Source organism: Eublepharis macularius, chromosome 8 (assembly GCF_028583425.1).
Source record: "Eublepharis macularius isolate TG4126 chromosome 8, MPM_Emac_v1.0, whole genome shotgun sequence".
NCBI classification, from domain to species: Eukaryota; Metazoa; Chordata; class Lepidosauria; order Squamata; family Eublepharidae; genus Eublepharis; species Eublepharis macularius.
The window spans coordinates 123,712,394-124,000,751 of NC_072797.1; the positions used below are offsets into that span (position 1 = coordinate 123,712,394).

At 44.3% G+C, this 288,358-nt stretch overlaps 1 protein-coding gene across 1 annotated transcript; it reads right to left on the minus strand.

Moving 5' to 3' along the window:
- Positions 1–56,671: 56,671 nt before the first annotated feature.
- LOC129334357 (paralemmin-2-like) lies at positions 56,672–211,186 on the minus strand. The gene is made up of 7 exons (XM_054986424.1): positions 211,068–211,186; positions 165,001–165,081; positions 143,348–143,478; positions 78,618–78,732; positions 72,823–72,844; positions 68,894–68,998; positions 56,672–57,408 (listed from the first exon to the last, which is right to left on the minus strand). The coding sequence occupies exons 1-7, from the start codon at positions 211,110–211,112 to the stop codon at positions 56,672–56,674; spliced, it is 1,236 nt and encodes a 411-aa protein (XP_054842399.1). The 5' UTR covers positions 211,113–211,186.
- Between the last annotated feature and the right edge of the window lie 77,172 nt (positions 211,187–288,358).

Genomic DNA, 288,358 nt, shown 5'->3' on the forward strand with positions numbered 1-288,358 from the left:
GTGACTTGAACAGACAGATGCGAACATTTCTTTTATATGCCTAGACCCATATAAAGTTGAAGGGCAGCAAGCTTCCCAGATTTGTAGGATGAACCCTATGGCATTACACCAAGCTAAGGTCCCTCCCATCCCCAAATCCTGCCTTCCTGAGGCTTCTCACCCAAAATCTCCAGGAATTTCCCAACCCAGCCCCAGCCCTCACATCATAGGGTTCCCAGGTGTCTGCCGCTGGTGGCCAAACTCCTGGTGGTTTGCCTCAGTGCCTGCCAATTGCTGGTGATCAGCAGGAGGTGGCAAACCATCCAACGATTGCTCGCCACCAGCAGGCAAACTGGGCTAGTATGTGGTGGGCTCGCTCATCGTGCTGGCCATGGGAGTGCTCCAGCACTTTGTGCGGGCCAATACTGGCCCCAAACAGGCCACTTCTGAAAGCATGGGAGGACTCCCATGGCCAGCACAGTGATGTCACTTCAGGAAGTGATGTCATTGCACTGAGGCTGGGAACATGTGCATGTAGAGACCAAAGCCCTGGTAAGTGCTGCCCCCCCACTGCTAGGAGCTTTTGGAGACCTGGCAACCCTGCCTCACCTCCCTTCAGCTGATCCGTGCTGCCAGAAGAAAGAGCCCGAGAATCACAAAGATTGCACATGCTTGTCAACTTCCTGTGATGGCCACTGGGCTTGTTCCAGGTTTTTTGGGGGGGGGGGCTTGAGTAAAGAGTGCTCAGGGGCCATCCTATGCCCATGACTGGGCTACCCCTCTTGGCCACCTCCCCACATGCCCCCACCTGCCCTCTGTCCACTCACAAGCTCTCCCACCGTCTACAGTCCCAACGGCCCACACCTCTTGCATGCCCTGTTCCCAATGGTGCTGGGTGCAGCTAGGAGTGCTACTGCCATGGCCATAGGAACACTGATGTTTTGTGCATCACCCGCATGCCCTTCCCCAGCAGCACTAGGCAGCACATGCAGCTGGGAGCAGAGGTGACAACACACTCACAAGCAGGCAGTGGGAGGGTGCGAGTGCAAGCATGAGAGGACATGTGTGAAGAGGGAGTCAGGAACAGCAGAGCCTACTAAAGCCATGAGCTTTAGCAGCTGCCCCACCTTGTATGCTGATGCCAGCCCTGCTGTGGAAATTAATGGTGGAGCCGCGGGACCTTGATATGAACCAACAAAGCAACTCTCTTTTGTTCTTCACACAATATCAACTTCATCTTCAGCACTGAGTGGAAAAATATTTTGCTTGATGAAGAATTGTTTTTTTTAAAAAAACTTATGTTAAATGGTGAGATGAGAATCTGAAGCCGTCTTGCCTTTTCACAATTCTCATGGAAATTTTTCTTTGGCCAGTATGGCATGCTGACAACTTGAATAAAGGAATAACTTATTTTAAGACATACTCATGGCTAAAGGAACAAAAACTCTTACGTATTCTTTCTGTTTCATGAAAGTCTAATGAATCTTAAGCAGTTCATCAGTCACACGGCTGAGCTGTGGGGAAAATGGAGGTCACCTTCATAAGAGCTTTCAATTTAGTACTACTGGAATATTTAATATTGTAGGCAGGCAGGGTGGCCTGGAAGCAGAGGAATGATTTGCAAATTAGGAGAGCCAAGAATTAACACCTGACTAATTAATACCTTCATTCAGGGCGTTTTTTCTGGGAGAAGGGGTGGTGGAACTCAGTGGGTTGCCCTTGGAGAAAATGGTCACATGGCTGGTGGCCCCGCCCCCTGATCTCCAGATAGAGGGGAGTTGAGATTGCCCTCCGCGCCACTCGGCAGCATGGAGGGCAATCTAAACTCCCCTCTGTCTGGAGATCAGGGGGTGGGGCCACCGGCCATGTGACCATTTTCAAGGGGTTCCAGAACTCTGTTCCACCGTGTTCCAGCTGAAAAAAAGCCCTGCCTTCACTACACATATACACACAGTGTGTGTGTATATGTGTAGTGCCTTAGCCTGGAGTAACTCTGTTTAGGATTGCACTGAAAATGCACTGTTGCTGGGCTGAATCACTTTATACCACAGGGAGGTATGTGTGTGGGGAGGTTTGATTATTTTCTCATATTAAGAAGAGAATAAAACCTTTCAGAAATGCACAAAGAGAAACTTAGACAAAACACTTTCCCCTAGCATGTTAGTTTTGCAGATTGCCCAAAGTTTGCCGATTCTTAACATATGGGAAATCATATAAACATTTACTCTCCCACCCACCACCAAAAGTGGTACCATCCATCAGCAATTGATTCTTTACATGGGGCTGCTGTTCATGCAGCTTTGTTCTTCTCACTTTACATTGTCCATCTATTTAGATGTTCTGGACTGCTGTGAATTGGGGACAGAGAAGCAACCACTTCACTGGGTCAGAAATGTATAACTCATACAGCCTGACAGTATAATAGAAAACAGGAATCTTCTAACATGCCTGCTGTTATATGCAGTCTCCCTTGAACAGCTGATAAAGCCAGCAAGGTGACAGCTATTTCTCACAGTCTGGCTGGCCTCTTTTTCTTATTTAGATAGATCTCCTTAGAAAAGAAAGTTCAACAACTAATCTGCTTTGCATATTTGGTGCAAGATGGCCCTGCACCAAACTGACCAAGAGAGCCAGTTTGGTGCAGTGGTTAAGAGTGGTGGGACTCTAATCTGGAGAGCTGGGTTTGATTCCCCACTCCTCCGCTTGAAGCCAGCTGGGTGACCTTGGGCCAGTCACAGCTTCTAGGAGCTCTCTCAGCCCTGCCCACCTCACAGAGTGTTTGTTGTGGGGATAATAATAACATACTTTGTAAACCACTCTGAGCGGGTGTTAAGTTGCCCTGAAGGGTGGTATATAAATTGAATGTTATTATTATTTATTATTATTATATAAGATTGATGGTTTTCAATGAGCCTTGCACAAAATAGGAGTGCTTGTGTAAGAGGAAGAATTCTTCACACTAGAGATTATGTCGAGTGTATGCAACTTGTTCATAGGATCCAAGCTATAGACTATAAAGATGGCATTATGCACTGATATGGGCAGAGAGATCTCTGATGTAAGGACAAAGATATGAGCTATCATATTGTTCCTATGCATCCCAGAAAAGAAACTGGCTGTCGTTCATTTGCAGATGACAGTTTATTTAACTATAATAAAGTTCTAAATGCTTACTCTATAGCACTGAAGGAGAGCCAACAGCAATAAAAGGAAAGGTGGCAAAAAGAACTGGCCAGGTTGTTTAAATATATATATATGATGGGAACTCAATTTCACAGTGCATTTTGTTCCCAATGCATCCTCACGAACTTCAGTAACTTCTCTGAAATTATTTGATAGAATAATATTGAGCTTATAGAGTTGATCACAGTTCATCACCATCTCCATGTAGGCTACCACTAGTAAATCATCTGCATTGGCAATAGATATAGGAAAAGCAGAAGGAGTTACACTGGTTGAATCTAAACAAGACAGTTTTGATAATGGTAGAACAAGAAAACAATGGGGCCCCACTGCCGGGAAAAGTCCTCATATAGACCGGAGTGTGGAGAAGCATCAGAGATGGTAAGCATGCTGCAAGTACTGTATGGATCCTTTCACATCCACACTTGTATGTTGTAGTACACATATAACTAGAAAATGAAATGTATGGGCATGATAAACAACGATTTCCAACCATATACATCATAAGCCGCATCCACACAATGACAATTCTCTGTTGTGAATCCATTCATTTGCAGCTGCAACAGAGCATCCACATGGGCGTTTCCTATGCATTTTCCTCAGTCATCCTTTCGCAGCCACCCCCCCCCAACACCAATGGGAGGCTTACAAAATCAGTAGTTGCTACAGAGCTATAGCACCAGGGCTCATTTCGAGGGGAAACGCACAGGAACGCAGTTCCAGCAGTTCCCCAAAGAGGTCACATGTCAGGTGGCCCCGCCCACCTGACCCTTGGCCATTTTGGGCCCATTTCAGCCTGCATTGGGGCCAAAATGGCCCAGATCGGGCCTCTGACAGGTGGTGGATCACTCTCCCACTCAGCAGCAGTCCGATCCTGACTGTTTTGGGCCCCTTTTCAGCCATTTCCAGCCCCTTTTTGCCATTTTGGGCCCCATTTCGGCCCTGAATGGCCAGGATTGGGTCCAAAACAGCCAGGATAGGTGATGTGGGGGGGTGAGGCATATGCAAATCAGTCATGCTAATGACACACTTCCGGTGATGGCAGGGGGGTGGCATATGCTAATGAGTTACGCTAATGAGTTCCTCCAGCTCTTTTTCTACAAAATGACCCCTGTATAGCACTATATGAGCTCCCAACTATTTATTAAAAAGTCATCCAAAATCCCTCCAGTGGGAAAATAGTATCTGCAAGGGGATGACAGCAGTGAGTGAAATGGCACCGATGTGAGCAGGAAGTTTTTAAAAGTTTTCCCTTCCCATCTAGACTGTGCGCTAACATATTTGTCCTGTGTGATCTTTCCAAGGAGATCATAATAAAACAGGTTTGGGAAAGATTAGAGCAAAGACTGAAAAGTGAATGACTGGAAGATGATGTTCTGGACTCTAAAACATCACTTCAAACTGTAAGCAAAGATGGAACAAAACAGCCAGGGGGATGCAGCTATAAAGGTATACATGCCGGGGACCTGTTGACAGTATTCTGAAGGAAAAGCTAGCCCAGAACCTACCAATACTCAATCATATCTTAAAATATGTTCCCGTACAAGAAAACTCTTGACCTGGACAAGATAGCGTTATTTCACTTACTGGTCTCTGCTGAAAATATAGGTGTTTGGACAAATCATACAGAGGCCAAATAGCTATAAGTGTTTGGTGAGATGTTAAGTACTTGTGGCCTATTTACATGGCATGAAGAGTGTCCTAGAAGTCAGTCAAAAACACACACTTGAAGATGTTTGCTGAATCACACTAGAGTTCTCAGGTCAACAGCCTTCTCCAAAGACTCTAAAGCAAAGAGAAGGTGGCGTGGTTTTACTAGTCTTAAATATGCATGTTGCTCCCCACAATAATAGTCTATATAAACAAGAGGACTTTTAAAAAATCCATATTGTTTGCAGATGAACCCGCCATTTTTCTGCACTTTTCTTTTTTTAGCAATGTTTGGCTGTAAACAAATACCTGTAGGCTTTAATGTCATATTTCTAGGTAGTGTTATCAGCCTACCCTAAACACTGTAGGTAGGTTGCCCTGATTACCCTTGAAATCTCCAGGTGACACAACAGAAAAGAAGGTGTAGGACAAATAAAATTTTTAAAGATACCTCAAGTTTCATAACAATTAGAATAACCTTCTACTGCAGACCAACATGACTACTGTACTGGAACCAGAGCACTCTACAGTCTACATCCACAGGTGAACCTAGGAAATGTTTGTGTGCTCTCTCTCTCTGTGTCTACACACAGACAGCTGTGCCTTAGACTTTCTCACAGTTTCCCAAGGATAGTCTGCATGTCTTCTTTCCAATACATTTGTTCACTTAGATCAGCTTACAACCATCCACTGCAGATCTCTAATACAAAAAGAAAAGGATAACATTGTCTCCCTCCCAATGAGATAAATAGTTTATGCTGTAGCTAAGGTTTGCAATTCAGAATGATAAAATGAATAACTTAACACCCCAGCCATATTTCACATTCACTGTAGATATTTTGTCAAGTTGGGAAAAGATTAGTATTTCTCTTCCTTTCCTAGTTCTGACAGGAAACCTCAGCTAAATTATATATTTTTATTTTATTAAACTTATAACCCGCTCTCCCCTTTCTGTACAATTATGTTGATAATGACTTCTTCAGGTAATGATGAAAATCTAAACAATAAACATTGAGAAGGAAATCTGCCATCATGTTTCATGATTATGGAGGAAAAAAATCAAGATGTGCATATGTGCTGATGTTCAGGTGGACTCTGAACTAACAGTAATTTTTCTACGATCTAAAATTTCCACTGCCTGACAGCCAAAAGCCAATTACCAAAGACAGAGGGTGCCATTGACTTCAAAGAATACCCACTACAGTCAAAATGCTGGAGACCAGGGGGAAAAAGTGATAGACAGGAACATACGGCTTAAATATACACAGACTTTTGGAATGCAGTAAATTTATTGGTGAACATATGATCTCTGTGCGAAAGCTTTTGCTCAGTTCTCTCCCCCACCAATCCCTAACAGATACAGATTAGATTTCTGTTTTGCATCTGAAGTGACAGTACACTCACAATAAGAACAGCTACCATCTCGTCAACCAAATATTCCCGAGGAACAATAACAGCAGCATATGCTAACTCACCCTATCCCAATTAAATAGGAAAAGTGGATGAATAACTAAACAGCTGCAACTTTATGTCACCCACACATTTCCTCCTCCCTCTCTGACCTGTAACTCATTCAGTCTTTTATGAAAAGACAAGAGAGATGACTAGAGCAACGGTGGAAAAAACTCATGATGAACCTACCAAGAAACAAGCTCAAGCTCATTGTAAAGCCTATTTCATGGCACTGATGGGTGCGAAGAGATGATATATATCTGCCACCATGACGTCTGCAAAGAGTGGGCCTGAGGAACTTTTCTGGGTGGGCAGGGGCCTGTTGGGGTCTGGCCTGTGGGAAGAGGTGGATATTGGATTGCGTGGTGGACTACAGCGATCAGTTTGCCTAACATTTTGCAGTTCAGCGATTTCTCGTCTGTAACTATTTGAACTCAGCGTTAGCAGTGATAGGGTAAAATGATTCTGGGGCTTGTACAGTGGTATGGAATACATTTCAGTTTATTTTTATTTTACTTCATTTATGCCCTGCCTTTCTCACCAATGGGGACCCAAAGTGGCTCACACCATTCTCTTCCCTTCCATTTTTTCCTGACAACAAAATCTGTGAGGTAGGTTAGGCTGAGATTGTATAACTGGCCCAAGTTCCCCCAGTGAGATTCCACTGAACCCGGGTCTCTAAGGTCCTAGTCAAAAAGTCAAAACAGTTTATTGTCTATAGCCATAGGTCGTCACAATTAACCAAACATTGACTAAGATCCTAGTCTGATACTCTAACCACTACACAATACTGTCTCTCAGTCTTTATTTGGTCTTGGAAGTCTGAGAGCTACCACCTGCTTGTATGTCCCTTGCCCGTTAGAGTTGCTAGGGAGATGGGGCGGGGGGAGAACACAGGGTGGTTGTCAGCTCATTAGGAACAGTAAAATCATAGTTTTTATTGATTCCTAGAGATGACTGACATCACTTCCGAGTTTTCCCTAAAAACAATGTCACACCATTGGTCCAACAATGTTTTGTTTGTTTATTTTTCTCCTGCTACTGCAACAGGAAATGGAAGCCGGGGGTGGGGGCTTAGTAGCCCTATCATCCCTCCCGGTTACTTAGATCTGGTGGCAGGATGAGGGGTGGAGTGGCTGGTTAACTGGTCCAAGAGACAGAAAATGGTTACCCAAGCCTTGAAACAACTAGTAGAACACCCACTCCTAAAAAAATCTACTTCAGACCCAAGAGATTTGAATCCTAATGTCAGACTCAAATGTACCATTCTTGAACAAGGTACCTGAATGAATGCTGGCTGGACAGCATCAAAGATTCCTGGATGAAATAGATTGTTTGAATTGTTTCTAATCTGGTTTCAGGCCCATTTATAAGACTGAAACAGCCTTGGTCAAGAGAGCTGCTGTAGCACAGTGGTTAAGTGGTTCGGCTGTGAATCTGCACTCTACTGGTTTGAATCCTACTACTGCCGTGAGCTCAGTAGGTGGCCTCGGGTAAGCCACTCATCTCAGCCCCAGCTGTATTGTGGGGATAATAATAACACTAACTTGTTCACTGTTCTGGGTGAGGGACTAATCTGTCTAGAAGAGTGGTATATAAGTTGCAGTTGTTGTTATCATCGTCATCGTCATCGTCATCGTCATCGTCATCGTCATCGTCATCGTCATCGTCATCGTCATCGTCATCGTTATCATTATCATTATCATTATCATTATCATTATTGGCCACCTGGTTGACCATGACAGGAGATAGTCAGAAGGAAGGGTACCCTGTTGATTCTTCTGGAATCTGGACCTCTCAGCAGCTTTTGATAACATCACTTATGGGGCCCTTCTGGACTGCCTTTTGGAACTGGAACCGGGAGGAACTGTTTTGCAATCCTCATCCTCATCCTCATCCTCATCTCATTTATAGTCCACCTTTCTCACTGAGACTCAAGGCAGTTTACACAGTGTGAGATTAGTACAGTCAATATTAAGGACATTTCCATACCATAGGGTAAATAAAGACAACTTTGCAAAGACATACAATTAGCAAGAATCCAATACAGAGTTGAAGAGATGCTGAAACAGAACATAAGCCATTCTAGGGCTGACATTAGACCACATGAAGCACAGGTAGCTCATAGGAGCACATATTTAAAGCAACAGATAATATATAAGGCAACATAGCGGTGAGATCTATGGTCCCTAAGTCATTAGCGAAGCATCTGAGACTCCCTCCCGACAATACTTCCCTCCTATCTGAGTAAAAAGCCTTTTTGAATAATTTGTTTTTGTATCGTTTTCAGAAAGCCAGGAGAGTAGGGGCTCTCCTGACCTCCTCAGGCAGGCCGTTCCACAGGGTAGGGGCCACCAAAGAGAAAGTCCATGTATGGGCTGCTGTTCATTTTGCTCACGTGCAGGGTAGTATTTTGGTTCTGCCTGGAAGCTTTTCAACATCTACACAAATCCTCTGGATGAGACCATCTGGAGATTTGGGCTGAGTTGTCACCAGTACGCAAAAGACACTCAGCTGTCTACTGCATGTCTAGCAGATCCCTGGATGGCTATGGAAACACTGAGTTGGTGCCTGGAGGCAGTTTGGGGATGGATGAGGGCCGAAACTGAAGCTAAATCATGACAAGATGGAGGCGCTACTGATTGATTAGATTTTTAGCCCACCCTCCCCGCAAGCAGGCTCAGGGCGGGTTACAATCATAAATAAATTACAATAGGTAAAACCAATAAAATACATCTCAGTACCAGCATGGATTTCAGCATTCCAGATGGTGCACCCTTCCCCCTTTCCCTGCCCACCATACACAAGGGAAGAAAAGGGTGGAGGTGTGGGTTGGTGAAACTCTAACTCCTCCAGCATGGGGAGGCAGGTCTGACCCCGTGGGGGGGGGGAGGTCTGACACAGGAACCGGGTCATGTCCTGTCTTGGATGGGGTTGCACTCCTCTTAAAGGAGCAAGTTTGCAGTCGCTGGAGAAGCAGGTGGCAGTGGTGGTTAAGAAAACCTTTCGCCAGCTTCAGCCGGAGAGCCAGTTGCAGCCTTTCCTGGGCTAAAAAAAATCATGCCGCTGTGGAACATCTAGATTCGATTAGGAAACCAGAGCAGTTTAGTGGTTAGAATGTCAGACGAAGATATAGGAGACCAAGGTTCGAGTCCCCTCTCTGTTGTGGAAGTTTGCTGGGTCAGTCTCAGCCTAACTTGCCTCATAAGAGGTTTTGTAAGGATAAAATGGAGGAGAGGAGAACAACGTAAACCGATTTGGGTCTCCGCTGGGGAGAATGGCAAGGTATAAACAAAGTAAATAAGTAAAAGTAAAATAAAAATATTATTATTGTAATGCACTTTACATGAAACTGCCTTTGAAAAGTGTCCGGAAAGAAACCACTATGGATTCAGAATGTTGCGGAAAGAATGCTAAATGTAGCACTCCAGTCTTGTTCCACCTACACTGGTGGAACAGTGTACAATTTCCTTCCGGGCCCTATTCAGTCTACAATTTGCTTCCGGGCCCTATTCAAGGTGCTGGTATTATCCTTTAAAGCCCTATATGGCTAGAGACCAGCATGCCTTAAAGACTGTCTACTCCCCTCTGAACTTACCGAACCCTTATGGTTCTCTTCCAGGGCCTTGCTTTGGTTGCCTCACCAACTGAAGAAAGATGGAGGGCAACACGAAAAATGGCTTTCTTGGTTGTAGCACCAAAGTTGTGGAACTCCCTCTCTAGAAAAGCATCTTTCAGGGAATGGTATTAAGGTTCCTGTCTGCATGGATGGAGGGTGCTTTGCTGACTTCATGGGTACAGGTTGTGGCTAGTGGGTATCAGAATACACCCCTGGCATGCCAGGCACAAGAAGCAAAATTAGCAGCTGCCTAGTTGACAATATTCTCTCAGATGCCACTCTTAGCTGCTAGGCACTGAGTAGCCTCTTTATTTTATGGTTTGTAGCATATATAGTAAGAGAAATAGTACTCAAACTAGCAACAAAGCCCATTGTAGGGAAAAATACAACGGGCTCTAGAAAGGGGAAGGCAGGCATTGCCTCTGTCTCCACCTCTGTGACTGATCCCAGCCAGATGAAGAAGAGAAATATTACTCAAATTAGAATTGTTGGCATACTCAGTCAGGGTTTGGGTCATTTTTTAAAATGAGAAGGTGCTTTATTAGCACGCCCCTGAAGTTGCTACGCTGTTCTGTTTGTTTTCTCTACAACAGCGTTTTGCTGATTCTGCTCACAACACAACAGGAATGACACTGAGTCAGCTTCCCTATTGCAAAGCACTGCCAATGTTATTAAACCTCCTCATTTAGTAAAGAATCTTCATTAAAAGGTGAAACCTAAAAATAAAACAATGAAAATCATTTTTTGGGGGGGGAACACCCAACAACCTAAATTTGCTTAAGTTTCATTTCATGTTTACTTTCCATAACATAGGTGGGATAATTGAAATAGTTGTGACTAAATTGAGATTACTGGACAGTTTTTTTTTTTAAAAAACCACTCCACTCCTCCAAGACTTAATTAATGAAAACAGTAACATATTTTAGAGATCACATCCTGCCCTTCAAGGACTTTTTACTTTCATAGATATTCATGGTGAAGTGAATACACATAACACGCCAAACTCCCAAGATATTTTATTTGAAAGTTAATAGGGGCGCTTGCAATGTAAATCTAATCAGTTATGCCCTTCTAAATCAATGAGTTTAGAAGGGTATAACTCTGCTTGGGATGGCACAGTTAATAACTCAGATAGCAATCAGAAGTCTGAGCATGTGTGCATGTGAGGCAGTGCGCGCTTTATTTCAGAAGCAGTACGAGAGTAGCCACACTTCTTCCTGTGCTTCTTGGCGTATCTGAATACAGGAGGAATATGTTTCTCCTTTTAAAAAAAATTATAATGAATTTTATTGAAGAGAACTTTTCCATATTGATAAAAGGACAACAATTACAGGACTGCCTATCACCATATGTGCCCCACAGAGTGCTGAGATCAGCTGATAAACATCTATTAGTGGTCCCGGGCCCCAGGGAGGCTAGACTGGTCTCGACCAGGGCCAGGGCCTTTTCAGCCCCGGCTCCAACCTGGTGGAACTCTCCATTAGAGATGGGCATGAACCGAAATATGAACCAAGGTTCGTGACGAACCTGGCTAGTTCGTGGTTCGCAAACCAGCAGTTCATCAGAGCCCATTTCTGACGAACCACCACCAACTAGAGGCTGGTTCGGTTGGTTTGTTTTTTGTTTTGTCACTGCAGACAGCCTGGCACCAATCACTCAGTTTCCTAGGCAACAGGGAAGGGACTTCCTGCTGACCTGGAAGTGGCCTTCTGCTGGCCCAGAAGTGATGATTTGCTCATCCTCTTAATTACCAAAAGGAATATGCTTTTCCTATGCAGAGCCAGAAATCTCTCCCCCACATCAGGCATAGAACAACCAACTTGAAAATTTAAGGAACTTAGAGTGCAGTCCTAATAGAGTCATATCCTTCTGTGCCCGTAAAAGTCAAGTATGGCACGAGGCTTAGGATGGCACTAGGGTTGCCAGCTAGGAGATCTCCCAGAATTACAAGTGATGTCAGACAAAATGGCAGTTTTGGAGGGTCCGACTATGGCACCACATCCCCACTGAACTCCCTCCCCTCTCCAGGCTCCACCATTATTATTTCCAGAAATTTCGCAGCTGAGACCGTGATTTCCGGAATAGTATATGCTAATAAATAAGAAATCGTCCCTCACTCTGGTGGAAGACAGTATTTTGATAAAATGGGAAATATCCAGCGGGACTTAAAAGCAGTCCATTGGGGGCAAAAATAAATAATAAATAAACAATAATAAAAGGGCTAAAGTCTCTATCATACCAGACGCACATGGACAGAATCTATCTGAATAAGAAACTTGGGTAAATTGCCCCCTTAGTTCCACTGATGGAAAAATGTCTTGCAAGAGTGAACTTATTTTTAAAACTTATTTTTAAAAAATCTAGTAGTGAGTCCAGAACCATAATATTGAATGGAGCGGTAAAATAATAACGATAACAACAACAGCAGCAGCAGCAACAACTGCACTTATATACTGCTCTTCTAGATAGATTAGCGCCCCACCCAGAGTAGTGAACAAATAAGTGTTATTATTATCCCCAACAATGCAGCTGGGGAGCCGGGGCTGAGAGGAGTGGCTTACCAAGGCCACCTGCTGAGATCATGGCAGTCGTGGGATTCGAACCCGTAGAGTGCTGATTTGCAGCCTAATCATTTAACCACTGCACTACAGCAGCTCTGTAATGTCCAATCGCTGGTAATAGACTTTTAAAAATCCATATTTATATACTAATATTGCCTCCATAAAAACGAGCGACCTCATCCAGTATGGGCTGCCATAATGCATTCAGGGAAACAGGTTTGCTGGCAAGCAGGTTTATATCAACTCACCACTTCCACAGTTTCCTCCTCTGGGCTTTCACCGAATTCCTCGGGGCATAGGTGAAATCTCTTTGCTTCTGTGAAGAAAGATAGATTGAATTTTTAAAGTTAGTTCTGCCTACAGGTCATTATGGAATCCTCAAGGAATTAATAATAGTACAAGCTTTAAAGAGAGGCAAATATTACCAAAAGTTTCTGCCTGACAGAAAGGAGAATGGTACGATTTTTTTCAAAAAAACCACACAACTAGCTCTCCATGCTGAAGGGAGTTTGGGACCTGCCTTTCTCCACAAAAGCAGCCATTCATGTCTCACAATTGAGGGGACTTTCAACAGCAGTTGGTTAACTGGGAGGCTGATACTCAAAAGAATAAAAGACCCCCCCCCCCAAAAAAAATCTGCTGGACTTGCACAACCCTTTAGGAACACCTAAAGTAGGCTAAATACAAGCCAGACCCTGAAATAGCAAGAACAGAAAAGCTGGATCTAAAATAAATAACATGCAAAAAGGAGAGACGGGTATTTCTGAGGTTTCACAGGTAATGTGAAGAGGTGAACAACAAAGGTGGTTTTGATGGGAAAGACTCTCACTTGCTAGCTCTCACTTTCTACCAGAAACTCTCTCTTTCTACCAGAACATTACAACCCTATTGACGTCACACATACAAGCAATTGCACCTGTAATCCAGTTTTTTGCACATAGTCCCTTTTGGAAACTTGCTAAGGAGTTCTATAATAAGGAAACGCCCCTGAAAAGAAAGATGGCCGGCTTCTGCATTCTTGCAGGCCTTTCATTTTCCAAATAAAGTGGGGAATGCATTGGGCAATAAAAATGTTACATTAATAATTACCATAGATTTTCAACCTCCCTTAAAGCTGCTTACCAGTTTGTTCAGAGCATAGGTCCATTGGGCTACAACATCAGCGACTAGACACATGATCCCCCCTAATTTTTCAAATACTGAAGTTCAGCAAGAGTAGAAGAGTGGGAAAGACGGCAAGATCAGGTAGGTCCTTTTGAGGGTTCACAGTGGACGGAGAGTCTTCTTTCCCGAGCTGGTATGTGCTGGCTCTCGAAACAGGAAGAAGATCTATCCAATTCAGAAGAGTCCAGTAGCATCTTTAAGACTAACCAACTTTACTGTAGCATAAGCTTTCGAGAATCACAGATGCATCTGATGAAGGGAACTGTGATTCTTGAAAGCTTATGCTACAGTAAAGTTGGTTAGTCTTAAAGGTGCTACTGGACTCTTTTCTATTCTGCGACTACAGACTAACATGGCTAACTCCTCTGGATCTATCAAATTCAGAAAACTCAAAAGTGGGCAGAACCCCTGATCTGGCCCTCTCCCCCTCTCCTCTGCTCTTACTGGCCTTCAGCATTCAAATTCTTTGACGATCATTCATCTGGTAGCTGATGCTGCAGGCCCTGGTCTGGTTCTCAGCTTGAAAAATGTGCCCAATAAAAAAAGATATAATTGGCAACAAATATATTGGGGGGGGGGGAGGAATCAGGAAAGCATATTGAAATTCAAAGTTTGCACGAACAACCGTATTCTGCACCGTAGAACGAAAAAAAAAGTTATGTTCAAAAGAGAAGTGCCAGACTGAAGGGTGAATGTGCCGTTATTGTAACTGAGGTTAACTTTTATCGGGCTGCATTGCAGAGAGATTAAAGGAGGCGTAGCGGCTGCTGGGCAGCTCCATCAGCACTATCTATCCAGCCAGCTTTTGATCCCCCTGTGGGCTCACTAGCTTCACTTTACGTCGAGTACATTGCTGACTTGTTTGTTTCCTTGTCTTTCAGCTCTGAATAGTGTTTTGGATGGCTGAGGGGGCAGCAACAATCAGAAAGGGGGGGACAATAGGATAGAAACCGAGTTGAGCAAGCAGCTCATTTTCTCAAAGGCAAAGCAAAGGGGCAGGGAGGGGACGGGGGTCACTGAAGATGAATGGAAAGAACACCTGCTGGTGACTGGTCAGAGTAACTTCATACATTTGCAAAATGAAAATTTAATATTCAGATTTTGTGGGAGGGGTAAATATATTCCAGTTTAGCCTTCGCTGTTCTTAAAAGTGGCTTGACTCCAATTTAGTACAAACACATGAAATGGTGTAGTTTAAGGACGCAACACAGAATAGCATCAGGATTTGCTTTGGTGGCTAATCCCTGTGGAATCCCTGAGGCCACCTCCCGTACCCCACGCACGCATTGTTTCATTCTGCTCAAAATCTGCTGGAGGTATGAATTAGTACCAGATGGTGAACTCTCTCTTATCTCAGCTGCTGTAACATACACTGCCTATTGCATTCCTAAATGAGAGTCTAACATGTTTGGATCATTCAGGACCCTCATTATTTTGGACATGTGTTTCATTTTCTCCTTTCCCTGTAAAACAGAGGTGACCTCAAGGCCGTTTTCATAAAATGTCAAATTAAAAACAAAACAAAGGTAGGTTTAATGCACCACAGACCACTTTTTCCTGTAGGATAATCTGCAGCCCGGATTCAGAGAGCCACTTGTAGCCTTGAGGGTGTGTGTGTGTGTCAGTTATGACCCTATGAGAGGTAAACGTAAAGACAGGGTTACTCATTTTCAATGCTAAGGCTCAACCCTGGAATGGTAGATTGACATGTCTCTAGAGCAGATGTAGATTGCGTTTCCTTCAGCACTGTTTCCACCAGGGCATTTTTCAGCGGGAACGCGGTGGAACGGAGTTTCGGAACCTCGTGGAAATGGTGACATGGCTGGTGGCCCCACCCCCTGATCTCCAGACAGAGGGGCGTTTAGATTGCCCTCCGCGCCGCTGCAGAAGGCAATCTAAACTCCCCTCTGTCTGGAGATCAGGGGGCAGGGCCACTGGCCATGTGACCATTTTCTCCAAGGGCAACCCACTGAGTTCCACCATCTCTTTTCCCAGAAAAAAAAGCCCTGGTTTCCACACACTAGGGAAGTTGGATGCAGCTGTTCTGGAAGGGCTGGGCTAACCAGGGAAGCATCTGACTGGCCCCTGGGTTTTCTCTCTCCTCCAACAGGTGAGTGCTTTCTTGGCTTCAAAAGGCCAGTGCTTCCTGTAAAGGTGCAGGCCTCTGGGTGCAAATTAGCACAAGGGCTCTTAGCCTGGGGCACATATCTAGGACCCAGTTTCTGACTACAAGACACCCCCCCTCATTCAAAGGAATGGAGACCTACACCTGAAACCATACCTGGAGACCAGAAACAGCAGACATAGAGCTACACCTGTGAGACAATGTTCACTTCAGTACATCATGATTGTAGCCCTGGACTGTTGCATGGTTACCTGTGGACACTAGCTTCTTCCTCGCCTCTCCCCATATGTACCCTAGAGGATGCTTCGTTCAACAAATAAACAACTATTGATGGTCCCTGGCCCAAGGGAGGCCCGCCTGGCCTCAACCAGAGCCAGGGCCTTTTCGGTCCTGGCACTGACCTGTTGGAACTCTCTGTCTGAGGAAACCAGGGCCTGGCAGGATTTGTTATCTTTCCGCCGGCCCTGTAAGACAGAGATGTTCCGCCAGGCATATGGTGGAGGCTAGGTTGGGCCCCCACTGGCCACACTAAAGATCTGTCCGCCACCCTACATATGAGCCAGGGCTTGAAAACCAGTATTTTATCGTCACCATCTGAAGAGAAGCTGTATTGTATCTATTGCATAAAGCTGTTTTAATGTTATTTGTATAATGTTTTAGCTATTTTTAATTCTTATTTATGTAAATTGAAATGTTGTACTCCCCGGAGAAATGTAAAACTTTATGGGTACGGAATTTAGGGAATAATATTAACCCTGCACAGTGCAATAAGATATAGAAAGTGAATATTAAAATAACTAAATCTGCAACGTTTAAAGAGAACTTATATAAGATGTTTCATAGATGGTATCTAACACCAGACAGATTGGCTAAAATGTTTAAAAATATGTCAAATAAGTGTTGGAAATGTAAAAAATGTACAGGAACGTTTTTTTCATATGTGGTGATCTTGTAAAGAGGTGCATAGATACTGGATAATGGTACACAAACTAATATAAACTATTTTGCAGATATCAATTCCTCTCATACCAGAAACTTTCTTACTAAATTATATGCCGGATATGAGCAAGGAACAAAAACATTTGATAATTCATATAGTAACGGCGGCTAGAATTTTACTAGGGACTTACTGGAAACAACAAAGAATTCCACAGCAAGAAGAGTTAATAGTGAAAGGAATGGAAACTGCGGAAATGGACAAATTAACTTCGCTAATGAAAGGGCAAATGGAAGAAGACTTTTCCGTACCATGGGATCCCTTCTACAAATGGATGACAAATAAATATAATGATCAAATGTCATGTAATATTAAGGATAATTGTATATGATACAAAAGAATTCACAGTTAAAGATGTAGTAGGATGAAATGCAGGAGGTGAAGAACTAGATAATGGATATAGGCATAATGATAACTGTCTCATGTTCTTTCTATGTATATGTGAAAAACAATATATATATATATATATATATATATATATATATATATATATATAAAGAAATGTTGTACTCCGCCCTGAGCCCACCTGGTGGGGAGGGCAGACTAAAAATCTAATATAACAAACAAACAAAAACAAACAAACAAACAAACAAACTCACTCTTGATAGCGAAATACCCGAGGTTTATATATTTTTTCCCAGTTGTGACAGCTGTTTCTACCTGGAACAGAATATGTGACGTGCACACTATCCCAGTACATATAGGAGCTGGTAGAGACAGGAGTGGGTTTTATCAGAGACGGCCAATATCAGGCAAGGTAGCCCCACCTCTGTAGGTGCTGCCAGCCCCACCTCTGTAGCATCCCTAGAGTTGATGATTCAAGGCCCTTTCCCTCTCCCTCCTTCTGTCTAATGCAACACAATGCTGGATCGTTGAGGCACAAATCTGCCCAACTGAATGCGTTGTTACAGGAGGAGAGAATTGATCTTGCTTGCATAACTGGGACGTGGTTGGAAGAAAACGATGTGGTGTCCTGTCCCAGCTAACTCCACCTCTCCCCGCACATCCAGCAGGATAGGTGGTATTGCTATTGTACTCTGTGATGCTATCAACTTCTGCACACTCCCGGTACAAACTATAGCAGGCATTGACTGAATGGTCCTTATATTGGGAACTAAGGATAAATTGGGTGTTCTGCTAGTCTAGCTGGCCGCCTAGCTCCCCAGCAAACACTGAGCCGGCTCTCACATAGACTGATAGTTCTGGGTGACTTCAACATCCATGCTGAATGCTCCATGTCAGCGCTGACCCAGGACACCTTCCCTGGCAGCCCTAGGCCTCTCTCAAGTACTGATGGGCCCCACACACGAAAAGGGCCACACCTTAGACAATCTTTTGCTCTGAGCCTTTGAGGGAAGGTCTTCTTTGGGAATTGGAGATTTGGCCTTCATCATGGACTGACCATTACCTGGTGAAGTCAAATATGAAATATGGTCCTGATCAGGGCCGGTGCCAGGCTTTCTGGTGCCTGAGGCTGGGGGCAGCTTCAGGGCTGTTGCCCCCCCCACATGTGCATGCAAAGAGCACGTGCACACCTGGACAATGTGGTGATGTCACTATGTGTGATGTCATCAAGCAGCATGCCGCTGCAAGCCAGCCCCATTGGCGCGGCAGGCAGCTGGGATGGCGTGTGGGTGGTCTCCCAGCCCTTCTGCTCAATTGCCCCGCTCTGCCCTGGCCGTCTGTCGTGCCTGGCCTGCAGCTGTGTGTTGGCAGTGGTGGCAGCAGGGGGCAACTAAGTGGGAGGGCTGGGAGGCTGCCCACTCAGACTGCCCTGCGTTGCTGCCGCCAGTACACACTCCCGGCTGGTCACAGCAGTTGCAGGCCAGGTGTGGCAGGTGGCCAGGGTGGCATGCGGGCAGTTTCCCAGCCCTCCCACTGAGCCGCCAGTGGTGCTGCCACCAGCTCCTCAGTGCGCACCCCCACCTCCGGCGCCTCTGCCCCCGATGTCTCTGCCGCCGGTGCCCCCTCCGGCACCTCAGCGCTTGAGGCGGCTGACAGAACCGCCTCAATGGACACGCTAGCCCTGGCCCTGGCCCTGGCATCTCACAAAATGGGATGCCCAGCTAAAATGGTCCACCCACAAAGGCTCATGGATCTTTCAGGATTCCAAAATGCTCTGGAGGATTTTAGAATCACAAACTCAGGCTACATTGAGGCTGCAGTGGAAGCATGGAAACTGAAGCTCCTTGAAGCTATGGAAAAATTGCTCCTTGCTGACCCTTCTCTCCCTTGCAGTGGAAACCAGCCCTGTGGTTCACCATATAGCTGGATGATCTAAAGAGGACGAGAAGATGTCTGGAAAGACGCTGGTGGAAAACTCATGCTGAATCTGATAGAGTGTGCTTTCGAGCCTACTGAAAGACTTATGATGCAGCGGTGATAGCAGCAAAGGAACATTACTTTTCTGCTATCATTGCTTTGGCTCGTTCATGTCCATCCCAGGTGTTAGGTATCTTGACGTCTTTTGACCCCTAAATCGCTGGTTCAAGAATAGTTAGCTAGCTGTGGCTCCTTTGCAAATTTTTTTGCTGATAAAATAGCTCGAATATGCTCTGATCTAGAAGCCACCTGCAATATAGGTGAGACAGAAGTAATATTTAACACACTGTCCAGTTCATTTCTGAATCATTTTGACTCAGCTACAGTGATGGATACCCTGTCCTGGACAGCCCAGGTGAAGCTGATCTCATCAGATCTCAGCAGCTAAGCAGAGTTGACCTTGGTTAATAATTGGATGGGAGACCTCCAAGGAAGACCAGGGCTGCAGAGCAGGCAATGGCAAACTCTCTTTGGTAGTCTCTTGCCATGGACACCCCACCAGGGGTCACCATAAGTCAACTCTAACTTGTGGGCGCTCTCTACCACCACAATGATGGATGTTGACAGATTTCTAGCTTCTATGAAGGCCGCTGCTTGTACTCTGGATCCTTGCTCATTCTGGCTACTAAAATCTTGTAAAGACCACATAAAGGAGTCCTTGATGCCTATCATAAAGCAGTTACTAACTCAAGGCATCTTCCCTCAGCCTCTCCAAGAGGCGGTCATTCACCCACTACTTTAAAAATGTCCTTAGAAAAAATGACGTAGCCAATTATCTCCCAGTCTCTAATTTGTCCAGTCTGGGCGAAATGGTTGAGATAGCAGTAGCTGCAACTCCAGGCCTTCTGGGACAACTCTCATGCCTTGGCCCCTTTTCAGTCTGGTTTTAGGCCAGGCTATGGGACAGAGATAGCCCTGGTGGCTCTAATTGATAGCCTCTGCCTGAAAGTAGACAAAGGTCATGCCTCATTGTTGCTCCTCCTGGATCTATCTGCAGCCTTTGATACAGTAGACCACACCATCCTGTTGAGGTGGTTGGAGGCAAAGTAGGTGTTAGAGGGTATGCCTGAGACTGGTTTAAATAATTTCTTATGGGATGCACTCAAAGGGTTGCTATTGAAGATCAGCTATCTTCAGTGCAGGAATTATCTAGTGGGGTTCCACAAAGCACAATCTTATCTCCCATGTTATTCAACCACTCTGCAAAGCCGATAGGAGAATTCATTTGTGGCTATGGAATTGGATGTCATCAATATGCAGATGAATAAAGACAGACAGACATCCGCATGAAGTGAACAGCACTCTGAATGGGCTTCCAGATTGCTTTTTACTGAGCATTTGATTGTAGCATATCTACAAATTGAATTCTGGTATATGCTACAGTCACTAGCTGTCTGCTGTACCACGGCCACATCCTGTTGGGGAGCCCTGGAGTCAGTCATCAGAGATGAGAAGAGGCTGTTTGGTAGCAGTTGCAAAGTGGCAGGTAGATAAGCAAGATAAGAGTATTCCCCACTCCTTCCAAATCGGCATGGAGTTGGCAACCCTTTATGACACTTGTAATGCATAATGAAATTAATTTACAACAAACGTATTAGAAAAAAAGATGTTGCATGATTTGCTCCAAAAGAAATGTTATGTCTCAAATATAGGCGATCAGGTTGAAAAAGTAATAGAACAAATTCAGTTTTAATTCCATAATCAGTAAAAAACAGGAAAATGGTGTTCCCCAGTCTGCGCATGCATGCACGCGTGAATGCACATGCGTGCACACACAGATGGACAAAAAAGAATGGATTTGGGCTCACAAATAATTGGGTGTGATTATATCAGAACAGTTTGACAAGGAATACCCTGGCCTGGAACTAAATTCGAAATTGAGGGCAGTGTACCACTGACAGCCATATCAAAAGCTACATTTTTTGGTGTGTGCTACCTCTACATTTTCCCCTGATAACTATTGCAGTTTCCCAGAAGAAAACAAATCCCAGCATGAAGAAATGGAGACGTAAAAGGGTCCTCCTATGATCCTTCCCCGACTAAGAACAGCCCTGCTGGATGGGCAGCCAATCCACTCGGCAGCCCGAGACCGTCACCTCGGCACCAGTGGTAGAAGGGCTCCAACTAGCATGGCTGCTGGTTGTAGCGTCAGAGGCTGTCCCAAGAGGCACACCCAAGCCCAGGTGGGCAGCCAGCAGGAAGCCTGTTCCTTCCTTTACCCCCCAGTTGGAGGATAGGAGCAAGTCCAGCCTGCGACCTAGTTTGGTCCTTTTCCTCCTTCTCTCTTCTGCTTCTCACCTTACTCGATGGAAACAAGGAAGGTGGGTAGCAGCTTCTTGCCATTGCCTGCCCCCCCCTGCCAGATGGCAGGTTGGTGCCATCTTCCTGCAAGGGGGGAGGCAAGGAGGGCGGGAGCCATCTTCACATCTACTTGTGATGTGGTGGTGTGTGTGTGTGGTTTGTTCACCTTCACCTGGGTGTCCAAAATCCTTGGGCTGCCTCTAATGCAGGATGAGATCATTGTTCCACCTAGCCCAGCATTCTGTTTCACACAGAGGCCATCCTGGGGGAGAGGGGCAACAGGAGGGACCTGGCTTGCATATACAGATGGATACACAACTGGAATTTTTAGAAGTAGCTTTCAAGAATGCAAAAGTAGACAGTAGACAATGCAGCCGTATTTGTGCACGACTGTAAAATTGGATGACAGCATTATAAGTAAACTAGCAACAGAGCCTGTTGTAAAAATGAATACAACGGGCCCCACAGCTACCGCAGAGGTGGTGGGAAGGCTGAGCGACAGGGGCGTGGCTCCCCTGTGCTCCACCTCCCTGCCAGCTCCCCAGAACTGCAGTTGCTGTGGGTGAGGTGGGAAGACCGCCTGGGGGGCTTCCCTTGCACTGTGCCTCCCCATCGGCTCCACAGGTAGGCATCTGAGGGGCTGCGGAGCCGGCAAAGAGGCTGTGCGGGAGGAGCTCGCCTGTGCTTCGCCTCCCTGCTGGTTCTTTGGGCAGGCCTCTGAGGGGCTGTGGAGGCCTCAGGGAAGCCATGTGGTAGGGCTCCCCTGCACTTTGCCTCCCTGTCAGCTCCACAGCCAGGCCTCTGAGGGGCCATGGAGCTGGTGGTGAGGCATAGTGCGGCTCTACAGCCACCTCCAAAGCGGCAGGAAGGCCACACGGGAGAGCCCCCTGTGCTTCGTCTCCCCACTGGCTCCGCAGGCAGGCCTCTGAGGGGCTGCGGAGCTGGTAGGGAGGCACAGCGCAGCTCCACAGCCACCATTGAGGTGGTGGGAAGGCCATGCAGGGGGGAGCTCCCCTATGCTTTGCCTCCCCACTGGCTCCAAGGCCCCTCAGAGGCCTGGCTCCGCAGGCACACCACAGTGCACCTGCACCAGGATAAAAAGTGAGTCATTGGCAACATGGTTTGCCTTTTATATTTTAGGAGTAGACTAGCCAGATTTGAGGAACAATTCTTTCCAGTATTGTGTAGGGGCTAAAAGACGGGACTGCGATGAAGGGAAGCCCCACAAATTCATACACCTCTTCTCTGCCATGAAGTTACTTGGTCACCTTGGATGTGGAGAGATATTGACTTATCCTATGAGTGGTACGGAGATGTAATCCTGACCTGCCATACAGATTTGGCGTGGGGATCACAGAGCTAATAATACATGTGAAACATTTTGAATACTCTGAAAAGCTATATAAACACTTGCCTTAATGCGTGATATTTTAAAAACCTAACCAGATTCTCAATAATATCACCGCCTCAAAACATTTGCACTTACAAAATGAAATATTGATAAAAAGAGATACTGCTCTATATATCTATGTGATGATATTCTTGCCTATGCCAGCCAAGAATAATGATTGCAGCCGATGCTTCTGACAACAGCAATTGAGATAATTTGCACTCTCGCATTGCTTATTCTTTCTGCAGGAGTTGCTACCACAGGGAAAGAAAAAAGAAAGGGAAGTTGCCAGGGAAACCCTTTGGAAATATTTCGGAGGCTTCAAAAATACCCCATGAGGGGAGAAAAAAAAACCTCTGTTAATGGTACTGAGTGTCCTTTGAAAACCAACCTCTCCAGGTCATCAAGTGGAGGGCAGTACAATGTATTGTATTTCAGAGCTGCCATGTCACTCTCTGTCACAAATTGAGTTTCTAGCTCAGAACTATTTTCTTGTTTGAGTAGCTGTATAAGAGACCAGGTTGATACAAGGCCTAGTGAAATTCCTTTCATTAGGACGGGGGATATGTTTGTGCTTTTTATAAATTTATATCCTGCTTTGTGGGGACCCAAAGAATCTTGTGAGGATAGGTTAGGCTGAGAGTTTGTAATGGGCCCAAAGTCACCTGGTGAGCTTCCATGGCAGGGAGAGCTGTGGTTATCGAAGGCTCATACTGCATTGGAATTGGATGGTCTAGCTGTTTGGCTGCTACAAACTAACAGGGCAAACTCCTTTGAAGCCAACTGAGGGCCAAGCTACACATGACGAATGACACTTGAACAGCAAGTGTATTTCTCCCTGTTCACTTGCCCTCCACTCAATCCACTTGCCGTTCAAGTGTCATTCGTCATGTGTAGCTTGGCCCTAATACACACACTAAAAGGAGATGTTTACATATACTAGCAAAGGAATGTTTTGATTGCACCCTCCCCCTTCCGCCCCCTAATTGCCTCTTCTCTCTCCTCCTCTTCTGTATTTGACCAGTCTCTGTATCAGGCATCTGATGAAGAGAGCTGTGGTTCTTGAGAGCTTATGCTACAATAAAATTGGTTAGTCTTAAAGGTGCTACTGGACTCTTTTTGATTTTGCATGGCAGACTGGGGGATTTGAACGCAGTTCTTTGAGGTCCTAGTCTGATACTGTGCCATGCTGGCTCTCTGCAGGGCCCAAATATCTTTCCCCTTGTCCTGGTACAGACGTCTAACCCATTTCTTTCATATAATCTTATGAAAGAAAAATGTCTGTCTCTGAAATGACGGTTAAAGCCTTGTTCACTGGTGGAACCCGGACTTGCAGGTATGGATCACCACTGGGGAGAAAGTTGGGGTGTAAAGGAAGTAAATAAATAATAAATAAAGCAGAAGATGGGAGGCAGAAAAAAAAAAGGATGGTTGGTGCGTGGAAAGGGAGAGAAGGGCTGCTAGGAGGAAAGAAGGAAGAAATAGAGTGGGGCAGGTACTACAGAGGAAGTAAATCCTCGCAGGTCCTTGTGGGTTCCCCACCTGTTCTAAATAAAATGTGCCACAGATTGAGAGTCTTGTAAAGGGTTCCTAGATTGGCAACTGCTTGGGCACATGGATGTAGCCTTGAGTGCGAGGGAAGAAATATAATGTGATAAGCAAAATAAATTAGTTTTGCTCACTCCTGACTGTTCATATCTCCGATTTTCTCCCAGATCAGACTGCCTAGTGATGCTATATTCTCTTAATTTTGTCTGGTAGCTTCCTGCTAAATATAAAGTGAACACTGTTTACAGCCATGTTGTCTGGAATATGTGGCATGTTGGACTGCATGCATGTTGGTACCACTCAGCACTTCCAGTTTTCTGGCTTCTATTTACCATAACCTAGGCCATTTCCATACGTCTTTAAAGAGATGGCCCACTCACCAAATTCTGCTGGCTTCCCCCCTTCACTCCACATGTCTCCAATTTCAAAATGGTAGCAGGCTGTTTGGCTTCTGTTTTGTTGGCGCCTTTTAGGGGACTGCAGGAAAGTGCGTTCTTAGAAAAGGTGCCAAAAAAACAGAAGCCAAACAGCCTGCTACCGTTTTGAAATTGGAGATGTGTGGAATGAAGGGGAAAAGCCGGCAGCATTTGGTGAGTGGGTCGTTCCTTTAAGGATGTGTGAAAGTGGTCCTAGTCCCTTTGGCTTTCGGATGACTAAATGAGCTTGATACAAGTATTTCAATTTAAGCTTCACTAGGAATTGGATTGTTTACCTGTTATGTGAATCAGGACTCCTTTGGTTCTGGGGGCCCAAGCTGTGATCTCCTAATCAGGAGGTAGAGAAGGAGCTGCCTGTGTCACAGTATGAGCTACAGCAGCCCAAGTGTCCATCTAGTCCAAAGCTTGGACCCTGAATCTGCTTGGAAGTAGTTCAATATTTCTTCCTTTCAACCTTATGGTATACATTATATGTATCTTTGTGTATGTATATACATACATATGCACCCTGAGAGCCAGTTTGAATATAAGGAGGGGTCTTACATATTTTAAATTCTAATTACATTGCCTGAAATGCCACAGAGGCATTTTCAAATGCTGTGGCTCTTCTCCAAGGCAATTTTGACACTGGATTAACTCAGACTGAAAGAGCAAGAGCCATAAAAATTAAGTTATAGTCAGGGCTTTTTTCCAGCTGGATTATGGTGGAATGGAGTTCCGGCGCCTCTTGAAAATGGTCACATGGCCGGTGGCCCTGCCCCCTGATCTCCAGACAGAGGGGAGTTGAGATTGTCCTCCGCAGTGCGGAGGGCAATCTAAACTCTCCTCTGTCTGGAGATCAGGGGGCAGGGCCACCGGCCATGTGACCATTTTCACCTAGAGTTATTTAAACTTTAAAAAACTCCGCCCCCCTTGTTCCAGCTGACACAAAGTGACATCGTTGTGAGGTCCTGAGTTCCACCGCTGAGTTCCACCACCTCTTTTCCCAGAAAAAAAGCCCCCGTTATGGTTTATCTTAATTTTTAAGCTTCAAAATGGCTGATAGTGTACAACACACTTCTAAGTACTCTCAGTCAAATTATTGGCAGCCTAGAGTCTATAAATATCAAAAATCATTTTTTTCTACAGCAAGCATACTTCATTGTTACTGATTGCATTTTTCAAAGGAATGACAGGTGCAATCATATTGCCAAGGACTTTATAATGAGCTTCAGTAAACATCTACGTTTGTTTTTCACAATATTGTACATTCATTTATGCCAGTAAAGGTATTTACTGACTGACTGACATTCATTTTGACACATCTCTATTCAGCCATGACATCTTTAAATCCAGCATCCTCACCTTCATTGTAAAAACAATGAATTTCTTCACAAAGTCTTTTTCATGGATAGCTACATTTTTAACCGAAGTTTTATTCAAATATCTGTCAGCTTGATAGCTCCAAAAATGGATTTGACAGATTCATGGAGGATGGGTCCATCACTGGTGACTAAGAGGAACCAACACATCCAGAGGCAGTCAGCCTCTCAAAACCAGTATAAGGCGTGATGTTTCATCAGGGAAGGCCTCAGCCTCTATACCCTGTTTATTGGCTTTCCAGGGCAACTGACTGGCCTCTGTGTGGAACAGGATGCTAGACGGCCTCATCCAGCAGGGCACCTCTGCCATCCCCACTCCCATTTCCAGCTTCACTTCCTTTCATTCACCTGCCTACTACTTCCTCTTCCATCGCATACAATTGGCTTAGCTTGTCTCACTTGAGTGAGAGCCTGTTTGGTGTAGTGGTTAAGAGTGGCAAGACTCTAATCTGGAGAACTGGATTTGACTCCCCCTCATCCGCTTGGAGCCAGTTGGGTGACCTTGGGTCAGTCACAGCTCTTCCAGAGCTCTCTCAGCTCCACCCACCTCACAGGGTGATTGTTGCGACAATAATAATAACACACTATGTAAACTGCCCTGAGTGGGCGTTAAGTTGTCCTGAAGGGCGGTATATAAATTGAATGTTATTATTATTATATTTCTATGAAAATTTAACCTACCCTCCCCAAAGGCTTGTCTTATTCCAAAATATACTATCATATTAATCTCATTCACTTACTGAAAATACTCTCTACTCAGTTTTTGTACTATGACAGTCTCCAGCATTGCCAAGGAGATACCAGGTACCTAGAGCAGAATCGCTTATAGACACATTAGCCTTGAGACTTCCCCTCACCAAGAAGATTCCCAGACTGAAGGAACGTGGCTGATCCTGCAACTTTATAGGTCACAGTAATACAGCATCGGCTTCCATGGATCAACGGATTCCCCAGAAAATTTTGATCTATTGATTAATGATCCATAGTTCTAGTGGTAGTTTTAATCCTGCAACACCTTCCAGCAATAAGTGATTACTGAAATGCTACCATGGTTATTTTCTTGAGAGAGCATGTATATGTATGAGCATGTATGAAGTGGTTGAGTTTTATTCATTTAGATATATTTATACCCTGCTCTTCTTTCAAATGAAGGCCCAAAGCAGCTTGCAACATATTTATTTCCTTCTCTTCTCCTTCAGTTTATCCTTACAACAACCATGTGAGGAATGTTAGGTCATGAGATAGTGAGTGGACCAAGGTCACCCCCAAGCTTCCATGGGAGAATGGGCTTGAACAAGGCTCTCCAAGAACCTAGGTCTGGCACTCTAAATCCTACATTGCACTGGCTCTCAGTTCATGGGAATGCAATTCCAATTGGGACTTCCGGTTTGGGATTCATGGAGGTCTAACGCAGCTCCATTTGCGGAGCTGACCGGACTGCCGTTTTAACCGGCCGGAGGGGTGAAAATAACCCGCGGCCGACTGCTCTCAGGCGGGGAGCAGGCAAAGAACGCTCAAGACCCTAGGGTGAGCTAGATCTCGGACGAGGGGGGGCTCTACTCAAGGAGTCTCCCCCCCGATCCTTGAGGTCCCACCTTGCGACGGGTCGGCTATAATCTCTGCGGCAGTTTTGGGGCCAATTCGGCTGGCATAAGACCTACATACCCAAGCTTCGATCGGGGAGGGAAGTCGAGAGGAGAATTTAAGATCGAAACAGCGATTACAACCCGAGAAAGTTGAAGAGAAGGTAAAGATCGCTATCTCTTGAAACGGGACAGATTGATAAAAACAGAGAGGAAAGAAAGTAGATTTTTAAACTGCAACAGACTAGTGAAAAGGAGGTGAAGACTCGGCAGGAGTTGTATTTTAAAAGAGACTAAATTTAAAGAAGTTATTGCAAGAATCGGACTATTGTTTTGAATACCTGTGGTTTTGGAGCTGTGGGAAAAAGACACCATCGCGAGACCTGCTGTGGGAAGACGGGAGACAGGAAGTGCGTAACAACAATAGAGTGGCTGGAGGGAAGCGGCCCTTGCCGACGGACAGGAAGTAGGGAATCGCCATTTTTGAAAGGGGAAGGGTCGCGGCTTCAGCGGAAGAGGAAGTAGGCCATCTTGGATTACAATAACATAGAGAAACCATAGAGAAAAGACGCCCGACATTTTGGATACAAAAAAATTAATTTTGGCAAAGATTGGGACATTTGAAAAAAAGGAAAACGTTTAAATATACGCCACGGAGCTAAGGAAGAGAGCAGATTCGTGGGAGCGAGCTAAAGCAAGCCCCACGATGTCGAAAAAAGAGTGGCAATCGGCAATAGAAAATTTGGACAAAAAACTTATAGACATGATGAAAGAACTTAAGGACACGAAATTGGAGCTTATTAAAGAGGTCAAAGAAGTTACACAGACAGTAAAGTCGGAGCTGTCAGAAGTGAAAAAAGGCGTGGAAACGATTAGTAGTGAATTACAAGGAACGCAGCAGAGAGTTAAAACAGTAGAAGACGCGATGGAGAATTTAATAGACACGCAACAAACAGAGATGAGACTGGTGAAGGGGAGGATGTCAGTTGCAGAAACTAAACACATGGAGAAGCAGCTTCGTTTTCGTGGTCTGCCAGAGGTGGAAGGGAAGTCAGCGCAAGAACAGATGACTGAGGTGTTGGCTGATTACCTGGGGAAGGAGGAGGAGGAAATTGTGGCTATCCTAGATGTGGCGTACCGTGTGAACTCGAGAATTGCAACCCAGAGGAAACTGCCAAGGGATGTGATTGTGCAGTTTACAACTAGAAACATGAAAGAGAGGATTGTGACAAAACAATTTCAAGATCCATTGGAGATTGATGGCAAGACGATTATCATAATGAAGGAACTGCCCAGATCAGTGTTACTGGACAGGAAAAAATATAGAGTGCTAATTCAGACTTTGAAGGACATGAATATTAGATACAGATGGGAGTTACCGGAAGGAGTGTCCTTTGAGTTTGGAGGGGCAAAAAAACGCATCAGATCTGAGCGGGAGATGGAGAGATTTATCAAGGACAATGAAAAAGACTTACCAACAAAACCATGAATATGGAGTGTAAAGTATTATCTTGGAATGTAAATGGACTAAACTCACCGAATAAGAGGAAAAATATTTTTCATTGGCTACTAAAACAAAAATGTGATATTGTTTGTTTGCAGGAGACCCATATTAGAAAACAGGATGTAAAATATTTAAAATCTGGAAAATTGGGCAAAGAATTTGTAGCGGCCTCAAACACGAAAAAAAGAGGAGTGGTGTTGTACATAAAAGAGGAGCTGCAGCCAAAATTTGTTATGAGAGATGTTGAAGCTAGATTTGTAGCAGTGGAATGTAATTGGAACTTAAAGAGAGTGTTGGTAGTCGGACTTTATGCACCTAACGGTGCAAAGGAAAGCTTCTTTGAGGATTTAAGGAAGCACTTAGACGATCTTGGATATGACCAGATAATTCTTGCTGGAGACTTCAATGGAGTGACAGATTTGGAACTAGACAAAAAGACTACAACAGCACAAAAGAAAAGAGGACTATTGCCAAAGCTTTTTTTTGAGTTGATTCAACAAGAGACTCTCGAAGACGTATGGAGGAGAGAATATCCTAAAACCAAACAGTTTACTTTTTATTCTGCAAGGCATCTTACATTATCAAGAATTGATATGATCTGGGCCTCAAAGGACTTAGCGTTATGGACTAAGGAGGTAGAAATAATGCCGATGGTAGGCTCAGATCACAATCCAATTATGTGGAAATTTGGAAAAAGGAGAAAAAGGAAAGCCTGGAGAATAAATGAGGACTTGTTACAGGAAAGTGAGAATATGGAAATACTGAGAAGAGAGACAAAGTTTTTTATACAATACAACGTGAATAAAGAAGTACCAACCAGTAAAGTTTGGGACGCGTACAAGGCGGTTGTAAGGGGCATACTAATGGACTTAAATGGCAGAGCAAGGAAAAAGAAAGAGGAGAAAAGACAAGAGATTGAGGAGAAAATAAAGGCCAAAGAAGCACAGTTAAAAAAGAGACCAGGGAAAAAGAAAATACATCAGGAAATCAAAATTCTTCAAGAACAGTTAACAGCAATGAGCAATAAAGAATTGGAGTGGAACCTTAAAAGACTGAATCAAAAAGCTTTTGAGGGTGCTAATAAACCTGGGAAATATTTGGCATGGCAATTGAAGAAGAAAAGGGAAAAGAAAATAATAAATAAAATCTGTGAAGAAAATAAAACGTACCTGGAGCAGACTACCATTAGTAGAGCCTTTTATAAATTCTATGCTAAGTTGTATAATAAAAAAGAAGTAACCAAAGAATCAATAGCATCATATTTGGAGAAAACCAAACTCCCAGAGATTTCGGAAGCTTGGAGAAATAAGTTGAACAGTGAAGTAACTGATGAGGAAATAAGTAAGGCAATACAATCCGCAAATCTAGGAAAGGCGCCAGGGCCAGATGGACTTACGGCCAAATTTTATAAGACAATGGCCAACGAACTGGCACCATTCCTAAAAGAGGTGATGAACGGAGTTTTCAGGGATCAAAGAATTCCAGACACTTGGAGCGAAGCGAATATATCATTGATCCCAAAAGAGGGCCAAGATCTGACTAACGTGAAAAATTACAGGCCTATATCATTACTTAACAATGATTATAAAATTTTTGCGAAGATATTGGCGGAGAGACTGAAGGGGTGGCTCTCGGAAGTCATAGAGGAAGAACAAGCAGGCTTTTTGCCGGACAGACAAATAAGAGACAATTTAAGGACAGTGATCAATGCTATTGAATACTATGATAAGCGTTGTGATAAAGAGGTTGGTTTCTTCTTTGTAGACGCTGAAAAAGCGTTTGACAATTTAAACTGGGATTTTTTGTTTGCCACTATGGAAAAGCTACAACTGGGAGAAAGATTCATCAGAGCAATTAAAGAAATTTATAGAGACCAGACTGCAGCAATTGTAGTGAATGATGAACTGACCAAGAAATTGACGATTAGTAAAGGAACAAGACAAGGTTGCCCGTTATCTCCATTGTTGTTCATTTTAGTATTGGAGATTCTGATGATACAAATACGACAAGATGAGGAAATACGAGGAATAAAAATAAAGGACTATTCATACAAGGTTAGAGCATTTGCAGATGACATAATGTTAATTGTAGAAGATCCATTGGAGAACATGCCAAAAGTGATAGATAAGATCAAGGAGTTTGGTGACTTGGCAGGTTTCTTCATTAACAAAAAGAAGTCAAAGATATTATGCAAAAACATGACTAAGCAGAAACAACAATTGTTAATGGAAATAACGGACTGTGAAGTAACTAGTAAGGTGAAATATTTGGGAGTTGAGCTGACTGCAAAAAATATAGATTTGTTCAAGAACAATTATGAAAAATTATGGACTCAGATAGAGAGAGACTTGATCAAATGGAATAGACTGAATTTGTCATGGCTGGGCAGGATTGCAGCAGTTAAGATGAATGTGTTACCAAGAGTAATGTTTTTGCTACAGACAATACCAATCATCAGAGACTCTAAACAATTTGAAAAATGGCAGAGGAAAATATCAGATTTTGTTTGGGCAGGCAAGAAGCCTCGAGTGAAAGTAAAAGTTTTACAAGATGCAAAGGAAAGAGGCGGAATGCAACTGCCCAACCTGAGACTTTATCATGATGCAATCTGCCTAGTTTGGTTAAAAGAGTGGATGACATTAAAGAATAAGAAACTATTAGCCCTAGAGGGATATAAAAAAATTTTTGGATGGCACGCATACTTATGGCATGACAAAGTAAAGGTCAACTCGATGTTCCTGCATCATTTTGTAAGGAGAAGTTTATATACAATCTGGAAGAAGTACAGAATTTACCTACAAGAAGGAACCCCCTGGTGGGTGGTTCCATACGAGGTGATAGATCCGAGAGCTGTTGATAATGAACAACAATGTTTAACGTACAAAGAAATAACCAAAACTGAAGCATCTAAACTTAGAATAAAGACGCAAGAGGAACTATCACCTAACTATGATTGGTTCCAGTACAGACAGATTAGAGACTTATACAATTCGGACTCTGCAAAAGGGGGCATACGAACAGAGAACTTGGAACTAGAGCAGACCCTTCTTAAAGAAGACAAGAAAAGAATATCCAAGGTATACCAAGTACTGTTGAAATGGTATACCGAGGATGAGATAGTTAAAACACAAATGGTGAAATGGGCTATAAACTTTAATAAAGAAATAACAATGGAGGCATGGGAATACTTGTGGAAAACTACAATGAAGACAACGACATGTATTAATATTAAAGAGAACATTTTCAAAATGATTTATCGTTGGTACATGACACCAAAGAAGATTGCGCTAGGGAACTTGAACACTTCTAATAAATGCTGGAAATGTAGGAAGCATGAGGGCTCCCTCTATCATATGTGGTGGTCGTGTGAGGTAGCTAGGCAGTTCTGGGGGGAAATAATAAGAGAAATGAGTGAAATTTTACAGTTTCAAATAAATAAGAACCCAGAACTCCTGCTGCTAAACTTGGGAATGGAGGGAATTCCAGCCCATCATAGGACGTTGATATTTTATATGACTGCAGCAGCTAGACTTTTGTATGCGCAGAAATGGAAAGTACAAGAAGTGCCAACTATTGAAGATTGGATCTACAAATTGCTGTATATGGCTGAAATGGATAAGATGACAAGAAAACTGAGAGATCTGGACTCAGGGCAGTTTAACACAGACTGGGAGAAGCTGAAACAATATCTGGAGAAAAAGTGGGAGGTGGGAGGAAAACTGTGGCAGTTTGAGAACTACTGAAGTATAATAAAAGTATAAAAGAGAGGGGTGACTTTACCGGGGGAGGAAGAGAAATGTGAATTTATAAGCAGTTAGATTAATTAATTGATTGAGATATATATAGATATGTAAAGGTTAATTGATAGAATATTGATAGAGAATAATTAACGGTTTAAACATGAGGATTGAGTAATTAACAATATTTTTTTTTTTTTTTACTTGATAAGACTTATATGCACCAAACTGAATGTATAGAAGAGTTAAAACGACTGATTATGGGATGAGTTATATAGAAATACTATAAAAAGAAGAAATGATTAATATATAGAGAACAAATCAAATTGTTTGATTTAAATGTGGGAAACTTTTATGGTTTATGATATATAGAAATACTCAAAACTGGAAAATGGGATAAATTGTTTATCTAAAGAAGTATAGTTTGGATGTATAATAAGTAAAAGAGTTAAAGATGTACTGCTTAATATAATGGAGAATATATATTTGTTTTAGAAAGAGGAAGTTAACAGAAGTAAGGGAAAAGGGACAGAGGGTGGGAAAGCTGTTGGAAGTCAACAAAAGGGGGGGAAAGGGAGGGGGTTAGAAACGAAAAATTTAGGGGAAAATTGAATGTAATGGAATGTAAAAATATTAATGTTCTAACCCAATAAAAAATTTTTTAAAAAAAAGGAATGCAATTCCAATTCATAGTAAGAACATGAGAACTGAATACAGGAAAGGCTGCTAAAATTTGGGTTTGTGAAGTATGGTTTATTATGTTATGAAAATTGCATTCAAACAGCTGTGGAAGGGAAGTGAGATACACAAGAAAATGTGCTTAAAAGTTTGACAACCCTTTCTTACATATTGGAATATGAGGAGAGAGTTAGAGAAGAAATTTTGTGGTGTATATAAAAGGGTTATGGGCCCTGTCACTTGGAACTATGTAATATCTACAGATTTTCTGTTCTTGCTGTATTCTTGAGTAGTAGATGATTCTCTTATGAGATTTGTAACATAGTTATTGTGACTTTAAGAGGGAAAAAATGAATACTGTGACCTAGGCAAAAAGCTATGACCAGCTCAGGCTATAGGTTTCCTGACTCAGGCTTACCCTTCTGAAACAAGCACCTTTGGAATAAACAAGATCCTTGTTGGAATAAATAAGGTCTATAATTGCAGCCATTTATATTTTTATTTATTTCATAATTATTGAGCGCATAAGTATATGTGAGCTATCCAGTCTATGTTAACTAAGAATAAAGACAAACAGACATCACCATGAAGCAAACAACACTCTGAATGGGCTTCCAGATCGCTTTTTACAGAGCATTTGGTTGTAGCATATCTACAAATTGAATGCTGGTATATGCTACAGCCACTAGCTGACTGCTTTACCACTGCCGCATCCTTTTGGGAAGCCCTGGAGTCAGTCATCAGAGATGAGAAGAGGCTGTATGGTAGCAGATGCAAAATTGCAAGTAGGTAAGCATCATAAGATTATCCCCCACTCCCAGCCCAGTGCTTTCTTTTCATTTGCTTTCCTTGTAGGTTACCTTCTTTTCCAGCTCAATCTCTTCCTACAGGTGCCACCTTGCCACCTCTTCCCCCATTTTCCACTGTTGATAAGACAGGAGATGGCATGTATGAGAGGGGAGTGGTTCAACTTTCTCCTCCCTTTAGCATGTACAATCAGGCACTTCATTTCCCAGGAGGAGAGAGGAAGGCAATGACAGCCTCAATAAAGCAAGCAGCTGTTGGCAGTTTCCTACATCAGTGTTTGGTTTACTGAAATGCTACCATCAAACACACTTGTCCTCTCTCTAGATCTCTAAGTGTGTCACAGCACTGTGGGCTTCATTTTGATGTACAAACCATTTTAAAGTAAGAATCTTAATGATAAAAACATGGAATGGGATGTGTATGTATATAATTCGATAGTATAGACAAGGTTGTAGGTTGTTAGTGCTAGCTGTAGAATGGGCCAACCTACTTTTCAAACTAACCTGCTACTTTTCAAGTTACCAGTTATATGTGCTATCTAACCTTTCACAAGACAGCAACAGCATGGTGTACAGTATCAGACCTGGATCAGGGAGACCCAGGTTTAAATCCCTGCTCTGCCATGAAAGCTTGTGGGTGACCTTGGGCTAGTTGCCCTCTCTCAGCCTAACCTACCTCACAGGATAAGACGGAGATACAGAGATCCGTATACTCTGTGCTTTAAGCTCCTTGGAGGAAGGGTGAGATAAAAAATACACTAAATAAATAAATACCTGTCCCATGAACAAGGAAAGTATAATATTTGTGAGTCACTTGTATGCTCGTCTCTTCACATGCTTTGCACAGATGGAGTGGAGCTGCATGCTTAAATTGTCCAGATAAAAAAACCCCAACTTCACATACAAAAGTAGCATCAAGTAGAAGGCAAAGGCTGAATCCCATTCCCCGTCCTGTGAGTTTTTACATTCAGGGAACTTTCCTTTTATTGTGGAGTAATCAAACATGCAGCCTTCTCCCCTAGCTAGTAGAAATGCCAGAGTCTAGGCAAAGTGTTGCATAATTTTAGCGACTTTAGCTGAGTTAATCCACTTTTTCACCATGGCGATTGCCTCTGGTCTAAGTTTGTCATCCAGGCTCCATCTTACCTTTAGATGTCTTCTGCAGAAAGGCCACACAATATCTTCTAGGAAACGACGGCAAATGGATGGCATCTCATTTCATCTAACAACCACTGTAAGCTGCAAAACCTATTGGCAAGCAATAGCCACAGGACCCTGGTTTGAACATCAGTCTAAACTGTCTACCTGTATCTTAGAAATGATCAGCTTCTTCTTATTCTGGCATGAGCTTTGAAATGTGTAGCCTACACAGATGGCATTGAATCAGGTAGATTCTAAACCCAGAGTAAAGAAAAACACAAACACTGACTGTAGGAACTGAAAATATGGATGTTGTATTACTTTGAGCTGTAAACTGAAAAACAAAAACAGCTCTAAAACTCACTGACATCATTTTGGAGACTATAGGTTTCATGTTTCATCCATTATTATTTTAAGTTTGCCCCAACCTGGATATCCCAGGTGAGCCTGATCTTGTCAGATCTCAGAAGCTAAGCAGGGTCAGCCTTGGTTAGTAATTGAATGGGAGACCTCCAACGAAGACCAAAGTTGCAGAGGCAGGCAATGGCAAACAACCTCTGTTAGTCTCTTGCCATGAAAACCCCACCAGGGGTCGCAATAAGTCGGCTACAACTTGAGGGCACTTTCCGCCACCATTTTCAATTTGGGGACGATACAGAGTTGTTAACATTCTTTGACTTGAAACTGTTGCTTTTACACGGAACTCCAAAAGATAACTGGGAGGGAGGGTGAAACACCTGTTAGGTTGCATTCTATGATTGGTTTGGTGGACTGTAAGCTGACCAGGCCTGTTGTAACCCATCTGCCAATCACTTTTAAAGAACCAGCACACTGAATTGTGAAATCACTTACTGGAAATCTTATTTTACAAATCTGTTATCAATCAGTGCTGTTTTGGGCAGTTTTGAAGGATGAGTGGCAGCTGATATACTTTTCCATTGAACAAATGCTGCTTGGACTGAATGTTATGAACATGAAAAGCTGCCTTATAACGAGTCAGGCCGTTTGTTTGTCTCTCCAGTATAGTCTACTCTGATTGGCTGTGGCTTTTCATGGGCTCGAGCAGGACTGTAACCACTTAAAATAATTTCAAAAGGAGATGCCAGGAATTGGATCTATGGTCTTACATATCACTGTACCAAGTATGTGTTCTCATGAGTCATGGTCCCTTCAGCCCAGTGCATCCACATAATTTCACGACAGTTGATTCCTATTTCTCACACTTCATTTATGTTACCATTAATCTCCTTTGTATTTAGCAATTGTGCCACTCTTCTCCATTAGTGTGGAAACACATATCTGGCTTTACAACATCACCCAGGTCAGTCAGCAGAAGGGAGGATTTGCTTTGCCTCAGAGAGCAATAGTTTATGACTACATTCGGCTGTTCTGCCGTTCTTATCAGCAATATGGTAACTTAAAGGAGATTACGGGCCCTGAAAGCTTATTCGTTCCAATTTTTCTCTGTGCTTCACTGTTCTACTGTTTATACTTATACACAATTCTTAACAAGGGCCACGTTTTGAACTGAGCAAAGAATCAGTGACCACCAGTGTTCACTTAGTCCCACATCAATTCTCTCTTCCCTAATGTCAACAGCAAGAGACTTTCCTTTTGGCACATTCGGGCAGGGCTGCTTTGCTTGTTCACGGATGAGTTGCGTACTAAAGGGAAGTCTATGTCAAATGCTCTGTTGCTGTTTGTACTGCAGGAAAGTGAACATTTACAGTGCAATCCTAAGCAAAGTTACTCCAGAGTAACTCTGCTTAAGATTGCACTGTTAGCTATGTATCTTTAACTGGGAGACACCAGTTGAGGTGAATAATAAGGTGAGTGTTCAGTGGGAGATTGCGGTCAGGGGCTATTTTGGAGACTAGATGGAAAGCATTTGGGGACCAGGCCAGGCCTCCAGTTACCTGTCCTTAGGCACAACCAGGCAAGAAGTTGAATATCTATAATAGCATATCCAGTCTCAATACATTTTTTATTAATAGCAGATGTTGGTTGGTAATGAATTTGACTGGGGCCAAGGTGTTGGGGCTGGGGAGGGGGACCCCCATACTAACCTTATACTAACCCCTTACTAGTTTTCTTATGTAACTCATCCCCTGCACATTGCCGTATCCAGACAAACCAGCAACCACAAATATCAAGAGAACTGTGGATTGTGCGATTTCTTCTTATGTTTGGTTTGAATGCCAATATTGTAATGAATGAAAAGAGCTGCTGTTACAACCACATTTAATTTGACTTTTAGCAACAGATAAATGTTGCTTTAAATCTGGTCTGCCTCTCATTCATTAAAACTACTAGCCAGCTCAAGAAATTCTCCCCTCCTCCCTGGGCCTGTCCTGAGTAGGCATGAGCACGAACAGCATTATGAACAGAAAAAACCAACGGACAGCCTAATCTGCTGTTCTCGAACAAGCTGTTCATGAGGCCCCATCCTAAACGAACAGGTGGTCGTTAAAAGCCTCCTTCATTGCCTTCAGCACCCAATCAGCAAGCCAGACAGTCTGGCACCTGCTGCAATCAATCCCCTTGGCAACCGGAGGCAAGGAGGGACTGAACTCTGTCTGAACTCCTTCTGGTTTTCCTTCTGGCTTTAACCCTTCAAAGTACTTCCAGCAGAGAGTCCCATTTTTGCCTCTGTGAAGAGAAAATGACAACAAATGGGGAGACCTGTGGATCATGCCTTTCCTGGCGTGCAATCTTGCTGAAACTTGTGTGTGTGTGTGTGTGTGTCTGTGTGTGTGTGTGTGTGTGTGTGTGAGTGTGGGGCGGGGGTCTTCAAAGGACAGTGAGGACTATGTCCCGTGCGGATTTGGTGAGTATTGGACATTGAGAAGGTCAGTTTGTGGGGTGTTTAAAGGGCCCTGCCCCTTGCACGTGGCAGGAAAGGGCCCTTTAAACTAGCCAGCTGATAGTTTAAAGGGATCTTTAAAGGGCCAGGTAAGTGGGTTCGAGAGGAGGGGGGATAAGTGGGGTGGGGTTGGGGTGGGGTGGGGGGGTTCTGGCCCCCACAATCAATGAACAACGAACTTGTCCGGGAACAGTTCATGTTCGTCCATGTTCGTTGTTCGTGGATGGCACCAAACGACGAACAGGGTGTTTGGTTTCTTTTCCCCCCGTTCGTGCCCATGTCTAGTCCTGAGTCTCTTCCTTATCTATTACCGCTCAGGTTCAATGGATTCGGAAAGAGAAATAAAATGTTTCTAAATTTTATAAAAAGTTATAAGTCAAGACAACAGTAAATTGGGCAGATATATTTTACCCAATTGCTCCCCTGTACATGGTGAAGAAGGAGAACACACTTTCTTCCCCATGTAACTGCCTCCCCACGTTCCCTGAATTCAAAGCTGATGAATATTCTTGTTGTGGGTCTAATGTTTGAAGAAGAGGCGTGAGCATGAAATCCAGATCTCAAAGATTACAAGGTATAGTCCAAAGAGAAGTGATGCAGCTGAAAATAAGCACGTCAGGACTTGGTCAGTGCCTGGATGGGACATCTCCTAGAAACCTTGCATACGTTGCCTTGAGTTCCATAATGAAAGATGGAAATAACAGCACAATCCTGAGCCTTACTAAGAAGTAAGTCTCCTTGTGCTCACTGGGGATTTCTTCCAAGAATGCATGCATAGAATTGCAACCTAAGCTTGATAAATGAATAATAAAATAAAATCCAACTTGCCTAAATTTAAGATTTTGTAGCCAATCCCAGCCTATATTTGGTGGATTTGACTAATGAATGAAGCGCGTAACTGGAATTGATGCCACTGTGTTGCCCGCATGTTTTAGGTATAAACGTTTATGGCTCAGTTTTTGGGCGCATCTTACAGTGTCCCCTAACGCAGTGACATCACTTCTGGCCAAAAGTGACACCGTAGCATCAGAAGATTTCTACCTCTGAGTGCCAGTCCTGCCCCTTCCAGTCTCTGAGAGGGTTGCCAATCGAGGCCTAGCAGCCCTTACAGGCATTGCTGAACCATATGGAACTTTGGTTCAACCCTGCAGGGCAATCTTTAAATCTAATCACAGAGTGAGGTTTGCTGCAATAAATTATTGCCACTGGACTGAGTGCATTTCAGATTTTACTGTAGTGAGGTCTAGATCTTCCACATGCAGGGCTTTTTTTCAGCTGGAACGCGGTAGAATGGAGTTCCGGAACCTCTTGAAAATGGTCACATGGCTGGTGGCCCGCCCCCTGATCTCCAGACAGAGGGGGTTTGGATTGCCCTCCGTGCCCAGCTGGGCACGGAGGGCACTCTAAACTCCCCTCTTTCTGGAGATCATGGGTGGGACCACCAGCCATGTGACCATTTTCTCCGAGGGCAACCCACTGAGTTCCACCACCTCTTTTCCCAGAAAAAAAGCCCTGTCCACATGCATCCTTGTGTGACACAATATTTCAAGGTACATATTTTTAGATGTCTTATCTAAAAAGCATAAGAAGCCCTGAGGCTTCCTTCTCTCTACAATCTCACCTGCTGGAGTTCCCAACCCTTTTCTTTGCTGCTTAATGCTGTGGCAAGAGGAACCGCATGGCATGGCATGTCATGCAAAGTGCCCCTGGGAGGAGATGGGGAGGTGGAGAATGGCTCTAGTCCAAATTACAGGTTAATTAGGTGTGTCAGTACCTAGTGTGATTCCAGAGGAGCAGTTAAGAGCAGCAGAAATGCAAGGCAGGGTCAAGGAGGAAGATGAAATCTGGGTTAGTAATTTAATGTTTTAGTGAGTGGAGTGAGAATGTTTGGAATCAAAACTTCCTTGAGATTGTAGAACATCTGGAAGAATGAGGGTAGAAAGAGTAAAAAGAGAACAAAGACACAGGAATAGGTGCAGTGAAAAGGCAGTTTTATTTACTTTTAATACTATACAGAGAGAAGACCCCCCCTCCCCCCGAAAGTAGCCACAGTTGCAGCATGGCCGTTGCTGGCAGTGTTCTGAATTTTTGTTTGTTTGTGTCTTTGATTTCTTTTATCTGAAGAAAACAAACGGGGGGGAAAGCATATACAGTCTCAAAAAGTACACTTCAGGTTACAAAGGACAGCAGCTTTTCCCAGCAATTCTAATCCAGTCATTAGCACAGCAGTGTCTTTCTTTCTCACCTGCAAAAATGGGATCTTATTTACACTGAATTCCAAAGAAAGAGGGGTTTTACTAAAGCTACAGCATTTTTTTAAGGGGAAAAAAACCCTCACCCTCAACCTACATTCGGCAGAAAGCTGCATTTTACACAACATTTTCTTGGGCCTCAGTGCAGAATTTTCAATTATTTATGGCACACTGAAAATCTTTTAGAGATTGAGAGGTTGTCCTTTTTTAAAACTTGGTACTGCCCTTGCCACTAAAAGGCAACACATTTTTTAAAAATGTATTTATCTATTGCCTTGGGCCGTTTTTGCTCTGCTTCCCGGCCACGGAACATTGTGCCAAACTGAAGTTTTCGTACGAAATCGCACCAGGAAGACGCTGTCGTTCCGGGAGCTTCGGGCAATGTTCCGTGGCTGGTAAGCAGTGTGAAAACGGTCCTGGTCTACGACTTTCAACCTCAAAAGAAAGATATAGGAGAGAATAAGTGTTTCGATCTCACCAAAGTATATGCTTTGCTTAGAAGTTATGTGGGTTGCTCATCATATCCCATCCAGTTCAATGGGACATCCATGTAAAATGGTGTACAACTGATGGCAATTCTATGCATACTTGGGCTGATTCTGCACACGTTGGATAATGCACTTTCAATGTACTTTATCAATCGTTTGAGGTGGATTTTTTGTTCCGCACATGAAAAAATCCATTCCAAATGATCTATAAAGAGGATTGGAAGTGCATTATCCAACGTGTGTGGAATCACTCTTTGTTGAGAATGATACTGTGTCTTACCCCTGACCATACACAGAATGAAGCTTCACATCCTATTGATTTGGATTCCATTAAATCAACTGCTTGAGAGTAAACAGGGTCAGGAAGGAGCTGTAAACCTGCAATTCCAAGCACACGTCACAAGAACAGAATGAAGTTTACTTCTGTTATATTTGTAAGATATGCTGTAGCCTGCCAGTTTTTGCACTGATACTGCCTGGTTTAAAATAATAAAGATATGGGTGCCCACATTGCTTAACTTACTGCATACACAGTGCAATCCTGTGCAGAATTCCTCCACTGTAAGCTCATTGAAATAAATTCAGAGGATTTCACTAGGGTTGCCAGCCTATGACTGTCAACTGGGAGAATACAGCAGGGGCCTCACTGACAACAAGCTGACATTACTTCCAGCATGACCTAGTATTGATTTAATGACATCATCCTGATGAGATGATGTCATTTCCAGATCACACAGGAAATGATGTCAGTGCATTATTGCTGCCACCAATTCCTGGCCCAGTGAGCAGTAGCAGAGGAAGAGGATTGCGAATAGGAGGTCTCCCGCCAAACAAGGAGACTGAGGCCCTTTTCACACTGCTTACCTGCTGCCGCAACCACGCAAAATATCACGCAAAAACCGCGGAACATCGCATTTTCTCGCACGAGATTTGCACGATGTCGTGCAAATCTCATGCGAGAAAACACGATGTTCCACGGGTTTTGCGCAATATTTCACGTTGTTGCGGCAGCAGGTAGGCAGTGTGGAAAGGGCCGTCGATTTCACTGATAACAATTTAGCTAGCAGCTGCTCTGCACATTACACCTTTTAGATGTCTACCTACAATTTCCAATCTTGATGGAAATAGGAACCCTAGCTAGGCTCACTCAAAGTTGTTAAGAGTGTCACATATGCTCGTGTTTTTGAATGCATGGCAGAACTCCCACTGATTTTAATAGTTCAGGATTGCACCGTTAATACTTGGATTAACTGGATGGTTTAAAATTTCTCTTACTAATTTAGCTTTTAAGTGTCCAGTTTCATAAATCTTGAGTTATGTGCTTAAAACTGCAATCCTATTCACACTTGCTTGGGAATAAACTCTATTGAAGTCATTGAATTCTGAACAAACGTGTTTTGGATCATGCTATCCATTTATTAATATAAAGACTTATTGGAATTGGTTGTGTGCTTAAAGTTATTCTTATGAATAGATTTCTGCCATAGCAAGGCTAGACCAAAAGGCAAAAAGAATTACAATCTGCCAGAGTTAAAGTGCATGAAATGTATTTGAAAGAGAGACTTCTTTTTTCAATAAATCGTGGGTTCGATCCAACCACAGTTAACACACTTTTAAGTCCCAATGGTTTCAATTAGGGAAATTAAAGCACATTTTTTATATTAGCATCAGTGAGTCTTGGAAGTCCTTGGCTTTGGCTGCACTAAGCTTTTAAAAACACCCTGTAATTTAAACTAGAATATTTCTTGTATAGACAAGGCTTCTGGAAGTGCTATTTGAAAAGACATGTTTATTAAGGTGGGTACAGTGCATGAACAACAAATGTAATAATAAATAATAATATCTGGTTATTTACTGCAGTGGGCTCTTCTGTGACAATCTTGACAATGATTACAGGACCAGTCCAGCACTGGCACCCAGAGGGAGCTGGGGGGCAGGAGGGGGGGATGGGGTTAACAGGTGCCACTCCAACATGGCAGCATGACTTCTGAGGTGAGCCAAGAAGTGATGTCATTGGGTTGGGAGGCTGCTCTCATATTCCATAGAAACTCTATGGGTTTACCAACACCATTTCCCTCCACATTTTTCTCCTGCTACCCTATTGAACAGTGGCAGGAGACTGGGGGTGCAGAGCTGAGGGTCTCCTGCCAAAGTGAGAGATCAGGTAAATCTAAATCTTTTCTGCCACACACTTTTTTCCTCAGCAAGTTCCAGTACTGAAGCTGAAACTATGGTCTACTGCAGGACTGCCAAGAGCCACCATGGCATAGGGTTGCCTGTAGATTTGGGGTTGGAGCCTGGTGAAGGCAGGGTTTGAGGAGGGAAGGTATCTCAGGAGAGTATAATGGCACAGAATCCACCCTCCAAAGCAGTCATTTTCTCCAGGGGAATTGATCTTTCTAGTCTGGAGATGAGCTGTAATTCCAAGAGATCTCCAAGCAACTCTACCATGACCCCTCAGACAAAGATTGCATCACACCACCCCGTCTCAAGCTAAACAACATATGACAACAAATGGCATGACCTAGTCAGCTCCATGGACTCCCACAGTGACCACTATTCCCACAATTTTGTTCTTGAAGTGACATCATTGCGCTTCCCACAGGAACGCTCCCACACAGAATGTGATGATGTAACTTCTGGAAGTGACATCATTGTCACATTGATGTAACTTCAGAAGTGACATCATTGTATGTGGGCTGGGACCACACACAAAGATCATGTGACAGCTGAGTATTCCCCTCCCCCCCGGGAAAATATGGGTGTCTGCTAGGGGAAAATGACTTGAAGAGTGAGGCGAAAAGGAGAAACACAGCAAGTGAAGAGGGTGAATTCTTCTGCGTACCTCCTCCTCATGTTAAAGTAGGCTTCACCCCTTGATTCTATGTAGGCCTCACCCTTTGATTCTGTGTGGTTGGTAGGGTTGCCAGGTCCAGGCTGGGAAATTCCTGGAGTTTTGGAGGGTGGGGCCTAGAGAGGGTGGGGTTTGGGGAGGGGAGGGGCCTCAGTGGGGTATAATGCCATAGAGTTCACCCTTCAGAGAAGCCATTTTCTCCAGGGGAACTGGTCTCTGTTGCCTGGAAATCAGTTGTAATTCCAGGAGATCTCCAGCTACCTCCTGGAGGCTAGCAACCCTAGTGGCTGAGTCCAGGTTTTTGGCCAAAGTGCCCTCAGTGGACCTGCTCCTCATTTTCCCTATCACCACTTTGTATCCCTTTTCTATATCTCTGCCCATTTCCCATTACTGCCCAGTAGAGTGCAAGAGGGCAGCAGTAAGGCGACAAGGCCCTGGTTCGTGGTGGTAACTCCCTTGTGCAGTGTGAGCCTTGGCCGCTGCCTGTAGGCACCAATGTCTGATGTGAATGAGGCAAATTTATAGGCTCTGTTTCTTTAATAAAACAGTACAGACATTTGTGCTTTTTTTGGTCTTGTTCCAGGGCACTTTAATTGTGTCAATACATGCAAACTGTTGATAGAAGCCTCTATATTTATGATTGTGAAAATAAAAAATATAAGATGACAGTTTTTAACAATGTGTAAAGTAGGAGCTGGAACATCCAGCCTTTACTGGTAACTAACCTATTCTCCTCGTTACATATTTTCCCCATCAAATTAAAACATTTGGGGAATCATAGACCTTTCCCGCACACTGAGCTTACCCTTGATTTTCTACCATGCCCTACAACAACATTTAAAATTGGTGTGGCTGCGGTTGTTCCGTATCATTGCCGGTTTTTTTTACAGATGCTTTGTTCTTTCTAGACTTCCTCAGATATCTCAGGGGGATATCTCATCGGTCATTCCCGATGACATCATTGGTAGCGTCACAGGACTACCCCCACTAATTCCCTCCCTCCACCATGCACGACTTCATTGAGGCTACACTGGAATTCCAGCTATTGGTTACCTGCTGTGACGTGTGTATTTTCAAACTATATCAGGCAGATTTTTAAAAAAGTTGTCTTCTAATAGAGGCCCAGAGAGGTGAAATGTAGCTGATTTTTTTTTTAAAGGGAAAATGAACAGCACAGTGTGAAGTGGAAGCATGGCTATGATGCCATAATGTTCTCAAAAGCGTTTCCAAATTATCATTTATTTTTTCTAAAACGATCTGAAACAATCAGATTATGAAGATTATCAATCTGATTTCGAATCCACCTGGCTCCCCGTTTTGTAATATATGGCTGAACAAAATATTATTCCTCTTAATATCATCTATAGGAAATTGTTATATTTATGAATGAACTTCTGATTGTAAACACAATTTGAATTGAGATAGATGGACCCTGTGTTTGTATTTAGTAATTGGACAAGGTCATAGTTCCTTATTATGGGATAATATATACACAATTCACTTTGAATGTTATTATGATTGTATGATAGATTTCATAATTTTGTTAACATGTATTTCTTTTGGTGAAATAAAATTATTTTAAAAAAGCGTTTCCAAAACCATTTTTCAAAACAGACAAATAAAAAGGCAGGGGGAGTGGTCCACCAGAATTTCCTTCAACATTGGCTTGTATCCATAGAATAAAATTGTTAAAACATGATGGAAACATGGGTAACTAGGTGGCACTTCATCTCCCTGGGTTTGCCCCTCCATGCCATGGAAGTGGAAAGGAAGCTTAGAATCAGGAAAAGAAAAATCAAAAAGAAGTTGCAATTCCCCCCCACCCCTCTTTAAACCTCCAATTCATGGCAGTGGTATTACAAGGGAAGGTTCAGACCACTCCAGTAATATATTTATGGCATGTTTAATCTTTTTTTTTTTAAAATAGGGAGGATGGCAAATGGAAGGAGGAAGAATGGAGGGTGTGGCCAGGAAATCAGAAGTAGCCAAACACAGAGAAATGGAATGGCAAGGGGGGACAGGAGAGGGCAGCACAGAAAAACCTGAACTGATTAATCCCCACAAAAAATGCTTGGCAGACAGAAGATTTAAAAAAAAATGGGGAACATGCACTCCCTCAAAAGTTGGGGGAAAATTTGCAGAAAAGCTGGAGACACTGCTAATAGCTAGAAAACCTGTGAGGAAGAATGCAAATAAGTTGCTACACTATTGGCTATAGCCCACAATAATAACCCCTTATGAAAAAGACCTAAAAAAGACTGTGATATTTTCTCAGCATCTAATCAAGAACTGCTGTTGTTAGAGGAAATAAAGATTTTTAAATAGTATTTTTACAGTTTAGATCGGATCACATTTGTTCACAATGTGATCCTTGATTTAATGAGATTAATGATCATTGTCTTATAATCAAAATCTGATGACAAATTTAAAAAACTGTCAGGCTCCTACCCAAGACTTAAGTCAGTGCTCCTAATATATATGAGAACCCAAATACTTAGGTGAGATCTCAAACACACTCTGTCCCTTTAACCTCATTCTCCCCCACTCAAGCTGAGTCTGGGACATTTGAGCAGTGGAAAATGTCCTGGGCAGGAGGACACGCCATTTATAGGGTCACATTGGTGGAAGGGTTAAATAATCCCCTCTATTGCTCCTAAACATAAACCTAAATTTTAAAAGGGGGACATATATTTTAAAATAAATAAATACCCTTGTTCTAGTCATATTTGCGTTACCTTGACAAATGTAAATTTAAGGACATGGACTTGCAGAAGTAACTGCAGATTTGCGAGCTATTTTGGAGCATGTGTTTTAAATGTTACAAAGAGAAAAAGGAAATACAAATACCTCCTAGATAGTTGGCAGTGATACACAGGCTTCCCAGAAAGTCAGCGTCCAGTGGTGGCAAAGAAAACTCTGTTCGGCATTTGTTAAATTCAGCCTCACCTCAACTTAATTTTATTCCAAGTCATTGTTATTGATCGAGCAAAGACAGAAGGGAAATACAGACAACCGTAATGAAGTTGTAACTCATCTTGGCTTGCATATAACTCTTTGGCAACTGTATTGCCATGCCAACTGGCAAGGGGAACTTTACCCTACTTGCACATCCAATCAGAAATCTCAGGAAACTGGGGAATAGTAAAACCTTGCTCGCTATTGAACAAGAGTCTGCAGATGACCTGTTTATCAGGTAGTTACATGAATATCTTGGTAAGTTACCGCTTGATAAATGGTCACTTTTTTTTAGCAAGCTTGCAGAGAAATGCCACCAGGGTTGGATAGCCCTAAGCTATGCCAGGTTTAAGAGACCTCACAGCATTACTTGGAAATGTGCATTGTTCTAACATTGAAATGTAGCATTTTTAAAATGGAGAACCCTCCAAATCAGCTGAGGCGCTTAAATCTTGTGAAGAAATCCAGCTCTGAATGCCACCAATGGCTAAACTGTGTGGAACACCCAACTTTCTTCCAGTTTTTTTATATTACAGAAAATACGAATGGCAGTTCATAGCGGAAGTCCAAGATTGTGCCATTCTGTATATGTTTCTGAGAGAGAGAATTGTGCCTTTTTGAATCAAGAGGGAAATTGAAAGAGAATGTTGTGCGTATGCAGCTTTGGAACACAGCCTGCATTTTGGGGGAAGAAAAGGGTGGGATAGGGGGAGAATTAAAATTAAAGAGTGCTAAGGCAACCTGTTCAATGGCACATCATATCTAGTTTTTCATTCATTTTGATAACATCACAAAGGCAAACCGGAGGAGTTATGTAAACGTATACTATACAGTACATCAGCCACAGGAAACCAAAGAGAGTAAACTACCCTGTAATTCTTTTCTTTCTGCATTGGTATTCCATCAATATAAAGAAATTGCTTGGTCAGTATGGTTGCTGTCTTTTATGTTTCTTTTTCTTTAAATCAGAAAAGGATGCCGTGAGTTTGCCAAAAAAAAAATCCCGATATGAAAACTAAAGTCTGATAAATTTGTAGAAACTTTGAAAATACAAAATATTTTTTAAAAATTGTACAGGTTACTTTTTAGCCTAGGAAAACATGCTGAAAAGATTTCCCCCCTTTTTTATTTACAAAAGTTAAGGCGAAATATTCATTGTGCCAAACAATCATGAATCGAATCCTTTCTGACTAGGTTTCTCACTTTGAATATTTTTCTGTGCTGGAATGGCAAACATATGATCATAGTACTAGTTAAACAGGTAGAGACATCTTGTTGATAAAACATCTGTGCTAAGAGTGTATAAGTATTACCATCTTGTGACTGGTTTAACATTCTTCCCAGGGAATTCTGGGAACTCTAGTTCTCAGAGGTGGTAGAAATTGCTAACAAAGAAGTCTCAGCCCCTTTCCCCAACTTTAATCCCCAAATTTCTTTAGGGAAAGCATGACAGCTGAAATGATCTAAAACTGATTTTGGTGTGTAAGGTAGATGTGATTAACTGGTGTGAAACTGGCGTGACGTCTCATTGATTTTTGACTGACTTGACTTGTTCCTTCCTGTTGTAAATATACTCTCCATCAATATTCTGTTTACAGAGGTGAGGCACAGTAGGGGAAGAAACCAAATTAGCCCGAAATACAGCAATGACAAAATATATATTCTCGAATCAGCTCCCCTGGTTCATATGTGAGATGTTCTGTTCATGTTTGTATTGGGGAATTAAATACCCATCTGGACCATGTGTCTATCAGAGTTCTGGGGCAGTTTTTTAATATTTTAGAATGCAGATTTAATTGAACATTTTAGAAAAAATCATCAAGGTGATATTCTGAAGAAATCAGGGCCAGCTGGAGTAAAATCAACACACTCTAGGGCCCTCCTGGACTGGTTGATTTCAATAGGTTGTGCTATCCAAAGGAGGTCTGTTCAGAATCCCACTTAAGTTTACTCAATGGAGCTTACTCCCAGATAGCACTGTAAATGTGCTTAATGTTGGATAGATCATTACTACTATTTTTGGTTTTTTGTTTTGCTTGATAATAGTCTTTGGAAAATTAGTGAAAATTCCATTTGAGATCACCTGCTAAAACTGGAGTTTATCTGATTTAAAATTGGCTGGAGTGCATGGATACCTCCAAGATGCAGCTTATTTGAGGCATTATTAAAATATAAATGTCAATAATGGAAACCTCAGGTCTCTCTTGCATCATACAGTGGTCTCTGTTTGTGCTCTGCCTTCAAGCATTAAACTTTGCTGTATGCCCTCAACTAGGACTGTCAACTTTGGGTTAGGAAATTCTTGAAGATATTGGAGTAGAGCTTGAGAAGGGCAGGATTTGGGGAGGGGAGGGACCTCAGCAGGGTATAATGCCATAGCGTTCATTCTCCAAAGGAGCCATTTTCTCGATGGGAACTGATCACTTTCGTCTGGAGATCAATTGTAATTCTGGGAGATTTCCAGACTCTGTTTGGAGATTGGCAGCTCTACCCCTAATGCTTCCAATAGTTTTGAAGCATATTTGGATGCTGAACAAATGAAAAATTATCAGCTCTGTAATTTTACTAAATTGCAAAGGGCTATGAAGCCACAATAGAAATTCTCATTAATGATTCGATATTTCCTTAGCCTAGGAGATCTGTGTTCAAGAGCAGCTCATCCACAAGGTCACAGCATGTCCACTGACATGCTATTTGGTGTCTTGGGCATAACTGTCTACAGTTTCACAGCTTCATATCTGATGCAGAGACTTTTTCCAAAACCTCATACCCTGCTACTTTTTGTTGGTCACTCACGAAGGTGCTAGTGGACTCAATTTTTTCCCTACTACTACAAACCGACATGGCTACCTAACCTGATATCAGAATCACAGAGTGGTTGTGAAGTTGTTAGAGATGCAGAAATAATGCTACCCATTTTTTAAGAGGACTGGGCAAAATAGTAATACGTCAAAATTTCAGAATCATCCTCCCGTTTTGAATTCTAAAGCCAGGGTCTAAGTTTGCAAATAATTCCACATGGCCGATGAAGCTTTTGGATTTATATTTCTCTGATTTTTGGATTTCGATCTCCAGTTTTCATGGCAACATAAGAAGAGCTATGCTGGATCAGACCAGCAGTCCATTTAGTCCGGCATCCTATTTTACACATCCTGTTTTATAATCGGTAGCCCTGGAGGGTCAATGACTTGTAGCAGTTTTGAAAACAGTCTGTGGTACAAATGACCACGGAGCATGCACAAGTCCTCACTGGGTTATCTGGCTCTAATTCTAAAGTTGCACTGCTCACAGTTTAATAAAAATATGCACATCATTCTCAGGGCTTTTTTTCAGCAGGAATGTGGTAGAACGGAGTTCCGGAACCTCTTCAAAATGGTCACATGGCTGGTGGCCCCGCCCCCTGATCTCCAGACAGAGGGGAGTTGAGATTGCCCTCTGCGCCACTCAGCGGCGCTGAAGGCAATCTCAACTCCCCTCTGTCTGGAGATCAGGGGGTGGGGCCACCAGCCATGTGACCATTTTCGTCAAGGGCAACCCACTGAGTTCCACCACCTCTTTTCCCAGAAAAAAAGCCCCGATCATTCTAATTGTTGTAGAATGTTCTTTTTCTACAATTGTATGTTTCTTATTTGGTTGCAATACTTTAAAGCATTACAGAAGAAAAAACATACATTGGGGGAGTTATGTTGGGGCCAGCCCCTCTACTATATAAACCTAGACAATCACATAGGGTGCCAGATCTGGGGCGGCACCAAAAGAGTTAGAGGGTCAAAGGCAGCCGTGGAGATCCAAGGAGCAGGGCAGAGGGGGGGGGCAAACCAGCATTCCTTCCGTGCATGTCTACCATGCCTACTCAGATGTAAGTCCCACCATGTTCACTGGGATTTACTTTTAGGTAAGCATGTTTAGGATTGCTGTCCTTGAATGAGCTGGTTATTGTTTCATTATGTTTGTGTAAATATATTAAAGGGGGGGGGGGATGTCGCCAACGTCATAGTTTGCCTAGCGTGCCCAAAAAGTCCTTGATCCAGGTCTGGACCAGGTAGAAGAGCAAACTTACCCTCCTGGCCATGACTTCTGAGCATAAATGGATTAAATGCAACCTGTTCCCATTTAAAACAAAAATCTCAAAGAATTGCACAATTGGGCACACACCCTATTCGATGTCACCAGCTGTAGGCTAAGAATGGTGAATGGTAATTTCCACTGAAAAGGTGTGCAAAGCAAGAACCAGAGGATGCAAAAGTTACCTAAGGTTTTAGGAAGAACAGCTGTGGGGAAATTGTCCAGTGGGTAAATTGGCATCTGTCCACATCCTTACTCTATCATAAAGCTCACTAGCAGGGCAGGCCCAAGCAAGGGGCACACCTTCCTAAATCTACTGAGCTCAATGGGCTCAGAAGGATTGCACTGTGGATGATCTTAGGGTTGCCAGCTTCCGGTTGGGAAATTCCTGGAGATTGGGGGGGTGGAGCCTGGAGAGGGCGTGGTTTGGGAAGGGGAGGGACTTCAGCCAGATATAATGCAACAGAGTCCACCTTCCAAGACAGCCATTTTCTCCAGGGGAACTGATCTCTGTCACCTGGAGATCAGTTGTAATTCCAGGAGATTTCCAGCCACCACCTGGAGGCTGGCAACCCTAGCTAGGCTACATCCACACAGAAAAATCCAGTTGTGACTAATTGCTATAGTGCAACAAACACCACAATATACAACAAAGTACAGATGTGAACCTAACTTATTTCCATCATACAACTGATACAGGGACTTAACGAAAAAGGAGAAAACCTCTTCTGACACGCTCTGGAGAAAGTCAGGGATAAAAATTGGTAGCTAGATAATAGCTTTCTGTTTAGATTTCTCATTTATTTTTAAAATAATGGCTTCTTCAGCAGAGGTTCCTCTAATGAAGAGTGTGGTGTAAAAAATGCACTGGATTGGCAATAAATCATTTTTGTATTAGGTGGTTCTTGGCATCTTTGTCTTTTCATTGTTTGGGTGTGGTCCTCCCACCACTTGGCCTGTTTCAATAGACAACTGGGACAGATATGGGTTAAAATGGAGGAAAGTGCTCTGTCAGTGCCAGTGTTACGTAACGTTACCTAGGCAGGTTTGATGTTAGCTAGAGCCAGGGCTCATTTCAAGGGGGGACATGCAGGAAGGCAGTTCCGGCAGTTCCCCAAAGAGGTCACATGTCAGTTGGCCCCACCCACCTCCTGGCCATTTTGGGTCCATTTCAGCCTGGATTGGGGCTGAAACAGCCTGGATCGGGCCTCTGACGGGTGGTGGATCACTCTCCCACTCAGTAGCAGCTTGATCCTGACCATTTTTGGCCCCTTTTCGGCCATTTTCAGCCCCTATTTGCCATTTTGGGCCCAATTTCGGCCCTGAATGGCCAGGATTGAGTCCAAAACAGCCAGGATAGGTGATGTCAGGAGGTGTGGCATATGCAAATCAGTTGTGCTAATGACACATTTCCAGTGATGGCAAAGGGTGTGGCATATGCTAATGAGGCATGCTAATGAGCTATGCTAATGAGTTCCTCCAGCTCTTTTTCCACGAAATGACCCCAGGCTAGAGCGTTCACTGAATGTTAACAGGATCATTTGCAAAGCTACTTGGGTTATAATGTACCACTGGCTCTTTTGGTTCCCTTATTGAGCTATGTGAAGGATCTTATCACTGATTAGATTATGAGTAGGTTATGCATATGCCCTGACCAGGATAGCCCAGGTGAAACTGATCTCATCAGATCTCCGAAGCTAAGCAGGGCCGGCTTTAGTTAGTGATTGGATGGAAGACCTCCAATGAAGACCAGAGTTGCAGAGGTAGACAATGGCAAACCACCTCTGTTGGTCTCTTCCCATGAAAACCCCACCCGGGGTTGCCATAAGTCAACTCTGACTTGAGGGCACTCTCTACCACCACCAGGTTATGCATGTATTAATAATAGCAAAAATAAGATTGCACAAAGGTAGATTTGCCCATTTTATGGAAACCATGTATGGCGTTGCCCTGACCTGGATGGCCTACTGTAGCCCAATCTCATGAGATCTCAGAAGGGTTGGCCTTGGTTAGTACTTGGATGGGAGACCAGAGGCAGGCAATGGCAAACCACCTCTTTTGTCTCTTGCCTTGAAAATCCTACGGCAAGTGAATAAATCAGCTGTGACTTGACGGCGTGTTACACACATGCACGGTGATGCACTACAGCTTAAAAAACTTGATTTGAATTTGAAATGGAAGGAGAATTAAGTATATTTGAAAGGAAATGGGAGCCATTTATCCATTTATGGAACAAATGACAAGAAATCTCATTCAGTCTATTTGTGTCGCTATATGTTCTCTGTGATTGATTTAGCTGATTCCTCTACGATAATGCTGCGTTTATCGTTCGGATATGGAATATTGATTTTGTTGGCAGAGAGAATCTCTCCTGTGATGATCCACTCTACCTTTTGAAGGCTATGATCCTATGTGTGCTTATGTGAAAATAAGTTCAAACTGAAACCAGGTGCAACATACTGCCAGGAAAAAGTGTTCAAAGACCAAAATGTCTTTTAAACCTCACATCCCTTACATGAAAGCCACCATGCCCAGGCCTCGTTCTTAATGGCACAGAAAGAAAAGAGTTCAGAGCAAAAATGTTGTTCCACACGAAGTTTAAAGCTAACAGTTAATACAGTAAAAGCACCATTCAAGAGAGAACAGGTACATTGTGAAAAACAACTTCAACCTCTGAAGAGATTGGTGTTGAGTTTATGGTCTTTTCTTAGACGTATTCCAAGCTATGAACTTCCTTCTTGGTTGAAGTTATTATAAAGTCATCAGAAAGTACAGTTTCTAATTGAAATATCACATACATTAGTATTGGGAATATCTCCACTGGATAAAGGGACAAAAGACCAGTGGAATACAATTTCTAAACAGGCTCACTGTAATCATGATAAGGATCTATGATTTTCCAACAGCCTCAAATAACAGGAGATCCACCCATCCTTCCTTCCACTTGAGATTTCAACAGAAGGCTGAGGAAGATGCGTTTGCATTGCATCAATCCGAAACTGCCATGTGAATCATGGCCTTAAAAATGAGCAAAGGTTTTCTGTTGAAATTCTTCCAAAAGATTAACCCCAGTGGACTTCAAGTGGGAGTACTGCAAGATTACAGATCGAAAAAGCTACATTTGTTTATGTGTAAGTCTGCCATTGGTACATGCTTCTTTGAAATAGTTCAGATGTTAATTGTCCCTGGGGAGAGACTGGGAGAGGGCCTCAGGCTCACGTGCGTGCACACATGGCCCACGTACACAACATTCCTCACTGCTCTTCTGCTCATCTCACCATGGGAGAATTAAATGTGATCCTCCTGTTATCAGAATATGGCCATTTTCACACGCCCTAACCCGCAGGAAAATCACGCAAAACTCACGGCATGAAGCGTCTGCCTAGTGTGATTTCCTGGCACGATCCCGTTTAATGGCACGTTTTCTGACGTCATTACGCCATTAAAGGGGATCGTGCCAGGAATTCACACTAGGCAGACGCTTCATGCTGTAAGTTTTGCACCATTTTCCGGAGGGTTACGCATGTGTGTGGAAATGGCCTATGGGAAATCCCCTGACTCGGAGATGAAACCCTGGCCGTTTCCACACTACTCACCTTCATCCGGAACGCTGAGAAACATCACGAGAAAACCGCAGAAGATAGCGTCTTCTCGTGCAAGTTTTGCATGATGTCACGCAAAACTCACGCAAGAAGACGCTATCGTCCGCATTTTTTTTGCAATGTTCCGCAGCGTTCCGGATGAAGGTGAGTAGTGTGGAAACGGCCCCTCTTTAAGGTCAAAGCATCTTGATCTCACAGGATCAGGAGAGATCCCATGGTCAAATAATCACGGGATGTTCCATTTGTTCTTTAGTTCTCTGCAGTGAAAGCAGCAAGGGATGGACTTCACTTGTTCCTGAGGCCCATTTTCATTATCATTCCAGGAACAATTCTGGGGAGGGAAACAGCCTCTGAATGTGTCCAACAAGATAAACAAAGGAGGCAGACTTTTCTTTCACTGTGAAACTTTTCGACGTTTCACAGAACGTTTTGTTTTCATACTGAAATGAAAAAGCTAAGGGCTGAGCTTTTAGGAAAACAAGGAAGACCCATTCAGAAGGAATGTGGGTCCATTAAGTTAGACTGATCTTGAATTGCTTGATTACCAATAATTAAACCAGCAGGACCTTGCAAGCTGTTCCAAGGGTGTAGAGTCTCAATAGGGTAAGCAGCTTTCTTATTTCTATCTGAAGAGCTCTCTGAACCTCGAAAGCTTGGGCCCTCACACTAACAGAGCTTGCTCCAGTTAAAGACACGTCTGTTTTTCTCCTCCCACTCTCCAGGTTAAAGGTGAAAACAACACTCTATAATATAGGCCAAGCTTGTACGTATTGAGAAAAGGGTCCTTTCCACATTGGAAAAACCACAGGATTTTCTGTTCTTTTCATAGGAACTACTCAAAATAGATTATGGTACATTTAAGTAAACCACAAATCTCTCCTATATCAGGGTACAGCAGCCAGGCCACAAACCAACGTAGGTACTGTTACTGTCAAGGCAAGGAAGTGAAAATCAGTATCTATATTTTAGTTGTGGCGTACCGCTGGACCCTTTTCTCCGCACGCTTAGTTAAGTTTCAATGTAAGAAGAAGCAGCCCATTCATAATACTGTAAGCGGGAAGGTTTAGAAAAGGCCAAACATTTTTCACTCTCAGTCTGCTAGACAGAAAAAAGAATTCAACTTGGATTACACATTGATCAGTGGTTATGACCAACTGAGTTTTTGACGTGACAACTTCAACGCCAAAGCTGTAATCCAGCACACAGTTGCAGGCATAAGTCCCACTGAAGTCACCAGAGTTACCACATGGGATTCTATTCCGAATGGATCAGTAAGCCAAGCACTGGTGCTGTGAAAAGGTTATTCGACTCAATGGAGCTGGGTGGACTGACTGGCGTTTGCATAGCAGCAGTGCTTGGGGGATTGAACCCATTGTACATAATCTGTCCAGCACTATCCATTTTATTGGAGCCTACGTGTGAGCAAGTCTTGTTGAACAGCTTCCAGACTTCCAAGTTCTGAAGTCATTTTGGAAAAGAAGGGCCTGAATTTTTTGATATCAAAACAACAGCATGACCAAAGGCCCGCTCCCCTTGCTCCAGTAAAAAAAGAAAGAAAGAACCTATTTAAAAATACATTAAAATGCAGTTTAAGGCTCACAATAGAGTCCTGCAAACTCCCGGGAGGCTGATCATATCTGCTAGATATATAAAGTAAAATTCTTCATATACATTTATATGTTTTATAAATATATGCAATACATAAATATGCACATTTACACACAGCCGCCTATGCATATTCATATATTATATATTTATAGAGATATATATAGATATAGATTGATCTGTTTCAAATATGAAAGTGTCTTTATTCACTTTCCACTTATATCTCACCTTCTAAAAATAATTCTAAAACAGTGCATTTGGTGAGAAGTCATTATTTTCACAACTCAATCTCCCTTGACGAGTTAGAAAACAAACCAGAGAAACCCAACTGCAAGGCAATGGAGGCAGTTCCTTCCAGTGGACAGTACCGCAGTTAGAAAAATACAGTGAGGTCTAAGGGAGTGATGGAGCACGTGCTGCTCGGAAGAAGAGGAAGAAAGGAAGGAGTGGTCACATGACAATACAGCATTGACAGCGCTTTTTCTTTTCTGTACCTGGGACTTTTTCCATTGGTAGACTCTCTTCTTTCCCCTCTGGAGAGGAGGGTTCTGTCGTGTCTGATGTGGGCCTCCCAGAAACCAACTCAGCGGCGTTTCCATCCATGGTTGACACATCCGTCACAGTCTTCTCACGTAAGGACTTCTCATCATCTTCGTCAATGAGGACCAGTTCGGCCTTGATTGTCTCATCGTAGCCCAACACCTTTTTGGTCTCCTCTTCATCGTCAATGTTTTGGTAACCCATAAATATCATGGTGACAGGGTGATCTGTACTGGCTTCAGGGACTTCATCCCCAGAGAGCTTCGCCTGGTGTCGAGGGTTCCCGGAATGCCTTTTGCTTGGTTTGTGCACCATCTCTAGTTTCGCCTCCTTGAACAGCATCTGTTCCTTCACGTGACTGATGTTTCCATCGACTATCGTGTTCCTTTCTAATACAGTCCCTCCTCTTAGGCTTGATTGTCCAGCTTTCTGAATAAGTTCTTCTACATCCTTTGAGCTCAACTTATGCACTCCGTTTTCTATCACCGCACCTCCAGGGTGCATCTCATAGACTACTTTGGTACCATCGTCGTAGACTTTGATTCCTCTTTGATGGGCTCCCTCTGGGCCAATGGGGGATGTGGAGAGAACCTTGGTCTCCCCTGTCTGTTTGTCTTTCTCCACATTAATTTCCATGCTGTACAATGCTTGAATGGAAACAAGAGAGGAAGTGCATGTTACAACAAAAAGCATGTGAATGGTTAATAGCCACACAGACAAGTAGACAACTGTGTCCTGCCCCCAACGCAGCTCTTCCTAAAGTGGCAAGCATTTTATGTTAGCAGTGTGAGCCATACTGTGAAAAAGAAGCAGTTGTTATCCTGCAGCAGCTGATGCACCCAGCGCTAACCATTCCTTCCATGAACTAGAATGGATTGTTTCCCTTATTATTGAACACTTGTTCAAGACAGTCTGTTAAATTTCAGAAACGACAGCAGGTCTACCCCTGTATTTCTACAGTTGCTTCAAGGCCAAATCTTTCAAAGTCTGAGGGTCAATGCACACATTTTCCACATCCACCTGCTCAAGTCACTGGGAATATAAGACCAAGTGTACATGGGTGCTTCCAGAGGCATACTTTCGTTCAGGGCTCATTTCGAGGAGGAACACACAGGAATCCAGTTCTGGCAGTTCCCCAAAGAGGTCACATGTCAGGTGCCCCCCCCCCGCTCTCAGCTATTTTGGGCCTGTTTTGGCCTGGATTGGGCCCAAAACAGCCCAGATTGGGCCTCTTACAGGTGGGGGATCACTCTCCCACTCATCAGCGGCCCAGTCCTGTCCATTTTGGGCCCCTTTTCAGCTATTTTCAGCCCCTTTTTGCCATTTTGGACCCTATTTCAGCCCTGAATGGCCAGGATTGGGTCCAAAACAGCCAGAATAGGTGATGTCAGGGGGTGTGGCATATGTAAATCAGTTATACTAATGACACACTTCCAGTGATGGCAAGAGGCATGGCACATGCTAATGAGTTATGCTAATGAGTTATGCTAATGAGTTCCTCCAACTCTTTTTCTACAATATGACCCCTGCTTTCTTTGCCAGTGTCAAATGTTCCTGAAAGCATTTCCATTGTAATGGAAACTCCATTTCTTCAGGACTATTTGCATGACCTGATCGTCTTAGAGGGTACATCCATAGCGTGCACTGCCATTTGGTGATTTTGAATAGGGCTGAGTTTATGCTGTAATTCTGCAAGAGTAATTATATATTGCCCTTCATGACTACTTAATGCCCACTCAGAGCAGTTTACAAAGTATGTTATTATTATCCTCACGACAATCACCCTGTGAGAGGGGTGGGTGGGGCTGAGAGAGCTCTGAGAGGTCACTCAGCTGGCTTCAAGTGGAGGAGTGGGGAATCAAACCTTGGCTGAATCCACGCGTACTGGCATAGCGCTAAACTGTCTTCCTAGTGTAATTTCTGACATCATCATGCCACGATGCTGCTCTTGTGGTGTGATGACGTCAGAGATCGTGCCAGGAAGATGCTGGCATTCCAACAATTTAGCGCTATGCTGGTACATGTGGATTCAGCCCTGGTTCTCCAGATGAAAATCCTGCTGCTCTTAACCACTACACAAAACTGGCTCTCCAGTTGAACAGCCAACAGCTAATGGACAGCTGCAGAATGTCATAAAGGTTATGGAATTCATCTTCCTGATAAAAAAACCCTCAGCTTTTGCTAAAAAACGCCATTTTCGGCCTGGCAAGTTCTCAGAAGTGAGAGGAATTGTTCAGTAACAGCATCATTCTAAGCAGAATTACACCCTGCTAAGCCCATTGACTTAGAAGGGCACAACTCTGTAAGTAATCCATTGGCCAAGGCAATGACTTATACTGGTTTCTTGTCCCCCCCCTTAACAGAAACAGAAAAAAGTGAAACAGTTAAAATTGCAGAATTATGAAAAATAAAGAAAATTATACAAATGTACTTGAATGGTATAATTTATATATGCTGCAAAATCCAGCTTTTGGTGGTGCAGAATTTTGATTTTTTATTAGTGGAATATGCACAACCCAGCCTTAGTCTACTGAGGTATAAAAGATGTGCTTTGCTGCCTCCTCTTGCAAACATTTTCTTCCCCCGACCAGGGAAGCAGAAACTTTTCCTGCTGAACCTTCAGGGGAAGAAACTCTCCCTTCACCCCTCCTTAAAACCAAGAGGACACTTAAGTTGCAGTGCTCTGAGAAAAGGGAGAGATTAAAAGAAATGGAGGAAGCAGATTGATGCTATCCTGAAATATGCTTTAATGTCCATAAGGGAGGGACAAAGAGAATTTTTTTTAAAAAAATCAGGCATAGCAGGGAGATGCAAATGTTTCCAACGTTATCAGCAGAAACAACTGCAAGCCAGAGAGATACACAGCCCATGTGTCTGCCAGATCCAACCACAGTCTGGTTCACACATGCGTACACGTTGCTCTGTTGGTCTAAATCACATTATTACATGCAGGCTCATACAACTGCACATGAGATAATTGCAAGTGTGATGAGTGGGAGGTAAATATATGAACAGACACCACTGAAAAGTATTGCATTCAAAATGGTAAGAGTTCTTTCTGACATAGGCTGTCTGTGTACACAAAGTCACATTTAATGCTGCTGTCATCAAGTGATGGATGTGCATATCCTCAAGACACACATATACATTAGGTTGTAAGGAACAGAGAAAGCTTGTATATTTCCCAGAAGGTGCTTAGGAATCCTAAGGGAGGTCTTGTTATTGGGTTAAGACGTGTGGCTATAGAGCTGGTGTTTTAAAATAATCTTTAACATGCAGTGCTTGTCAACTTTTTAATTTTTTTAAAAAGGATTTATAAACTCAACAACGCATTTTCCATTATTCATTCAAGCAAAGCTGGGATTTCTTCCCCTGAACCTGGGAAGATGTCCTCAACATCTATTTACCCTTGCTTAGAGTTGGTTATGCCAGTCATGAGAACCCATTGCAACTTTCTCTCTACAGCCCTGGATCCTCAAAGGACAACTGGTAACCCATCCAAGCATAGCCTGTTGCAATCAGCTGACATTCTCAACCCAGCTTCCCATTTAAGAAACACCACCATTAAAGCAGAGTCTTTGTATGATATTAGAACATAAGAACCTTGATAAAGACAAAAGAACTCGCACAGAGGAAAGAGTTGAAAGTGCTAGTAATGTATCCCAAGCTGGTGCATTTCCCTCATCTGATCTACTTCTAATGAGCTATCTATTTTTTCTTTTAAAATTTAATTTCTTGCCTGCTCCAAGGTAGAGCAGGTAAAAGAAAGGAACACTACACATAATTTCAAATACTATTTTAAGCAAAGTATAGTATGATGTACGATCTTGCGCATCAAAGATCTTCCACTCTTGGATTAACGTCCACATGGTCATCTTTTCTTCAAATTGCGATCAATCTTTTGCTTCCATCCAAAACAGATTAAATATTGTTCGAAGAACAATAAAGTATTTAAGACAACGGATATCATCATGTAGAAAGTCTACATAGCTATGTTCATTTATCTGAAAGAGGATTGATTTGCAATGCTAGCCTGGGCACAGCTGGGGAAAGACCAGTGGCTGTCCTGAAAGGGACAATCAAATAAAGGATTTGCACTATGAAAATGAAAACTTCTCTTTTCAGACCTGACCACCAGCTCTCTCTCTTACTATGCAACCCAAAGCAACCATGGCCGTTTTCACACTGCTCACTGGCCACAGAATATCACACCAAGCTCCTGGAATGACAGCATCTTCCAAGATGCTGTCGTTCCAGGAGCTTGGCGTGATGTTCTGTGGCCAGTAAGCAGTGTGAAAACGGACCATGATGGCCACTCTGGGGCTTACAATGTGTTTGAATATACTGTGTCCTTTCATGAGAATTCCAATGGACTGAGCCACAATAAATGAACAAAGCAATGTGATATATTGTTGAAGGCTTTCATGGCTGGAGAACGTTAGTTGTAGATTTTCTGGGCTGTATGGCCGTGGTCTTGGCATTGTAGTTCCTGACGTTTTGCCAGCAGCAGTGACTGGCATCTTCAGAAGTGTAGCACCAAAAGACAGATCTCTCAGTGTCAATGTGTGGAGAAGATGTTAGCAGGTAATTTATATCTACTCAGTAAGGTGGGTTTGGGCTGAGTCATCCTGTAAGAGTTTCCCAGGGTGTGGAATGCTAATGGGGGGAAGCTTCACTGTATCCTGAGGAGGTTCTTTTGCATATGGATTGGTTGTTGATATGCTAATCTTATCTGCACGGCTATTGTAAGATGTAGAGTATTTTGTTAGTCTGGTGTTTTTCAACACTGGAAACCATGCCCTATTCATTCTTAAACTCTCTTCTTTCCTGTTGAAATTGTGCTTATGCTTATGAATTTCGATGGCTTCCCTGTGCAATCTGACAAAGTAGTTGGATGTGTTGTCCAGTATTCTAGTGTCCTGGAATAAGATACTGTGCCCTGTTTGAGTTAGGCTATGTTCAGCCACTGCTGATTTTTCAGGTTGGCCAAGTCTGCAGTGTCTTTCATGTTCTGTGGTCTCAATGTAAACTTGTCCACAGCTGCAGGGCATGCAGTATACTCCTGCAGAGGTGAGGGGCGTCTCTACTGTCTTTTGCTGATTGTAGCATTTGTTGTATTTTTCTGGTGGGTCTGAATACTGTTTGTAGGTTGTGCTTTTTCAGATTGCAATCTGACTACTTTGTCAGATTGCACAGGGAAGCTACACCTTACAATAGCCCTGCAGATAATATTAGCATATCAAGCACCAATCCATATGCAAAAGAACCTCCTCAGGATACAGTGAAGCTTCCCCCCATTAGCATTCCACACCCTGGGAAACTTACAGGATGACTCAGCCCAAACCCACCTTCCTGAGTAAATATAAATTACCTGCTAACATCTTCTCCACACATTGACACTGAGAGATCTCTGTCTTTCGGTGATACCCCTTTGAAGATGCCAGTCACAGCTGCTGGCAAAACGTCAGGAACTACAATGTCAAGACCATGGCCATACACCCTGGAAAATTTACAACAACTAACAGCAATATGACATGTACTTTTACTGTACCATACTTTTGGAAGGATCCTGAACGTACATTACACAGCTTTGTTTAAATTTTGCTTCTCTAATATCCTCCCCCACAACCAGTGCTTACATGTGTGAAAGAAGGGATCGCCATCTTCTGTTTTGCTAAGGTGTCACAGAAGCCTCCATACCGTTCTATAATCAAGATGGTATCGCTTCATGTAGCGGTAAGGACTTTACAGTTACAGAGTACTTGTGCTTGGACTGCAGGAATTCATTGACTGCAGGGCTAAGGAAACAATGTGGCTCCTGAAAAAACTTCTTGGAGGTTAATCCCTCTTTGCCTTTCTAGAAGATGCATGAGATAGAAAGACAATGTACAACATATATAAAGAGACTCATTTTTTCCATACAAGTGGAATTGTGAACAAATTTTTGGAATTAAAGTTTGAATGGCCCAGGCTGGCCTGATCTTGTCAGATCTCAAAAAGATAAGCAAGGTTGGCATGGGCTAGTACTTGGATGGAAGATGTAGGGTTGCTACACTACATAGAGGCAGGTAATGGCAAATCACCATTGTTCGTCTCTTGCCTTGAATACATTACTGGGTTGTCATAAGTTGGCTTCAACCTGATGGCACTTTCCACCATTGCATAGCCACTAGAGGCCACATAAAGCTGTTTCAGGAATTAGACCAATCCTTTGGACCACCAGAACACCCACCCATATTCTAAAGTTTGTACATGTACTCTGCAAATATATTCGCAAGCTGCCTTGCTGGTTCAGATTGAATGTCTATGGAATTCATTACTCTCTTCCAAACAGTGGCCAGCCAGTTGCTCCTTGGCAGCGGTTGCCCGGTCTTCATTTTTCTATCTAAGACAGGCCTGGCAGCTTGTCCCCTACCTATCAACCCATAACTTAACTGCAGTGATCCAAGCAACGGTCACCTCTAGATTAGATTACTGCAACTCGCTCTATGCAGGGCTTCCCCTGGGCCTGATCCGGAGGCTACAGCTGGTCCAAAATGCAGCTGCGCAAGGGTCCCAATTAGGGAACATATAACACCTATACTACGCCAGCTGCACTGGTTACCAGTTGAGTACTGGGTCTGGTTCAAGGTTTTGGTGTTGACCTATAAAGCCCTATGCGGACTGGGCCCAGCATATCTGCAGGACCGCCTCTCCCCATATGTACCACCAGAGGATGCTTCGTTCAACAAATAAACAACTGTTGGTGGTCCCTGGCTCAAGGGAGGCCCGCCTGGCCTCGACCAGAGCCAGGGCCTTTTCGGTCCTGGCACCGACCTGGTGGAACTCTCTGTCTGAGGAAACCAGGGCCCGGCAGGATTTATTATCTTTCTGCCGGGCCTGTAAGACAGAGATGTTCTGCCAGGCATACGGTGGAGGCTAGGTTGGGCCCTCACTGGCCACACCAAAGATCTGTCCTCCACCCTACATTTGAGCCAGGGCTTGAAAAGCAGTATTTTATCATCACCATCTGAAGAGAAGCTGTATTGTATAAAGTTGTTTTAATGTTTTTTGTATACTGTTTTATCTGTTTTTAACTGTATTTATGTAAACTGAAATGTACTCCGCCCTGAGCCCGCCTGGCAGGGAGGGTGGACTAAAAATCTAATCTAATAAATAAATAAATAATAACAAGTAAGGAACAATGAAGACAGTGATCTTCTGCTCTTTGTCTCCAGCACCGAAAGAGGAAGGCACATAGTAGTGTCTGCTTTTGACTTATCCAGGTTGGGGGCCCAGGACACTCCTGCTACACTCTGCTGATTCTGTCAATACAAAACCACAGCATGCATCTAAACTTGCACCAGATAGGTCAACATACACCCTGGTACTAAAAGTAGTCAACTCATCATTAAAATTACAACAGCTCTTATTTCCTTGTACGACTAAAGCCTAAATAGTCCAGAGGTACGTCATGTGATGGGATTCTTCTTCCTTTTATATACCTTTAGCCAGAAAGAAGCTGCAATTAGGATCTGAATTCTGCAAGATATCCAGCTGCACTACACTCAAATCCAAGCAAAACCGTCCTAGATAAAGAGGGGGTTTGTCAGCCTTTATAGCTCAAAGAACTTGCTGGAATTTGTTCTTGCTAAAGCAAAATGAATAAGTAGGGATCTCATTTCCTTGGTGGGGGTGGGGGATGCCCCACTTTCACCCTCCACTCTCTTCCACCACTCACCTGGCTGTCAGGGGGAAGGTGCAGGAACAAGCCTTCTGGCCATGCTCCCGAGGCAGTGCGATGACATCACTCCCGAGAGTGATGTCATTGTGCTGCCCTATGAGCACCTGTGAGCTTTGCTGCAGGCCGATTTTGGCCCCCAATGAGCTCATTTTGACCTGTTTGAAGCCAAAACTGGCCTGCTGCATAGCGCTTGTGCACCCCTGCACCTGTGTGATGACATCACTTCCTGGAAGTGGAGGAGCATCATGGGACTGCTGAAGAGGTAAGTGCCAGGTCCCCCTCATCCCGCCGGTAAGGTAAGGGGTCCTAGTAACCCTATGCAGAAGTGACTGTTTTGGAACGTCGCATCTCTTTTCAGGATAGCTCATTAGCTATGCTTTCTTCTCCTGTTCTTTTTGCCTTTAGCAGAATACATTCCACATGAGTATCAAGCAGCAAGAGTTACTAAAGTCATGGGGCTTACAAAGGGCTTATGGAAGAGTGGCCAAAAGTGAGCACAACATAGAACACTGTTCCATCCTAGACCAAGTTACATCCTTTCAAGTCCACTGAAGTCAACTTGGATTGAAAAAAAATGAAATCCTGCCCTCAAGTCATAGTTGACTTATGGCGACCCCTGGGGGGTTTTCATGGCAAGAGACTAACAGAGATTTGTCATTGCTTGCCTCTGCAACCCTGCTGTTCATTGGAGGTCTCCTGTCCAATTACTAACCATGACTGAGCCTGCTTAGCTTCTGTGATCTGACAAGATCAGGCTCTCCTGAGCTAGGACCAACTAGACTTGGGATGGCACTATGAGTAGCTATATGAAATGCAGGATTTCTGTCGGAAACCGTAACCCTGTGTCAGTCTCTCCTTGGTGTAACATGCAGCACAGCTTCTCTGTTGTCCTCATATTAGTATGCTTGGGGTCTTCCCACTGCCACTCCAGGTCATTAGCTGACATTAGCAAGGACAGGGAAATGCTCAGTGTACTGTCATCACGACACAAGGTTAGATGCCTTGAACCTTCCTTTGGTAACTGGGGAAGAAGAAATCTCCAAAGAGGCTTGCACACAGAGTACCTACCCACTTGCTAAATTCTGCTGCTCATGCCAATTAGGAGCAGAGCCCGTCATATAATTAGAATAATACCAACTCTCTCATATAATGAATATGATTGTCAGAAGGACAACTTAATGCAAAGATCACCATACCACTTCATTAAAACGTTTTTGTCCTGGGCACAGTCTTACATTACAGTCTTCCAGCATTATTAAATCATTCACACTGGTGTAGCAATAATCCATGAGATTTTCATTGTATGTGTGTGATGGAATGGGCTTTTAAATGAAAGGTTTACTAAATGCAGCACCACCTGGAGAGTGGGAGGTAAAAGGTTAGAAAACTGCCTGAAAGGAGAATTATTGACAGGCTGCTCCCCCTTTCAGTGATTGATACAGGTAACTATTGGTGCTGACAGAATTGTTGACGGAGTTGATGTTTGGAGTCTGACAGTAAACCTCTGTGTGAGGAAAAAGGAAAAGTTTGCCCCGACTGGGACAGCTTTAGGTTTAAAGAAGACTTTTAGTTAAAGTACTTAAGTGTGAAAGCTAGTGCTAATTTACACAGAAAAGATAGAACTGAGGGAGTGATGTTGGAAGAGGAAGTGGAAAGGGAGAGGAGACTTCCCTTCAGCCAAGTGAACAGGGTTATCTCTTTTTGGAGACGAATAATTCCTACCCAATGTCTAAAAAGGAGGGGGGGTTGCCTCTGAGGAGGATCCTGGGTTTGGTGTAAAGGGAAAAGAGTGCTGTATTGAAGTCTGAACATCTAAGCTGTAAAGTGAAATCTATGAAGGAACCTTGTTAATGTTAAGTCTAAAACTACCAACCTCTCACTTTTTAAGATCTGTGACTACTGAAACTGAGACATTATTGTGTCTAATGCCTGTGAAGTATTCTGTTCTGCAATCAAAACTGACCTCAGCTTTTCTTTCCCTGCCAACCCTGCCTGTTTAATAATAAACCTAATAATAAACCTGCTGTTTCCTTTTGAACTTTACTCAGCCTCAAGTGCCATTTCATTTAAAGAAGATGTGGGCTCTTGCTTCATCCCCACCTAATATTTGGGCTGGGGTATAAGCCATAAATATATATGTGTTCAAATGTGGGACGTAAGGAACTTTAAATTATACCGAGGGACAGGCTACCAAAGGCTACCAAGCCACAGCAAGCACCATTTTGGAGCAAAAATCTGCCTCACAGTGAGGGAGTGCGTGCACCTTATGTCATAACATGTCAAAAACATCAACTACTTAAGGCCAAACTAGACATGCTGTCTTTAACGAGTTGAGTCTGGGTTCCACATAGAGTATTCTCTGCATATAGTGCAGCAAAACAGAGAAACAACCCAACCTAGTGCCATTATGGCACAGGAAAACAGTTGCAGGGGAGGCAGGCACCCTTCCTTCCCCTGTGGCAGCATTCTACGCCCAAAGGGGCTCTCCCTAGGGAACCTAGACTCAGCTCTTCAAAAACCAACATGTTTAATGTATTGTCGAAGGCTTTCACGGCCGGAGAACGATGGTTGTTGGGGGTTTTCCGGGCTGTATTGCCGTGGTCTTGGCATTGTAGTTCCTGACGTTTCGCCAGCAGCTGTGGCTGGCATCTTCAGAGGTGTAGCACCAAAAGACAGAGATCTCTCAGTGACACTGAGAGATCTCTGTCTTTTGGTGCTACACCTCTGAAGATGCCAGCCACAGCTGCTGGCGAAACGTCAGGAACTACAATGCCAAGACCACGGCAATACAGCCCGGAAAACCCCCAACAACCACCAACATGTTTAGTTTGGCTCCTTGTGACAATTGGGTCCTACCTGGATTCCATCTTGGCAAATAACTTAAAAATGTGCATGTCTCAAATTTCTCACAAAGACTACCCACAAGCTTTTATGTAACCCTTGTGTATAAATGGATATATTTTGAATCAGTGACTTTTGTCAGGATTTTTTTTTTTTTTACAATTCTGTAGAATCCTGATAGGAAAAGAAAAATGTCAACCAAGCCGACAAACTGTATTTGGGACAATGTATGAAGGATGGTAAAAACGACAGCTTTAATTCACTGATACAGGATACCAAAACATACACTTCTCTCCCAGCCATATGTGCCATTATTTAATGCTAGTGTTCCTTCTTAAATGAATATTATTTCATTTCCCCATATTTGCCCTATGAGTCGAGACAGTCTTTTGCCTTTTTTAAGATACTGGCTTTCATTCTTACTATTTGTACTATGATATTTGTAATGAGACAGGATGTATAATTTGGGGATCCTATACAAAAGTTTTAAGACATTGATTTTGCATTTTATAAACATACTGCAGATGGAGAAGTACACGTGAATATTTATTGTACTTGTCAATTATGGATATGTGCTTACATTGTCCACCTTTTGTACCAAACAACTTAAGATCATACTGTGAAACGGAAGACAAGAGCAGTCTACTGCTTCCCCCTGATTTCCTGCTCTAGAAGAGTTTATGTAGAACTGATACAACTATTTATCATGGCAGGATATAATCAATTCCTACAAAGACCAGTTTGGTCCTGTCAGAGGTCCCCAGCCAAATTCTGCAGCCTATCTTAACGTTGGAATGAACTTAAAGAAAGAGGGGAATTGGTGAACTGATTCTAGTCCATACATTTCATTCTTCCCCCCACATGAACACTATTCATTCACCCATTAGCAATTCCAGCGATCATTTACACGATCATAGAGGTTCCTCCTGATTCTATCCATTATTGCCCGGATCCCACACTATATCGGGGTACATTAAATTATTGACAGCAATGAAACAAATTGGCTTAGAGTGGTTTAAGCAAGCTCAGGTCCTTCAGTGGATCTTTAGCTGCAGAGCTCTGTACACTTCCTTGGATAAAAGCCCCATTAAAAATGGGATTTGGCGTGCACACACAAGCCCTACTGATTTGAATGGGACATAAGTTTGGTTAACGTACTTGCAGATTCCTACTGATTTCTTTCAGCATCAGGTTAATGTTAAACTTTGCACAATAATCTCAGTCACAGACTCACTCCTATCCTTGCCACAATTTAAAAAAAAAACCCTGGCCAACAAAACTGTCTATGTCTTCTTCTGGACTGCTTGTTTACATCTGGGAAATATCATCAAGCCATGACAGCTCGTTCAACTTTCAGCCATTGTCACTTGAATTTCTGTGTCTCAAGAGATACAACACAGGGAAGCATTTAACCGGCTCACTGGTTACGTGCAAAAAGCCAAGTCATGAGCTGTTTCCTCCTGTATAAAAGACAGCTGGGCACTAGTCCCAGAAAATCTAATATATTTCGAAAAGACCACGTCAGCTGCCTTGGTTGAAAGAATAAACCATGCTCAGTTGAGACTTACCAGTTACCCTGCTTGTCCCGTCCTTCTCAGGAGCCAGCTCCTCTGTATTTCTTGAAAAGAGGGTTGGGAGTTCAGGGATCTGGGAGTAAATGTAATTTACCGCATCTGATGGTCAAAAGAAGAGGAAATACAGTTAGACATAGCCTAATGGACCCCAAAAGCTCTAATGCTTAGGCAGCAGAGTGCAACTATCACCTCAAACAATAGACATCAGAAGCTTTGTGCTGGATAATTGGATCAAAGCGAGCAAAAAGCCGAGTCATTGTGCTCTGACTACTATTCAACAGACTAGCTGAGGTTGGAAGGAGCAAACCCAGATGACTAAAATGTTGCTCTAAACCCTGTGGTCAGGAGGTTCTAGATTTTTATCAGGTCAGCGATCTTGGAAAATAAAATAAATAGGGGTAAAAAAGGAATTAACTTTGTATAACTCAAAGAAGAAATAACATGCCCTGTATCTCTAAGCTCAAATGACATGTGCTTCTCTCTAATATCTTTGTTTCAAGTGTAACGGAAGATGCTGTTTATTTATGAGGTTGGTTTTCTGTTTCATTTGTTTCCGCAGAAGAAATGTAAGCTACTAAATATTATTTGTATTCTGCTTGATATCAGAATGAATTATATGGTGCTTTAATACAGTAAAATTTCATCATATTTTCTGCCATTAGAAGGTCTTCAAATTTTCTAAAAACATTGAGGAAAGCATCCATCCAAGAGGCAACCATTCACAGGGTGGGCAACAGAACGTGTTGGTGGGATGTCTGGCAAACATAACTATTGACCTGACATCTTTAAAGGCCTGAATTCAGGGCGGTAAAGGCAGCAGTTGATCCTCAAACAAGTCCCTTCTTAAGATACCTCAAATTGCTGACATTAGGAAAGCTGCTACAAAAAGCAGAGACTTTTCAGTGTTTGCATTGTCCGTGTGGACTTCCCTTTTCCAGTGACACTCACTAAGTTCCCTCTGATAACCTTCCAGAGACTGAGGGCCAAGCTACACATGACGAATGACACTTGAACGGCAAGTGGATTGAGTGGAGGGCAAGTGAACAGGGAGAAATACACTTGCTGTTCAAGTGTCATTCGTCATGTGTAGCTTGGCCCCGAGAAAAAGAACTTTCTTTTGGTGAATGACCTGCATGCTATTTCCCTAGAGCTAGAGCTCCTGCACAAGTGGAAACCCAAGAAAAAGGCTGCATCAAGTCAAACTTACTGTCATTCCCACTTGTGTTTCCACTTGTTTGAGATCTCGGACAACCAATTTGGGGCCACTATAATATGTACGGAGGAAAGTGCTGAGTGTTGCTGAAAATATTGCGCAAGTGGAACTGCAGTAAGTCCATTCATGCTTTTGCTTGCACTTTGCTGGATCCAAACAAAAAAGGAGGAACGTATATTAAATAAATAAAAATGTAAATTGGTTATTAGAGGCTATTTGGATGGTTATTCTTTCATATTTTTATGATGTACTGGTTTTATGTTGTTACTAGAGATGGGCACGAACAGCAATACGAACGGAAAAAAGCCACGAACGGCCCAATCTGCTGTTCGTGAACAGGCTGTTCGTGAGGCCCCATTCTAAATGAACAGGTGGTCGTTGCAAGCCTCGTTCATTGCTGTTTGTTGCTGTTCGTCAAGCCAGACAGTCTGGCACCTGCAATCAATTCCCTTGGCAACTTAGGCAGGGACTGTCTGAACTCTGTCTGAACTCCTGCTGTTGCCCTGGAAACTCCAATCCAAGCCCAATTTAGCTTGATAGGCAGGTCTTCCTTTTAAGTGTGGAGCTCCAAATTTGTTACAACAAGGGAGCAAAGACCAGAGGGGAGGGGGGCTCCCAGTTCTGACTTTGTGGAGAGTCAGTTGCTGTTGGCATTTTGATAGAGAGAGTGCATTGGAGCTTGAATTTTCTTTGTGTGTGGTGGGATAGGGATCTACCTTTTCAAGTTCCAGGGCTGCTGCCAGGCTCTGGGATAAAGCTGTTATTTATTATTGGTACCTTTCCTGGTGCCTGCTCAGGTCAGGTTTCTGGGAGTGGTGCAGTAGAGATCTTGACTTGGATGATGGCTGGAGGAGAGCCTGCTGGCCCCCATGAACAGCCAACCACGAACATGTTCTTGAACCACCATGTTCATTGTTGTCCGTGAGTCCCTGTTCGTGGATGGCAACAAACAACGAACATCATGTTCATTTTTTCCCCTGTTCGTGCCCATCTCTAGTTGTTACCTGCTTTAGGCCCCAGTTTTCTGGGAGAAAGTAAGGCAGGTCTATCAATGTTTTTCAAAAATACATTATGGACTCATCTTGTTCCCTGTAAAATCTCCCCAGATATTATGTTCTTGCTATCTGAACCCTTCCTGGAGTGTGTGTCACAGCTGCAGTGTTCTGGGACATATCATACTGCTCTCTATGAATCTATGAGCAGCTATGGACCACTACTACAGCTTCACAGACTGCAATTTTTGGAGCTCAGGAAATAGACCAGATCAAATATATTTATTTTACAGATGAGTGCCTTAACACAATGAGCTAGAAAAATTTCCTCAACATATTCTTGAAGCCAGAGGCAAAGTTTGACATGGAATTTACTTAGTTTAAAATGGCAAATGCATGCACAGTGCTGGCAATTGTGAATGGCATGTGACGGGGGAAATGAGAACCATACATGGACTTGGAGCAACTTGAAAAAAGGATGGGGTAAAATGTACTAGACAGATTTAATATAGAGAGATTACAATGGCTGGATTTTCCTGCAACAAGCTCAGAGGTGGTAATTGAGAAAGGTTTCATTGATGACTCTATTGACTAAACCAATTAAAGATTGCAGTGCAAATAAAACCCAACAAGCTACAATAATGTTGTAATGACATTTCACAGACAGAGTGGACAAACCATCTGGTGCAAATATTTGTGACTGGGGTGACAGCATGAGAATATTAAACTGATTTTCGAGAGATCTTTGACATATGATGGCTTTAAGAAGGCCAGTCAGGAATTTTCCTGCAACAAGCTCAGAGGTGGTAATCAAGAAAGGTTCCACCGATTAATCTATTCACTGAACCAATTAAAGATTGCAGCGCAAATAAAAACCAGGAAGCTACAATAATATTGTAGTGACATTAAATGGGCAACTGACCCAATGTCACCCAGTGAGCTTCCACGGCAGGTTGATGATTCCAACCTGAGTCTCCTGTATCCTGAGTCTTCTAGATATCCTATATATTGATATACAGCCATCCAGTTACATAGAGTTTCCCCACATTAGCCCAGAAAGATCATTTCTGTCCTTGTGGTATCTGTGTAAAGGAATCTCCATGAAGGAGATTTACTTGTGGTCCCCGGCCCTAAGGAAGTCCGCTTCGCTTCAACCAGGGCCAGGGCCTTTTCAGTCCTGGCCCCAGCCTGGTGGAATGCTCTGTCAATGGAAACCCGGGCCCAGCGGGACATATTATCGTTCCGCCGGGCCTGTAAGACAGAGCTGTTCCGCCAGGCGTTCGGTGATTGAAGGGGGCGGTGCCATGTCGGCCTCCCACCTTTGGGGTGGGGGAGGGTTCTCCCCACCACTGCACTTTGTTAATTTGTTTTATTATTTGTATATTGATTTTAGTTCTTGTTTTTGTCGATTTTAACTGTTCACTGCCCAGAGCCCCTGGGGATGGGCGGTATATAAATTGAAAAAATAAATAAATAAATAAATAAAGGTTGGGGAGCTGGAGTTAAGAGGAACAAGGAGATGACATCAACTCCTTTCCTCAGTCTGCAGAACAGAAAGGAGGAGCAATTTCACCCCCCCCCTTTGCCTGCCCTCACTCCAGTCCACCAATCCGCACATCTTTTATTCTGTGTGCGTCCTGCAACCCTGGGAATCAAATTCTTTGTTCTGTGCACAGAGTATAGATACACATTGGTAGTAGGAAAAAGGAAAGACTTACCACCATCCTGATGTGAGAAACTCTGAAAAGACAAAAATCTGGAATCAGTTTTCTTCACATCATATGAATTGTATTTATTGTATTGTTTTTATATTTAATTTTATTTAACTGTATTTTCTTTATTTATAACCCATATTTCTTAACGAGACTCAAGGCGGATTACAAATGATTTCTTAAAAAATGCAACCAGACAGCATAAGACATCCAATAAACACTGCAATAAGACTAGGATTAAATTAGATTTTTATGAATTATCTTGAATTTTAATTTTATGGTTCCGGTAGTTGCTTTTCAAGTACAAAAGCTCTCACTACAACCTACAAAGTAGAAGAATGCAACTAATATTAATTAACATTATTATAACAAACATTGGTGGAATGACCTTCTTCTATTGGCTCCTCTGGATGTTGGTTAGAATCCAGGGAGCCTCAACTGACGAATGATGCATCTATTGTGTGTCTGATGTGATCTTCATGGATTAGATGTTTAGTACTTTGTGAAAGATGTGTATTAGGAATGCCATTAGACCTGGAGGAAGACCCTTGTGGTTGTCTGTTCCGCAGGCCCACACACTGAGATCATCCTGTAGGGCAATGATATTCTAGTAGTCCATTTATGTAGCCATTTATGAAGTTTGTGTTTGTGTGGCTGAATACAACAGGGTTGTTGAACTTTCTCTTGTGGCCTGGATTTCTGTTGCACAGTTCTATGTCCCTTAGAATCCTTAAATAAAACAGAGAATGTTCTCCTGTTCTAGCCAGCATTCTGCTTTCAATGGTGTCAACCAAATGTGCCTAGGAAGCTGAGGAATTGGATGCCAAGGTAATAGTTTTTTTCTGTTCCCAGCATTGAGAAATTGGCCCTGAGGATGGGCGGTTTATAAATCGAAGTAGTAGTAGTAGTAGTAGTAGTAGTAGTAGTAGTAGTAGTAGTAGTAGTAGTAGTAATAATAATAATAATAATAATAATAATTTGCAACATAGAATTTTCATTTTGCTGTCTCAGCCAGTCACAGTGGACAGAGCCATCCTTTTCAAGAGTCATCCATGATAATAATTCTTAGTATTTATATTTAGTCTTTTGACTGTTCAAAGTGCCCTCATCTATTATTTATTTAAATATTTATACCTGCTTTTTCTCTCCAGCAGGGACTCAAAGAGGCTGAGAACATCGTTCTCCCATCCTTCATTTTATCCTCACAACAAGAACCTTGTAAGATAGGGCAGGCTGAGACAGAGAGACTGGTCCAAGGTTACCAGTGAGCTTCCGTGGCAGAGTGGGGATTCATTATATCCATAAGACAGATGGGAAATGAAGCGACACGTGAAGACTTACAAATGATGACTTGCCTAAGGCCACTGATCAGTTCATGGCTGAGGAACGAATTGAACTGGTGACCTCCGGATGTAGAACCCCTACACTAGCACCAGCTCTTTGACTAAGGGCCATCATCATGTTAGTTGTAATGAATTATGTAAGTTAAAATTTTATGGTATGGAGACTAGAGATGGGCACGAACCAAAATACAAACCAAAGTTCATCATGAACTTTGTGGTTCGTGTGCCGGTTTGTGGTTCGTGAACCGGCAGTTCAGGAGAGCTCATTTTTAATTAACTGTGACAGATTGCTATGATTTTTAGCGTGGTTCATTTGGTTCATATTTTGGTTCATCACTGCAGACAGCTTGGCACTGATCAATCAGTTTCCTAGCCAACTGGGGTGGGGGTGGGTGGCTGGGCTTTCTGCAGAGGTTCTGCTGACCTAGAAGTGACAGTTTCATGAACCAAACAAACCACTTCACAAACTGGGCAATTTCATGCTGGTTCATGGTTCGTGAAATGCTACGAACCATGAACCGCAACGAACTGCCATTTTTTTGGGTTCGTGCCCATCTCTAATGGAGACATATTATGGACAGATCAAAATTCTACTTGTTTCCTGTGCTACTTCAGTTGTTCTGGATCTCTCCAAAAAGCCTGCAAACTATAGCCAGTTGAGGGTGTGGAGTACTATTTGTCAGAAATTCCCAGCTACCGTCTCAGTACTACGATCACCAAGGTTCCCTAGCAAGAGAGAATCCATTTGCGTGCATAGTCTAGGTAAGTCCTTGGTTCTCCTCACTTTTGGACTGGGTTTCCTGCTACAACAGCAGGTATGAACTTTAAAGAAACACTCCATTATTAATTTAAAGAATCCCTCCTCCCAACAAATCTGTCCAGTTGTTGATATATTTGCCAGAAGCTCTTCTCTGTGTTTCAGAGATGGGGTGAGTGGCCAACAACTGTGCCATCCTGAGCAGAGCTGTATCTTCCTAAGTAGAGGTGGGCACAGACTGAAAAACGGGCCAAAATTTGACACAGACTGGCCCAGTTTGGCATTCATGAACAGATGGGTCGCGGGATGTACATTTTTCATGGACGCGACGACTTTTCGGCTGGTCTGTCGGTCTGTCGGTCCATGAATCCAGATATCCCGGCACTCAGCAATCAGTTCCCTAGGCAAAATAGTAGAGTCACCTGCAGAGCTTCTGCTGCCTTTGGAACACACCAATCTTAGCCCTGACAAGCCTGACAGGAAGCTCTAGCTGCCAACCAGAGAGCTCCCATTATTCTCTATGAGAGCAAGCAGTATATATAACACTCAGCACTGAGCCACAGTTTCACTTTCTAGCTGGCAATTACTGAGGGAGGAACTGCTTGTTGCGGGAGTTTTCTGGGATTGTGCGAGAGGGAGGCTTGGGGCTTGTGCTGCAGCAAGGCCTGGGGAGCAAGCTTATTGGGTTTCCTCAGCTAAGGGCTCACTCTTCTGTTTAATATATTTTTATTCCAATTCTTATTTGCTTGTGGGGCAGTGGGCTAGCCTATGGCCCTGCCCCAACCCAGTCTCAGGGCCGCAGGAAGGCTCTGGGTGCAAGCTTATTGGGCTCCTTGAGGGCTCACCCTTCTATTTCATTTTTTCCCTTTCAATTCTTATTTGCTTGTGGGGTGTTGGGCTAGGGCAATGCACAGCTTGCTCCCCCTCTTGAAAGTCTTCTAAGGACCTCTTGCTCCTAGAGACAGCTGCTGCCCCCACACCAGCGCAGCCTCCGTACCTCCTCACAGAGGTCCGACTTCCTCCATTGGTGAAGCTCCTCATTATGGAATGTAATGCTGACGTGCAATGGAGATCTGCCAATGCCTGGCTGTCCACATCTGCCTCCTTCCAATTTTTGTCTGTCCCCCACAAAATCCTCACTTTCATCTTCCTTTCCACGTGTCCCCCCAAGAGTCCTGTCTTTTAGTCTCCCCATGCCCAGGTCTGCCTCCTCATGATGATTTTTCTCCCTCCTAGAGTTGGTGCTTCCAGCCCCACTCCTTCCCCTCATAGATTAATTCTGTCCTCGCATCCTTTAAAATAATATTCTCTCCAAAAAACATCTCCTTGACTGTCCCCTCAAAGAGTACTTCTCTCCCTCCTTATTCCTGCCCTAGAGCAGGTTTTCTGCTCCCAGGAACTGTCATTCCACTCTGGGGGCTGTCATTTCATTCTCAGAGGAAGATTATCCAACTCAATCCAATGTTTTAATAGCAACTTTTAGGTGCTGCAAGCCAGTGCAATTCAATTGGTGTTTGCGGCTTCTATTCTATCTACTGGAAGTTTTCTGAGGGCTGCTGCTTTGGGGGTCTATAACTTGGACCTCTGAACTGCAATCTTGGGCAAACTTGGAGGGTCGCTGGAGGAGAGCCTGCTGAAGACTCACTGCGAGTTTGGCATCTCTAAGTGCAAAGGGGTTGGTCATAGGGCCCCAAAAGTGACAGACCATGGACTGATGAGCCGGTCCGTGAACTGGCGGGTCTGTGAAAAGTTTGTGGTCCATGGTCTGTGAAACACGATGGATAATGGACCAACAGTCCATGTTTTTTCCCCAGTCCATGCCCATGTCTATTCCTAAGTCCTTTGAAGAATGGCACTATAAAAGACAGATAGTGTCTTGCCTCTCACACACTATTTTGAGTTCTGGACACCAGGTGAAGAATTTTTTAAAAAAAAATTCACAGAGCTTTGGTGACAATTAGTGCTATTTCTTGCTTTTATAGCTCTCGTTTATAATTACTTGTTAAAAAACCTTGTTAGTTGCTGTTTTGCTATATGGTTATTCATGTTGTGATTGTTATTGTTAAATAAATAGAGAAGCAATAACCTGGAGAAGTCAACCATATTGTCTGGAGATATGATTATGAACCAGTGGGCTGTACTGGACAAAACAGGATTCAGGAGACCCAGGCTGAAAGTCCCCACAGTGCCACGAACATTTCTCACCCTGAGTCAGCAAAACGTACTCAGCCTTACCTATTTCACAGATCGTTGTGAGGATAGAGTAGGGGAGAACCACTGGTGCTGCCCTCTAAGGTTGCAACCCCAATCGGGAAAAGTCCTAGAGATTTGGGGGTGGAGCCTAGGGAGGGAGGGGCTTGGCGAGGACCAGAAGGATGTGATTCCATAGACTCTACATTTCAAAACTGCTATTTTTTCCAGGGCAGGGCTCATTTTGAGGGGGAACACGCAGGAACGGAGTTCTGGTAGTTCTCCAAAGGGATCACATGTCAGGTGGCCCCGCCAACCTGATTTTCGGCCATTTTGGGCCCCTTGAAGCCTGGATTGGGCCCGAAATGGCCTGGATCGGGTTGGTGCCAGGCAGGGGAACCCTTCTTTGCCCGGCACTGACCCAGTCCCGGCCGTTTCAGTTCTGATCAAAATAGTCAGGATTGGTCCTGAAATGGCCCAAATCGGGCCTCTGATGGGTGGTGGATCCTGACCATTTTGGACCCCTTTTTGGCCATTTTCAGCCCCTTTTTGCTATTTTGGGCCCAATTTTGGCCCTGAATGGCCAGGATTGGGTCCCAAACAGCCAGGATAGGTGATGTCAGGGAGTGTGGCATATGCCAATCAGTTATGCTAATGACACACTTTTGGTGATGTCAAGGAGCATGGCATATGCTAATGAGTTATGCTAATGAGTTCCTCCAGCTCTTTTTCTATGAAATGACCTCTGCTCCAGGGTAACTGATCTTTGTAGTCTGGAGATTAGTTGTAATTCCAGGATAATTCCAGGCCTCAATTTAAGGATAGCAACCCTACTGCACTGAGCAACTTGGGGGAAAACTGAAGTGAAAATGTGATAGACAGGGAGACAGATCTGTGAGATCTTTCATTGCTGGCCTGTTTGTATCATTCTGCAAAAAGAAGAAGAGGAGGAAGAGGAGGAAGAGGAGGAGGAGGAGGAGGAGGAGAAGAAGAAGAAGAAGACAACAACTTTCCCACCATACTCTTCAGACTGGTTTTCTTTTTTCTACAAATGTTCAAACTACCAATACAGCTAAGTATTAAATACTGCCACTTACTAAATTATGGATTGCTTCTCAAGAATTTTAAACATCTAAACTAGTAACACAATCCTGCATAAATATGTGATACTAACAGTAGATTCTCTACCCATAAGATAGTATATAAGTCACCAGAATATCTGCACTTCATAATTAATAATAGGAGGATTCATCTTTCAGTGGGTTTGGGCGTGTAAAATCATCATTGCAGCAACTTTAATTCCAAGCAACCTAAACCTTTAACCTTTAACATTAACGTTAATAACATTTAATAGTATTTAAGACTGTTAATATTTTAAAATAATCTGGCCTAATTCTCTTTGAATAATTATTGTATTTAATCTTAAACCTTTTGAGGTCTTGTAATGTGCATGGATTTAACATCTCCTTTGACTTTTCATGCTTTTTAAAAGAACATGTATCAATTTGTACCTTTTGGAAGTCCTCAAAGGATTTCTCTGTCTCCTTTAATTTCTCTAAGATGACTCGCTCTTTGGCAGAAATTTGCGATTCTTCACTTTCTAGCTTCCCGATTTCTTGTTCCAACCTGGAAAATATATTTAAAAACACCTTACCTTCTTGGGGGGAAACACATTGGAGGGTATATGCTGTTTTAAGCTTTTTTTAAATGCTTCATTTTGCCGGCATAGACCAATACCTATCAAAGTCATCTATGAAATGGTTAGACTTGTCAGTTTCATAGTCCTGGAAGTTTCACTCCATATACAGAATTAGTTCACATATGCAGGGCATGTACATCTGCTGGATTCTTTACATTTGATTAGTCAACACTTTATGACTGCTAAGCAGCTAACCACTCTGAGAACAGCGCTGCATTTATATGATGACGGATGGTTCAGAAAGTACCATGACAGAAATCCTTGTAGTACAAGCAATACAGTACTTACTCAAATGCAAGACTAGTTTTCCCCCAAGGTATGCCAGCAAAACAAAAGATGGAGTCAACTTTGCATCCCAGTTATCGTTATAGTCCAATAACATTTTTTTGTGTTTAACATTTTTAGGGGGGTTGTCTTACATTCAGGATTGTCTTCTGTTCAAGTAAACACAGTAATGGCCTTATTAACACATTCAAAAAATCTGATTGACACATGCTGGATAATGAGGTGTAAAATGGACCGTACCATTTCAGATTGTAGGTAGAGGATCTTGGAGTTTCACATTTTGCAATGCTCCCTTATGTTAAAAGCTCTCTGCAAACAGAAGCCCAGAACAGCAAGGCAAGGTGGCTGGGCGTGGGGGGAGCAGTAGCATTTTTTCCTGTTTTTTTCAAGGAGTTTTTAAAAAGGTGACTAGGTATTCAAAACTGGAATCCATCCCCTACCATTTGAAGTGGTGCCATCCATTCTAGCATCTTGACATTCTATTCCCTCGTTCTCCTGCCTATCTAAACCATACCTACTTCTAATACCAAGTGAGCTGCAAGTCTCTTCTAGGACTATAAAGCAAGCCTGCACACCTGGTAATCCACTAATGAATGAGGGTATGCCAGGCGCTTCATATGAAGATTTACCGTGATTTGGGGGCTTGGTGAGATGCAAGTTGGGCAGCTCTGGACTTAGAGGCATCCAATCATAACATTATATAAATGATCCACGCATACATTTCCACCAAAGAGACATTCACACAACAGGCTTCACCACAATTCACAAACGCACCTTCTGCTTACTACCGTTAATTCATAGTGCTTAAATCCATTGGGTTCAGCTGGCATTGCTTTTTATTTATTTATAACATGTATATGCCACCTCTTCAAATAGTTGCTCAAGGCAGCATACAAAGTAAAAACACAATAAAATAATAAAACAGCATAAAGAATCCAGGCAGAATCTAAAAACAGTATAAAATGTTTTGCAGACTAAAACAGTCCAAAGGACTGCCCCATAAAATACTTAATACTAAAACTAAGAACGTAGAACATAGATAAACAACACACTTTCTGTAAAACAATAAAGGAATAAATTAACATACACAGATTTATCTGCAAGTAAGGATAGTATACTGTATCATTAGAGTTCCCCATTTGTTCATATTGCAGGTTTTTGGTCAACATTCTTAGGGGCACTTCTTGATTTAAGATGAAAGCGGATTAGAGGTTTTAATACTGTACATTTGGAATATCCTGTAGTAAAAGCGTTAAAGTATGGTATGCCCATTTTTACTTGCTTTTTTATTCTCTTTGCTGTCTTCTGAAAACTACTGGCAATGTCCTTTTCTTATGTATAATGAAAGTCTAGAAACCTGACCTTCCTACAACCTGACTTTGAACACAAAAAATTAACTTGTAAAGCAACCACAACCTGACAATGCAATACACCATAAACAATCTCAGTAATAAAGGGTCTGTCTACAGACATACCTTTTCTTTGGACTAAAGCCTTCAAAAACATTGAACTGTACAGATCCTTCCTTCCTCCTGGCTTGTCTGTAATTGTCATCGGACACCTGACAAGGAAGAGATTTCCTGATTCTTGGCCCTTAAGTGCAATTCAAACCGGATCTCCAAACATAGTTAACACTCAGTCAAACAATCTAAAACTGGGTTCAGACAAATTCACAGAGCACCTGAGTGATTTAACAAGGAGGGAATCCAAAGGGATGAGATTACAGGCAGTATATGAAATACATGCAACTGATGTTGTCAAGCAAATGGCAGGGCAGCATTTAAATGTGAACTCAAGTTTTATTTCCTTCTTTCATAGGAGAATATATGCAAGTGGGTCCAGCACTTATGTATACATGCAGGGCCGGATCTAGGGTTGCTGGCACCCAGGGCAACCCTAGTCCGACCCCTCTCGTGCGCACACAGCACGCGTGCGCTCCCGGTGCTTCGTGATAACGTCATTTCTGTGATGTCATCACGCAGGGTGGAGCATGCTGCCTGTGCGGTGTGCTGGCGGAGGCAGTGTGCAGGGCTGGGAAGCTGCCTGCACCATTCGCCTGCCCTGCAGGACAGGGGGCAGCTGGCCGCCCCCTGTCTTGCGGGGAGACGAATGGCATGGGCGGCTTCCCAGCCCTGCATGCTGAATTTTGCCTGCCTGCAGGACAGGGGGCACACGGCAAGCCGGCCGCCCCCTGTCCTGCGGGGCAGGCAAAAGGCAGCGCAGGAGGCTGGGAGGCTGCCCGTGCTGCCGCCTGGACACTCCTGGCTGCTGGCAGCTGCTCTCGGCGCCCCCTCCCTGGCAGTGCCAGGGGCAGACTACCCCCCCCTGCCCCCTCTCGATCTGGCCCTGTATACATGTGGACTTTCTGGATAGGCCTTTGTCAGAAAGATGCATTGGACAAGGACTATATGCTACCTTGCTGGGTACTGTCTGCTAATACAGACATATGCCTACTAGAGAGCTTTCCACATTGTTAAACACGCTGTGTAAATTAGTTATGCTTTGTTTCAGAAAGATTTCATCTCTGTGCTTGGCTTCATGTTTGTTTTTCAGATTTTCTGCTAACATACCATATTGTTATTTTTTCACTGAATGTCATAACAGCTGTTCATTATTGTAGTTTGCTCGGTGAACATCCTAGCTGTTGATCATACTGTATTTTCAATTGCACTGTGTAATCTGCCTTTGATCTTAGAGGAAAAGAGAGACTATAAATAAATAAATTAAATAAATAAATTACTGCTTTAGATTTAATATTTTCATCAGTATATATGAGCCTATCCAACTTCATACTTCTATTCCGATGTGGACTAATTAAAGCTTCCCAATTCTTTATTCATAATCATTAATCTGGGTTACTATCTGGATTACTACTATACACATGAAAATGAATTGGAAGGAGGGGGAAATATCAGTCTTCTGACTTTTTGAATAGAATATATATTCCATCTTTTTTCTGCAAGAAGAATACCAAAGGATAACTTATTTGTATCGAACAATATTGAATAAGTACCCTGGAAATCAAAGCATCCTAAGGAACCCCTCCATCAGATTAGATAGGGTTGCCAGGCTAACAACAACAACATTTGATTTATATACTGCCCTTCAGGACAACTTAATACCCACTCAGAGCGGCTTTACAAAGTATGCTATTATTACCCCACAACAAACACCCTGTGAGGTGGGTGGAGCTGAAAGAGCTCTGGAAGGTCACCCAGCTGGCTTCAAGCGGAGGAGTGGGGAATCAAACCCGGTTCGCCAGATTAGAGTCCTACACTCTTAACCACTACACCAAACTGGCTCTCTAAGCCTGTCAATCAGATGGAGGGTTGGGGGGTGAGGGGTTGTGATATCATTACATCACTTCGAGGTACAGTTGCCAACTTCCAGGTGGTGGCTCCTATCTTCCAAAATCATAACTTATTTCCAGGCAATGGAGATCAGTTCCTCTGGAGAAAATGATCTGCCTTAGAAGGTGGCGTCTATAGCATTATACCCAGCTGAGGTCCCTTCCAACTCTTAGAGCAAGGCTCAGTTCAAAGGTTACAAACATGTGGTAAGGAGGCCACTAAAAATGCTTTCACACGGTGATAGTCCACATGCCTCACTCAAATATTAGAATTCTTTAAAAATGACAGCAGGCATTTAAACAGGGGCGACCCTAATGTTTCTAGCCAGGAGTATTTAGGGAGTGGAAGTATATGAGCGGTGGAGACTGGGGAAAATGGCATTGCACAGTGCTCTAGGAATTTCCTATGGTACGAACCAGAGATGAGGAGAATTCTAGAGTATCACACAATTCCTAGAGTATTCCTAGAGTATCGCACAATGTTGTGAGTAATGTCATGGTGTTGTGTGATGCTCCCCCCATTTTGTCTCCCACTGTTCCACTGAGTGAGGATGGGGTGGAAGGTTGCTGCTGTGGCAGGTGACGTCGTAAGCCTAGGTGACCCAGTAGATTCTATATACCAGGACTGAGGACTGTGTATCTCGCCGCTCATTTTATCCTCAAAACAACCCTATGAGGTAAGTTAGATTGAGGTCACACAGCAGAGCAGGGATTTGAAACCAGGTCTCCCAGTCATAGTTTGAGACTCTGGGGTTTCCCCCAGGGCGTTATTGCATCACTTCTAGTCCCATCTTGTTTTTGTTTATCCCCTGTCTTCTGACATTCCCTCGAGCCATTAATTTTTGCCTTGTATTTCTTAAGGTTTTTTCCTGGTTCTTTTGGAACCGCTTTCCCCCAATCTTTTTCTAGAAATTGGATCTGAGTCACTTTTGTTGGCATTTGAAAGGTTTCTTGGGCTTTTGTTGGTTATTCCCACTTCCCAGCTATTTTTTTATTTAAAAAAACACTCCCTGACAGCCAGGGCTTTTTTTCTGGGAAAAGAGGTGGTGGAACTCAGTGGGTTGCCCTCAGAGAAAATGGTGGTGCGGAGGGCAATCTAAACTCCCCTCTGTCTGGAGATCAGGGGGCAGGGCCATTGCCATGTGACCATTTTCAAGAGTTTCCGGAACTCCGTTCCACTGTGTTCCAGCTGGAAAAAAAGCCCAGCTGACAGCAATGTACAGCTATAAGACACAACTGCACCTTGATATCCAGTGGCATGTGCCACTATGCTTCCTTTTTTGGGGCTTTTTGACATTTTATGGGTTTGGGTGTGTGTGTTTATTATCTATTTCAGTTCAACTGGGGACTGACACAGAGTAGCTCCAGTAGCCTGCTTCATTATTCACCTCATCCAAATCAGGTTAAAAAACCCTCCTTCCTGATCGGCTGAAACACCCAACAACTGCTGTTCTGCCTTGTCTTGATTGACCTTCAATGTATTAATTCTAATTCAAATAATTAATATGGGCATTTTATGGTTAGATGCTGCTTAGATAGTTGGATGCTGGAACCTAGGGCTTTATTTCAGTGGGAATGTGGAGGAATGGAGTTCCGGCACCTCTTGAAAATGATCACATAGCTAGTGGCCCCGCCCCCTGATCTCCTGACAGAGGGGAGATTAGATTGCCCTCTGCACTGCCAAACAGTGCAGAGGGCAATCTAAATTCCCCTCTGTCTGGCGATCACGGGGCGGGGCCACCTCCATGTGACCATTTTTGCCAAGGGCAATTTAAACTTTAAAAAACTCCTCCCTTATTCCAGCTGACCCAAAGTGACATCATTGTGCGGTCTTGTTCCACCACTGAGTTCCACCACCTCTTTTCCCAGAAAAAAAGCCCTGGCTGGAACCTATGTACAAAATATTGTGTAAGGTAGGGTTACCAGTCCCCCGGTGATAATTGGGGATTTCCCGCTCCCATCTTCCACCCCCCGACAACACTCATCTGGCCGGTGAAGGGGAAAGTTGCAGGAACAGGACTACTGGGTGTGCTCCTGGGGCAGTGTGATGATGTCACTTCCTGGGACTGATGTCATCACATTGCCCTGAGAGCACTGATATGGGCTCCATTTGGGGTCCAAATTGGCCCGCTGCAAAGAGCGCATGTGCTCCTGTGCCTGTGCAAAGACGTCGCCTGGAAGCAACATAACTGGAAGTGACATCGTTGCACAGTCTCCCATCCAAATGCTAACCAAGGCTAACCCCTGCCTAGCTTCCCAAATCTGATGAGATCAGGCTTGCCTGGGCTATTCAGGTCAGAGCACTGAGGCTCTTAACAGTGAATAAATTAGCCACAGGGCTATGGCTGACTCTCAGATTTGATTAATGTATTTAATAGAGATTGCTCATGGCCAGTCTTTTTAAAATGAAACTATTAGTGCAAACCAACAGCATAGCTATGTTGCACTTAACTTGTAAATGTGCCATTTAAATAAGTTGAGTCAACCCCCCCACAAGAACCAAAAGCATAAATTACAGCTTGTTTGTATTTACCTTCCCCCCACAAACCTTTATTGCTTTGCAAGCAAGCAAACGATATCCATGCAGAGTTAACTCTAGCTAACACGTTGTTCAAAAGCCTACCATATTAAATTGCATCTGCTGTAGTGTTGATATCACCTAGAGAGATTCTAATGTCTAAGGGGGAAAAAAATCCCTAACAGCATTTCTAAATTGAGGAACTTGGGCTTTGTGTGCTAAAAATATAACAAGTCACATCAGGAAGTAGAAATAATTTTAAAGGATTTGCATCACCTTTGGAATAAACCAGGTATGTACAACACAAGACTGCCCTTAAAAAAAAAAAACCCATTCAGCCTCTGCAATGAAACACTGTGTCAATTTTGGATGTAAATCCTACAGCAAGAATAAGGGGTGTGTTTCTTTTTCTCTTTCTCTTTGCAATTAAAAAGAAACGCATAACCACGAGTACAGCCTGTGCATTCAGCATATCACAATAAGGAACTGTGTTGTGCACCAGCACACTGAATCACATTCTGTTTAATTATCAGGTTCATAGGACCACTTAGCAACCGCTGTTCTTGTATCCAGATTTATAGAACCATTTCATGAATTGCATGAAGAGATCCAGTGTGGTGTAGTGGTCAAAGTGTCGGACTAGGATGTGGGAGACTCTAGTTCAAATCCCTGCTGCCTTGGAAACTTGCTGGGTTATCTTCGGTCAGTCACACTCTCTCAGCCTAACATACTTCACAGGGTTGTTGTGAGGATAAATTGGAGGAGAGAAGAATGTAAGCTGCTTTGGATCCCCATTGGGAAGAAAGACATGTATCGCAAATAGAGGCGGGCACAAAAAGGGAAAATGGCGGGTCATTGCAGTTTGAGGTTTGTTGCGTTTCACAAACCACGAATTGCCATGAAATTGCTCGGTTCGTGAACTGGTTCATTTGGTTCGTGAATATGTCACTTCTGGGGCAGCAGAAGGTCTGCAGAAAGCCCTTCCCACTGTTGCCTAGGAAACTGATTGATTGGCGCCAGGCTGTCTGCAGTGATGGATTGAAAAACAAACCAAATGAACTAGCCTAAAAAATCATCACTGTTCATCAGAAATGCCCTCCAACGAACCACGGGTTCGTGAACCAAAAAAAAGAAAAAAAGGCCTGGTTCGTGATGAATTTTGGTTCATATTTCGGTTCATGCCCATCCTTCCCCTACTCTGAGGTAAGTGCTTCCTCCCAAAGCGTATGAAATTGTCTCCTGGACTGGGAAGCCTTCAGTAGTGTGTTTGTGTCTGTAACCTAATTTTCTTTATTGTCCCACCCTTAAGGAATGTATAGGTTGTCAGGTTACCCAGCCAAATTTAAGTAGAGGGAAAAACAGGGGTTTACATTTCCCTTAGAAATGAAACTGGCACACAAGGCTTGTTGAAGTTTAAAAGATAACAGAAGGTTTATTCACAGGTAGGTTGGATAGGTGGAAATGTAGGCAGGTACTTAAAAGCTTCAGTAAGTAGGCCATTTTTGTACAGATTACGTCACTTGCATGAGGCACAAAACAGTTGGTATGATTGAGTTTCTTATGGTTACTGACTTAGGTGAGAAGATTGATGTTATCAGACTTGATCTCTTCAAAGTGCAGTTCCTCCTTTGTCACCCCTTTTCAGATCAGGTGCTCCAATTTATGCACACACACAGCACTCCTTCCTTTTCACAGCAGACCTTAGGGTACTCCACTGAGGTAAAAACCCTTCGGATATTGGGCAGGAGTTATACCAAAGCTGTAACCCTGTTCCTTTGGTCGAAGGGGAGATTCCTTTCTACCCACTTCCTTGGCCAACTATAAGTTCCAGATTTCTTGAGTCTCAGTAAAATTTAGGGCTGGCTGTTCCACTCTAGTACTTGGACTAAAAGTACTTCATAAATGTTGTATTTTCACAGTAAAGGTACTCCTTTCCCTTTCTTCCTCAGACAGAGGACTTCCAGTATGACCCTCTCTGGTCAGATGCCAGGCTCTAACTCCCCACTCTTGTTTTCTCTCTAACTGTTAACCTCTTCTTCTGTTAGCACCAACTGTCAGCTCATCATTCCATTGCCAACTGCCATTCTTTCTCTGGCTAGCCATGGAATGGGGAAGGGACATGTCAGTTATCTGCTGCTGTTTCAAGCCTTTACCTGCCTCTTGCTGGAGGCAGCATTTGGTTGTCCTGACATTTTTATGCTGATTCCATCACAGCATGGTATGAAATAAAGTTAAAAAATTACATGAAACCAAACACAGTTGGCTGTGTTGGGTTCCATGGAATTTTTTTTTCAGGTAGAATTTTCTTTATTTAAACTATAAACTATAAACCGTAACATAATAGCTATAAACTATAAACAATAAACATAGAGAATAAGAAAAAAACACAACATTCTAAACATAGGACACACTAACAATACATATATCTATATAATTAAAAAGAACCCCCCCTAAATTACACTACAGGTTGAGTTTCAATTTTCTCCGCAACAAGTATATATCATTTCTAGAGTCACACTTATTCTAGGTTAGTCACAAACCCCCTCTTTTTTCTATTGTTCATGTCTCTGAATCCATAAATCTAGATGTCATCAAATCCTTGTTATCCATTTCATGCAAAAAGCCTATAAACGGTTTCCATTCAGTCAAGAAGTTAACTAATGTCCTTTCTCTGATCAATGCAGTAAGTTTTGCCATTGACACGAACTCCAAAATGGAATTTTTAAAACTTCAATTTATACCATGCCTTTCTTCTCAATGTGGATCCAAAGCAGCTTACATCCTTCTCCTAGCAACCAGTGGGAGACCAGAGCTGGGAGTAGGGACATGGAGAGGCACCATCGGTTCTTTTTCAAATCCCCTATAGTTTATTATTAATAATATTTATTAATTGAATTAAGAGCAAATGAACCTATCTATCATAGTCAAAAATTATTTTATTTATTGATTGATTCATTCCATTTTTATATCACTTCTCTTCAATTAAGATCTCGAAGTGGTTCACAACAATTTCAACGATTAAAACAGTACAAAAATATAATATTTAATACAATCACAATAAAACAGCCTAATACAAATAATTAAAAACCACTCTAGTCCCAACCCCAGCCTATAAAACCCTGCAAATAACCTCAAAATTTCAAGTAGATAAAAATGCACAGTAATTTGTTCAGCCTCACAAAAGAATATTGGATTGCAAAGGCATGTTGGAATAGTTCTGCCTTACAGAGTGTCCAAAACATCAACAGGTCTTGCTGAGCATGAGTGCCTTCCGACAGTACGTTCCATAGGGAGGAGGGTTCCCTCTCCCAGTGAACCCTGGGAGCTATCATTCTTCAGATAGAGAATTCTCAGCACTTACACCAACAATGCCAAAAAAGGGCAGGCTGAAGCCCCTTCTTCCCCCTCATTGTGGTCTCAATGTGAATTGGGGTCTCAGGCCCTTAGGAAATGTTCTCTTGTACCTGACATGCGATTCTCTAGGGGCCCAGATAACACATGTTAAACATTGTTACATGTAGTTCAGCTCTAAACTAGACATGGGCATGGACCAAACAAAAATGAACCATGAGATTTGTGGTTCGTGGATTTTAACAGACCAAAACCCATGAACTGGCATGGAATTGGGGCCAGTTACGACCCAGTTCGTGGTTCGTGGGGTTTAAATGCCCCTTTCTGGCTGCTTAGCAGCGGCAGGGAAAGGGGCATTTAACAGTTTAAAGGGCCCTTTCCTGCTTTGCAAGCAACAGGTCCCTTTAAACTATCAGCTGGCAGGCAGGGATTCTCTCCCCCCCCCACCGCCGACTGCCAGCTGATAGTTTAAAGGGACCTGCCAGTGGCTGGTTATATTTTTGGGTTGTATTTTTGGGTTGTATTTTGGTTCATGCCCATCTCTACTCTAAACCCAGAAGAATCAGAGGGGTTAGACTACAGTAAATTTGCATAAGATTGCCCTGTTACCCTCTTTCCCCATGCCTTTCCCCCAATCCAATTTGTCCTCAGCCCCATTGTGTTGATTTTTTTAAAGCAGGGAAATCCTGATAAGGGATCTGCAACATGTCTAAATTAGCCCTAAAAATGTAAAAGCATGAATGCATCAAGCACAAAAAAATTGCATCAAGCAGGTAAACTCATTGGAGCTTAAGCTTGCTGGCCTTTTGTTGCAGGCAGGGGAATCTCCTGCCCCCAGCTCTCATTGTCCGCCAACACTGCTGCAGTCAATTGAAGGAAATTTATTTTTAATCACCATTGGCAACAGTGTGATGTCACTTCCAGGAATAACCAGGAAGTGACACCAGCCTTCTCTAGGAATTGCTAGAAACTCTGCAGTTTTAAGACAGATTACCAAAGTGATCAGAGGCCAAACATAGGACAGACCCATTTACAAATCCTAAGCTCCTTATGATATATGGTTTTATGCAGGGCTTTTTTTCTGGGAAAAGAGGTGGTGGAACTTAGTGGTGGAACTCAGGACCGCACAATGACGTCACTTTGGGTCAGCTGGAACAAGGGGGGAATTTTTAAAAGTTTAAATTGCCCTCGGCAAAAATGGTCACGTGGCTGGTGGCCCCGCCCCCTGATCTCCAGACAGAAGGGAGTTTAGATTGCCCTCTGCATCATCAATCTAAACTGTCCTCTGTCTGGAGATTAGGGGGTGGGGCCACCAGTCATGTGACCATTTTCAAGAGGTGCCGGAACTCCATTCCACTGCGTTCCCACTGAAAAAAAAGCCCTGGTTTTATGTAATAAGTGATGATAGCATTAGAGGATTTAATTGCCATTGGATGAAAGAGCACTGCAGATTTATTGGCTTGGATTTTGTGAAGTATGAGCAGGAGTTCACAGAACAGATGTATCCCCCTTTCCCCTGTACTCTGTTCTGTTGCTGAGGGTTGGGGCTGTTGTTTGAGGGGAAATCACAATCTCTTCTGTGAATGACCTCTTGAGTTCATTCTGTATGGGGTGTATAGTTTTTGTTAATTTTCCCTTCTTGCTACGGCATGCCCATGCCCCACTCCCAGACCCTCAGAAGGTGCTCCAGAAAAGGGTCAGAGGAGGCCTTTGAGGAAGGGTGAAAGATCTGGTCCTTGAATTCACTCCAGTCATGGTTTAGAGGATCTGACCCACCACAACATCTTTGTTCTATCTGGTTTATTCAGAAATGTACAAGCAGTGCGTAGTGGAAGCAGCTGTCAGCAGACAGATCAGGTATTTCCAGAGAGAACTCCTCCATCCAAGGGTGCTTCACTTTTAGCCACCTCACAGCTTTTAACAATCACTAAGAGCTCCTCAGGCAGTGGTTGCACCTGGAATAGAACACCAATGAAGGCTTGTGTGCTTGGGGAGGCTATCCTTAATGGACTTGTCTTAGACCATTTAGGGCATTAAAGGTTAAAAGCAGCACCTTGAATTAGTGCTTCATGACAGCCGCTGTGGTGTAGTGGCTGGAGTGACAGACTAAGATGTGGCTGACCCAGGCCTGATTCCCTGCTCAGCGAAGGAAGCTTGCTGGGTGACCTTGAGCCAGTCACATTCTCTCAGCTTAACCTACTTCATAGGGGCTGTTTTCACACGTCTTACCAGCCACCCAAAATCGCGCAAAACTCTCAGAACGACGGCGTCTTCCTGACGCGATTTTCTGTCATGACTCCGGTTTGTGGTGCATGCTGGGAAGACACCGTCATTCCAGGAGTTTTGCATGATTTTGAGTGGCCGGTAAAATGTGTGAAGATAGCCATGGTTTGTGAGGAAAAAAATGGAGGAGAGGGGAATGATGTATGGCAATTTGGGTCCCCATTGTGGAGAAAGTTGTGGTATAAATGAAACGAAATAAATAAATGTGGATTGAATTTATCTATATCTCTCTATATAATTTATCCTTATCTATATATGCATACTTCTTGTGAAATTATATTTTAGTGCTCTGTAAATGAAACCTTGTTACCAACACTTTTAAATGCTAAAGGGTGCTTTCAATACTTTCCTGCTTATTTAAATTTCATTTATCTGTGAGAAAAACTCCAGCCGATGTTTATTGCATGTGGGTTTTCTGGAAAAATTAGAAGCAGAATATTTTCCAGAAAACTGTCTGATAACCAAAATAGAACATGATTCAATGTAGCATGTTTATATTGACATATTTATTAAATATAAACATGCCAAATTGAATCACAGCAACAAATACACGAACAGGAATATTTGATTAGCAAAAAAAACATCAAATGTTGTTGATATGTTATATTCAAATAAATTCAAAACTGCATGCGGAAATTATTTTTATTGGAAAAATACTTTTATAAATGTAAGGCAGTATAGTATAACATTGTACATTATGTTTTACATTGCTCCTTCTATGGGTCCACCCAGAATAAACTGCTGAATCAATTTCTTGTAAATTTTTCTGGCTCTGATGAGGAATGCATTAATTTTGTATTGGCTGATGTTTTCCCTCTTGTTACTCTTAAAGTGTCTATTTTTATTTTTCTCTCAACAAATATACAGAAGAAATTAGTTTTTGCTAATTCGGTAAGAATTTTCGCTGAACTGTAATTTTATGGTTTTTTTCTGCTTCCTTTTGCCACTTCTATTTTTATCACCTTAGTTTTAAATTTTTTTATCTTGCCATATAAATATGTAATTATGTCTTAACTCTTTTGATGTGGCATATTGGTGCCAGTTTGGTGTAGTGGTAAAGAGCGCAGAACTCTAATCTGGAGAGCCGGGTTTGATTCCCCACTCCTCCACTTGAAGCCAGCTGGGTGACCTTGGGTCAGTCACAGCTTCTATCTCTCTCAGCCCCACCCACCTCACAGGGTGTTTTGTTGTGGGGATAATAATGGCATACTTTGTAAACCGCTCTGAGTGGGCATTAAGTTGTCTTGAAGGGCAGTATATAAATTGAATGTTGTTGTTATTGTTATTGTTGTTGTTATTATATGGTGCCTATGCTGGAGTGTTATGGACTATGGCTGCAACAATAAACTATAACTTACTTATCAAGCATGAACTTCTTTTGCATGTAAGAGAAGTACTTGGTGTGCTTGTTCACAAAGCACACACAGTCACATATGCACACATTAAAGAGTTAAAGAGTTAATTTCATACTCTACAGAATTACTCCTCAGAAATAGCATTACATCTGGTTATTACAATAGGAAAATGCTCCAAAAATACACGACTATCTTGGCAACTTGGTCTGGAATATACTCAAGAGCAGGCCTTTGAACCAACTCTACTGAAATGTGCTCCCCCTCACCACTAAAATGGAAACAAAACTGCCCACCCAAAAAGCAAAATCTTTCAGCAGATAGAAACATTGAGATAAGTGGTCCACTGAGCCCTTCATTCCTCATCTTATCTTTCCAGAAAATGTGACAGAGAAGAGAAACTTCTAATCTTTCCCTATCACATCTGTGTTGCTGTAAAAAATAGAAGTAAGTATTCTGTAAACCTTACTTTGTTTCTTATCCAAACACTGAAACATACTTTACTGGTTAAGATTTCTCTTTTGCAACTGGGGAAATGAAATAAGAGTGTGACTACAAGTGACTTTCTTCATGTGGAGAACACTAGATTTTTCTCGCAAGGTTACCTGGGATGTGAAGTCCGAGTGGTCCTTCCCCTCTCTGTTAGAATTGCTGCCTGAAGAGCCACAAGAGGGCTTCGTTTGGGGGCAGGCAGCTGGTACTTTCTCCCAGGGCGTCCTGTGGGCTGCCTGCTCCCAGGGAGCTGCTCTGGAGAAAGCAGCCATGTAGGTGAAGCTTCAGCCGCAGTGACAGTGGAAGAACCTGCAGCGGAAGAACCTGAAGAGCCCTCTTGTGGCTCTTCAGCCAGCGATTCTAACAGAGAGGGGAAGGACCACTCGGACTTCACTTCCCAGGTAACCTTGCAAGAAAAATCTAGTGTTCTTCACATGAAAAAAGTCACTTGTAGCTTTGCTCTGACATCAAGGGACAAAGCTAATCCATGTTAAATCCAATGGATTTCAAAGGGAGACTCTTTCAGCAGTGTGTCCTGGTATTAGATCTCTATGCACATTAAGATCTCTCTAATCCTTTCTGTTGCTGCTTCCTTTTCATTGAGGGGTGATCAGTGTCAGCGAGAAGACGGGCATTTTCTCTAGCAGGTCCACAATTCTGAAATGAATTACGACAAGAAAACTGACAACTCCCGACTCTTGATCTTTAGAAAAGCTTGCAAGACCGGACTTTTCAAACGGGCTACCGGGTAGCTTTAAAAAGGAAAATCTGATGTCTTTTAGCATAATTATATGTGGAAGGATCAGAAAACAGGAAAAATAGTTATGCTGGGAAGTTTTAATTGTAGTGGATTTTAATTTTTACTGGTTGCTTCACACCTTCATGCTGCTGCTTGACAAGGAAGACTCTTCCACCAGGGGCTGAGAGTGTCTCTACATGAGACATCTGACACTCGAAGAACAGGAGATGCAATGGTAGCTGGGAAGGGTAGTTTTAAAAGACAGCACCAGCAGCAGGGCAAAGGCTTTGCTCTACACAGGAGCTGCGTGAAGTGGCTGTGAAATGCCAGAAGGGAAACTTAAGCCCAATATAACCTCTCCAGGTCTAAGCCTGGCACTGGAAGGCAGCTCCAGCCCATTTCCATCCCTTGCTGCCCTCTGGTTGCGATCCCATACAGTTTTACACTGGAGAAGTGAAATTGACAGAGCCTTTGGGGAGGCAAAGACAAACCTTCTGAGGAGTGATCTCCGCCAGCTCTGTCTTTTAAAATTATGCTTCCTGGCAAAGTTTTAGATTGGAGAGGTGAAATTGACAGGGCCTTCCGGGAGGCAAAGATGAAATTAACAAACCCTCTGAGGAGCAATCTCCTCTGCCTCTGTCTTTATAAACTATGCTTCCCGGCTAAAATTGCCTCTCCCTACACTTGAGAAACATTCACCGAGATGTCTCATGTAGAGAGACTCTGAGTTCTTCTAGCTGCTCAGACCCACCCCGTGACTACTCAGGTCTAAAAAGTAGCTGCTACCATGGGCTGCCTGTGATGCTGCTTCATGGGGGACTGTTCCTCCAGGGTGTGTGTGTGTGCTGAGTTCTTCCAGCTGCTCAGCCCCACTTCCTAGTTGCTGCTTTTGTTTTATAATTGTATTGTGATTTTAGATTGTTGTTTGTTTTTTGGTTTTTATAAGCTACTCTGAGTCCTGCTTCGCAGGAGAAAAGTGGGAAAAATATTTAAGTAAATAAATAAACAATTATGAGTCATTCCGAACTTTGGAGGAGTGAAATAAAGAATACCTGTTTAAATAAAGAAAACCTGTGCTTGTCTTTCCCATTGAAATCAATAAGAAGAATCCTGAATGTTGGCTGGATTGTGCCCTGCAACTTTCCCCAGGTCATTGCAGGAAGATTTATTGAGCAATTCGAAACCCATTCCTCTATCCTGATGTCTGAAGTCTTCGAAGCCCATTCCTCTATCCTGATGTCTTGATCCATTTTGGATCAAACTGTTTTCTTGCATGCCTTTAAGTTTGTGGTTTCTCTAAGAGGCATCTTTTCAGTCCAGCCACACCAACCCTATCCCCAAGAGCAGGTTCATTTCCTATTTCAAGGATGTAAATAGGGCAGATGTAAATATTTTTCTTCCTCTAATGTGTCTATTGTTTAGAACAGCTGAATATAGACAGCAGATCCATGGCTACAGGACTGACTGCTGATCAGCCCTCTCATAGTTCGTATGTCTCTGGCGTCAGGATACCTGCTGAAATATAATTAGGTCTTTAACATACAGAAGAGAGGCTGGAAAATAGCATTTTTATTTCAGTAAGCCATAATGATTTATTAAAACTGTGCTGTTCTATCGTTTTAAGTCTTATTCACAGAAACATTCATCTTGGATGTTAGGATGTTAACCTGCTCCTCATTTCCACATTCCTTTTATGCATCCACCATGAAATAAAAGGGTAATTACATGCAAAGGTACATAAACTCATTCTTTCCATGTAAACTTTTTGGCTTAGCAGCTGCAGCCTCTGTGATTGATATGACACAGATCTTGGAACATGGAAAGATCTGTGCTTCCTTAGTCCCACTTCTGGTATTTCTACAAGCTATGTAACTTGTACAACTTTGGGAGATCCAATACGGTCTTTAGAGTGCTAGGAAGGTGAAGCACACGGATGGAGGTCATTATACATGCCTGGGCCTGCATGAGCGTAAGAGAGTTCTAAAGGCTGTTTCACAGTGGAGCCGTTGCACACAAGCAAGATTCCTACCAACAGTACACTCAAAAGGGTGTTGCAATCACTGGTAAGTGTGAGCTGCTATACTCTTGATATATCATTTTGGTCAACTTGGTGTTCCTCTAGTGTTTTTGGTAGCAAACACATAAGGACAGACCTGCCTCTCTAAACCATCCAGGGCACCGACATGTATTCAACCATGCAGGTCCTTTGATGGAGCAGAATTTCTATTTTATGGGAAAGGGGACGGAGGTTTCTGCTGATTCCTACTCCCACTGTGAATTCCTACTCTGTCCCTTATGCTGGACAGGACAAAAAGTTGATGACTCAGCGAGCAGCAGTCAGAAGAAGAAGTCCCAATCTGTGAATTCCAAACAGTTGCATTCATGTCATTTTGCTGTCTACATTGTGCCAATGTTGGCATGACAGTTTTGTTGGCTCTAATTCATCTCAAGATTTGTTAACGAAATATAGAATTTGATTTGCAAATGTAAGAAGCTTCAGGGGGAGTGAAGAAGGGGCAGAGAGGAGTTTATGCTCACCTGGGCTGAATCCACATTACCTCCGTGCGTCCCGGTGTTGCACTAAATGTTCGCTAAACACCCGGAAGTATAGCGCCTTTCAAGCGCTATACTTGAAAGACGCTATACTTCCGGGTGTTTAGCGAACATTTAGTGCAACACCGGGATGCACGGAGGTAATGTGGATTCAGCCCTGGTGTAATCCAGAGCGCTGCACAGGGAACAAGAGAGCATGCCAGTGAGCCAGGGGGTGGGTCTATCTCTGGTATGTAGGATCCTACCGGCAGGATCAACAGCATGTCATCTTGTTGGGTGGCCTGGTTAGTTGCCAGAAGAGAGTTTAAATGGCCAGACCACTTAACACTAAGTCAAAATTTACCAGTGTTGTAGGGAAACAGGTCTCTTTCACATGCCAATCTATATATGGGTCCGTCCTTTCCACGGATATCCAAAGAACAGCCCAGCACATCAACATTAGCATCCTGCTTGTCTTCAGCAAACCTGATTTTCCTTAGAGGTCTTGTTTGTACAACAAGCTTTTCGTTACACAAGGTAGCACGTGACAAGTTCTGCTTCAACAAAAAGCTGTTTCATCCCAGTGGAATAATAATTTCAAGGTTATTCCAAGTGCTCTCGCACACTACAAATCAAGCCAATCAGGAAACTCCATGATTTGTGGGGCTGTGTGCTGTGTTGATTGTTTCCACCCATCAGCATTTCCTGCCATTGTTCTTATAAATTTTCTCTTAAGTGAGTGTGATGTGCCAAACCAATTGTGTTGCCGCCCTTACCTTTTCGTAGGGGAAATTTGTGGGATTATTCAAAAAGGAAGTGATATAGAAGAGCTCTTTTGACACAGTCTTCTGTTGCAGTTTCCCAGGATAGAGAAGGCTTTCTGGGAAGACAGATTGGCAGTGACAAATGAATGTCAGATGCCAGGCAGGCAGCTTGCTCTTGTGCATGGACAGATGAGAATGAAAGTCAGACTGCACAAGATGAATGAATCTACTACTAGAGATGGGCACGAACAGCAATACAAACTAAAAAAAGCCACGAACAGCCCAATCTCTCACAGAAAAAAAACTAACATGGTGTTCGTTGTTCGTTGCCATCCACGAACAACAAACAATGAACATGTTCATGTACAGGTCATGTTCGTCAATGTTCGTTGTTCGTTGTTCATGGATGGCAACGAACAACGAACACCATGTTCATTTTTTTTCTGTTCATGCCCATGTCTATCTACTACCTCACCAGGAGAAACTACTTATGTTTTTTGAAGAAAGAGCAGTGACATAAAACTACCAGTCCAGAATTTTAATACGAGATGCTCTAATAAAATTAAATATCTTCCCAATTGTTGTTATCTGATGACAGGTTCTGGGGCTGATGTCTCTACTGAGCTTTTTTCATGACTTTTCCAGTCCTTGGGAAACTCATCTGGTGAGTCTGGAAGCCAGGCTAAATAGCACAGCAATTAGGGAACGGAGCCCTGCTTAGCTTGTTTAAAACTCAAAAGGCACCTGTCCCATCACATGTGGAACTGGCTGGCACTTCATTTTTCCCCTTAGCCCCAAGTAAGGAGGGAGCTGCAGTTATGTCAGCTTCAGCAGGTCTGCAGCCCTATTTAAGGCCAAGCTAAGCTAGCTATTACATTGCACATACAACAGCCCCCGCACCAGTGACAGTCGTGTGTCCAATTCCCCTCCTTTTCTGTAATATCAATTGTACCTTACATATGTGGCGGCATCACAACATTCTGCATTTCTCTGTCTTGTCAGCCTATAACACAGAGCATAGGGAAGGAAACCAGCCTTGTGATGTCATGTTATGTTATTCTGGACATTATGGATTAGATGTTAACCCATGTTTGGGTCTATCTGTGGTTAACACAAGTGCTTTTCGGATATTACCTTTACAGTGCAATCCTAAGCAGAGTTACAGCAGCCTAAGTCTATTGATGTCAATGGGCTTAAACTGGAGTAACTCTGCTTAGGATTGCATTGTTAGAGGTGCTTACTTTACATATCATAAGAGTGCACTATGCACAATTTTCCTGATTTGTTCAGTTGCCATTTTGTGTACTTTCAACACACGTATTTTCAAGCTTCCATACTTGCAAACATGTACCCACAACAAACCTCGGGTTTCTGTACTGAAGCTAGGAAATACATGTGTTGCCTATTCACAGAAATGGAGACTGAATATATTGGGAGCATTGCACATAACAACCGCTCCCAGTATTCAAGGTAACAATTGAAAAGTTCTAACTAGACATGGACACGAACAGAAAAAAAACCGAACATGGTGTTAGTTGTTTGTTGCCATCCACAAACAATGAACAACAAACATTGACCAACACAACCTGTTCATGAACATGTTTGTTGTTCGTGGGGGCCAGCAGGCTCCCCTCCAGCCATCAAGATCCCTACCACACCACTCTCAGAAACCCTACCTGAGCAGACAGCAGGAAATGTACCAATAATAAATAATAGCTTGGCCCCAGAGCCTGGCAGCATCTCTGAAACCTGAAGGGGTAGATCCCTACTGCACCACTCCCAGAAACCTTACCTGAGCAGGCAGCAGGAAAGGTACCATTAATAAATAATAGCTTGGCCCAGAGTCTGGCAGCAGCCCTGGAACTTGAAGTGGTAGATCCCTATCCCACCACACACAAAGAAAATTCAACCTCCAATGCACTCTCCCTCTCTCTCTCTCAAAATACCAACAGCAACTGTCTCTCCCTCACTGTCTGCAAAACCTGAGCTGGGAGCCCCCCTCCCCTCTGCTCTTTGCTTCCTTGTAACAAATTTGGAGCTCCACACTTGAAAGGAAGTCCTGCCTATCAAGCTAAATTGGGCTTAGATTGGGGTTTCCAGGGCAACAGCAGGAGTTCAGACAGAGTTCAGGCAGTCCCTGCCTTCAGTTGCCAAGGGAATTGATTGCAGGTGCCAGATTGTCTGGCTTGACGAACAGCAACAAATGAGGCTTGCAACGACCACCTGTTCGTTTAGAGTGGGGCCTCAGGAACAGCTTGTTCGCAAACAGCTGATTGGGCTGCTTGTGGCTTTTTTTAGTTCATATTGCTGTTTGTGCCCATCTCTAGTTCTAACCAATGCTACCACCCTTCCCCCCCTGTTGACAGCTAAGCCTGCTTAGAATAAAGATTGGTGTACATATAATACTAACTGTGATTAACTCCAAGTAGTAAATAGAATGAGGAATTTGTGTGCAAGAGTGAGGAACATGCAAGCCCATTGGCTAGACTTGCGCTCCAAACCATAGTTTGGAGATGGGGCCGCATTCTGTCTGCCATGGGTCAGAGTAGCTAAACAGAACTCAAAGCAGGAAAAAAAACCCACATTACTTTAGAGCCAGCTAATTTGAAGCTGCATGCATCTACGGTTACAAAGACAGGAAATAAGGTCCAGAGGCTACATTTCTAATCCTTTGCTCACATCAAATGAAACTAACTCAAGCTGAGTCATAACTGTCTCATCCCAGATGGCTTACAGGCCAAAAATAAGGACAGCATGCTTAACTGTGTCATAATTTCAACTTCCAAACACACACACAGACAGAGATAAAGGCAGAAATTCCCCTGTTGCCTGATGGGAAATTGGAAATAAGAAGCCCGAAGTGTGGGAATCAAAAAGATCTCACATTGGCTTCAGGCTGAATGTTTCCAATAAGAGTCAGCTGACCACTTCCTGCCTGAATAGCTCAGGGTCTCAGTCAAGACTGATGGAATTCTTGAACTCAGATGATTTCCAAACAGTGCAGAGGTTGCAAGGCAGGATGTTAAAGAAATAGCCACCTGGGCTGTTTTAAACCAAGGTGCAGACATTATTTAGAACAGCACCTGCAATCCAGACATTTGGCAAAGTCCTGGAAAGGATTTTTAATAAAATAGTTCATGGCTAAGTCCTGGTTTAGTGTTCTGGATCAGTCGTTTCCAGATAATAGAAGGCCACAATGTGATTCTAAAATACCTTATATGCAGGAATAAAGCATTCCAAAGGGAAAAGCATATATCTGAAACTGAAGGGGCTAGAGTTTTAACTTTAAAAATGAAACTAGGAATTCATAGAACCTACTGTTAGGGATCCCATTCCCCCAATGGGGGCAGAGGATCCCCTGCTTTCACCCTCTGCTCCTGCCACCACTCACCTGGCCAGTGGGGGGGGGGGAAGCACAGGGACAGGCCTCCCAGGCACATTCCAGGGGTGGTGCAACAACATCACTCCCGGGAATGACATCATCACACTGCTCTGAGAGCGATCCTGCGCTTTGCCGCAGGCCAATTTTGGCCCCAAATGGGCTTGTTTGAGGCCATAATTGGCCTGTCACAAAGTGTGCATGCACCCCGTGCCTGCGCTATGACGCATACAGGTTTTTAAACAAAATTTAGACACATAAATATACAATACTGGACAGTGATACTGTATTTGTATTGACAGTTCTCTTACAGATACATAAACTGAGTAGGTGGAAAGCAAGCAGGTACATGTTTAGGCAATATTGCTCCCAAAGCACCAGAATCTTCTCCCATGCCCCTACAGTTTCTTGCCAGAAGCATAAACTCTTCAGACAGATTTAATTCTGGCAACCTTTTTTGCCACAATAGCATGAGCCTCATGAAGGTGTGGCCATCATTCCAAGCTGAACAGATAACAACCGATCACCAGTGGTCATTACAGAAGTACTTTTAACTCTTAATCTATTCAAAAAGCCTAAGCAATGGAAATGATCTTCATCTTGCAGAACACACTATATAGGTCAGCACTAGACATGGGCATGAAACGGAAAAAAATTGAAATGAAAGGTTCGTGTTTTGTCATGTTTCATGAATCACGAACCACGAATTTTCACGAAATTGACCTGTTTCACGAAAGGATTCATTCGTTTTGTGATTCATCAGAACTAGGGGCATTTCAATGGCCCCCTTCACCCAGAGATACCAGAGAAAGACAAGCAAAGAATAAATAAGGGAGGCCTCAGTCAAGCTAGGCTCCAGAGCCAGGCACAGGCCTGAGGATGGGGGTTGGAGGGTTGGGTTGGAACTTGAGAGCCAGTTTGATGTAGTGGTTAAGAGCGCGGGACTCTAATCTGGAGAGCCAGGTTTGCTTCCCCACTCCTCCACTTGAAGCCAGCTGGGTGACCTTGGGCTAGTCACAGTTCTCTGGAGCTCTCTCAGCCCCACCCACCTCACAGGGTGTTTTGTTGTGGAGATAATAATGGCATGCTTTGTAAACCGCCCTGAGTGGGCATTAAGTTGCCCTGAAGGGTGGTATATAAATCGAATGTTGTTGTTGTTATGATTCTTCTTCTTATTATTATTATTGGAGGAAAAAGACATCCTTACCCCAAAGACCTTCCCAACAAGCTCCCAAATCCACTCTCCCACTCTTCCCAAAAAGCTGAATGATTCCCAAAAACTCTCCACTCCACTCTCTCTTCCCCAAAACTCCCAAATCCACTCTCCCAATTCCTCCCTCTCCCTGTCTACTGGAAGTGAACCACAAGGCAGAGAGAGCTGTGCCTTAAATAAGAAATGTTCACAAAGAGCAGAACAGGAGTTCTCTGGTTGTTGGCAGACAGACCTGGCTATCAGGAGTTGGAGGGAAGAGATTCCCTCCTCAGTTACCTAATCCCCTGCTCCTTGCTATACAGGGCAAACTGGGAGATCTTCAGTTGGCAGGGAGAGCTGCCTATCAGGGTTTTGAGGGCTAAGATTGGGGTTTCCAGGGCAACGAAAAGTTTGCAGACTTTCCTGGCCTCCATTGCCTAGGGAATCAAGAGATTGGCACCAGCCTGTCTGGCATTACGAATCAACCACAAAGCTTACGATTTGGCCAAAAAAGTCGTGGATTTTGTGAAAAACACAGCCTCACCAATCCTGTTTTTGTGAAGCATGAAATGGCCCGATTTGTCACGAAATTCGGATCATATTTTGATTCATGCCCATGTCTAGTCAGCACCCCCGGCTGTTGTGATGCTGGACAAAAGCCACAAAATAAGGAATTTAGGTGTTCCAAATTCTGTTGTTTTTCCTTGATAAAGAACTTTGCACAAACTTATCTACTTCTACACAAAAACCTATCTGAGGAAAGTCATCCCTTGTTTTACTTTGTATAATACATAAGCATTGCAGAAAGGGACGGCTGCCAACTGGGTCTGCTCAACTGCCAAGAAATCCAAGCAATTATTTAGGGCAATAATATTTTACAGGTGCCAAAAACCAAAGCACTCTAAGAACTATGCAGTACCATCCTCTGTGATTTTAAAGGGATATTGGGGCGTACCTCTCTGTTTGCACACTGTAGCCACCGTGGCACCACTATGCCATGAGTTGATGTTTTGTTTATGAACATGTGTTTCCATCTTTCTTGCCATGGATGGCAACTCAAGTTGGCTCACAAAGCAAGTGTCAGTCCTAGGGTGTCAGTCCCTGGCAGTTAGATCCCCAAATCCCTCACAGAAAGCAAACAGATGCATTGGTTGAAGAAACTTTATTTAGAGATCTATCCAGTTCAGGTATGCACTCATAGGTATAAGTTGGCAGAAGTAATTATTCAAAACAACAGGACTACTGATATAGAGGAACGTTCTCCCGCCCCTTTGCATTCAGGCATGAAACCAAAAAGTTACATGGGAACAAAGCAGTTTAGTCTAGATAAAGTACAGAGTGGAATCATTCCCTCCTGTGAAAAGATACACTTCAGTACACAGCTGCAGCTTTGGCCCAAGGTCACTCAGAAGTGAAAGCGCATATTTCTTAGCAGGGCTTTTTTCTGGGAAAAGAGGTGGTGGAACTCACTGGTGGAACTCAGGACTGCACAATGATGTCACTTTGGGTCAGCTGGAACAAGGGGGCAGTTTTTTAAAGTTTAAATCGCCCTTGGTGAAAATAGTCACATGGCTGGTGGCCCCACCCCTCTGTCTGGAGATCAGGGGCGGGGCCACCGGCCATGTGACCATTTTCAAGAGGAGCCGGAACTCCGTTCCACTGCGTTCTGGCTGAAAAAAAGCCCTGTTTCTTAGAGATAATGAAGAGGCCACTTGCTCCTCGGGAAATTAGTATTAGCAGTCTGGACACCCTCAGGTGACTATTACAAAATACATACAATACAGTATTTAACTTTGGCATCAGAGCAGCATGAGTGTAAGATATAGTGTAAGATGCACAACACAACGATGGCATGGATGCTTATATCACTCTCAGTATAAAATGCAGAATACAACAATGGCATGGATGCCTGCAGAACACAATAATGGCATATAACACAACAAGGGCATGGATGCAGAATACAACAATGGCATGGATGCTGGCATACATGACAGCAAGCCAAAACTAGCCACAAGGCATCCCTGAAAAAAACCCCTAAGCAGCCTCTAAATACCCACTACCAATAAAATATCCCATCCAGTCTAACACGTATCAAAGGTCTGCCTGAAAAGGACAGCCTTGTATTGCCTGTGGAATTGTGCCCAAATAGGGGCTCCCCTTCCAGCAAACAGTTCTGAAAAGCTCGATCTGGTGCTGATATTGTTGCCAAGGCAATCAATTAAGGCTGTAGAATTCATAGTTCTACACCACATGGGCCTAAATTTACTTTCTCATTCCCCGCCCCCCTCCTGGGAAAGCTGCATATTTGAGGTAAAGATTCCCTTCATTGCAAGTAGCTCCCCTTCAAGGATTTTGTTTTCAGGATATCATCACCGGCTCTGCCAGTCTGTCACTGCATGTTCTCTTAATGTGTTTTTTAGTTACCCAGTTAATAAAATCTGCCTTCTTGGCAGCCAGGCGTGCCCGCAAATCTCTTCATTTCCTATGCCCTTTATGCACTCCTTTCTTTCTTTTTTGTTCCTCTTGGCAATTGCTCTTCAACTGATGCAATCAATTATATATATATAAAAAAGAGGCACGTGGCGGAATCCGTGCAGGAAGGCAAGCATACTGATAATGCAAAGAGAATGTCACCTACAGTCTTTGGAACACCAGTCATTCAATATACAGCATGATTGATGACAAGTGATGGTACATTACCCACGCAGCTAGTGTGAGCTAGGCAGTCAAAGATTGTACAATGAATTCCTGACCAGAGTTGATTTATTTCAGCTGCCGGATGACAACGGAGAAGTGCCACAGATCCTTTCCTAGATGGATTGCTCCACCAGGCCATCCTGCCTTGGTGAAGTGGATTCTCAGCAAGTATATACAAATATAGCACGTGTAAACCGTAGCGGTATTTGCATAACATAAGCAAGTTTTGCTCCGAGGTCTATCACATGCGCACATGCAAATTAAGAACGCAGCATGACTTCACAAGAGATCAAGCAGTATTTTACCATTCTGTGTGTGGAAGGTGCAGTTCTCCTGCATTCCTCTCCACTGATAAAGCTCTTTCTGACCACTGGAGGGGTCACAGGTAGACATGGGCATGAACCCAAAAAAATTAACGAACCTGCTGTTTGTGGTTCTGTTACTGAACCGGTTCACGCTTCGTGGTTCGTGGGCATCGGAAAGGCTCCCGTTGCACTTAGAGAGCCCATATTCACAGGGAGTGTTTAGCAGGCTCTCCTCCAGCCAGGAAACTTCCACTCGATACAATTAGAGCCACCAGTTGACGTTGGCCCAGTGTACAAGGGGTTGGCCATATGAGATTGGAGTGCCCATGGCTACAGACAGGGCTTTTTTTCAGGGGGAATGCAGGGGAATGGAGTTCTGGAACCTCTTGAAAATGGTCACATGGCTGGTGGCCCCGCCCCCTGATCTCCAGACAGAGGGGAGTTGAGATTGCCCTCTGCGCCGCCGCACCCCACTGAGTTCCACCACCTCTTTTCCCACAAAAAAGCCCTGGCTACAGAACACCCCCTTCCCCCTCCCTCCCCCCAGGTGTCTTCTCCCATGTAACCAATTGTAACCAATTTGCAGCTCCATGGTTGGAAGGAAGACCTGCTGGGCTCCGATTCCGGTTTCCAGGGCGACAGAAGGAGTGCAGACAGAGTTCAGGCATTCCCCCAGCTCCGTGTCCAAGGGAATTGATTGATGGTGCCTGACTGTCTGGCTTCACGAACCGTGGAAGAACGCAATGAACCAGGCTTCCAATGAACGCTGGTTCATTGGCCATGGACCCTCACGAACCACCGGTTAGTGAACAGACGATCAGGCAGTTCGTGGGTTTTTTTGGTTCGTAATGCGGTTCGTGCCCATCTGGAAGCACAGGGCACATCTGGAAGAACAGTCTTAACGGGGTGGGGTGGGGGAACTGGATAAGAAGAAGAGAGAGAGAGCTCCTCCTTCCTTTTCTGAGCTTGCAACTTCAGTGAAAGGGAGGGGGCAATTTCTTCCCCTTGTCTCTCCCCCCTCCCCCCTGTCTTGCCATCCTCAGGGCTGTTGCTCTGCATGGCTCCTGTGTCCCAGGGAGTGAACTTTCCAGGGGATAGAGAGAGCTGCAGCCAAGGAGTAGAATAGGGGGAAACTTGGTGCACCCACGGATGGTAGGATAGCACCCACTGTTTTACAACTCCCCACTATGTGTGGCAAGGCTCAGTGCAGCTGCTACTGAAGATTTATAGCATTTTTTGTGATCTCTGTTTATTTCAATGTACACATGAAGCATGGGGGACATTCAAGCATTTACATCTCTGGGGCTAATTTTTAAAGCAGTATCAGTTCATTCCAAACCAAACTATTTTCCTCGGAATTTGCAAGCCAACTGGACTCCTGTCTCCTTTCCTGGCTACACTGCAACCACTAAGTTGCATAGGCAGAATGCTCATTTCTGCTCCTCCAAGGGTGACAGATGCAACCAGCAGCCATCAAATCTATAACAAAGGCGTCTTCTAACCAGGGCTTTTTTTCTGGGAAAAGAGGTGGTGGAACTCAGTGGGTTGCCCTTGGAGAAAATGGTCACATGGCTAGTGGTCCCGCCCCCTGATCTCCAGACAGAGGGGAGCTGAGATTGCCCTCAGCGCTGCAGCGCAGAGGGCAATCTAAACTCCCCTCTGCCTGGAGATCAGGGGGCGGGGCCACCAGCCATGTGACCATTTTCAAGAGGTTCTAGAAGTCTGTTCCACTGTGTTCCCGCTGAAAAAAAGCCCTGTGTCTAACTATTATTGCCAACTGAGGGAATAGCTAATAGCTAAACAGAAACTAGAGAAAAAGCCATCTCTTCAATGTCTCCCCTCCCATTCCACCTTTATATTTTGTTTGCCTTTTCAGATGGTTGGAGGGAGGGAATCTCATTGTATGTATCTGGGATGTATCTCCTTGGTCAGTTTAAAACAATTCTGACAAATATGATTAATTTTTTTTAAAAAAACCTGTATAACAACAGGACTTTTTTTAAAAGTTCAGAAAATGCAAGAGCACCTTGTTAACTTGAATTTCTGGATATAAAGTTTCCTGTTATGAATACAATGAAGGACGCCATCTAGTGGACATTTATATTATAGCAAGCGTTCAGCAACTGGAGGTTCTCCCCTTTCAAAGGAAGAGACTAGATGATGATGATAATCTAATTATTATTTATAGTCTTTCTCACTGGGACTCGAGGCAGCTTGCAAATATGACAAAAATTCCTTTCAATCAATTAAATAAGCAGATTACAAAATATGGTAACACTGATGAATCGGTAAAAAGATTACAAGACAAAATAATATTGGAATTGAACAGCGACGATTGCTAATAGAACAAAATACATATTCTAATGTAACTAGGTTGGGGTGATCAAGGCATCTGCTTAAAATGGCAGTAGATGCAGCTGTACAGCCTGGAAAAAGGGGGATATGAAGAGTCATATGATATAGTGAGACAAAGCACGATGTGGCTCCAGTCAAAGTAATGGCCTCAAACTCTTTGTTCATAATTATGCCCGATGGAAAGTCACAGGGCTTCAGAGAGTCACAACTGTGTTTGTTGGGCAGCAACATGAACACAACAAAGGTGAACACTATCTGGGGGTGTATTAGGATTGCCAGGTCCCTTGAGCCCCCCAGTGGGAGTCGGGGAGCCTGGCACTTACTCTGAGGAGGCTTCAGTTTCTTTCCTCATGCGCGCACTCCTGGTATGCCTGATGAAGTCACTTTCAGGAAGTGATGTCATCACACGGGTCAAAGGGCGGCCCGGGAGCGCTCCTGCAGTCGCCAAAGGACTGAATCGCTCTCCTGCCAGGCAGGGCTTTTTTTCAGCTGGAACACGGTGGAACGGAGTTCCGGAACCTCTTGAAAATAGTCACATGGATGGTGGCCCCACCTCCTATCTCCAGACAGAGGGGAGTTTAGATTGCCCTCTGTGCTGCCAAGTGGCGGAGAGGGCAATCTAAACTCTCCTCTGTCTGGAGATCAGGGGGCGGGGCCACCAGCCATGTGACCATTTTCTCCATGGGCAACCCACTGAGTTCCACCACCTCTTTTCCCAGAAAAAAAGCCCTGCCGCCAGGTAAATGGGGGTGGGGGGAGGAGGTGGGAGCAGGGGATCCCCTGCCCTGGGCAGGGGAATGGCAAGCCTAGGGTGTATCAACCAAGGCCTAACATCCAAATTAAGATGACAAAGATAAAATTAACAAACCCTCTGAGGAGCAATCTCTGCCAGCTCTGTGTAGAGAGGTGAAATTGACAGAGCCTTGGGATCTGGATGTGGATATGACCTGTGAATATATATGTGTATGTCTGGTTAGGCCCTCTGAGAAAGAATATCCTGTTTCCATGGCAATTTGTAAGGATTAGGTTTATCAAGACCCAGAACCTCTGCAGTGGTGGGAGAAGAGTTAGAAAGATTCAGTCTCAGAGACTGATGGACCCAACTGACTTTCTGTCACTTTGGGGGAAATTTCCACCGGGCATTGCTGGCAGTCCTATCAAAATACTGGTTGTGTTATCTGGACTATGGAGATGGTCTGGAGGGAGTTAAGAACTCATTCAGCTTTTTGATTAATTAGGGATCTGGGATCAGCGAAATGACAAGAATTACAGGGAGAAGAAGCTGCTCCAACATCGGTTAGAACTGTTTTAACATTTACTCTTGGAAATAAGGGTGGTGAAAAAAAATCAATTTTCTACCACCATTGCATCTGCACAGTGCCAGCCAGCAACCTTGCACTGAGTGCAGAGGAGTGTATTGCAAAAGGACATGGATGGATCCCTTGACAACTTACTGCAAGCAGTTTGCAAAGCATGTTGAAGACAAACTCTAACAACAACATTCGATTTATATACCACCTTCCAGGACAACTTAACACCCACTCAGAGCGGTTTACAAATTATGTCATTATTATCTCCACAACAAAACATCTTGTGAGGTGGGTGGGGCTGAGAAAGCTCCTAGAAGCTGTGACTGCCCCAAGGTCACCCAGCTGGCTTCAAGTGGAGGAGCGGGGAATCAAACCCGGTTCTCCAGATTACAGTCCCGTGCTCCTCACCACTACATCAAACTGGCTCTCTTATCATATCCAATCTGACAGTTCAAATGGTGGGTAGTCTTGAAGTTTTGGTTGGTAATGTTCACATGGATATCTTTTTGTTTGTCCAGTTAGAAGATGGGGACTCAGCCCTTAGAGGGCTGCTGTTTGTATTTTTGACCCTCACCCACCTTCTGCACTGTCCAGTGAAGACAGAGCTGGGGTGCACACTGGTCTGCAATGGCTCGTTGTCAGGCCCGATGCGCCCATTGAGGCCAGGTAGGCGGTGGTCTCAGGTATGAGGGCACTGGAGAGGCACCGGAGGGGGTGTCGGGGGCGGAGGCGCACGCAGCAGAACTGGCGTGACTTGGCTGCAGCTGCTGCTGCAGCCAGCCAGCCCCGTTCCGCTGCTGCAGCTTGTGGCTTCTGCGCCTGGCTGGGGCATGTGGCAGTGGCGGTGCAGCTCCGCTGCATGCTCCTCCGCCCCCACACACACCAGCCGGGCGCAGAAGCCGCAAGCTGCTGCTGGGGCGGCGTGTGGAGCACGGAGCAGCTTCCGCGCGCCACCCCAGCCATCCTGCGCTGCGTGATGACGTCATTGCATGATGACATCATCACGCAGTCTGTGGTGTGTGCGCGCACTCTGCGCGCGTGCGCACAAGTGGCCCCAGGCACCAGAAAGTCTGGTGCTGGCCCTGCTCATTGTTCATGACAGACAGATTCCCGAAACTTGTGCTAAGAGAGCACTGCTCTTTTTTGGCTACTAGCCTATGAAGTCTTGCAGATCTACATTTCATCTCCTATGCTATTCAATTTCTGCATGGAATCACAAAATCCTTACTGCTCCTCCTGGATCTATCTGCAGCCTTTGACACAGTAGACCACGCCATCCTGTTGAGGTGTTTAGAAACAGAAGTGGACATCAAAGGATGTGCCCTAGACTGGTTTAAATCTTTTCTCATGGAATTGATTCAAAGGGTTGCTGTCAGAGATCAGCTATCTCCAGAACGGGAACTATCTTGTAGGGTTCCGCAGGGTGCAATCCTATCTCCCATGTTATTCAACCTCTACGTAACAACAACATTCGATTTATATACTGCCCTTCAGGACAACTTAATGTCCACTCAGAGCGGTTTACAAAGTGTGTTATTATTATCCCCATAACAATCACCCTGTAAGGTGGGTGGGGCTGAGAAAACTCCTAAAAGCTGTGACTGATGCTAGGTCACTCAGCTGGCTTCAAGGGGAGGAGTTGGGAATCATATTCGGTTCTCTCAGTTTGGTGTAGTGGTTAAGAGTGGCAGGACTCTAACCTGAGACTTTTCTCTCTCTCCTTCCCATTATTTCCAGGGCGGTGGTAGAAATTTTAAATGGAGGAATTAAAGGACTGGGTATAGGCAAACAAAGTGAAGCTTAATGGAGACAAGTCAGAAGTTCGGTAGCTGATCCAGGGCTAAATTTACAAACTTTTCTAGACAGTCGAATTCTACTGTTTACATTCAAAGATATCCACTGGACATGAACCAATCACCTAACCTGTTCAGTTTGTGTTAAAAAGCCATGAACAGGTCCTTAAAAGTCAAACTGAAAAAATTAACTCCCTATTTGGATGTGAATGAGGGTTGTCACGTCCCCTGGGGATGAAAGTGGGGGGAAGTCTCGGCGCAGGGGAATTCACCTTGCAGTGCCTCTGCATCAGGCCAGAAATGGTGCCATCCCAGAGTGACATGTAAGTAACAGGTCGTGCCAGGGGCTGATTGAATAAAAATTGACCCCAAACATTAAATTGGGGGCCAATTTTTACTCAACTGGCCTCCATTGCGACCTGTTGCTTCCACATCAAACCAACAATGATGTCATTCATTACAAGGTGGTCTGGTACATGCTTTGCCTTCCCCGCTGCATTCCCACACTTCTCCCCCACCAGCCCAGTGAGGGGAATGGAAGCTGGAGATGAGGCATCCCCGACCCCTTCTGGGTGACTGGCAAACGTGTGAGCTGAACTGGTGAGTGTTCAAGCACCCTGAGTTCTAACTGGAAACTGCCATAGATAATGTATTAACAAGGTATTATGGCTAGACATGGGCACGAACCAAAAAAATTTAATGAACCAGTGGTTCGTGGTTCGGTGCCACCGATGAACCCAAACTAACGAACCACAACGAACATTTCCTGCTGATGAACCGGTTCAAGGTTTGTGGTTCATGGGGCTCAGAACGGCCCCCGTTGGACTTAGAGAGCCCATATTCCCAGGGAGTGATTAGCAGGCTCTCCTCCAGCCAGCATCCAAGTTTGGTCAAGATTGCAATAGGGATCTTGGAGTTATACCCTCTCCAATCCGAGGCCCCCAGGAAACTCCCATTCGATACAATTAGAGCCACCAGTTGACATTGGCCCAGTGTACAAGGGGTTGGCTGTCAGAATTGCCTATTAGGGTTTGCAGGGATGAGATTGGAGTGCCCATGGCTAGAGAACACCCCCTTCCCCCTGCCTCCCCCCCGGGTGTCTTCTCCCATGTAACCAATTGTAACCAATCTGCAGCTCCATGGCTGGAAGGAAGACCTGCCGATCAAGGTAAGCTGGGCTTCGATTTGGGTTTCCAGGGTGACAGAAGGAGTGCAGCCAGAGTTCAGGCATTCCCCCAGCTCCGTTTCCAATTGATTGATGGTGCCTGACTGTCTGGCTTCACGAACCGTGGGTGAACGCAACGAACCAGGCTTTCCAAGGAACACTGGTTTGTTGGCCATGGACCCTCACGAACCACTGGTTCATGAACAGACGATCAGGTGGTTTGTGGGTTTTTTTGGTTCGTAATGCGGTTCGTGCCCATGTCTAATTATGGCAACGTCAGTGGCTGTCAATTTGTTTCTGGGCCCAGTTCAAAATGCTACTTCTGACTTTTAAATCTTCATAGTTTTGCATCCTTAAAGGGCAGGCCGCCTCTGCCCATGTAAGCCTGCCTGCGATCTAAGTTCAGCTCCCAGGGCCCTGTTCTGCATGTCTGTCTAATTTTATGTCATGAGCTACCTCACGTGCTATTCTTATGACAGAAAGGCAGGATATAAATATTCCAAATAAACAGTTTCAGCTAATGAGAATGACAGAGGAGGCTGAGCCTTTCTCCTTCCTTAAAATGTTTGTGGATGAAGAGACTTGGGTGCAGTAAAGGCCTCACTTTGGCAACAGGCCAAGTATGCTGCATTTTGCTGACAGGAATATTTTCTAGCTCATGAGGGAAACGTGTACACCCCCCTATCCTCCCCACAGTGATTTTAGAGGTAGCTGGGGAAGGGGTGTTCATCCCTCACTACTTTTTTGAGGCTAGAAGACCTTTCCCACTGTGGAGTTTTTAAACACACTGAATTTTAGAAACAATTCTATAGATCAGAATGAACTGGCTATTTAATTCAGGTTTTTTTTCCAAATAGTAACCTGCCAGAAAGATGTTCACAACAAAAACACATCGGTATTCGTTGTTGAATACTTGATACGGCTTCTATTTTTCTGTAGAGAGAAAAATAAATCCAAAATAGCTATGAAGCTATTTTGCAAGGAGAAAGGTTAAAAGTCACACCTGCTATTATCAAGTGCAGAAGTATAGTCAAGTTTGCATGTCAAAGTAATTTACAATGCACCCAGTATTATAAAGTTGCTACGTAAGAAACTTTTTGAAGCCAAATGTGTTTCTTAGGAGAAAAACAAAACCAACAGACGTACACATCAGAGCCCAAAATGTTTGATTGTAAATCAAAGGAGATTTAAATGAGCAGTCCAAAATTAGTTGATATGGAGAAATATTTTGACCATGTTGTTTTTTAAACACTGTAAATATATATGAGTAAATGGAAAGGAAACTCTAGAATGTTTTTCAAATATTCATAGCTTGGGAGTGAGCTGAGTTAGAAACCACTACCTATGTATGGCTGATCACCAGAAATGCTACACTAGTGTTTCAATTACTTCACTGTTCAATCGGTCAGCAATAGCCAAGTTGGATATTTCACAGGGAACCTGGAATTTCTGAAGGTTGAAAAGGAGAATGAGGAAAGAGGAGGAAGAGAGCCAACTTAAGCTGGTATACTTGGACTCAGTCTCCTACTCAGGTAAGTAATGGGAACTACTCCTGGAAAAGTGTTCTTGAGATTGCACTGGGAGATAACTATTCCGAATTTTCCCAAGTGAATTCTTACATTGGATTTAGTCACAGTTGGATTTTTTTTTGTCCTGTGATATCGGAATGACAAGAAGAACAAAAAGCATGGCACATAGCAGGATTCTGAAGTAACAAGACAACAAATGGAGCCAAAAAGAAGAAACATTTTTTGCCAAGGGGCAGAAATACCAAGCAGCTGAAGGTTCTCCTGGAAGCAGTCTCAGCATCAGGAAAGAGAGCCAGTGGCCAGTGGGTACTATTTTACACCCAGGAAAACCATTAAGAGGACATAGCCTCTCAGCCTGTGGTGCCTTTACTGAGAAATACGTTGTTGTGGCTTCACTGCAGCATCACCGCAGACCCCAAAGGCCCTATTCCCTGAGCCTTGATTGGCCAGCCACCTGAGTCCACCTGACTGGCCAGCCACCTGACCTCTGTTGCCAACCTCCATTCTCCTGGGCAGACAGTCATCCTACCCAAACACCTTCATCTCCTGACAGCCTGAATCAAAGCAATGCAATCCTCTGAAGACATTGTGGTGGGGAATTACATGGGGTCTAAAGCAGGTGTCTCTGGATTTTCCATTGTTCTGATAGTCTAGAAAAGCTCCGTATCTGCTTTCCATGTAGAAGGTCCTAAATTCAATTCTCAGCATCTGCAGTTAAAAGGCTCAATAGATGATGTGAAAGACCTCCACCTGAGACCCTGGAGAGCCACTGACAGTCAAAATAGACAATACGGATCTTGATAGACCCATGATTTGACTTGGTCTAAAACAGCTTTCTTGAGTTTATTTAAATTTAAATACTTAAAACATTTCTATGCCACCTTGTCTTCTCAGACTCAAGGTGAGGTACGTAGCAGTTTCTGCAAAATTGCATTCAGTCTTCCCGCAATAAATCAAATTACTTGTAACGCAAACAAGTTGTGGCATTTGGGAAAAGAGAGGTTGGGTGGGGCAAAACATGCTCATCTTTTGCACTGTTTTAAACCTGCAAAATGCCACCACTGCCAGCCATGTCAAGAATAAAATTCTCTCCCTTGATAGACAGATAAGGTTCATGAATATGCCTCAATGGCCAAATTAACTACTTATGTACATAGAAGACCAATAATTGAATTTTGGGGAAAATGGTGGGATTTCTTTGATTACTTAGGCCAGAACTAATATTAATTAAGGTAACTTAGAATAAAGATAAAAGGATGAAATACAGGGAATGATTACTAAAATAGTTCATATCAGGGGTCATTTCGTAGAAAAAGAGCTGCAGGAACTCATTAGCATAACTCATTAGCATATACCACACCCCTTGATCGGGCTGAAATGGCCAGGATTTGGCTGCTGCCAGACAGGGGAGTGTTCCCCTACCTGGCAGTGGCCCAATCAGGGCCCTTTTGGACCCAATCCAGGCCGAAACAGGCCCATTTTGGGCATGTTTTGGCTTGGATTAGGCCCCAAATGGCCCAGACTGGGTCAGTGCTAGACAGGGGAGGGGTCCCCCACCAGGCACCAACCCAATCCTGGTGGTTTTGGTCTTGATCCCAGGCAAAACAGGCTCCAAATGACCAAATTTGGCCCTGATCCCTGCCTGGCATCAACCCGATCCATTCCATTTTGGCCCAGATTTGGGCCTTTTTGGCTCCAATCGAGGCCTAAATGGCCCTAAAGTCAGGTGGGTGGGGCCACCTGACTGGGAGAAACTGCTGGAATGCTGTTCCTGTGTGTTCCCCCTCGAAATGAGCCCTGGTTGATATTAAATTTTGTATAAGTAAGCAAGAAGAAGGAAGGAGATTTATTATACAACTAAGTTTTATCAGTTTAACTCCAATTTAAATGTAGTGTTTGTTTAAATTACAATTTAATTTCAAAGGTACTATTTGTATAAGTCAGTATAAGTCTCAAATTAATTTCAACTACTGCCGGTATAAGCTTTATTATGCACTTTCTAAAGTCATATCCTATCTTTTCTTTTAAATAAATATTTCCAAAAAAAAGAATAAAATTCTCTGTCTTCTTGTGCAAAAGAAAAAGAAAAAAATACAATTGGTGCGCTGTAGGCCAGACAGATGACACAGAACAGAGGGTGTAAATCTCAGCATAAACAAGTAAAGTCTGAACTGTCTGACAGGTGGACATGCTAGCAAGATCCACGGAGCCATCTTAGGCCTGTCTGGCTAGAGGAGGCTTTTATGAAGGAAAAAAAACACACACACACACACAGTTGGCATTTAATTTATAGCCTGCCAGCCAATGCGGATCCAATTCTCCATCTGGGCATGGTTCACAAATTACTTCATCTTAAACTGTAATGCCAGCAGCTCCCTGAATACAGTTAAGTATTCTGTTGTTCCTGTCTCCTGCGTGATTCTGTAAAGGGGAGCATGTTGATCAGAGAAGGCAAGGAAGGCATTGTGGGCTGAATTCAGAGGTCAGCAGTGGCCTCAGTAATCACCAGCTCATAGCAGGCCACTAGCCAGGGCATTTAAAATATGAATGCTCACCACTGTAAGCAATAGGGTTCCCAGGTGCCCTCCGGTGGCAGACAAACTCCCAGGGGTTTCCCCCTTGCCTGCTGATCTGCCAGTGATCAGCAGGAGGTGGCAAGTCCCTGGAGATTGCTCGCCACCGTCAGGCACCCCAGGAACATGCATAGTGTGAGCGCTCCCATGGTGCAACGATGTCACTTCCGGAAGTGACATCATTCTGGCTGTGGGAGCACTCCTATGCTTCGTTTGGGCCGATTTTGAGTGTGGGAGTGCTCCCATGGGTGTCCCGATGATGTCACTTCCGGGAGTGACGTTGTTGCATAGGTGCCAGAAAAAGAGCACACCACCGGCATGAGGTAAGTGCCAGGTTCCCCCTTCCCACCAGGAAGGGACCTGGCAACCCTAGTAAGCAGTAGGTCGCATGTGAGCTGAGCATGTAGTTGTCAGTCCCTGGCAGTTAGATCCCCATGTTCTCCACAGTTAACACACGTGTTCCAGTTAAAGTAACTTTATTAGAGATCCATTCAGTACAAGGTGCTCAAATGGTGAAATTGGCAGAAGTGACATACGTGTGGCTAGCAATGTTAGTTATAGGGAATATTCCCGCCTTTGGGAAAGAGGACCATTAACGGGGTAACGATGTTGCGCAAAACTCTCGCGAGAAGATACTATCTTCCGCGTTTTTTTCGGAAGCAGGTATGTAGTGTGAAAATGACCCCAGTTTCAGCTGGCAGTCAAAGACACTGGTTCAGCGGAGCGGGAAAGAGAAAGTAAACATTTGCGAGATAACCTACTGGCATTGCAGCAGAAAGGAACGTCTCATACTCTCAGAGACCAGAGGCAGAGCCAATCTACATTCATGGCAGATATGCAGGAGGCATATATGACAGTAGTATTCCAATATTTTGTGATTCACTCTTTACCTGTTTTCCCCCTCTGAGGCTAACAACATATAGGGCAGAGAAATCAGATTGGGCTGGCAAAACCATGCAGGCGGGAACTGGTACTCCCCCTTTTAACCTTGCCCTCTGCACCCCAGCCGTAGTCGTTTCCCCTTTAAAAGTGTGGGGAAGTTCTGTTCACAAAACTCTGAACATCTATCTATTTGCAACTCAAAACACCACAAGCTCCTTTCTCTCAGCCTAACAGCACTGGACTGTGGGGAGAGCAGGGAAAATGAGAGACGAGACATGACGCACATGCTGCCTGGACAACTCTTAATGATAACGCAGCATTAACGGGGAAATATACAAATGCCGCTAAAATGGAAAAGCAGAGGGGAAGGGAAGTGGTGTGGAAACATTCTCAGGGAGCAACACAAGCAGTAAAGGAGCCTGTAGGTCCATGTAGTTATGGAGATTGTGTGTGTGTCACGTGTCTCAATATGACCACAGTTCCCTTACTACAAGGATGTTTTTTCTGGCCCTTAAGTTAGGTTCTCCACAATCCTTGTTAAAGGGAGTCTTGCACTTGACTACGGAAGACTGGGAAAATGCTATGAAGAAACAGACTGAGGGCCAAGCTACAAGTGACGCCTGACACAGGTTGGACACTAGTCAGCTTCCCTCAAGTTTTGATGGGAAATGTAGGCATCCTGGTCTTGCGGCTTGGCTCTCCGACTGCTGTCCAATGGACTTTTCAACTGTCACTTGTCCAACATTCCGCCAAGCTGCCTACATTTCCCGCCAAAACTTGAAGGAAGCTGACAAGTGTCCAACCTGTGTCATTTGTCACTTGTAGTTTGGCCCTGAATCTATGCAGTGAGCCCAAGGTGGGAATCTTTTAAGATGCTTAACAAAAATTAAGCCCCTTGTGAATCTCATGTTTGCATGTACAAGAAACGAAGAGCTGCAGTCTGAAACCCTTTCTTCAAATGCCTGCAATTCAGAGGAAGTGGCAGCAGAGGGAGTCTGACTCTCTCTCACCTATCTTTTGCCAAGATGAAAAACTTGCCTCCGCAGAAGTCCGCTTTTGTTTTACTGGTCCCCTGGGGAGCACCCAAATGTGAGTTCTCCAGTGCCGAAAGGATCATGTCTTTCAAGTCGGAATGTCCACAGATGTTGCAGAAGACCCCACCTTACGGAATGGCTTGCCGGAAGAAGTCAGAAAAGCTCCCACACTCCTGACTTGCTACAAAATATGCAAAACAGAAGTATTCAAGAGGCCTCTCTACCCAGATTACAGGGCTGTGTCCTAAGAAGTAGCTCAGAGTGATACATTAGCAGGGACAGGGACTATACACTACTCTGTTGAGTACTGTCTGCTGACGTAGACATGCACCTACTGGTGAGTTTTCTACGTTGCCATGTAAACTAGTTATGCTTTGTTTCAGAAAGATTTATAACAACAACAACAACAACAACAACAACAACAAAAACAACAACAGTACAACAGTACTGTCTGCTGATGTAGACATGCACCTCCTGGTGAGTTTTCCACGTTGTCATATAAACTAGTTATGCTTTGTTTCAGAAAGATTTCCTCTATGTGCTTAGCTTTATAACAACAACAACAACAGTACAACAGTACTGTCTGCTGATGTAGACGTGCACCTCCTGGTGAGTTTTCCACGTTGCCATGTAAACTAGTTATGCTTTGTTTCAGAAAGATTTCCTCTATGTGCTCGGCTTTACAACAACAACAACAACAACAACAACAACAAAAACAACAACAGTACTGTCAGGTCCAGTGTATATATAAACTGTACTGACTCCATTTTCTAATGCTTCTAGTGTTTAAGTGCTTTCTTCCCAGGTGCACCAGTTCCCAGGCAGCATTCCCACCGGAGGCGACTGTTTTATCTAACACCGTTCCACCAAGCATTGGCCTTGAAGGAGAGCAGCTTCCCAGGACTGAGAGATGTTGTTTTGAGAACTGTGGGGGGAGGCAAATCCAGATGGGTATTGTTACTTTGTACCTCATGCTTTGCCCTTCATTGGTAACAATGACTGTGTACCATCCTGAGTCTCCTATTCAGGACAGTGGACTATAATGGACCTTTTCTGCAGTAAAGTTTCCTTGTTCAATCAATGGACTCCTGTTTGCTTTTGAAAGGGAACCTGTAGGAAGAGCCTTATCTAGCCACAAGCTGACATTTTGTTACCAATCATGCCTGAGTCGGGCCCAGCGGAATCCAAGGTAGTCCCGGACAGGGATCCTTTGTTTGATCCGTATGCGTCCCCCGACAGTCAAACAGTGCAACCCCAAGAATCTCATGTGCCAGTCGGGGCTGGAGCTTCGACGTCTACACCGCCTCTCATCGACCTCAGCAGTGAAGGGACAAGGCCGACGGCTACCGCTCTCCCCTTGATCTCGCTACCCACCCCGTCGGAGTGGGGAGCCAGACCCCGAGAAACGCGAGAGCGCAGGGCCGGAGGGCTTCATCCAAGAGTTTCGATGGACGGACGCCGAAGCCTAGAGACTGTCCCTGAGCTGGATAGCAGCCAACCGTGGCTGTTTTGGAACAGGACGGCCGAACAGACGGACGGGAACACATCTCGCTGCGGCGCCCTGAGTTGGGATTATTCGGAACTTGCCCCATGGAAAGAGCCAACGGAAGTTCCTGAACATAGTTGGGTGCAAATGCAAAGTCGCACCCATGCTGTAGATTCCGGCATCTCGGCGGTGACGGGCCTAGCCAAAGGAATTCTAGCAGCGAGATCACGAGTCGATCAAGGAGATCCTCCGCCTTGGGGGCCGTTTTCCCCGGTGAGTACAACCGAAGGAGGTTCCGTGATGGGGCAACCGGGTCCTAGCCGTATGCAACAGTTGGAAGCTAGGCTGATTGATATGGAGGAAAGTTTGGCTCATGCCATTCACCTAATCTCAGCGATGGGGGCAGGGGAGAGAATCTCACCTGAAGAAATGGCGGTACAAATCGCCACCCTCCAAAGTGTCATGTCCTATCCAGTGGAGGACGCCCCGCAGCAGCCGCTGCCTTCGGGAGAGGAGGAATACTATCCTGGAGAACCGGGAGAGTCGCCCGCGGAACTCCCTAGAAAAGACGAAACCCCGCCGCACGGGGATACTCCAGCTGAGGTACCTGGAGAGACTCCGACGGAAACCCCTAAATCGGACGGGGATCCATCTCCCAAGGAGACTCCAGCGGAGGAGCCTAGAGAGGAGGAAGAAGGGCCAACCCGTCCAACCGAAACGACGGTGATACCCCCTCCCGCTTCTCCAACGACAGTTCGGCCGGATCAGACGGAAGAGCCTCCGGCCCCTTCTGAGGAGGAATTACCGCAACGACCGCTAGAAGTGGTTCCCATTCAACAAACCCCAAGCGCCCCGACGCCACAAGATCAGCCTTTGCGTCCCAGAGACACGAAGCCGAGAGGGGCAAGCCCGCGCGGCCCACCACCCATCAGGCCTTCGCCGCTGCGGCCCCTTCCGCTTCGACCGCAACTAACTCCTTCGCAGCAACCGATACGTTTGCCACTTGAGCAGCCCGTAATACCACCTCCGAACCAACCGGTGGGGCCTACACCACTACGACCCCACCAACCCGTCCCTCAGCGGCCGGTCATTACTCAGCCGCACCGGCCACCTCCACCTCAACCGCTACTGCCAGCACCTCCTGTATTGCCACCACCAGCCCGACCGAGATTGCAGCCGCCTGTCCGACCACGACTGCAGCCACCGGCCCAGCCGAGAGCACCACCGCCAGCCCAGCCGAGAGCACCACCGCCAGCCCAGCCGAGGCCGCCACCCCCGGCTCAACCGGTGATGCCGCCGCCAGCGCAACCAGCACCGCTACCACAACCGGGTCCCCCCATACCTCAAGTGCCATTGATGCTTCCGATGGACTTCTACCCAGCACCGGCTCCAAGGCAAGACCTCCCGATGGGTTGGGTGAAACTGGAAGCTACTTTTGATGGGGATCCCTCCAAACTGGGATTTTTCCTAGTGCAAGTCGTGCAATTCTTCAACCGGTGGGGACACCTCTTCGGCAGCGAGGCCAGTCAAATTGAACATCTCGGCTCCCGCTTACAAGGCAAAGCAGCGGACTGGTATGTAGGACTATACAATATCGGGGCCCCGGAACTTAATACTCTCCAGGGGTTGGTGGATGCTATTCGAGCGCAATATGAAGACCCCTTAGAGGAAACCAGGGCCCGAACAGAATTGCAAGCAATTAAACAGGGCAGCATGTCGGCGAGAGACTATATCACGAAATTCCGACAATTGGCCGCCAAATGCCCTAGGTGTGAGGAGTCCACCAAAATCATTCTGTTCAAGCAAGGACTAAACCCGAGACTTTTGGACAGAGCCCTCATGCAGGACAATCCCCCTACGTTGTTAGGTTGGATCCAACTTGCATGCGAAGTTGAGAATCGCATTTTGGAAGTCCGTTTGGTTGAACAACAACAACAAACGGGACAAAGAAGACCCTTGACTTTACAGAAGGGAGGACGGGGAGCTGGGTACGCCACCCGTGGAGCGAGAGATGCTAGATGGCAACAAGGGCTGTGTTTGCAATGCGGACAAGCCGGTCACTTTGCAGCACAATGCCCCTACCGGCCTGTGCAAAGACCTCCGCTTCAACTACGGCGCCCAACCCTTGCTCCATTTCCTACTCTCCAACGCCCGATTCCCGCGCCACGCGCGAACAGAGGCCGCGGCGCTTCCCAAAGGCCCGCCTCAGAGAGAGGACTGGAAGCGGAAGAAGTTATGGAATACGACCCCGCTTCCCCAAACGCAGAAGTCAATCCAGAAAGCCCCCAGTCGGGAAACGAGATGGATCTGTCGTAAAAGGGCCCAAACGACAGATCCGCCCCAAGCCCGTCCCTGCACGGAACCGGCCGCCTGGGTCCATCTTATTCATGCCAGTAACTCTAATCAACCCAGAGAGAAAAATGCACATCCGAGTGCAAGCCCTTATCGACTCGGGCTGTTCGAGAGACATCATCGCCCCAGCTCTAGTCAATGGACTAGTCTTACCAACTCGGGAATTACAAAATCCAGTAATCTTTGAACAAATGGATGGCACCAATATGAACCCTGTTACCACTGAGACCATCCCAGTGATCACAGGCATGGGACAACATTGGGAAAAGAGGTCTTTTGTCATCAGCTCCACTGCCAAATACCCGTTAATTCTAGGCAGCAAGTGGCTATGTGATCACAATCCCTACATAGACTGGGCACAAGGATGTATCACCTTCAGTCATGCCAACTGCAAAAATCACCGTTGGAACCAAAACTGGGGCAATGATCCAACTCATACTGAAAAGGCCCTTCTTACTCAAGAAGAAATCAACCAAATACCCGAACCGTATTGGCCTTTTCTAAACGCTTTTTCCGAGGAGGAAGCTGATACTCTACCCCTGCACCGACGAACGGACTGTGCGGTGGAAATTTTACCCGGAGCCTCACTGCCCAAAGGACGACTCTATCCCATGAGTCTCCATGAACGAGAAGAGCTCCGGAAATTCATCGACACCAACCTCCAACGAGGGTTCATCCGCCCAGCCAACAGCCCCCACGCCGCTCCGGTTCTCTTCGTGAAAAAGAAGGATGGGGGACTACGACTGTGCACGGACTTTCGAGGACTTAATGCAGTGTCCACCAACAACGCCTATCCTATACCACTCATCCGAGACCTTCTCAACGTCATGGCCCAAGGTAAGATCTTTACAAAATTAGACTTAAAAGATGCTTACTTCCACGTCCGTATCAAGGCAGGGGATGAGTGGAAAACCGCATTTAATACGCCCCTCGGTCAATATGAATACCTAGTTATGCCTTTTGGATTGACGGGAGCCCCGTCTGTATTTATGTCCATGATAAACGAAGTTCTGCACGAATTTCTGTACAAAGGGGTGGTGGTGTACCTTGATGATGTCTTAATTTATTCAGACACAGAGGAAGAACATATTCAAATGGTACAAAAGGTCCTGGCCACCTTGATGAATAATAAACTACCCATCAAGTTGTCCAAATGTGAATTCCATAAAACCGAACTCACTTACCTTGGGTATTGCATCTCCCAAGAGGGTTTAAAAATGGATCCAACCAAAATACAAGCGATTCAAGAATGGCAAACACCCACCACCCGTAAAGAACTACAATCCTTCCTGGGTTTTGCCAACTTCTATAGAGACTTTATAGCAAATTTCGCCCGAATCACGCTCCCCTTAACAGAATTGTTGAAAACAAAAGATAAAGGGGACCAAGCTAAAAAACCTTCCTCCAAACTACAATGGACCTCCGATTGCCAAACTGCTTTCGAATGCCTGAAAAAGCAATTTGTAACGGAACCCATCCTCTCCCACCCCAACGAACAGTCCCCTTTCGTAGTGCAAGTCGACGCCAGCGATACGGCGATAGGGGGAGTTTTACTGCAGAAGGGGGAGGATGGAAAGTTGCGGCCTTGTGCGTTCTTGTCTAGAAAATTTTCGGAGGCGGAAAGGAATTGGAATGTGTGGGAGAAGGAGGCTTTTGCAGTAAAAGCAGCCCTTACTAATTGGAGACATTGGCTGGAGGGGGCGCGATACCCCTTCGAGGTTTGGACAGATCATAAAAATCTGGAGGCCCTCCGAAGCCCACGCAGATTGAATGCCAAGCAATTGCGATGGGCGGAATTCTTTTCCAAATTCAACTTCACTCTAAACTATCTCCCGGGCAAGACTAACTTTTTGGCGGACGCCCTATCGCGCATGCCCCAACACAGGAGCAAACGGGAGGAGACTGTCGACACGGTCTTCTCGCCTACGCAACTGGGGGGCGTGGTGACTACTCGCAGTCGAGCCAAACAGCCCCTCCCGGCCAACCAGGAGTGGAAATCGAAACTTAAAACTGAGGTGGAAAAGGAGGGGGATAAGGCTCCGCGAAACAAACTGGTCCAATCCCCACAGGGGGATTGGCTAGCTGGGAGCAAGTTTTATGTCCCAGACAGCCTCCGGCTGGAGGTTTTGCAGCGCTGTCATGATGCTCCCACTGCTGGTCATTATGGGTATCTGAAAACATTGCATCTAATCCAAAGGCAGTTCTGGTGGCCGGGCATGCGCAAAGACATTTCCCAATATGTTAGTTCCTGCCCCGTTTGCCTCAGCGCCAAAACCAGAAAAGGAAAACCTCCGGGTCTCCTGCAACCATTGGAAACACCCAACAGACCTTGGGAAATAATATCTATGGACTTTATCACTGATCTACCTGTTTCAAAAGGACATAATTGCATTTTAGTCGTGGTAGATCTGTTCTCCAAACAAGCTCATTTTATTCCCTGTACTGCTATACCCACCGCTCGAAAACTAGCCGATTTATTTTTAAAACACATCGTAAAATTACATTCTTTTCCGTCCAAGGTGATTTCGGATCGCGGCGGACAGTTCGTTGCCAACTTCTGGCGGGAGCTTTTGAGAATGTTGAATATTGAGCAAGGCATCAGCTCAAGCCACCACCCACAAACCGACGGACAATCCGAAAAAACAAACCAGATACTAGAACAGTTTCTTCGTTGCTACATTAATTTCCAACAAGATAATTGGGTAGACCTTCTCCCTCTGGCCGAATTCTCATATAACAACAGTGTACACACTTCAACTGGAGAGGCCCCTTTCAAAATTGTCTATGGAGCTCACTTCAATCCCTTCCCGTTGGACGCTCCCCCTCTCCATTCCTCTAATTTGCCAGATGTATCTTCGTGGTGGGGGGAGGCGGCGCAACAATGGACTCTTATTAAGAAACATCTTGAAAAAGCCAAACTGGATTACAAAAAATACGCAGATCGCCATCGTGTGGCCGAATGGGATTTACAACCTGGAGATCATGTGTATATTTCCACAAAGAACCTGAAACTAGCTCAGACAAGCCGCAAACTCGCTCTGAAATTCCTGGGACCTTTCCCTGTGCGCAAAATAATAAATAAAGTGACTGTTGCTGTAACCTTGCCCAAGAACTTACGCCACGTACACGATACGTTTCATGTCAGTCTTTTAAAAAGAGCTCCTACCGATGACAAGTGGCACATCAAAGCTCCACCCATTCCAACTTTAATTGACGACCAAATACACTATGAGGTGCAACAAATTTTGGACTCTAAACTCAAACGAAATCAGCTTTTTTACCTCATTAGATGGAAGGACTTTGATTCTGGGTACGATGAGTGGGTGAACTCTGTACATGTTCATGCTCCTAGATTAACCAAAGCTTTTCATACTCGCTACCCATATAAACCAGGGGGGGATCTGTTTTAAGGGGGGCAGAATGTCAGGTCCAGTGTATATATAAACTGTACTGACTCCATTTTCTAATGCTTCTAGTGTTTAAGTGCTTTCTTCCCAGGTGCACCAGTTCCCAGGCAGCATTCCCACCGGAGGCGACTGTTTTATCTAACACCGTTCCACCAAGCATTGGCCTTGAAGGAGAGCAGCTTCCCAGGACTGAGAGATGTTGTTTTGAGAACTGTGGGGGGAGGCAAATCCAGATGGGTATTGTTACTTTGTACCTCATGCTTTGCCCTTCATTGGTAACAATGACTGTGTACCATCCTGAGTCTCCTATTCAGGACAGTGGACTATAATGGACCTTTTCTGCAGTAAAGTTTCCTTGTTCAATCAATGGACTCCTGTTTGCTTTTGAAAGGGAACCTGTAGGAAGAGCCTTATCTAGCCACAAGCTGACAAGTACAACAGTACTGTCTGCTGATGTAGACGTGCACCTCCTGGTGAGTTTTCCACGTTGCCATGTAAACTAGTTATGCTTTGTTTCAGAAAGATTTCCTCTATGTGCTCGGCTTTACTACTACTACAACAACAACAACAACAACAACAACAACAACAACAACAACAACAACAACAACAACAACAACAACAACAACAACAACAACAACAACAACAACATTCAATTTATGCTTGCTTTTTTCAAATTTTCTGCTACCATACCCTGTTGCATCTCTTTCACTGAATGTCCTAACTGCTGTTCATTATTGTATTTTGCTCAGTGAATGTCCCAGCTGTTGATTATATTGTATTTTCATGTACTGTGCAATCCGCTTTGGATCTCAGTGAGAAAGGCGGACTATAAATAATAACAACACCAACAATTTCGTCCAGTACCATTCCATCCATCAACACAAAGGGTTTATTCTTGGGCATGAAAACACCCATGACATTCACTTCTTTTTTGCAGTAGCTTCTGTTCATAAAGGAGCTGGAATTGAGAAGACCTTTACCGCAGTGTCTGAGATTGGAACCGTCATGTTTTTTAAGGAAGCAAACAGCAGCCATGCTGCCCAGCTCACTGAATCAAAAATACTGTGCTGGTGGTTAAAATCCCCCCCATGCCATTTTCCTGATCTCACTGCCCCACTTCCCTGACTGGTATAGGGAGAAACAAACAATTGCCACAGAGATACCTGCAGGTTTCCACATGTACGGCAAATAGCAGCAGGGAAATTTAGACAGGAAAAGGCCATGGGTAAAGAGTTCAGTCTCCTTCTCCGTCACATGGCCCCTAGCCAATTCAACTCATCCCCACTCTCGTAGCTGCTATGAGCTTTTTACAATACAGCAAGGGACTCAGTGAGATCCTTGCGCACACGTATGTTCTAGTCACGCCCTCAACACCACAAAAATGAAATTCTAGAATCCATGTTTACAATACTTTGACTCGGCTGCTAGTATTCCTGCTTAACCATTCCCCACCCTCCCGTTTCTGGTCCCCACACCCAATGTGGGAGAGCGGAACTTGCTAAAAATGAAAATCATTCTTGCTGTTGTATCAATAAAACTACGAACAGGGGAAAAACTGTCTGGAAATGAATACTTGTTGAGTATTCTTGTTTGTTTGGTTCCATTTGGGGATTAAAATTTTATTTTGTAAGCCCCTTCTGGACCCCTTTGCAGAGAAAAACAGGGTGAAAAATTCAGGTTCCTCCTTTCTCCAACATGCACAAATATCTTGCTTGGCGGTTGAGATAACAATCTCCCGGAACACCTATAGCTCATACAAAGACATCATGCAGTGCAACCAGCTTTTATTGTGGTCGGTCTGAAACCCTATTTCCTCTCAATATACAATTTCAATAAATCTATATTAAAAGGATAGTGGACTTCAAACAGCATTCTTTTCTTTTATTCAGCAAAACATAAATTCAAGTATATTAAAGAGAAACACAAACTGCACTTAAACTCCTAAAAGCAATAACATGATTATTAAGCAGACATAAGTAGAAACGTAAGCAGGGCTTTTTTTCAGCAGGAACGCGGTGGAATGGGGTTCCGGCACCTCTTGAAAATGGTCACATGGCTGGTGGCCCCGCCCCCTGCTTTCCAGACAGAGGGGAGTTTAGATTGCCCTCCGGAGGGCAATCTAAACTCCCCTCTGTCTGGAGAGCAGGGGGCAGGGCAACCAGCTATATGACCATTTTCACCTACGGCAATTTAAACTTTAAAAAACTCCCCCCTTGTTCCAGCTGACCCAAAGTGACGTCATTGGTCCTGGAAGCATGCATGCACTTTGTGCGTGCACATGTGGTACCAGGGGCACTACCTCCCGCCAAGAGTTGCCCCCTGTGCTGGCAACCCACTGAGTTCCACCACCTCTTTTCCCAGAAAAAAAGCCCTGACCATAAGGGTTTGTTCAGTTAAAGGCTTTGGGGAAATGAATCTGTTCTGCTCTGTGAAACCCTGAAGTGGATAGCAACATCCAGTAATAGTGAATATAATGATGACCATAAGCATGGATGGAGTTATTATTTAAAAGGGGATTTGATAGATCCATGGAGGAGAGGTCCTCAATGGCTACTAGGCACGATGACTGAAAGGAGCCTCCATATTCAGAAGCAGTAAATTTCTAAAGAACCCCTGTTAGTAGGCAATGTCAGGGGAAGACCCTGGCTTCTACACCTGGCAACTGGTTGGCCCAACAATTTTTACAATACTTGGACATGGCTGCTGGATGGACTATTGTTCTGATTTATTAGTGTTCTTATGTTGGAATGGATTCAGTCAGCTATTCCAAGCATGCCCAGAAGGGTATCTTTTATGCCAAAGGGATGAAGCTTATAGTTGCCCCAGTTGACAACAGATGGCACAACACAGTCCAGGGGAGATCTTTGGTCTAAACGAGGCCTCTTCTCATCTGATCTGAGATACTGGGGGAGCAACAACTTTGCTGTCTTGTTAGCACATCAATTGCAAGAGGAAGCATAAACACATCTTGGATATGTCCTGGATTTCATGTACAATAGAATTCTACCTTCTCCCTGACACTAAATGCACAGGTAAGAATATCACCCTGAGGAGTTGCAAGTCATCTGAGAGCCAAGCTAGAAGTGACTTCTTTCACATGGAGAACACTTGATTGGTCCTGCAAGTTTACCTGGGAAGTGAAATCGGAGTGTCCTTCCCCTCTGTGAGAATTGCTGGCTGAAGAGCCAGAGAAAGCTGGTCGGCTTTGCTCCCACGCACTTGCAATAGCACTGGGCCAGAAATAAACACAGAGAACAGGGCGGGGAGAAGTTTATCACTTTTTTCTTCTCCTTCCTTTTTGTACCCTATCTAAAGGTGATAATTAATCATCCTTATTTGGGAAGAATGAGGAATGTCTTCAGATAAAATCCCTGCTGAACTATCAAACTAAATCCTATGATCTTGCCAAATACATGGGAGAAAAATCAAGGCCCTTTTCATATACTATGTTCCTAGTGCAGTGACTGCAGATATGGAATGGACAAATTAAACACAACGCACTAGAGGTGGGCATGAACTGAAATACGAACTGAAGTTTGTCACAAATTGGGCTGGTTCGTGGTTCATGAACCAGCAATTTGTGGGAGCTCATTTCTCATGAACTGTGATGAATTTTAGCCCGGTTCATTTAGTTCGTATTTCGATTAGTCACTGCAGACAGCCTGGCGCTGATCAATCAGTTTCCTAGGCAATGGGGGGATGGGCTCTCTGCAGACCTTCTGCTGATCCAGAAGTGACATTTTCATGAACCAAACGAACTGGTTTGTGAAATGGGGCAAGTTTGTGAAAGTTCGTGGTTTGTGAAACATGACAAACGATGAACTGCATGGTTTGGAATTTTCCTAGTTCATGCCCATCTCTACAACCCACCAAATATGTGCTATTGCATTTTCCTCAGAACAGGGAAATGTATTGATTTTCTGTCTTGGTACATACTAGAGTTGTGTATTTGGATATTTCCAAATTGGAACAGTATCCAAAGTTCCTTGTTTAGTTTCGGATTGGATATTTCTGATCTGAAACTAAACAAGGAATTACAAGTGCTGTTTTGGTCTGGAAATATCCAAATAAACAACCTTAGTACACACATTCCAAAGCTGGGATATATGATTGGGATATCAGAAGAAACAGCCATCACATGTGGTGGATAAGGTGGTGTTTTTGTACCATATGCACACTTATACTGGTGTTGCCAGGGGGCGGGCGGGCTGGTGATCCTCTGGAATTACAATTGACCTCCAGATGTCAGAGATCACTTCCACTGGAGAAAATGGCTGCCTTGGCTGCCTTGGAGGGTGGACTCTATGTCATTATGCTGCTAGGGTTGTAAGGTCTCCCTGGCAACTGGCGGGGGGGGGGGGCTGTACTGGTATTAAAAAAATGGACTTACTGGTTCAGAATTCTTTACATGTGTGCTCAGTGCATATGCGCTCCCAATGCCAGTGTGATGATATCACTTCCAGAAGTGACATCATCCGCCACCCCCACTACCTGGGTGGAGCTCCAGTGTGGGGGCAGCGCAAGCCATAGCAGTGCCTCTGTCTCTTGCTGGCTGGCCTCGCTGAGGGGTAAAGCACCAGAGCAAGTCAGCCAGCTTTGCTGAGGGGCAGAGCACCAGAGCGAGGCCAGTCAACTGGACTAAATTCATTTTCCCCAGACAGTCCATAAGAATACCAGACTGTCTGGGTGTATACTGGACACCTGGCAACCCTACTCACGGGTGCTTTCTCCCATGCATGCACACTCCCAGTCTCCATGTGATGACATCACTTCTGGAAGTGACATTGTTGTGACCCCCTATTGTGTCCCACCAAGAGCGTGCAGGCTGCATGTTTGCTTGGGTTGCCTGCTACTGGCAGGAGATCAGCGGGCATGGGGGCAAACTGCCAGGAGTTTGCCCACCACTGACGGGCACCTTGGAATCCTAGACTCCACTGAGGCCTGCCCCCCCTTCAAACTCCATCCTCCAAAGCTCACCCCCTAGGAATTTTCCAACATGGAGTTGGCATTCCCAGCTCAAACATAATGATTGAACAAGGCTCCAATATCTTAAAAGCCTGATGGTTTAAAATTAAATTCAGAAATCCACATTCAAGTAAGCAAATGAACGGAACTGTGAGTACTCTATGCAAAAACAAAAGCAGCAATAAAATATCGGGCCCATCAAGAGAAGCTGAATTCTGCAAGCAATGAGATTATCAAAGCCCACAGGGATCAACCAGATGCTCCCCAGGTCCTCCTTCTTTAAAAGTCTGACAACTTTGCACCTGCTGTATGCGATATTCTGATATCTGGGGCTGTACCTGCCAGGCCAGAGCAAGGCTTTGATTTCCAGTAGTTGAGGTGCAGCCATGAGGACTGGAAAAGAGACGTGCTTTTGGGGAAAAAATTGAAAGAGAGTAATCAGAAACCGGCTTCTACAGCCTGTGCCAACTTTCGACGTTTTTCAGTCCATTTGCACAGAACTGCAAAACCATACGCAAAGCCTGTTGCACAGGAACGCTGAGCATTGCTACAGGATAAAAGAAGGGTTTAAAAATTCTCCAGTTGTAAAGTATTTTTTCATAGGCCTAAAGAGGCATTTTGATGTATGTGTGCGATAATCCTCAAACACTTATTTACAAGCTGCCACACCTGGAACGGAATATCCACCCTAAATTTAGAGTAGTATTTAGCAAAGCAGCTGCAGCAAGAAAACACCACGTTGCCTGCTGAGCTCTGCTCAGCTGACAGTCTCTAAGGCCAGATGCCGGAGAACTCAGTTCACCCGTTTACATTCCGTTCCAAAACAATTCCATGGGAGCCAGTCAGTCATTGATCTGAAACAGAAGGAGGGCAGCTCAACCAGCTATTCACAACATCCTGCGGTCCCCCTTGCGTGGACTCACAAAGACGCTGGGGCACTTTTAGGAGAGTATCAGATGCCATGCATAGCTTTGAGAGGGGCAGCTCGTATCCGTTACACTCAGATTCCAGCTTTGCCTTCAGCGGCTTTCGAGCCAAGGGTTCTCAGCACAAAGCCAATAAAAATAGCCTTCTAATTTGGGAACAGAATGCAGTGTGTGTACCAATCAAATTTTTCACATCGAGATTGCCACAGGATCTGTCTTACTGTATTTACTCTAGTCAGAAGATTGTTTGATGGACGATCAGATACTGGCTGTTTTCACACAGCCATGTGCTCGGAAGATCACATGAAACTCACGGCATAAAAACGTCTTCCTAGCATGATTCCCCGGCATGATCCCGTTTAATGGCCCTTTTTCTGATGTCATTGAGCCATTAAAGGGGATTGTGTTGGGAGATCCTGCTAGGAAGACGCTTTTATGCCATGAGTTTGTGCGATCTCCCGGGGCGCGTGTGAAAATGGCCACCGATTCAGTCCATGCTGCATGAAACATCAAACACATTTGCACTGGAGGTGAATTTTGCTTTTTGAATATATTGTACCTATGAAGATATAAGCCCTGACCTGGATAGCTCAGGAGAGCCTGAGGTTAGACTTGGTTAGTATTCGGATGCGAGACCTCAAATCAAGACCAGGGTTAGGGTTAGCAGCTTCCGATTGGATTTTGTTTTTGAAAGGTTTCTGTTGAACTACAGTGACCTTTAAGTCCTTGATGGAATGTCCTGGTAGATTGAAGTGTTCTCCCACTGGTTTCTAGATGGTGCCATGTTTAATGTCAGATTTGTGTCCATTTATTCTTTTGCGCAGAGGTTGGCTGGTTTGTCCAATGTACAAAGCAGATGGACATTGTTGGCACATGAGGGCATATATCACACTGGAGGATGAGCAGTTGTAAGAGCCAGAGACAGTGTAGTTGACGCCATTGGGTCCTGTAATTGTATTTCCTGGGTAGATATAAGGGCAGAGCTGGCATCTGGGTCTGTTGCAGGGCCTGGTACCTGTGCTGCTGACTCTGCTAGCTGATTTGTGATTGTAACTGAGAAGTCGTTTCAGGTTGGGGGGCTGTCTTCCAACGGGAAGCTGCTGAATTGGAATTCATATGTAAATTTGACTCAGTCACGCTGGGATTGAATAGGGACTATGAATGGTTATCTCATTATCAGAAGTAACTGATCCCATTATCAGAAGCTACTGTTTGCATCTACTCCCCCCTGCCCTCTCCACCTATATATCTGACCAGTTTCTTCTTGCCCTCCATGCATCTGATGAAGAGAACTGTGATTCTTGAAAGCTTATGCTACAATAAAGTTGGTTAGTCTTAAAGGTGCTGCTGGACTCTTTTAGATTTTGCTACTACTGACTAACACGACTAACTCCTCTGGATTTACTGGGAGTAAGTGTCATTGAATAGACTTCTGATTTGACCCTGCTTAGCATTGCTGAGAAAGGCTCCTCTATCACGTTGTTCAGAAGACTGAATTTCAAGAGTCTCTGCTGTAGTTATTTCTATTGCATCGTTAAACAGAGGAGTGCTCTCCTTAAAGGAAAAAAAAAGCCAGGTCCCCTTCTGCAATTTTACCGAAATTGTTTTTTAAAAGCCTTTTTTCCTGTACTAACCACATCTCTATGCTACCTTTTATTGACTTTCCCTCTTTGTATTCCAAGAAGCTTTGAAACACAGTGCTTAGTATCTTAATTTTAAAGCAGCCATACTAACTGGAGTGGGGGGATGCAAGCAATTCAAAAGGTATCTTTGGTTCCATGATCAATTGCTACACTTCCTTTTGAGAAAAACAAGTTCAGATTTGGGCTCTTGGGCCCCACAACATTCACTAAGATTGACACTTCCTGACCGATATGTTAACATTCCAGCCCCCTTTTTGGCTAGAATTGTCCTGTAAACTTTCAAGCATAAGGAAGTTTGGATATGGAGACACTTTTATGTGAATTCTGAGCCAGAACAGACTTGTAAGAGGGGCAGAAACCTTCCTTCCTGAATGGTGTCTATTCTCTTGGACTGAAGGGTTTATGTTTTCTTAGAGCTGTGTGTGTTGCAAGCCCCACAAAAGGAACTTGACGACTTACCGGCAAGCTGGGTTGACACCGGGTGCAAGGCGAAGTGGAGGTGGGATTAGTTGTAGGAGGAGGAGCGTCTATCCGGTGCTGGCCCAGCCGCATGGTCAGCACCATTATACCCGAGCATCCACAGGAGCAGCTTGTCACCCTCCCACCCTCCGCTGATTAAGAACTATTGGGGGGGGGCACTGTCACAACTTTATTGGTTGGTGGTTTTTGAGGCATTGGGCCCGATCCCAATAGGGTGAGTGGGCCTTTAGGACGGCTCACCCCGACGGATCTGGAAACAAGGGTTGCCAGGCAGGGCCGGCGATGGAACAACATGTGCCGAGGTGCCAGCAGGTGGCGGGTGATGCATCGGTCGGCAACCAGGCCTACGATGCCAACAGGGATCCGTGCCCGGATGTCAGGCCAATGCTCCATCCAGCTGTAATCAATAAAGTTGTGGCCATTTCTAGCCCAAGCAAGTGTCTGGTGTGACTCTTAGCCTCTACGCAGCCTGACATAGCACACAGGTGACAAAAGGATTCAGCATCAGTACATCATCCCTTGAGCTACTCTGGAGCAAGAAATCGATGCTGGACAGGAGACCTGGGAAACGTGCATCTTGTCCCCATGCTCTCCAGGCACGTCTAGCTCCCTTTTCATAAGCTACTTCCGCATGGATATTTTGCTCCACCTTGGCTTCCTTACTTGCAGTGCTGTTTTTGAGAGCATCCACACGATACCTTCAAGAGGAAGATATTGTTGTTTCCAATGTTTCTCCCCACTTTGCTGTGATCTCTTTCAAATCTGATTTTTGGAAAGATGCAGTCAAAGCACCACTGGATGCCATGCAGGTAGGAAGATACACATTGTTGCAGGTCCCACCCACATATGGGCCATGTTACTTACCTCGCCCCCTTGGCACCCATCCCCTCCCAAATATAAGTTGTTTAAAAACCAGTAATAGTTATATCATTATCATGTCATAACAATCAATTGCTATAATGTATTGTCAGCTTTCATTTTTTAAAAGTTAGCCCTATGTGGTGGCAGTGTTATAAGGAGAAATAGGCAGTCAGTACTTTTCCTGTTATAACTCCTCAACCAAAAGGGCTTGAGGCTTAAGAAAATGAAATCGGGGGACTAGTACATTGTTGTAATAGATCGTTATAACATTGTCACAGTACAGCTATGTAGCTATCAGTGATTTTAAAAATAGAGAAAAGCCCTCCAGTGATGGGGGCAAAGGGACTGCAGTCATAGAAGGCAAGGGAAGTGCACGGAAAACCTCCATGTGGCTGCTCTGTTGCTGCTGTAAATACCTCTACATTCCTAGCAGCCACAAGTGCTAAGTGGAGAATAGCAACTGTGGGTCATGCAGATGCTTCCATTAAGGATTTGCCAAATATTAAACTCCAGCTTTCCCAGTGAAAAGTCTGTTGAAGTTTGGCTTTAAAGATGCAGCACTGAAATACAGCCCCCCCAACCTTGAACGACTTCTCACCTACAACCATGAATCGGCTAGCAGAGTCGCCAGCACAGGTACCAGGCCCTGCAACCGACCCAGATGCCAGCTCTGCCCTCATATTTACCCAGGAAATACAATTACTGGATCCAATGGCATCAACTACACTACCTCTGGCTCTTACAGCTGCTCATCCTCCAATGAGATATATGCCCTTATGTGCCAACAATGTCCATCTGCTCTGTACATTGGACAAACCAGCCAACCTCTGCGCAAAAGAATAAATGGACACAAATCTGACATTAAAAATGGCAACGTCCAGAAACCAGTGGGAGAACACTTCAATCTACCAGGACATTCCATCAAGGACTTAAAGGTCACTGTAGTTCAACAGAAACCTTTCAAAAACAAAATCCAACAGTAAGCTGCTGAATTGGAATTCATATGTAAATTTGACTCAATCAGGCTTGGATTGAATAGAGACTCTGGATGGTTATCTCATTATCAGAAGTAACTGATCCCATTATCAGAAGCTACTGTTTGCATCTACTCCCCCCCTGCCCTCCCCACCTATATATCTGACCAGTTTCTTCTTGCCCTCCGTGCATCTGACGAAGAGAACTGTGATTCTCGAAAGCTTATGGTACAATAAAGTTGGTTAGTCTTAAAGGTGCTGCTGGACTCTTTTAGATTTTGCTACTACAGACTAACACGGCTAACTCCTCTGGAGCTCTGAAATGAATTCACTACCATGAGATTAAAAAAAAACAGCAACTTGGAAACAGTGATATCACAGAGAAGATGGATTTCCCTTGCTTGGACATGAATAAAGGCAATTGCTCTCAGTAGGGTTTTTTCCCCTCCTCCACAATTGTCTTTTTTTTTTTTTTTGCACAATGCATGCTCATGGAATGAATCTCTGCTGCTTTTCACAGCATGCGGCCCTGTTTCCTGAGCAAGTCTCATGTAAGGGACTTTTCATTCACGGAGAAGATGGGACTCTTCTCCCTTGTTTACACATTATACTTTCGGCAGGAGCCTGCAGCACAACCATGGACTCCCTGAGTGATGTTGAGGCACAAGGGGGTCCACTGTTTCAGTGCAACCCTACTCTAGCCAAGAAGACAATCAATGCCTTTTTTTCTTTGGGGTCACCCAAGGCTCCCCAAATGATGTTGCCGGGTCCCGTTACATCCCAGCGGGAGGTGGGGGGAGACCTGGCGCTTACGTCTTTCTTTCGGGCACCATATTTGTCTCATGCATGCGCAGCGCATGCGGTCCCACAGCTGTGCAATGACATCATTTCTGGTGACGTCATTGTGCGGGCGCAGGAGTGCACACATGCTTCACAGAGGGCCCATTTGGGCCTCAAACAGGCCCATAATTAGCCCGCTGTGAAGCACAGGAGAGCTCTCAGGGTGGCGCGATGATGTCACTTCTGGAAGTGCCGCCCCGGAAGTATGCCTGGGAGGCCCCTCCCTTCACCTTTCTCCCCACCAGCCAGGAGAGCGGTGCTGGGGGCAGAGGGTGAAAGCGGGGGATCCCCTGCCCCCACCGGGGGAATGGGATCCATATCCCCAAGTGAGAAATACCAGTCCCAGCCCCAGGAGGAAACTCACAAGGTAGCTGTCCCACAGTGGCCCTGGACAAGTTCTCCTCTGCTAGGGCTGTGGATTTGCCTGCCTTGTATATAACGTTTCAAAGGATATATTATTATACCACCCCTCAGCAACTGGCGACCACCAAACCAAATGAGGCCTGCTATTAGGACCTTGATGTTCCTCCTGCTTTGCTGTGTGGCTTGTCTGTAAAAAGGAGAGGGTTTCCTAAACACCTGGCCTGCAGGCCCCTAGTCATTGATGGGAGATGACACACTGGGCACAGAAATATGGAGTTAGCTGGACAAACGTTAAAAGCTAACCAACAAATACAGGCTTCATGACACTTCTTGCGGGCGTTCTCTTTAAAAACATCCTTAGCCTAGTAGAAACAGTTCCCTTAATAGCAGAAAAATGTATGCCTTGTGCTACCATTTCAACAGTTCAACCCCAAGCACAGCTGCACGCTTCCAAGTCTGTTGATTTCAATGGTGCAATTCTGCTTAGGATGGCATTGCTAAATAACTCACGGCAGTAACTATTATATATTCAATAAGAAATGCTAACATTGAGTATTTTATTGGTTCCTCAAATGTACTGTTCAGGCCCCAACAAGTACTTTTTAAATTAAGAACTGGCAATACAATATTAAGCTTATTTTAAAGTCCTAAAATCATAGGGATCTATTGCAAAAAAAAAAAAAGAGGGGGAGGGCTTCAGAATTAAATAATTTGTGGATTATAATTTTGCCTTAAATGTTGATTTGCATAGTACTCTTGTAGGAAGCATAATCAAAAAGAGTCCAGTAGCACCTTTAAGACTAAGCAACTTTATTGTAGCATAAGCTTTCGAGAATCAGAGTTCTCTTCGTCAGATGCATGGAGGGCAAGAAGAAACTGGTCAGATATATAGGTGGAGAGGGGAGGGAGGAGTAGATGCAAACAGTAGCTTCTGATATGGAGATCAGTTTGCTTCTGTTAAGGAAGTCAGTTACTTCCGATAATGAGATAACCATTCATAGTCTCTATTCAATCCCAGCCTGACTGAGTCAAATTTACATATGATCAGTCCAATGAGGTGAATTAAGAGTTTCCTGGATAAGGTGTTGCATAGTTTCTCACTGTTGCATAGTTTCTCACTGTTGTAGGAAGCATGTTTTGTTCATAAAACAGCAATGCAGAGGCAGGGCTGGCATTAGTACACAGCAAGATGGGGCCCACTGCTACTTACACACCTCCTCTGCTGCCTGCACTCACAACCTTCCCCCTGCTTGCTTGTGAGCGCTTTGTCACCTCTGCTCCCAGAAGCATACGCTGCCAAGCACTGGGGATGAGGACATCTGGGTGGTGCCCAAAGCATCAGCATTCCTGGTAGGCCACAGCTGTGGCACTCCTAGCTGTACCCACCACCACCCAGCAGAATTGGGGAATGGACATGCAAGCAGTGTGGGCAGCTGTGACAGCAGGTGGTGGGAGAGCTTGCGACTGCGAGTGGGCAGAGGACAGGTAGGGGCATGTGGATGGGTAGCCTAGTAGTTGGCATAGGAAGGCCCCTGAGCACTCACTGCCCAGAGCTCCCCCCCCAAAAAAAACCTGGAGAGGTTTTTTTTTTTAAAATGGTGGGAAACAAGTGATTTAAATAAATAACATATTGCTATTAGCTACAGTTTGAAACTTGATTTATCTCAGTAAACAGAGAAACTTAATTAGAGGCTTTCTTAGACTGAGAAAGACTCCCCCCCCCCTAACAAATACGTGCCCTTGTGGGTGTGGAGGCAATCTTCCAAACACAGATTAAAGCTGAAATGATTCAGGGTTGACCTTATGGCAATCCCACTGGTAGCAGAAGTCAGAATTGCTTAACCCGGTCACATTTTACATTCTGAAGTCAACTGGATTGAGTTTGGGCGGATTTCTGTAAATATTTCATTCTGCATTTAAAAAAATTAGGCATCTTTGAACCCAGCTGATTTCAATGGACAATTAAGCATATCCTTATTAGCTTTCTCTAATTAAAAATAGTGACATTTGACAACACACCTGGGTGTTTCATAAATACTCTGTTTATCATATTTTTTACATTTCAATGTTTCTCTTCAAGAAAGCAATCCCCAAATCTTTTTTGTTGAATGCTGTGTTCAGATATCACTTTAACCATGGTTAAGGAAAAATGTGTTCAAAGTCTGAGAAAGCCTCGGCATAAAGGGAAAGAAGGGCCAGAGATGGGAACCAGAGAGAACCCTGGCTGTTGACTGGTTCCAGAGAGGGGCACTGTTTGCCATCACCTGCTTTTGGTATTCCTGGGGCTCCTGACTTCTGAAAGGTTGTAAGCATTGTTTTTCTTTTTGTTTATACTGATCTGATGGTGTGCTAATAAACACTTTTGACTCGAACAAACCCCATTTTGTGCACTTATTGTTTCCAAATCCTGAAAGAGCCACTGCCATTGTGCAAAACACTTGACTAAACAGAAACATTTCATTGACTCAACAGCTCCTGATGTAGAAGAATTACATCACTGCAGGAGGCAGCATGCCCAGAATAGCATCTCCAAACAGACTTCCCATCAGAGCCACTTTATATATTACGGAGGACGCAGGTTGTGTTGTGTCATGTACAGTAGCCAGACATGACCTGTAGGTTCTCCTCCATGCTGTGTGTTTGAGAATTGTAACTGTGAGTGTCTCTACACGTGACATCTGACATGTGAAACACATGTTGGGAGATACAATGTTAGCTGAGAAGGATAATAAAAAAACCCAGCACCAGCGGCAGGGCAAAGGCTTTGCTATACACTGGAGCTTTGTGAAGGTGCTGTGAAATGCTAGAAGGGAAACTTCAGCCCATTATAAACTCTCCAAGTCCAAGCCCGGCTCTGGAAGGCAGTCCCAGCCCATTTACATTCCAGCTGCCCTCTGGTTGCAATTCCACACAGTTTTAGATTGGAGAGGTGAAATGACAGGAAGCAAAGATGAAATTAACAAACCCTCTGAGCAGTGATCTTTGCTGGCTCCATCTTTTTAAACTACGCTTCCTGGCTAACATTGCGTCTCCCTATACTTGACAAACACACGCCGAGGCGTCTCGTGTAGAGAAACTCTGTGATGTGCAGAGAGAAGGGACTTCAGCCTTTCCTTTCACACCATTTTCCCCAATGTAAAATATTTCCACTGTATGGCCCACTGGGGAAAACCACGTGTGCACAGTAACCCCCTCCTCAGATCATTTTCAGTTAGGAAAATGGTTGTGGTGGGAACTTAAGCACCTTCTTCACACGTGGTGTAGTAGTGATCAAAATCAGGCATTATATGTAGAGATGGGCACAAACCTAAATACGAACCAAAAAAACCCACGAAATAGTCCGGTTTGTCGTTCATGAACCAGTGGTTCATGGAAACTTGTTTCCACTAACTTCCACAAACTGGTCTACTGGTTCCTTTGGTTCATTTTATCAATGCCCCTTTCCCTGCCTCTGCAAAGTGGCAGGGAAAGGGGCATTTAAACTTGCGGATCAGCTGCTTGTTGGGGAGCTCCCTAACAAACAGCTGATCATTTAAACAGCGGGGCTTGGCTGGCCGGCCGGGAGTTCCCGACCAGCCAGGCAAGCCCCACTAATTAACTGACCATTTCCCCATTGCTCCGAGTGGGGAAATGGCCATTTAAAGAGTGGGAGTTCCCGGCCAGCGAGCCAAGCCCCACCCGCAGTTTAAATGCCCATTTCCCAGCTGCTGGGAGCGGCCATTTAAACAGCCCCTATTTAAATGATCAATTGCTTGTCGGGGATCTCCCTGACAAGCAGCTGATCCAAGGGTTTAAATGCCCCTTCCCCGCTGCTGCTAAGCGGCCGGAAAGGGGCATTTAAACCCAACGAACCATGAACCACAAACTGGTTCGTGAACTCGCCCAATTCATAAGAGTTCCTGGTTCCTAGTTCGTGAAAATGCCATGAACGCACGGTTCGGGTTTTTTGCGGTTCGTGCCCATGTCTAATTATGTATATAGGAATTAAGCTTCACCCATGTCTGACTGGATACGGACCCAACCTAGATATTCCACACAGTGCAATCCTAAGAAGAGTTACTTCAGGCTAAGCCCATTGAAATCAACAGGCTTAGACTGGAGAAATCAATGGGCTTAGACTGGAGTAACTCTGTTTAGGATTGCACTGTTAGTGTGTAAATCAGGTCAGTTCACTTCCTAACTGTAAATCTTCTTGGCTGAACAGCAAAGCTTCCCCTCCATCTTTAATTCAAAGTAACATATGCTGTAGGTGTCAATAGTAAGCACTTTAGTAGAAGAAAAAAAGTAAAAAATAATAAGCACTGATTATATTACAAAAGATAACCAGCAGCCATTACAGAATTCCTCTATAACTCAGGTCAGCATCCCCATTTTATAATTAAAGAGCCAAACTACATAAAATTCAGAGCTAGAGATCAGCAAAGAGACAGTATAAAAGACAATTTGCAAAACTGAAACTATAAAGTATAGTATTACTGATAACTGACCTGTTGATTAATAAGCCATAAAAGTTTTTGCGGTCCAAACACTTATTGTTGTGAGTCCTTTATTTGACATTGGACACATAAAGTCTCACAGTAACAATGCACCCAAGAGCACCTTGCACAGTTGCTTTAGTGTGCTGACATCAATCCGCATAGTTTGCAATTGGATTACTCACAAATGTTCACTGCTGTCATTTCCCTTTTTGTAAACCATCTCTAAGAAACCCTTTAGTCCCATAAAAATCTTCGCCTGTCATTAGTTCCTTCACATACCCTGACCTGGATAGCACAGGTGAGCCTGATCGTGTCAGATCTCAGAAGCTAAGCAGGGTCAACTTTGCTTAGCAATTGGATGGGAGACCTGCAAGGAAGACAAGGGTTGCAGAGGCAGGCAATGGCAAACCACCTCTGATAGTCTCTTGCCATGAAAACCCTGCCAGGTGTTACCGTAAGCCAGCTATGATTTGAGGGCACCATACAAACACACACACACAGTTCTTTCACATTCTGGCTATTCTAAGGCTGACCATTTGCCTGATGGCAGTGAGTAGTCTTAGTCCTCCACCCTCAATAATCTGAAGAATGGGAGAAAAAAAAGAGAATGACAATGCTCTAGGAGTTTCCTAGAGCATTACCATGAAGTGATGTCACATACACTGGCCTGTACCCAGAAGTGACATTATGCCCTCCAAGACTTCTAGGGATTTCCCTGACCATAGAGACTGAAGGAATTCCTACAGCATCACCCAGAATTGGGCCGTTTCCACACGACTTACCTTCCTCCGGAATATTGCAGAACGTCACGAAAAACACACGGAAGATAGCATCTTCTTGCTTGAAATCGTGACAGGAAGACGCAATGTTGCACAAAACTCCCGGATGATCACCTCTTCCTGGTGTGATTTCATGTGAGAAGATGCTATCTTCCACATGTTTTTTTGCGATGTTCTGTGATGTTCCGGAGGAAGGTAAGTCGTGTGGAAACAACCCTAGTGTCGCTGGAACTCCATCCTTCCCAGGCAACATCCCCAAATCTCCCAGCATTTGCCGCCTCAGAGCTGGTAACCCTAATTACTTTAGCATTCCACCTACCCCTCCAAATATACCTCAGCTTAAAGGTTAGATTTTTAAAGAGTCATATTTGAGTCTGTACTGCGGCACATTTAGCTGTGCAGGCAGATTGCAGACCCTTGTTATAAACCATTTAAAAAAACCCAGTTCCTATATTTTCTTGCTCTCCAGCTGTCTGAGGATCAAGCTAAATGTGCAGGTTTTAAAGAGTTGGGTTTCCACAGCCACACAGCAGTTAAAAAGTAAATAGTTGTTAAAAAATAAAGGAGCGCCCAAACGGCCACGGAACCCCTCTTGATCATAATCAGGACACTGAAGAATATTCCTTTGTTTGGTGAAATAACGCACAAACGTGAGAACAAATAGGGCGGAATAATGTGGAGTGGGTAAAACGAGAGAACCAAGATGAATAAATTCTTAAAAAGGAAAGCGCTCACATGGGTCATTTTTGCAAGTGAGGCATGATAGCATTGACTGTGTCATTTCTTTCTCCTGCAATTTAAGAGCAAGACCTATCCTGGGTTAAACATACATACAATATAAAAATGACTCTCTACTGACCTTTATTCCTTATTACTGGTATCTAAAGGTTATTTATTGCAGTAGATATTCATAGCACCACTTGTGAAAATCTAGGGTTGCCACCTTCGGGTTGAGAAATTCCTGGAGATTTTGAGGGTGGAGCCTTGAGAGGGCATGGTTTGGGGAAAAGAGGGATCTCAACAGGGTATAATGCTGTATACTTCACCCTCCAATGCAGTCATTTCCTCCAGGGGAACTGAGCTCTATCACCTGGAGATGAGTTACGATTCCAGGAGATCTCCAGCCACTACCTGGAGGCTGGCAACCTTAAAATCTTCACTGGTATCTATGGGATGATATTTCTGCCACTCTGTCCTTCCCAAGGCATTTATAGCAAATACCAGTAGAAAGCAGAACTTGTAAATAATTAAAGAATTTAAATTTCATTACCATCAGTCCTTTAGCTAATTCCCTGATTAAATTTAAATCCCTTTGTATATCACTACAATGTGTTTGTTTTAATTTCTTTCCTCAGCAGGACTCAAAGCATTTTACATATATTCATACACACCAGCAGCAATAAAATAGAAAGACAGAAAACAGCCCCTCTGCTATTGCACACCTCTTTTCTGGCCAAATGATCCAGGTCAAATAACGTCAGTACTTGAAGATTGTCAAGAAGTCACTGGTACAAGACAGCTTTCCTAAGCCTCTGGAGAGCACGTGCCTTTCTCATGGCCTGTGGAAGTCCATTCCATAAAAAACAGAGCGGTCATTCCGTAAGTCACAGCGAGGCCACAGAGAAAGCCCAGGCTTCAGCTGAGACAGTTCTGTTTGCTCTACAAAATGGAACTGACAAAACTCCAATCCATTGAGATGCAAAAAGTCTTTCATCAAACACAATGCCTTTCACTAGCCTACCACCACCATAGAGACTTTGCTACCACGAAGAAGGCCTTAACTGGTACCATCTGCCTAACTTTAAGGGCATTTTTCTTTACAAAGGTGAGGAAGAAAGGCCATCTATAACATTTCTTTTTCATTCCTTAAATAATGGCATACTCGAATAGTCTCAGAAATAAACAACAATAGCCTAACTACTAGTCTACTACCAGTTAACATTTTCTCTCAACAATTCAGTTTGGCCCCTGCTAATAATCAAGCTTCAGCTGATTATTGTACCAGCTAACCTAATTAAAGCTTACAGCCCAAGTAAAAAGTAGAACCAGAAGGATCCTTCCATTCATATACCCGCTAGATCAGGGGTCTTGAGTAGAGATGGGCACGAACCAGGAAAAACTGAACCATGCGGTTTGTGGTTCGTCAAATTTCATGAACCACAAACCATGAACTTTCACAAACCTGCCCCTGGTTCACGAACTGGTTCGTTTGGTTTGTGAAAACATCACATCCAGGTCAGAAAATAATCACTTCCAGGCCAGCAGAAGTTCACTTCTGGGTCAGCAGAAGGTCTGCAGGAAGTCCATGCCCTGTTGACTAGGAAACTGTCTGCAGTGACGAACCAAAAAATGAACCAAATGAACCAGCCTGAAGTTCATGGCGGTTCGTCAGAAATGGGATCTGACGAACCATGGTTCGTGAACCATGAACCAGCCTGGTTTGTGCTTAATTTTAGTTCATATTTTGGTTCGTGCCTATCTCTAGTCTTGAGATCCTTCTTTAAAGAGAACTACTAAGTTTTGCAAACTGATACATTTACTTCTCCACAAATGTTTACCAACTTTTGGCTTGTCCTAGAATCAGAAACTGAACTAGGAAGAGCACCAGAAATAAGCAGCACACAGAAAAATCCTATGAAATAAAAGCTTTTTGGATTGGCCTAGAGCAGATCTTTTTTGCAATATTTTCCAGGGTTTTCAAAGGAATACAGAAGCTATGCAGCAGCAGCTAGAGTTTCCAGCCTCCAGGTGGAGCCTAGAGATCTCCTAGAATTACAACTGATCTCCAGACTACAGAGATCAATTATCCTGGAGAAATTTTGGAAGGTGGAATCTATAGCATTATACCCCACCCTGGTCCCTCCTCTCCACAAACCCCACCACCTAGGCTCCACTCCTAAATCTCCAGGAATTTCTCGACCCAGAGTTGGAAATCCTAGTAGCAGCCAATGAGCTACTGGCAGCACACCTGCTGTCTGCTCAAGACCTTTGCTCTAGACCACAATTACCATTAACATTTTATTTCTGGCTATTTTCCCACAAATGTACAGTTTGGCTCTTAGAAGGCAGGATTTAGGCCTCCTGGTATATAAATGCGTTTTGAGCCTACCGATGGATGTTGCCTTCGAGCTTTTTCACCTTGAGCTCATCTTCTTCGGACTGCCTCTTTCTGGCTTCTTCTTCTGCAGGCGAACCAGCAGGGATTCCCTGCAGCAGCCATTTTTCACGAAGCGCTTTTGACTATGTGGAAGATAACAGAGAAAAGACAAGGAGAAAAGCTCCCTTAGTGAGATCTTCAGCAACTTCGACTCTTAAATATTTCATCGCCGTCTTGGAATTGCTGATTAGCACTTTCGAAACGACATAAATTGAACTCCCTGAACCAGTCCCTAAAGGACTGTTCGAGATCGCCATTCGTCCAGCTGTGTCACTTCCACAGTTTGCAATGTAGGTGGCTCATTGGTTTGTTAACCCAAAGTGATTTTTTCATTCTGCCTGCAAATATACAACCAGATGGATGAAAAGAACCAACCACAATAGGATTAAATTCTAAATCAGATTCAGGATCTTTTCTTCTTCTTCTGGAAGCAGAATATATTTATAAGATAGTAGAGCAAATAGAGGCACTCAAAGGGGAAAACATACGGTCCCAGACAAAAAAGCTCTCCTCTTAAATTTCAAAAATATAACAACAATTTACTAAAATGTAAATGTGCAAAGGTGCAATCAATCATATCTGTACAAAATATTATTCCAATTACATATATCACAGTCAGTCCTTTCTAGAGTTAACACACAGATATTGTTACTAGTAACTACTATTGTTACTATTGTTACTACTACTGGTTATGTAACTGTTTATTGAAGAATGCGGATTCTGGTGGCCTTGTATTTTTGACAAATTGGTACTAGTAACAATATCTGTGTGTTAGCTCTAGAAAGGACTGACTTTGATATATGTAATTGGAATAATATTTTGTACAGATATGATTGATTGCACCTTTGCACCTTTACATTTTAGTATATTTATAAGATGCCTTGCACGTTAGATAGTATACCAAAATATACCAAAATAAGCTTGGCATTTAGGATGACGATATACAAAGGAAGGAATAGAAAAATGGATATGGAGTCCAAAAGAGAAAAGTGAGATATTAATTAACTGACAGATGGACATCTTACTGTTTCATGTTTTAAGTGATTCTTATTAATAGGAGTGCAATAGCCATAGGGTTGCCATCCCCCTGGTGGGACCGGGGGGTTCCTCACTCTCATTCTCTGCTCCCTACCACAACTCACTTGGACTGGGAGGGGGGAGGCTGATTTGAGCCCCAAAATAATATTTTTAAAAATGAATTTTGTTTTGAAGTGATCATCTCATCAGAGCAGTGATACATCACTGGCAAAGCTCCACTCCTGCCTCTTCTCTGTTGCCACCAAGCATCTGTTTCTTCACCATGGGATAAATAGAGAATCTAAAACTCGGTATTAAAATCTTTATTTCTGCTACCCAGATATTTAGCCCATATACAATATTCCCACCCATTCCAAGGCAAAAAGAATAAAAAGGGAACTCCCCCCTGTGTGCTTTCAAACCAGAATTTCATCGATCCTGCACTGGACTTAATTTTTTTTTAAAAGGAAAGAGGGGAGGGGGGATGGAAAGGAGGAGGAGAGGGAATGGCTGGATAGATGAGAATAGCCAATCACCACGAGCATGGGGAAAGAGCAGACTGCAAAACAGATTTTAAAGAAAAGTCATGAAATAAGTGCTCCTAGGAAAGCTGTGGAAAAGCTGCATAGTGGCTAGAGTGACTACTCATGGGGGCAAATCTGGTGCAGACGGTCAGGAAAAAAAACACTGCCGTATGAGAACTGAACTGGCAAAATAGACCTGTTCAGATTGGGTTTCAGTTAAATCCAGCAGCATTTTCCAGGAGGGGTTTATGTATTTTAATCCAGCACCGAAGAAAATGGCAACCCTTTTCACAGAAAAATCTTAAAGACATTTTTACAAAATACATTTTGGACACAACAAATATAGGAATTGTGCTCATGCTTTCTCTTGAGGTTGCATTTCTGTTGTGAGGAGACTATACAGTACTAAAAGTGGAATAGTTTTTACTAGAGGTACACACGATTCTTCCTCCAGACAATGTATATACTGCTGTGGAGATTGCCACATGAAGTCATAGGCACCTAGGGGTGCCATTCCCCCCCTCCTCCCACCCTTCTCTCCCCCACACCCACTTACTTGGCCGGCCAGGAGGTGCGCTCCCTGAGGCACCCTCCCCAGGCAGCGCGGCCACAGTGGCCCGAATCGCACCCTGCAGCGGGCCCATTTTGAGCCGAATAGTGCCCTTCAGTGAGCGTGGGAGCATACTTTGACCTACGGGGCTGCCCTTTGCCCTGTTTGATGACATCACTTCCCGGAAGTGATATCATCACACAAGCGAGGAGTGCGTGCACGCTATGTGCATGCACAAACAAAGAATCCAGGGATGCAGCAGGGTAAGTGTCAGACTCCCAATCTTCCGCCAGAGGAGTCAAGGGATCTGGCAACCCTATAGGCACTTGCTGGATACCCCCCCCCCCAAGACTTTGATAATGCTAAGTGATATAATGGACACACACAGATGGCTGAAATCTACCGGATTCCTGCAACAGAAGTACTTCAGTCAAGGAGAGACATCTGGAGCTACCCCCAGCTGAGTATAAAGAGATGCTGAAGGTTTCTCATTCTTCCGTCTTCCATAGTTTGTGCCATGGGGTTTGGTTGGGGGGAGGGTGCCATCTTTTGGACTGGTTTCCAGCCAGTTTCACACACCAGCTGCTGTTGTTTACAGGGTATCTAGTAGAATCAGGGCTGCAAAGCTAAATTGGCTGTCTTCCTTCCCTGGCAAAGCAAGGGACTGATGAGCAGTTTCTAGCAATTGTAATCCTCCTGGCATTCGAAAGTGACCATGTGACCCAAACAGCCAAGAAGAAACAATGACTAATTCTGCTGATTGCAGATTGAAGCGGGTCCCTTACTTAGATTTGCTATTATGTATACTCCAAGGTACACTGCAGAACGTGAGTGTTTTCTCTCATGGAGTAAACAAGGCATCAATAATATGAAGCCAAGAACATATATCCCAATAATATACAGTCCCTCCTTCTCTCCCTGCCTACTTAAAGCACCCTGTTAGGAACCATTCCTATAAACCTTTTCCTCTTGCTCATAAAACAGCATTGTGTAGGGTTGCCAGCTCCAAGTTGAGAAATTCCTGGAGATTTGGAGGATAAAGCCTGGAGAAGGTAGGGTTAGGGGAGGGAAAGGACCTCGGCATGGTATAATTCCATAGAGTCCACCCTCCAAAGCAGCCATTTTCTCCAGGCAAACTGATGTCTGTGGTCTGAAGGTCAGGTGTAATTCCAGGAGATCTCCAGCCACCACCTGGAGGCTGGCAACCCTAGCATTGTGTCACTGGAGATCAGCTTTAGCTCTGCAGCTCCATCATATCCTGAAGTTTCTTCTTTTTCCTATGTTTTATTTTTATAGTACCCAGCCTGACAAAGAGTTCTGGAAAACTCAAATGCTTGCACATTGTTATGTGTCATTAAGTTGGTCCTAATCAAATGTATTATGTGGATTGTGTTCTGGGTTTTAATTCCCCATCCCCATCATCTCATAATTTATAACATTCAGCTCCTGGGCCAATGATAACTAACCTTCAAAATGATTGACTTCAATGGGCTTAAAAGGGTATAGCTCTAAGATTGCACTGTTAGTGATAAGTTAAGCTTCTTTCAATCAACCTCAATTTTTGCCAGATTTTCACAGGATCTAGATCATATCATAAATGACCTTACCTAATAATAACAGCTTCCTCTGAATATCCCAATCCATTTCTATTGATTTTCTTGGTGAGTTATTTTAAAAGATGACAGCCCTGCCTGTGAGTCAAAAATCATCTCGAAAAGCTGTTCTGGTATGATTTCAGTTCAGTGTTGCCATTCCCTTGGTGGGGGCGGGGGATCCTCTACTCCTACCCTCTGCCCACCCCACTCCCCTAGCTGGCAGAGGGGAAAGGTGAGGGAACAGGCCTCCCAGGCATGCTCCCATGGTGGCGAGATGATGTCACTTCCTGGTAGGGTTGACAGGTCCCTTGAGTCCCCTGGTGGGGAACTGGGAACCTGGCACTCATCCTCTGTGGTCTTCAGTGTCTCTTGTCTTCAGGAAGTGACATCATCACGTGGGTCAAAGGGCGGCCTGATGTGTGCTCCTGTGCCCAATAAAGGGCTGTATTGCCCCACCTGTGGGCCTGATTTGGCCTGAAATGGGTCCATTGCAGGGTGTGGGGGTGCACCGTGCTGGCCAGGGGCACTCCATGCCACTGGGGGACACCCCAGGGAGTGCGCCCCCTGCTGGCCAGGTAGGTGGGGTTGAGGGGAGGAGGTGGGAACAGGGGATCCCCCGCCCCAGGCAGGGGATTGGCAGCCCTACTTCCAGGAGACATGTCATCGCACAGCCCTAGGAGTGCTCCTGCACTTTTCACCAGGCCGATTTGGGCCCCCAGAGGGCCGATTTGGGGCCCAAGTTGGCCCAGTGTGACAGAAAAAAGAGGAAAAAAACGAGTGCCGGGTTCCACCCCTTCCACTGAGAAGGTAAAAGGACCCGACAACCCTACTTTAGACCTCTAGGATTACATCATTTTTGATTCAACATTCTGTTTTATAACTGAAGTGCTTTAACAAATATACAAAAAATATTTACGACCAATCTTACGTTTCCTACCTGAGGGGATATCAAAACAAGGTTATATTCATCCTGACAGGAACAGCAAACAAGTGAGCTTATCATCTCTTCTCTTACCAGTGCGTGAATTAGGGTTGCCAGGCCCCCTGGGCATGAAAGCATGGGACAGGGGGGCTTATGAGGGGGTGCAGTGAGGGGACTCACTTCATCATTCCCAGGGCAATGCAGAAGCGCTCCAGAGCACAGTGCAGGATTTGTAGGCCCGTTTCCATTCCTTTCCCCTTGTTGGCCACGTGAGAGGTGGTAGAGGCTGAGAGCACGGGATTCCCCCACCCCTACCAGGAGGCTGGTAACCCTAATGAGAATGGAGCCTCTACAGGATTTCCCAACTGGTGCACCTATGGTTTTTCTTTTTTCACTTGAAGTAAAATTTAGGTCTCAGCTGTTGCAAAAAAGCGATGCTGATCCCAGCCTTGGCTAAGATCAAGAAAGGTTGAGAACCACTTGCTTTTAAAAGAAAATCCATTAACGGAACAGTCGTGCAGCCATGGGGAAAGTAACATTAGCTTTCAATGGTTGCAGTTTTGGTAGCTCAGCTTGGCATTTGGAAACAAAAGAGCTGCATCAATTCACAGCAAAAATAAGAGGAAACTATCTCAAGGTGTTATGGAATACTGGTGTTATTTTTAGTAAGTGGCCTGATTCATTCCAAACTTTTCAGCTAATTTTCAAGGTTTTTTTTTAATTGCAGCTTTTTACAAAGAAGGATCTTTTTTCAGTTTCTGCCTCAGCCATGCTCTAAAAATAAAACTAGTCTTTAAAAACCTTTGATATTTTCCTTTTATTCCTTCTATATTCCCAATTTACCACATTGAAAAATAGTCATAGGAACGAATAACTATCACTGCCCAACTAATGATGCCCTGCAAAAAAACCAACCATATCAATGGGCCCTAAACTCAGTTATATTTAAATTCAAATTTGGCAATAGCTTATGCAAGCTCAGTTAATCTCCATAGCTACCGTGCAAGTGAAACTGCCCATGGGATGAAGTCCTGGGTACTCAGACGCAGGGCCGGCCTGCCCATTGAGGCCTTGTGAGGCTGCCACCTCAAGGCGCTAAGGCACTGGAGGGGTGCTGGCCTGGGGGCAGGGGCGCGTGCCACAGAGCTGCCGCCGCCGCTGCTGACCAGGAGTATGTGCTGGTGGTGGCAGCGTGGGTCAGCTGCGTAGGCAGCCTTCTGTTCAGTTGCTCTGCGGGCCAGGTGCAGCCAGCGGCCAGGGCAGCTGGTTGAGCCTGACCCGCAGAGCTACTGAATGGGAGGGCTGGAAGGCCCCCATGCACATGCCAGCCCCTGTGTGATGACATCACACAGTGACATCATCACGCAGTCCGGCGCATGTACACAGAGGCAGCATTAAGCTGCCTCAGGTGCCAGAAACACTGGAGCTGGCCCTGCTCAGATGTAAAGTTCTGCGTGAGCTCAGACGTACAAGTTTGGCAGCACCCAAACAGTTCAAAGATGTGAGATTCATCATGTATGAAAAATCATAAAAGAGCTTAAGGAATAGCAGAATTGATTACCGACACAACTAGTGCTGTTCAACCTGGCCTGTTTTAGCATAGAGGTGTAGTGTGATTACTGATTACTTGGATTGGGTTCAAAGAGAAGGTATCAAAGAATTATGAGAATATGGGGCTGCTAGGAAGAGAAAGAGAAGAAATAGTGAGGAGGCGGATGCAGAGTGAAATGAGGTGCCCCATGCAAGTCGGTGTGGGTTCCCCACTAGGCGCTTGGACCTGGTGGCCAGTGCTATGCAACTCAGTCAATTTTTTCCTAGGGAAAGGCTGACAGGAGTTTGAAAGGAGGAAAAGCTGAAGAGGGGGCAGGAGGAGAGATAAACGTAAGCTGGCTGGTGCATGGGAAGAAGAGAAGGAAGCAGGAAAAGGGGAGAAGCTTTGGGGGCTTTCACTGAAAGAAAAAAGAAAATAGTGTCAAACCAAAGAACAACCAAACTTGAAATGGCCGTTATGGATGAAGGAATACATTATTATTTATGGACTAAAAAAGCACCCAAATTAACTTTATTATACTGTCTGATCAGAGAAGGATTATTTAAAATCTGGGGAAAATGTCAAAGAAGTATTAGCCCTTCATTATCTCCAAACTATATCTCCAAATTAACAAACTATATTAATAAAAGGTCCATATTAGAATTTCAAGAAAGCTGGGAAAAATATTATGCGTATTATATTAATTAAGGTGTGGAAGAATTTTAGAAGAATACAGAAGAAGTTGTATAACTTAATGTAAATGGAGCAATAATAAGACTAATTAACTAGAGGTGGGCACAGACAGGAAAATGGACCAAAATTTAATACGGACCGGGCCAGTTCAGCATTCATGAACCAGCAGGTTGTAGGATGCCGATTTTCCATGGATCCCATGGACTTTTCACCAGTCCGTTGGTCCATGATCCGTTAAAGCCTCCCTGCCTCACTGGCAAGTGGTGCCGTGAGCATCTTAACATTTAAATCTCCCTCCTTGCTCCAGCTGACTGGCAGGCTGCTAGTCAGCTGGAGCAAGGGGGGTTAGGGCGTTCCCAGCACCACTGGCAAGTGGTGCTGGGAATGCTTTAATATTTAAATCCCCCTTGCTCCAGCTGGCTGGAGGCCAACTAATCAGCTGGAGCAAGGGGTGTTAGAGTGGTCCCAGCACCAGCCGGAACTGACGAACTGGTCGGTTCGTGAACTGGCGCTGGACCGTAAAAAGTTTGGGGTCCGTGAAATGCCACAGACCACAGACCCACGGCCTGTGGGTTTTTTCCCGGTCCATGCCCACATCTATAATTAACTTATTTTTTTTATTTAGAAAATTTGAAGTATTGGTTGAATTAAGAGAGCTATAGAAGTAGGGTTGTGAAATAATACCTCTTTTTCAATTTCTTTTTTCTTTTTTTAGCTGTATATCTCTTTTTCCTTTTATCTGTTTATATTCTTTTTATATGCTTCTTTGGTTATATTTTATATTGCTTAATACTAAAAATTATTCTACCAGAAAAAAAGAAAATAGAGGGGAAGGGAAATGAGATGTTCCTTGAACATCCTTACAGGTCCCCCATTTGTAGCTTTTCTATGAGCACGTGCTTAATTTTCTGCTACTTATATTCATTGTTTAAAAACACAAATCTGGGCCATTTGCCTTCTTTTAAAAGCACTTTTTAGGTCAGTGGGAGGAGGAAACCGTTGAGCACCTCAAGCTATTTTGGGGATGTGCATTTCTCCTGCTACTAATTTACTGTATGCTCTGTACCATAGCTAGTGGCAGGAAACAGTGGTGATGAATCACTGATGCAAATGGGAGTTCTCTGTAATAAACAGATGCAGAGCAGCGGTGCTGCACTGAAACTAAAGGTGCCGATTAAAGCAGTAGCTAAATAACCTAGCTCGTTAAGGAGAACGATTCTGCTTTTCCCTTAATATCTTTATAAAATGCAAACAAACCACAAGAGTTTGCTTGTGGTTTGCTCACCACACCTAGGCTTCCCTGGGGCAATCCCCCCCCCATTGCCCACCACTGGCAAGCAACCTGGGAAGGCATGCACTGGGCATGCTCCCAGCGGGGCATGACATCACTTCCTGAAGTGACATCATCTCACTGGCTGTGGGAATGCTTCCGTACTTCACTGGGGCAAATTTTGGCCCTAAATGGGCTGAATTGGCCTGGCATGATAAAGTCACTTCCCATAAGTGATGTCATCACAGCACTGCTGGGAGCGAGAAGAAGACTCCCAGGAAGTGCAAGGTAAGTGCCAGGTACCCTTGACTCCTGCTGGGACCTGGCAGACCTAACCACACCACCTGTTCTCCTTAGCCCATATGGTATGGCCTCACTTTCATTTAATCCTGCCTAGCCAACACTCTCAAATACATCACTCCTGTCTCACAATTCCCTGTTAGTTTGCAAGTTGCCTTGAATGCAAGAAATGAATGACTGAAAACAAGCAAATGATAAAAAATTTTACATCCCACATTTCAGATCCAAAGATTGCTCAAGGTGGCTCCAAAACATTTCAAACGATCATTAACAATTTCAAATTTGAAACCATAAAACAAACAAACCCCTGAAATATTAAAAGCCACATCCCAATCATCCACAGGAGGCTTTACAAAATCAACCATTTTAAAAAATTAATCTCCTGACATAATAAGGTAAAGGTAGTCCCCTGTGCAAGCACCGAGTCATAACTGACCCATGGGGGGATGTCACATCACAACGTTTTCTTGGCAGACGTTTTCTGGGGTGGTTTGCCAATATAGTAAGATGCAAATTACTAGACACTGCCTGCTTCCCACAACTCCAGCAAATATTCAAGCACTTCACTTTAAAGGAAACAAAATACCACAGAGGCAGTGTGTTGTATCTTTAATAAACAGTTTGAAATCTTTCCAGGTATAAATCCTCGGGGAGGATTACCTAAAATTGCAGTTTATTCTTTTCTCTACGGTGCTCCAGCAATCTGTGCCTTTCAGTCCTGGTATCAGGAATTGGCTTCTTAACAGAGGGCAGTTCAGAAAAAACAATTTTATTCAAGAGACTGAACAGCTGAAGAAAACTTGCAGTTTGGGATCTGGATGGGCCTTGCAGACACACACAGTTATATCAGTCCAAAAGTAGCTGCAACCAAACCTACACGTCACTTCCAGATTTCCAGTTAGAAATCCTTGGCCAGAGCCTCCAAATTGGCTAGGAAGCTCAATGAGGGAGAGAAAGATCTCATTAGAGTCTACTTCTCTTTCACTGAAGGACCACAAGCTATTTCAGGTCAGGAAAACACTCTAGTGCGTTATGGTTGCCAACGTCTGGAGTGGGTGGGGGGGAATCTCGAGTTCTCTCAGAATTACAGTTGCTCTCCAAACTACAGAGATCAGTCCCCACCCCTGGAGAAAATGGCTGCTTTGGAGGGTAGACTCTATGGTATCACATCTCTGCTGACTTTCCTCTCCAAATTCTGCTTTTTTCAGGCTCCGGTCCCAAAACTCCAGGAATTTCCCAGCCCACAATTAGCAACCCTACTTTGCATTGTCCTGCCACTAGAGATTCTCTCTCTCTCTTCTTACTCCCTGCTTCACACTTGCAGAAGGTCATTGTTGCTCATGTGGCCAAATGGACTGTACCATGTCAGACTGCAGGCAAGGAGAATCCCAGCTTTTAAAATTGCTTTCTTTGAACTAAAACTTCTGTAAGGAGAAAACTAACACAACAGGAAGAAAGGTCCTACGCCCCTCTTTTGCTTAGGGTTGCTGGATGGGTTCCGGAAAAACACTGGATCCTGGGGGCAGGGGTGGGCAGTATTCTCCTTAAGAATGACCTCAGTGTGTGCGTGAAGGGCATGCGCGCTGCTGGCCCCAGTGCAATGATGTCACTTCCAGAAGTGATGTCATCGCATCAGGCCCCAGTGCCCAAGTCTCTTGGCTGCAAGGCCGTGTAGCACAGTTCATACAACCTCTCCATGCATTCACTGAACACATAATAATATGGTAATAATAACAACATTCAATTTATATACCACCCTTCAGGACAACTTAATGCCCACTCAAAGTGGTTTACAAAGTATGTCACTGTTATCCCCACAACAAACACCCTGTGAGGTGGGTGGGGCTGAGAGAGCTCCAGAGAGCTGTGACTAGCCCAAGGTCACCCAGTTGGCTTCAAGTGGAGGAGTGGGGAATCAAACCCGGCTCTCCAGATTCGAGTCCCGCGCTCTTAACCACTACACCAAACTGGCCCTCAGTTTGGTGTGGGAGGGAAAGCAGGCATGTACCTGCTGGCTCTGTCCTTGTGTGATCTCTGGATTGTGAACAGATGAACTGGTAGGGTTTCCAGGTCCCTGGACTCCCCTGGTGGGAGATTGGGAGATGGGACTTACCCCAGTTTCTGTCTTTGCACATGCACACGCACAGCACGTTCATGCTTCCATGTCACATGATGATGTTGCTTCCATTAAAATGACGTGGGTCGAAGGGCACCTCACGGGTCAAAGGGCGCCCTTGTCCTCTGCCGTGCTCCTCTGCCATGCTCCTCTGGCTGCTGCTCTCACCACCGCCTGCTCTTGCCTCCACCTGCTCTTGCTGCCTCTCTTGCCACCGCCACAGCCCGCTTGCTGCTGCGGCCCCTCTACAGGCATGCAGCCTACGGGGCACAATTCTGCCCCAAACAGGCTGCTGTGGGTGTGGGAGCACACCCCCCATCCAGAGGCATGCCATGCTGCCCAGGGGGCGCCCTCGGGAGCATGCCCCTGTCAGCCAAGTAAGTGGGCAGCAGGGGTGGGAAAGGGTGGGAGCAGGGGATCCTGTGCCCTGAGTGGGGGAATAGTAACTCTATGACCTGGCCTCTTGCTTAGCAGCCGAGCTTCTGTCCCAAAGTCCAGCCCTGATGGCCCTTGAGCGCCTACAGAAAATGAGTCCGACTGCCCCACTTACAGAAGACTCTGTAATGTATCTGGGGCTGTGACAGCAAGCTGTTTTCCCTCTTTTTCTTTAATTTTTTTTCCAGGGCTGTCAATGGACAAGGCCGCAACAACAGAACATGAATCAACTATCAGTTTGCATTCCTTTTTGGTAACCCTGTGCTATTTTTCTTTTATTTCTAGATTTTGTGTTGAAGTATCTCTTAAAAACTCTCCTCAGATATCTTATACTTTCCCCTCTGTGGGACCTTATTTGGCTTTTTGAAGCAACAAGAAAAGCCACAGCCTTGTGCTACAGTTGCCAACAAACCTAGAGAAAAACTGTCCTGTCCTTTTAATAAAGTCTCAGTGCCAAGCTACAAATGACGAATGACACAAGTTGGACACTTGTCAGCTTCCCTCAAGTTTTGATGGGAAATGTAGGCATCCTGGGCTTGCAGCTTGGCTCTCCGACTGCCATCCAATGGACTTTTCAACTGTCACTTGTCCAACATTCCGCCAAGCTGCCTACATTTGCCATCAAAACTTGAGGGAAGCTGACAAGTATCCAACCTGTGTCATTCGTCACTTGTAGTTTGGCCCTCAGTATTTGAAAATAACATCTGATTAAAGTCTCTCTTAAAGAATACAGGGCTATTTTTTTTCTTCAGGCAGTTGGCAAACCCTCATCCTGCTCAAATCTGGAAGTACACCATGTATGAACCTCATGTTAGCAAAAACAGAGGGTGACACACAAACCTCTTAGGGCCAAGCTAGAAATGACAAATTACACTTGAATGGCAAGTGAGCAGACTCAGGGCCAAGCTACACATGATGAAAGACACTTGCCTGGCAAGTGGATTGAGTGGAGGGCAAGTGAACAGGGAGAAATACACTTGCCATTCAAGTGTCATTTGTCACTTGTAGCTTGGCCCTCACATGTATTCCTCCCTGTTCATTTGCGTTCCACTTGCATTCCACTCGATTGGGTGGAGTGCAAGTGGAGCACAAGTGAACCGGGAGAAATACATGTGAGTTTGTTCACTTGCCATTCAAGTGTAATTCGTCACTTCTAGCTTGGCCCTTAGGCTGCACCTTTATCACTACATTGGTGCACAGTTTTTTGGCAAATGTTTTATGGTCCTTGAAGGCAATTTCAGAAACAATACATTTAGTGCATTTTTAATGTTTTTCTTTCACAGTGGTTCTAGCCAAATTTTAAACTTTGGCAGAACCAATCCGGAACATCTTCAAATAATCTCAGAGCAGAACCACAAGTGACAAAAGGCACAGATTGGACACTTGTCTGCTTCCCTCAAGTTTTGATGGGAAATGTAGGCAGCTTGGCGGAATGTTGGACAAGTGACAGTTGAAAAGTCCATTGGACAGCAGTCGGAGAGCGAAGCTGCGAGACCAGGATGCCTACATTTCCCATCAAAACTTGAGGGAAGCTGACGAGTGTCCAATCTGTGCCTTTTGTCACTTGTGGTTCTGCTCTCAGTCTGCTGGCATCTGCCCCTTCTTGAGAAAGCTATGCAGCTAGTGAGGCAAAGTGAAACAAATAAACAAAACAAGCAATTGTGAGGTGTGGGATGAATTCAGCCCAACACTAAGGGCTTTTTTTCAGCGGGAACGCGGAGGAACGGAGTTCCGGAACCTCTTTTTTTTTTAAATTTTATTGGTGAGTTTATATTTCATATTTAATACATACATTCCCATCATATCTAATTTACTCTAACCCCCACCCTTTCCTCCCCCCTCCTTATCGACTTCCAACAGCTTTCCAACCCTTAACCCTTCTTATTACTTAACTTGACTTCACTTACATTCTTCTATAACACATATATCATAATATTTCTTACTCTAAGCATATTCAAATTGTTTTGTATATATACTATATTAAAATCACTAATCCACCAATGTGTCCATTTTCTTCCTTGATTAAACTCTATATTCTAAGTAAGATTTACTTAAACATAATACTAGCTTAGATTGTAATAATTAAATTCCCCCTTAGTGGTAAAGTCGCTTATCTCTTCTGTTTATACCATCACATTTTAATAGTTCTCAAACTGCCACAGTTCTCCATTCACATCCCATTTTTTTCTAAATATTGTTTCAATTTCGAGTTCCGGAACCTCTTGAAAATGGTCACATGGCAGGTGGCCCCGCCCCCTGATCTCCAGACAGAGGGGAGTTGAGATTGCCCTCTGCGCTGCTCAAAGTTTAGAGGGCAATCTAAACTCCCCTCTGTCTGGAGATCAGGGGGCAGGGCCACCAGCCATTTGACCATTTTCTCCAAGGGAAACCCACTGAGTTCCCCCACCTCTTTTCCCAGAAAAAAAGCCCTGCCAAGACTGATCTGAATTAGGCAATGCTGCACACAAACATTTGGCTGCCATTCAACGCCTGCTCCTTCTCCCCATCCTAATATACAAAACACTGGTGAACAGTTTGCATTATTTATCCCCATCTCCCAAGCATTCAAAACCCTCAATCAAATGTATTGCGTTTAGCATAATATATATAAATACTAGCATCCCAGAATAAAAGTAACTGCTGAAATACAACTACAATATAAGGATAAACATTCCTAATTCAACCCAGCTATTATAGCCCTAGGCCCCTCTAAAGCAGAGCTTGCCACACTGAGTCAATTATAATGCAGCTATACATTTTATACAAATACTCAGAAAGGGGAATTTGCTTTTTTTTGAGTCAGTGCAGCAGGTTGGCCCACAGTAATCTTATGCTTTTGCAAATCCTTTTTGGGGAATTCATGTACTGATTGCTCACAACCTTTCTCCCCAGATAATCAAGCACTGTATGGGGTGTGTGTTATGTGCCGTCCAGTTGCATCCTACCTATGGTGACCTTATGAATGAAAGACCTCCAAAACGTCCTATCATTAACAGACTTGCTCAGATCTTGCAAACTGGAAGACACCCGTTATTTTCAAACTGTGTTCTAGGTACTCCCTCAAGAGTTTCTGGTGGGGATTCTTCAATGGACTGGGGACTGGGACCAGTGTATCTACGGGACCGTCTCTCCCCATATATTCCCCAGAGGACACTCCCATCAGGGAACAAACAGCTGTTGGTGGCCCCTGGCCCCAAGGAGGCCTGCCTAGCCTCGACTAGAGCCAGGGCCTTTTCGGTCCTGGCTCCCACCTGGTAGACTGCTCTGTCTGCTCAAATCAGGGCCCAGCAGGACCTACTATCCTTCCGATCAGATATCTTTATTACGGTCATAGACCACACAATAATAGCATACCACCTACATACTATCCTTCCATCGGTCCTGCAAGACAGAGTTGTTCCGCCAGGCATATGGCTGAGGCCGGGCCTCTGCCGGCCTGGAAAAAAGGGGTGTATAAGACTCTCCCTGTGAAGGCTGTCCACCATCCTGTTTTAAATGTGTTGTTTTTAATGAACGTGAATTTTTAATTGTATTTTAATTGTATTTTTAATATGTTGTTATCCGCCCTGAGCCCGCTCGCAGAATACAAATTTGAAATAAATAAAATAAAAATAAATAAACAAGGTGATCAGTAATGGGGCACAAGCATTCCTAAAAGACGGCTTGCCCACCACTAACTGTCTTTCCCTATCATGTGCACCCAGAGGGCACACTGGATTTCTAGGCTGTGCTTTCAGATCATGAGTGGGGCAACAGTGAGGCCCAGCGACCCTGGCCAGTCTTTTACCTGAACTAAGGGCCAGTATTCTGTTTAGCAGCCCATGTACAAAAGTCTGAGCAATACCCGAGGCAAAGGCAGGTCAGGGTAGCGAACTAAAAGTAACTGCAGACCAAAGAAGTAGCCTGACCCAGGAGCTCTTAAAACATGACCTGTGCGGCGTCCAAACATTATTGGATGTTGTACTATAGCGGTAATTTGCAACTGTATTGTCAGCAGAGGAAAACACAAGAGTGAATGGTTGCTATAGAGGGCAGCTAGTGCAATGTCCAACAATCTGTGGATGAGGAAGCCCTGCTCTAGCTTATTAGTATTCTGAGAGTATGAGTCTCTACACGTTACTATGTACCGAGGGATGCTCAAGTGAACCTCATTTCATGTGTCACCCCTCCAACTTCCCATGTACTGGCTTGCACAGTCACACTTCAATTTGCTGTCTGAGAGTACATTCACACGTTTCATATCAGTTCCTCCTCAACTGCTAAAAATATCCCAGTTTCCCCACATCCATTCATTCAAATGCAGATCTTGACACTTTCTCACACCTTAGAGAAATGCAAATTGGCAATTCAAAGGAGCCTACAGTACTTGTTCTTGCAGCGAAAACAGAACTGAATTGGTGCTTTGCCCTCTGCACTCTCTTGCAGATGCAATCACACAAAGGGAGCTCCTGTGAAAACAGCATTCAAGCGCACTGAGCAAGAACAGTCTGCACCTGAATTGAGGACTAGACATACAATCCTGCACTTGAGCATCCCTAAGTACTTAGTAACGTGTAGAGAGATTCTATGTGACTTGGTCACTGCTCTCCTGCATTGCTCTCTTTGGATCAGATTTCAGTACAATGAACAGGCTGGATCTTTATCTAGCAACTTCCAGGCTAAGGATCTTTCATCCCAAACAACTTTAACTACTTTAAGTGCCAGCCCTATTACTGCCATAGTAATCAGGCACAGTGTGAAGGGGATACGTGAGTTATCAAAGCTGCCTGGTGTGCATCTGCTGGGTGTCGGGAGATGCATGCCCCCCTCAGGATGCTGTGCATGGCCACCATGGAACACACTCATGCTTCCCTGTATAAAGCAACTTTCAGCTGGTGATGTGATTTGGCAAACCTCCACTCACTTCCATTCAAATTGAAACAAATTATATCGGCAGCCTATCTGACCTAATGACATAGCCATTCCTTCTTTCCATTGAAAAGATGGAAGTGTTCATGATTGTAACTGTCTACATGCACGTAGATGTACTTGTGTTTCCTACTGCTCTGAGATCCTGGACTACCAATCCTAAACAGAGTTATGTCCTTGAAGCCAATGAGCTTAGGAGGGTGTATCTCTGCCTGGGATGGCAGTGTAAAAAAAAAAAATCAGAAAGCTACAACGTTGCTTGGGAGCAACCATATACAACAAACTAGAGGCTGCATCCACAAATCATTGGATATTGTGTTATAGCCGTCATTCTCCTGGATTCTCTTGTCCACAAAGGAACAACCAGGCATGAGTGATTGCTATAATGTAACATAGTACACTCGCAACAAAGCCTGTTGTGGGAAAAAATACAATGGGCTCTAGAAGGAGGAGGGCAGGCAGGCAGCCATTCTCTCCTCCTCTGTCACTGATCCTGGCTGGATGAAGGGGGGGAGATGGCCACCTCCTCTGCACCTGACCCCAGCCAAGTGAAGGGGGGTGGTCATCGCCACCTGCTCCACTCCTGATCCCAGCTGGGTGAAGGGGCGGGCCTTGCCGCCTGCTCCGCTCCTGATCCCGGCTGGGTAAAGCAGGGGTGGGTATTTCCACCTGCTCTACTCCTGATCCTATTAACACAAAAACCAACCGTGGACACAAGTATACCCGTTCTTAAAGTGCATCATGCATTTAAAACTATTTAATATCTCCAATTGAACACAATTATGTAATAGTACTTAAAGTGCAAGGTGCCTTCCAGAAATACACTAGTAATTTCATTCAAGAGTCAGAAATAGAATTTCAGTCAAAACATGTTCACATCCAAGAATCACAAAGACAATGAAAATGAAGTCCACAAGGGTGTTTCTTCTTTGAATTATAAGTCTGAGACGATGTCTTTTAGTAGACATAAATCCAACTAGCGGAAGTAACTGGCACAAATGCCATCTTCTGGGCGGGAGAATCCACTGGAACCCACAAGTCTCGGCAAAAGGAGTATTCACAGCTGCCTAGAACCACTCAACAGGAAGCTAGCAAATCTCCTGTTTCGGACCAGCTTTTTCAAGAGCATTCTACAAGCAGTTATCTCCCCATGACAAATAATAATACAATAATATGATAAAAGTATCCCTTTTATATAACAAGTATCATCAATCAATCAATCAATCAATCAATCAATCAATCAATCAATCAATCAATCAATCAATCAATCAATCAATCAATCAATCAATCAATCAATCAATCAATCATATACGCACAGCTCCAGTCATCCAAGAATGCTTATAACTTCTCTCAACCCAAATACCCAGATACAGCAGTGAGCAAAGAGCAAGCAAGATGGCATCGTTATTGAAATATTTACCTTAACTCCAAGTCTCAGACTTACAGTTCAAAGAAGAAACACCTTTGTGGACTTCATTTTCATCGTCTTTGTGATTCTCGGATGTGAACATGTTTTGATTGAAATTCTATTTCTGACTCTTGAATGGAATTACTATTGTATTTCTGGAAGGCACCTTGCACTTTAAGTACTATTACATAATTGTGTTCAATTAGAGATATTAATTAGTTACAATGCACGGTGCACTTTAAGAACAGGTATACTTGTGCCCGCAGTTGGTTTTTGTTTTAATCAGCTTGTTTGCTCCACGGGGCCCCTCTGTTGTTTTTCTGCTCCTGACCCTGGTAGGGTGAAGAAGGGACAGGCATTGCCTCCTACTCTGCACCTGATTCTGGCTGGATGAAGTGGGGAGGGCATTGCCCCCTGCTCCACGCCCGATTCTGGCAGGTTGAATGGGGGGGGGCAGGCATTGCCTCCTGCTCTGCACCTGATCCAGGCCAGGTGAAGGGGATGGGCATTGCCTCATGCTTCACTCCTGATCCCGGCCAGGTGAAGGAAGCGGGAATTATCACCTGCTCCTCGCTTGATCCCTGACATGCGAAGTTGGGGTGGGCATTACCTCCTGCTCTGCTCCTGACTGGGTGAAGGAGGCGGGCATTGTCACCTGCTTGTCACCTGATCCCAGCTGGGTGAAGGGGCGGGGGCAGACATTTCCTCCTGCTCTGAGGCTGATCCCAGCCAGGTGAGGGGGGGAAGGCATTGCCACCTGCTTCTCTCCTGATCCTAGCTGGGTGAAAGCAGAGGGCAGACATTGCACCTACTCCACTCCTGATCCCAGCTGGGTGAAGGCAGAGGGCAGGTATTGCCTCCTGCTCCACACCTGATCTCAGCCAGGCAAAGGGTGGGTGGACATTGCCACCTACTCTGCACCTGATGCCAGATGGGTGAATGTGGGGGACAGGTATTGTCACCTGCTTTGCTCCTCATCTCAGCTGGGTGAAAGTGGGTGATGGGCATTGCCATGTGCTTTGCTCCTGATTCCAGCTGGGTGAAGAAAGGGGTCAGGCATTGCCACCTGCTCTGAACCTGATCCCAGCAGGGTGATGGTGGGAGGTAGGCATTGCCCTCTCTCTGCTCCTGATCCTCTCTCTGCTCCTGCAAGGAAAACTGCTTCAGTTTTCTGCTCCTTATCCTCTAGTTACTGCCTTCTTCTCCCTCCTCCCAACTCCCCCATTGTTACCAATTCTTTCTCTTTCCTTCTTACTAAAACCTTCCACGGCTACCTCTTTCTTTTCCCCTGTCCTCGCAACCTGTTCCCTTCATATGATATAGAAATGTTTACTGGAGTAGCTAGCCAACTACAAAATGGTGGTCAAGATCTTGCAACTCTGTCTCACAATCTCTTTTTGAAATTTGGGTGTCTCCGCAGCCACAGATATTACTTCAACAGTTTTTTAAAAATCCTTCACATTTCCCCATCTAACCTGGATTTCCAATGTTTGTAGAAAAATCCCCCCTATCTCTGGGTCCTTTCCCTTGTGGATTTTTTTGTTCTTTACGGGATGTGTGTGTATTCCACATTAGATATACGACAGCCTGGAAAGCAACTGTATGTATAGTACTGGTGTTGTCACACAATTGCTTGGGCTTTATATTTGCTGTGAAAGCTGGTATCATGCAGCAGCTAAGACACAGACTGAGCTATTTTATTGGTTTGTTTGTTTATAAATAAGTATATCCCAACTCATCTCCTTAGAGTCCTAGACTCAAAGTGGCAAACCAAGCAACAGCAAGTTACAAACACATAAAATAATCTAACAAGCAACACAATAAAGACACACCTACAGGGCTCATTTCGAGGGGGAATGCACCAGAATGCAGTTCCGGCAGTTCCCCAAAGAAGTCACATGTCAGGTGGCCCCACCCACCTGACTCTCAGCCATTTTGGGCCTGTTTCAGCCTGAATTGGGGGCAAAATGGCCCGGATCGGGCCTCTGACTGGTGGTGGATCACTCTCCCACTCAGCAGCAGCCCGATCCTGACCATTTTGGGCCCCTTTCCGGCCATTTTCAGCCCCTTTTTGCCATTTTGGGCCCAATTTCGGCCCTGAATGGTTAGTATTGGGTCCAAAAAAGCCAGGATAGGTGATGTCAGGGGGTGTGGCATATGCAAATCAGTTATGCTAATGAAACACTTCCAGTGATGGCAAGGGGTGTGGCACATGCTAATGAGTTATACTAATGAGTTATGCTCGTGATGAGTTCCTCCAGCTCTTTTTCTACGAAATGACCCCTGCATACCTACATCTGCGAAAACTACACCAAACACCCTTTGAAATAAAACCTCCCTGCCTTATCATAAGATGGCTTACAAAGTTGTATAACAAATACAAATAAAAAAGAGAAGAGTTTCCAAAGAGTGTGACTGACCCTAAAGTCACAGAATACTTTCTCCCTGATGATAATTATGTGGGTAGCCATGTTGATCTGCAATAGAACAGCAGGGTTTGAGTCCAGTGGCACCTTAGAGACCAACAAGATTTTCAGACTGAGCTTTCGAGTCAGCGTGTTAGTCTCTAAGGTGCCACTGGACTCAAATCCTGCTTCTCCCAGAGGACTCACCAAAGTCAGAGTTCAAACGTTTTCCTGAAGTGGTATAATTTTCCCCCAATTTCAATTAGTTTGCAGCACTCAGGGGAAATGTAGGCACAATGAGGGGGAACCTCTGGGAAACAGCAGGTGAAAAATCCAGTAAATCAAATTTTTACAAAAACTACACTGTGGACGCTGTTTACAAAGGAAGACCTCCAATTTAAAGAAATCTCTAGCTTCAAATGATTGTGTCTTTCTCTGCTTCTTTATGAAGCTGTTGAGGAGAGACCTCGGGTTATGAAATTCCTGGGGTCTAGGGAGCTCTGGGAAGCAGAGGAAGGGGTTTTGGTGGAATATTTATTTATGTATTTATTTAGATATTAATACCTTGCTTTTCTCCCCAATGGGGACACAAAATGGCTTACAACACTGTTCTTCCTCCATTTTATCATCATATCAACAACAACCTTGGGAGGTAGGTTAGGTCCAAGGTTATCCAGCAAGCTTTCATGGCAGTGAGGATTTGAACCTGTGTGTCCTAAGTCTTAATATGATGCTCTAACCCCTACATAATGTTGCTAAGAGTAGCAGCATGTCTGTTCTATAATCCATTAATGTGAGGAGGGGGCAATAGGAATCTTTGCCCAGCAAGCTTATGGTGGACCTTGGTAGCTTTGTCCCCTCCTTTAGTATGTAGAGCACAAAAATACATCAAAAGGATGCCTCTGGGGAAAAAAAGAGATCTATTTTCTTGTAAGAAGTAGATTACAGTTACTTCAGCAGATATTTGGATATTTTCTTTATAAGGCTTGTTAGAGCCTGGCTGCATGTACATATAAACATGTATTCATCTGTTTCTTACACTTCTATCCCACTCCTCTTCAGAGCTGCTTCTGTGGGTCTCCCAGGAAATCTCCCACCCAGGTGCTCACCAGGCTGAGAACTGCCCTATTTTAAAACGATATCCTAGCAGCAACCCCTCATATCAGGGTTATGCAAATGGATTTCAACGGAAGGTTGTCTAACAGAAGCATGTCTGAAGCACAAAATATCCTCGAGTCAATACAAGGCACATCAGGACAAGCGAGATTCAGGTACACAAGATGTGTGTGTGTGTGTGCAGCGATATATAAGCTTAACACAATGCCCATTTGAAGTTTTAAGATGCCAAGTTATATTTATAGCCACATTCTTTCTATCTATCTATCTATCTATCTATCTATCTATCTATCTATCTATCTATCTATCTATCTATCTATCTATCTATCTATCTATCTATCTATCTATCTATCTATCTATCTATCTATCTATCTATCTATCTATCTATCCACTCATACACACAGAGAGAAACTACCAATGTGGTGGTTAAATAGAACGGTAATCAGACAGACAAAAAAAGCTAAGCAACTGTGTAGCCAGGAAAAAAAAAACCATTTTAGCAATGCAGCGAACACACCCAAATCCACAACCATTGCATTTCATGGGTATGTGATGAATAATGCATTTGTGGCAATGCATGCTTGGGTATGCACCCCTCCCCACCTCGGTTCTGCCCCCATCCTTTGCAGGAATAGGGGACAGGAACTGAGAACCGCACACAGAAAACAGATCCAGAGAGGGAGGGTAAGCTGAACGAGACAGGCGCTGCCTGTTCAGGTTGCTTCATGTCGGAGCAGGTTCTTCCCAGCTCTCCCCTGTGTGATCTGCATGTCTAATAACCAAACAGCTCTGGTCAATCCATCCTCAGTCCTTACCTTAAAATGCTGCAGTTGAAGTATCTGCTCCTCGAGCTGCTGCCTCTTCCCTTCTATTTCTGTCTGCCTTTTCCTTTTTTCCTTGGCAAAGGAGAAAACAAAAAAAGAGAGGGAGAGAGAAGAGAAATTGCCTGTCAGGAGGTACAGACTGGAAGGGTTTTTTTAGAGAAGGATACACGAGGCGAGCCCTTCTGCACAGATAAATTCATGCCAGCGTTTTCACCTGTTTCTCTGTCTGAGGGGATCCAACCAGCAGCTGAACAGAAATAATATGTCAGCTAAGGACTAGCTACTTGTTCGGCGAGGAAGAGATTTCCCCCCCTCCTCTGTGACACTCAGCTATGGGAACAGCAGCAGAGAGTATTGTCCTTGGGGAAAACAGCAGGCACAATACCTAACAACCGAGTTAAAGGGACCAACCCTATTGTCTCTCTTGTCTCTCTTACAAAGTGCAAAATGTGGCCAAGAAAGGAGGCTGTCACCAAAGGGTCACATCACTGATAAAACTGGGGTGACAGCAAGATTAGTCTATAGGCTAGAATGTCAGACTAGCATCTGGCAAACCCAGTTTCAGAGCTCCACTTTGCCCCAGAAGCTTGCTGCCAGTCACACGTTCTCTCAGCCTAAGCTACCTCAAAGGGTTGTTGTGAGGATAAAATGGAGAAGGGAATGAAGTAAATTGCTTTGGGTCCCCGTTGGGGAGAATGTAGTGTGGTCAAAAGTGCCATCAAGGCATAATTGACGTAGGGTGACCCCTGGTGTGGGTTTCAAGGCAAAAAAGAGGTAGTTTGCCATTGTCTGCCTCTGTATAACAACCCTTGGAGGTTTCGCAAGACCAACCCTGCTTCTCTTCCAAGATCTAACGAGTTCAGGCATGTTTGGGTTAATCCAGGTCAGATATAAATGAAGTAAATACAAACATATTGCTGCAACTTGATAATCTGCAAAGCACGAACAAGGGGGGGATATATATATATTTTCAAATTCAGTGAAGGTGTCCCTGGTTTCCTGTAGTGCCACAATGCCCAGAGTGTTATTTATATATAAATTCTCTCCCTGCTTTGCAACCAGAAGGTTCTTATGTTTGGGACAAACTTCAGTGTGAACAGAGACACCAAGCAGAGGAAAGATGTTTACAATCCTCACTGGAGTCAACGTGCTGTAATGAGGAATGTTTTAAAATCCCACTTTCCATTACCATACTTCAAAGTAGTGAAGAGAGAGGTACAAAAGCTCCAGCACCAGTGCTAAATGGTGGCACCGGTCCAGATCACGCCAGGCCTGTTCTCCAGCCAAGCAACCGAGACAAGCTCCTGAAACTCTGCAGCATCACTGGGGCAAGTCTCAGAAACAGCCACCTGTCAGATTTTGTAGCAGTTGGTGTAGTGGTTAAGAGCGGCAGGACTCTAATCCGGAGAACCAGGTTGGATTCCCCTCTCCTCTGCTTGAAGCCAGCTGGGTGACCTTGGGTCAATCACAGCTCTCTCAGAGCTCTCTCAGCCCCACCTACCTCACAAGGTGATTGTTGCAGGGATAATAACATACCTTGTAAACCATTTTGAGTGGGTGTTAAGTTGTCCTGAAGGGCAATATATGAACCTATTATTATTATTATTATTATTATTAAATTGCTAATTAGTATACTTCCTTATAATAGACTATAATCAGCATCAGCTATTGATGCCCTTTTCGTTATCACAGGGCCAGATCTACGGTTGCTGGTGCCCAGGGCAACCGAAGACCAGCCACTCATGTGCACGCAGTGTGCGCGTGCTCCTGGCACTGCATGATGATGTCACTTCCGTGACATCATCACATAGGGTGGCACGTGCCACCCCGCAGCAAGCCGGCTGTCCCAGTGTGCTGTGGAGCTGGCGGCGGCAGCGTGAGTGGCTGGGAGGCCACCCGTGCCTCCCAGCCACGCGCGCTGCCTTTTGCTTGCCCCGCAGGACAGGGGACATGCGGCAAGCTGGCCGCCCCCTGTCCTGTGGGGCAGGCGAATGGCGCAGGCGGCCTCCCAGCCACATACACTGCCTTTTGTCTGCCCCGCAGGACAGGGGGCACGCGGCAAGCGTGCCCCCTGTCCTGCTGCCCATGCACTCCCAGGGCTGGCAGCTGCGCTCAGCGCCCCCTCTTTGGCAGTGCTGGGTGCAGACTACCCCCTCTGCCCCCCCATCGATCCGGCCCTGTGTTATCACAAACATTATCTGATTAAATTTTCATACAAAAAAGTGGTTATATAAGTCTAAATTAGGGGAAAGGGGTTGATAGAGCACGCAATGTGCTATTTTACACACAGATAAGACCCCCCAAAAATTGAGAGGGGGAGAGAGTTTTATGTCATCCTAAAACTTGCAGTGCTACAAAAGTAGCTTTGGATCTGGGGAAACTGAGTGTGCTCTCTCTCACTTATTGTAGCCACTGCCCTTAAATGCCTTAGTGGCTGTCAAAAATGCAACTGTCTCATAGCAGCTGAGTTATCCTTTCCAATGAGAAGATATTGGTGTTTATGATGGGACAGCTCCAAAGGATATTCTTTGCAATCAGGTCATCTGGCTATAAAAGGGTAAAGGGCAGCAGGGAGAGAGGGTTCTTTTTCACGGCATACTAGAGACCATGAAATAATGCTTTGCCAATAAGAAAAGGAAGTCTTTGGGCTGCAGCAATATTTAGTTCACCTGGCTGGATATCACGTGTAAAAGGTAGGGGAACCATGTTACTGGGCAACCTTTGTGAGTGGGACAACAAACCACATTGCAACAAACACAGATCCTTCATTTATCTTCCCACAGTTTGGGGTCCTGAGAAGACAATGTCTCTGGACATGTGTAAAGTGCCATTGATTGTGGGGACAGTTACTTCATCAGGCTGGTTATTAATAGACATGGGCACGAACAGAAAAAAACCTGAACATGGTGTTCGTTGTCCATTGCCATCCACGAACAATGAACAACTAACACTGACGGACATAATCTTGTCACGAACATGTTCGTTGTTTGTTGTTCGTGGGGGCCAGCAGGCTCTCCTCCAGCCATCAAGATCCCTACTGCACCACTCCCAGAAACCCTACCTGAGCAGGCAGCAGGAAAGGTACTAATAATAAACAATAGCTTGGCCCCAGAGCCTGGCAGCAGCCCTGGAACCTGAAGGGGTAGATCCCTATCCCACCACACACAAAGAAAATTCAAGCTCCAATGCACTCACCCTGTCTCTCTAACAGCAGCTGTCTCTCCCTGAAAGCCAGAGCTGGGGGACCCCCTCCCCCCTGGTCTTTTCCTCTTGTAACAAATTTGGAGCTCGAGTCCGCACTTGGAAGGAAGACCTGCCTAAATTGGGCTTAGATTGGGGTTTCCAGGGCAACAGCAGGAGTTCAGACAGAGTTCAGACAATCCCTGCCTGAGTTGCCATGGGAATTGATTGCAGGTGCCAGACTGTCTGGATTGACGAACAGCAACAAACAGCAACAAACGAGGCTTGCAACAACCACTGTTCGTTTAGAATGGGGCCTCATGAACAGCTTGTTCGCAAACAGCCTGTTCGGCTGTTTGTGGGCTTTTTTGCGTTCGTAATGCTGTTCATGTCCATCTCTAGTTATTAACTACGAAGGGGTGTGTGTGTTTTTAGCAGGGCCAACCACAATGCATCAAAATGTGCTTCTGTGTCTTTCCCCACATTTTTTGGTTCTGAGGGAACAAGGCATCTCAAGATTCTGAACGCATACAGGGTACCTTTTATCTATTACCGCCATTCACTTAAGGAAAAGGATTTTTGTTTCCCCTGGCCATAGGCCAAGTATCCACACTCTCCTTGCTTATGTAAGCACGAACGACAACATTCTGTGGTAGTTATCAACATTTGTTTCCACATGCCATTCCCCACTCACATCATGTCTAGTAGGCATGCCCTATGCATTCGCTCGCGATCTGCGGAATTAGATCTTACTTGCAAGTCAGAGAAGGAGGCTGCCCTTTGTTCCCAGAGTCTTGCTCCTGTGAATTTCATCTAGGTTCAATAGTCCGAAAGGCTTCCAACTATGATACATTTCCCCTTCAACATCTCCTTGTACAACATGCAGATGAGTCTGGGATTGGCTCTGTTCCCTGAACTCTGCTCGCAACCTCTTGGCAGACCTCTCGTGATACTCAGCTACTGTGCTATAACGATAACTGCATGGAGGAGGCTCTGAAGGGAAACACAGGACTGCAGAATCATTAAAGGAAATGGAACGCACAGGACTATAAGTCACACTTTAAAAAACACCAGGGTGTAAAGGAAGGCTTTTTTGGGGGGGGGGGGTACCAGTCATATCTTGTCTATGTGGTAGGTGCAATTGGTGAAGGACTTCTCATATATGGATGGAAGTGAGATTCTACAACAGTCCGTAAAGACTATAATAGTTGGTTTATTCTTTACGGCCATGGAGAACACAGGTCTCCTAGAAATGGTACTAAAAATACCTTTCCTTTTGCTCTGGAGCTGATATGTTTCTCCTCTGCTTGCTGCAGTAACCTATCAGCACTGCTGCTTCAAAACATGGGGAAGCACTTATGCAGGAGCAACATACATGGATTTTCTTCTGGCGGGGAAGACGGGAGTGCTCAATCACCCTTTTTGTATGTATGCTATTTATTAAAATGTGTATTCTCCAATTTTCACTTATGGCTCAAGGCTGATCCTGCCATTGGTTGGATTTATTATTTTTATGTATATGCATCTTTTTAAAGATCAAAGTGACTTACAAATCTTCAGGGTGGTTTCACTTAGCACTATTGCCACCATTTGTACACGCAGTTATAATAAGAGATCCTGTCATTGTTGCCAATCTGCTGTTCGTCCATTCTTTTCCTGCGATGGTCCTATTTTTATTCTTTTGCTTGCCTTGTGTGGAATAGAAGCACAATCTCTTTGGTGTGCAGATGGTCTTGGGTGCTGCTACTTTATCATGTTCTCAGAATGGTGTGTATTTTGGTATGTGCTGGAAAATAGTTCCATTTGTCAACCCTCAAGGAGTTTACAGCAGTTGCCTTTTGAAAAATGGCCAATGGTGCTATTACACCAGTTTGGTGTAGTGGTTAAGAGTGCGGGACTCTAATCTGGAGAACCAGGTTTGATTCCTCACTCCTCCACTTGAAGCCAGCTGGGTGACCTTGGGTCAGTCACAGCTCCTAGCTCTCTCAGCCCCACCCACCTCACCAGGTGTTTTGTTGTGGGGATAATAATGACATACTTTGTAAACCACTCAGAGTGGGTGTTAAATCATCCTGAAGGGCAGTATATAAATCGAATGTTGTTGTTATTAATTCAGTGAAACCTGAATTTCTTTCACTGCACTGTAGCGTGAGGTGCTTCAGAAGAATCCAGGAGGTGTGTCTTCAGAGAGCCCTTGCTCAGATGTCTTCAGGGCGTGCCCTAGACCAGGGCCATATTATTCATCGTAAGCCTGACTAGACTGAAGCCTAGAGGCCCTGCAAGGACTAGGGGCCTGCCAATTTCTTTTGCTGAGGCACTGTTACCTGTGCCCTAGGGCTCCAATGGTTAAAGGCACTTTATACTCTGCTTATAGGGCTATGTATGGTGGTCTAGCACCTATTGTACTAGGGTCAGGCTCTCAGCTGTAGTGGGGTGAAAGATTGAAGTGCCAGAGGGGGCCTAAAATACCTGAAAGCCTAAGGGCCCGACCTTGGTTAATGCAGCCCTGCCCTCGACCCCTTCTCTCCCACCTCCAATGGCAGCCATTTTGTCGTGGTCCCCACTGCATATTAAAATTCCGAAAGTACCCAGAAGCTCAAAAAGATCGGGGATTTGTGGTGTAATGTACATAACATTGATTTATTAGTGTGCATATACTAGTGGAAACTGTATACATTATATGGGAAGGCACTTGTCCGGTGCACATGTTACAGTGAACACATGTACAGCTTGCATGTGCCTTGCATGTTCCCCAAATAGCATGAATCATCATTCTCTTCTCTCCATTTTGTCTTCACAAGAAACCTGTGAGGCGTGTTAGGCTGGTAGAAGTGGTCTAGGATCAGCCATTAAGCTTCAGTGGCAGAGCGGGGATTTGAATCTGGGTCTCCCAGATTCTAGGTTAACACTCTACACTACACTGGCACCATTTTTATTTCTTCCATTTGGCAGTATTCCTGGTGTTGTGATGCAATAGCACTAATCAACTCAAACTGGGGAAAAATATTGCACTGTGCCAGTTACACTAAATACAGGGACAAATGGAGGGAACTTTATTGGCTGCTTCCTGGCCCCCTTTCAAGAGAGCCCTTTCTGCCCCCCCCCATTTCTTGTCAACTTGGGTTTCTTTCTTGGGTTTGTTCTCCCTCTCTATGCTCTCTTGGTTCTCCCTCTCTCTGCAAAAGCAATTTTCCTGGCTATACTCTGGGTTTCAGGACTATATAACCTTACATGACTAAAAGGCTCCATAAACATATAGAATATCAGGTGTGTGTGTGTGTGTATGTGTGGCAACTAACACATGCATATGTCTTATGCTCATGACATAATTGCATTTAATAACTTTGGTGAAGAACAATATTCTTCAGAAATGGCTGCATTCAGCACAGTGGACCCCCTTCCCGGGCAATGCTACAAAGAAAAGCAAAATCCAAAATGTACTTAATCTGTGTAGGCTTTTACTCTGCCAACATCTTAGCTCTGAACATGGAGTTCCTTAAATTAGTGATGTGATTCACTGAAAGCTTTAAAAAAGAGAGGATAATGTCTTGAAAGCACTGAGTGCAGGGCAAAAACCTCCCTCCTGTTACTTAATTGGGTGTTTATGCTCCTTTCAGTTGATATTAGCCTCTTGGTGGGATGCGGGTCAACCAGGTTTGCTCAAGAGGCAAAGCTGTATACTGCAATTTGGACTGGAACAACAGCCATTCTGGGATCTTACTGTTAGGACTTATTGAGCTTAATCTTAACCTAGTGACTTGAGGCTGTCAGGTGGGGATTTAGTCAGTATTCTCTATCTGGCTAAGCAAGGGAATTGCAGGAAAGCTTTGATCCACACACTATGGGGTACACAGGCTGGGTCCAGGGGATATAGCCTGTATCAAATGGGACTGTCTGACATGAACTGATCCTTGTTTGGATCAGAATATTCCAGGTGGGGCCTGGGGTTCACCTGGAATCACAACAGATCTCCAGTCTACAGAGATCCATTCTGTTAGAGGAACCAGAGAGTCTCAGAGCCAAACTACAAGTGACGAATGACACTTGAATGGCAAGTGTATTTCTCCCTGTTCACTTGCCCTCCACTTGATCTCCGCTCGATCCACTTGCTGTTCAAGTGTCATTTGTCACTTGTAGCTTGGCTCTAAGAAAAATTGTGGAAGTAATAGCACAGGAAGGAGAAGCTCATCTTTGACCTCAATGAAATATCACAGGATGTGGCAGTCATATCCTCAGTGAGCTCTCTCTTATCCCCAGGCACTGCCCTCCAGATCTTCTGGAATTTTCCATGCTAAAGCTGCTAACAGTCAGTCCCAGGGAAGCCCCTGGCATACAAATGGTCCCGACTAGAGAGATGAGCACAAACCGAAATACGAACCTAAGTTTGTCCCTAGGCCCTTTTTTTTGGTTTGCGAACCAGTGGTTCATCAGAGGGAATTTCTGATGAACTGCAACGATTTTTAGGTCAGTTCGTTTGGTTTATTTTTCGGTTTGTTAGTGCAGATAGCCTGGCACCGATCAATCAGTTCCTAGGCAACGGAGGGGGGGGGATGGGCTTTCTGCAGACCTTCCGCTGCCCCGAAAGTGATGTCTTCACAAACCAAACAAACTGTTTCACGAACTGGGCAATTTCATACCGGTTCGTGGTTCATGAAACATGACGAACCATTAACCACCTCTAATCTCCACAATAGGCCAAATAGTGCACTCCTGGGACTAGGACTGTGGCACATATACTACAGGCCTGAACTGGGCACTGCATTCACAGAAATTGAGGAGGACCCACAATTTACATGGAGCTGTTTTATATTGAATCAGGTGGTTGGTTCATCAAAGGCAATATTGTCTACTCCGACTGAGAGCAGCTCTCCAGGATCTTAGGTAGAGGCCATTCATATCACACACTACCTGATCTTTTAAACTGGAGATGCTGGGGACTGAGCCTGGGACCTTCTGCATGCCAAGCAGATGCTCTACCATTGAGCCACAGCCCCTCAGGCTTGATTGTCATGTCTGCCCCAGCTTATGGACACCAGACCCAACCTATGTACACCATAATGAGCTGTGAGCAGCTACTCAGACTTGTACGACTTGAGCCATGGTGCATGGCAACTACTCACCAACGTGCAACTGTGGGTGGATTCGGATCACATTTGATGTCGCTTACGAAGTCACATATTTGTGTAGAAGGCTGATCAACTCTAGCTTCAAACTACAAAGTGAATCTAATTTTAACCATGCCACTATCTCACATTTGAATCATTTGTGGGAGTGTGACAGTGTTCTCGTTAACACGCACTTGAACACTACAGATAGGGTGGCTGTTCATGCCATTGCCCAGTGATGAGGTTATAAGATTCCATCCGGCCATAAATATTCTGAGTTCTTGAACCAACGGGTACTGATTCCACTGCTGGGATCTACAGTGCTAGCGCGAGGTTCTTCCACACAACAAAGTTCCTGTTTAGGGGGGTATTTTCATAATATCCTAGTTTGTACTTGGGTAGGAGGGGGAAATTGTTTTGTTCTGCTAATGTGAAATAAATGCAAGAACACAGCACAAGCGAAAGAAAAATATAGCATGTGGTATTTTGCTGACATGTACAAACAGTAAATGCAGACAAGGGAGTTCAAGAAGGCTTATCTCTTTTAAATTAAGGCACTGTTTCTCCATAGTACGTATTTACTTATTTACTTATTTATTTATTTTCGATTTTTATTCCGCTCTTCCCCACATTTCCAGCAGGCTCAGGGCGGATTACAAAATACATCAAGGTTAAAATATATAAAGCAGTTGATATAATTAACAATTCTAAAAACATCCAATTTGCAGTTAAAATACGATTATATGTACCAACATAGCGGCACAGAATTCCACTGATCAAATTTAAAACAACTTCAGAGCACCTCTGCATTCAAGAGTTTTTTTTTTTTTTAAATGGGGGTATTGGTGGTGGGGAGGGCCCAATCCCTCATCAACTGGCCAGGCGGGCTCCGCCTAGCACTGCCCATATGCCTGGCAGAACAGCTCCATCTTGCAGGCCCGGCGAAAGGATAACAAATCTTGCTGGGCCTTAGTCTCTTCAGACAGAGTGTTCCACCAGGCTGGGGCCAGGACTGAAAAGGCCCTGGCCGTGGTTGATGCCAGGCGGGCCTCCCTGGGGCCACGTACCTTTAACAGATGTTTCTCACTAGAACGGAGAGTCCTCTGGGGTTCATATGTGTACATAGTACATACATACACTATTAGCTGTGTACTTGAAAGAGGAAGACCTTGAACACTGAATGTAAGAGATTTTAACTATTTTTTTCTACAAGCACAGGGTTTTTCTTAAACAAAAAGAACAAGTAAGAATCTATTGTACAAAATAATCGCGCAACAGAAACAGTATATTACTTAGAATTTGGAGTTCCCTCCAAGCAAAAGGGGAACCACTGTGGTTGTAGTAGTTAAGAGTGCTGGACTAGGATCTTGGAGATCCAAGTTCAAAGCCCCATTCTGCCATGGAAGTTTCCTGGATGGCTTTGGGCCAGTCCACACACTCAGCCTGACCTACCTCATAGGGTTGTTTTGAGGATAAAATCGAGAAAGGGAGAATGTTTTCACATAGGGTCCCCCAGGGCTTTTTTTCTGGGAAAAGAGGTGGTGGAACTCAGTGGTTCGCCAGCACAGGGGGCAACTCTTGGCGGGAAGTGGTGCACTTGGTACCACATGTGTGTGCGCAAAGTGCACGCATGCTCCCAGGGCCAATGACGTCACTTTGGGTCAGCTGGAACAAGGGGAGAGTTCTTAAAAGTTTAAATCACTCTCGGCAAAAATGGTCACATGGCTGGTGGCCCCGCCCCCTGATCTCCAGACAGAGGGAAGTTTAGATCGCCCTCCATGCCGTTCCAGCGTTTAGAGGGAAATCTAAACTCCCGTCTGTCTGGAGATCAGGGGGCGGGGCCACCAGCCATGTGACCATTCCACCGGGTTCCAGCTGAAAAAAAGCCCTGGGGTCCCCACTGGGGGAAAAACAGGGTATAAATTAAAAGATCCCTATTTCTACTTTAAGGACAGGATTCTCATTGAAGTGAATCTGCAATCCAATCTCTAACTTTTTAAAATTGTTTTCACAGAATTCCAATGGGGAAAAATGTAAATAACATTAGCAAAAAAGGAGTCTTGGAGCACCTGAGAAATTGTATGGCCTTTTCCTGCAGATTAGTACCCACTTCAGATACAACAAATCAGTGGTAGTGTTTTTTTTTTAAAAAAAGATTGTTCCACATATTCACTATAGCTACTTCATTCCTGCGTATCTGAGCCTTCGCTGTTCCTATAGTAATAGACTAGGAAAGTATAATGGGAAAAGACTCCTGCCACTCTTTACAACAATGAAGCCTGACACTGGAAGCTCCTTATAGATTGCGACTCCAAGCATCTTTGGCAATTGTAAACAGAACACAATAGATGCTGCAATGCTGGCAGGCAGAGGAAAACGAGAGGAACCATTCATGTCATTGGGAAGGGGGAAGCTCTCAAAACCCAGGGCTTCCCCTGGCATTATTTTAGTCAACTGATTTTACCGACTGTAACATGAACGTCTATTTTTCTCCCATTCGGCCAAACGTATTCGAGCGTGACCGAATTTTCTAAAACACGCTTTTGCAAACTTTAATTCTTTACACTTGTTACAAGGACTTTAATTCTTTACACTCATTATTTCATTTGACCTTCCTCACTCCTCAAATTTCTTGAGTATACTAAATGATAATGCATGTTATAACTTTTAAAAAATACAACCATGTTGTATTTTTACTGCTTGTAAAAATACAAGTATTTATACAGTATTTACTGTATAAATACTGCTTGTAGCCTTATATTCTACCTTCTTTTTTTAATGACAAAAGGATAGGAAGTACAAATACCAGACTGTCCAGGTCAGAAGGACATGTCTGTGGTCATGCCCCCCTAGTTTGACCCCCATGCCATTCATGAGAACGCCAGGAACAAAATTTCAGCATGCATTAACATTCAGTATATACCAAAAATTTGAGGAGTAAGGAAGGTCAAACAAAATGATAAGAGTAAAGCAATAGGCTTGCCATTCCCCCGCCCAGGGTGGGGGATCCTCTGCTCCCACTTTTCTCTCACCCCCACTTACCTGGCCAGTGGGGGGCACCACCCCCCTGGTGGCACAGCACACACCCCAGGTGGTGCAGTGTGTGAGGCAGGGCAGGCAAAGCAACTCCACAAGAAGGAGGAGGAAGGGGAAAAAACACCACTAATGAGCAACACCACCAATGAGCAGCACAGGGGACAGCCACATGTCCTGTAGCACAGGAGAGAGTCTGGACACACGGAGAACAAAACTGTATCTGCCCCTTTCTGGGAGGAGGGAGAAACCACTCTCTTGCTTGAGGAGGGAAGCTGCATCTTCTCCTCAGCAGATCTGTCTAGGAGTGCATTCTCCCAGCCACCAGCTCCGTTTCTTTATAGTACTAAAACAATGACTAAAAAGTATTCCCATTGCTAATACATGGCTACATTTCCATTTTGGGCAGACAGGTTTTAATCATGTTGGCATAGCTCTGCAGACGCATACTAGAAGGAATTCTCTCATAATGATTCAAAAAATAAACCAAAGGATTCTATAGGATATAATGCTCCATAACAATGTTTAACATTGAGTTCATTATTTATTTCATGCTCTAGAAACATGATACAATTACCCTCAGCATGCTTAATTGCAAATTCTTGGGGAAAGATCTAACCATCTTGGCACACCCAAATAAGCATGGTTTAATTAAACTCCCTCCTCTACTCCAAACAAACCGAAGGATGGCTTTCCTCCCAAACCAACAGCTCTTAATGAACATAAATTGCTATGTGAAGGCATTTTCTTCCCAGTAGCTGCCTCATTGGCTCATCTGGGAAGCAAAATTAATAGGGAAGTTAGTGTGGGAGCTCCTATGGATTACTGCTGGTATGAGTGTTAAGGTACTGCTTCAGACAATAAACCTGAATCTCTGTCTAAATTAAGCTGCTATTATGAACTTATTTTGTCTGGCAGGTGGTATTCCTAGTTAATTAATTAGTTGGTTTAGGACATGTTTCAGCTACTTCTCACTGAATTCATCTCTGGCAGACAGCTATTAGTCCCATTCTCCATCCGACCCAGTATAACATATTTCATGTTTATCAATCTGTATGCAATGTATCTATCCTTCCTGACCCATTTTTCCAGCCCAGGAAGGAAAAGTGGCCCTGGGAAACTCAGGGAACAGTTTAATATTCTGTATTTTGTCTGCACACAGCTTTACAACTTCAGAAAATCCATAATCCCAACACCTCTTCCATAAGAACTCACAGAAAAAAATTATAATAATTGTCAGGTGGGAGGGCGCCCCCTGGTGGCAGGTCGGAGGACGGAGCGGCAGGGGGCTCCCTCGGCGGGTCCGTACTGGGGCTAAGGCTCAGGGGGGGCTGGCTTGGCCCTTGCCAGGATGTCACGGGGGGGGGCAGGGGGAGGAAGAGGGGTCCTCAGTAGGCCTCAGCCAGGCGGCCTCCGTCTGGTGTGGCCAGGCCAGCCAGCACTTGGCTCCACCTGTCCCAGCACACTCCTTCACTTCAGGACTGGCTGGTCTCGCTACTGCAAACGCAGTTGTGAGCAATCCTCCTCGGCCTCTGGGCTTCCCTTCCCTAAATACCTCCCCTTGTTAGTGCCACCTCCACCCTTCCCATCCGGTCCCCACCCCTAGAGCCATCCCCACCACCTGTGCTAGGTGCGGCCACATCCGCCCGCCCCAGCTGGCCTGGCCCCATTCGCTCTCCCGTCCCCGCTCCTGCCTGTCTTCCCCCTGGACCCGCCCCCGGCTCAGCACTGGCTCAGGGAGATGGACGAGCTGGCTGTCCGTCAACCCTCCGCTCCCGCCCCCTCCCGGTGCCTTCTGGGGGCTGTAGGCTGGGCTGGCTTGCTGCGATGGCGTGGGCGCCCAGCCGCGGCCTCGCTGCCCGGCCCGCGGTGCTGGCCTCCCTGCCCGGTCCCGGCGCTCCTCTCTCGGCTGCCTCCTCAGCGGGCGCCGCGGCCTCCGTCTCTTCCCGCCTGGCCCTGCCCTCCGGCCTCTGGCGTCCAGCCTCGTGCCCTCCGCGGGCAGTCTTGCAATGGCGGCCACGGCCGTCAGCTCGGGCGGGCTGCTCTGCCTCCCCCCGCGGCCGAGCAGCGGCCTGACGGGTTGGCGGGTATCCTCCTCCCCGCCGCCCACGCCGCTTCTGGCGGAGCGGCTCCCGGCGCCTGCTCCGGGTTTCAGGTAGGTGCCAGCGGGTGCGGGGCCGCCGGCGGGGGTGGGGGGGGCCAGACCGAGGGCGCGGGGTCGGCGCCCCTCGGACAATAATGCTGTCTGTGTCATCAGGATCCATTGCACAATTTCTAACCCTCTTATAACATCTATTTGCATGATTACAACCTCAGCACCAATTGTCAAGCAGCATCTATGAAATCAAAAGATTGCTTGACAATTGATTAACCCTCACCTTAGGACCAAAATCAGAAGTGACAACTGGGAGCTCTTCTCAGCTGAGAGTGGATCTGACCAGCACTTTAAACATGGAAATAACAGCCAGCCACATAGGCAACTGAAACAGAATGGGACCATAGTAGAGATGGGCATGAACTGAAATAAGAACCAAAATTCGTGATGAACCAGGCCGGTTCGTGGTTGGTGAACTGGTGGTTCATCAGAGCCCATTTCTGATGAACCGCCACGAACTTTAGGCTGGTTCATTTGGTTTGTTTTTTGGTTCGTCACTGCAGACAGCCTGGCACTGATCAATCAGTTTCCTAGGCAACCGGGGATGGACTTCCCGCAGACATTCTGCTGACCCAGAAGTGACCTTCTGCTGACCCAGAAGTGATGATTTGCTAACCTGGATGTGATGTTTTCATGAACAAAATGAACTGGTTCGCAAACCGGGGCAGGTTTGTGAAAGTTCGTGGTTCATGAAATGCGACAAACCATGAACTGTTCGTTTTTTTCCAGTTCGTGCCCATCTCTAGACCATAGTGCAAAGACAGAAAGGGTGTAGTTTTTTTTATTGAAACTGATCCTTCCCAATTGTCTTTATTCCCTTTTGGTGAAACTGCAGGGGGATGGTTAACCTTCTCCCTCCCCCTGCACTGGGCCCCAAATCCATCATCTGTTGTCTGGTTTGGCCCTTAGACTAAGCTACTCACTGGAGTTCTGACCTATAGACATGGGATCTGTAACACTGTCAGTCAAAGGGAAACAGATCAGCATTCCATCCTCTATTAATAAAAAGTGATTGCTAATCAATATGCTGAGCACAGGGGTCCAGAAATGGAGAAGGCAGCTGCAGAGGGGAGTTTTAAAAGAAAGGTTACAGCAACTGCAGGTTGCTTAGGTAAGAGGGATGGAAAATACTTCAAATTCCTGGCACCCGAATAAAACCTACAGGAGCCAGCACCAAATCATTAGACATTTGTCCTCAACAAAAACAAACAAAAAAGCCCACATCCTTAGAAGTCTGGAAATTCAGAACCAGCACTTCTGTATTAGCCCTGCTTAAGTTATATTTCCTCACCTTATCCTTATAAGTTCAGGTCAGTTTTTTTGTTACGGCCCAAGACCAAAATTCAGATTGGCATATACCATAATATATAACAAGAACATTAATTCCAAAACTAAACATTTTTTTAATCCCTATAATAGACATCTTCATCCTCATACAGAGCATTTCCAGATCATATAATAAGAACCTGAAATCACGGACACTTGGGAAAACTGAACACCGTGTCGAACCTTTTATTAACTCCATCCAAGCACACTCTGATGTATTTCTTTGGTTAATCTTAATACGACAGCATTTTGTCTACTTTGGGGAAACTAAGACCAGGGCTGATTCCAGACGACTAACCTTAAGTCGCTTCATGCCGCCCTCTTCCGGATCGCGACGGGGAAAATGCGAAATATCGCATTTCCTCGCGCGAGTTTTGCACGATGACGCGCAAAACTCGCGCGAGGAAACGCGATATTTCGCATTTTCCCCGTCGCGATCCGGAAGAGGGCGGCATGAAGCGACTTAAGGTTAGTCATCTGGAATCGGCCCAGGTGCCATACAGGACTAGAAATCAAGTGTGTTTCCATTTGATAGACATTTTCGAGATAGAACTTCTGAATCTCCTCCAATGCTGAGATGTATTTAGAGAAACTGAAGTATTCTTCAGTACTGAGCAGATATGAACTGCCGAGTCCACTTAACACTCAGAAAGGATTCTCTTACGATTGAGAAAGTATGTGTCTGTAGAGCATCCCAATCCATTTATGATATAGTAATCCTACTGACATTAATAGAGTACAGTTAGAGGCTGTATTATCGATTTGTCTTCTGTTAAAGCTACTTCCCAACAGTCTGATGATTTCTTCCAACTTGCTAATGTGCAAATTTGGTGGATTTTGCTTGCAAAATGCCATCCTACCCCCCTAGATAGCTCCCCTGGGGGAAAATGGAGATTCAAGGTGGTTGGAGCACCTTTGGGGGTGGCATAAAATGGCACCCTGAAGTCCAATCTTCATGAAACTTAGGGAGACACTAGAGGACAGTAGGTCCCTAGCAAATTTAGTAAAATTCAGTCCAAAAATGCACCCCCCGGCCTCTGGAAAGCCCTGAATTGTGTTTCCCATTGGAAACAATGGTCGAATTTTACTGAATTTGCTCTGTACTGCTGAGGAAGATTGGAGCATACGCAAAGAGAAGGTGCATCATGAGATACCATCCCTCACCTCAGAGGAACAGGGAGGAAACCTGTACCAGTCCATACACTGCGTTGTGGCTGAAATGTGCAAGTGACAGGAAAGTAACAGGGGAACCGTGTAAGTGCAATCACGTGCTAGACACGTGCAATTCATCTCATGTACTTTAGCTCTATGGGTCAAACTAGATGTGCAGGTTTTTAAAGAGCTAGATCTGGGTTAGGGTTAGGGTCTCAGATCGCCACCGCAGGGGAAGGAATCATCATCATCATCATCATCATCATCATCATCATCATCATCATCAACAACAACAACAACAACAACAACAGCATCACCATCACCATCACCATCACCATCACCATCATTTATTGAATTTATAGTCTACCCTCCCCACAGGCGGGCTCAGGGTGGATTACAGCATACAAATAAATACAATAAATAAAACAGTAAAATCACAGAATGACAAGCTCCAAGATCAGCGGCATAAAACATAGCTCCACAACATAAATTGCCGGTGTTCCGGGACAAGATTCCCTTCACACTTCCCTGAAACTCATATAAGGAGAAGAGAGGGGATGGAGACATGAGTTGATGCTCAGTTGGTCACTACTCGTACGTGGGGGGGGGAGCAGGTCATATTGCCCCCCATTTGTAGGAGACCCAAGTGTTTTCTGACAGAGAGTCCCAACAGGTTGGGGCCAGGACCGAAAAGGCCCTGGCCCTGGTTGAGGCCAGTTGAGCCTCCCTGGGGCCGGGGACCACCAGGTGTTTTCCTGATGATCTAAGTGCTCTCCAAGGTACATACAGGGAGAGGCGGTCCCTCAGGAAGAGCTCCTTCCTCCCCCCAAGCCATTGCGCTGTGTCAAAATAGCGCGGGGGAGGGTATTTCCCTATTTTTACTGCTCCACATGCACAGAATACTCCAAGTGGAGATACCTCCACCCCCACTTTCTATTTTGGAAAACGGCTTGAGGAGCCCTTCCTCCCCCCATGGTGGCCTTCTGAGGCTGTCTGGGATCTCCTGCTGTGAGGCTGCAGGGAACCCAATTTGTCTCTGGGTGCCCCTTTAAAAACCTGCACATCTAGTTTGACCCTCAGAAACAGAACTCCAGATGGAACCTTGCAAACAGGAGTAGGTTTGATTTTTCATGTCAGGGGTGGCTGGTTTTCTCCCCATCACAGTCCTCGTGTGCTTCTCTGATCTGTGTGGACAGTGGGCTATGTGGGATGATGATGAGTAGGGCTGCAAACTTATGAAAAATGGGATGATCAGGGGAGAAGGGCAAATGCGTTTGCATTTGGCAGAAAGCATTGACCTCGCTTTGAACTGGCCTCATGATGGCTATATACAATGTGTGAGAAACGTCCCCAAGTAAGTTCTCTCTGGTGTGTTAGGGAAGCCCAAAAGGCTTCTCCAGCAGGGCATATAGAACATCCTCAGGAGGGTTCCAGGTTTGGAAAGTGGTGTAGGAGGAAAGGCTGAAGTTGCTTCTCTGTGCATGCCACTGTTGCCATCTGAATCAGGCACCACATGCCTAGGAGCTGAGGAGAACTCATGACACAAGATAGGGCCCCTGGATGCAAATGGCATCCTGCATAATGTATGATTTAGCTGTAGTAGGTAGTGCAACATGGTATCATCATGAAACCAGTTCTGAGTTCTGTAGTTCTTCCTGCTTTCAATATCCTTAATTGGTAGAAGCAGGGCTTTTTCCAGCTGGAACATGGTGGAATGGAGTTCCTGCACCTCTTGAAAATGGTCACATGGCTGGTGGCCCCGCCCCCTGATCTCCAGACACTTACCTGGCCAGCAGGGGTAGCATCACCCCCTGGTTGTGCAGCACACCCCCAGTGGTGCAGTGTTTGAGGCATGGCAGGCAAAGCAACTCCACAAGGAGGAGGAGGAAGTGGAAAAAACACCAGCAATGAGCAAAAGTGAACTTCCCACCAAGCAGCACAGGGGACAGCCACATGTCCTGAAGCACAGGAGAGAGTCTGGACAAATGGAGGACAAAACTGTATCCGTCCCTTTCCGGGAGGGGGAGAAACCACTCTCTTGCTTGAGGAGGGGGGGCTGCATCTTCTCCTCCTCTCAGGAGGGGAATGATGGAAATGCGCCAGCTACTCTTTGCTTTCCACCAGCCCAACCACCACAGCCAAGCCCTGGGGGTTGCTTACTTGTTTTGCTCCTTTATTTCCTTTCTTCCTATTTTAACCCTTGAGCTCCCTCCCCTAACTCTGTCCGTTTTGAACTATCTGTTTCTTGGAACTCTTAATTAGAAAATACTGGGCATTGTATGTCCTTTTTTCCCCAATTTACTTCTTGGCCAGGAAGTACAAATACCAGACTGTCCAGATCAAAACTGAATATCTGGTGGCCCTACCCTCCTCCTCCCCAGCTGTTTCCTGTGCCAAAATGGCACTGGGGAGAGCTTTTTTCCCTTTTTTGAAACTCGATGAGGTGTATTCTGTGTACGTGGCATACAAAAACAAGAAAATAACACCCCCCAGTGCCATTTTGGAGCGATAACCCTTCCTCCCCCTGAGCCCAAATGGGCTGTCTTTTATTTTTTAACTGTCCTTCCTTGCAGCTTTAGGGGGACAGAGCTGGGTCCCTGAAACTTGGACCCAACTCTATGAAAACCAGCACATCTAGTTTGACCCACTTTCACAGAAGCTTGTTGGGCTGGTGACCTTGGGCCAGTCCCTCTCTCATAACCTAACCTCCCTCACAGGTTTGCGTTTGTTAGAATAAAAAATGGAGGAGGCGTGAACAATGTTGGGAAAGCTGCTTTTCATCCCCATTGGAGAGAAAAGTTGGTATAAATATCAAAATAAATACATAAGTGTATTCTCTAGGTTGAAAAGCATTAGCCGTCAACAACAAAGCCTCCATTTAGATTCCAAACAAACAATACAGGATGCCGCATTAAAAGAAAATGAGGAAAGAATTATGTGTCTCTTCTTTCCTCCTGTGACTAAAACTTATATGGCTTAGAGTTACTGAATAGATTTTCATCTTGTCACATTTTCAAGGAAACTGTTGGCAAAGAACTAAGTTATTAAAAAATCCCAACCTTTCTCAAAGAAGCCTAATTAAAATTTGATGGCTCTGTCATTACCTGAAAAGGAAGCGTCTTTAGGCAGCTTGAATAGTAAACAACTAGTTCTTCAGAAGTGCTACTGCACTTCCTTGAAGTGACTCCTTGGCACATCTACTGAAAAGAGAGGGGTAACAATGAATGAGAAAGAGGTCTGTAACCTATTTTCTGAGTTTTGGATAATAATTCATCTCAGAAATAAAGTTTTGTTGTATGTCCACAGGTGTCCTTGCTTGCACAAGAGATCAGCAATGGGTCGAATTACAGGAGGAGCATGTGAAGGGAGTCGCAATGTTAGCTGGGAAGCTGAGTTTTAAAAGAGATCAGAAGGTTTTGTCAATTTCCCCTCTTTACAGAGCCAGGGAGATCTACCTGCTCAACGGGTTTGTTAATTTCCTCTTTGCCTCCCGAAGGCTCTGTCAGTTTCACCTCCCCTTCTAAGAGGCAAAGAGGAAATAAACAAACCCTCAGAGTAGTGATCTCCCCAGCTCCGTAGAGAGGGGAAATTGATAAAGCCTTCCAATCTCTTTTAAAACTCAGCTTCCTGGCTAACATTGTGATTCCCTTCACATGCTCCTCCTTGTGTAATTCATCTCTTGTAGCTTAGCTCTGAGAGAGAAAGGCGGGGAAACAGGCCTCCCAGGCACTCTTCAGGGGCAGTATGACGATGTCACTCTCGGGAATGATGTCATGGTGCAGGGCCTCCTGAGGTGCACCACACACAAAAGCATGTTGAGGTGAACACTGCTCCCCCAGTGCACCCTCTGTCCCCGACCTTGAAGAAAGGAGACTAGACACTGTTAGGCAGTCCCACATAACCCCACATTAGTGAGGTAGTGAGTCAGTAGGTCATAACTGACTGTACTGAAAGCTAGGGGTGTGCAGGGCCAGCCTGATTCGGTATTCCTGATTCGGGTTTACTTGATCGAGTGGAGTGCAAGTGGAGTGCAAGTGAACAGGGAGGAATACACGTGAGTCTGTTCACTTGCGTTCAAATGTCATTCATCACTTGTAGCTTGGCCCACAGTCATCCCCACTCAGCCATGAAGCTGGCTGGGTGCCCTTGATCCTGTCACTCTCTCCTTCAGATTGAACTATTTCACAGGGTTGTTGTGGGATGAAATGGGACAGGGAGAGCTATTTGCTTTGCCCTGAATTCTTTGGAGGAAAGGTGGCACACAAACGGTAAGATAGATACTGTTCTTTTTGGATTTCTTCTAGTGCACCAGAGTGGGTACCTGCAAGTTTTACGTGTCAATGTACCTGAAAAAAATATTCAAACACTTTTTGTGATGCTTTGGAACAGATTTGGGGTGGGTTTTTAAAAAAACCTTTTGTAACTACTTAGGCCTTGTTTGACACCTAGAACAGAGAGCGTAAACAATGCTTTCTCATGCCTATTATTCTTTCATATTTATATACCCTCATGTGGTGCTTCATACCCTAAGAAACAAAAATGCTGGGTGCCTGCTTTGATGTGCTTATCATCTGAAACTGGAAAAATGTAATTTATAAACAAAATGTAACTTCATTGCTTGGCTTCGAAATCATGAAACACCGTGTTCACTGCAACACACTGAAAACCATGCTGCCCAGCACACGGTAGCTCACACAGTGTCTCTTTTCATATTCACTCCTCCCTCTTGTGACACATTCAGTCTGCGTGAGGCGATTCAAGAGGCATGGAAAATGCCTTGAGCGTGTATACCCTTTAATCCTATTTTATGGCTTAGACTTCGAAGCTAGACCCAGTTGGAAGGCATTGTTCATTTCCATGTAATTATTCCCACCAGAAGTTGGGTGAACACCAAGAAAGAAGTGATAGCCAGCTCAAATACCTTCTCAGCCCAGGCTATGAATTACCAGTCCAGTCACCCTACTATCAGGCAAAGGAAAATTCTGCTTTCTGAAATTCTTCCCTTGCTCTTGTGTTACCTGAGCACTTCAAAACAAAATTAGCTTCAGAGGGGAAAAGGCAGTTCCATCGTTACTGCCAAGAAACACAGAAGCCTTTGTAGTTGACCGCCAAATAATCACAATGAAGTTTGTACCTAGGGAGACCAGCTTATCTGAATGGCCTGGATTTGGATACCAGATCCTCTGTAATTTTACAAGCGTTATAAGGATTTTCCCCAACAACCATGCAAGAATGTCTTTCTGATGAAGCAGGGCGCAGGGCCCTTTTTGGGGATTGGAAAACAATGGAAGGGGGATTGGAAAACAATGGAAGAGGGATTGGAAAACAATGAAAGGGGGATTGGAAATCAATGGAAGGGGGATTGGAAAACAATGGAAGAGGGATTGGAAAACAATGGAAGGGATGGCAGATTTTATTTACTTATACTTTACTTTTCTTCCCAATGAGGACGGACACAAACAGGCATACAAAAGCATTCTCCTCTATTCCAGCATCACCCAGTGAGCTTCTCTGGCTTGGTGGGGATTTGAACTGGTGTCTTCCACCATATCTTAGTCCAGCTCTCTAACCAGTAAACTAGATTTTGCATACGTGCTCATAATTTCCATCATGTGTCACTAAAAGGTAGACGCATCTACCCTGACTGTGGGGAAGAAGAGAAGGAAAAGAGCCCACGATTACACATCCTGTGATGAGATGTTCCATGGCAGAAGGGGATGTGAAACAGCAGCTCTGCTGCAACTAAACCAATCTGGGCCTGGTCAGCAGGACTGGCATCAACACATGGTGAGATGGGGCAACTGCCAGGGTCCATGCCTTGTAGTGGGGCCCACTGCTGTGGACTCCCTACTTACACATCTCCTCTGATGCCTCTCACTGCCTGCTTGTGAATGCTTTGCCATCTCTGCTCCCCACTGCATGTGCTGCCCAGCACTGCTGGAGAAGGGCATGTGGGTGGTGCACAAAGTATCAGCGTTCCTGGTGGCCATGGAGGCGGCATGCCTAGCTGCACCCAGCATTCGGAAAATGGCATGCAAGCTGTGTGGGCAGCTGCAGGTGATGAGACAGCTTGCAAGTCGGCAAAGGAAGGATGCCACAGTCAGGTAGGGGCATGCGAGTGGGAGGGCAAGAAGGGGAGCCTAGTGGTGGGCATAGCGGGGCTCCTAACTAAAGATGGGCATGAACAGGAAAAAAACCCAAACTATGTGGTTTGTGGTTCGTCAAATTTCATGATTCACGAACCACTAACCACAAACTTTCATGAACCTGCCCCCGGATCGCGAACCGGTTTGTTTGGTTCATGAAAATGTCACATCCAGGTCAGAAAATCGTCAATTCTGGGTCAGCAGAAGGCCACTTCTGGGCCAACAGAAGGTCAGTTCCAGGGATTCGGTTTCGTTTTCCCGGCCATGTTGGACGCTCCTCTCCACAGGTCCGGGAGGAAACGTCCGAGCAGCCTGACCAGGCAGTTGACCTGCGAGGGTTAACCCCCAGGACTCCCAGTGAGGGAGTCAGGGTCCGGGGCGCCGTGGGAAGAACCCTCTGGAAGCAATGCAGGGGGTAAATTGCCCGTTTGCTCCAACGGAGGCTGGCAGACTTGCACAGCGCCTCGCGTGCTGCCAGGCCATGGAGAACGGCAATAAGCAGATTTAAGGTGAAAACCTGTAAGTAAGCGAATCCCTTCTGACTTCTAAGCGTATGCAAAGGATTGGTGCTAGTTGAAGCTAAGAAGGAGCGGATTTCTTCCCCTTCATGGAGTTTTGGAACTTAGTTGGCGCCCCCCCCCTAAGATGGCGACGAGAAAGCAGAGCCCAGCAATAAGTAAATCGGTGATGGCGACGTTACAGGGGAAGGGGGAAACCCTGGAAGAGATGGTGAGGAGAGCAGTCTTTGATGCTGTGCAGCCCTTTGTGGCGAAACTAAATGAAATGGGGCAAAAGGTTGATTTAGTGGAAAGCGAAGTGAAAACCATTAAAGAAACAGCGACCGGAGCAGAGCAGTCTGCGCACGAGAACGCAGTACTCATGAAAGCAGCAAGTAAGGAAGTGAAGCTTTTGGAGAATCAAATAATAGGATTGCAAGTGGACCGTGCCCAAATGGTACTGCGTCTTCAGAATGTAAAAGAGGAGCAAGGTGAAAATCTGAAAGATCTGGTGTCTGGACTTTGGGCGCCATTCGCAAAGGCAACTAAAGAAGAGTTTAAAAGCGATATTTTGGAAGTCCGGCGGACATCTTCAAAGTATGTAATGAAGCGTCAGCTGCCTCGCGAGATTATTATTGACTTTTCATTTAAGAAGACTCGGGACACCATTTTATATAATTCGTACAATGTAGACTTGGATTATTTGGGCAACAAGGTTAAAATATTGAAAGATGTTCCATTTTTGGCTCGTAAAAGAAGATTCAAGTACAAAGGACTTGCGGCTTCCTTGAGGAAATGTGATGTAAAATATAAATGGTTGTTTTCAGAAGGTGTTTGGTTTGAATATAAGGATCAAACTTACAAGATTACATCAGAAGCGCAGCTGACAGACCTTTTGCTCAACCATCCAGAGTTTCAGCAGGAAGAAAGTTCAAAATCTGAAGGGGAAAGTGGGGGGGGGGGGAGAGAGAGTGGGCGCAGCTGCTCCAGCCGCGCAGAGAGAGCTGAGACCGAGACGCAAGGGGGGGGGGAGAAGTTCTGATCCTGAATATAGTTTGTATTGTATAAAATCTACCAATCTGATAGCATATTAGAAACTTAACTTTTAAGGAAAATTACAGCATGAAGGGAATACAAGACATGTAGTGTAGTGTTTGTTGTTAATGTGTTGTCCTTTCCCTTTTCCCACTCCCCCCTTCCCTTCCCCCCCTCTCTTCCCCTTTATATTTTTGTAGTTCTTTGTAGTTTTTTTATGTTAGATATATATATATATATAAAAAAAGGTCAGTTCGAGGTCAGCAGAAGGTCTGCAGGAAGCCCATCCCCTGTTGCTTAGGAAACTGATTGATTGGCACCAGGCTGTCTGCAGTGATGAACCAAAAAACAAACCAAACAAACCAGCCTAAAGTTCATGGCAGTTCATCAGAAATGGGATCTGATGAACTGCTGGTTCGCGAACCATGAACTGGCCTGGTTCGTCACAAATTTTCGTGTGCAAGCCATTTTTCTCTCCTTTTCCCTCTAACTTCTTTTTATGGATAAAAACATCTAGCCTGGTGAAGCATTTTGGAGTTAACCACAAGTGAACTCCAAAAGGTGAACTTTATCTTACCAGCATTCCGCACAGTGGGAGCTGAACCCACACCTCCCATTTACCACTTATGCACCATTGACTATTCTACTTGGTGTGACTGGGCAGTTGTGTCTCCCCCGTTGCTTCCCTTCTGTCTGCAACTCCATTGACTGACAAAAGGCTGGTGCTCGCATTCTCACATCCAAACACTTGCGCAAGCATTCTGTCAGAGTTGCCACTGCCAAATGAGCTACATAGCCACAAGGAGTGATGTGGTTGGAATGGCCACACTTCCTTCTCTGGGCATCTACCATGCAAAAGCAAACACAGTTGCAGACTTGAACCTGATGAAGAGAGCTGTGATTCTCGAAAGCTTATGCCTCAATAAAGTTGGTTAGTCTTAAAGGTGCTACTGGATTTTTTACTATTTACTATTTTGCAACTATTTACTTTATTTAATTATTTATTTATTTAATTAATTTATTTATAAATAGTTTTGCAGCTATTTACTATTTACTATTTGCTTTTTACTCTTTTGCAATTACAGACTAACATGGCTAACTCCTCTGGATCTGAGACTTGAACCTGTGGGGCTGCCTGGTGTGGGGCTTCCAGGCCTCTTCCTACTCACACCACAGTTCTCCTTACAAAGACACGTGCTTGTGTTCCTCTTGTTTCCATCCCTCATTGTGTTTTGCATGTGGATGGTGGCATGCAGATCTCATGAAGGCATGGCCATATCAGTACACACCAGTTGGTTACTTCCATCTCCTCCTGTCATGGGGGGGGGGTCATCATTGGCACATATCACCATGATTGGTGGTTTCTTTGGAAACAGGTGCAATTACTATGTGCTCTGCATCTTGGTGTCAGATCTTTCTCTCATCTGCAGGGTGAGCATAGGATACTAACTAGTAGTGCCAGCACTGCACCAGCATTGGGGTCTTTATCCATGAGTTATGGGCTGAGACTGACATTTGAAGTCGGAGAACACCTTGTCTCATAGCTTACAGCCAAGCTATAAGTGACGCCTGACACAGGTTGGACACTTGTCAGCTTCCCTCAAGTTTTGATGGGAAATGTAGGCATCCTGGTCTTGCAGCTGTAATGGTGAGCCAAGCTGGAAAACTAGGATGCCTACATTTCCCATCAAAACTTGAGGGAAGCTGACAAGTGTCCAACCTGTGTAAGGCGTCACTTGTAGCTTGGCTCTTACACTCAGCCACTTCGCTACAGTAGCACTTAAATTACAAACATTTGTAAGCAAATCGTTCTTTAGTGCAATCCAGAGCGTGTTCTGGTTTGTACCGGAGGAGTACAATTTTCGGCTCCATTTTTCATATAAGCCAAGGAAAACAGCCTGGGATTCCACATACTCCAGATAGATGTTAATGCCATGCAAACGTCAGGCTTCGAAGTGTGAACTTCTCTTTCCATAGCTACTTTCCGGTAAGCAGCCCAAACATTAAGGGGGGGGGGAGTGAGTAGTGGAGGAGAAAAGGGAGGGGGAAATAATATTTGAGACAGACAAAGGGGCCTTGTTCCTAAATATAAATGAAACACAGCTGCTTTACAGCTGTGCCATTCAGTTCCATACACCAAAAGCCCAGACTGAATTTGAAGTCCGTATTACCCAGTATGGAATTCCGTGGGGCCCAATGGAGTCTCTTCTGTCCAATGTACAAACAAGTTTGGTCCCTAACACTTCCAAAAATTTCAAACTTAAACACAGACAGGCTTCCAGAGTGTCTGCCAGACAAAGCTGGATGGCTACTACGTGTTTCTCAGCTCAAGGAATCAGTACAGGCTGAGGTTTTTTTTTTTGAGCGTGGGGGGGAGTGTTACACCATGAATTCTAAACAAATGAAGGAGAATATCAAACTGTGGTTGTTATTATTATACCCACAACAATCACCCTGCGAGGTGAGTGTGTCAATAATGCGCATGTTAAGGTCATCTGTTACATGTGCTTGATTTTCATAATTGTGCCCACATATTTTGACTTATTTTGTCATAAATATCTTGCTAAAATGGGAAAGTGTGGTACTGGCTAGATACATAATTATGGGACAAATATAGATGCTGAAAGCCAAAATATGGGGCCCTTGTCAACAGGTCTAGAGAAAATGTCCTATTCCTTCAATAGAGTCATGTTGGAATATAGCAATGTCTAGAAGAAGGGGGAACTGAACTCTAGATAGACAGGACTGTAGGGGGAGTATTTTCTTTCTTAAGGACCTTTTCCCTTTGTCTGTCTACAGAATACTATTCTTAGGCTGTCCTTTTAGAACTCTTCACACTCACTGCACACTTTTCAGTGTCTCGCTACACAAGATCAGTGATCAAGTGGAGCGCAAGTGAACAAGGAGGAATACACGTGAGGGCCAAGCTACAAGTGACGAATGACACTTGCCTGGCAAGTGAACAGACTCACGTGTATCCCTCCCTGTTCACTTGCCATTCACTTGCGCTCCACTTACTGTTCAAGTGCCATTCATCACTTGCAGCTTGGCTCTTACACGGGGACGTTCAAGTGACTTACTTTCTGTGTGGTCTTATATTCAGGTGTACTCTGTCTCCCTATCAGTGCATGCGTATCCACAATGGGAGAACAAGTGTAAGATCATTCACTTGAGTGTCTTATGTAGAGAGACTCAAAGGCAGCTAATTTATTTCTTCTCTTTCCTGTCCAGTTTGTTAGTTCTATTAATAAAGCTTTTGTTACTCTCAATCAGTTCAGTATCCTGATTGCTGCATAGGTACTGCTAAGAACTGTTTGCTCCATTTCATGAAAAACTCCTGCAGCCTATTTCCATACAATAAATCTCTGTTAAAAGGACAGGACATTCTTCTCCAGGCCTGTTGGGAACCCAAAGAGAATGAGAGAATTGAAGCAATTTAAGGTGTTCAGTCAAGTGCAAGCAGGAGTACCAAAAAAAAGTCAAAATGGATTCTTATGTCATATTAGAAATTTGAGCCAGTCTTTAATACTGGAATAAAAACTAGTTGCATTACGAAATCAGTTCAACAGTTCTTTTGATTGGGAACTTTTGACTGCACCTTTTTATTGAGAAACACATTTTCAAGAACTGGAATGAAATTCTTGAGAGTTATGCGTCACTCGAGGAGTATGCTTCACCGAAGGAAATCTTCCTGCCATGCTTCAGGAAGAGGAAGCAAAAATGTCCTGTTTTAGATGCAACTGAAATTCCGCCTTGTAGAATGAGCAGAGAAATGTGACAACATTGCTTTGATGCAGAGGAGTTAGCCGTGTTAGTCTGTGGTAGCAAAATCAAAAAGAGTCCAGTAGCACCTTTAAGACTAACCAATTTTATTGTAGCATAAGCTTTCGAGAATCAAGTTCTCTTCGTCAGATGCATGGTACAGAAACTGGTCAAATATAGAAGAGGAGGGGGGAGGAGAGGAGGAGAGAGAAGATGCAGTTAGGGGGGAAGAGAGAGGGATGCAACCAAAACATTCCTTTGCTAGTAAATGTAAACATCTCCTCTTGGAATGGAGATTAATTGGCTTGTGTGAGGCTTCAAAGGAGTTTGCCGTGTTGGTTTGTGGCAGCAAAACAACCAGACCATCCAATTCCAATGTAGTATAAGCCTTCGATAACCACAGCTCTCCCCGTCAGATGCATCTGACAAAGAGAACTGTGGTCCCCGGAAGCCCACGTCAGGTGCCACTGAGCTCCCCCAGACCCCGCCTCTGTAAAGGAAATCTGTTACCTGTGATAATGTGATAACCATTCATAGTCCCTATTCAGTCCCAGCTTGACAGAGTCAAATTTGCACATGAATTCCAATTCAGCAGCCTCCCGTTGGATTTTGTTGTTGAACTACAGCAACCTTTAAGTCTTTGATGGAATGTCCTGGTAGATTGAAGTGTTCTCCCACTGGTTTCTGGATGTTTCCATTTCTAATGTCAGATTTGTGTCCATTTATTCTTTTGCGTAGAGGTTGGCTGGTTTGTCCAATATACAGAGCAGAAGGACATTGTTGGCACATGAGGGCATATATCATACCATATATACCAACACGGCAAACTCCTTTGCAGCCTCACACAAGCCAATTAATCTCCATACCAAGAGGAGATGTTTACATTTACTAGCAAAGGAATGTTTTGGTTACATCCCTCTCTCTTCCCCCCTAACTGCATCTTCTCTCTCCTCCCCTTCTCCCCCCTCCTCTTCTATATTTGACCAGTTTCTGTACCATGCATCTGACGAAGAGAACTTGATTCTCGAAAGCTTATGCTACAATAAAATTGGTTAGTCTTAAAGGTGCTACTGGACTCTTTTTAACATTGCTTTGAGTTAGCTTTCTTCATTTCTTGAGAAGCTTAAGTGGCAGAAAGTTGCTTTTGTGGCTTTGGTTTTTTTTACAAAAACCGAATACACAAAAGATAAGAACTAAGCGCACACATGTACACTGTTCTGTATCCCGCTTAACTAATACTTCACACAGTTTGGTGTACTGGTTAAGAGCGGCAGGACTCTTATGTGGAGAATTGGGTTTGATTCCTGCTTCTCCACTTGAAGCCAGCTGGGTGACCCTGGGTTAATCACAGCTCTTCCAAAGCTCTCTCAGCCCCATCCACCTCACTGGGTGATTGTTACGAGAATAATAATAACATACTTGCTCTGAGCAGACGTTAAGTTGTCCTGAAGGGCAGTAAATAAATAGATTATTATTGTTGTTGTTGCTGTATCAACTGGTTGGGCCTAGGTCCCCATCCTGTGTTAGAGTGAGTTGTGGATTCTCCTAGATCTACCCTTGTGTACAGAGTCTACTAATAGGGTTGCCAATACCCTGGAGAAAAAACATTAACTTCCCTTACCTTAGAGTCGCCAGGACCCCTTACCCTCTCAGTGGGAGAGGGGAGGATTTGGCACTAACCTTTAGAAAGTCTTCAGGTGTACACAAAGTATGAGCACAGTCTCAGCTCCAACATGATGTCATCTCTTCTGGGAGTGATATTATTGTGCTAACTGTGAGAATGCTCTTTAAGAATCAGCCCATTTGGGGCCCAAATCGGCCCCAAGTGAAGTGTGGGAGCATTCCTACGGCCAGTATGATTATGTCACTTCTGGAAGTGATATCACGCCCCATTGGGAGTGCACCCACTGTGGGTTTGCCCGGGAGGTATTTTGACCCCCAGGCCCGTTACCTGCATGTTTATCCCCTGCTGGCCTGGTGAATGGTGGTGGGGTGTGGAGGCTGGGAGCAGGGGATCCCTGCCCCCACTGGGGAACTGGCAGCCCTAGAGGATAGGCAGTTTCTCTCATGGAGGCTGTGAGGCTAAAACGGTGGAAACACCATACTGACTGGAGGAAAGATGAGATACAAGTATGTGACTTGATGCCCTCAGCAGATAAACTCATATTCGTTCTTGTTTCCAGCTATGTGAGCTTGCTTCATACCAATGTATCTGAAGAAAAAATCATGTTAGTTTTTCTGCTGTTCCTCCCCTGCAAATGGACCTTGAGCTTGTTTGGAGTTTCTAGCGGGGAAACACAGTTTTCATATATCCTTGACTGAAGAATGGTACACTCCTTCTATCTGGAATGATTGTCCTTTCCCCTCAAGCATGCGGCTTTGGGATGGATGGACATGGAACAGGAGGGAGGAAAGGGAAGGGGACACCTGTGTAGCCTTGAGCTTAGAGGGCGGCCTTGGGTAAGCCACTCCTGTCAGCCCCAGCTTCCTAGCTGTATTTTAGGGATAATGATAACACTGACTAGTTCCCCAATAATGTTATCCATCCTGAACAAGCAGGGAAAGGCAATAATAGGGTCAAGCTACAAGTGACGAATGACACAGGTTGGACACTTGTCAGCTTCCCTCAAGTTTTGATGGGAAATGTAGGCGTCCTGGTCTTGCAGCTTGGCTCTCCGACTGCTGTCCAATGGACTTTTCAACTGTCACTTGTCCAACATTCCACCAAGCTGCCTACATTTCCCATCAAAACTTGAGAGAAGCTGACAAGTGTCCAACCTGTGTCATTCGTCACTTGTAGTTTGACCCTATTATTGCCTGACTCTTTACCAGCTGGCTCAACAGAGTATTAAGGGGCCCACCAAGGCCATGTCCAAAGCATTCCTGGATCTAACTGCTTCCTTTGGCTCAGTAGATTGCAAATGACTGTGGGTGAAACTACCAGGTACTAATATGGATACAGCAACAACTAGCTGATCAGCACTGTCTGCAACTTTGCTCTGAGAAATGGGCTGGTAGTTTCATATTGCTACACGGGTTTGATTCTCCACTCCTCTGCTTGAAGCCAGCTGGGTGACCGTGGGTCAATCACAGCTCTTCCAGAGCTCTCTCAGCCCCACCCACCTCGCAGGGAGATTGTTGCAGGGCTAATAATAACATACTTTGTAAACCGTTCTGAGTAGATGTTAAGTTGTCCTAAAGGGTGGTATATATATCGAATGTTGTTGTTGTTGTTGTTGTTATTAACCAGTTGTCTTTGTGCAAATCTAGCTTCTGCTGAAAACCAGAACAGATTTCCCAGAGAAGAAAAGAAGGTTTTACATCCATTCAAAATCAATGAGCATTTTCTGATAGTGGTTCTCAGCTAAAATTATCATCATCAGTAGATAGACACCCAAATAATTTTAAGCTAATATTTAAGAAGTAATTCATTTAGGTAAGAACATTTTGGTGGGGAGTAAGCCCTACTAAGTATACTCACTGCTGGAGCCAGGGTCTCTGATGCCTGTGGCTACCCCCCCCCCCCCGTGTGTGCGCATTGCGTGCGTGCCACAGGCTGTGTGATGACATCATTGTGCAGTGCAAGCCGGGGCATTCGCTGGCGGATGGCTGGGGTGACGAGCGGAGGCTGCTCCACGTGCCGCATACCGCCTCGGCAGCGGCTCGTGGCTGCTGCGCCTGGCTGGGTGTGTGTGGTGGCAGCAGCGGCGGTGGCAGCAGCAGCACAGGGCTGGCTGGCTGCAGCAGCTGCGGGCCAGCCACGCCAGCTCCGCGGCCCGTGCCTCTGCCCCCGACACCCCCTCCGGCGCCTCTCCAGGGCCCTCGCGCTTGAGGCCACCGCCTACCTGGCCTCCATGGGCGCGCCGGTCCTGAGTATACTTGAGTCAAATTCTGAGTAGACACACTTAGGATTGCACTGTTTAGAGGGACAGTCCATGATGGATATCTACATGACAAAATGTGCTGAAGAATTCCTCATCTTTACAAGAATTTTCCGCTGACCATTTCATAAGGCAATAAAGTAAACTCAGCAGGTCTGGTTTGTAGCTAAACTGATATTGAGCAAAGAATCAATTCTACAGAAATAGGATAATTGCTACCTTGTATTCTCTGTTTTGCAAGCTACTCAAATTCTTCAATAGGTTTAATAATACAAAATGTTTTTTTAACGTGGCTAGCATTACCACTTGAAATAACCTGCAAGCGTATATGCTCATAGGTACAAATTTTTTTCCTGATCAGAGAAATTACCTAATTACAAGAATAACGTACCTAAAGAATACTAAACAGGTGAGCCTAGTTCTTAAAAGTTAAAAGACTTCATGTGTGCTATCATTTTGATTCTATACAAAATTTGGACTGTTGTGATTCTGGGAACTCATGTGGCATGAGCTTTTAAGCAAGAATCAATCTGCACTGGTATGGGGGCTATGAAAGATTTTGCATCACACTCTGCCTGACGCTTTGCCCGTCTCGCCTACCCACGGCAGATCCGTGTGAAGATGTGACGTAGATCAGCCTCATAATTGACCAGTCGTGTTATCTCACATTAGGATGCATACCTGCATTTTTGCACCCCTTTTGTTGATAAGAGTAACCTTTCGGAAAATCTGCTGTCGCAATGTCAGATACAAGAACACAAGTTGTTTACAACGAAGGGCTAATTAGGAACTGAAATGGAAACGGGGCCTTTGTGAACACCCACACACATGCTGAAATAGCAGGCAGAGACCCCTTAACTTTTTGTTTGAGCTTTTTTGAAAATCAGAACAATGAGATGTAGCACAACGACATTTTGGATTCCAAAGACCTGCCAGGTCTTTGTCACTGCATCACATAAAGAAAAGGAACAATAGGATCTGGGACATCACTGGTATGACCAAATCTGATCCGTTATTTAAAAGGAATATATTTCAAGCATGTGAAGACGTTTGCCGAAAAGGCAAAGGATATTAACGTTCTATTCTAAGTCAACCTCAAAGGAGAGTTTTGACAGACCACATTAGAGACTTCTTCAAAGGGCAAACACAAAGGCCTCCCATTTATTTCAAACAAGGAACTATCCAAACTGTCACATGGAAACTCATCTGTGGCACAGTTTCAGAAATTAAAACATGAGAAGCAGTATATTATTAAATGGAAAGAATCTCACACTCATATAAGCTTACAAAAATAAATGAGACGGAACCCATGGTCCAGCGAGACGGGCCAAGTTTCGACTGCAGATCACTGGCCCCTCAGACAGGAATAGGAGAAGAGCTACAGCAAGCAGAGCCCACGGCAGAACGTACTGGCCACAAATGAGCTCAGCAGGTCAGTCATACAAAGATCAAGCAGACTCTAGCCAATAAGGAGCAGGCTTGGAGGATTATGGGTGGAACTGAAAGAATCTGGAGTTTACTACAGACCTTAATACTGGACAGCACGAGGATGGTTTTATCCATAATATTTTTAAATCTCTCCTTTTGTTCATGAAGCTCAGGATTGCTCAGGGCCGGATTGAGGGTTGCCGGCGCCTAGGGCAACCGAAGTCCGGCCCCTGTCCTGCGGGGCAGGCGAATGGTGCGGGCAGCCTCCCAGCCCCCCGTGCTGACTTTTGCCTGCCCCGCAGGACAGGGGGCACGTGGCAAGCCTGCCGCCCCCTGTCCTGCGGGGCAGGTGAAAGGCAGCATGGGGGAGTGGAGGCTGCCCGTGCTGCTGCCCGCGTGCTCCTGGCAGCTGTGCCCGGTGCCCCCTCCTTGGCAGTGCTGGGGGCAGACTACTTCCCTGTCCCCCCCTCGATCCGGCCCTGGGATTGCTCACTTTGTTTTATGTTCCACCTTTTACTCTGTTAAGTAAATTAGACTGAGAAAGATCGTCTATAGCAGGGTTCCCCAACATGGTGCCCATGGGCACCATGGTGCCCATGGACACCTGTTCTGGTGCCTGAGTGTTTTTAGAAAGTAGGTGGGGCCAGGTGGAACTTTTGTCCAGCGGGGCTTCTGGTTGTCCATTGGCCATGCAGATTTTTAAGACATTGCTTCAACAGCAGCTGCCACCACAGCACGAAGATCTTTACTGCAAGATCCCCAGCCCCGACCTCTGCCTCCACATTTGGGAGCCATTTTTAATTAATTGTCCCCTCAGCACAACCCACAGCTTCTTTACCATGCTGGGAAAAGATGTCATTTTCTGGTGTGATGAGAGGGTGCATAAATGTAAGTACACTGCTGTCCCCCGCCCCCAAGTTTGGCTTTGAGTGACCTGGCACCCTAGTCAAGAAAGGAATGTACACCCGCACAATTATTCCCAATTCACATTACTTTGATGCAAGAATTTTTTTTAAAGTTAGTGACTGGAGATGAAAATAAAAGATATGTTAATTGTATATTTTAGCCATACCCCCCTGCCCACAATGGCAAATTTAGTGTTTTAAGATGCTCCTTAGTATATAACCAGTTCAGAAACTATTATCAATATAAGGCTTACTTACCATTTTTATTTCATGTATACTCCACTTTTTTCCTTAATGGGAACCATAACTGGCTTAAAACATTCTCTCTCCTCCCTTCATTTTTCTCACAACAACCCTCTGAGGTAGGTGTGAAGGTTGAGGTTTTAAATGCTGTTTAAGACGTAGTAGTATGTTGTGCAAGTTTGACCAGAGTGGCCTTCTACTGACAGATTGAACCCAAACAGCCTTCTAAATGCAGTTGTTTTATATGAGGCAACAGTGAAACAGAATTAAAAAACAATAACTTTTTTTCACTACCAGGGACAGGTCAAAGAAGGATACTCAGTAAAGAGGCTTAAAACTATTTATAGGTAACGCACAGCTTTTGCTTGTCTTATTGTAACATTTCAGCGGACAATTTTGGGGTGAACAGTTATCAGCCAAGTTTTGATTCCTGAGGTGAATGTTGGCCTTGCTTCAACGTCAGGATTCTCGCAGTGTAAATGTGAGCTGCTCCCAGAAACTACAGATCTCTAGCCAGTTTCTCTCAGAAACTGGGCTTTGATACAGCTGCAATCTCTTCCTAAAGCATTCACTACACTAGCCTGCCTTCTCACAAAAAGACAGACAGAGACATCCAAAGTCTCCTGAGAGCCAAGCTACAAGTGATGCCTTACATAGGTTGGACACTTGTCAGCTTACCTCAAGTTTTGATGGGAAATGTAGGCATCCTGGTTTTACAGCTTGGCTCTCCATTACAGCTGCAAGACTAGGATGCCTACATTTCCCATCAAAACTTGAGGGAAGCTGACGAGTGTCCAACCTGTGTCAGGCGTCACTTGTAGCTTGGCTCTGAGATGGTCAACCTACACCTAAGAGCAAACTCTGTCTCATAAAATCCACCATTTTAGCCTGCTTACATATGAGCCAAACTCTAACCAACGGGCCTATATCAGGAGAGCATTTTGCTGAGCTTTTAGATATTTTTAAAACTACTGCTCTACGTGGTGAATTGCTGGAATACCACCCTTCCCATTGGCCAGTCAGAAGTATTTCAGCAGCTAACAATGCACATTTCTTTGTTCTCTAGGAACAGAACTAGGATCAAGGGTTGATATGCTGCCTTTTGGAGAACTGTGTTCCACACCATATTTCAGATCTTGCGTGCTGCCTTGGGGAAACCTTTTAGATGCTTTACATTTTTAAGTCCTCCCTTGTAAAACTATGAAAATTAGTTCACAGCCTTCAAGAGTAAATGTATTTTTCTACTCAAGGATGTTATGGTAACGTGTCATATACTGCTTAGGTAAATAGATTCCACTGAAGCATGACACATCAGTTGCTGTTTATTATTGATGTTGTGGCATTTTCCAAATTCAGTTCAACAGCTGTGCACCCATTAAAATAATGAATTTTTAAGGCATGTTGTTGGATTATATATTACTCCCGCTCCTCTGGTGCAATGCCATGTTCATGTGATCAAGTGGTTGATGGCCATTATCTCAAAGTAGGATTGGCAAGGAGCAAACTAGAGAATTCTTTTACATTGGGGGTGGAAGTCTGACCATGGGCCCACTTGGGGCAGAAGAAATGAGCCTGTTCAGTTCACTGCAAATTGGCAGTGGCTTAGCTGAGCCAAGAGGATGGGGCCTGACTGAGCCAACACGCATAAGGCATCTTGCCTCTCATGAGGATTCCAACTCCCCTCATAAAAGAGTCTCTGAATCTGCTATTTACTGTAGGGAAACTGATCTCCGTAATTCCAGGAGTTCCCGGGTTCTACCTGGAGATTGGCAACTCTATATCCTATAGACTTCAAATCTGTTGCAAATTCCTGGAGGTCTGGGGATGGATTGTGGGTAGGGCAGGGTTTGGGAAGAGGAGGGACCACCGCAAGGTATAACACAATACAGTCCACCCTCCGAAGCAACCATTTTCATCACATAGTTGGAGAGCTGTTGTAATTATGGGAGATCTCCACCTCCCAACGAAGCAGCCATTTTCATCTCTATAGTTTGGAGATCAATTGTAATTATGGGAGATCTCTGGGTCCCAACTAGAGATGGGCACGATCAGCAATACAAACAAAAAAAAGCTACAAACAGCCCAATCTGCTGTTCGCGAACAAGCTGTTTGTGAGGCCCCATTCTAAACGAACAGGTGGTCATTGCAAGCCTCATTTGTTGCTGTTCATTGCTGTTTGTCAAGCCAGACAGTCTGGCACCTGCAATCAATTCCCTCGGCAACTTCGGCAGGGATTGTCTGAACTCTGTCTGAACTCCCGCTGTTGCCCTAGAAACCCCAATCTAAGCCCAATTTAGCTTGATAGGCAGGTCTTCCTTTCAAGTTCAAGCTCCACATTTGTTACAAGGGAGCAAAGTCCTTGAGACAGAAATACAACAGAGTCCAACATTTCAAAGTTAATTTTTCAAAAATTGTTTCTGATTTATCCAACAGCTCAAAAGGTGCCGTTGAGGAAAGGAAGAGACTCATATGTGCAATGTGATCTTTAATATAACAAAATGCATGCCATCCTATCAACTTGCTATGGATTTTGCCCCATCCTGTATGAAACCCTGAAACATCCCCTGGAACTCATACTAACTTATGAACAGCAACAGTATCCAAGTTTGCACCTGGTTTTACTGTGGAACAGATAGCTACACGAACAACACCCAAAGCCTCAGATTCTGTTTATGTACCAGGGTTGTGAGTCCTCTTGAATACTCAACAGGGCAGGAAAGGCCCCATCAATTGACTTAGTACCCAATTGGCTTACTGCCCCGTGGTCTCCTGGGGCAGTTCCAAACTGGGGTCATTCTCTACAGTTAAATCGTTGCTTTCCCAGCATTAGGTGCAAACAGAATTAAAACAGAGGATCCATACATCAGAGGCAGCAGAAAGTTAGCTGGCTGTTAATCTGTTCTGTTACTTTTTAAAAAAGTTTTAAATTTTATTTGAAAGAAAAAAAACAGTTTATTTTTCTTCTGTTTAACCCTGGCTGGCCTGAAGTTGTTAGCTGAGGCGAAATAAGACATACACACAAACGCTCTGGTCACGTGGAAAGGGCCCAGTGCATTAAATGGCATTAGTGTATATTGAGGGAAAGTAACCTCTGAATTCCCTTTTCCCAATAACCCTGGGCAGTAGCTGGGCGAGGGAAGGAAAAAACAGGGAATTGGCTGCCTGTCTGGCAGACCCTCTGGAAAAGGAAAGGGGGAACCCTAGGAGGATTTGGGTTGGGGGGGGTCTCTGCTGGCTTGAGAGCCAGTTTGGTGTAACGGATAAGAGCAGCAGGACTCTAATCTGGAGAGCCGGGTTTGATTCCCCACTCCTCCACTTAAAGCCAGCTGGGTGGCCTTGAGTCAGTCACAGCTTTCTCGGAGCTCTCTCAGCCCCGCTCACCTCACAGGGTGTTTTGTTGTGGGGATAATAATGGCATACTTTGTAAACCGCTCTGAGTGGGCATTAAGTTATCCTGAAGGGCAGTATATAAATCGAATGTTATTATTGATGTTATTATTATTATTGCTGTAGTGGAGGCTAGACAGCTGGTGTTTGATGGGTGATGGACTCCTGGCCTTTACCTGTCTGAGTGGCAAGGAGTGTGAAAGTCTTGAGTTTGTGTGTGAGGTGGTGGGGTAGTGGTGGTGGTGGTGGGGGGTCTATCCACCTATATATGTACATTCATGCCAAATCATCCACTTCTACTTTTTCGAACCACTCATGATCCTGCTCCTCATGAATCATCCTCCCAATCTGTTTACACAAGTTAGCAGAAGTAATTCGTCTACATTTTCCCTCCAGTTTGTGCCAATTACTACTATCATGTCATGACAACAGGTATATGGTATCTGTTCATAACAATATAACACCACCAGTTTCTTATTCATAACGGCAACTGTAGCAAGCAGTTTGGAAGTTGACAACCGAAACCGAAGCACAGATCATCCTGAGATCATAAGACAGTAGCACAAAGTCCATTGCACAGCACGGAGACTGCACTTCTATTCTGAATGAAAGCACAACATTACAACAAATCAACCTATAGGAAAAAATGGAACAGTAACCATGAAAGAACAGGGAGACAGTGGAGGGAGGGCAGAGCCATTGGGAAACCCTGTGTGTGTACAAGTGAGGGTAACTGTAGTACGTTTCTGTAATGTGGAATTGTCCTTTGAATGAGGAAGGAGGGAATCCTCCCTCACTCCAACCCATCTTCCTCAGCAGTTGAGGCTTTTTAAAAGAAACAATTTATTCCAAGAAATTTGTTTTTTCCCCCCTGCTGGAGCATCCAGTCAGTAGCTTCTTTAAAAACAACAACAACTACTACAATTAGTTATGGAGACAATATTCTGATTATTCCCACTAAGCACACTAGGCTTAGTGTGAAGGGCTTAGTGGGATACAACTCTGTTTAGGATTGCACTATAGATCAGAAAGACTCCTTTCCAGGGCTTTTTTTCAGCTGGAAAGCAGTGGAACGGAGTTCTGGCACCACATGGCTGGTGGCCCCGCCCCCTGATCTCCAGGCAGAGGGGAGTTTCGATCGCCCTCTGCACTGTTCCAGCGGTGCAGAGGGAAATCTACACTCCCCTCTGTCTGGAGATGAGGGGGCAGGGCCCCTAGCCATGTGACCATTTTCGCCAAGGGCGATTTAAACTTTAAAAAACACCCCCCTTGCTCCAGCTGACTGGAAGTGACGTCATTGTGCAGTCCTGAGTTCCACCACTGAGGGCCAAGCTACACATGACGAATGACACTTGAACGGCAAGTGTATTTCTCCCTGTTCACTTGCCCTCCACTCAATCCACTTGCTGTTCAAGTGTCATTCGTCATGTGTAGCTTGGCCCTGAGTCCCACCACCTCTTTTCCTGGAAAAAAAGCCCTGCTCCTTTCTACAGAGACTAACATCCACCCTAAAAATCACCAGAACATTATTTATTTGAGATATATGCTTCCTTTCAGCCTCATGGGTCCTGGAGGCAGCTAACCATCAAAAATTGAAAATTATAGATCCAATAAAATTATATTACAAAGAACAGCACTGATAAAATAACACTTGGATATATAAAAACAGGCAACAGAGAAAACCAATAGATCCTGCCTCTTCATACAATTTAGTTCAAAGTCCTTCCATAATTGCTCTGGAAGACCTGTGGGGACAGATGGACTGTGAGGACATAGTCAAGCCAGGTGCCCACTTATGATGGACAGTCTCCTGGAAATTTATGCCTCTGCCCGTCAATCACCAGCTGATTTACAAGGGAGGCAGGTTGGTGAAATGGGGAAGTGCTGTGTGATGACATCATAATAAATAATAATAATGTTCGATTTATATACCGCCCTTTAGGATGACTTAACACCCATTCAGAGTGGTTTACAAAGCATGTTATTATCCCCACAACAAAACACCCTGTGAGGTGGGTGGGACTGAGAAATCTAGAAGCTGTGACTGACCCAAGGTCACCCAGCTGGCTTCAAGTGGAGGAATCAAACCCGGTTCTCCAAATTAGAGTCCTGCGCTCTTAACCACTACACCAAAGTGGCTCTCACATACCACTTCTGGCAGGCCCTGGAAGCAAAGGCATTGTGCTGTGGCTAATTCTTTAATAATTGGCCAAAACACAGCATTTTTGGCTATGTTTTTGACCAATTGTTAAAGAATTGGTCCTGGTGCAACGTTGTTGCTTCAAGATTATACCAGAAATGATGTCATCATACAGTGAGGATGGGTTCATGTGCCCTAGTAAGTTCCTGCCCCTCCCCCAATTGCTAGGGGGACCTAGGAGCCCTAGGTGGACAATAATTACTAAAGGAAACTCATACTTTGGGGACACTTCGGTTAAGAAATGTAATGTAAGTATTCTGCTGTCATCTAGTTTCTAGTGACTTAACATCTCACCTCCAAAAATCAATGTATGCTCTTCAGAATGGTAGAAAGGACAAAGGCATCAATACTGGGTGAGATAAAGTTAGTAACATTTTCTCGATTGGAACATGTGGGTGTTTGTAACCCAAAACTCAAGATTTATTAACATACACAAAGAATGTAAGATAGCAGTTTGAGAAATAACGAGCAAAATGTTTTTGGCATGGTGAACTTGGTCTCTCTTGACATAACCTGTAATTTGCTTATTCTAAAGGTTTCCACCTTTTGATATGAGAGAATTGCGGCATTTGTAGTTACAAAATAATTCATAGTGAAGGGCAGTAAGATTTAGGTTAGTAATCTAATATAGGGACCCCTCTATCTCTACCAAAGTCCCAGTAAGTTTGGATGAAACACTTGCCAAAATGGAAGGCAGATGCTAAAGGCTAAAAGAATATCGAATGACTAGTGGAGGTGTATATGCATGTCCTGTGATATAACGATTGCCAGGATGAAGAGGTGAAACGGGCAGATTACTGGCTTCCCGTCGCAGTTGTGTATCCATTCTTCATTGCTGCCTAACACTGTCTTCATATGAGATCATATACACTGTTTCTCCAATAGAAACTTACTGCACTGAAGACTTTCTGGCATTGTTTCATCCAAACTTACTGGGACTTTGGTGATTACTGTTTAGACCTCTGGTCAATTCTAGGCACATAGCACTTTAATACTGTATAGGAAATCCTGTTGAATTACATTTTAATTATTTATATATGATGCTTTGCCTTCTGTAATCACCTACACTGTGTGTATATATATTCTCTGTTTATCTTGCTTAATTTGATTATAATGTTACTTTAATTTGATTGATTTACAATAGAGACACTCATTAGTTAGATTTCACGGCTTGTTATTTTTTGTTTATTTGTAGATTACCATGATACTCTCCCTTTGTTTACTGTTTATGGGTATCCAACAAAGTACACAATTGTTTGAAAACCTCAGGTGTTAAATCCTATAGGTAAATGCAAGGTGGACGGCAATAGAGAACAGCAGGCGTCTTCTATCTGAAGCTCCAAAGAGCCGAAGATTCCGGAAGGACGGCTGAAACTCCAGGGAGCTAAAGACTCCAGTCAGTTGGCAACGAGCCTGCCAGCTAATAATTCTGCTCGTTTCAATATTTCTTCGTCCTGGTCAATATTCATGAGTAAGTTACGATAAGCTGTCCTCTGACCCTTCAGGAGCGAGATGGCCAGCACGTCAAGGGGACCCCTGAGACTCACCGAGGGGGGGGATCTCCTCCTTCCCTCTTCTCGCTTGCTCAGCTGGCCACATACATGTCAGCCCACCCACCGTCAATGCTACCACTTCTGCCCATGTGGCTCCCGCAGCTGTTGCCCTTTCCCCTCATCCCTCCCTGCATTATCACCACTTCCACCTGCCTCGTTCACACAACGTTCCTTGTGCAAGATGCCCCTGAAAGAAACGGCTGGCTTACTCTACATTGTGTGTGGTAAACAATCTTATGTTTTTCACCCTGCAGCAGAACTAACAATAATGAACAATGACTTGTGAAGTCTTTAATATCTCCAGTGACTGAGCCTATAACCACCAACGCAAAAGACTCGTGCCTATTGGAGGGCTGATCAGCAATACAACACCATTGCTCCACACCTAGATTTCCTTTTCATTTCTAGACATAATTTAACAGTCTGATTTTGATTGACAAAGTCCTACGCATCTTAGGTCCTACATGCACAAGGTGCTAGCTTGTTCACTACTTCTCATCATACATTTATTGAAACACAACTTTTGTTATGACTCAATGTATATGATAAGCATGTTGTGAATAGAGATGGGCACGAACAGCAATACGAACCAAAAAAAGCCACGAACAGCCCAATCTGCTGTTTGCGAAGCTGTTTGTGAGGCCCCATTCTAAATGAACAAGTGGTTGTTGCAAGCCTCATTTGTTGCTGTTTGCTGTTCATCAAGCTAGACAGTCTGGCACCTGCAATCAATTCCCTTGGCAACTTAGGCAGGGATTGTCTGAACTCTGTCTGAACTCCTGCTGTTGCCCTGGAAACCCCAATCTAAGCCCAATTTAGCTTGATAGGCAGGTCTTCCTTTCAAGTGTGGAGCTCCAAATTTGTTACAACAAAGGAGCAAAGACCAGGGTGGAGGGGGGCTCCCAGCTCTGACTTTGCAGAAAGTGGAGACAGAGAGAGACAGTTGCTGTTGGCATTTTGATAGAGTGCAATGGAGCTTGAATTTTCTTTGTATGCGGTGGAATAGGGATCTACCCCTTCAAGTTCAAGGGCTTCTGCCAGGCTCTGGGCCAAGCTATTCTTTATTATTGGTACCTTTCCTGGTGCCTGCACAGGTCAGGTTTCTGGGAGTGGTGCAGTAGGGATCTTGACTTGGATGATGGCTGGAGGAGAGCCTGCTGGCCCCCACGAACAGCCAATCATGAACAAGTTCGTAAACAGGGCCATGTTCGTGGTAGTTCATGAGTCCCTGTTCGTGGATGGCAATGAACAATGAACATCATGTTCGGGTTTTTTTTCTTTTTCTTTTCGTGCCCATCTCTAGTTGTGAATGATTTTATCTCTTATATAGTCCAAATCATGTAGATGTCTGCAGATCAATATTTCGAGAGACCCCTTAATCTGAGCTCCTTTTAGAAGTCCTTTTAACATGGCCCAGCAGAGGATCATTCTACCAAATGTTAAGCAACTATGGGTTACAGTTAACAGGGAGCACATACAATCTTGGCTCTCCATTAAGCCCATCTACATAATTCACATATTTCTGAATGTGTCCATTTTATTCATATTTTGCACTTTTGAAAAATACACTGAGGTTGGATCTAGTAACTCTCTTCTACTAAGCCTTCCTCTCACAAAGTAATTCTTCTTCCACTGGAGGAAGAATTAGCAGAAGCGAGTCAGTGGAGAGTAGATTGAAGTCACTATCATGTATTATACCTTAAGCTGAAGGAAATTTTTCTTGCCTCAGGATGGAGGCTTTCAGCGACTTGAACGGGTCTTCCATTGGAGGAAGAGACACTGTTTGTTTAGAAAATGTATATACCGCTCTTCAGAGACTTGCTGTAGGTAGCTCACAACTACATTCAGTGGACATAGCTCTGGATACAACCCCTAAGATTTATGCTTCACAAAATGTATCCCAAGATAGGAGAAGATTAGGATTTAAGGACAGTAGAATGCTCTGTTAAACTGTTCCTCTTATACATAATCTTAACCTATTTCTGCCTATATCAAGCTGTTGGATGGGGTTGGTTGCAGGGCCGGCGTGCCCATCGAGGCAGGTCGGGCCCCCACCTCGAGCACTGAGGCACTGAAGGGGGCGCCAGAGGGTGCACCGGAAGTGGGAGCACGCGCTGCAGAGCTGGTGTGCCTGGCCTGCAGCTGCTGGAGCCTGCCAGCCTTCCTGCCCCACGCCACCACCATGGGCCAGGCACAGCAGGCATCCGGGGCAGCGTGCGGAACCTCCCCAGCCACCCGCTGTGTCCGACTGGGAGCACATGCAGCCTCCATGCACTGTCCCAGCTGCCCGCTGGCCAATGGGGCCAGCTTGCTGCATGATGACGTCACACGCAGTGACATTCAGTGATGTCATCACGCAGTCCGGGGGTGCGAGCACGCACTCCGTGCATGGGCACGTAGGGGCAGCTGCGGGCGCCAGAAACCCTGGTGCCGCCCCTGGTTGGTTGTAAATCACAATAAACCAATTCTAAAAACTCTCTAGCTCCACTTGAAACAATAACAGTGATGCAAGCTGTTTGGTACATACATTAAACATCTATCTCTCTTGTCAGTGCAACATGACAGATAATGTAATCGTGGGCAGCTCATCGTTCGACCTACCACTTTAATAATCAATTTAATAATATGGCTCTAGTATTTGAAGATCTGTGACTGTCCACTCCCAGGTACTCTACAAATCCAGGTTTCTACATTAGCATTAAGAACCCAACACAACCATACAGCCAACTGCGCTCCTAACAGCCAATTGCACTCTTATCTGCTTAGGTTATCTGCTTGTGCATTAAGTCTTATGAGTAACTTGTTAGCCATTTATTAAAGTGTATTGATAAACCCTTTAATTCAAAGTATAGAGAATGCTTACATATGTCTGGAAAGGCTTGGAGCTGACTTTTTAGAAGAAAACCACTGAGCTACTTCCTAACGGCTCCAATATGAAAGACTTTTAAATCATCAGATTTTCTATTCCCCTAACCAGTGCAACCTATTTGATGCTTTCCGGGAATGGTTTCAAAGGATTTAAATGGAGAGTCGGTCTGCATATTTTGAATATAAAAGGCACATATTAGTGGATTAAATGACCTAAGCAAAACAGCCTCCCAGAGTAGCTAGGCCAGCAGCTGTTCCTATGTCTACAAAGGAAATATAGAATCCATCTGTGGCCAGCTATAGTAAAAAACACAACATCTGTTGATCGTTGGCAATGCTCTGGCAGAGTTCCTAAAATCCAGGCAGCCACAGCCTTTTTCTGCCTTCTCACTTCAGACCTGAGATGCACAGACGTTGGCACGTACTGAGCCCAGCCCTTTCTTGAGTCTGTAGATTTGCTTGAGTAAGCAGACGGCAGCTCTACAAAGCAGAGCGGGGAAAGCTTTGCACATTACGGATGGATGTCAGTGTGCTACCTCAAGGACAAGGTCATACAGGGTTATATCGGGAGAGTAGAAAGCACAGTGTTATAGTTCTTTGGGAGTACTGGATTTATACGGCAAGAGGGTTTTTTTCCCCATAGGAACAGTTCTAGACAAAGGGATGTTGGGGAGGGGGGTACTTAGTGCTTCAAAATACTGAGTAAAATTCTTACTTTATAGTACATTGTAGTTCTGATGGCAGTCTTAGTGATTTGTACAATCAGGGCTTTTTTTCAGCTGGAACGCGGTGGAACGGAGTTCCGGCACCTCTTGAAAATGGTCACATGGCTGGTTGCCCTGCCCCCTGATCTCCAGACAGAGGGAAGTTTAGATTGCCCTCCACGCAGAGGGCAATCTAAACTCCCCTCTGTCTGGAGATCAGGGGGCAGGGCCACCAGCCATGTACCCATTTTCAACGAGGGCTATTTAAACTTTTAAAAACTCCCCCCTTGTTCCAGCTGACCCAAAGTGACATCATTGTGCGGTCCTGAGTTCTACCACCTCTTTTCCCAGGAAAAAAGTCTTGTGTACAATGTATGTTCAATGCCAAGAGAGAAAACAGTATTTCGGCTACTTGTCTGGAGATTTCCTTTTTCTAGCCCTAGGACTTTCATCTTCCTTTAGGTTTCAGTCACATTTCTTTTGCCCACATTCTCTATACACAAATTAAAAGTGAAGATGGTATTAAAAAAGATGGGACCCTCAAAACTCCCAAAGAATCTGACTTTGATACCTCTTCCTATTCTCTTCTCAGAATGTGTTGACACCTTATTATGACTGCATATTCAAAATCAGTCCAGACTTTGTTTTGTTGAACCATATGTGATGGTGTCCAAGATGTTTTGAATGAAGGACCAGTCAAAACTGTATTTTTTATGCGGTAAAGATGCCAGCAATTCCTCATCAAAAACTAGGATGTGGTGAACCACAAGTCTGACACGTGTTAGAGCGTTTACAGTTCAAGTGCGCATGACAAAAGACCCAACTTCTACTCAGTTCACTATATGAAAATATAACAGTTTTGAGAATGGATCCTACAGCAGGTTATACAATTGGAGAGCTCTCTTGCAAATCTGATAAAAGCATGTCTTCCCCTGCCCTGATATTTCTGAAGAGCAGTCAGATGGACAAGCGAGGTTTAGGTTCAGTGTCAAACAGATCCGCGATTTAACAGACCGTCAATACCTGTTATATTTGACTTGGTTCAAATTAAAAAAGCAACAGATACAATCTTTAATCAGCGAAACAGTGCAAGTTATTACTTGATCAGGAAAGCAAGGCCTTTGAGTGATCATCACCACTCTATTTCCCAAACATCTGCCAAGCTGGAGTTTACACAATTGTAATTTTTATGTTCAGTGAGCACCCTATTCTCCGATCCTTTATCCCTTCTCTTCTTCTGCTAGTCTTTCAAGCGTGCCAAGATGCACTCTCCTTTTTCACAAACCACTGTCAGCAAAATGCAAACCCATCCAAACCTGAAGGACCAATGCCTTACTGTAAGAGCAACGCCACTCCAAAAAGCAAGAGAGCACACACAGATCATTAAAGGTGAACTCAGCAAAACTTCCCAGTGTCTAAACTGCTCCTGTGCCCAGCGCCTTCTGCTCTATTCCCCCACCCATGGACAAAAGAGCAGAATAAAACCAAGGGGACTTACTGCAATCGCTCGTAGCCTTTCCTTGTGCAGTTCAGCCTCCGCCATCCTGGGAGAGGGAAGGATGCAGGGAAGGAAGAAATGAAAAGAGACAGAAGGAGGGAGGGGAGAGAAGAAGAAGACACTGCAGTCACCAAGGGAGTCGCCCGCTCCTGTTAAGCCCACAGAGCTTTTGGAATTAAAAGCCACAGCAGGATTCCGAGGAGGAAAGACTCTGCAGCCGGTCTCAGGGCAAAAGCATTTCAGCCACGAGGGCTGGACCGTTGCCTGCCTGCCTCCTGCCTCCCAGCTGCAACGTTGCTGCTAGCTGCATTTCATCGCAGCTTCGGTGCGCCGTTGCTGTCATACAAGCCATCTATGCGCCCTGGAAGCTGCTGAGTCCAGGGGACGGCTCGCATAGCTGCAATTGCTTTTCTTCCTTTTTTTTTTGGTGCCTTGACGTTTCGCAGCGTGTTTGCTCCTCCTCTGGGCTGCTGGGTCACAGCAAGGAGGCTTGACATCAGCAAGGCACAGAGGAATCAGAACCTGCCTGGGAGGACAGGGGAGGGGAGACGTTTACTACGGCACAGCCTTCCAAGAGGGCTCCGGGAGAGGAAGACAGGTGGAGGGAGAGGGGCGATTTCACCCCCCCCCCCCGGCGACTACAGCCAATGCGGCAAGCAGGAGGAAGCTTCGAAAGGGTCAGGATCCGTCTACATTCCCGTCTCTCTTTTTTATTTTTGATTAAAGAATTTAAAAACACGTACAGATTAAAAAAGAAAAGACAGAGAAAATAAAAGCGGGAAAGATACAAAAAGGAAAAAAGAAGGAGAAAAAAATTGAACTTTGTGCATGAAACTGAAAAAAATGAATCGATTCTTTGTGGCTTTGAATTATAAAGGGGCGGGGAGGGATTATGGAAACTGAGAAACTTGTGCTGATAACAAGAGTACAGGTGTGAAATCTGTAACCATGCCAATATCTGTGGCAGAAAAAAATCAATATATATATATATTCCTTCTAAGTTTTTTTTTCCAATGCAAGCACACAGATTGTAATGACTCAAGTCACCTTTTACTCTGCCTTCCAGGATTCATCCCCCCCCCTTGTGCTGATTTTTATTATTTTAAAACCTAAAGAAAATCTGGGCTCAGGCTGCATCAACAGAAAAAAGGGATGCACAGAAGGAGCCTTCTCAAGCCCTTTTACCTGCCTGTTATTTTCCTGCTGAAAGTCATAGATCACTTTTGCATCCATGGGGGAATAATGAGGGACAACGTTTGTGTCCTCATATGAGAGGGGCGATTTTGAACGGATAAAGGATGGAAAGGAAAGAGTTAAGGAGCCCCTCGGTGCCATTCCTTTCTCACTCAGATGCACTTGGCTAGACTGAGAGCCAAGCTACAAGTGACGCCTGACACAGGTTGGACACTTGTCAGCTTCCCTCAAGTGTTGATGGGAAATGTAGGCGTCCTGGTTTTACAGCTTGGCTCTCCACTACAGCTGCAAGACCAGGATGCCTACATTTCCCATCAAAACTTGAGGGAAGCTGACAAGTGTCCAACCTGTGTCAGGCGTCACTTGTAGCTTGGCTCTGATTTGGGTGGGGGGGACAAAGGGTTTTCAACCTCCAAGTGGGGCCTGGAGATCTCTTGGAGTTACAACTAATCCCCAGGAGAAAATGGCAGCTCGGAAGGTAGACTGTATGGCATTACACCCCACTGAGGCCCCCCTCCAAACCCCTGCTATTTACAGGGTCCACTCCCAAAATCTCCAGGAATTTCTCAACCCAGAGAGGGGAACCCCAGAAACATGTGAACATCATGGAATTCTGCACACTATGAGTCTGGAATTTCTTCCCTAATGCGAGTTCTAAGGGATAAAAGTCAGGCTATTGTGTTCTGTAGTCGCCCTTTTGTGTAAATGGTTTGTGGAGGATGAGTGCCCTCAAGTCATAGCTGACTTATGGGGAACCCTGATGGGGTTTTCATGGCAAGAGTCTAACAGAGGTGGTTTGCCATTGCCTGTCTCTGCAGCCCTGGTCTTCCTTGCAGGTTTTGCATCCAATTACTAACCAAGGCTGACCCTGCTTAGCTTCTGAGATCTGATGAGATCAGGTTCACCTCGGCTACCCAGGTCAGGGCTTTGTGTGAATAGGTTTGTGTATACATACACCTGTACCTACAACAAATCTGGGTTTCCAATCATGTCTACCAAAGCTTGGAAATATGTGCATTTCCCTATTCTCACAAAATGGTGACCAGGCACAGAGGGAGGATCACACACAATATGCTCTCCAGGTATGTGAGGTAGAAGTGCCAAAATGTGAGGTAGAAGTGCTAACCTCTGAAGATGCTGGGTTCAGATTTTGTGCCTCTGGCCTCTGCAGGCTGGTCTGCAAAAAGGAATGACAGGCTCTCAGCTGGGCAGGAGGGGAATTGGGGAGGGGGCTCTCCATCCACTCCACATTCCACCCTCTCCCTGCTTCAGCTCTTGCATTCGGCCCTCAGCCCACATTTCCCCCCTTCACCCTTCAACCAAGGCCTTTTGGGCTCCCCCTTTAACCTTCTCAGCCCTTCACGTGGCCCTGGAGAGATCCACCCACTTTTTTCTCCCCCCAGATGCTCCCTCTGCACAAAAGCCCCGTGAGGGAAGCCCAGCAGCTCCTATGCCTGCCCAGGCTTTAGGGGGGAGGGAGACCCGGCCTTCCCTGGCACCTGGGCACCCAAAGTCCCATCCCTGCACCAAGGGCAGCCCCAACCAAGAAGCCGCCTGGCTCTTCCCCCATCCACCTCTCAGTGCCTCACCCAGGCAGGATGAGCCCCTCTCAAGGGGTGGTCAATGCAGGGGGTCCCTCTCCAGAGCTGGACTTGTGGGGGGATGCGATCCTTGGGGGGCTCTGGACCCAGATGGGACATTGGAGCCCTCCCCTTTCCCCTTCCATGCTGCCATGTGGGGCAGGGCTGGGGTTGGGGGGTCCTCTGCCCCTATGCCCTAGAGCCTTCTCCGCACTGGGGCCTTCCAAAGTCTGCTGCTGCCCCCCGTAATGGTCCCACAAGAGGCCGAGGAGGAGCTGGATCCTGGAGGGGCTGCCAGTAGGGGAAGGGTTGAGGCGGGGGGTCTCTCTTCTTCAGGCTCTGCCGGCAATGCCCTGCCCTTGCTGAACTCTTCCAAGAGAAATTAGGAGAAGAGCTACGGAACCTCCCCCCACTCCCCTGACCCACCCTTTTCAGCATAAATACTGATTTTAAAAATACAGACCTTGAATGCTCACACTATGTTTTGTGAGACAAAATTAAAGTCCAGTATAAGTTTTTTTCAGGGTATAAGTTTTCATGAGTCAAAATTCACTTTACCAGATACCAAAATTTACCAGCTTATACACTGGTATTTAAGGTGACTCTGGACTTAAATTTTCATCTAGACAAACATGACTACCCACCTAAATAAAAAAAGGTGTTATACAGGTTTTGTTTCAGATTTTGCTTTGCTATCCTACCTGCAACATTCACCTATTTTAAACACAGATAGCAGAATTAAAAGCAATTTGAGAAATGTTTTCTTTTTTTTTTTACACTACTTGTTTAAAACCAAGGTACACCATCAAAACATCAAGTGTCTGCAATCATTTGATACAACCTCACTGCAGAATTGTCTCAAAGCCCTCAGCATCCAACAAGTTAAATGATATTTTATTAATAAAGTACAACATGTTGAATTGTTCATGGCTTAGTTGTTTTTATTCTCTGGGTAAGAAACAGCCCGATCTAAAAATCTGTGACACAATAGGTGCTCCAATGGCCCAGAAGGCTAGACAATTCTATTTTCATGCCAAAGCACAGCACATGGCAGAGAGCCAGTGTGGATGAGGGACAGAATTAGAAACATTTGTCTGAGTGGCTATAACACTATTCACTCTTCACCATCCAACTAGCAACCTGATCTGGAATAAAAGAGAAATGGGAAAGGAAGAATAATAGGGGCCTTCAAACCACAACATTGCCTCTCACCGGTCAACTGATGTTGAACTCGCTCTATGAAGTTAATCCCATCCTACTTTTTTATGATGCGTAAATGTTTCCAAATAGCTAGAAATTTAGGGTCCAGTTAGTAGCAAAAACACATGAAAGAGCTGGCTTGCTGTGAAATGTACATAGCCAGTTTGGTGTAGTGGTTATGAATGGCAGGACTCTAATCTGGAGAACCAGGTTTTATTCTCCGCTCCTCCTCTTGTAGCCAGCTGGGTGACCTTGGGTCAGTCACAGCTCTCTCAGAGCTCTCTCAGCCCCACAGGGTGATTGTCGTGAGGATAATAACAACACACTTTGTAAACCGCTCTGAGTGGGCATTAAGTTGTCCTGAAGGGTGGTATATAAATAGAATGTTATTATTAGTATTATAATGAGGGGTAGGGGTAGGGAAGCAATTTAAAGTAGGAAATGGAGGTGACCAGTCACGTTCTAAATATCCTCCTGCCAACTTTTCCCGCCATTTTCATCCAGTGGAGCTCCTAGGCCAGAAGCGACCCCCATGAGGAAAAAAATTACTGGAGCAAAGCTGTTCCGGGAGGCAGCACAAGCACAGGGGGCACTGAGTTCCCCTTCACACTCGGAGACAGTACATTTCTGAATACCAGTGCTAGGAGGCAACACCAGGTGCTCAGCCTCTGGACCCTCTTTGTTGGTCCTGCAGGGCAACTGGTTGGCCAGTGTGTGAAACAAAATGCTAGACTAGATAGACCACTGGTTTGAGCCAAGCAAAGAGCACCAGGCACCATGACTAACTAACTAAGAAGAAATTTATCCACAAGAAAGTGAAAAAAGTCTTATTAGAATTAATTTTGAAGTCACATAGTATATAATATATAACCATGAATCTCAAAGATGCAATGTATGCCAATAACAACGTTTTTCTGGAGGCAGTTAAAAACAATAAATCAACAGAGAATGGCAACTCAAGGTCACAAACTGTGTATCATTCCTCAGCGGAGCTATACAGATACAATAAAGTGCTGTGTGCATATCGGACATAAATTAGTCATTCTTACGTTATATAACACATCGAAAAACAGTGACTGTTAAAGTGACTGTGTGCCACACACACACACACACACACACACACACACACACACACACAAATACCTCATCTGTAAACATACAAACATACAAAACATAGGTATGCCAACAATGTTAGTTCATATAACAGAATTCCAAGGACCCAATGGCCTCTTGCCAAAGTGCCAGCCTACAGTGGGAGTCGTCCTGACAAACATTTGTGTTGCCTGCTGGTGCTTAAATCAGCAGCAAAAGAAAAATAAATCTAAAAATGCTGCAGGCCTCTGAGCCAGCACATCACTTCCGGGTGCAACCTGGAAGTGACAATGGGTAGCTCTGGGAATCACCAGAAACTATGGTAAAACACTATGTTTTACCACAGAATGGTTTTACCATAGAGTTTCTGGTGATTCTCAGAGCTACTCATTGTTACTTCTGGGTTGTACCAGAACCTAGATGTCAGCGGCATCACCCTCCTGTTCCCAGCTCTCCCACTGATTGCCAGGCTCAGACTGGCAACTAAGTTTCAGCTATACAAAGAGGCTTATACTGGCTCTTTATTCAACAGTTGCTATGAATTTTGATGTAGTTAGGTTCTTTAATTGTAAAAAACTGCAGAATCCTGTGGCCAGTGGAGTTTCCTCTGGCTGCTGATGCAGCCCTGCAGATGCTGGCACTTGGATGTTCTCAAGGGCTTGTAGCAGGCACTTGGTCTCCAGCCTAGACCTAGTCTTTTGGTCTCCAGCCTAGACCTAGTGCAAAATTTGCCACCGTTCTTTCCATATCATGCTCCCCAGTGGCTAGCCCACTTGAACAAACTGAATTTTAGCAAATATGAATTATGCAGATACAACACATGTTATCATCTTGTGCCCCAATTATTTTTTTCCCAAGCAAGCAGAGAAAGCACTGTTGTTGCCTTTGCAGTGTTATTTAAGAACGTAACATTCCAACAGAAAATGTAATGGACCTTTTATGGGGGAATAACAGAATCCCCAAAGGTCTGTTATTTAGAACAGCTCAGTGATAAGGTATATAGCATTTCCTCTGATTCATCTCAAGAAAACATTACCCGCTAGAGTGAGAACAATGATAAGCAAATTAGGGGGTAAACAGCTCTTGTCTTTTTAATAGCACTTTCCAATGTTTAGTGTTGATATTAATATATTTCACCAGCAACTGGTTCTCCCCCATTGCTAGCTCAAGATAATGGTTCTCAAATTCTGTCGCACCCCCCACCCCAAATGGGGCTGGGAGACCTTCTGGAATTACCACTGATTTCCGGATGATAGAGATCAGTTCCACTGGAGAAAATGGCTGCTTTGGAGGCTGTACTCTGTGGAATTAGACCCTGCTAAGGTCACTTCCCTCCCCAAACCCTACCCTCTCCAGCTCCACCCTCCCCCAAATCTCTAGGAATTTCACAACCTGGAGCTGGCAACCCTCACGACTTCTGGGTTGCATTCAGAAGTGATGCATCAGCACAGAGGTTGGCAGCATTTTTATTTTTCCCCTGCCGCTACTCAGAATAGTGGTAGGCAATAATGGAAGGCCTGGGAACCATAAGTTTCCTGTATTCTCTCTTACCAAAAGTTCCTCCTCCTGAGGTTTACTATACACAGGAGCATTCATATCCCAGAGGAATGATTGGCTGCTGCTAACCCTATTTCCCAATCGGATTGTAGACCTGAGGAGCCCCGCTTTACTCAAAGCTAGCCCAATATATAACACCACCAAATTGTGGATCTGCAGAATCCAGAACTGTGTTATGGCTAGACATGGGCACAAACCACAAAAAAATTGAACCGTGCGGTTCGTGGTTTGTGGGTTTCCATGAACCAGGAACCACGAACTCCCACGAACTGGGGAAAGTTCCTGAACCAGTTCATGGTTTGTGGGGTTTAAATGCCCCTTTCCTGCTGCTTAGCAGCAGGGAAACGGCCATTTAATCATTTAAAGAGCCGTTTCCTGCCGCTTGCAAGTGACAGGTCCCTTTAAACTATCAGCTGGCAGGCGTGGGGGCGGAATCAGCTGGCAAGCGGCAGGGCCCTTTAAATGGCCCAAACCCCACAAACCCCATGGCCATTTAAACTGCCCTTTAATACGAACCAAACAAACCAGTAGACCAGTTCGTGGAAGTTCATGGAAACGAGCTTCCACGAACCACTGGTTCACAAACCAGGCTGGTTCGTGGGGTTTTTTGGTTCGTATTCAGGTTTGTGCCCATCTGTAGTTATGGCTAGTTCTAAGATCTGGTATACATATGAAGCAGACTGAATGCTGGAGAGGAAGAATGGCCATCTCACTTCAGATGTCAGATGGGAGGCCATTTTAAATACTCTGCTAAGTAATGAAAGTGCTTGCAAGCTTAATGAAAAACAAAACATGTCACAGAGAAATGTACTAGCGTAGCCAGGTTCCCTGTAATAATTTTCCAGTTGGTTGTGACCAGAGTCCTCCTGAATTATGTTTAAGGTACTGTAAGGAGGAGCTGAATTGAAGGTCCAAAGGTAGAGGTTTAAAAAGGTTATAAATACAAACAAGTAAATCATTACACATGACACCAATAATCAGAGCTTTTTTCCTAGGAAAAGAGGGAGTGGAACTCTGGTGGAATTCAGGACCACACAATGACATCACTTTGGGTAGAGTCCACAAGGAGGGAGTTTTTAAAAGTTTAAATCGATCTCAGTGAAAATGGGCACATGGCCGAGCTCCAGCGGCACGGAGGGCAATCTAAACTCCCTTCTGTCTGGAGATTTGAGGGTGGGGCCACCGGCCTTGTGACCGTTTTCAAGAAGTGCTGGAACTCCTTTCCACCACGTTCCAGCTGAAAAAAAGCCCTGCCAATAATATTGCCTCAAGTTAACAGCACATCTGCTTTCCTTTTTGTTACTATCCTCCTTTTCTTCCTTTTAGGATCAGAATTTGAATCACCAGCAGGAGACGAAATGCCTTGTTTATGAGTCTGTATCAGATACAGATGACTTATTTAATTTTCTCTACATGTTTGACTCTCTAAAATGTAAACTCTTGTAGTGCTTGTTTAGCAATTCATAAGGTAATTATCTTCAAGTGTTGGCTAGAGTTCACTTATGCCAGTTACCCAGAGCTTTTATAAAGAATGGTATTATATCTCTGTCAAGTTCGCTTAATTTTTTTACAACCCTACAAAAACCTTTTGTATGGAGCAATGATTATATATGTCAAGAGGTGGAAGGACAGTTAAGCAGATAGATAGTAGTTTATATAACATATTTATTTCCTACCTTTCCAATGTTTTATTGACAGCCAGCAAGCTATTTCACATCTAGTGAGTCCTTAATTCCAAGAAATCAAAACTAATGGGTAAATGGAATTTCACAAACAGTACAGTCCTATGCAGAGTTCCACTGTTCTAAGTCAATTGAAATAATGGGCTTATAAGGATGTAACAAGGGGAGAGCAGGTCTCCTGCTTCAGTGGGAGATCTCCAGCTCTCCCTTTTCATTTTTTAAAAATATTGTGAGATATCACTACAAGCAAATACCTACAAGTGATGTCATGTTGCCTGCACGCTGACAAGGAGAGGCATGCCAACAAGGAGAAGTTCTAAGGTTTTAGGGAAACTCTGTGGTTTTACCATAGAGTTTTGCCCAAATCCTAGACCATCCCTTCAATATCATGCTGGTGACATGACGTCATTTGCAGAAATCTCTTGGTGAATCATGCACAGATATAGTGCCATTTTCCTCCTTTCCCTCTCCCCCCACTGCTTGCCAGCCATCAGTTGGCAACCCTTGGCATAACTCTGGTTAGGGTGACATCCTAACATTTCAAATCCTGCCATGAAGAAAGAAGTAGAATGAATAGAATCTACAACCTGGTAACATATTTACCTGGAAGTGCAAACAACAGTATTCAATGAGACTTGCTCTCAAGTAATTGTGTCTACAATTGCAGTTTAATAGTCGGATTCTATTCTGTTGTTTACTCAAAAGAAAGTCCTTTAGTAGAAATAACTCCAAAGGAAGAATGAATAAAGATACAGCCTTAGGTCCATTTATATAAGAATGTGGATATTAATCAATTTCTGCACTTTATAGTGCGATATCAAGGACACTTTCCTGGGAGTAAGCCCTGTTGTGGAGACTTGTTTAGGATTGCACTCTAGAAATTACATTCTTTTGCCCAGTGTGGCACATCATCTGTGTGTTTTAACACAATATTAAATGTTAGTGCTCTTGACACTTTCTCTAGAATTATGAGTTTATGGTTCTCTTTGTCCCATATTGAATGGCTACTGTCAGACACCAGAGATATATGTATCTAATCAATTGCGTTGGGTTTATTTTTAAAAATCTGTTAGAAGATACGGTGTGAGCAGACTTGAAGAAAGATATTAGGGTCCCCCTGGTTAAAAGGGCTGAGGTAGAACCATCATTTCCCCTAGTATTTAGACCTGGCCTGCTTTCACACATCTTACCAGGAGTTTACATCTTATGGGAGTTTTGCGCGATTTTTCGCAGTAAGACATGAAAATAGCCTTGATCACATTATCATTTCTAGTCAAACAAAACTTCCAAAGCATTTTTACAAAAGGCACTAGTGTCGTGGGCCTGGGGAGCACAGGCAGGATAGTCCAAGTCAAGAAGTTCGTAGGTCAGTTACCAATCAGAGCAAGGGCTATCCAGAAGCAGGGTCAAGAAGACACAGTCCGGTGGTCACACGGCAGGGCAAGGTTCAGCCGAGTGGTTGCAGGAGGAACAGGATTCCAACGTGTTGCTTCCACATCTGGTTGTCTGTGGCAGGGTTTTATAGATAGGCTGGGCTGACAGCCAGCTGCTTGGGAGCTATCCTGTGCTTACTTCCTCATCGCTCTCCACAAGCAGACGTGCACTTTGCCACCTCTCCTGCAGCTCCACCCACTGCTTTTGTCTACAGCGCTCTCTGGGTGAAGCTGGAGGTTTGGGCGTCCTTGGCAGGGCTTCATCAGTGGTGGTGGAACTGGAGGGCATTGGTGCTGCTGGCTCAGCTGCTGACTGAGGGCTTTGGGTAACTCCTGCCTGGGCTTCACCAGTGGTGTTTTGGCTGCAGGGTGTTGGGGCTGCTGGCTCTGCTACTGGCCGTGGACTCTGATCTGCCAGCAGCTGTTCCTCCTGATTACCAGCTTCAGCTGCATCAGGGCTGGCTTGGCTAGTTACACAAGGCTCTTCTTCCTCTGAGGAGACCTCAGCCTCACTGAGCCCCATGATACCTAGCATGTAAGCCTATACAAGCTGAGTCCCATCAAGCTGAATGCAACCCACAATCACATATGGTGGTCCACCAGGAGCCTAATAAACCTTCTTTTACTTCTTCTGGACTGTGAAAATAAGGGACTTGCCAAGCACTGTGAAAAGTCCACAATGCATAACTAGAGGTTGCATACAGTTTGATGGGTCACACCTTGGAGGTGGAGAGTGACCTCAAGTCAGAGTTGACTTATGGTGACCCCTGGTGGTGTTTTCATGGCAAGAGACTAACAGAGGTGGTTCGCCATTGCCTGCCTCTGCAACCCTGGTCTTCACTGGACGTCTCCCATCCAATTACTAATGAAGGCTGACCCTGCTTAGCTTCTGAGGTCTGATGAGATCAGGCTCACCTGGGCTATCCAGATGAAGGCAGGTCACAGCTTAAGCAGACCTAAAAGAATGGCAAAAAAGAAACAAGCTGGAATTGCTTTTTGAGTAATACAGGGACTAACATGCTGGACAGTGTGTCAAAAGGGGAGTGGTAGTGGTAAAAGAGTCAGACTAGGATCTGGAACAGCCAGATTTGGACCCCACTGTACCATAGAATCTCACTGGGTGACATTGGGCCAGCCACACATTCTCAGCCTAACCTATCTCAGTAAGTTGTTGTGAGGATAAAACAGAAGAGATCAAAGTGCTCCACCTTGTTATCCCTGGGGGACAAGCAAGGTAAGTAAGACTAATGTACTACTGCATAACAATAATTTACAAGCAACAGCCTTTCCAAGTGTTTTTGGTTTTCAAGAAAGACATTTAAAAGTTATGAACTGAGTGAATGAGTTCCAGTGAAACAGAAAGGTAACTATTTAGAGACAACTAGACATGTTTTTTACAATACAGAAAGGAGATTTCAATTCATCGTGTATTTTGATAGAATTGGACTGGTCATATCAGGGTCCCTTTCTAAAATGCTTCATATTAAAAAATTACTATGGTAATCCCATATATTATTAATAGCGTAGCAATTATCCATGGCTGTTGGATTGCCATTATGTGACTGTCTGGTATGACGGCTTCTCACAGAGCTTCAAGCTGAGTAGTTGTTCATAGCATAAACAAGTCTGTTGCCATCTGATTTTTCATTCTATCCACTTTACTGTTCAACAAAAAAAATCACAATTAGCATTAATTATCCACGATAAAGCCGATCCAAATTGGGTGAACAGGAGTACAACAGTGGCTGTGTTCCCTGCAAATCGATATTACACTCATATTTTGACGATTGAGAAGGACCCTTGGCATATCTACAATCCCAAAAGAAATCTAAAATCATATGTTTTACGACATTTATTTATACCTCACCTTTCTACCCAATGGGGTCCCAACTCCAGGTTGGGAAATTGCTGGAGATTATAGTGGTGGAGCTTGGAGAGGGTGGGGTTTGAGGAGAAGAGAGACCTCAGTGAGGTATAATACCATACAATCCACCCTCCAATGCAGCCATTATCTCCTGGGGAACTGACCCCTGCGGCCTGGTGATCTAATTCCAGGAGATCTCAAGGTAAGGTTACCATTCCCCTGGCAGGGGAATGCCCCACTCCCAGCCTCCACCCCCACCCCAATCTGCCACCTGGCTGGCAGGGAGGAAAGTTGCAGAAGCAATCCACGAACTCCCTGGAGTGTGCTTTTGTGCGATCCAGAACGCTCCCATGTTGCACCGATAATGGCATTATTCCCAATGTGGTGAGGAAGCGTGGGGTCATGTCAGGGGCCAATTTGATAAAAATCAGCCCCAATCGCTAGTTGACATCATTCCCAGCACGACGCGGAAGCATTCCGGAGTGCTTGCATGCTAAACACACGCACGAGGTGAGTATTCCTGTTGCATACCCCAGAGAACCCCTGTCCTCCACATTGAGCCCCAGGGACTTGGCAACCCTATCTCCAGGCCCCGCTTGGAAGTTAATAATCCTAGTCCCAAAGCAGTTCACAACATCCTTTCTCCATTCTCATCCTCACAACAGCAACCCTGTCAAGTAGGTTATGTTGAGTGAGTGACTGATCCACGGTCACCCAGCGGGTTTTTCTTGCCCTGTGGCAGAACTGGGATTTGAAATCGGGCCACCCAGATCTTAATCAGACTCTCTAACCATTGCATCACATTGACTTTCAGTTCATTTTGGATATATTGTTTGCAGATATCAATATTAGAGGACCCTACCAGGAACTCTGCAATCAACATACGCCTTGTACCACTGGGGCTATTGTTTGCAAGAGACAATTGTAGGCAGTTCTGATACCGCAAGACAGAATCCTCTGTTCATTATTTATTTATTTAGAAAATGTATAGGCTGCCTCTTTAAAGACTTGCTTGAGGAGGCTCACACAGTAAAACAATACAATAGCATAAAAACAGAGACATAAAAACAACACAACGCAACACTTAGCAGCCTACAATGTTATGCAGAACACTGTCCTCAGGTTAGAAACACACTATAAAAAACTATTTAAAAAGACGGAAACCCTCAGATAAATTTAGGTGATCTTGAAGAGCCAACCACATGCAAATCATATAGATCCACGGTCAGAGTGAGCAACTCACCACTGAGAGAAGTAGATAGGGTATTTCAAGGTAGGGCCTGGAGTTTTCCCAGAGGCCCCATTCTAAACAAAAAGGTGGTCCTTGCAAGCCTTATTTGTTGCTGTTTGTTGCTGTTCGTCAAGCCAGACAGTCTGGCACCTGCAATCAATTCTCATGGCAACTCAGACAAGGATTGTCTGAACTCTGTCTGAACTCCTGCTGTTGCCCTGGAAACCCCAATCTAAGCCCAATTTAGCTTGATAGGCAGGTCTTCCTTCCAAGTGTGGACTGGAGCTCCAAATTTGTTACAAGAGGAAAAGACCAGGGGGGAGGGGGGCTCCCAGCTCTGGCTTTCAGGGAGAGACAGCTACTGTTAGAGAGACAGGGTGAGTGTATTGGAGCTTGAATTTTCTTTGTGTGTGGTGGGGTAGGGATCTACCCCTTCAGGTTCCAGGGCTGCTGCCAGGCTCTGGGGCCAAGCTATTATTTATTATTGGTACCTTTCCTGCTGCCTGATCAGGTAGGGTTTCTGGGAGTGGTGCAGTAGGGATCTTGATGGCTGGAGGAGAGCCTGCTGGCCCTCACAAATAACGAACATGTTCGTTACAGGATCATGTTCATCAGTGTTCGTTGTTCATTGTTCGTGGATGGCAATGAACAACGAACGTGATGTTCGGGTTTTTTTTCTATTCATGCCCATGTCTACTTTAGATGACAGAACCCAGTTCCCCTGCAGCTTCCAAGGAAGAACTCTATGGTATACCATAGACCATAGAAGTCCTAGAGTGATATCACATCCCGTCCGAGCTCCCTCCTCACCCAAACATCCATCCTATCCAAGCTCTGCCTCCTAACTCCAGGTGTTTCCCAAGTTGGCAATACTACCCCACAGGGTTGGCCTTCGTGCTGCAAACCTTGCTCCACCTACTCAAACAAAAGGGGCTAGACCTTGCCTGTACTCAGGTTGGTTGCCCAACAGCATGTCTTCACTTTCCATTAGCAGCATGCCGAAAGAAACAGTAAACTAAGTTTTGAATCATCATGATTGTACTGTCCCTGTCCTGGATTTAAAGGCGCATATTAAGGCTTGTTAACACTCAGCACTGCCTGCAGTCCAATCGCCAGCTATTATTCGGGTAATGGAAATAGTGCTTGCAATCATATGGCATGTAACCTTTACAACTACCATGGAAAATGAATATTGGAGCAATACTATGAGGCTGGAACTCTTGGAACGAGAGCGCTTTGCCAAAAGCACACAGGAAAGCAAACAAAAAAGACATTCTTGGTTAAACAAAGAATGCACTGAGGGGGGAAAGTGAGGAAATGTGACAAACTTATCGAAAGAAAGGTTCTGTGTGGACGGGAGGCCTGGTTGCAACTGAAATGTTAATGTAAAAATAACACAGTAGAGAAAGCATAGCTCACATGGTAATTTTTTTTAAAAAAAGAATGCTTAGAACCATTTCCTAAAGGCATAAATATATATTTGTTCCTTTGAACCTTTTTTTTTTTTGCATTTTAAATCACTGATGAAAAATGGCCATGAAAAATATAGTTCTAAATAAAAGCTACAGTAGATAGTTTTTAGATAGCTTACAAGACTCTTCCAGGCATGTGTGTGCTATGTGCCGTCAAGTTGCCTCCGACCTATGGTGACCCTATGAATGAAAGACCTCCAAAACATCCTATCTTTAACAGACTTGCTCAGATCCTGCAAACTGGAGGATGTGGCTTCTTTTATTGAGTCAAGCCACCACGTTTTAGGTCTTCCTCTTTTCCTGCTGCCTTCCACTTTTCCCAGCATTATTGACTTTTCCAGAGAATCTTGTGACCAAAGTACGACAGCCTTAGTTTTGTCATTTTAGCTTCTAGGGAGAATTCAGGCTTGATTTGATTGATGGGGTTATAAAATATCCATAAGGTGACCTGTAATGATTTTAAATGTGTGAGTGTCTTTAAATGCTTGGTGTGGTACAGATGAAGAGTGGAGGTGAAAGAGGGGGATGAGTGAATGAGATGATTGGCTGACGACTGAGAGTGTGGGTGGAGTGAATGCAGTTTTCAGTTACTAAGTGGAGAGAAAAGAGGGCCAAACTACAAGTGACGAATGACACAGGTTGGACACTTTTCAGCTTCCCTCAAGTTTTGATGGGAAATGTAGGCAGCTTGGCAGAATGTCGGACAAGTGACAGTTGAAAAGCAGTTGGAGAGCCAAGCTGCAAGACCAGAATGCTTACATTTGAGGGAAGTGTCCAACCTGTGTCATTCATCACTTGTAGCTTGGCCCAGAGTCAGTCTGGGCAAAGCAGGCAACCTGTGTGCAGCCTGAGAGTGTCTGTGAATTACTGAGAGAAATATAACCTGTGTGGAAATCTGAACTTTGTGTGTCTGAGATGAACCCATTCATTCTATCTAAAGCAGGCAAACTGTGTGTGTGCCTGAGAGAAAATCTATGTGTATTTGAGTGAGAAGCAGGCAAACTGTGTGCGCAGCCTGAGAAAGAAAGTTTATAAAGGTCTGAGTGACTGTGCCTATGAAAAGAAACTTTAAGAACAGATAACACTTGAAACCATCAAGCTTAAGAAATAATATGAAATCGACATGCTTCTTGTAAAAATAAATGTTTCTTTTTTATCCCAGAGTTATTCCTATATCCCATTCCTTTCTTCAGGGCCACATAGTCCCACGGAGGAGCCTGATCCTTTGGCACATTATTAAAGGGGAGATTTAAACTATTTTGGAATATAATTCCTGGTGGCTGCAATCTACCCAGAGGGGGCGAGAAGAAAAGGCTTAAAGGCAAAATCTAACTGAAAGACAGACAGGGGGTCATAACAGAACCTGTTTTGACCCAGTGCAGTGTAAACAGTAGCAATGAAATTGAGGAGAGCTGCATGTAAAAATGGTTCTCACACAAACATCTTGAACACATGAAGTTTTATACTGAATCAGACCATTGGGCCATCAAGATTGGTATTGTCTACTCGGACTGGCCATGGGTCTCCAGGGACTCAGGCAGAGGTCTTCCACATTGCTACACAGGTCCATTTAACTGGAGAGGCGGGGGTCAAGGACTGAACCTGCAACCTTCTGTATGCCAAGCTGATGCGCTGTCACTGAGCCACTGCCCCTCCCCTTTCATTTTCTTAGGACTTCTGTTCTGGTAGACCAACTAGAGGCTTGGGGATGGAAAGAAAGGGAACAGGGAGGATAACATCTGACAATTAATGTTATTTATTTATTTATTTATTTTAAATTTGTATTCCACCCTCCCTGTGAGTGGGCTCAGGGCAGATAACAACATATTAAAAATACAATTAAAAATTCATGTTCATTAAAAATAACACATTTAAAACAGGATGGTGGACAGCCTTCACAGGGAGGGTTAAGATTTATACACCCCTTTTTCCCAGGCCGGCAGAGGCCCAGCCTCATATGCCTGATGGAATAACTCTGTCTTGCAGGCCCGGTGAAAGGATAGTAGGTCCTGCCAGGCCCTGATCATAGCAGACAGAATGTTCCACCAGGTGGGAGCCAGGACCGAAAAGGCCCTGGCTCTAGTCGAAGCTAGGCGGGCCTCCTTGGGGCCAGGGACCACCAACAGCTGTTTGTCCCCTGATCAGAGTGTCCTCCAGGGAATATATGGGGAGAGACGGTCCCGTAGATACGCTGGTCCCAGTCCACACAGGGCCTTATAGGTCAATACCAAAACTTTGAATAAATGATGACTTTGAGAAAGAAAAAGGAATAGGCAGTCTATGGTCAAAATCATCTGGATTCTACAAGGATTATCATAATCTGGCATAAGTTGATAATGAAGCTCCAGACAATGCATCCACATGGATTGAATCAAGACCCAGGCTTTGTGTTTCATTACTAATGCTGATTTCTCCACACCTACCACCCCACTACACATGCCACTCTATCCAATTACGCCTGCTATTGTCATTCACCAGCTTTTGGGCACCTACCTGCTATTGTCATTTGGTATCTGAGATCACTCCACTCACCAAGATATAAGGACAGATGGACTCACATTCTAGCCGTGAGCTTTCATGAGCTGTGACACATGGAAGCTCATACTCTACCACAAATTTTGTTAGTCTTATAGGAGCTACTGGACTCTTGATCTTTTCCAGTGGCATAAGTTACACAGTCATCTTAATTCCACAAGCCATCTTCTAAATGAACCACTGATGACTTGCTTTGTAAGCCATTTTTACAAAATATTTAAAAATAATAATTACTTTTGCATCCTTTGAACAGCTGGTGCCTGAGGACCTTCCTGCCTCCTGTGTTTCCCAAGCAGCCCCCTGTAATCTCTGAAAAGTGGATGCTAGGAGTCTTGGCGGCCTTGTGGGGAAAACGCCATTGGGCATTGGTGGGGGGGTCCTGCACCGAAGATGGAAAATCTGGTGATATTGTCCCTCCTCAGCAGTCTACCAGTGGAGCTTTTGCTGAAACAACGGTCTTTGCTGGTACAACAAGTGAGGGTGATGTCGCCCAATGCCCTTTTTTCACTGCAGCCTTGGCCCCCACAGCATTTTGTCAACTTTTTGGAGATCTCAGGACCTCCAGTCAACTTTTTGGAGGTCTCGGGACGCTTCTGGAGGATGGGAGAAGCAGGAATTATTTGCCTTTTTCTCATGGATGGTAAAATATAATCCCATATACGTTACAGTACATTGCCCATCTGAGAGTCAATTTTCACACAGTCTGGATGTGTGCATGTGAGGTGCTTGCAGGCGGAAATCTGAGATCTTGGAACCTAGATACACATTTGTACTGTCGAATGTAAGCCCACATTTTCAGTTCATGCGCCACGAGGTGGTATGTACCTTTCCACAGGGATAACCTATGCATAGATGGTGAGGATTCTGAGCTTCCACTGAAGTAACTAGAAGAATTAATTTGTGCATTCCTACATGATATTGTAACCTTTATTAAAAGAAAGAAAAAGAAATGTTGAATTGCCTTATCTTGCTTGGCCTCTCTGGTTCACTTTCTTATACCAGTTATCGTGGCAGGAACTAAAATGATAACAGACAGACCAAATTATCCTGGCTTCTAGAACCAAGTAAACGGTGGCTGTCATCTGTTCCCAGAAGACTGACACTTGGAGTGCTTGTCATACTCTCCATGCTGAAACTAAAAGGCCTTATAAGGCAAAGCCTGAACAGACAGTTAAGCACTCTGAAGTGCTCCTCGGTGTTGGAAATCCTCTGGGAAATGCACGGCATACCCCAGGCAAAGATTACAGCATATTTTATGGCAATGCAAGCTCTCATAGTAACACCATAGATATTATATCTTTGAATTACAAACTATATAGGCTCAGGCTGCCTTGTCAGAAATAGAACAGAGGTTCATTCCTGTTTACTAGACTGGTTGACTGAGACCGAAGCCTCATCCACAGAAAGTCTGATCTCTCACTTTATTAATTGAAAGTAAGTTCCACTGAAGTCCCACGGCTTCCAAACTATTGCTCTATGAACAATCCTGCCAGGGATTTTAAAGAGCAACAGATTTGTTGTCTTCTCAGGGAGACAAGTTTCTGAGCTGCAAGAATAACCTCATTTTTTAAAAAAATTTCCCCCCCACTTACTAGCTCCCTGGTTTTCACTGCCAGTTTTGTAGATTCGTTTCTATCGTACGTGCATGCTGAATAGCTTTTAGAAGCAATTTAGTCGCTATCTATGTGCATACATACAATTTATATGTCATGTACATATAATGTATAATTATATACACTGATAACACTGAAAAATGCCCCTCTTTTATGGGGAAAGCATTCGTATTAGGCAATATAAAACAAAACAAATCTAAAGAGCTGTGCAATTGATTTGCAAAGAAAAAAGGATTTGCAATTTGAAATTTGCAATTTATGACCGTTTCTACAGAAGAGCAAAAAGTTATATGAGCGACTTCACAAAAGAGAGGAGTGAAATTCCTAAGAAATGTTTAAATATTGATTACTTTTCCCACTGTCCTTTCCTAAATTCCTATACATGCTGTACACGAGCAGAACTATCTAAATGCCCTTTCCATTATGTTTTACCAAAACAATTATGTTTTACTAATTATATTTTTGCCAGTCCTATTATGCCTTGTTCTCCAGGACAGCATGCTACACATCACCTTCTCGCTATGCATGTGTGAACAGGGAAAAGCACAATTTTTCAGGATTGGAAACTTAGGTTTGTTGCAGGAACATGTTTGTGCATATTGAAGCTTTAAAATATGTGTGTTGCCCTATCCAAACAAAATAGTAATCACATGTATCAGGCGAACCATGTGTAGCATGCTCTAGTATGTGAGATAGAAGCACAAAAATATAATAACTTAAAAGAATTAAAGGGTTGGTCTGACTTTGACATGGTGAAGGGTGTTTTCAAATTGAATATTTGCACATGTACACTGAATGGGGCAGCTGCAATTTTCCAAATTACTCAATACGGGTGAGGATTCCAACCCCATAGAGACAGTGCAGATCTTAAATGAAATAATACACAACACTCTTTATCACGGACGAGGTTATGTAGGATCATGATTATTTAGAACCATAATAATCTATTTCAGATGCATGTCCTCGCTGAATGGGGGTGGGGGTAGGAGTGAGGGGGACACAAGAAAAGTCTAAGCATTACGTACAAAGCGTCCTTCTTTATATCTGAAACTGGTTAGCCACTTTTGTTAGCAAGCAAAGAGACAGCAGGAAGAAAAATATTTAAATTACAATTTAATAGCACAATATTGCTCACTGTCAACATTTAACAAAGTAATTGCAGTAGGTGGCTTCCAATTTTACAATCAGAATTTAACAGATTTTCTTTTAATGGCTGTGGGTAGAGCTTTAGTCAATCCCAACTTCCTAGGGAGATTTAGTTTCTGTATAAAAATCTTAGTCTGTTTGGCTCTGTCTCAGCTACTGAAGAAAGTTTCTAATAATAATATGCAGGAAACAGGGTCTATAAAATGTGTGCAGAAATACGTGGGTGTAGCCTCTTTCTAGCTAGTCATATGCTAACGAATGCTATTGATTTTTCACTTACTGCAGTTATGATTCTTGGGTTTCACATCACAACATATTCACATTAAGGCTTTATCATATTTAATTCTGGAACTTTACATTCTTTGCAAAGACAATTCAAACTGTTGATGAATTCCACATGTCTGCTGGGAATTGAAGCAGGATGAGTTTGAGCCTTTACATGTAGTTTTCGCGAAGTCTACCGAAAGGCTGAATGGTATTCTGGCAAAGCCATTATTAACAGATAAATGCATTTAACAGCCTTTGTGACAAATTTTATTTATTTACTTAACAGATTTATATCCCAACTTTCAACCCATCCAGGGCTACCAAGGCAGCTAACAGTTAAAAACTGAGCAGTCTAAAAAACATAATAAAACCAGTTAAAAACCAGAACTAACATACATATATATAAAAACGAAGAGACATCAATCAAAAACATACGGAATGGAGGAGTGACTATTGAGGGAATGCCAGACGAAACAAAAAAGTCTTCATCCACTGGCAGAAGAGAGTGGCTGATTCCGCACACGTTGGATAATGCACTTTCAATGCACTTTAGCAATTGTTTGGAAGTGGATTTTTTTGTTTCACACATGAAAAATTAAGTTCCAAACAATCTCTAAAGAGGATTGGAAGTGCATTATCCAACGTGTGCAGAATCAGCCAGTGATAGAAGAGGACAGACGAGTATCCAGGGAGGAAGTTTTATCATCCAGCTGAAAGGGCCTTCTCTTGGATTGCCAGCTGCCTAACCCTAGGAGGTGGAGATGCCCAAAACAAGGACCCAGAAGATGACTGCTGTGGATGGGTAGGTTCATATGGCAGAAGGTGGTCTGCTGGATCCAGCCTGCATAGAACTTTAAAGGTCAACTCCAGCACCTTTAATTGAGCCCAGAAACAGTTGAGGGAGCTAGTGAAGATGAACCAAGTCTGGACTGATATGGTCCCTACAACCCACTGCAGACGGCATCCTGGCTGCAGCCTTCTGAAGTTTCCAAATGCTTTTCTAATGCTGAAGATTTGTACTGGTGGATAACCATTTTTTCATTTGCTCAGTCAATGTCAGCTCAAGAAACAGATACGGGAAAAGGTTTACATGGCATGGAGAAAGGAGGCTCCCTTAGCTTAGATGCAGGGCTTTTTTCCAGCTGGAACGCGGTGGAATGACAAGTCTCTTCTGTCATGAAAGAGTTAATCTGTTTGTCTTTAGTTAGGCACAGCTAGTTTAGCATGAAGGCCAGTTAGATGTCGAGTTGATCTTCCTGCCAAGGTCAAAGGGGAGTTGCATGCTTAATGAACAGATCTAGGATTGATTATTGGCTGACCAGGTTTATTGGGGCCAATTAACATTCTTTCCTTTGTCCAGAACGCCATTGCTCTCAAGACAGGCTGATTCCGCACATGTTGGATAATGCACTTTCAATGCACTTTATCAATCGTTTGAGGTGGGTTTTTTGTTCCGCACACAAAAAAATCCAAATGATCTATAAAGAGGATTGGAAGTGCATTATCCAACGGGTGCGGAATCAATCACAGACTGTTATCTCCAGCATGTAAGGATGTAGGAACTAAGTTAGCTCTTCTTTATTTTATCACCAATGTAACCTTTATTATTTTACCCTATATGTAGTAAACATTATTTTAGAAGCTGAACACACATGTCTCTGCGATTCTTTATCTGCTGTACAATACTCTTCTCTGCTAAAACTAAATTTAACCCAACAAGTTTGCGCCTTGGGGCCCAGCCATTTACACTGTGACCGGAAGAAGCTCTGTTGGGTGTGGCTACAGAGAGGTCAATTGTATACCGGTGCTCTTAGAGCAGCACTGAGTTATAATAGACTGACATTTTATCTGTTGGACAATGCTAACTTCAGCATACAAAGAAATTACCCTTGGACTGCTCTATGACTTCTCTATGGACAGCACCATCAGGTTGAGTATTGGGTTTCTTAGTGATTCTGGTAGCAATTTTACTTGGGGTAGCACGTTTGATTAATGGTAACTGATAGAAATGGGAATGGGAATGGGAACTTAAAAAACTGCCTGTATTAGGAAAGAACGGGTGCTGCTTATCTAATTTCTGTAGCACCATGAGAAATGCTGATGCAAAGAAGGGCCCCATTTCCTCTGCTTTTTCCTTAATATTGTGCAATACCAGATCCTGAGGAGGATAAAAACATGCATTCCTATCTGGATTATTGTAGAAAGAGAACATTGATCAGGCTTGTGCAACAGAAACATGGTTGGAGCAAAATGACATGATGTGTTTGTCCCAACTCACTCTCCCTGGTTATGCAGTCCTTCATCAACCCCACATTGGAGGATGGGGAGAAGGGGTAGCTATCATCCTCCATGAGTCTTTCTGCGTTTGCAGATTCCTAGGGCAAGCTGTTACTGGTATTCATTTTATGCTCCTTACATTGGTGTCTAAGGTCATGGCATCATTAGACATCCTGCTTGTTCACCATCCACCTTGTTCCCCTATCTAAGTTGATGGACGAGCTCTTGGGCATGGTGCTTGAGACACCTATGGCCGTTTTCACACTGCTTACCAGCCATAGAACATCGCGCCAAGCTCCCAGGATGACAGTGTCTTCCTGGTGCGATTTCGCATGCGAACTGTCGTTCTCGCACAAAATTATGCTGGGAAGACACTGTCATTCTGGGAGCTTGGTGCGATGTTCCATTTTCACACTGCTTACCAGCCATGGAACATCGCGCCAAGCTCCCAGGATGACAGTGTCTTCCTGGTGCGATTTCGCATGCGAACTGTCGTTCTCGCACAAAATCATGCTGGGAAGACACTGTCATTCTGGGAGCTTGGTGCGATGTTCCATTTTCACACTGCTTACCAGCCATGGAACATCGTGCCAAGCTCCCGTGTCTTCCTGGTGCGATTTCGTGCAAAATCGCACCAGGAAGACACTGTCATTCTGGGAGCTTGGTGCGATTTTCTATGGCTGGTAAGTAGTGTGAAAACAGCCTATATTGATTGTTCTGGAGGACTTCAGCATTCATGTTGAGAGTTCCCTGCTGGGGCCAACCCAGGATACTGCAGCCATTTTGGCTGCCACAGGCATCTCTCAAGTCATGATACACTCAACACATGAAAAAAGAACACACCTTGTCCTTTGCACTGAGATTTTGAGGGAAGGTCTGGTTTCTGGGTTGGAAGTTCAGCCTGTACCATGGTCTGACCATTATCTACTCAATAATATAGGATTAAATGGGCAAAAATTTTGGGATGTGATATATTAATGGAACAATGGGAAAATATATGGTTAAAAGGGTTAAAATTTACATTAAGCTCCAGTCTTAAAGGGAATTTTTATAAGATAATGTATCATTGGTATATGGCTCCTGAGAAACTGGCTAGAATGTACAAGGGAAATGTGCTCAACACGAAGGATCATTTTATCATATGTGGTGGACTTGCAAGAGAGCAAAGACTTTTTGGACACAAATACAATGATTAATTCAAAAGATTTTCAAGATTAAAATACAATTAAAACCTGATACCTTTTTGTTGAGAATGATGGCTATGCAGTTGGAAAGAAGCTATGAAACGTTGCTTTTATATATGATCACAGCAACAAGAATAATCTAGGCACAAAATTGGAAGAGTCCAACACTGCCTGTAATGGACGAATGGTTAATAAAAGTGTTGGAATTAGCAACGATAGCAAAACTTACTCTACTAATCAGAAAGAAGATACTAAGTTTCTTGTTGAATGGAAACCCTTTATTGACTTTTTTCATGAAATATATAATAACGATTTGATGACTTGTGGATTTATGGATTACGGAATTCGGGCATTAGAAAAAAGAGAACTTTTATTTTTAATTTAGAGTAAGAGAAAATTTGAAAATACATTTGTTGCAGAGAAAATTGGAAGCCTTCTTTTAGATTATATAGTTTTTCTTTTATTTATATGTATATTCTTTGTTCAGTTTGTATGGCTCTTGTTGTTTGTCTGCTACCTGATTTCTTTATTTGGCTAGCTTTTGTTTAATTGTATTTTTATGTTTTGTCTTTTTTTGTTTCTATTACATAAAATCCTTAATAATAATAATAATAATAATAATAATAATAATAATAATAATAATAATAATAAACAACCAGAACTTACTCGACACTCTTCTGTAGATGCATATTGAGGGGACAATCAATAGTTATACGCAAACTGCCTTTTAAAGTCACAATTACTGTTCTTCTCAGTGAGGAATTCTTGACAAACTTTTGAGGAACACCAGAACTCTAGAACACAAAAAGCCACTGATATAATGTGTTATTTTATGTCAGTGACTCTCCTCAGTAGCTCATAGCACCTTTAGGTCTCCTTTGAAGGATACTCCAGCACAGCTGTCCCTTGAAAAGCACTATCTGGTAATATTAATCAATGTTCTGATAACTTGCAGATTAGATTACTGTAATGTGTTTTCATGGGCTGCCTTTGAAAACTGTCCAGAGCTGCATTGGGCACGCTGTTGTAAGGGGCTGGATAGAGAGATCATCCTTGTGTTCAAAGATCTGAACTGGCTGCCTGTTTGTTTCCAAGCACAATCCAAAGTGCTGGTTCTTCTTACCCTTAAGGATCTATACAGATTGGAACCAGAGTACATGAAGGACTGCTCTTCCTACATTGAGCGAGCCACCCCCAGTTAAGATCTTTCTCTCAAGCCAATGAAGAGGTGAACAAGAGATGGGCATATAAAGGTAGGTTGATTGGTGGGTTGGAGGAAGAGAAGGAAGCAGGGGAAGCAGAAAGAATCTATGGTGAGCGCTGAGTAGAGGGAAAGAGGAAGTCCCTATGGGTCTACTTCTTGTAAATATATAACTGACTGAGTTATGAAAGGAAGCAATCTGAAGCTTTCTGACAGCCCCAAAGGTTGTACATGGCTAGTTCTAAGGTTGTCAGTTTGCAGGTGGTGCCTGGATTTGACCCTGAATTACAACTGGTTTCCAGACTAGAGAGACCACTTCCCCTTGAGGAAATGGTAGGTTCAGGGGGCAGAGGGCGGACCTTATGGCATACCATAGATTCTAGGTGAAATCCATCCCCAATCCCCCACTCTACAGACACCACCCCCAAATCTTCAGGAATTTCCCTGGCCAGAGTTGGCAACCCTAGTTCAATGGCTGTCAAACTGTTCCCTGGGGAAATACATGGGTTCCTCAGGGGCAAGTTTCCCTAAATGGCCACTTTCTTAGCATGATTGGTCTTCCTATTGTGTTTTTAGTATATTTTGGAGAGGATTCAAAATTTGCACAGAATACTGGCCCAGCCTGTCGGGCCTGGCAGCCATACTGTGTGAAGTAAGTGTGCAGTCTTGAACTCCCAGAATTCTCTGCACAAACCTTTTCAAACAAATTGATGCAAAAAAATATTCCCTGAAGACCGAAAGACTGAATTTACCACCAAGCTGGTTACAAGCCCATACCGGTTTTAAGCACAGAGAATTCTTCCATTGCACCCAGCCACAAATATCTTTCTATGGTTCCACAATATTGATGAAATAATCAAAAGAATTTGTTCTGCATGGCAAATTCTAGGAAAAATGTAAAAGCCAGACAGAGTAACTTTTTTTAAAAAAAGGAAATCTCTCTACTAACTAAATCAAAGAGTCCAGTAGCACCTTTAAGACTAACGAATTTTATTGTAGCATAAGCTTTCGAGAATCACGTTCTCTTCGTCAGATGCATGGAGGGCAGAAGGATCTCTGGATCTCTGGATCTCTACTAACTGTATTTAAGAGCCTTCTCTGCTATACGTTATAGTACTTAATTATCAGCAAGCCTTTCTCATTGCGCATCAAGAAAAGGTCATCCAAATCTCGATGTAATGTGCCATAAATATCAGTGTGATAGCAAGAGAAAAGCCACTTGAAAAGAATGCACTCATTGGCAGTCTGCAAGGAGTGGCTGGACAAATACTTATGGGGGATGCTTTAGGCCGTTCGTGCATTGGGCAGGGAGTTGGACTAGATGGTCTGTAAGGCCCCTTTCAGCTGAAGTACAGTATGAACAGGGGAAGTTCAAAAATATAACTACTTTATTTACCAGCAGCTGTTGCTGAGGCTGTGTGCGCCGCAAGATATTTACACTGGCTTAATCCCATAAACTTCCATCGGACTCAAAAGCAGGCAAAAGCGGTTTACCAAGGGTACATCCTTGGTTTGTAAAGTATTCAAGAATGTAGAGGTTTAGTCTAGGATTTTTAAGACTTCCCTCTTCTTCCCACTGAAAGATAAAAAAAGCTTCTGGCTCGAGTAGCATTTATCAAAAGGCTACTGATAAACGTTTAAAGATGTCTGACTATTCAGTGATAGAAAATTTTGCCCATCAGACTTCTTCCCTTTCTTTCAGTCCAATTGTTTGTGGATTCCCAACCAGTCAATATTTTGATGGTCTGATCAGTAAAATCATTTCCTGTCTGGTAGTCGGGATTGGAGTAATGGAAGCCAGGAAATTCCTGATTCTGTCAGGCTCCAACCTAACCCACCAATCCCATTTTAGTTCTGCATCTTCAGTTGCCTTCAGTTGCCTTCAGTTGCCCTGCTTTTTAGCCCCTTCCCAAAGGGCCAGTATTTTCGAAACTCTTGACTTCCAGGACTTTTACAGTACTCTCCAGATCTGATTTGGGCCCTTAAGTGCCTGGGAACTGAATTCCCAGTGCGGACTTGCAATCATGTCTGATTGAGAATCCTTGCAGAAAACTGAGCACGATCCCAGGACTTTGTAATATATAATTAGGGCCCAAATCCACACATCCAATATGCGTCCTACATTTATCACAAGATAGGACACATTTATTCCACATGTATAATAAAAAATGTTTCATGCACACGTCACTTCTCAGGAGGTAAAGGTAAAGGTGCAAGCACCCAGTGCAAGCACCGAGTCATTACTGACCCATGGGGGGACGTCGCATCATGACTTTTTCTTAGCAGACTTTTTTTGTTATGGGGTGGTTTGCCATTGCTTTCCCCAGTCATCTACACTTTACCCCCAGGAAACTGGGTACTAATTTTACCGACCTCGGAAGGATGGAAGGCTGAATCGACCTTGAGCTGGCTACCCGAACCCGGCTTCCGCCAAGATTGAACTTAGGTTATGAGTAGACATGGGCACGAACCGAAAAAACTGAGCTGTTCCACAAATCACGCACCATGAACTTCCACGAACCTTTACCAGTTCACGAATTCAAATGCCCGGCACCGGCTTCTGAAGCTGGTGTGGGGTGTTTGAAACTGACAGCCCTCTTCTCCTGTCACCCCGAAGTGGCAGGAGAAGTTTATCAGTTTCAAAACACCGCACGCAGGCTTCATCCAATCAGGTGAAGCCGGCACGGGGCATGTGAAACTGACAGCCCTGTTCTCCTGTGCCCTGAGTGGCAGGAGAACGGGGCTGTCAGCATCACTCACCCCACACCGGCTTCAGCCCATCGGCTGAACCCAGCATGGGGTGAGTGAAACTGACAGCCCTGTTGTCCTGCTGCCTGAGCGGGAGGAGAACGGGGCTGTCAGCTTCACTCACCCTGCACCGGCTTCAGCCCATCGGCTGAACCCAGCACGGGGTGAGTGACACTGACAGCCCTGTTCTCCTGTCCCCTGAGTGGCAGGAGAATGGGGCTGTCAGTTTCACACGCCCCTCAGTGGCACCAACCTGTCTGGGGTCATGAACCGCTCACGAACATGATGAACCAGGCCAAAAAGGTGTGTGGTTCGTAGAAAATGCAACCCCGCGAACTGCATTTTCCCGAACCATGAACCGGCCTGGTTCATGTCTTTTTTTGGTTCATATTGTGGTTCGTGCCCACCTCTAGTTGTGAGCAGAGCTTGGGCTGCAGTACTGCAGCTCACCACTCTGCACCACTGGGCTCCCCTACTTCTCAGTAGAAAAAGACAAACATATAATAGCACACTGGATTGCATGATTATATCAGGCTAGCAGATAGGCTTACCAACCTCCAGGTGGGTCCTGGAGATCTCCCAGAATTACAACTGATCCCAGAGCTACAGGGATCAGTCCCCCTGGGGAAAAATGGCTGCTATGGAGATTGGGTTCTACAGCATTATACTGTGCTTAGGTCTCTCCCCAAAACACATCCTCTTCAGGCTCTCCCCCCCGCCCCACCTCAAATCTCCCAACCCAGATTTGGCAACTCTGCTAGCAGAAGATATTGGCTGTCACCTGAGATAGAGTTTAGCCTGTGATTTTTGAAGTATCAGGTTTGAAACACCCATTTTAGACTGAAGCAGCCTCGTTTCTAGAGGGCTCAGTATACTTCCCCACTTGTCGTATAGCGGCACTTGTGGAGTAATGAGAACAAAATCACACAATTGTTTTTATTAAAATTAAGTCATCTGTTTTCAAGTTTAGTCTGGTTTAAACCAGGTGGTTTAACTTTGATTAAACGAGTAGCTGTGCCACAGAATGATGGTAATGCAATTTAATTGCCAAATGTCAAGCAGTCTTGTAGGAATATACTCAGTTCTTTGAGCCGCTAGCCTATTTCGACAGATGATATGCATGGAATCAAATGAACTGTGTCTAAAGATTCATAATTTTAAGTAAGTGTTCTTTTAGTGCTTCACATATCATCAATTGCCTCATATACTGGAGTATTGGTTCAAGTCAGAGTTCCGCCATCAGAGACCTTATAATTGTCCATGAATAGGGGCAATAATCTAAATATAATTCAGCCAAACAACCCTGCCACCCATTCTTGTGTGTGTGTGTGTGTGTGTGTGTGTGTGTGTGTGTCTTTGTATGCTGAACCGAGCTTGGTTTATTTATTTAGATTTTTAGAACCCGTTTTTCTCTCCAACGGGGAACCCAAAGTGGTTTATAACATCACTCTCCTTTTAGGCACTTTATCTAATAGGAACCCACAGGATTCTCCATTGTGGGAAAGGTAATCTAATGACATAGCCTAAGATCCATAAAACGTGATTTTAAACAAATGCAAGAAGATTCGTCGCTTTTCATACTTTGTTTTGCTAAATGCCAGACCCGAGTTGTCCCCTTGCCGTCGGGAAAGAATAGACTCCAGGGAAGAAACTCCATTAAAAACAATTATTTAGCAACTTAGGGAAATACAAGTTAGATGCATTTAATCATTCTTTTTCGTTTCCCCTTGATGGAATTTACACTATAATTATCTTGACTTTGATGCTAAGATTCCATTTATGATGCTTTCCCTTTCTTTTTGATGGAACTAAGTGGTTTCAGGGGTGTCTATTGAACTCTGCACATGCTCTGGGAGTATTCAGTAATGAAACCCTTAAGGCGACACAAAGGTTTTAATCTTTACATATGATCCACCGAGGGTTGCCAACTCTGGGTTGGAATATTCTCTCTCCAAAGCAGCCATTTTCTCCAGGGGAACTGATCTCTGTAGCCTGGAGATCAGCTGTAATTCTGGAAGATCTCCAGACTCCACCAGGAAGCAACTTTATATCCACCACCTATGCCCACATTGCTATTTGCTAAGGAAGCACAAGTCAGAGTGCTGAGGAGCAAATTCTGGACCTGTTGGCAGCATCATTCCTTCCCTTTTCCCAATCCATCCCCCTTGATTGGGGGAACAGAGTTACCACTTCAGGGTATGGTGAAGATACAGGAATCTATGCTGACAGCCATGCCTTTTTAGGTCTGCAGAATAAAAGTTTTGGGCTTGGATACAGAATACCGTTTCCTGAGATTCTCGGTTTTCATTTTAAAAAAAATTCCAGCCTTCATAGATGCAAAAAATGCTCAAAAGCTACAGGTAATGCCTGATGCAATCTTTGAAGCCAGAGAAGCAGTTGAATATGATTTTTGGTCACTGAGATTTGGCTTCGGCGTTCTTTGCTCTTCTGACAATAAGAACAGAAAAAAGTGAGCAAAATGGCATTAACAGCAGGAGGACACAGAATTGTGTAAATGTGCTCAGTTGCCATTATTTTGTATATGTTTTAGAGTTCAGCTTTGGATTGGCTGAGAGTTGAACTTTGTGGGCACACAGGAGCAAGATGCACCTTTGCTTAAATAACCTGCCGCTTCTGGGGAAATGGAAACAAGAGTGGAGACCCACAATACGAGGGGGGGGGCGGAATTCACTCTGGTTAACAAAATCAATTTCCATTGAATTTAGAAGTATAAAGTGTACAAGTGCTCAATAAATTTAGTCACAATAAATAGTATCTTACACAATGAATGAAGACAATATCCCCATACAAAAATACGTCTATATACTAAGTCCATTCACATGTAGGCAACGGCTGGACAGTCAATTTATGGAAGTCCAACAACACCTAAAAGTAATTATTCTGTTCTCTTGCAGGTGTGTGGATACGAGGTGCTCCAAGGAAGGTATGTATAATTCCACAGGTAAGTAAAAGGACGGGTCAGAGACTCATATCCAGACTGTAGATTCACTGTGTCTCTTTCTCTTCATAAAGGTGGATCCGGAAGTGTTAGGAGGACTCAGTCCTTTTGAGAACCTGACAAGTGGCCGGCTAATATTCACTTGTTTCATGTGATATTATTTCATCAGGGGTTCTCTGTCCATTCCACCCCAGATCAGCAGACACACGTATGCTCCTGTGTGTCTGTCCCGGCACACCAAGAGCCACACCCATGGAGGTGAGGAAAATGGTGCCAATGTGGAAGCCTGAAAAAACGTGCACTTTTCTGTCCACAGAGCATTCAAGGATGCTTTGACTATGATCTTCCCATACAGATTATATCAAACCAGATTTAGGAAACATAGCAGCAAAGCGGGGAGAACACAGAAGCCGGACAAACAGAGAACAATGTTGTGTGGAATCTTCTATAAAACAGCTCTTTTGTAAGGAAGCCAAGGTGGGGCAAAACATCCATGTGGAAACTGGACTTGTGCTGTTAGCCACAGTTTAGAAGCTTATATTAGCTCTATCATAAATATGTACTGCCTCTTTAAGAATATGAATCATGGGAATTGTAGTTCTACACTCCCCCTTAAGGGGAGTGGGTTATTTGAGAGTTTAACAGCTCATCTTCCTGTTTTTAGTGTGAATTTATTACCTGTTTTCCTGTCTTTGTAAGCTGTTCACTCTCCCATGAGAAGATGGGGGAAGCATTGCTTTTTACTAGCAGAGTCACCCTGCAACAGACCCAGATGCCAGCTCTGCCCTCATATCTACCCAGGAAATACAATTTCAGGACCCAATGGCGTCAACTACACTATCTCTGGCTCTTACAGCTGCTCATCCTCCAACGTGATATATGCCCTCATGTGCCAACAATGTCCATCTGCTCTGTACATTGGACAAACCAGCCAACCTCTGTGCAAAAGAATAAATGGACACAAATCTGACATTAAAAAAGGCAACATCCAGAGACCAGTGGGAGAACACTTCAGTCTACCAGGACATTCCATCAAGGACTTAAAGGTCACTGTAGTTCAACAGAAACCTTTCAAAAACAGAATCCAGCGGGAAGCTGCTGAATTGGAATTCATATGTAAATTTGATTCAGTCAGGCTGGGATTGAATAGAGACTATGAATGGTTATCTCATTACCAGAAGTAACTGATTTCATTATCAGAAACCAACTGATCCCATTATCAGAAGCTACTGATTGCATCTGCTCCCCCCTTCCCTCTCCACCTATATATCTGACCAGTTTCTTCTTACCCTCCACGCATCTGATGAAGAGAACTGTGATTCTTGAAAGCTTATGCTACAGTAAAGTTGGTTAGTCTTAAAGGTGCTACTGGACTCTTTTCGATTTTGCTTTTTACTGCAACTCCAGAAATCATCTTCAACTACAAGTAAAGAATGAACCCTGATTGTTGCTTATGTGAGTTATCATTGGGTCAAGGAGAATGGGATGCTTTTATTCTAGTTGTATTGTCGAAGGCTTTCATGGCCAGAGAACGATGGTTGTTGTGGATTTTCCGGGCTGTATAGCCGTGGTCTTGGCGTTGTAGTTCCTGATGTTTCACCAGCAGCTGTGACTGGCATCTTCAGAGGTGTAGCACCAAAAGACAGAGACCTCTCAGTGTCACAGTGTGGAAAAGAAGTTGGCAGGTAAGTTATATCTACTCAGGAAGTTAGGGTTGGGCTGAGTCATCCTGTAAGAGTTTCCCAGGGTGTGGAATGCTAATGGAGGGAGGCTTCACTGTATCCTGAGGAGGTTCTTTTGCATATGGATTGGTGCTTGATATGCTAATCTTCTCTGCAGGGCTATTGTCGGGTATAGATTATTTTGTTAGCCTGGTGTTTTTCAGGACTGGAAACCATGCTCTATTCATTCTTAAAGTCTCTTCTTTCCTGTTGAAATCGTGCTTATGCTTATGAATTTCAATGGCTTCCCTGTGCAATCTGACGAAGTTGTTGTATGGAGAGCGCGTAGCCTGGAAATCAGGCTAGGACTGTTTTCACCAATGCTGGACTGCTCATGGGATTAATCTTCTCACCGAAACAGATTGTTACACTTCACAGGACCTGAAAGATAATGTCTGACTTTGGTTTTACTTTTCCTCTACAAAACAATAAATTAAATTCGGAATGCCAGCTACAGCACAGGCAAAGAGAACAGCCACCACTGGATTATTATTTTAGTACATGTGCTGAGAGGGCATGAGAAAGAACCTATTTTGTTGCTGAAAGGAATTCATCTCGAAGGTCTTAAAACAGACCCTGCTTATGGTGACATGTTTACATTTTGATTTGAACAGCCACCACAAGATGCTTTGACTTAACGTGACTTTGTTTTATGTTCCCTGAGCAATCTTGGAAGGGTTCATTTTCTTCAGATATCCAGAGTCATGGATTATCATGGATTCTCTTGGTGAAAATCTCTTTGTTTTCAGGGAGCAGCTGCAGCACAGCAATTATCCCTCCTAAGGCAGAATAAACCCCAATTCAACAAACACAACGGGACAGAGCACACCAGACGACTTCTGCCAAGCCCCTCCAGCATCCGATCCAACTGCTTCAGACGTATGAAGTCAGCATATGTTTGGAGCCAACTGGTTTTTACTTGCAATCAAATCCCTCGTACTAGCGCTTATTTGAGCACTACATCTGCATTCCACACAAGGCGTTCATTTGGAAACTTGCTCCTGTTTTTGAGGATTTCAGAGCAAAAGACCACCAGTGGACCCCTCCTCTCACCCCCGCTTGAAATTGCCACCTGTCCACTTTGCAACAGGCAGTTCTCATCAGACAAAGAACACAACATGGAAAATATAGAGGATTATTTAATCTAAATTTCTTACAATTGCCAATTCCGAGTTGGGAAATTCCTGGAGCTTTAGGAATAGAGCAAGGGGAGGGTAGAGTTTGAGGAGTGGAGGGTTCACAGCTGGGATGTGATGACATAGAGTCCACCTACTAAAGCTGTCATTTCCTCCAGGGAAACAGATCCCTGTAGTCTAGAGGTGTAATCTCAGGACAATACCAAGCCCCAGCTGACGGCTGACAACCCTAGCTCTTTCTTCAGAATTAAAATATCTTTCCCCTACCACTTCCAGTGGACCAGAACCTAGAGGAGCTACCCATAATAATATTAGGGGTAGTAGTCGGAGGACAAGTTAGTCCTCACTTTAATCTTCAGAACAATCCTGTGAGGTAGGCTAAGATGAGAATATGACTGTCCCCAGGTCACACAGCGACCTTCATGTCAGAGGGCCAAGCTAGATGTGCAGGTTTTGAAAGAGTTGGGTCTTCTGGATTCCCCAGACCCAACTCGAGTTCCCTGTAGCTACACAGCAGCTTTGAGGAGTAGCTGTTAAAAATGAAGGAGATCCTAAATGGCCTCAGAATATCTCAGCGTGGGGAGGAGTGGCTCCTCCCTCCCCCCCTCAAGCTGTTTTCCCCTGTCAAAATAGCAAGGGAGGGAGCTCCCCATCTGTGTTTTTTCTGCTCCACGTGGAGTATTCTGTGCATGTGGAACAGTAAAAACAGGGAGAGAAACTCCTCCCATGCTATTCTGCCATGGGGAAATGGCTTGAAGGCCTGTGGAGGCATTCTGAGGCCATTTGGGCTCTCTTTTATTTTTTAACAGCTATATACTTTTTAACGGCTATATGGCTGTGGAAAACCAAGTTGGGTCTGAGGTAGGGTTGCCAGATCCCTTTACCCTCTCAATGGGAGGGGGGACCTGGTGCTTATCTTCTAGATGTTCCTGGCACACTTTTGCATGCACGTGGCCCTGTACTGGAGTGTTGATGTCACTTCTGGGAAGTGACATCATTGCTCAGGGCGGGGGTGCCTGTGTGCTTCTCAGCAGACTGATTTGGGCTCCAGGTGGGCCGGCCTGTTTGGGGCCCAAATTGTCCCACTGCAAAGCGTAGGAGTGCTCTTGAGGTGGAGTGATGACGTCAGTGACATTGTTGCACCAGCCCTGGGAGTGCGCCCGAGAGGCCTGTTCCCTGTTTTTCCCCACTGCCAGCCAGGTAAGCAGTGGTGAGTGACAAAAGCTGGGAGTGAGGCATTCCCACTCCCTCACTGGGGGAATATAATCCCTAGTCTGGGGAACCCAGAACCAACTCTTTAAAAACCTGCTTGTCTAGGTTGGCCCAGGGTTGGGATCTGAACCCATGTCTTCCCCAGAGTAGTCTGGCACTAACCCCTACATCTGAATGGTTCTCTGCCTCTCTCAATTTCTGGATCTCTGCTCTTGATACTGGATGCTGGCTCTTGAGACTTTCACATATACAGTTACTTTGTTTGATCAACTCACACATGCAAACATACTCAGCTTCTTAACTGCTTTGTTTTTCCTCCTCCCTTACACAATGTATTGTTTACCAGTGGCTGCTCTCCCCCTGCCCAATATTTTCCTTTGTTTTTTCACACCACCACAAAAGTGATTGGCAAAAAGGGCAGGGGACTCCAAGAGGAGAGAAATGATTGGCAAACTATACTGTGTATAAGGGAGGGGGACATCCAATACAGTTAAGAAGCCAAACTGGAGCAAAAACCTGGTATGGAAAAGCCTAATATAGATAAAGAGAAAATGCAAAGATAGACTGAAGCAATGGAGAGTTACAAAGGTGTTGGCCCCATTTTGGAAATGACCAGGTTTTTGCAATTCTGCAATCTAGACATAAATATAGATAATAATAACATTCGATTTATATAACACCCTTCAGAATAACTTAACGCTCCCTCAGAGAGGTTTACAAAGTATATTATTATTATCTTCACAATCACCCTCTGAGGTGGGTGGGTGGGGCTGAGAGAGCTCCGAGAAGCTGTGACTGACCCACGATCACCCAGCTGGCTTCAAGTAGGAGTGGTGAATCAAACCTGGCTCTCCAGATTAGAGACCTGCCACTCTTTAGCCACCACACCAAACTGGCTCTTACACCAAACTGGCTCAACTTCAGAACATTCACATCAACAAAGAGATCTTTCCCTTATTAAAAAGAGCCTGGAGAGTGGAGAACTTGGAGCACTCACGACAGCGGGAGAATAATCAGAACTGAAAAGCAAACATCTGCTAGTCTGTTTTGTGGAACTGAAGAATACTAACCAGGCTGATTCACTTGGCCAACATAACAAGTAGCTAGATAATTTTTTTTTAAATGAAAAGGTTGACCACAGCAAATTGAGATACAGTGTTAAATATTTTTGGAATTCATAGTGGAAAGAGAGGACTTATTGCAAGTATATTTTGGCAGTGTCTTATGACAGAGACTGCTAACTGGTGGCTTTGACTCAGGAAGGCCTGAAGCTAAGCATGTACTAAGTTTCAGAACAAATATAGGAGTTAATCATGTGGCTAAGTGGTCTTTACCCAAGTGGAGCCACTGAAGACTGAGGCTGAAAGTTTCAATGCCAAGAGGCTTATGAACTTTTAGCACAAATATTGTTGCACTAGACATGAAGGAACACAGAAACAGTTGGACAAAAAACCCACACAACAGTTGGATCTTTTCCAGTAATATTTCTTAATATTACAAGGATAAGCTCTAATTCTATGTAATCTAGACAAGACTGCAGCCAAATCTACTGAAACTAATTCACTGTCCTCTACCACAGCTTAGGCTATGAGTTAACTGAAAACAGAGACATGCTCCTTTATGGTTCCAGAAATAAAAATAAGATCCCAATATGCTAGCATGGAAGGAAGTTTTACCCCTGGTTCCAGTGGAAAGTGGATTTCTCCAGCAGGGGCAGATTGAGGGGGGGCAGGGGGGTAGTCTGCCCCCAGCGCTGCCAAGGAGGGGGCGCTGGGCGCACCCACCAGGAGCGCATGGGCGGCCTCCCAGCTCCCCATGCTGCCTTTCACCTGACCCGCAGGACAGGGGGCAGCCAGCTTGCCGTGCGCCCCCTGTCCTGCAGGGCAGGCAAAAGGCAGTGTGGGGGGCTGAGAGGCCAGCCGTGCCATTCGCCTGCCCCACAGGACAGGGGGCAGCTGGCTTGCCACACGCCCCCTGTCCTGCAGAGCAGGCAAAAGGCAGTGTGGGGGGCTGGGAGGCCACCTGCACTATGGGAAATGTAGGCATCCTGGTCTTGTAGCTTGGCTCTCCGACTGCTGTCCAATGGACTTTTCAGCTGTCACTTGTCCAACATTCCGCCAAGCTGCCTACCTTTCCCATCAAAACTTGAGGGAAGCTGACAAGTGTCCAACCTGTGTCATTTGTCACTTGTAGTTTGGCCCTCAGTCATAGCTATAGAAGCCTGGTGTCCTCAGAATTACTCCTAGACCTCTCCCTGAGTGTCACCTCTTAATTAAAAAAAGAAAGGAAAAATAACAGGAAGGATATTATGTAGATTTTAGTACTATAGAACCCATTTTTTCAATGGGAAAATTAAATACATGCTTACATTTTTCTTCTCTCTAACTTCAACAGAGATGTTAGAGAGCTCAGGTTGGCCTGGATTGCTTTATACCCATTTTACTTGAAGAGTCCCAAGAAAAAATGCACATGAGATGAAGTAATGTGTTGATTATCCAAACCCCGTAAGTGTGTGTTTCATTGCTACAAGTGCACCAGCTTTCTCAATAGATGCTGCAGCCCTGTGGAACAGTCTTCTAGAAGAAGAGAGGAATGCCCTGTCTCTTCTGCAATTTTGTAAGGGCTGTAAAACAAGAATTTTAAAGTCAGCCCTTTGCAGACTCTTGATAGCTTCTAAGTTCTTCTAAGAACCACAATTGGTTCTTGTGAATGTTTGTTTATAAGGTTTCTGTGGGCTACTTTAATACCTTGATGTTTTAAACTTCCTGCAATTGGATATGGTTTTCAGCCTGTTAGGTTTTGGGCCCCATTCGCCTGGGAGAAAGGTGAGTTTATAAATGATTCAAATAAATAAAGAAAGAGCAAATTGTACCTATTTGTCCAGAAAAAATAAACTTGCTCCTGGTTCATGGCTTATAAGGGCTGGTAAAACTAGTAAGTGCTTGGCAGTAATTTTAGATGTTAAATGTTTTAGTAACCTCAGTGCCAGTAATCTATGGGAGAAATCTAGCAGAGCTTTTCCATGGATGGAAGGAGCACTCATGGGGCAATGTTTTCTTGCCTCCTCTTCCTCCTGCAACCCAAATGCCCCATGAAATGTTGTTCCTGGAGACCCCCAAGATTAACATTTCAAGGAGGTACATTTGGGGCTGTAGTGGGAGGCACGAAAATCACACTCTGTGAGTAGAAATTCTTCATTTCTTAGAAATGCTCTGGAAGATTGAAACCTGGAGTGATTCCACACACGTTGGATAATGCACTTCCAATCCTCTTTATAGATCATTTGGAACGGATTTTTTTGTGTGCGGAACAAAAAAATGCACCTCAAACGATTGATAAAGTGCATTGAAAGTGCATTATCCAATGTGTGCGGAATCAGCCCTGGGCATTTAACGTGGGGGGCATTATTTACCATTTGGCACTGACTTTTCTCAGAACGACTCCTCACAATTAATCTTTAACTCCCTTTCTTTCACCAAAAAGACAATGAAAGCCCCTAATTCTGTGCAATGGGGGAAAAAAAGCAGTTTCCCTCCGTTAAGTAAATTTGATGCTTCCCCCTATCGATTTGCACCGGCTGTTTTCTGGACTACTCCATTTAGTCTGAAGTCTCGCGCTTTCGAGGGTGCTGGATGAGTATTGACAGGGAGGCAGTGGGAGCATCCTTGCAGGTCTGTGCCAAAGAAGTATGCAGATCAGCTGATAGTTCCCAGAAGCATCAACCGACTCCTCTTTCAAAATGCCCTATTAATAACAGCTTCCTTTGCTCAGCCACTATGATGGAAAGATAGAAGGCGATTGAAGACTTTGTAGTGAGACACCCTCATTGTTTACCATATATGGTGCTTTCAGGGTATGCCAGCTGTTTAACTGGAAAAAATTTGCACATCTGTGTGTGCAGCCTTCCTTATAAATCAAGTCAGCCAAAGAAGAAAGCATAAAATCTGCCAGCGAAAAGCGGTCACATTGAAACGTACAAATGAAGGTTCAGGCCTTGAACCACAATAATGAGTAGATCCTGTTATTTCCAAAAGGCATGATCGTAAACTTCAGAAAGTAATTCAGATTTATTGCTTGTTGTTAAAGGAGATAATTTACAAAATGAATACTAAGCATGTAACAAAGAAAAGCGCACATAATGCTGAGACTTTACTAGAGCTAGCTGTGTTTGTTACTTTGGCTTGGCTATGATACCAAATACTTAAGAAAAACTACAGTTTTGGTTGCTGAGCCTTGCCTTAAGAAGAAATGTACATAGACTCCAGAACATGTGGAGACCAAAGATGTGGGCAACCTGCCTTAATCATGATAACTTGCCTGGCTCGGATGCAATCATGATTTCACACTCAGAGCCACACTTAACCATTGTTAACCAGAGTTAAGGAAAACTAGACATGGGCACGATTGGAATTACGGTCTGAAAATTGCCCCAATTTTGGCGTTTGCGCCATCGGGACTGGGCTGATCGGTTCTGTCCACGGCTCCCGGTTCAGCGGTCGGGTGGGGCGCTCTATCGGATCTCGATTGGCTCGATCGGTTTACATTCGGGATTGCAGTCTGCAGACAGTCTGGCACCAGCCATCTGTTCCTGAGGGAACGGAGCCCCGTGGAAACGGAGCCTGAGGAATGCCGGAGCTGTTTGCCCTCCTTCTGTCGCCCTGGAAATGCAAATGGAAGCCCAGCTTTCCTTGATCAGCAGGGCTTCCTTCCAATCATGGAGCAGCCAGAAAAGTGCACGCCCATCTCGTCCATTTGGGAGAAGAGAGGGGAGGGCGGGGGAAGGGGGTGTTCTTCTATAGCCATGGGCACTCGAATCTCATCCCTGCAAAGCCTGAGAGGCAGCTCTTATGGCCAAACACAGCCCTCCTGCGTAGCAGACCCAGGCTTTATAAATAGCCATGTGCTGCGCAACAAAGTTTCACTTTCCGCTTGCGGGTGGAGTGGGACAGAGGCGAGCTCTCACTTGCTGCTTTTGGAGAGAGAAAGCGGAAGAGCGAGAGAGAGGGAGCTTTAGCTTTGGGCTTCAGCGGATAGGGAATTAGGGAATAGAGAGCTATCTCCTCTGGTTCCAGGGCTGCCGCCTAGCTCTGGGGCCAAGCTCGGTGAGCACCTCGGCTGAGGGCTCAAGTCTGGGAGGGAGTGTTGCAGCTGGGGTTGGGCTCTATTCCTATTCTCTCTCTCTGCTTCCAGGGCTGCCGTCTAGCTCTGGGGCCAAGCTCAGTGGGCACCTCCTTGGCTGGGGGCTCACACAGTATTACACACTCTAGTGCCTGGTCACTCTGGTCTGGGGGAGTGTTGGTGGTGGGGTGCCCTCCTGCGTCGGCCTTCCCGATTCCCGATTCTGTATCGGAAACGGGACTTGATCGGCGAGGTTCGGGTACCTGGGTTCGGCGGCACCGTGGAATCACGATCAGCTAAATCGGGATTATTTTTTGGATTGTGCCCATGTCTAAGGAAAACAAACACAGCATATTCCAAATGGGGCAAAAAAAGTCACCCTGTGGTGGAAGCAGGAACAAGAGGAGTTGAGATATGCAGGGATGGCATTCACTCATTCAGTCCCTTCTGTGCTTACTGCTGCCACCACCCACCCTGCCCTCTTTCCCTTGTTGGTGTGGAAGAGCTGACATACAAGAATCTTGCTTGTCCCATCCTTTCCCCCTCTCTCTTAGCACTCTAGCCATGGCTAACAACTGAGTCAGTTCAGCTAATAATTTAAAAGAGGCTTTAAAGGTTTGGAGAGGAGGAATAGCACTTAGTTCTAATTTTTGAAGACAGAGCTTAGCATTACCCACCTTCCCAGACTGGCTCTTGGCTGAACATCCACAGGAATGCTCCACATTGTATGAAAGCAGAAGAAGAAATAAAGAAATCATGGTAGCTGGAGAGGGAAAGTGATGCAGTGATGCAGAAGACATCATGGTTAAACATTATATATCTTTATGTGGGCAAAGATAATATTAGGAGTGGAACTCTCGCAGAGCAGTGGCTCATACTAGGTAGTCAGAAGGAGTGAATGTTCACTATTTCTTTTAACAAGTGGGGGACCCACAAGGACTTGCAGGGGACATCTCATTTTCCCCTTCCCCACTATGTTGTTTCCCCCTTCCCTATCCACCACAACCTCTCCTCCTCTTCCTGGTTTCTCCTCTTGTTCCCACTCACCTTTGTCTGCCCTCGTGGCAGCCTCTTCCCTATGGCCCAGTTGCATGGTGCCAAATGAGCCAGTTCCAGTTCAGTGTCGGAGAACCTGAAAGCACTTGCGGAAGGCAGAGCTCATTTCACGGGGGAACGTGCAGGAATGCAGTTCCGGCAGTTCCCCAAAGAAGTCACATGTCAGGTGGCCCTGCCTATCTGTCTCTCGGCCATTTTGGGCCCATTTTGGCCTGGATTGGGGCCGAAACGGCCCAGATCGGGCCTCTGAGGGGTGGTGGATCACTCTCCCACTCAGCAGTGGCCTGATCCTGACCATTTTGGGCCACTTTTTGGCCATTTTCAGCCCCTTTTTGCCATTTTGGGCCCCATTTCGGCCCTGAATGGCCAGGATTGGATCCAAAACAGCCAGGATAGGTGATGTCAGGGGATGTGGCACATGCAAATCAGTTATGCTAATGACACACTTCTGGTGATGTCAAGGGGCGTGGCATATGCTGATGAGTTATGCTGATGAGTTCCTCCAGCTCTTTTTCTACAAAATGACCCCTGGCTGGAGGTACCTCACTTACCCCTGTATCCCCGTGTCTGTGTCATTTCCTCTCTCCCTCCATCTCCTCATTCCTTATGTCCTTCTCTCTTTGAAACCCACTAAACAATTTACCTTTTATCTGACCTCCCATCTTCACCTATATTAATATTTACTTCATTTCTATGCTGCCTTTCTTCACAACGGGCACCCAAAGTATCTTACGCCATTCTCCTTGCCTCCATATTATCCTCACAGCAACCCTGAGAGGTAAGTTAGGTTGAGAGTGCGTGACTGGATCTGATCACCCAGAGAGCTTCCACAGCAGAGTGGTGATTCAAACCTGGGTCTTCCTGAACCTACTGTGAAACTCTATCCACTATACTACACTGCCTTTTGTGGGGAGGGAGCTGCTGTTGAACAGTAGCAAGCAGCCAGCCTATGGGTTTTGTTTTTTTGTTCATGCTGTGGATGCCTGTTACGTGGCTTGTTTAGAAATATGTATAATATTTTAATTTATATGTATAATATATAACGGTAATTTATTGACATAATATATAGAAAAAATTGTACATTTGAGAGAAAAATTCAGTGTGAGGAAATAGCATTACATATTTTATATATAAAATACAAAACATTAAATACATATACAATGTCTGTTACGCCAACATGGCCATATATTTCATACTTCTATGCTGGCGTAAACAGCATGAGGCATCTATTACACACACAGAACTAGAATAGTAAGAACTGATTCCACACTCAAGTTTTTGACTTAGTTTCATTCCTATTATAAGCAATTCCCGAAGGAGAAAAAACTCACCTATAATAAATCCCAATGGGAAGAACTGAGCCTTTCCATTCTACAATGGATGATAGGAAGTTTTGGAAGTTAATTTCCCTAGAGACAAAAAGTTATAATCTTAACGCTGACATGCCCATCCTGTCTGACCAGTGGTTCCGCCACTTCTACACTCTCTATAACAACACCCAAGATGAGTTGATGGCTGATTATCCCACCCCAGAACATGAAGTCTTCCCCTTATGGGCCCCCATTACATGCTCAGAATGTAGCCAGATGGAACCTCTACCTGCAGGTGAAGCCCCTGGGGAAGAGATGATCCCTCCAGAGGAGTTCAAGCTAAACTCACACTGGCTAGCTAGACTTTTCCAGAAATTAATTTTACTTGTTCCGTCCTGGTAAATTGGTAACAACGCATTATAATTCCTGTACAAAAAAGGCAATAGGCAAGACCCAGCAAATTATCACCCTATCAGCTTATTGGACATCTCACTTAAGCTTTATTGTGTAAATTGGAAGAGTGGACAGATGCAACTAACTTGTTCCCCCCTGAACAAGCCGGCTTCTGAAAAGGCCACGGTACCACCAACCGTTGTATAACCCTGAAGGTCTTGATTCATAAATATTCTAAGAGTAAAAGATAACTCTACCTTGATTTTGTGGATCTCAGTTCTGCTTTTGATTCCATTGTCCACTCTAGTCTCTGGTCCTTCCATATCCCTCTTTGATTTGTCAATTACTTCCATTTGGCATAAAATTGGAATGAAATATTGTAATCGTATTAAATATATGTCAGTCTTAATTCCAAAGATATCAGTGCAACCAAATTGGAATCCTCACACTGATATGTAATCCCCTTAAAGAATGTCTCTGTTGTTAAAGATCCAGAGGAGTTAGTCTGTAATTGTAAAATAGTAAAAAGTCCAGTAGCACCTTTAAGACTAACCAACTTTATTGAGGCATACGCTTTCAAGAACCACAGCTCTCTTTGTCAGATGCCTCTGATGAAGAGAGCTGTGGTTCTTGAAAGCTTATGTTTTACTTTATTGTTCCACAAATATAGGTATATAAAGTCAGCTGCTGAAGACTGGAAGTTGATTTAAAAAAATATAAACTTTCAGGATATTTTGTGAAAACTGTATGTTGTGGTGTCTAGAACAAGTATTAATTGTGTGTTTTATAATTCCTGCATAATGATAACAATTTGATTTTGGCATAAACATTGATAGATTTGGTATGACAGTATTTAATTCCTCCCCTTTTGGACAGGAAAAAGTATCTGTCTCCAGTTGCCACCATCAACCTCGTTGATAGCTGATGGTTTTATACTGCAATTCTATGCAGAGTTTCACCCTTCTAACCCCATTGGCTTTAGTGGACTTAGAAGGGTGTAACTCTGTTTAAAAGGAACAGTAGTTGCTGATGTTTTTTTTTTTTTTTGCAATGTAAGCATTCCATAAACCCACAAGATTTATCTTGCACAACTGTTTTTTTTTAAAAAGGACAATTAAGACCTTTGCAAGAAAACTGAATTTAAAGGACTATTCCCCTCTGGTCTAATTTCAGCTCTATGTCTGGCAAAGACGCACTCATACACAAACACTAAAGATGGACCGCAAACATATCATTATTGTCAACATGACAATATCACAATTCAATTGTTTCTGCCCAAATAATACTTTCATTTTATCACATTACAAGAAAACCTCGGTGAAAGAAAAGTTATTGCTCTTAAAAGTTCTGTTCAACGACCTTAACTTTCTGCCCCCAGAGCATAGTAAATAAAACACGCAGGACAACCACTTTTAAACAGCAATTATACACCCACTGGAAGACCAAAAGGGTCAATTAATCATCATCAGTATATCTAACTCCATTGCCAAATTTGTGGATACTTAAATCCAGAGACTGGAGCCATGAACAGACAAACCAGAGATCTTTCCATAAATCTGAAAAAAAATCCAGGTTTATTTAATAATCTGAAATCTATAAAAATATATTGGGAGGTTAAGAAAAACCTCCAACTGTGCAATTTTCCAAGGTAAAAGCTGGGGGAAGGCGAGGAGGGAAAGCTGAAGACAGGGGCAGATAAAGGAAGGCTGGCTGGTGATTGAGAAGGAGAGAAGAAAGCAGAAAGGGAGAAGAGGCCATCAGGGATTTAATGGAAGGAAAAGAGGAAATAATGGGGGAGGGGTCCCCCCACTTTTAAAATCATAAAAAGCAGGTCCTGAAATTTCATTTTTGATTATCATATCTCATTCATCTTCTCTCTTCAAGTACAGTTGTTCCTTGTTCACCACGTTTTAATTTTTTTGAGGCGCTTCCCTCTTACCATCATTTGCTTCTGCTGAAAAATGATTCCACAGACTTTCAAAAGCAGCCTCTATGGGCCAAACTACAAGTGACGAATGACACAGGTTGGATACTTGTCACCTTCCCTCAAGTTTTGATGGGAAATGTAGGCAGCTTGGCGGAATGTTGGACAAGTGACAGTTGAAAAGTCCATTGGACAGCAGTCGGAGAGCCAAGTTGCAAGACCAGGACGCCTACATTTCCCATCAAAACTTGAGGGAAGCTGACAAGTGTCCAACCTGTTTCAGGCATCACTTGTAGCTTGGCCCTATATAATCCCTGTTCCTTCACTGAATACTCATTCTGTAGAAACCTCCCTGCATAGCATATAATCCTATGTGTTTAGAGGTGTTGGCAACAATTGAGGATCAGAAGTCACAAAAGAAAGATGGCGGCATTCGAGCACCCTGTCCGGGCGGCTGATCTGCGAAGATTAGCCCCCAAAACTCCCAGTGAGGGAGGCTGGGTCCGGGACGCTGCGGGAAGAGCCCCCCGGAATCAATGCGGGGGGTTAATTGCCCGTTTGTCCCTACGGAGGCCGGCGGACGTGCGCGGCGCCTTGAGTGCTGCCGGGCCATGGGAAACGGCAAAGAGCAGAACTAGGCGAGAGCCTACAAGTAAGCGAATTCCTTCTGTTATTACAAGCGTACGTGAGGGAGAGGTGAGATCTGAAGCTAAGAAGGCTCACTCTTCCCCTTTGCTGAGTTTCAAAATTCGGTTGGCGCCCCCCCCCTAAAATGGCAACAAAAAAACAAAGTCCTGCCCTTGGCAAGTCAGTTTCGGCTGCCTTAAAGGGAGAATCGCTGGAGGAAATAGTACGGAGGGTGGTTGGTGAAGCTATAAAACCCTTTGTTGACAAGCTGAATGAAACAGATCAAAGGGTGGGCTTAATTGAGAGCGAAGTGAAAACCATCAAGGAAGCAGCGGGGGGGCAGAGAAGTCTGCTCGGGAAAGTGCGTCACTCGTGAAGGCTACGAATAAAGAGCTTAAACTGGTGGAGAATCAGTTGATCGGGCTACAAGTGGAACGAACACAGACAATTTTGTGCCTCCAGAATGTGAAAGAGGAGGAAAACGAGGATTTACGGGGTCTTGTCTCGGAACTACTGGCGACACCCGCGAGGGCAACTAAAGAAGAAGTAAAAAGTGCCATTTTGGAAGCCCGTCGGGCTACTTCAAAATATGCAATGAAGCGTCAGTTGCCGCGCGAGATCATCATCGATTTTTCATCTAAGAGGATCCGGGACACTATCCTATACAATTCATACAATGCGGATTTGGACTTTTTGGGTAACAAAATTAAGATATTGAAAGACGTCCCATTTCTAGTTCGGAAAAGACGTTTTAAGTATAAAAAGTTCGCAGCTCTTCTGAGAGAACGTGGAATAAAGTACAAATGGTTATTCCCGGAAGGAATCTGGTTCAGCCATAAAGATCAAGCCTTTAAGATATTATCAGAAGATCAACTAAGGGATTTTGAGGACAGGAATCCAGAATTCCAGTGCACCAAGCAAGACGAAAAGGAGAAGTCTGAGGGGGAGGGGGAGGAAACGAGCACTGCGGTTGCAGTCGCTCAGAGAGAACTGCGTCCGGGACCCAGGAGGGGAAGAAAAATTTAACTTGAAATTAAACTGTAATTTGCATTTAGTAAGGTCAACCACTCCATCAATATAATATAAAGCTTTAACTTTTGAATAATGGCAGTATGAAGGGAAAACATTTTGTGTAGTATAGTTGTTACATGTTGTAGTTGTTGTGGTATTTTCCCCTTTTTCCCCTTGATCCCTGTCTTCCCTTTGTATTGTTAGTTAATGTAGTTAATAAAAATAAAAAATATCAAAAAAAAAAAGAAAGATGGCGGCATTACAGCATGTGGTCTGATAAATAACCTCATGTAGGGTTTGTGATGACTGTGGCCATTTCCACACACATTGAATAATGCACTTTCAATGCACTTTCACAATCCTTTAGAAGTGGATTTTTTGTTCCACACATGGAAAATCAGTTTCAAATCTTCATTAAAGAGTATTGAAAGTGGATTATCCAACATGTGTGGAAGCAGCCATCGTCCTCACATCACAAAGCCATTAGCCACACAAATGGGCACACAGTGTCTCTCAGCCAGTGAAAAATAAACTTTCCAGAAAAGTGCTAGTACAGGCAACATTTTCCTTTGCACAAAAACAGAGCCCATGGAGCCCTTCAGATTTGATTCCCACTGTGAAAGGTGTGCTGAAGACCATTTCTTTTTATCTGGCACAAGTTTAATTTTAAGGCATCTTTTCAGACATTGTCCATACATACCAGGAAGCTAGCAGCCATGTGTAGATCCTCCCTTATGTACAGTCATTATGCTGTACGAGCACCGGTTCTGCGTATTTTCAGCTTCAGTACAAGCTTCCTGAAATCCTGATTTTAAGATAGGGTTGCCCGCTCCTTGTTGGGAAATTCCTGCAGATTTGGAGGTGGAACCTGGAAAGGGCGGGGTTTGGGAAGGGGAGGGACTTCAGCTGGCTAGAATACCATAGAGTCCACCTTTCAAGGCAGCCCTTGTCTCCAGGGGAACTGATCTCTGTCACCTGGAGATCAGTTGTAATTTTGGGAGATCTCCAGCCGCAATCCTATTTTAAGACCTAGAATTTGTTGGAGCAAAATGTATGATTACAAGTTATCCAAAATCTCTCCTTTAGAGTCTGTAGATAGAGGCATGATAGATAAGCATGGTTTATTTTTTCCCACTTAAGAATGGGGGAATTTGACTGCAACTACAACATAAGAAGATTGGATAATAAACAGCCAGATAATATCATGTTAAAGATTGTAGTAACTCAAGTATTTTGGTTTTTGAATATTAACAAGTCAAAAGTTAGCTATGCTACAAAAAAGTTTTGTATTATGACCTATGTAAAATTTTGAGAAAATATTAACTGTGTGTGAAAAACACCTTGTCTGAATGATGTATTATTTAAACACGATATAGTGCTGGTTTTGTGAGGTAGAGAAGGCAAACTTTTTCCACATCTGGTAAACATGTAAACAGGCAATAGATTATCAGTCTGATTGGAGAGAGATATTCCCTATAAACCAGAGATCTTACTGTAAAATTGTGTAGTTGACATGCCTAAAAATCTTCAGGCAATAGCTTTACATATAAAGATACTTCCAGATTAGACTCATTATGGTCAAGGGTTGTGCAGAGAATAGAACTTGTAGCAAAATGTGTGCAAGAGAGTTTTTATTGTATCAAATGAATATCTTTTTATTGTATTAAATAAATATAGATATATTTTTAAATACTGATTTAACGTTCTTGTCTATATGTACCAAAACCTGTATATGCATGCAAAATGGCATGTATTCTGTGCAAATTAACATGGTTATCAAATATATTTGGTGCATCCCAAATAGCATGCAGTCTTTACATACACAGTTGCTAGGCTCCATGGATGTACCATCTGAAATGTGTTCTTATTTTCCTAAGCTCTTATTTAAGTGTGCTCTTATTTTCCCAGTGCCCAACACACTGCCCTCATGGCCTTTCTAAATATAGAATTAGTTAATGAGTCAATGTGGTCTATGAGAATGTAATCACACACACACAGCAACCTTTATTGGCATAAATAATACAGACAAAACCGGAGAAATGTTGTGGAATAAATTCATAGGGCAGCACAATCGTGTCCCCAGACAGCAAGATTATCTCCGGATACAGCACAGTCATGGGGGGCTTTATAAAACGTTACCCTTGGCTTCCACACATAAGCCAGGAATTCAGCAACGGATAGAGTTATTGCTGGACTCTTGTCAGCTAAGAGAAATTTTAGATCCTTATCCAAAAAATCCCTCTGCACAGGAAAAAGAGGACGAATCAATAAACTGCGCATAACAGAATATTTGGGGCAGCGAAAAAGAATATGTGAGATTGAATTGGGTTCCCTCAGTGTGCAGTCACACAGCCTATCCCTATACGGAATACCCCCGTATCTGCCTGTGACCACTGCCGAGGGAAAGAGATTGAACCTCGCTAACATAAAAGCCCTCCTAAACACAGGGTTTATCAGATCAGCAATATACGCCACCATGGTGGTGTGCGAGGAATAGAGGGACAGTGAATGAGGGGAGCAGACTCCGGAGCTGCCGGCATTAATAGTCTGTGCCTCAATATCCCAAATTCTCCTCTTAACCACCTGCAGAATTGCCACCTCACCACTATTATATAAAGGCTCCAAGTCGATTCCTAAGGAACCAATCTTTTCCACTACAGCCTGTGACCAATCTGAGATAAAGGGATCAGTTAGAAGTTGAGCCATTAGGCTAGTAGGGGAGGATCGAAAATGAAGACGGAGCCAGAATTTAATCGTAGTGATCCAGGCCCGAGATCCTATCAGGTGCAGATCCAATTCCTTACAGAGGGTAAACAACGACACTGAATTGGATAAACCAAGGATCCTACGCAGGAAGACAGCGTAGATACGCTCGATTCTTTTAGTAAAGGCCTGTATCCAAATAGGGATTCCGTACAGCAGTCGGGAAATATCTGTTGCTTGGAAAATCTTAAGCACTGCTGGGACAAATTGATTGCCCTTTTGAAAAAAGAAACGAATCAAGGCTGCAGACTTGTTCTTGGCTAAACTTAGAGAGTGCTCTCTATGTGGGCAGAATGTAATAAATTAGTCTTCTGTCCTATCCATATCCCTTCACTTTGCCTTTGGAGTATAGCAATGTCTTGTGTAAGAAAATCCTGCAGGGGGCAGCAAGCTCTAGCTAGAGGGGATTGTAGAAGAGCACCTTCTTTCTAAAGGGGCTTTTCCTTGTTCCTCTGAAGAATGCTATTCTTAGGTTTTTCTTCCAAAATTCTAGAGAACTCTCTTAACTAGTAAGGCAGCTAAGGTTTATTTTCTTCTCTTTCCTATCTAGTTTGTTAGTTATATTAATAAAACTTTTGTTAATCTTTCTATTAATCAGCTCAGTGTCCTGACTGCTGCAAAGGCAGTCTGCTAATAGTGCATAGGGCTGTCTCACAACCAGCAGGAGATCAGGGGGATATGGGGGCACTGCTTCTGTGACAGCATGATGTCACTTCTGAGAAACCTCAGAAGTGGTATCACGCTTGTCTAGGAATTGCTGGAAACTCTGTGGTAAAACCTGGAAATGATGCTACTTTTACCACAGAGTTTCCAGCAATTCCTAGAGAGGTATAACATCACCTCTGGGTTTTTCTAGAACTGACATCACACCACTGCCAACAGTGATTCCCCCCCCCCTTTCTCTTGCGGGTCATGGGAGTGCTAGTGGGCACATGGCAACTCTGCTTGTGCGCTCTGATGCGATTTGCCCTTTAATAAAAAGAACGTTTTCGTTACTTCTGTGAGGAATGATTTACAACATCCTCTTCACTTCCTTGTTTGCTGGAGAGGATTTTTTTTGCAAATTAATTTGCAGATATAGCTGCTTCTTTTTTATGCATGGAGTGGTGGGAAACTTTAGCACACTTTTTGTTTGATGCTTTCTCCTTCAATATGCATTATTCTTTGCACCCCGCTGAACCACAAAGTCTGCATAATATTTCAGAAGCCTAAGACAGGAATTTGTTTGACAGTAAAGAGAATTTGGTTAGTATTCTGTCATTTGTTCTCAGGACTGAGGTCAAACATAGGATAACAAGTAAGAAGGAAAAGGTAACAGACTAAAGGAGCCCTGGCACCCATAAAACAAAGGCTCAGGTATCTCAGCAACCCCTGAGCCTAGCTGCAATATTTATTAGCTCAGTTCAGTAACCGGTAAATCTTGCTCCCAGGTAGAAGTCGAGGAATTTCAAGCAGGAAGCCATCAGTTCAACATTTTTGACAGGATCCTCTCTTTCATTAATACTGACCTTAGCCGCCCCTGTAATCCATGCAAAATTGAGTAGCTGTGCATCAAGGTCCTGCAACTCCCCCCACGCTGTGAGCTCACCCGTCAGACACACCACTACTCGCTAACACAAGCCAGATGTTGAACAGGGCTCCATTTCCTGATTAGGTCTGAATCCTTCTCGAGGGCAGCATACTCTGCCCATGTTCCTGAAATCCAACCACCAAATTAAGCTGAAGCACAAAGGCAAGCCCAATGATAGGGTTGAACTGATAAGTCCGCGGTGATGACAACTGGCTGCTAAACAAACAGCCCCTGAAAATGAAAGGGAGAGGAAATGTAGCACTCTAAGAGAGAAATGACATCACAAGAGCCGCACTGTGTCATTGTGCTGTATTAGTTTGAAAATCCAATCATGTTGACAGTGTATAAAAATACAGAGGCTTCGGCACACCCAGGCCGCCCTCTTTCCCGCACATGTGGAATGATTTATTTGTCTAAAAATGACCATTATCGTTGATTGTTTATATGCCACTATCAGTACTTTGAGGAGTGGGAGCCTGCCCTACTTTTGGCTGGAGGCAGCACCAAATATGAATACCATCAGGGTTGGCGGATCACATAACCAGGAAGTCCGCTGACCCAGGGCTCAGGGAATCACTCCAGTCCAAAGACTGTTCAGGGTCTCTGGTCAGCATCAGAACCCAGACAGAGGGCTGCTGAGAGTTTTCTCAGACCACCAGATAAGGAGCCTCCCCGAGTCGCACCTCATACTGCCCAGACCCAAGTTAAACATCATACAGAAATAAACTGCATGACTTGCTGTTATCACAGGTTAATAATTGTTTCTCTCTATGTGCACCACCCTTTTTATCTCTTCCTTGTTTTATGAAGCTCAAGGCAACATAAACAACATTTCTTCTCCCTCATTCTGCGCCCACAGCTAGGGATGCTGCAGACTTCATTTTGAATGTGCTTTTAAAAACAGCTTTGATAACTCATGAACTTAGCTACAGCTTTGATAACTCATGAAAAAGCCACGAACAGCCCAATCAGCTGTTTGAGAACAAGCTGTTCGTGAGGCCCTATTCTAAACGAACAGGTGGTGATCGCAAGCCTCATTTATTCCTGTCCGTTGCTGTCTGTCAAGCCAGACAATCTGGCACCTGCAATCAATTCCCTTGGCAACCGGAGGCAGGGACTGCCTGACCTCTGTCTGAACTCCTGTTGTTTCCCTGGAAACCCCAATCTAAGCCCAATTTAGCTTGATAGGCAGGTCTTCCTTTCAAGTGTGGCACTCCAAATTTGTTACAAAGAAGCTAAGAGCAGGGGGGAGGGGGGCTCCCAGATCTGGTTTTGCAGACAGTGAGGGAGAGACAGTTGCTGTTGGCATTTTGAGAGAGAGACAGGGAGAATGCATTGGAGCTTGAATTTTCTTTGTGTGTGGTGGGATAGGGATCTACCCCTTCAGGTTCCAGGGCTGCTGCCAGGCTCTGGGGCCAAGCTATTATTTATTATTGGTACATTTCCTGCTGCCTGCTCAGGTAGGGTTTCTGGGAGTGGTGTGGTAGGGATCTTGATGGCTGGAGGAGAGCCTGCTGGCCCCCATGAACAATGAACAATGAACATGTTCGTGAACAGGTCATGTTCATCAATATTCTTTGTTCGTGGTTCGTGGTTGGCAATGAACAATGAACACCATGTCCATTTTTTTTCCTGTTCAGGCCCCTGTTCAATTTCATATGAGAGAGTTGTTGGTGGTTTGGGGATCCAGTCGAAGAAAGGAGGCGAGCTGGCACTACATACAATTCCATACAACAATTAAAAATACTACTTTTGTGGCGTTCTGAGATTCTGCGAATTTCCCAGCCACAGACCAGACCCAATTGACATGAAATCTGAAGAACAGTAAGATTTCACAACAACAATCTTTCAAAAATGCATCCCCAAGAGATAAACAAAAATAACGATGATGGTTTACCAAGGGCAGAGAGCATTAAAAGAGGTCTGACCCAATAAATAGTGACAGTTGGAATGAATCCACATCACCAAGATAATTCCCAGGATTATTTCAAGGGAGCCACTGCAGTTAATAGTAGCTTAAAACTGACACAAGAATTGTAGATATGAGCACTGAGCCAGACATTTCTGGCTGAAAACTTACTTCAGGCTAGGAACTCACAGATTGTCCTTGTTGGAGTCTTCACAGATTAGAGGAGTTTCTACAGATTTATGCCACTCATTAGGCATAGCTCAGTACTGCAGATACCACCTCCTTTGAAATTCCCTGATACAATTTTCACTTTTGACATTAGCTACTGTTGGACTTTCAAATCTGCAGCTACTGTCACAATGCTGGCAGTTTATGGTGAAACGTGGAGTCTCTGTAACTGGCACAGGACTGGAATCTGACAGCTTTCTTTGAAGAAGTGTCAACTAGACATGGGCACGAATGGAAAAAAACCCAAACAAGCTGTTCGTTGTTCATTGCTATCCATGAACAACCAACAGTAACAAACATGACCCTGTTCACAAACATGTTCGTTGTTTATGGCCCCTTAAAGATCCCTTTAAACTATCAGCTGGCAGGTGACAGGGGGAATTCCCCCCTGCCGCCTGCCAGCTGATAGTTTAAAGGGCCCTTTCCTGCCATGTGCAAGGGGCAGGGCCCTTTAAACACCCCACAAACTGACCTTCCCAATATCCAATACCCACCAAATTTGCAGGGGTCATAGTCCTCACTGTCCTCTGAATACTTCCCAAGTTTCAGAGAGATTGTACCCTGGGAAAGGCATGATGCATGGGTCTCCCCCTTTGTTGTCATTTTCTCTTCACAGTGGCAAAAACGGGATTCTCTGCTGGAAGTACTTTGAAAGGTTAAAGCCAGAAAGAAAGCCAGAAGGAGTTCAGACAGAGTTCAGTCCCTGCCATTGCCAGGGGAATTGATTGAAAGGCCCCAGACCATCTGGCTTGATGAACGGCTGACAAAGGCAATGAACGAGGCTGGCAACAACCACTTGTTCGTTTAGAATGGAGCCTCACGAATGGCTTGTTCGCGAACAGACGAATGGGCTGTTCATGGGTTTTTTCCGTTCGTAATGCTGTTCGTGCCCATGTCTAGTGTCAACACTGGAATGGGTCAGCGCCGTCAAAATGAATGTTACTTGCTGTTGGAAAGATTAAAAATGTATCCTAAAAGAGTACAGGTATAAAATGGGCAGATTGTGTTCAAATTTGGTGAACTGACGAATAGGGAAATGTAAAACTGTGCCACAATTGCAAATAACGTTTTTGTACAAGTCATTTTCTACCTTCTCTTTTCATCATTCTCAGGTATTCTAACCGATGGAAATGCTGTGTCAAGAAGCTTGGAAAAGAGAAATATCCGAGTACTAGTAACTTCTCTATTTAACATGGCCTTTTAGAGTACACATTTCTTCCAGGGATAGCTAGGATCCAATCAATTTTAAGGACAGATGCCCTAAGTTACCTTACCTGCCACTCCAACTGGCCAAGACCTTAGCCTCTATGCCCTGTTTGTTATCTCTTTAGGGAAACAGGTTGACCACTATGTGAAACAGGATGCTACAATAGCCTGTATATTGGTCTGATCCAGCAGGGCTGTTATTATTATCTTATGTGCAAGTGAAACATAAGTGAACAGGGTTCTGTGCTGGCAGGAGGTAGTGGTCTGACAACAACAAACGAACAACAACAACAACATTCAACTTATATAGTGCCCTTCAGGACAACTTAACGCCCCATTCCGAGCGGTTTACAAAGTGTGTTATTATTGGTTGTTGTGGGTTTTCCGGGCTGTATTGCCATGGTCTTGGCATTGTAGTTCCTGACTTTTCGCCAGCAGCTGTGGCTGGCATCTTCAGAGGTGTAGCACCAAAAGACAGAGATCTCTCAGTGTCACAGTGTGGAAAGGATGTTGGCAGGTCATTTGTATCTACTCAGGAGGGGTGGGGTTGAGCTGAGTCATCCTGTAAGAGTTTCCCAGGGTGTGGAATGCTAATGGCGGGAGGCTTCACTGTATCCTGAGGAGGTTCTTTTGCATATGGATTGGGGCTTGATGTGCTGATCTTCTCTGCAGGGCTATTGTCGAGTATAGAGTGTTTTGTTAGCCTGGTGTTTTTCAGAACTGGAAACCATGCTCCACACTGTGACACTGAGAGATCTCTGTCTTTTGGTGCTACACCTCTGAAGATGCCAGCCACAGCTGCTGGCGAAACGTCAGGAACTACAATGCCAAGACCATGGCAATACAGCCCGGAAAACCCCCAACAACCATCGTTCTCCGGCCGTGAAAGCCTTCGACAATACATGTGTTATTATTATCCTCACGATAATCACCCTGTGAGTTGGGTGGCGCTGAAAGAGCTCTGAAAGAGCTGTGATTGACCCAAAGTCACCCAGCTCAATATACCAGATAGGAATGCTGACCAGACAGGAATCCCTAGCCTTCCATGGACCTTTTATAGTGCTTCTAGTGCATGAAGCCTATCCTTATAGCCACAGGAGTTGGATGCCACTTGCAGCCATGATGAACCGCCACGTGGGACAGCACAGCTCTCAATCCCAAGTCTGCTAGTCCAAATCTCAGTAGCTCTTGACAAATCCTTTGTCATTCCCCTCCAAGTTGTGCAAAGACTGGAAATAGACTAATGCTTCCCCAGGGGATTGTCACAACTGACATATTGCAAGCCCAGCAAGGGGCTTTCAAGGCAAGTGAGAAGCAGAGGTGGTTTGCCATTGCCTTCCTTCACAGTGTCCCACTTGGCGGCCTCCCATCCAAGAACTGAACCTGCTTAGCTTCCAAGTTCTGATGAGACTGGGCTATACCTTGCTGCCTTCCCTCCAGAACTGTTGTATAAATTACATTATCCCTATGGCAGGAGCCTTCCTCCCAGAGGCTTGACATAAGAAGAAAATTTGCAATGCTCATCAGGATTACATGCAGCATTTCCATGTTCCAAATGTTCCTGGAGGCCATAAGGTAATGTGTAGAAATTTTTTCCTACGACTGAGTTACAACCTTTTCAAATTTCTGACACGTAACTGTAAATCCCAGTGCTAGAAGTAGGAAAACCTTTCTTTGGAAAGTGTAACAGGTTCTTTTTGTGTGGCTGAAAGTCAACAGATTAATCACTGGGAGTCCTTGATAAATGATTGGACGGCCAGATACTGGGCAAAGCAAGGCTTCTCTCTGGACTAGAATAGTCTGACGCAACGCCTTCTTTTAGCACTCTGCCTTTTGTCACAGAAATAGCCATAAACTCTGTTTACCATCTTGATACAGACAGAACTTTCCATCCCCTCAAGATGGAGAAAAAGGTGAGCAAAAGACAGACCAAAATGGAGGCAGTTTTGTTACAAGCTATTGGTTCCCTCAACTTAGTAGGATTCTAAAAAGTTACTGGGCCAAACTTCACCTTTGCCCAGGCAATAGTCAACCTTAACCCTGCTTATGTGATTCATTCAGTCCTCCCAGGAACCATTCCACCTTGCTGGCTCTCTGTTTATTCCATCATCAGAAAACAATGTAAAATACCAAAATAATAATAAAAACAACGTTGTTTTGAAAAAAAATCCCCACAGCATCAAAAATAAAGGAGCAGCAAAATAATATGGCTAATGAAAACAAACTAAGGGCTAGGAAAATCAATTGCTAAAGCCAACAAATACGCTGTTAACCTTCAAAAGCTAGCTGCCAACAAAAACACTATTAGCAAGGGAGTCAGGCAAACTGTTTGTGGAAGGGATGGTCCAGGCTCCAGAACAACTAGACTCGTGCTAGTAACTAGGGTTGCTACTTGCTAGTCTTTATACCCAGAACAGATGTCATCATGTCACAAGGTGAAGCTCTGATCTTTGGGCAAAAACTATAGAGCCAGAGCAGGACCTTCTCAGCAGGACCTTCAGCAACAGGTAGGCTGCCTTTTGCCTTGAATTCCAACACATTATGTTGGAATTGTAGTGATGTAGTGGTTAGCGGGACAATAGTGGTTATGTAGTGGTTTGCGGGACTATAATCTATGAGACCTAGGTTAAATTCCCACTTTGTCATGGAAGTCTACTCAGTAACCTTGGACCAGTTACTCTCTCTCAGACTAACTTACCACTCAGGGTTGTTGTTGGGAAGGCAAAATGGAGGAAAGAAGAACAACTTTATAAGAATTAATAAAATGATAGTCCACATGATTAGAATTTGCAGTAGGTGCCCATTAACAACAACAACAACAACACCCTTTAGGACAACTTAACACCCACTCAGAGCAGTTTACAAAGTATGTTATTATTATCCCCACAGCAATCACCCTGTGAGGTGAGTGGGGCTGAGAAAGCTCTGAGAGAGCTGTGATGGACCCAAGGTCACCCAGCTGGCTTCAAGTGGAGGAGTGGGGAATCGAACTCGGGTCGTTTTCACACTGCTTACCGGCTATAGAACATTGCACCAAGCTCCCAGAATGGCAGCGTCTTCTTGGTGCAATTCCGCGTGAGAACAGTTGTTCCGGTAGTAACAGTACCGGTAGTACCGGTGGTAACGGTAGTACTGGTAGTAACGGTACTACCATTCTCGCTCGAAATTGCACCAGGAAGATGCTGTCATTTTGGGAGCTCGGTGCGATGTTCCATGGCTGGTAGGCAGTGTGAAAATGGCCCCGGTTCTCCAGATTAGAGTCCCGCTGCTCTTAACCACTACACCAAACTGGCTTTTGTTTGGTGGTTAATTTAAGCTTTGCTAAACAATATACAACACTGTAGACAGATTTCCTCAGAATGAATAACTTACTATTGATTCGTTCTTTCTGATAGAGAGAACATTTGCAAACTTGAGAGAAAAGCCACGCTGGATCAAACCCAAAGCTCCATTTAGTCCAGCAACATATTGGAACTTAGTAGATGTCTCTGATAAGCTCTTATACGGTTGCCAATTCTGGGCTGGGAAATTCCTGGAGATTTGGAGGCAGATCTTGGAAAGGATAGAGTTTGAGGGGGAGAGGAAGCTCAGTAGAGATATGTTGCCATAGCATCCACCCTCCAAAATTGCCAATTTCTGCAGTCTGAAGATCAGTTTTAATTCTGAGAGAACTCCAGGCTGGCAACGCTACTTTGAAATGAAAATAACTAACTCATGGTTTGTCCTGTATATCTGGTTTTCCAAGGAAAACTGCCCGGGCCATGAATACAGAGGTCCCATTTAGCTATTATGGCTTGTAGCCTTTTTCTTCAGTACTGTGCATCTAATCTTTTTTTACATCATGTATTATGTGGATCATGTATTATGTGCAGGGGTCATTTTGTAGATAAAGAGCTGGAGGAACTCATTAGCATAACTCATCAGCATAACTCATTAGCATATGCCACACCCCATGACATCACCAGAAATGTGTCATTAGCATGACTGATTTGCATATGCCATATCCCTCAACATCACCTGTCCTGGCTGTTTTGGACCCAATTCTGGCCATTCAGGACCGAAATTGGGCCCAAAATGGCAAAAAGGGGCTGAAAATGGCTGAAAAGGGGCCCAAAATGGTCAGGATTGGGCCGCTGCTGAACAGGAGAGTGATCCACCACCCGTCAGAGGCCTGATCCTGGCTGTTTCGGCCCCAATCCAGGAAAAAACAGGCCCCAAATGGCCAAGAGTCAGGTGGGCAGGGCTACCAGACATGTGGCCTCTTTGGGGAACTGCCAGACCTGTGTTCCTGCGTGTTCCCCCTTGAAATGAGCCCTGATTATGTAAGAACTACTTTCATTTGGTATCTCTTCAGTCTTTCAGCCTTTCTGTGGTAAAACTTCTAGAGATTCAATCGCGAGAAACCGAACCGAACCGAGAATACACTTCACAGCAAAAAAGTGAGCTTATTGAGATTTGGATATAGAAACGGAGAAAGCAACTTCTGTGCTACGACTGTTTCTTAACTTTCAGTTTGTGCGTCTGAGGGGAAAAAATTCATGAGAGAAATTGGTCCTAACTGCACATTGCCCATTGCGGTACCTCAGCGAGGCTATTAAGGAAGACTGATGAGAAGCAATAACTCAGAAATTGGATTGATGAGTATCGTTTCTGCCCTCCACAGGCTATTTTAATATATTCTATATTAAATACTTCATTTGTCCATCAATATAAGCACCTTCCTGATATGTTAAAGCTGCTTTTGGCGTAAATAGCTTGACATTGAGCCTGCTTGCCTAATTTGCGGCCTTCTGCTGAGGCAGCCCTGCAGAGACAATAAACACAGTCTTCTTTGTGTACACTCCAGTGGTAGGAATGTGCATCTGGGATTCATCTGGCATCTAAAGTTTGCATCTGGAGGTACTGGGGAGCCCCAGGCCAACGGTAGCTTTGTATTAATTTACATGGTAAAATGTCAACATCGGTCTTTAAAAAAACCCTCTCGACCGAGGAATTAAATTACTTCATCCTAAACGACCATTGAAAAATCAATAAGATATAGATGAAGGAACCACATCAGTGGCCTCGATGCTGGGTTTTGTACTTATGCTCTTTAGGGACTAGATGGCAATTGTCTAGGCTACAATCACAGTATTGGTTTACTTAAGGAAAGCTGCAACAGGTATGAGAAGGCTGGCAACACCAACCCTCTTTTACATTCACTATAGATGAAGGGCACCCTGACCTGGATAGCCTAGGAAAGCCTGATCTTGTCAGGTCTCAGGGCCGGGCTACAAGTGATGAATGACACTTGAATGGCAAGTGAACAGACTCACGTGTATTCCTCCCTGTTCACTTGCACTCCACTTGCACTACGTGATCGAGTGGAGGGCAAGTGGAGCACAAGTGAACAGGGAGGAATTCATGTGAGTCTGTTCACTTGTTCAAGTGTCATTTGTCACTTGTAGCTTGGCCCTCAGAAGCTAAGCAAGGTCGGCCTTGGTTAGTAATTGGATGGGAGATCTCCAACGAAGACCAGGGTTGCAGAGGCAAGTAATGGCAAACCATCTCTGTTAGCCTCTTACCATGAAAACCCCACCAGAGGTCACCATAAGTCAACTATGACTTGAGGGCAGGATTTCATTTCATAGATGAAGGACACTAGATATTTCACACCCCCCCTTGAAGTCTGATGTGTGGGACCATTTTAATTTAATTTTTGCCTTGGCACCTTTACTGTCGAACTGGCAGCCTACTAAGAGAACAGAACAATGAAACTGGCTTACAAGAAGTCAGGAGATAATAGATTAGCTTTTCAGACTCGGTATTAACATATCTGAGGAATTGATTTGCCACATGACAAAGGAATTAATGATCCTACCAATAATCACATCTTTGAAGTACCACCTTCTCTAATGTGAATTGCAATTAGAAGGATTTGGACTCATGAAAATTCAAATGATCATCAAATCAGCTAATCACAATCAATTTAGTGTTTTTTTTTTAAAGTTGGGAGTGATTAAAACTCTGAAAGAATTCTGCCAATTTTCTTTTCCATATTTCCCCTTTCAACTTGAACTTCCCAGCTTTCTAACCCTGCCCTTCAACAATTCTTGACTGTTCTTCTCAGAGTCTCTCTACATGAGACACCTTACACAAGAACGCTCAAGTGTAGGGAGACACAGTATTAGCTGAGCAGTGTAGGTTAAAAAGAGAGAACTGGCAGAGATCGCTCTTCAAAAGGTTTGTTAATTTCATCTTCGCCTTCAGGGAGGCGAAGATGAAATTAACAAACCCCCTGAGGAGCAATCTCTGCCATCTTTTTATACTACCCTCCTGTAGAGAGATGAAATTGACAAAGCCTTTTAAAACTACACTTCCTGGCTAACATTGTGTCTCCCTAAATTTGAGATTCTCCTGTAAGGTGTCCCTGGTAGAGAGATTCTCAGTAACAACAATTTAACAGTGCTTACTGCCATATGAAGGAGACACACTACCCCTTCTCACCCACTCACACATCAAATTCTATACATCTTTCAGGAATCTATAAAAACCAGTTACCAAGATTCTGTATTATGTGACTGAAGAGCCCCGTGGCGCAGAGTGGTAAGCAGCAGTACTGCAGCTCAAGCTCTGCTCATGACCTGAGTTCGATCCTGACGGAAGCTGGGTTCAGGTAGCCGGCTCAAGGTTGACTCAGCCTTCCAGCTTCCGAGGTCGGTAAAATGAGTACCCAGTTTCCTGGAGGGTAAAGTGTAGATGACTAGGGAAGGCAATGGCAAACCACCTCGTAAAAAGTCTGCCAAGAAAACGTCGTGATGCGACGTCCCCCCCATGGGTGCTTGCACAGGGGACTCGGTGCTTGCACAGGGGACTACCTTTACCTATTATGTGACTAGGATTGATTTTTCAGTGGTTCTTGTTACATTCTATGGAACAAAGCTGACCTTCAGCAATTTGGGATGCAATTCAGAATGGGCTATGCCAGCTCCTTGTCCTATATACTTGAGTTGCCAAAGGTGAGGAATGGGTTTATCTCCCACACTAATCTTCAGGTATACCCTTAATTTTATTAATTAGGAGTAAATGTTACATTGTGGCTAGCTTGATCTCATCAGATCTCAGAAACTAAGCAGGGCTGGCCCTGGTTAGCACTTGGATGGGAGACCACCAAGGAAGTCCAAAGTTGCTATGCAGATGCAGGCCATGGCAAACACCTCTGTTCGTCTCTTGTCTTGAAAATCCTATGGGATCTCCCTGAGTTGACTGCAATCTGATGGCACTTTACCCACACTGAAGAGGGAGTCCTGGAGAGGAAAGATCTGCCACAGAGCTCCTTGAGTGGCAGACAGTGCCCCTCACCCACCCTATTTCTGCTTCTTCCCCTCACCTCTGTCCTGTTTAACCCCTGGGCAGTGAAGGTTTGGTAAATCACTGCCACCAACCTGGCTTTTGAGGTTTTACCTTTGCTTATGTTACCTCCAGGTTACCCCCTTCTCCCTTGAATTCCCCTGGAAATACCCCTTTTGTTTCAAGGAGGAGCTTGCTGTTACAGAGTCTAAGGGATGTAAAGAATGAGGTTGCCAGCTCTGGGTTGAGAAATTCCTGGAGATTTGGGGGGGGGGTAGAGCCTGGGGAGGGTGGGGTTTGGAGAGGGGACAGGCCTCAGTGGTACAAAATGCCACAAAGTTCACTTTCCAAAACAGCCATTTTCTAGGCGAACTGATCTCTGTGGCCTAAAGATCAGTAATAATTCTAGGAGATCTCCAGCCACCACCTGGTATTTGGCAACCCTAATAAAGAACCCCCAAAGTTTTAATTGGCTATCTTTTCCCCTTCAAAATGAGCAAGGGCCAACCCTAAGTTCTGAACTTCTCTGGAACTTTAGGCATGAATAGTCCCTCAAATTGAAACGGCTACATTTAGCAAATACAAACAAAGTCTACTCTGTCCCCCAGGGCCTTGTGAGGCCACAGTTCATTACATGTTGTCATTAACCTTTATGTGGACAAGGACAGCACTTGTGCTTAGAAACATTGTTGGTGGACTGGAAGATAAACCTGTTTTCCAACACTGACACCAGCGTTCGGCTCACAGTGTTCTCCTCTGTTTAAAGTTTTTCTGAACACAAAGCAATATTAGGATTACCAATTCCAGGTTGGGAAATTCCTGGAGATTTTAGGGGTAGAGCCTAGGGAGAATGAGTTTGGGGAAGGGAGGGCCCTCAGCAAAGTATAATGCCGTAGAGTTCACCCTAAAAGGAAGCCATTTTTCCCAGGACAACTGATCTCTGTGTTCTGGAGAATAGCTGTGTTTCCGGGAAATCTCCACGCCCCACCTGGAAGTTGGCAATCCTAAGCAATATACATTCCTCACATATCCACTTCTTCCATAATATAAAGGATATAATGGATAGGCTGAGGAACCCATGATTTTGGTGAGGTAGCATCTGAAATGGATTTCTACTTTTACTGCACACGGAAGGATACCTCTTTTATGTTATCCTCTTTTATGTTATCCTCTTATATTCCAAGAAAGTGTGTGGTCCCATGACCCCTGTAACTGTGCTGTGATATTTTCAGTTATCATTGATGCAGTCCATGTGAAATTCAGTCTTCTGAAAGAACCCCAGTGCTTAGCAAGATCATGCATCCTAATGCAAACACAGGCTGTTTCCGCACGTCCTTAATGGGACGGCCCACTCCCCCCTGCCTTAGTTCAGCATTGGCAATAAATTATTTCTAAAGGTCTTAAAGGCATAATTTTAAGAAGGTTCGATTACTAATAGATGATGAAAGCCTCTTTTAGTTGTATATTGCTCTCTGTACATATTTTGCAAAAGTGTTGCCTTCCAGCGATTAATATTTGCCTTGTGTAAAATAAATTACTGACAGTAAATAAACGATATACATCCTCATTCTGAAAAAAAAGTGGTTGCAGGTTGTTTGACTTCTGTTTTTTCTGCACCTTTGCTGGTATCGTGGGAAACAGCAGTTCCAGAAAAGGCACTGAAAAAATGGAAGCCAAACAGCTGGCAACCGTTTTGAAAACGCAGATGTCTGGAATGAAGTGGAAAAGCTGCCCGTGTTTGGTGAGTGGGCCATCCCTTTAAGGACATGCAGAAATGGCCATCGCTAAAAGCAACAAATCCCATCAGCTTCCAATCTTATGGAGGATCTTGATTTGTAACATAAGAAAGAATGTCTATTTAAGAAGGTCTCAATGTCTGGCAGAGATATTAGTGGAGCCAGAGGAAATCTATTGTATGGTAGCTTTACATCAAGACTTTCCCTATAAAAAGAAAGCTACTTTGTGCTGGTGGAATTGAGCACTAAGGAGAATATCTTTTCTTTTCGCCATTTATGCGCTTTTTCTATCTCATCTGACAAGAAATTCAAGTCTTCCTTATGTTCTATAACTTCACCATTGTCCAAGCGCAATGGAAACAAAATACTCGACTCTTAATTCCAATCTTTTGACCATTTGGAAAAGTGTAATGCATACAACTCCATTTAAATCAGACCACAGCTTGGTTATTATGGCACTTGGCAAAGGCTCAGCACGGCTTAGACAGTTACTGATGCAGAGCTCTCTACTCTTTGATACAAAGAGTGAAAATCTACATGTAAACAATGAAACCAGATACGTTCATTCCTCACAAATTAGGTCGTTTGCAGTCAGAACAGAGCTGGCATTGAGGGAGCTTTAATTATGAAAGGAAATACGGAGACAGTCTGATTCAACGCAGTTGATGGTTTCAAAGCTGAGCCGAATTTCTTGCGATTAAGTAGCACTCGATTTGGCAGCAGGTTTTAAATCAGGAGGATAAGCGTACTTTCTTGGTGTTTGCTCTGTGGGCTGCCATCCAGAAATAGAATCATAACGTCCTTGGATCTTTCCCCATCATCATCAACTCCCCCCTGGTGATACCTTTCAAACATGGGTTGGAAGAAATGAGCGTCAAGTGAAGCACGAGAAAAGATAACATTTTTATAGACTCAAGCCAGGGTTGACGTTCTGGTGGCAGTACCTGACCCCCCACCAGGTAGGTCAGCAGGAGGGAAATAATGCAAAAATCCTCGGTCTGTTGACGGTATGATGTTATTTCTACACCAAACCTGGAAGTGATGTTGCACCTCTCTACAGTTTCTGATGAATCCAAGAGTGGCACGGCATCACTGCTAGGTTAACCTCAGAAACTGTCATGTCATCGATGGAACAGCACCCGCCCCCTGTCCCAACCCCTCAGCTTCCCGCTAAATATCAGCTATTGGCTGGCAAACCTAACTTAAACATTTAGAGGCCGTCGTCACACAGTCATCTCTTCCGTTAAATTTACAGCATATAGCGTCCTACCTGTTATCGGCACAGTAACGTTTCTTTGGGTCACCTAACGGCTCTTCGCGCCACCAGCTGTCCACACCGAAGCACTCTGTTCTGTTCTCTCTAACCGCGCAGAAGCAGCTCCTCCCCCCCTTTTTTATTATTCTGGCGTTTAATTCCGCTATAACGGAATAACAGCATATAAACATTCCGTTAGAGCAAAACATTACGACCCTTTTGTTTTTCCAACTTTGAAATTATATAAATAGCCCTTTGCCCGCAGAAAACTCCCTGTCTGACATGATCCCCATCGCTGAAGACTCTGCCATGGTGATTGAGTCATTTTTACTTCAGTAGAAAGTTTGCATTGTGTTATGTCGTTATGGTGTTATAAGGACATAATAAAATAAAAAAAAGGGGAGTCGCAGGAAGAAATGGATTCTGGGATTGAAGGGAGGGCATAGGACGTTGCCAGGTGAAATACATCGATGTGAGGCATTCACACTGAGGCACAAAATAGCGCAACTATCAAGCACAAAGCAGAAGAGAGAAAATCGCTACAGTGTTGGAATAAGGTGGGTGTTTGCAGGGAAATAGCGCCATTTTAGCGCTAAATAAAAGCCTGTGTGATGACGGCCAGAGAGAGTCTTAACATAGAGAAGGCCAAAAGCCATTTTGCAATAGAAAGGGTATTTGCTCATGTTGTTCCCAAATGCACCATCTTCTCTGGAAGACTGAACTTTTAATTGAAGCATTCCATCTTCTTAAAGCTGTTTTTATGGGCTGCTGCTAGGCTTGGTGCTTGCTGGTGGCAGGCAAACTTCTGCCTGGCAATTGTTGGCAATTGGTGGGAGGAAGCAGGCCAATCAGAACTTTCCCATCATGGACAAGAAGGCTGGGAAAATGGCAACATGTCCCCGCCCTGCGTAGGATACAATGATGTCACTTCTGGTGCAACTGGAAGCAACCATCTCTAAAACCCTACGTTTTGCACCAATTCTTAAAGCTGACTATAGGAGAGCAGTTACCCTCCTTAGAATGGATATGTTACCCTCAGCGGTCATAGAAGGTAAATACACAAAACAACCACTTGAGAAAAGAGTATGCGTATGTGGGGCCGGGAAGATAGAAGCAAGGGGACACATACTTTTTGAGTGTGAGCTTTATCAAAATGTTAGAGGAACCTTCATAACTCCAATCTGCAATCAGTTCCCGGGAAGAAATGATAGATTTTATCTAGAAAAACTTTTAGTTGACAAGGATCAAGAAATTACTCTAAAGGTGGCAAAATTCTCTGTGCAGGCCATACAGATCGAGAAGTATTTTATAGGGGGAAATATAACAGGGGGAAATGCCCATCTTTAATCCAGACTCTGACCAGAGCTAGACCTTTCAGGGCTTTTATTTATTGATCTACTATATTTCTATAATTTTTGGTGAGTAGCCATGTTGGTCTACAGTAGAACAGCAGGATTTGAGTCCAGTGGCACCATGGAGACCAACAAGAGTTTCAGAGTGTAAGCTTTCAAGAGTCAGATCTCCTTTTGTCTGTCTTGAGAGGAGAGGCCATCCTTCAAATATGTGCAAGGATCCCATTCCCCTGGAGGGGGCAGGGGATCGCCCACTCCCACCTTTCGCCCCCTGCCACTGCTTACGTGCCCAGCGGGGGGGGGGGGGGAGGTGGGGAACAGGCCTCATCACCCTGCGATATGATTATGCCATCCCAAGAGCATTTCTGTGCTTTGCAGCAGGCCAATTTGAGCCCCATTTGGGGCCCAAACCAGCCTGTTATGAAGCACACGCATCTTCCCCTGCCTTGCGTGATGACGTCACTTCCCAGAAGTGATGTCATCATGCTGCTGGGGGGCCACACACACAAATGAGGGGGCTGCCAGGAAGAAGAGAAAGATAAGCACCAGGTCACACACACCTGCTGGGAGGGTAAGGGGATTGACCACTTAAGTATGTTCTATCCTGATCATAATGGGATTTAAAGTACAAACCAACATCTTAAATTGGCTCCAGAGACAAGAAGGCAGCCAGTACAACTGCAGTAATATTATCATCATATAGTCTGCCTGATTCTCAACAATATCAGTGAGAGAGGCCAGTTTTATTCTCAAATTGCGGGGCTGATACTGAGGGAAATTTGCCTGCCTTAGGACGCCATGGAAGAGATCAGTGGGGGGAGCGGGGGGAGGAAGATCTTACTGGCTTATTGCCAGCAAGCCATTAGCAGCTGAGTTCTATCTGGGCTAAGTTTGCCTTCCTGTAGGTACTATAAAGCTGGTGGGTGGCCAGAAGCAGACGCCTTTGGGCAAGTCAAAAGGCAAAAATCCAAAGGGTTCTTAGCTTGTGGCTTACAGATGATGTGTGTGTGTGTGTGTGTGTGTTTGCTGTGCTGTGCTGTGCTGTGCTGTGCTGTGCTGTCAAGTCACTTCAGACCTATGGCAACCCTATGAATGAATGACCATTAAAACATCTTACTGTCCGCACATCTTTAAAGTCAACTCACAGTCCACTCACTGAATGCAGGCAGCCTTTCCACTTCACTCAGACATCTCCATTTTCAAAACAGTTGCCGGCTGTTTGGCTTCCATTTTTTCAGCGCCTTTTTGGGGAATGCACTTTCTCAAGGTGCCAGAACCTGTGCCAAAGAAATGGAAGCTGAACAGCCAGCAACTATTTTGAAAATGGAGATGTCTGGAGTGAAACGTTCAGTGAGTGGGCTGTCGCTTTAAGGACAGGCGGAAATGGCCATGCTCAGAGCTTGCAAACTGGAGGCTGCGACTTCTTTTATCGAGCCAATCTATCTCATGTTGGCTCTTCCTTTTTTCCTAACTTCCACTTTTCCTAGCAGTATTGTCTTTTTCAGTGAGTCTTGTCTTCTTGTCATGTGACCAAAGTACAATAGCTTTACTCTCATTATTTTAGCTTCAAGTGAGAATTCAGGCTTGATTTGATCTAGAAGTAGCTTATTTTTCTGTTTGGCTGTCCGTGGAATCCATAAAACCTCTCCTCCAGCACCACATTCCAAATGAATCAGCTTTCTTCCTGTCAGCTTTCTTCATTGTCCAGCTTTCACATCCAAACATAGTAATGGAGGAATACCATAATATGAAGTATCTACTATGAATTATTACATACATAAACTCAGGGATTTTTTTCTTGGAAAAGAGGTGGTGGAACTCAGTGGGTTGCCCTTGGAGAAAATGGTCACATGGCTGGTGGCCCCACCCCCTGATCTCCAGACTAAACTCCCCTCTGTCTGGAGATCAGGGGGCGGGGCCACTGGCCATGTGACCATTTTCAAGAGGTTCCAAAACTCCGTTCCACCGCGTTCCAGCTGGAAAAAAGCCCTGCCTAAACTACTGCGTACTTTCAGAGTATGAATTATTACAGATGGTACCTGTGGATGAATCAGCCATATTGTCGAGCCATATATTTTTTTTGTTTATCTACATTATATTTCTTAGTTTTTGTAACTTGCATTGGGTCCTCGAGGAGAGAAAAGTGGAATACTTAAATAAATAATTTTTAAAAGGAACATCCAAGACTCAGTCTCCTGGCAACCACACTACGCTACCTGTTCTATATATTGTCATCACCTATGACAGTCTAAGCCACAGATTCAGGCTTTTCTTAACGTAAATCCAAAATTTCTTTACCAATTAATTGGGAGGTGCCTTAGTGGGCAAGTGGGCATGAGTTATACAGCAGCTGAAACTAGAGCCAGGAAACCAAATTATCATTTCAAGGCTGAAAAGGGAAGGAATACATTTCCGAGGCTGGGAGGAAGCGACACATCCCAATTTGCTTCTGTCATTGAACCATTGTTCCACATATTAAATAAGGGATCTTCCGAGCAGCCTTGTGATCCTCTTTTACTTATTCCAAAGGATCCAGCAGGATTCTCTTCTATCCAACCTGTAAGCCATTCAGATTGCTTCATTACAACATTCTTGCATTTACCTATAGAGGGTCTGTGTAAAAATGTAGGTTCTAAACACAGCAAGGGAAAGCATGTTCTCCGACATGTAAAACCTGTCTCTCTCTTTGAACCGAAAGTCAGCAGTTTCTAAGCAGTCCTAGAACTACTGTCTGCAGGATCTCATGGGGGAAACCACACAAGGAAGACTTGAAGTTTGACCTGGACCTTAAGGTCGTTCTTTGGTAAGCTGTTGCATGGGCTTTATTAAAACCAGGGCTCATTTCGAGGGGGAACACACAGGAACACAGTTCCGGCAGTTCTCCAAAGAGGTCACATGTCAGGTGCCCCCGCCCACCTGACTCTCGGCCATTTTGGGCCCGTTTCAGCCTGGATTAGGGCTGAAACGGCCCGGATCGGGCCTCTGATGGGTGGTGGATCACTCTCCCACTCAGCAGCGGCCTAATCCTGACCATTTTGGGCCCCTTTTCAGGCATTTTCAGCCCCCTTTTACCATTTTGGGCCCAATTTCAGCCCTGAATGGCCAAGATTGGGTCCAAAACAGCCAGGATAGGTGATGTCAGGGTGTGGTATATGCAAATCAGTTATGCTAATGACACACTTCTGGTGATGTCAAGGGGCGTGGCATATGCTATTGAGTTATGCTAATAAGTTATGCTAATGAGTTCCTCCAGTTCTTTTTGTACGAAACGACTCCTGATTAGAACTGTTGCTCCGACGTGCCTGTTAACGTTCAGCTTCCTCAGTACAGCAGCTCGCCTCAGCGCTGGATTCACTTTGAAATAGAGTCCCCAGGAGATATGTCTAATGAATATATCTGTATACTTTTAAGAAGCCATATGTTATATACAGGGATATATAAAAACGTGTATACATGAGAAAGATTGCGAAGCGGAGTCTGTTTTATGACTTCAAATATTTTCCGTATGTTATCACAGATTCCAGACAGCATCCCAGTCTCATAAAATTGGACTTTATTTTTAAAGGATGTGTTTGTTATTCTTTTTAACCAGGAATTATAAATGTATGCTCTTGCCAGTTAAACCTGTTTTTTTTTTTAACAAATCCATAGGAAAAGAGACGTGTGCCAGGACGGAGGACTCCAAAGACTGATTACCCCACTGGTCCAGACCTCTTCCTGCCCCTCTTCATTGCACTCCACCCCAGGGACCTCCTTTCTTCCTTCACTTTTGATAAGAACCAAAGCGCATGATATGGTCATGACAAGAAAGGCATCAAAAATGGCATCTCCAAGTAGCCTGCACAAGAACTTACGCCGTGGAGCTTGGGGCCTCATGTGACAGGAACAAGGCTTTTTTAATGGGAAAAGAGGTGGTGGAACTCAGTGGGTTGCCCTCGGAGAAAATGGTCACATGGCTGGTGCCCCCGCCCCCTGATCTCCAGACAGAGGGGAGTTTAGATTGCCCTCCGTGCCGCTCAGGTGGTACAGAGGGCAATCTAAACTCCCCCCTGCCTGGATATCAGGGGCGGGGCCACCAGCCATGTGACCATTTTCAAGAGGTGCCAGAACTCTGTTCCACCACGTTCCAGCTGAAAAAAAGCCCTGGATAGGAATCTATCCCATTCCCTAGCAGCACTTTTCTGGTAGCCACTGGGGAAATCAAACGACATAGAAGACAACTCTACACAGCAATTACTTCTCAAGTTATAAGCTGTGCTGCCCTCGCTCATTAACCTCACAGGCATGTCTACCGTTCCTTGCACTTTGGCTACATTACCAAGTTCGTTACAGTACCTTCCAAAGCAATATAGTAAAGAGTCCAGTAGCACCTTTAAAACTAACCAACTTTACTGTAGCATAAGCTTTTGAGAACCACTGCTCTCTTCGTCAGATGCATTCATGCATCATTTTGTGGCTATGGACTAACACGGCTAACTCTGGATCTACTTCCAAAGCAACGGTAAGTCCACTGTGGGCTAAGAAGAGTTACGTCATGAGACCATGGCCATTTCCACACACATTGAATAATGCACTTTCAATGCACTTTAGCAATCCTTTGGAAGTGGGTTTTTTGTTCCACACATGGAAAAGTTCCAAATGTTCACTAAAGAGTATTGAAAGTGGATTATCCAATGTGTGTGGAAGCAGCCCTAATTTTGTAAGCTTGTTGATTTGATCTGAATAGCCCCCGTATTTATTTCAGATATTTATACCCTGCTTTTCTCCACAATGGGGATCTAAAGAGGTTTCCAACAGTGTTCTCCTCTTCTTTATCCTCACAGCAACCCTGTGAGGTACATTATGCTGAGCATGTATAACTGGCCCAAAGTTACTCAATGAGCTTCCACGGCAGAATTGGGATTTGAACTTGGTCTCCATGATCCTAGTCAAAATCCACGCATTACCAAGTCCTTGTGTTTGTTGGGGAACATCACAAGGACTCTATAGTACATCAATGTTATGGTGAGAATTTTGTGCTTACTAGATGCACACAAGCTCTCTTCTGTTTGCAACCACAGCATGCATAAAGAAATGGCCGTAGACTCTCCCTGCCGCTGTTTTCGTGACCTCAAACTGCCCTATGGAGCCCTTATTGGCTCTGTTGGGATAGCCACATAAAACATGAGTTTTACACTGGAGGTTTGAGACTTTCCTCAGATTAATATCCCATGTGCAAAAAAGAAAAAAGAAAAAAGGAATTGCATTTGACATCTAAAGTCATATTCTGTCATATTTTGAAATGTGGCTGAATTTCAGATTTGTTTGAAATTTCACTCCAGCTGCAAATGTAACCGGTTTCTCAACATGGTTTAGAGGTGATGCCGTGCGTGTTCAAAGAGACCTTTCAAGCAGATTGCAAAGTCCTGAAAAAAAACGTTGGCAAGCCGCTGCAACTGGCCTGTTCTAAATGGCAACTATGGCTGTTGGCACTCATCTAAGAAATAAATGAAAGCTTTTCGCAGACAGGGGAAAGGGCTACAGTTGCTGGTTGCCTATGGGAGCTTTGAGAGTTCTTGACTTCCTTCCATCTGCGAAAGGTTTGGTGTCTGTGTTGGGGAGGGGCTGTTAATATTTGCACCCAGAAGGATTCTCTTTTATGATTTACCATGCCCTAGTTTACTAGCATATGAGCAAGAGAGTTCACTTTATATACCTGAAAAGACCAAGCCCTATTTTCCAAAATGGCTGCTCTGCTTGCCTATGAAAAACTAAAACATTGTCGCATCTGTTTTGGAGTATACACATTTTTATGTAGATCACTTCCACATCTTATATAAAATTTGTGATAATTTGTTGATCAGATTTGTCAAAAGGGGTACATGAATACCACACATTTAATTATTATATATTAGTTTATATTTTTGTAGTAGTTTTGGTTCTCTGCCAGAAAGGGTTACTTTTTTCAGGTTCTGAAACAGCAGCCAAGGGGATCTTAGCCTAATAAAAAGATTGATCTGTGAGTAGCCACAAGAATAATATACCATACTTTTCCTCCTCTGGTCATTAATGGTGGGAATTAATTTATCATTTCCAAAATGTAGCCTATCATATTTTGTTTGTCAGTAAACCCTTTCCAGCCAAAGGAGTTAGCTGTGTTAGTCTGTAGTAGCAAAATAGAAAAGAGTCCAGTAGCACCTTTAAGACTAGCATAAGCTTTCGAGAATCACAGTTCTCTTCTCTCCCTCCATGCATCTGACAAAGAGAACTGTGATTCTCGAAAGCTTATGCTAGTCTTAAAGGTGCTACTGGACTCTTTTCGATTTCCAGCCAAGATGATTTATTCTTTTCCCATGCTCCTTCTAAAACAACTCAACTAATAATCAGATATGACTTAAGATACAGAATCTATTTTTTCATCTACATAGACCCCCACCAGATATATATGAACTGTGTATGTGCCTTTAATACAATTCTAATATCTACCTGGCTTGGAAGGATACATTTTTGTATCTGAGAGAAGGTATATACATTGATAAGGATCTCATATATTATTTATCTCAGTGCTAGGAGCACCATTTGCAAATCTTTCTCCCAGTTTCCTTTAGGCATCAGAAAAGCTGGCCCTTTTGAGGAAATTGCAGCAGTAGAGGTAGGTTCACTGCCATGAACCGTCCCCCACCCATACCCCTTCCCTTTCGTAGCTGAGCAACAGTTAAACAGACACCACGGTTCAGCTGTGAACCAAGAGTCCATCAAAGAACGGGGGGGGGGGGGGCAATGCAGAGCTTAGCTCCACTGAGGGCCAAGCTAGAAGTGATGAATTACACTTGAATGGCAAGTGAACAGACTCACATCTATTCCTCCCTGTTCACTTGCACTACACTTGCGCTCCATTTGATCGAGTCACTTCTAGCTTGGCCCTGAGTCCATGTAATGGTTGCAAGTGGAGCATCCATATGGACTCTCCACTCACAGCCATCCCACACTTTCTCCTTTGACTCAGAGCAAAGGAGGTTTTGTTTTGTTTTGCTCTGGCTCACAGGTGAAAGACTCAGGATCCTAGAGTTGTACTTGGAAACAACACAAAATTGTGCGGAGCCTTCCCCGAAAGGCCAGGTCTTGCTGCATTCCATTTTAGACAGAAAAACTTTTAAATACATCCATGAACTGTACAAATTCAGTCAAACTTCTTATACCACAATTTCTTTGTGCTCTTGTAATCAGGTTTCCGATTTGTAAATACTAACAGGGGAAGGAGGTGATTATATGTAATGAGCCTTTTTGTTTTCTGTATAAAAGCCCACAAATCTGATTAATGCCACACAGAAAAAAAACCCCACAACTCACATTTCTTTAAGCAGAGTAAACTCATACTATATCTCACTGACGCCAGCAGGGATAATATCACAGCTAAAATTTGCCTATAACTTAATTATAGGTTTAATTATCTCATTTTCTCTTGGTTTAGGTTGATTCTTCAGCCAAATCCATGGAAATAATGGAATATCCATATTTCATTGTCTAATAAACCAATTTTAACAGAGCCACTTTAAACACAATTACACCATTTTAAGGCCATTGATTTCAACAAACATTGAAAAGTGAGTAATTCTCATGTTACATTCAATGCATGTACTCCTTAGTGAGATCAAGACCTCACATTTATCCATGTACAGGTTCCTGGTTTCATTTGTAAAATGAATGTGTGTTCTCTCTTTCTTACAAGCAGATATACTCATGAGAGCCAGTTTAGTGTAGTGGTTAGGAGCATGGGACTCTAATCTGGAGAATCAGGTTTGATTCCCCACTCCTCCGCTTGAAGCCAGCTGGGTGGCCTTGGGTCAGTCATAGCTTTCTCAGAGCTCTCTCAGCCCTACCCGCCTCACAGGGTGTTTGTTGTGGGGATAATAACAACATACTTTGTAACCACTCTGAGTGGGCATTAAGTTGTCCTGAAGGGTGGTATATAAATCGAGTGTTGTTGTTGTTATTATATGCACATGCATTCACTGTAACATGGGAACAAAGCTACAGTGTGTAAAAGTTGTTATAGTATTTATGAATAATTCTACTTGAGACAGCCTGAGATAGTATTTCAGTGAGGAAAACCTCATGCTCACTCTTTACAATTCCTAAAATAAAGTAATGGGTTCTTCGAATCAGCAACGAAAGCCTCTTACAAGGCTGTGGTTTGGATGACAGCAGGAAACCCCAAAAACTATATGCCACTGCCCAATGCATCCAATAACTTTAACTACGATCACTGAACCAAGAATGACTGCACCCAAATATGATCAAATTACTAACCTGATAATCACTTAATTTGGGGAAGTCAGACAGAGATAATTACTGTGTTCAAATTCAATCACTGTTCTGTCTCAATACAAAATCACAGGGTTATTACACAAGCATCATTACATCTGAGAAGAGTGGCTCAGTAGGATTCAACACTTTTAAACTTTGTCATAGAAATTCAGGATTGGAAAGGCTCCTGGCAGCAATCCCGTAAGAACTTCCCGTTGGTTATCGGGGTTCCGTTTCTCATTCTATTGTCCTTGTCCATTTCATGCACCCAACATGAGAGCCTTCTTTTGATGCTCAGGTTACAGTAACTGGGAAACTACATCCGTGCTGCAGTTGATGGGTAAAAGCCAATTTGAAGTTTTTGAACAGATCATTAGAAGATTTATTTCTCCCTCCTGCCTGGGCTACATAACAGTAGCATTTCCCAAAGCTTTGTGTCCCGTTTGCAGACTCACACAGGCAGCAGGCAAGGGAAAACTCCCAAGTTGTCTGAGCAGGACAAAGCACGGTTCCAAAGTTCAGGCACCGATTAGGCAATGCTCACAGCTTCGATTCCAAAGGGGTCTTCCAGGAACAAGTCCACATGAACAGGCCAAGGTCAGAGACAAGAAAATCCATTCCAAACACAGCAGCAAGGTCAGTATAAGCGGACACGTTGCTTCCACACAGCCCCTCCCTTCTCTGCTGCTTTTAAGTCTTACGCTGCTCAGGCACTTGTGCTGTATCATGCACCTGCCAGCTGTCTCAGTCCTGCTCCTGCAAGCACTCATCATCTCTGATGATGCTGGGTCGGTGCTGTGTTGCTAGCCTGGCACTGCGCCTTCTGGCTTGGAGGGCTCTCCTAGCCCTCCTCTGATGGCGCTCCCGAGGCTCTGGTGAGGAAGGGGGAGAGCTGGCCTGCCCCTGGCTTTCTGTTGCCAGCCCAGGGCTGGGAAGCTGAGGAACCGACGTGCTGGGACCTGGCTGTGGATCTATGTCTGAGCCTTCAGAGACTGCCTCCTCCTGCAGTGCCTCTGCCACTGGCTGTGGATCTGGGTCAGGTTTGCCAGCTGCCTCTTCCTCAGAAGAGTCCTCTGAGTCTCTCTGCTCTGCGGGGCTGGGTTGGTCCATGACACTTTGCTAAAGTATATTTCCTCTCTGAATTAAAATTGGAAGCACACGACACCTGAAACATTTACTTTTAACCTGTAAGAACATCTTCTGGAGAACCAGGGCTTTTTTTTCAGCTGGAACACGGTGGAACGGAGTTCCGGAACCTCTTGAAAATGGTCACATGGCTGGTGGCCCCGCCCCCGGATCTCCAGACAGAGGGGAGTTTAGAGTGCCCTCCATGCCAAGCAGCACGGAGGGCAATCTAAACTCCCCTCTGTCTGGAGATCCAGGGGCGGGGCCACCAGCCATGTGGCCATTTTCTCCAAGGGCAACCCACTGAGTTCTACCACCTTTTTTCCCAGAAAAAAAGCCCTGCGGAGAACCCAACCCACTGTTTCAATGTGGTGACTGCCTTCTGGATTACAAATTCTAGTGGAACAGGTGTGTTCTGCTGCAGCAAAAAACCAAAACAAAACCCTTATAGACTAATATATTTATTGAAGCATAAGCTTGCATGGGCTAGAACTTGCCATGAGATGCATGAAATAGATTCCCATTCAGCAGAAACATGTATACAGAGAAAGAGAGAGCCAGTTTGGTGTAGTGGTTAAGAGCTCGGGACTCTAATCTGGAGAGCTGGGTTTGATTCCCCACTCCCCCACTAGAAGCCAGCTGGGTGACCTTGGGCTAGTCACGGCTCTCTGGAGCTCTCTCAGCCCCACTCACCTCACAGGGTGTTTTGTTGTGGGGATAATAATGACATACTTTGTAAACCACTCTGAGTGGGCATTAAATTGTCCTCAAGGGCGGTATATTAATCAAATGTTATTATTATTATTATAAATTGTGAGCAGTTGGTTAAAGAGGAATGAAATGCAAGAAGCACACTAAAGTATGCAGGATAAATGGTTGCCATCCAGAACACCAGTAACTAGAGATAACATAGTTTATCATTAGGTTAAACAATTAACATCTGTAATGGCTAAGAAAGATGTTGCGGGCATACCTCCCAATTGGAAATGTAATGATGACACATGCAGAGGTACTGAGGGTACCCCTTTTCTGAGGATGGATATTTCTACTGAATTGGGAGTCAATTGGGATATCAGGATATTTCTACTGAGGCAGTCAAACCCCAGTGTATGGACTTGGAAGAATTACTTGCTCCCTGGGAAATGCCAAGACCAGAACTGCAAATCAAACAGAGATATAGCATGCAGCCTTGTCTCATGATTTGTCTTTTTCTGTTTGTACATTTTTATCCTGTTCTTCCTCCATGACCACAGGCTTCCCATACTTTATCCCTGCAGCAACCCTGTGAGGTAGGTCAGATTGGGAGAACTCTACTGGACCAAGGTCATCTCATGAACATCATGCCAGAGTGAGGATTCAGACTTGGGTCCCCCAGGTCCTAATTAGAGATGGGTACAAACCAAAAAAAAATGAACCATGAGATTCATGGTTCATGGAGTTTAACGAACCAAAAACCACGAACAGGCACGGAACTGGGGACAGTTATGACTCGGTTCGTGGTTCGTGGGGTTTAAATACCCCTTTCTGGCTGCTTATCAGTGGCAGGGAAAGGGGGCTTTTAACAGTTTAAAGGGCCCTTTCCTGCCTTGCAAGCAGCAGGTCCTTTTAAACTCTCAACTGGCAGGTGGCGGGGGGATTCCCCCCCGACTGCCTGCTGATAGTTTAAAGGGACCTACCAGTGGCAGGGCCCTTTAAACTGCCCAAACCCCCTTGCTGCCCCTCAGGGTTTTTCCCCCCTGCCACCTGCCAGCTGATAGCTTAAAGGGACCTGCCCCTTAAAGGGGCAGTTTAAATGTCCATTTGGCCATTTAAACTGCCCCTGTAATACGACCCAATGAACCAGTATAAAGTTCGTGGAAGTTCTGTGAAAAGAGCTTCCATGAACCCTGGTTCCCGAACCATGAACCAGCCTGTTTCGTGGGTTTTTTTGGGTCGTAATTAGGTTTGTGCCCATCTCTAGTCCTAATCCAAGAATCTAAACACTACACCACACTGGCTCCCAGGAAGTTTCAATCATCTATTTATTTATTTCTAATGACACACACTAGCAGTGTGGCACTCAGTTTTGGAATTACTGTTCAAAAGCCCCGTATGTGGCAGAAGTTGATATACAGGGGACTAAATCGTTGGTGGTAGGTCTCTGTGCTCTGAATAAGAATAAAGTTGGATTTTACAAAAAAAAATGGGGAATATTTAACAGATGTATCATATGAAAATTTTTGCTTGATTGGGGACTGGAATGGAGTGATTGACCTAAAGATAGATAGGTGTTCTGAGAAACACATCAAGACACTCCAGGGTAAATTGCTCAAAGATTTTTTTTTTATTTAATGGGTTTGATTGATTTGTGGAGACAGAAAAATGGTAATGCAGTAAAGTATACTTTTTGTCAGAAAGGCATAGATCCTCTTCAAGAATAGATATGATTTTGATATCAAGGGACATCACCACTAAGGTGGCTAAAATAGAGGTTTTACTCAAGACTTTTTCAGATCATAATCCTGTATCTATGCCTATAGGGGGGAAAGGGGTACCTTTAGGTGGAGATTAAATGAAACTATGGGCCAAGCTACAAGTGATGAATGACACTTGAACGGCAAGTGTATTTCTCCCTGTTCACTTGCCCCCCACTCGATCCACTTGCCATTCAAGTGTCATTCGTCACTTGTAACTTGGCCCTGAGTTACAAAATGAAGGGATTATTAAAGATTGTAAAAGTAAACTAAAAGAATTTTTTGAATTAAATTTAAATAAAGGCACAGACGTAAGAGAGGTCTGGGATGCAAGTA

What these genes read in the sequence shown, in the direction of transcription:
- LOC129334357 (XM_054986424.1), bottom strand. Translation starts at nt 211,112, where the DNA reads ATGGCGGAGGCTGAACTGCACAAGGAAAGGCTACGAGCGATTGCA. An exon ending in TTCAACTGCAGCATTTTAAG is followed by an intron (nt 143,479 to 165,000) that starts GTAAGGACTGAG and finishes TCTTCCACATAG; the next exon opens with TCAAAAGCGCTTCGTGAAAA. An exon ending in TTTCTCACATCAGGATGGTG is followed by an intron (nt 68,999 to 72,822) that starts GTAAGTCTTTCC and finishes TTTGACCATCAG; the next exon opens with ATGCGGTAAATTACATTTAC.